Source organism: Watersipora subatra, chromosome 4, assembly GCF_963576615.1.
Source record: "Watersipora subatra chromosome 4, tzWatSuba1.1, whole genome shotgun sequence".
Lineage (NCBI taxonomy): Eukaryota > Metazoa > Bryozoa > Gymnolaemata > Cheilostomatida > Watersiporidae > Watersipora > Watersipora subatra.
The window spans coordinates 17,914,323-18,202,680 of NC_088711.1; the positions used below are offsets into that span (position 1 = coordinate 17,914,323).

Here is a 288,358-nt window from a genome sequence, read left to right on the forward strand (position 1 = left end):
TCACTGCAACGTAGTTAGTCAGTGCCTATAGTTCACGCCTGTTAACAGCAGACTACAAAAGAGCAGTACTTCTATACTTTGAACAGACATGAGATGAATGCTAGAAACGTCTTCAGAGAGTAGAAAAAATCATATGTTACATGGCATCATAGATTTCAAAAAAGCAGCAAATGTATTAAGGATGCTGGCTGATCTGAAAATGCAGGAAATAACATACCGAAGCTGTGGCTGTCACGGTATATGCATGGTTCAATAATAATCCTCTAGTCTCAGCGTAATTCTTCAGGTCCTCCTTATTGAGCTAAAATATTCAGGTGTGTACAGAAGAAAAACTACTTTAAGTAAATAGGCACAACCATTGCAATTTTATGCTTTAAAGTTATTATTCCTTCAAGAGTTGCATTGAGATGTCCACCAACTTTCTTGGCTGAGCTACTAGAGGTCCTTGAAGGCTACTCCGTACCCTTTGCAAAAAATATTCACCTGTAGCCAATTTCTGCACCTACTAAATTTTCAATGTAAGTGACCTATAATATAAGCACTTAATGTGTCTTCTTTTCCTTGATTCTTAGTGGTCAGAAGTACATGGCCTAGAGTGATGTTATTTAATTAATGTATTCCAGAAGTTACACAAATCAGGCACGCAAAAGCTGCTAAATCAATTTTCTGTTAACCATGTTGTGGCAGAAAACCTAAAAACTTACATGTAATACACTAAAATGGATGAGAAGCATATAGCTTGAATTATTGCAAATAAGTTCACACTAAATCGGATTTATAGACCAATTTCAATTGAAATTAAGTAATAAAATTTAGACACCTTGACACGCACATTTAGAAGAAACTAATATGACAAGTTTTTAATTTTCCTTGTTTGAGGCCATTGAGACATTGGTAATAATGTATCTGTAGCTGGATTTAAAATTTTATTCTAGCCAACACGAGCAAAATATAAGATAAAATATATACCAATAGAGCCGCGTAAGACTAGACTTTTATCGCAATAGCCGATGTGAATACGAGAGAGAGACAGGTTGTATCCCGCATTACATCATTTTGGGCAAGTCTGGGCATGTTTTTTTGGCCTGAGTGTTTTTACTGCGACCAATTTTTTCGATTTTAATCTTCAAATATCTTGACAATGAGATCGCCTAACATAACAAACAACATATCAACTGATAGACACAAAGAAAAATACTTTTTTGAAAATCAACTCAAATTTGACGCAACCACATCTTTAATTGTAGCAGTTTGAACTTTCAAAAATAATTGATTCCGTGCCTTCATATGATGTATTCATTAGAGAAAAATGTCACAAAATTATGTCCCTTAAATATCTAGAATCTTCATATTTTTTGGAAGTTAAATTTATCACCGAATTATATGATGTAACATTAATATCAGTTACATCATATAATTCTAGCCCAACTAAATACAACATTGCGTATTGTTTCAGTTGATGTTTGATGTTTTTCTTATCGGAGCATGAAACGAAAATACTATAAAATGCTGAAGAAAGAATTTTCTACTAAAGGTTTAAGTAAACCTGTTACGGTTTTATTAAAATGGTTGACGTTTAAAAATAAAACATAATGTTTACTATAATTCAAATTAGTGATTACCTTAAAATGCCATTTGAGGCTGTAAATAGTTATATGCTGTGTAGAAACCAAAGTATCTTTGCAGCCGCAGTCTTATTATAACACACTCTAACAAAGGTTGAGTTTCAGTAATTTCATGCTCTCAACATACAAGGAGCATGAAAGTACAAAGAGTGTGAAGAGAACATAAAATTGATTCATGTGAGTCGGAGGGAGTGTTAATATCAGCCTACGCTAAACATTTTTCCAAATTCTCAGTCTATGCTATGTCCAAAAACTTTCAATTCAAAAAACTTGTTGTTCTGATTTTGCCCAATATTATCAAACTAATTACAAAAACGTCTTGGGCGTTATGATATGGCTGGCTGAATCACTTACTGTGGTACTGCAGACCACCACTGATCCATGACTCAAGGCATTGGCTAGTCTGCTGTAAACAGCATTGGAGTCAAAATCATAGTAGCTGAGAGCCAACCATTCGGCACACCCACCGGTGAGGGCGAGGTATGCGTCCCTTGGAGTTCCTCCTTCTATATCCGGGTATGAGCACATGAACCTGCAGAGAACAGTTTTACATAAATGTTTCAAAACATTATCAGACTTTAAACATGCATTAGTACTACCAAAATGATAACCAATCCTAATGACTACACAGCAAAATGCTGGATCAGCTAAATTAAGTGACCTAGCTGATTATTCTTGGTTAAGTTTATATTTGAAAAAAAAAACCAAATATGTCAATTTAGTAGTGCAAGAGGCAGGAAGCTACACCTCGCAACCAATATTGAAATATATGTTTATAATTCTTAGATTTCCAAAAATTGGGGCACAAGCACCCTGGCAGTTTGGTAAGAGATGATCAGGTGTAATAAGTAACTGTACAATTATTCCAAAATATAGTAAGGTTGGTGCAGGTGGCAGAGTGTCGGTCTGCCAAGCTGAGAGTCACAATTTCCAAGCATGTTGAAAGCAATCACTGCAGATAGATGAACAGACAGAGCTTTCACTATCCTACATATTACAAGGAATCTTGAAAAGGTTAGCAGACGCGGAAAGTGAGTGATAGTTTTGATATGAAAGTCTTCAAATGGCTTGCAAAACTTCATTCATTTACATGTAAAGTTAAAAAAAGCAAAAGAATTGTTGAATACTCATTTATTCTTAAAATGGTTAAAAGAAATATAGCTGGTCTACATCTCCCTTTCTATATGAATTTATTGCAGTTTATGCTCCCAACAGGGAGGTTTGTTGAACACGCTTGGTCAAAGAGATAGTAATTCGGCTATAATAAGAGCTCATGTCTGTCCGTATGTCCAAAGTCACAGTTGAATGCTGAGAAAAAATATCCTATCATACAGGATTCAAACTCATGACTCTCAGCATGGTAGACCGACGCTCTAACAACTGCTCCAATCAACTACCCACTGGCATCCCATAATAATTTAACATATAGTTAGTTATTACAGCTTACGAGCTCTGAGGGCACATACTAGACTACCAGGATACTAGTGATCAATAAAAGGATGTTTTGGTACTCACTTGGCATATGCTTTTTCAATGAGCGGCACCCACATCTCCCCCAAATAGTCCTTAGACTTGCACCCTACCAGCCCAGTTTCATTACAGGGAAGATAATCATCAGTGTATATGTCCACCCACTTTCCTAGCCGCCAGAATCGGCAGTGAAACACACCCGTTTCAATGTTGTATGCATCAGTTAGTATAATCTACAACATGTAAGGACCAATTTTTACACAATAACAAACCTTGTGAAAGTTAAAGTTGAACAATAGAGTTAAACCATAGAACTAACTAAACCTCTGAGCGTTAAAGGTTGACTTGCAACAAAATTCACATTACCGTTATTTGATATGAAAAGATTCACCATGTCTTACTCTGTTGTGTTGTAGGTGCAAAATATGTGGAAATGTGATTACAAGCTCTTAAAAGCTCAAAAACAAACAGAAAATCGCAGCCATACGAGACCGCCGTAGTTTGGATTCCCTTTCCAAAATGGCTCAAATGTGATGTAGTTGTGGTAAATGGTTTCTGTTTACACTTTCTTGTAACCTTATTCGTCGAAATATTTTCACAAATATACTTCACGCATTCAATAAAGCCATGTCTATTGTTCTTACGCGTCTGTTTTATCGTCATTGTAATGCTGTCACTTTTAGCACTGACATCTTATAACTTAGCGTAAAAAATCGTTAAACTTTAAACCTTAGCTCGAAGGAGCACATATCATTGTCTGATAATCATGACGAGCCTGTTGGTCACCTGTGATAATCGAAAAGTGCTGCAAAAATTATTTGCGAAGTATTGGGTCACATGATCAGATTACGACTTGACGGTTGAATAATGCCGAAACAAAACAGTAAAGTAGCGAGCATCTATATTTGATACAGGGGTCTTCGGTGAAACCCGAAGTGTTTCTCATAAACTAGTACTACGATAAGTTTTATATAGAGCTTTGTATTGGCCTTTCAATTCACGTGAGAACATATGTGACAAGACGATAACCAAATTTCGTGGCTACGTCATCGAAATAAAGATATTCCAATCTAAGGCGGCTTTTTGTTTTTGAGTTTTTAAGAGCTTGTAATCACATTTTCACATATTTGGCACATACAACACCACAAAGTAAGACATGGTGAATCTTTTGATACCAAATAACTGTAATGTGAATTTTGTTGCAAGTCAACCTTTAACAGAGGTATAAAAACAGTAACTGTTTCACATCTGAAAAAACACTCCGAACATACAACCATGTTCAAACTATTTTGTAGTTAATAGGCTTCTGATAACTAGAATATTCTTAGAGCATCAAATCTGCTCAGCCAGTATTCATTTAATAAAGAACAAACACTACTAATATTATTCTGAAATGAATTTAAGACGGCTAATCTAATTGCAGATAAAGCCTTGAGACGTCGTTTCTATAGAGAAAATAACTTCCCACAAATGATCATCTCTTCAGGCAGGAGTTGAGACACAGAGGAGGTACAAGTGTGTCTGGCATATGAGTTGGGCACCCACCTGTTTCATGACAGTCGACTGTGTAGCAAGGCCTGCGAGGGTTGCCAAGAAGTAGCAGGTGCCAAATACACCCTGGTCAATATCATCCAATGATGTTCCGTTATGGAAAAGACAAATTTCTTTATCAGGGTAAATTTCCTAAACAGAACAACGCATCTTAATCAATTATTGGAAGAGAGCGACGTACTTAGAACAATAATGTGCAGAAAAAAAAACAAAAGATTGTAGAAAAATCTTTCACAAAAGAGGAGAATACAAACAATTACCAGGTCGAGCTCAAGATAACTTGTCAGACTTTCAAACATAGAAAATGTTTATTTAGAGGTCTAGGTATAAGATTAGAGATGCCTCCTTGTGCATCGAGCTCTTTCTAACATTAATATAAGTAACATTACCTTGAGCGAAGCAAAACTGTTTTCTCATATTAAAAAATTAGCAAAGTTTAGTGCAAAAGTTTAACAGGCATCAATTAGACTGTGACATTGCTCTGTCGTTGTAACTCTAAAAGACAATACGAGCGTCTAGTAAAAAAACACCAAAGAGTAGACAAATCTCAAAATAAAACAGCAGAGATAAGCAACCCTTTCCATCAGAATGGTTAATGCTTTAATGACAATATTGTAGCGTAGAGCTAACATTGGGCTGATAACTCTCAATATTTGATACAAGCCGAAATGCATTTAACTCAAGTGTTAGCAGGTAGAGAGTTATCATATGAATAGAATTTGTGTTGGTCAGCGTACCATGAGAATCAATGACATCATATAGACTAAGGCCAAACGTAACTGATACTTAGCAGCCCAACCAGAGAGGACTGCTGATCATACCCTACAGGACAATATTATTCACGGAGTTACAATTCACGGAAGTTGTTTTTTCATGCAATTTTTACAGACACAAGTACAAAATCTATATAGCTATATTATTGAATAAAAGCGATCAGTTTTAAACAAGAGACTGAACTAAACACAGGTAATTATGTAAGTGTATCTGCACTACAAATCAAATCATATGCATACCATAATATCTAAATCAGAATCATCATTTTTCGTGTCATCAACTTCAGTATTAAAAGTTGTTGGCGGTGATTTATGAAGGTGAAAACTGAAAAAAGAGACTTTAGAAATAACGGCGCCATGCTGAAATCGGAGGAAATTGTGACAACCTTGAATAATTTTGTAAAGAATGGTGATGCATTGGCAATGGGCGCAACTCCAACCCCCGGCGATGGATACAAAAGAGTTTGGAACTCAGCTATGTTTACTGATTACGCCTAGCCAACTGTTTTCAATTTTGGGTAATTTACATTGCATTTTAAAAAGCCAACAACTTTTATTATTGGCAGATTTTAACAATTCGCGGAATTGTCTGCCCACAAATTTTTACATCCATCGACTAATATCACCCTGTAGGGTATACTGCAGGAGCAATCTCTGACATCTAATGCCTGGAACAAACCTGAGGCCTCTTCCATTGGTATTTGCTTGCATATTCTCCTAAAGCTTGTTCAGGTGGAAACTCGTGATCAACAAAGAGCCCATTCCCTCCTATGTGTGGCCTATCAGTGAGGAACCCAGCACTTGGTCTGCGCAGCGTATCCAAAACCGTTACGTTAAGGCTGTCGGGCTCAAGATTAGGCGCTAAAACAGAAAAAGTAAGGCTCCTTTGTAAGTTGACCAAATGCATTTGTGTTACAGTCCAGGCTATATGACCAGCCTAACAAAAATGACACAATGAAAATATGCAGTAAATATGGAGAACAAATTATTAAACACCAGTAGTCATGTGCCAGACCCGTGCGCTGTGAGAGATCGTCACGCTTAATAACTACCGTATATACATCGTTATTCTTAGCTGTGGAAAGGCGCATATGGTAGCACCATTGACTCAGAATCTAAATATCCACGTTTGATTCTTGTAATATTGTTGCCTATCGCCCGTAGAGTGGCTTCGGATGGCCGGACACGGCGCTTATTATAGTAAGGATTAAAATGACGAAAAAACCTTTTTACTAAATAAACATTTAACTTGAGCAAGATTAAATGCACGAAGTCTTAGAGATACAGATACAATGTCCTCCTTCATCCCTACAGTGGGCTGATTTCATAAGTGCTTTTAGTCTCTAAGTTTGTAATCTGTATATATATAAATTTCAAAGTTTGTCGTCGTCTGTCCGGCTATAGTGATTAAAATCTAACAATAGAAAATCCGTAATTTAGAAGACGTGATCTCAAACCTCCCGTTCACAAGATGATAAGCTAACCCATTAAGCTACACGGCATACAATAGATCCATTGAACTATATGAGTCATTATCTGGGTTAAAATACTCATAGGGACTCTACGTCACACAACATCACTAAAGTTTGCTCTCACGGTTCTTATTAGTAAGTTTAGCAGTACGGATACTCGAATTAGCCAATGGCAACTAAATTTCCTGCCACTGTTTATAAACTGTTTTTATAACCGTGCAATGCGGGGCATTCAGACGGTCTTTTCTATAATAAGAGCTGCGTCTGTTTGTCCCGAGCTACGCTAAAAGCATTAGGAAAAAGATTGCACCAAACTGGAATTGAACCTGGATACTCAGACTTACAGTCAAGCACACTACCATCTGCACTACTTAACCACCATCCCATATCCAAGAATAATTGTGCACACACTTATTACGCCTGATGGTCTCTCACAGCGCATGGGACTGCCAGTTGCTATTAAGAATAATAATAGCCCAGCAGATAGTAAGAATTATTTAATAAGACTGTGTACCAGTGCGGTTAGTCAATGGGGTCTCCATGCATGTGATTCGTCAGAAGCTAAACTGAAACCTGTATGTCCTTAAAGAAAGCTAGTGTGTATAGAACCACACAGACATCTAACTACCAAAATGGCTTTTGCATCATTTTGTAAAATCTACATCAATAAATCTTTCTTAGTCAATGTCTGTCTGTTAGTCTGTGTAAACGCTAGGTGTTTACCTACAAGGTGTTTCCACATTTTAGGTCGATATATAAACTTCACACGCATATGCTCTGTGCCTTTCTCCAGGTCACTACCAATATTTGGTTTCAAACTCCATCAGGTTCCTGAGAACCAGACTCCTAAACACCCACATATGGGCATATGATTAGAAATAAAAGAAATTCCAGGCATGGTCAGTCTTGTAGCTAAAAATACATGTATGTTCATCTTTAGTCAATTCCCTGACCTCATTTAAAAATAAAAAGCGGGGCATTTGCAAACCATCTGCATACAAGATACACTTTTGTCAACACAGCTATTGGTCACAAAAATGTTCTATTTCCATGTTACTGGCAAAGAGTTTCATTACAACTGAACTACTCAGTGTTTACTTGCCCTAGTAGAAAAACTAATAGTTATTATTAACATCTTAACACCCCTCAGTACTCTGACAGTCCTTTGTTGCACAATTGCACTAAGGCTATAATAAGGTCAACCAGCTGTTAGGGTTAGCTTGATCATCATCTACTTGCGCTTACCTGGTTTGTGAGGTATTATGGTTATCCTGAGAGCAGTGGAGACAGTCTTCAGACCCATCCTAAGAGTTGTTGACTCCTTGTCTGCACAATTTGTCTCATCTTCAACTGTACACCAGAATTAGTAAAATAAATTAGAGGTTTTTTTCACTTACATTCCAACATCTTACCACTATCCACCATCTAGCCACAGATGATTTTAAGCAAAAGTTGGTTTAATGTTTTGTATTGGCTCTTACAAATGTATATATACAAATGTTTATATACATTTGTATATATACATTTGTAAGATATTTATATATGTATATATAAGGTATATTTATAAGATATATATATATACATTTGTATATATGCGCAGATGATCCGATGTTGTTTATTATAAACTTGTATATTCAACAAGGCATTTGGTACTCAACGCTTTTAGTACTGAAAACTAAAAGTTTTTTGTCTGCTGGTGACACAGCAGACAAAAAACTATTTCAACTCAAAAAAAGGACATAAAAAGTTGAAATTTGGCACCCAGATTGGAAGATGAGTACCATTAAAAAATCTGCTGCATCTTTTAAAATTTGACAAAAATAAATAAATAACGGTTATTTGGTTCCTTTAGGTCATATTCTTTAGAAGCTTTGTTTATAAATTACCAGCAAGATGGGAGCAACAGTGTGTCGCCAACTAAAATCCACCAGTAATGTAACAGTTAAATATCTATTGATGATAATTGTGCATACTAAGAGTTTTCAAAAATGAAAAAATTGTGATTGCAACAAAAAACAGGTACTAGAAGAATAGAAACAAGAATAAGTGTAAATATCTACCACAATTATCAGTTCAAATGTTATCCCTAGCTGGTTGATTACGGCATAGCAATAAGTTAACTTGCTAGGTTGCTAAGGTAATCATCAAGTTGCTAAGGCATCACACCCAACCAGTTGTCCAAAACTGAATGTAGTATAGTTAGGTTACCCGTAACTTCATACCAATATACTAGAACAAATACGAAAAAATGAACCACAGGCTTAGTATAGGTTCTATTCTGTTAGATGCATACTTTAGTAATTTTGCATATGCCATGTTTATATAAAGTATCGATATCTCTGAACCAATCATTTTATAAGCTCAATTTTTTGACTATAATGATATTTGTACATTTGTGATTTTACTGGTCATTTTACTTTCCCGTTGTTACATCATCACAAGTAGTTGAGTATTTCAGGCAACTGTATGTTGCAGGTGGATATGTTTTACCAATAAGAATAAGAATGTGACACTATTGTAGCGAATCGAGTGATAATAATTTCAAACAATCTTACCGTGTTGTTTAATATCAGTGTTCGAATGCTCGATGACCAAGCGAACAGTATCAGCTGTCTCCTTTACTATCACCTCAGTTTCTTGATTCGGCAGCTCATAACTGAAAGCCTTGGGATGCTTGGAAGGCTGGTTGTCACACCAATGTTTATAGAGGTGTTGGGCATCTTCAGTGGGTGACTTAGGCTCTGTGTGATACTGCGGGGCATTCTTACGATATTCATTCCACGCTTCCTGTTTCGATGGTTCCGTAAAATATGATTCGTAATAGGAATAGTCTACATAGTCTGCACCGTAGCCACTGTACTCTGTGAACTCATCATTCTCTGGGTACACAACTCCGGCATTCGATGAACCGCAGCCCATGCCTCAACCCGCCAGCACCTTCAGAAATTGATAGAAAGCCTCCGTGTTTGAATCTTTTTCCTGTGTAGAAGTTAGAAAAATATGATTGCTCCTTCATAAGCAATACACCACTTTAATACGTTACTTGCTATTTGTGTGCAATGATTGGTCAATTCTAGAAAGTTCAGTCTGAGCAAATAGATAGTTTATAGATAGTTAGATTTTTCATTACTCAATTTGAGCTGATGTTTAACTGCATGCAATGTGCTACATGGACTTACCACCACTTATTACTATGAACAAGCATATATCAAAATTTAGACTATAAAGATATATAATGATGTATATAGACTATAATTCTCATTTATAGTCTATATAAAAGATATATAGACTGAGTATAAACTATAAATGATCATACAATAGCCTGTAGCTCTTTTTTATAAATTCATAAAATTTAAGAAAAATCAAGGGTAGACAAGCCCTTATATCAATGTTGTGAACTATACATTATACAATTGATTTCTCCTTCTACTAACATTTAAAACACATAACAAGCACTTTGCAAATGTATAATAGTATATTTTAATTGAACATCATATTAATTCAAGCCTGTGTTCCTTGCAAAACATCAGAATTGGACTCATAAGTTATCAAACCAATATTTTGGTCTAGGCCAGGCAGGCAGTTGAATACAAAGCTGCAATTATTCTGTGTTACAATATTAAAGTCTTCCATAACTGAACATAAAACACATGACAAATATAATTGACTGATCTAATTAAAAAAAAGGATAGATGGGGATGGCCTTTTTACCCTAATACACGACTACAAGTAGTTTGGGATCAAAAGCAATGTGTGACTAATGGCCACTAATAGAAAGCAATTGAGAGATGAAGTCTGAAATTGAGAGTTGCATGCAGCCACTTGATCATGTCACTTAATGACCAGTATTAATATCAGTCTTGTTGTAAGTACAACACACATTTGTCTGTATAAACAGATTTTTTGATGTCGACTTTTCATTTTTATTACGTTTATGTCAACTTTATAATAATCCAATACCCAGGCATGACATATTCTGCCAAAACAATAAAAGCAAGTCTTTTGAATAGTTTGTGTTTCTCAGTCTGTGTTCAAATTACGTTCCCGATGCAACATAAAGAATCCAAACATAATCTTGATGTGAACAAAAAAATTTAGTAACATGCAACTAGTGAATAGTAGACTTAATCGAGCAACTTACAAGTTTCATCTATAGAGCATAGCAGAAGAATAATTAATGAGTGTGATATCTAAATTTGAATGCTGAGGAATACTGAGCAAAATAATTGCCTCGCCATTTAGCCAATATATTCAAGAAAAATAGAAAACCCAAGCAACAATTTCTTCCCTGGCAGAATCACAAAAACCTAAATGATACCTACATTTTCTTTTTAACCTGAATGAGAACATTTAGTTTTACCTGCTGCACAAGTTATCTTGCTACATGTGAATTAGAATATTTACCATAAGCGTAGTAGGATTAGGTCTGTCATTTATAATAGTCTTAGCACAGACTCCATTTCAATCATCTGTTGAAGTAACCATGATATGTTATCAACATTTGTTAGTCTTGCCTAAGGCATGTTACTATAAAGCAATTATGCTACAGTTTAGGTAGCGCGCTGTTTTGCTCTTAATGTGTTATGATAGTAACCTTGTTTTGTTGTAATCAGTAAGCTACGTGTGGTTGAACAATGAAGAAGAGTAGCGTAACAAAGCTGAAGATGAGAGACATTTAGTGAAATTAGTAAAACAAGATACAAAACTTACACTACACAAGGAATTAATTGGTACAGTATGCACCAAAAATAGCTTTGACCAGCTAAATACAATAACTCGTAGCATAAAACGATTAAAATTACAAAAAGATACATAATTAAAAAGGAAGCATGCAAATTTATATTCTTCCTAACCTAAAGGACATGTGTCAATGATTCAGTGCAATTACAAAATGAAGATGACTTTTGCTTCGACTTTTTATTCGACTGCTTTACTGACAGGTGTACGTTTTACTTGCTTGAAAAACTAAATTCTACAAAAACAGAATTACGCGTGGCTGCATAAGACGCTGGAAATCAAGATAATTAGGATTGTTAGGCATGCAACCAATGATATACAGCCCAAACTGGGCTGTATGCCCAAAATGTACAGCCCAATATGGGGTTGTATATCATTGATGCAACAAACGATCCGATTTGTGCCGATAAGCGTAAAAAGCAAGTAAAAAGAACACTAATAAAAAACTGCAGTTGGCGACAATGCATTGTGTCCACTGCCAAATGATTTTAAAATAATAAACATGAACCTCCAAGATTAGCTACTTGAGAGCCTGTGTCAGCAAAGAAGTATGTTTATACGTACGATCTTTTTGAAATTATGATTGTGACAACTAAAAATACAGAAATACTAATTTTATTGTCACCTACACACACTAGACATTGTGCTTGCTGCGTTGGTCAGCTCAAAGGCTTGCACACTTACATGTACTGTACTAGTTTTGGTTTACTGAAATTCAACCTTTGTTAGCGCGTATTTTAATAAGACCGCTGCTGCAAAGCCACTTCGGTTTCTACGCAGCATATAAATATTTACAGCCTTAAATAACATTTTAAAATTAAATTTTGCTATAGTTTAATACAATTGTTAAATTATTTTATAAAAAAAATTGAATTATTTATAATTTATTTACTTTGTTTAATTTTTAAGACTATTCGTTTTAATAAAACACTAACAAATTTACTAAAGTTTTAGTACCGATTCCTTTTGCGGCATTTTATAGCATTTCCGTTTCATGCTCCGAAAAAAAACATCTCAACTGAAGCAATACGCTATGTTGTATTTAGTTGGGCTAGGATTATATGATATAACTGATATTACTGTTCGTGGACTCAATATTGTTAAAAGTTGTAATAGAGTTTATTTAGAAGCGTATACGTCCATTTTAGGAGTTGAAAAGAATAAGTTGGTATGTTCCCACTAAGATATGTTCCCTCCTATCCTACTCTCATATCCCTCTAACCAATGCCAATTTTATGCTATATAACACTTTGTTAACATAAATTAAATTTTTGTTGACTTGTTTGCTGACATCAAAACAAAATATCTTTTTATGAGCATGTAGTTGAGAATTGAAGCAGGTAGATGAGACAGTTGTGAAGTACCATTTGGTAAATATTTGCGCAGCGTTGTAGGGTATTAACCCTTTCGTGGGCGAATTTTCAAAACTAAATCAGACTCCCATGGGCGAATTAATTTTCCAAAAAATCAATATTTCCAAAAGGTTCATACACTTTTCTGTGTGTTATTATGTGCATATCTCTATGTTTAAAGGTGCATATGTATACATGTATATGTCCATAGGCATATATATATATTATAAACAAATAAAAATGTATAACATAAAATATATGCTTTTCATAATAATTGTCTATTTACGAATGATATTTTCGAAAGCATTCTCTTTTACAAAGGCCCACATCACAGTCTTTGCACCATGTACTTATTCGTGTAACAAAGAGCTACCACAAAAATGTACTTCCTGGATTGACAGGCTCAAAAAACTTTTCAAAATACTCTACTGGTTGAGCATCTACTGGAGTAAATACTGGGCCTGTCACTGCTATAAACTGCTGAATTGTAGGAGATTTATCTCTGTTTATGTTGGTTATATTCTTCCAGGCACTAGCATCACTCCTACTCACATCCTCATCATTACTGCTACCAGCCTTTTCATCACTGTCACTTCCAGATGTAAAGTCATTACAATCACAATTCAAACCTGATTCACTGTCATCTCTTGCTACTAAATCTAAAAAGTCACTGTCATCTCTGAATCTCTTAGTAATTTCGGTACTAGTACTTGCTTTATGAAAATAATCTCGGGAGGTTCTTTTAGAAGTCGCCATGACGGTAAACTAAAGTCAAACTCTCAAAAAATTCGGTAAATAAAAGCTAAAACCGAAGCAAGGAAAATAAAAGTTGATAAATTATTTAGAACAATTTTCTAATTTTTTTCGAAAGTTTATTTATTAATCACTGCTAAAAACGATCGTTTTTTTCAACCTTGAAGTCAATTTTTGAGGCTAACTGAAACTACTATATCGTAGCTTGCTATTGGTAAAAAAAGTAAACAAAAAACGGCATTTAGCTAACCAGAAACGGCAATAATAAAATACGTTACCGAAACGACAAAAACGTCGCACTACCCACGAAAGGGTTAATATTTGTTGCGCATTAGAGCTCAAATGTTTGTTATTCAAGGTTACATCAGTATTCTAATGCACTTTCATCTAATGATATTTTTAGCATTCTTAAAAACTCTAGTGTTTCACCTGTAAGAGCTCGCCTTGGAAAATAACCTTATTCAATGGCACAGGTGTCCTTTAGTGGGATATTGCCGAGGCCGGGCCGTAGTCTACACACACGAAAAAAACAACGAAGGACTACGTAGTTATGAGCAAAAGTATCCACCCAAATATCTCACCAATCCGATGAGCAGCACACACCAAAACTAAACCAATCGACAGCACCACCCATCATGTCAAAATATTCCATGTTTCAAGTCATGTCTTGTACAACTCACCTTATGGTTTCTCAAAGCTTGTCTCCAAGTTCCTATTAATTTGAGACTGTCCGATTGCTGTTTTCTAAATGGTCGCTGCTAGCCTAGCGTCCTGCTTCAACACCTCAGTAACTATCGGGAAACGTTCGAAAGCACTCAGCAATGCCCTGATAATTACTGAGCTGTTGAAGCAGGACGCTAGGCTAAGCTAGCAGCGACCATTTAGAAAACAATAATTGGACAGTCTCAAATTAATAGGGACTTGGAGACAAGTTTAGAAAAACCATAAGGTGAGTTGTACAAGACATGACTTGAAACTTGTAATATTTTGACATGATGGGTGGTGCTGTCGATTGGTTTAGTTTAATTGTGTGCTGCTCATCGGATTGGTGAGACATTTTGATAAATACTTTTGTTTTTGCTCATAACTACGTGGACCTTTGTCGTTTTTTTGTGTGTGTAGAATATGGCCCGGCTTCGGCAACATCCCACTAAAGGACACCTGTGCTCAATGACAACTATCAATTCTAATCAGACTTTTGTTTCATCTGCAATAAAATAGTCTTTATTGGTAGAATTTATTGGCAGCATATCTGGTCCAATTCTTGTGCTTATCCATTTAAAACTTGCAAATAAGCTAAAAGCAAGTCTGTCCCAAAATGTCTCATAGACGAGACAACAGGAACTGCATTTGAAACAAAACTGTTAGTGGTACACATAAACTACAAAACTTTTGTCAAGATAAATGCATCAGTACAATAATTATACATCAGTAACTCGAGCACTCTGCAGACTCAACATGAATTAGTCACAAGTCCTTTAACATTAAAGGTTGACTTGCAACAAAATTCACATTGCAGTTATTTGATATCAAAAGATTTAGCATGTTTTACTCTGTTGTGTAGTAGGTGCAAAATACGTGGGAATGGGATTAAAAGCTCTTAAAAGCTCAAAAACGAACAGTTAATCGCAGCCACACGAGACCGCCGTAGTTTGGATTCTCTTTCCAAAACGGCTCAAATATGACGTAGCTGTGGGAGATGGTTTCTGTTTACACTTTCATGTAACCTTATTCGTCGAAATATTTTCACAAATATACTTCACACATTCAATAAAACCATGTCTATTGTTCTTACGCGTCTGTTTTATCGTCATTGTAATACTGTCACTTTTAGCAGTGATATCTAATAACTTACCCTAAAAATTCATTTAATTTTTTAACCTTACCTCGAAGGAGTACATATCATTGTCTGATAATCATGACGAGCCTGTTGGTCACCTGTGATAATCGAAAAGTGCTGCAAAAATTATTTTCGAAATATTGGGTCACTTGATCAGATTACGACTTGACGATTAGTTCAAGCCAAAACAAAACTGTAAAGTCTTCGGTAAAACCCAAGTGTTTGTCATAAACTAGTGCTACAATAAGTTTTATATTGAGCTTTTTATTGGCCTTTCAATTCACGTGAGAACATCACGTGACAAGACAATAATCAAACTCATGACTATGTCAGAGAAATAAACGGATTCCAATCTACGGCGGCTTTTCGTTTTTGAGCTTTCAAGAGCTTGTAATCACATTTCCACATATTTGGCATCTACAACACAACAGAGTAAGACATGGTGAATCTTTTGATACCAAATAACTGTAATGTGAATTTTGTTGCAAGTCAACCTATAAGTAAAATAAACTACAGTGCACCCTCTGAATACGATGTTGATCCACTCCAGGAATGTCATCGTATGGTGAAAAATTTGTATGTATGGGGTATAAAGACCATTGTATTTATACAATGCAAACATCCCCTGGTAAAATTCATCAAATTTTTATAAAAATGTGTACATATTGAAAATTAGTAACAAAATAGTATGTTAACTTTAGTAATTATAGTTACCTACAGTAACTGTATTGTATTTAGTGTATTTTAATGGTTATGATCTGTAATAAAATGCAACATTATAATGTGTGTACTAAATGCAGTACCTACGTAAGGTAAGGAGTTCTTACTTTCAAGACGTACGTATAACATAAACTTTGAATTCACTTCAACTAAGTTTAGCTTACTAAACTCACACTTAAAACTAAGTTTTAGTATGTATTTTTAACTATTTTGCTGAATTTCAACTTTTTATCACAAAGATTTTATCCTTTATCACCTTCTGTCTTCACTTTCACTGTAACATTTAGCGTGTCTGGTTAAAAGCTTTTTTAACCTAATTCAGCAAGAAAGACTGGGCGATGCAGTTATTGACAGCGGCCTTGAAATTGCTTTTGACTTGCTATTCTAGTAACCTTGTTTTGTTGGAGTCGGTAAGCTACGCGTGGTTGAGCAATAAAAAAGTAGCGTAACAGAGCTGAAGATGTGAGACATTTAGTAAGATTAGTAAACCAAGTTGTTTTAGTCGACTCAAAGTGCAAACTAATGATACAAATAAAAAAGCAACACAGTGAGGAAATGAAGCATATTAACTTTTGAGCTTTATGTGTAATTAATAATTAATAAATCAAAGACACATGCGCGTGAGCACTAGATGATGGTGTTCATTATATGGCAAATCGCAAGAATTGTTAACTTTTAATGCTATAATTATAAAGATGTTCACACTCGCAGGTTTACACAGGACTCATGGTAATACAAAGTATAGTCAAATTCATCTTTTAGTAACGACATGAGCTAGAATCTTAACCCCGAGTTGGTACTCAGGATTAGTCTCATTTAAAAGTCATCTCTCAAATTTACATCAATCAAAATAAATTATTTTATCATAGAGACAATCAAATAAAAGAGACAAAGACATACAGTGTAGCTTACTCTTAATTTGACTGTGTGAACTTTATATAAACATGGTTTCCTTTTTGTGTTTGGAGGTTTTTTTGCAGCTTATAATTTCTCTTTTGTTATTTTTGGCGTATAAAACTGCAATGTTTCGAGAAACTTCAGATATGATATGTTGGAAATTACTTTTGATGTAGAGTTAAATATTTGTTCAATATTTTATTGCATGTTGTAAGATTTCTATGTAAATGCTATGGTAAGTGCAAGTTTTACTGTATAGCCATTCTTGTTGTATTCAACGCGTTCAGTTCTAAGTGACGGGTGCGCTCAACTTTGAAAATGATTAAAAGCTCCTTGAACTAGTTAAGCTTTAAAATATAAAACAACAATCACAAAGGAGCTAGAGATTTATTATTAGTTCTATGAAAGCCATCACCTATAGTCATTGTGTTCATAGTAATGAGGCTAACTTGGCTGCAACTGCATACATTGCTAGTTATTAAAGTCTGGGTACTTTGTTTAGGCCCCAGTATCTATGCTGTCAAGGTACTGTGCTGAAAGTCCCTTTATATGAAAGTCCCTTTATGTGAAAGTCCCTTTATGTGAAAGTCCCTTTATGTGAAAGTCCCTTTATGTGAAAGTCCCTTTATGTGAAACTCCCTTTATGTGAAAGTCCCTTTATGTGAAAGTCCCTTTATGTGAAAGTCCTTTTACTTATTAATCCTTGATTAAACCTTTTATAATTATGAGTCAGAACTTCTGTCAGGGTTAATCCAAGCCAAGGAGCTCTAACAAAACTTGCACAGTAGGAGCTCCTACAACATAAGCAATCCGTTTCAGGAACGTCTACGTTATAGTGGTTTTACGTTATAGGAACAGTAAAATATGTACATGTGAATTGCCTAATCAGTTCTAAGATGTTCCCCAACTCACTCCTTTAGTCCTTCAAAAAGGATAAAGACTAGACTTAACTTTTTAATCTAATGGCTGTACCGTAACTGTATTATTCTTGGTTTGTATCAACAACTTTTCTCCTTTTTCTTTTCACTTTCACTCCGTTCATAGTCCATCATTGGGGTAATTTTACAATGAGTTGAGGAAAACGCATGCCTTCAATGTCAATTTACCTCAAGTTTTACTTTTGCTCTAGTCAGCAAAGTTCATTTTGCAAAACGAAAACAATAAAAAATGTTTTATATTTCTAAAATAAAGTAAAACAAAAATATAATTTTACTGATATATATACAGTGAAACATGGATAACTCGCCCACGGATAGCTCGAACACATGGTTAATTCGAACGGTTTCTTTGGTCCGTTCCCACGTAATGATAAATTGCTATAGATAATTCGAACTCAACAATGTTAATTCGAACTGTTTTTTTTGCCCAACGGCTACCGAAACGGTTGCTATCGCTTTAGAAAATCACTTTATTCCAAGCCATAGAGGTAAACCTTAACTTTTCGTAATTCATAAGCGTCGTTATTACCACCATCAACAAAATATTTTTGTCAACGACTTTTCTAAAGGTTTGGTGAAATTTGATTTATACCAAACATCCGCGTAGCGATCGCCCTTCGGAAGCGAGGTAAAGTGAGGTAATCTTTGCATAAACTTCAAGAAAAATCGGCAAAATTGATCGTGGGTAAAACGCTCAAAAGAAAAAGTTGTCTTTTCTTTTGAGCATTTCAACAATGATCAAGTTTTGCCAATGTCAATCTAAAAAACGTCCTGGCAATAACATCACCTCAAACAACGAACCAATCTCAAGTGATAGAAAAATCTATACTTTTTGATAAAAACGTTTTAAACATTACATTAGAAGCATTTAATTTGAAACAAGCCATTTGTGCTTTTGCTTTATATTATAGTTTGTATATGTACTGATGTCTTTTCTTTTGAGCATTTCAACAACGATCAAGTTTTGCCAATGTCAATCTAAAAAACGTCCTGGCAATAACATCACCTCAAACAACAAACCAATCTCAAGTGATAGAAAAATCTCTATACTTTTTGATAAAAACGTTTCAAGCTTTACATTAGAAGCAGTTAATTTGAAACAAGCCATTTGTGCTTTTGATTTATATTATAGATTGTATATGTACATGTATAGATCTACTAATAAATAAGTAAATACATGGACTTGTGACAGTGCTCTGATAACTTGAACGCTCTGATAATTCGAACACTTTTGCTCGGTCCCTTGAAGTTTGAGTTATCCGAGTTTCACTGTATATATAATTATATCATAAAATCATATCATCTTTTCACTGGTCTATCCGTCCAAAAGGTTCACGGTTATGATAAAAGATAGCTTTCGATGATGCTACAACTCATGACAGCCAGATCGGTAGATCGATGCTTTAACACTTACACCCAATAATTGCGCACCTACATACTTATAATTTGTGCTTTATCGACACACCTGACGATTTCTCACAGTGATTTAGACAACCAGAGTGCTTGTAAATATAGCAATAATCCTCTATGTCACTTTCTCTCTCAGGTGCGACAACAGTGAAAGTGATATTTTAAGGCTAACAACGAGATGCGCATTAAAATTGAATTTGAGAACTTGTGCCGACTTCACACTTTACATTATATGAATTTTTTTACGTTGTGCAAAGCAAAAACTTTACATGAATTCTTTTCGTTTTGTGGAATTTAGGTTATAGGAGGTATACGTTATAGGAGTGTCTACTGTACATATTTGTGTCACTGGTCCATCTGCTCAGATTTTTCTTTGTTTGTTTTCTACCATGCTGATTTAAGCACTTTTAGCCACATTTTCTCCACAAAACTGATCAAATGAGTAGTTTTGATTGGCCGCTACACTGGTAATTATTTTCACTAATACGCTGTTGTAGGAAGAGTACTATGAAAGAGATGTTCTGCTAGCTGATCGTGATTTAGTCGAGCAAGGTGCAGGTACGTCTTCTTAATCTGCTAATCCTCGTTAGCAGCGAATCAGCTGCTTTCACATTGTGTATGTACCATCAACTGTCACTTATGTAATAATGATTAGAGTGTCTATATTACTAGATCATCTGATAGGGAAACACAGTAATAATAACAGAAGTAGTTACATGCCTTGCTATTGAGCTTGAAGGACAATTTTTTGGTTTAGGTAGTAGATATTTTCTCAAACTATCTAGCTCTGTCGCAGAGCAGATCAATTTGTTATGATGTGATGATTAACTGCTAATGATTGATCTTTTCCTGTTTCAGAGGAGATACTTCATAATGCAGAAACGGAAGATGTGGCACTGTTAGTCGTTGGTGACCCTTTCGGGTAGGTGATATTTTTATCATAGGAAGTCAAACAGATATTTTTAAGAAATTTTGTGACACGCAGTAGTCAAGATTCAGTGTAAGTTTCATCACCTTATTATTATCACACCCACGTCACCTTATTATTATCACACCCAAGTCGCTATTCAGATGGAAAATGTTTAACCAAAAACTTTGTCACTTTCAAGGCGCAAGGATTTGCGAAAAAGACCTGTGAAACAGAAATCAGGTTGTTTTCAACAGAACAAAACATTGAACTTATTTTGAAGTAAGCATCTGTTTTTGGATAATTTATTTAATTTAAAATTTATTTATTGAAAAACTGTTAATTTTTAAAAAAGGTATTTTATAGTTCAGTTTGCAATTTGTTTGCAATCAGCTATTCACATTTCTCATTCAGTAGTCATTTTATGCAGTGTTAGAGCAATACCCGTAAGTGCTATAATTTCAGTCATTTTCACTATTTAGTTAAATTTAAATGCTTCCGCAAGCGTTATAGAAACTAAAGAATCACCATATAAAGCATTATTTATTTTAATGTTGCGGCCAACAATATAATATAACTGTCGTAAATCATTAACACGCTATAATATTGTTTAAAAGGGTTTTAGTTGCCATATAACAACCAATTTATATTATGCCTCTGCAATAATATAGACATGCTCTAAAATGCTCTAAACATTTTAGAGCATTTTACTTTTTAGCTTTTGACATGCCTCTTCGTGGTCTGTATTTCTGTTATGTTCATTCTGACTGTCAGTATCCTAATAAATTTTACTGAAGATGTTAGTCGAGTACTGGTTAATATAACTCAACCAGTTAGCACTAATGTCAATGATTTGCCTCTACCTTAATTGTACTTGTTTTGCTCATTTTGGACATTTTGTTTATGCCTTTTTATCACTGAGGTTATGATGATCACTGATAGCGCTTGGAAAGCGGGTGTGATTATATACTGGTGGTTGCACTGTTGTTATCACGTCATTCATCGTGCCTATTTTACTGCCTTGAGCGAGCAAAACGCCTTATCTGACAATTTAGGAAATCAAAATGTCTTAAGTTAAATAACGCCTTTAGTTTTGAATTTTCACAAAAGAAATTTTTCTGGTAAACATTGTTGAATATCTAACCATAATAAATCAGAAAAAATAATTGAAATACTGCCAATACTATGGCCGGGTTTAACTAAAACGCGTTTTTGTTTGTGCCAAATAATTTACAACAATCAAGAGAAGGCGTTTTGCTTGCTCAGGGCAGTATACGCCTCTATATGCCTGACAATAGAGAGTTACGATTTACAGTATATCATTTTTTATTCTCATGTTGACAATGGTATCACCTTGTAGGGCAACTACACACACAGACTTCATTCTCAGAGCTGCTGAGAAAGGAATTCCATACCAAGTAATACACAATGCCTCTATCATGACAGCTATTGGCTGCTGTGGGTTGCAGGTGGGCGGACAACTCTTAAAGTAGTAACTTTTTCTTTTGTGCTCATGTTTCCTTAGCTATATTTTATATTCTGTAACCATTAATAAATTTTGGATTAATGAAATTTAATAAATTTTGAATTAATTAAATTTAATTAATAAATTTTGAATTAAATAAATTTAATTAATAAATTTTGAATTAATTAAATTTACTAAATTCTGTGAAGGTAATTGTAGAGCCTGCAAGTTTGCATCCCTCTGTTTGTCTAACCTTATCAATCATTTATAAATATGATTGTGCTGAGATAAATCCACTAAATCAAAAAGGCGATAACAAAAACAACAATTTATTTACAATATAAAATAGTACTTACCTATTTAGTTTTTTGTATATTGCTGTCTTTGACAGACACAGCAACAATTAGGCATTACTTGATGAGTGGTTCGTGCTTCTGTAATCAGTGAAGAGTCTCTGGTCCTGTGCTATCATTTATACATTGTAGCTATACAACTTTGGTGAGACTGTCTCAATAGTATTCTGGACAGAGACATGGAGACCTGAAAGTTATTATGATAAGATTGCTGCCAACAGAGACCGTGGCATGCACACTCTGTGCTTGCTCGGTAGGTATTCATGATAGTCTCTGCTTTCTATGTGTTGACAGAATGCTCACTATTTGATACATTGTTGAAGTGAAGCCAGAACTTCTGCCTTTTTTCTCATTTTCATTGAACTGTTGCTATGATATGTTTCATATGGCATCTTCTTGGTTTTATCCTTACCCTCAGGATGCCTGACAGTATGTGCGTGTTTATTTGATATACAACTGAAGCCAATTACCGTCATGCTTTTTATTCATAGATTATGGTATTACTGTTTTTAACATTGGAAGAAAACAGTGTTCTGTAGTTGTCCTGAGTGTATATAGAATGACTGACTCGCCAACAACAGCTTTGGGGTTCAATTCCTAAAAAGGGACATTTGTGGTGACAGGAATGTCTCCAATCGTCGAAGTTCCTTTGCTACTGGACTCAGACATGACTAGCCAAGATCATAGAGACATTGTTTGTTATACATTGCTCTTAAAAATGCACAGCCTCTGATTGCAGTGAGCTAAGCAGCCATCAACCTCGATCATATCTCTCTGACTGATATACATGTACTATTATGGAAGACTATAAGCATGTGATGGAATTATATTAAATTTCATGACCTGATATCAAGGCTATGAACATCAATTCCGGATTCAATCTGGCTGTCTTATAGGTAATATATTTCTATAGAGTGTGTATGACTTTCTATCAACGTGGAGACTGTACATTCGCCTTTATTTCAGATATCAAAGTAAAGGAACAATCTATAGAGAATTTAGCCAGGTTGGTATTGAGTCAGCTATGCTCAGTCACATTTCCTCAACTTCATTGCAGCTCATGTTGCTTTTCAGAATTGTAGATATATTTAATCTTTTCACACGTATTACTTTATCAAACGCTATAAGCGTTCTAAATCATATAATAAACTTGTGTGTATTACAATTAATCATAAGTCTAAGTCTGTTAGTAGCAGCCGCTTGTAGAACTATGCTATCAAACCTGAGACTTTATAGGCTTTGGTACGTTGATGCAAACAGATTGAAAAATTTATTAAATTGAAATTTTGAGCAGTTCAGAGCAATGACAAAATAAGCCGCTTACACAGGGCAGGTATATTTTAAAGCTGTCTACCTGTTTGGGTTGATTTACAATATCTTGTAGCAGCACGCATAACCAGTATTTTCATGGCTCTGAAAACCTTAGAATGTGTGCCTTTGTAAGCCCAGGTAGTTATGAAGCCATATCTTTCTACAAGGGACCGGGTTAATCCTGTGGTATAACCATTACACTGTCTCTCAGGTTTTCTTGATGAACAGTTTGTGGCATCGGTATCTCTGAGCCAATTATTTTATTAGCTTAATTTTTTGACCAATGACATTTGTAAATTTGTGGCTTTACTGGTCATTTTACTTGTCACATCATCACAAGTAGTTGAGTATTTCAGGCGATTGCAGGTTGTAGGTGGATGTATTTTACTAGTAATTATATATTCCTGATGATTATATATTGCAAACAAATCTATCTTCCAAACAATTGTATTCCAAAGAGGTTTGTATGTTGTAGATAGTTGTATACTACTGAGGATTGTATACTATGGGGGCTGTATACTATAGAGAGTTGTATACTACTGAGGATTGTATACTATAGAGGGCTGTATACTCCTTATAGTTGTATACTATAGGCAGTTGTATAGTCCAAGTGGTTGTACACTCCTTATAGTTGTATGCTCTAGGCAGTTGTATAATCCAAGCAGATGTACACTCCTGGTAGTTGTATACTCTAGGTAGTTGTATAGTCCAAGCAGTTGTCTACTCCTGATAGTTGTATACTCTAGGCAGTTGTATAATTCAAGCAGTTGTACACTGCTGGTAGTTGTATACTCCAGGCAGCTGTATAATCCAAGCATTTGTACACTCTTGGTAGTTGTATACTCCAGGCAGTTGTATAGTCCAAGCAGATGTACACTCCTGGTAGTTGTATACTCCAGGCAGTTGTATAATCCAAGCAGTTGTACACTTCTGGTAGTTGTGCACTCAGTCTTTTTGCATGTCCATCAATGCCAAAAGCTGTTTTACTTATCAATCAGTTGAATAACGTAGGTAATGATGTGTAAAATTGAACAAATGGCTACATTTTTTTGCAATACATAGAACATGTTCTATTACTTGGTAGTTACTTTCCCTTGCAGAGAACTTAGATCATTTGGACTCAGTAGGTTCACAATGACCTATCAAAATCTTCTGACAGTTATCCCAGTGTTCTGTTATTGAGTATATCATTGTTTTGAAGCTGACCTTTGGTAAAATTATAAAAATGACATCTCACGGCTGACGAATAGTAGCTAAGGTCGTCTGTTTGTGTCAAGAATAAGCCTTCTTACAGTTTATGATATCAAAAGACCCAATTCATTGCGAGCTGCCTGTTGTAGGGGCAGAAAGATTTATGAACCTCCAAGATACATGAGCGTCAATCAGGCTGCTGAGCAGCTCCTAGAGATCGTTTCAAATCGAAGGTCCAGAGGGCAGACTTTAGGTGAGAGCCATTGAAGGTCATGTTAGGGTCAATAATGATGTGTATGTACACTGGTATTGTTAAGATTACAGTGAAAACTCCTCCATATTTGTATTTATACAGCGATGCAGCAGGCAAGCTCAGATTTGAGGATTTCACCTCAAAATGAGAAGCCCCGTACAAATCTTCATACTAAATGCTAGTCCGTATCATCTGTTTTGGTGGTTTGGATTCTTTTAGCTAGTTTTTCACCACTTGCAGCTCAGTCCTTGGTTTTCTCTACACTTACCTTAATTTGTTTGGCTCCGTAACAAAATTTCCCATAATGATTTTTGTAGCATTTACAGAGAATACTCTCTGTGTGGGGCTGGCCAGAGTTGCTGCAAATGATCAAAAGATAATATCCGGTACTCTCTCTGCATTGACTTCTGCAAATTTTGGAGCACCCCTTCATTCGCTCATTGTTGTCGGAAAGGTTCATCCACTGGAAGTAGACATGCTTAAACTGTTTGCTGAGACAAAGGAGGACATTGAAACATATGCCGAGCTCATCGGATGATATCTATATAGATCAAGCTGTTTATTTGCTCAGTGCGAGTCTTTAAAATTCAGGTACTTTTAGAGCATGAAAGGTGCTTAACTAGTCAAATAAAAACCTTTACATCTCTAATTTTTCTAGAGAATTATGGTTTTTACAGTGTACTTTGATATATTATTTTCTAAAAGACAAATAGCATCAATGAATATACACTGATGTCAGGGTTTGTTGTCTTGCTGCTTAGGTTGGTGAAAAGTCCTGATAAACAGGTCTATGGAACCCACTTTCTAGTAAGCAATTACTATCTCTACTAACAGTGATCTGAAGAGTAGAACCACACAAATATTTCATCACTCGAGTGTTGGATAAGCAAGTCCAAGTATTAGCAAGTCCAGACTCTATGTTCATATATTATCTGTGAAATATTTTCAGTGCTGCTCTGGTAAAGCACCATAGAATTGCACGGTTAGTTAAAGCTGTCAGTATTCATCTGCTACCTAATGATTTTAGCCAAATCTCAATATAGACATGAATTTGTGTCTTTGACTTTCTCTATGCTTATCTAGCCATGTCCTATTGGTGTGTACAAGCTAATAGTCTACCGCTTTTCTCTATAAGCCAGTACCTGTAGTCTTCTACAGCATACGTTTTATTGTTTCCTGTGATGGAAATCCAAGCATTTGGAAGCAAAACCATGAAATAAAAATTGTATGTACCTGGTAGCATTTCTGTTGTTTTCAGTCAATGACATTTGCTCCTCAATGAAGTTTATTAAGCAATTTATTGTTTCCTTTATCATAGTTAAAATGGTTTTGATGTCTGTTTAATGCAAACATATTTATAAAGTAGCTCTCCATCTCTTTTATAGTTATATAGCAAGCGGTGCATTATCAAGTAGTTACTCACGTCAAGGCAGTCTTCAATCCCTTTGCCATGCATCCTATATCTGCCAGAACACGAACAACAACTCATAAAAACACGAACAACAACTCAACCATATTTCACTCACTCAAATCTGTTCTTTACGTTGGGCTTTCAGCGGCATGCATTGTGATTGTTGGAACAATGTCAGCCCTAGTCATACCTCATCACGCCTATTATTAGTGATGAGTGAAGATGCATTATATCTTAATTTAGTACTATGTAAAACTATGGGAGTTGGGCTCTTTTATAATGTAGTATATATGAACGTCTGTTACTTGAGTATTGTAAACGTTCAGCAGATAACTTTGTTGTAGTCTCTATGTGTTGTACCATAGTGGCAATTGAATGAACAGTGTATGGCTGTTTGGACAACTGTTTGCTTTTTGGTGACTCTGACAGCCATTTAAGCTTGCTAGGTTCTGATTATGTCTTTAGTATAGCATGCTACTGCTAGTACATTAGGATTAGGGTTGGCCTCTCGATGAGAGCTTGTAATTCATTAGCACAGCGAGTTGTGCTTCTATATTGGTTAGTAAATTTTAGAAAAGTTGTTTTTTTATATATCACCTTACTTTTTTTAAATATAAATATTTACCAAGAAGCTTACTAATTGCAAAATAGCATTCGTGATAGTGTCAGCATGTGAGAGATATGTTTGATTTAATGCATGCCAGTGTATATAACTGGTACTAATTCGGTTAGTTGAGGTGCCGCAAGCATTCGGTGACATTTGCCTACAGATGGCCTTTAATCACATGTAAGTAACACATTTGATTTCTTTTCAGTCATGGATTTGGTAGCCTTGGTTCCCCTGTTCTACATCAACAAACCTTGCTACTCTACCTAGTCTTAGGACCTAACTAAGACCTCTGCTAGACCTGTACTCTACATGCTTAGTTTCTCATCACGTTTTATTGTATAAATTAGCCACCATCGTACACATTCCCAGCTCTGTTTTCATTCAGCAATTGTTTGCTCTCTTTCTGTGTATTAGCATTTGTGAACTATTCTCAGGTTTTTGTTGACGATCGTAAGCACTGTATAGTTATTGTAATGACTAATTCCCCTTTTTCATTGAATTAATGTCTCCATATACAGGAAGTACATGTAGTTCTTTTCTTTGCATTCATCTTATCCTTATGATTTCTATTATTTGTTTCGTTTTATAATTGCCAATGCAAGTGATTTTCCCATTCAGTAGATTTTGTTGCTGACAATAATTAAGCCGACATTTCAAAAATGTGCATGTAAAAGTTGCCAGTTGTAAGATCAAACGGCAACAGACAATGAGTGGCTTTATAGATGTTTTTATCTATATAGAGCTATCCTAACATGGCCTGTATTAGATATATCAGTTCCTATCAGAGATTTGTGATTGTTTGCAAACATTTTAAAGGATTACCTCCCCTTATCATACATTCTTTTAAGTAATGAGCTGAAAAGTTGTCATAAGCAAACCGCCATTGTCTAGAGAGACTCGCACCTACCGGATACCACTTGTGATAGAGACTACAAGTAAGTTGATTATCTGTCAGTGTCATCATTTTATGGTAGCAATAGAGTGACTACTATCATGATCAATGTTTTATGGTAGCAATAGATCGACTACAAGTACTATAAGTGTATTATCTGTCAGTGTTATCATTGTATGGTTGCAATAGATTGACTACTATCATAATCAAGGTTTTTATGGTAGCAATAGAGTGACTACTATCATGATCAATGTTTTCATGGTAGCAATAGAGTGACTACAAGTACTGTAAGTTAATTATCTGTCAGTGTTATCATTGTATGGTAGCAATTGAGTGACTACTATCATGATCAGTGTTTTTATGGTAGCAATAGAGTGATTACTATCATGATCAATGTTTTCATGGTAGCAATAGATCGACTACAAGTACTGAAGTTGATTATCTGTCAGTGTTATCATTTATGGTAGCAATAGAGTGACTACTATCATAATCAAGGTTTTTATGGTAGCAATAGAGTGACTACTATCATAATCAAGGTTTTTATGGTAGCAATAGAGTGACTACTGTCATGATCAATGTTTTATGGTAGCAATAGATCGACTACAAGTACTGAAGTTGATTATCTGTCAGTGTTATCATTTATGGTAGCAATAGAGTGATTACTATCATGATCAATGTTTTCATGGTAGCAATAGATTGACTACAAGTACTGAAAGTTGATTATCTGTCAGTGTTATCATTTTATGGTAGCAATATAGTGACTACTATCATAATTAAGGTTTTTATGGTAGCAATACCGCGACTACTATGATCAAAGTTTTTCTTATAAAGATGCAACAAAATATACATGGCTATAAATGAGCATATCTGGCATGATAACAACTCATAATATATATCTTGACACCTTTTATGTTGTTTTTGTTATACTCCTTATCTTAAGTTTTCTTTTTGATTTCTCCTTAAACTTTAGCATTGCATGCCTGCTGTATTCCAAAAGTCGAATAACCTTAATTCGTAATTATTGTTTCTTTGTTTGATTTTTTACTTTAAAAAGTTTTTTTTATTATAAATACTAACTGTTTTAATTACTGTATTTCTCGAACGACTTCAGCGCGACTTTATGAGTCGCGGATGTCAACGCGCGACCAAGCTGATCTATCATACTATTAGTCTAGAATGTTAGTTGTTCATTATTTGCAGGCGACACCGAATAACCAATAATAACCTGTACATTGAATGATAAGATAAATGCAAAGCAAGATTGAGTAGGGTGTTAAGTAGAGTGAAACGTTGTAATAATCACTACTTAAGGGTTAGAGCTGCTGCTGATACGTAAATTACTTGAGCATACCTCAATCTGCTTATGGAGACATTTCTGTTGTGGCAATTCGTGGCATCAATAAACTAAACCGATGTTATTTTAGTTCATCAAATAAACTAAAATCTATATCTATGTCATGTATTACATAATAATATATAATAATAGAGTATATTACATGATATACATGTCATTCATGTATATTATGACATATATTAGAGTCTTAAAATACAGCGAATGAGCAACGTGATAAATTGTAAACAATGTCAGATTGTGTCTAGACTGACAGTTTGCTAGTTTGAATTTGAATATTAACTAGTCTATGAATGAATCTTGGCTGATAATCTAAGGTTCCTAACAAAACTGTGTCTTTCTGATAACATCTATTATAATAAAAGTCATGTCTGTCCAAAGTCAAGGTTAGAGGTTGGTCAAAGAGTTCCTATAAACCTGATTTCATCTTGCTTAAACCTGGTTTGGCTCTTGCAATTTTCAGCTTGGTGGGCTGACACTCTAACACCCGCACCAATTGGTCACTATTGGTCGGGTGTTAGAGTGTCACCTATACCTACTTTATAGGATGTAAATCTCAGTGTTTGTCCGTTTGTCCGTTCATTAAAGCTTGTTAAATCATCAATTAAAATCTAGCAATGAAAAATCTGCACAGCACTGGATTTGATCTTGGAACCTCCAAATCTAGAGGCAGCGAACTTAACCATTCAACTACACGGAATATATTAAATTCACTAGGGCAAATAGTCATTACAGTAATTAAGATACTCACACTCTATAGTTATTTTCTGTACTTCATCGGCACACCTGATGATCTCTTCTGGCACACCAGACTGCCAGGATACTCGTCGCTATCATAGCTTGAAAGATACTGAAGCCAACAACATCACTTCGTAATAAAGTCTGATTGAGGTAGTCTATCTCAAGACTGAACAATCAACTTTATCCACAAACCTATTTGCTAGAATGCACACTCATTCCTTGCTTTCCCTTTGCATGCATATCACATTGCTCTGTACTCTATACTCTGTACTAGGTTGTAGTAAATCTAAATAAGATCAAAAAGGACGTACAAACTGGCGCATTTTCTTTGCTAAAAACATTAAGTTATTCCAAATATTAAAGCCTTTGTTGAGGGTAATTCATCAAGAAAATTGGCTAGCAGAAATGGTACAAATCATGCTGAAGTATAAAATTCATGGCATGACACAAGCCCCGTTTCAAATAATCATAAGACTAAGTGTTGGCAGTTTACACCACCAGTAGCCACCAAACTTTGGTTACATGCATTTCACTAGCTGCTTCTGCACAGCCAAAAACTTGTATCATGGTCATAGCATCGCTTGTACCATGGCCATAGCATCGTTTGTATCAAGGTCATAGCATCGCTTGTATCATGGCCATAGCATCGCTTGTATCATGGCCATAGCATCGCTTGTACCATGGCCATAGCATCGCTTGTATCATGGCCATAGCATCGCTTGTACCATGGCCATAGCATCGCTTGTATCATGGCCATAGCATAGCTTGTACCATGGCCATAGCATCGCTTGTATCATGGCCATAGCATCACTTGTATCATTGTCATAGCATCGCTTGTATCATGGTCATAGCATCGCTTGTACCACGGCCATAGCATCGCTTGTATCATGGCCATAGCATCGCTTGTATCATGGCCATAGAATCGCTTGTACCATGGCCATAGTATCGCTAATATTTCCTAGTTCAGTTGAACCAGCTATTATAAGAGAGCGCTGTAAATTGTAATTTGTTAAAATGAAAACAACTAGATCTATTATTGCTAATGCTTTATATCTAACGTGCATTGTTTCAATAGCTAGGTCAACTCAATAGCTCAAGCGTGTGTGCAGGACATAACACTTACGCAGGAAATGAGAGTCATCTTCCCTTGCTATTAGCCAAGAGTAGCATTATTTTCTAATTTACTTTCTTTGCTAATAATTGTCTCAACTACATTGCTAAAACCTCAGTTTTTTCCGTGCGTTGAGTCATCTGTCATACATACTGGGTTATTACACGGGGGGGGGGGGAGGGGGCTAGGCTCTGAGCCACTCACATAAAGCTTGAAATCATGTGAGATATTCTGTATGCCAGCAAACTTGAGCTAATTTACAGAATCTTTACAAAATCACTTACAGTCTTTCAGCAATTATTATAGTAGGCTTTCTTGTCAAAGTATTTAAGTTGCAGTAAACTATTTTGGATTCATTAGCAGTTGACTTGGAGAGGGTGTGTTCAGTTGTTCCTTCTATTGCCAGTCATATAAAGTTTACTTTATCAGCATCTTTTGAGATATGGTCAATAGGTCAATAGGTAAAATATTAGGTCAATAGCGCATTCAACCAGCTTTTAGACGAGTTTAGAATGCTTCTAACAGTTTTTTGTGCTACTTCCATAATAAGTGTGTGTGTGTGCGTGCGTGCGTGTGTGTGCGTGGTGTGCGTGGTGTGCGTGGTGTGCGTGGTGTGCGTGCGTGCGTGCGTGTGTGTGTATTCAGGTGCATTTGCAATGAAATTAATGTTGTTTTCTTAGCCATTAGCTTTTGATTTGGCACCGTTTTTAGATGGCCCTTTAAAGGCTTTTAAACACTCTAAGCCTCTAGATGTGCATAATCAACCATTTAACTTAGATTGCTATACAGTATTAACAAACCTATTGGCTGCCGTGTTGTCTGAAAAATGTAAACCACTCATTGTCATGCGTGGGAAAACAACTCCATATCTTTGGAGTTCTGGATTATTTGCCACAACAAATAAATCACATTTAGAGTATTTAAGTAGTAGAGTTGTTTTCTCAGATAGTAGATAGTCAACTTTTCAGCTTAGGAGGAGGTCTACACGTATGACGTCTCAGCGAGTTGAGAAGATGAGTCATCACTATTAATGATCAACTAGCGATAAAAGGAATTCCCAAGTGGATTTTATTCACCGGAATTCTTTTCCCTAGATGGTATCTGTGCTAATGATGTTTGCTAGTTGCCAACTTTGTTATATGTAAATGCTTTGGCAAACTTCTCAGAAGGCATATCTAAAGGTGTCAACCTTTCGCATCTACATGCATATACCCTCATTACACCATCATCACTTTGAAAATCTACCTTTCCTTTTCATGTATTCAATGATTCACTACATTGTATTGAATCATTGAATACCTATCAGCCATACTGCTGATAAGTATTCTAGCTTCTTCTAAAACTTGCATGATATTTGTGTCCAAATTCTTGGCTTTTCTTTTAAAAGTTTTACATCGTTTCAGTTTTTTAAGTTTGATTCTAAAATCTGGTTTTGTTATTTGTGTTCCAAATTGTTTTCACTTGGCTGCTGCAGAAGAAACGCATTACGTTCTGTTGTCAGCTGATAGTGCTAACTGAGAAACAAATGCAAATGCTAAATAACATTCTCCTCATGACAGTTGCTGCAGGACTATCGCTGACTACTTATTCGCTGATGGAAATTTGGATGGGCTTGTGATAATATGCACATTGTTATCACAAATAATCACCAATTTATTGCGACATTAAAGCTGACGCACTGCGATACAGCGTGAACTACTCCTTATAAGCTGTGGGCCGAGCAGGCAACAGAGCTCTAGAAATTATGTTTCGCTGCAATCCCCTTTCAGTGGCAATTTCTGCAGCGACTTAGACTAATTTTGGTATGGAGAATTCAAAACTGAAAAGTTGCCGCAGCTGCCATTCCCACTTCTATGAGAAATTTGATAAAAGTGATATTTTAAGATTTATCTCCCCTGTAAATAAGACTTTCCATAGAAGCGTCAGATTTGCAACTTTTATCATAATTATTTGGCAGTGATTTAGAATGTCAGTGGTAAAGTCAAAATTTATCTTTTATCTATTTTCGAACATTTCATATCCTACTATTGTAACACGCACATGTAAACTGTATACATGTATATACGAATATGTACATGTGTATATAATTGCATGGTTTAATAGCTTTATTTTACAAAAAATATTCAAAACACTATAATTATGTTTTATAACCTGACACTGATGAATCATGAATCAGTGTCAGGTTATAAAACATAATTATAGTATTTTGAAATTTTTTTTGTAAAATAAAGCTATTAAACCATACAATTATATACACATGTACATATTCATATATACATGTATATAGTTTACATGTCGGTGTAAAAATCGTAATATATGGAATGTTCAAAAATAGATAGAAAATGAATTTTGACTTTATCGCTGACATTCTAAATTACTGCCAAATAATTATGATAAAAGTTGCAAATCTGATACTTTGGAAGGAATCCTATTTACACGGAGATAAATCCTAAAATATAATTTTTATCAAATTTCTCATAGAAGTAGGAATGGCAGCTGTGGCAACTTTTCACCTTTGAATTCTCCATACCATAATTAGCCTAAGTCGCTGCAGAAATTGCCACTGAAAGGGGGTGGCAGTGGAAATGCAAGGTAAACTGCCATGGCCCATAGCCTATTAGGTTTACAAACTTTACATGTAGTTCTGATTTTATCATTTGAGCCATTTCTGATAGTACTGCTGCCTGCAACTTGGCGTGCGATATTCTGTTCATACATAACGGGCCGGTCATGATTGACCTTAGTGGAGTAAGCAACTCTAGATTTCCATGAAACAGCGTAATATTCTTTTGGTTTTCCATATTAATCCGTATATTTTGTGAGCATTAGCAATTTCTCAAGGTGTGAAATTACCCACTGTCTTGTAGCCTTATTATGTCAAATTTTATGAATGGTCTGACTAGGTGGTCTCAACCAGCTGATAATATGGTTATAACCTTATAACCACCTCAAACACCAGGTAATTTTGATACAATCTAAAGATCGCAAGCCACTTCTTATTTTTAGCAATTCTGAAGAAGCTTTACGCTGAATGGGTCATTTTAATTTTAGATTTTTTTAAAGATTTTTAGATCGCTTCTTTTTTGAACACTATCATTCGAGACATGAATTTTATGAAACGGAAAACTGGAGTTGCTGTATTTTGCATCTTTGCCTGGTTATTCTTGCCTAGCATTTTTTTCTTCTTGAACGGTCAGTTTCAATGCAGCCGTGCAATTCACTTTCCTAAACTTATTTCAAAATTGGAAATGCGCTTAACACTCAGAACTTTGCCATCTGCTTGTAACTTATTGTAGTTAAGTTCATTATCATTACTTTCTGTCGATTCATAGAGTCATGTTCAGCCACTCATCATTGTTTATCTTCAGGTGACTAAATCTTCAGGTTGTTGTCAACACTGCGTGGGCACTTCGGACAAGTTAAACATCGTTGAATGCCGCAAAGTGCTGCTATTTGCCTTTTCATAACTGGTAAACCACTTCCACTAGTAAGAAGGTGTTTATCGCACAAGCGGCTACATTCTGTTAGTTTAGCCAGCTGTAAGTAACACCCAATTCTACGAATTTCCTATTCATATTAATTTCCTTGCTTCACTATAGGTTGCTATTTGTTGTATTTTGTTGCTCAACAATACACTTAGTTTTGTTAGTTATTCATGGATAAACAATAACGCAACGCTGTTGGCACGTGTTTGTATTTAGCAATGTTTGAAATAGCTGTTTCTATTGTTGCATTTGGTGAAACACTGCAGCAAGTATATGGTTGTCGCTAAATGCAAAAAGACACTATTCCTACAACTTGAACATCTGCGAGGTAAATTTATCGTGAATATGGTGTATACCTTGATATAAGAACAGGCTTTATGTTCTTGATTAATTTTTATTACTGTATTAAAAGCAAGTGTCGATGTTGAAAGTAGTTTTCATCGTTTGAATTGGTGCATATGATATCGTTTAGTTAGTAGTTATTATATTATTTCAATTAAACTGAATATTGTTTTTGCAAACCATCAAACTATTAAAACTATATTTGTTTGTCCTAAATAAATTTTTTGTTTAGTTGGCTTTTTGTGGTTGCTCACATCTATTGATATTTATTTGCGTATGTGTGTGATTCTTGACTCTTATGTTATCTTGTTTCAAGTTAAAAATAGATATTCAAGTAGAAACTTAATTTCATAGCGGAATCACTTAAAAGAAACATGCAGGTCTGAACTCGAGACTGCTAACTAATAGTATAATATAGTGTCTTACCATGTTACCTGTTTAGTATTTTCATAGTTTGCATTGTGCAGTTTAATTTGTAGGCCCTTATCTACCTTTTACAAATCAAAGGCTTGTTTGACTGTTTTGAGATTTCCAATATTGTTTCTTTTTTGTTAATTTTGTTTAATTAGCAGGCTATTATTATTATTATTACTATTATTATTATTATTACTTGATTTTTAAAATATAAGTATTTAGGCTTTGGTATGGTTAATAGCTTTGGTAATGGTTAATCAAGAGATACAGTCTTAAGTTGTAATACCTGTTCGCTTTCCGCTTTGCAAAAAGGTATTTTAAATGCCTGTATTTCCAGCTGTTATACCTGTAGATATTCATGTCAGTCAATCAGTGATCACTTTTCAGGGAGGCGTTAGAGTATTTTAATCTATTGGCTTCATCTAAAGATTATGTTATCTTATAAAAAAACAAGTAGATGAACAGGTTGTATCACGTCATTCAGTAAAAACATATTTTTAGTTAGACAGTTCGCTTTATGTTTATTTATATCTTTTCATTTTACAGATGCGTAGGTACAACTGTTTATTAGCATCAGTAATCATCAGTAAAATGGTGTTTTTCGTTACAAGCCAAAACAAAGTGAAAAACAGAAATCAGAAATTTATGAGCGAGTTGAACAAAAGTTTTTTAAAAGTTAGTAATTCAAAGGTATTGCAGAGGAGTCGGAATAGTGAATTGAAGGTTGTAGTAACAGAAAGTTGATCAACTTAAACATGATAGTGGATGTAGTATGTTAGTATGGAATATAAAAAAATGTGAATGAAGTTAATACATCAAACCCCTTTTTAGGTCTGTAGATCACAGATTGACCGACATGAATATTTATAATAACTAAAAAGGTCTGCATTTCTTTTCAGTGCAATCATTACCATTCACTCTCTTTCATCGACAAATAACAAATCATATTCAAATTTCAATATAGATTTTTTAGATAACCGTCAAAATTCTTTGATGGTAAAAGCGGCAGGACATGTGAGTGCTCTAAGGTTAGCTTATATACTTGTAAAGTGAAATGTGTTGATCATCTCAAGATTATCACAAAGATGTCTCCTCTACTATACCCGCGTATAAAATACTAGATAAATGCCCAGCATCGCACTAGTAATACAATAATTACCTGATGAATTTAAGTAACTTAAGCTAGTAACTTAAGCTAAGTCTAAGTATTTACTATAATAAACGCCATGTTTGAAGCTAGCTTAATAATAGTTACATTACTCATAATGATCTCTAAGGCATCTAGTATCTAATAAGCTAAGCTATTAGTAATCAGTAGTATTTTGTCCAGCGCTTCAATCGCAAGTATTTTAAGTTATTTAATAACTATGTGCACAATTATACCATTGTATCACAAGTAGGCTACGTGGCTTAGTAGGCTAGCTTGCCTGTCTGCAGAAATAATCGTTCCGAGTTCAAATCCACTGTAAAAATAATTTTTTGCTCCTAAATCTTCAACGCTATAACTGGACATTTGGACAACAAACGACAAATGCTCTCCATGACGTTGCGTCGTAACAGAGAGCAGTAGCATATTTGCACCCATATATTGAAATATATCGCCTAATGAATCCTTCAAGCTCGTGTAGCTTAATTGGTAAGGAATTGGACTGACGAATGGGAGAGTCTGAGATCAAATCTTCTGCGATACGGATTTTTCATACTAAGACTATAGTAGCTATAGCCCGACATGCCGAAGGACAGACACACAAACTTTGCAAAAAAGTATACAATATATAGATAAACTGTTTACAAAGAGTTATTAAGCAGCTTTGAAATCAGCCAGAAAACAGAGTAATCTCACGAATGTAATCGCACTAGTATCAATTGTGTGACTCAGAGAAGACATTTCATCTGCTTATTTCTTTACAGTTTCCTAATATGTGGTGTACTTAGGAATCATCAGAAGACCTCAACGATAGTTCTAAAAACTTGCTGTAAAATATGGCGATAGAACAGACAGCTGAACCATCAAAACATATTCACTGTTTTGCATGCATCTACAATATACGTGAAAAGATCAATCTTTGGTTAACACTAACAATGGTTAACGCTAACACGTAATCTTACGTAATAATTCTACGTTAATGGTTAATAGATGGTTAACGCTAACAATGGTTAACGCTAACACGTAATCCTACATAATAATCCTACATTAATCATTAACAGATGGTTATTGCTAACAAAAGGTCATCAAGGTTGAATAATAATCAGCACTTGTAAACCATTAACTGATGTTTGGTGCGATGCTAGTTGTCTAAAACAGCTCAGTTCTTTTCACTGCCACAAAAGGTCATACTTGTGATAAGTGATAAGTTGATCTATTTTTGATCACAATTTTCATTCACTGTCTGATATGTAACACATTTAGCTCAGGTGTAGGACTGTAGGGGTTAATCTCTGAGCACAAAGTATTGTCAAAGTATTTACTGGAACATGTTGTCATCTGGGGAAACAACTCTCAGTTGTAGATAAGGCCAGTGGCTATATTTACCTACTACAACCTGTATTTGGTGGTCACTTTAGAGAATTATTTTAAATCATTAAATCATTTATTTGTCATTGTTGATGGTTTCAAATCCAATTTAGTAAGATGTTGTTCTGTTTTATGACTTGAAATACATTTATCATTAAAGTTTGGGAAGACTGAGAGGAGTTAAGTTAACATGTCTCTAAAGATAAACATAGAAGAGCTGAGAAACATCCGTCATGAAACTGCTGAATCAACTTGGAAAGTTGAAGTTCGACTTAAAGGTATTATGGCTAAGATTCGTAAGAGAAAACATTTCATTAGACAAAAAGCAATTATGGTTTTAACCTTCAGGCGATCAGGTTTGCATAGATATTTGAAATGAAGTTAAAATAAAGCAACGAATGAGTTGAATTTGCTTTCAGAGGTTTTACTTTAGTCATTCTCAGAATTTGCTTTCAGAGGTTTTACTTTAGTCATTCTCAACCATGAGGTGAGCTATCAAAAATGGTAAAAGCTGTAATTTTAGTCATAGAGTTGTTTTCATTTTATACGTTTGCTTTTTGTTGTTATTTTGTTTACTAATTAACAAACTTCTGATGTCAAAACTATATTAGACTGTAGTGGTATGTACCACTGAATACAGTATACCACTGTATATTGTATATACAATATATAGATATATATATATATATATACTGTATGTATATACTATATATATACTGTATATAAACAGTATATATACAGTATATATATAGTGCATATAAATACAGTATATATACATTTATACTGTATATATATACTGCATATAAATACAGTATATATACAGCATATATATACAGTATATATACTGTATATATTTATGCATACATATTTATATTTTATAGTGTATGATCTCATGTAGACATTCAAAGTATATCTGTGAAGGTAAAAGTTATTAAACTGCTTCAAAGCTGAGTGTCTGTGTGTTTCTGTTATTTTCTTGTCTCACATTTATTGCTATGCTATGAGTCAGTATATATGTACTGCATATAAATACAGTATATATATATACTATATATATACTATATATATATTATATATATACTATATATACACTATATATAGGTATTATACTGCATATATATTCTATGAGTCAGGCGATGCCCAGGATTTCTTTCTTTTTTAATCAGATAGTCCGCAGGTGGATGCCATTTTAAGAGGCCATTTTTAGGGACCAGATATAATTTTGAAACCAACTACACGTATCTTACCGACCTGGCGGAAGGCGCACAGAATATGTGTGTGATATTTCAATGAAATTGGCCAAAACAATTAAAAAATGCATAGCTTTTGCGCAGACTAGCAGATAAACAATGAAAAAATGGCATTTATTAATATAGATGTAGACAGTTGCAATAAAATCTGATTGAAGTACTTTAAAGAGATGTAAGTTCATATAAAATAGCTGCAATCTCTTGAGATGTATCAGTAGCAGGGTTAGAGAGATGCTCGGTCAAGAAGGTACAAAAGGTCAAGAGGTCAAGAGACTATAAGTAAATAGCCGCCTAAGTTCCAAGAATAAGTGTTCTGTTTCATCCTGCCAGTTTGTTAATCAACTAATGATTTCAGTCTCTAATCAACTAAAAAGCTAGGATCATTTTTTGGAACTCATTGTGCTCCATACTATATTTCTAATTATAATTAAATTTAATTACAAATAACAATCTTAATATAATGTGTTGATTCATAAAATTGCAGCTCAATTACACAACTGCAAAGCATGGTGTAAACATTTCTACCATATAAATGAGTGTTTCGAAGTCACTGTTAAAAAAAGATAATTTCAGCTACATTTGATCTAGACAGGTAAACTATTTTTTTCTATATATATACTAGCTGAATGCCTGGCGGTGCCCGGGTAATAAAAAAGTCTTTGCACAGAAAATTTATTTTTATTTAACATATACAAATGTAACAATAGTTACCATTCTAACTTTCAAACTTTATATCATGAAAAAAGATTTTGTTGAAATAAAGTAAGAAAAAAAAACAACTTTAAAGGTGTTTAAATGTAAATGTTAAATTATTAGCAAATAATGGCTTAATAAAGTTTGTTGTTGCTATGATTACAATAAAAAATGAATAGAAAAAAGTATATTTATATAAATGAGTGTATAAATATAAATATAAATGTATAAATGTATAAATATATGAAGAAGATTGTGTAGATGCTATTTATCCAGATATCATAATTAGGCGGAGTAAAGTAACTAGACTTCTCTGAGTATATGTGTACTTAGACTTTACCTACCTACCTACCTACCTACTTACCTACCTACCTACCTTTTACTTTACTTGTCATTTAGACTTTACCATTCTTCTATAATGTTTTTCTTGTACTATTTTATATCAGTATTATACTCAAATAAGTATTGACAGTGCTAGAGTATAACAATAAAATACGCGGGTTCATCTGTTTAGTTTTTTTTATTTGGCTCTGCATCTCCGACCAGTAAACCTAGTCTACTCTGAATCGAAGCTATCTCAAAAATCAGTTAAAATACTTTGTTTAGAATTTATACAATGAGAAATTCTACAATATCCGCAACTATTTGACTTAACTAGAGGAAAAGAGCAAAGGTTTGCCAGTAGGTAATGTGCTTTATAAATTGCTCTAGTAATAGCTGGCATGTCTCCACTGTGACTCGCTGAACAAATATAAATCACAAAAATTGAATTATGTGATTTGATACCCTCTGCGCTGCCTGGCAGATGATTGGATACCATATCAATTGTATTTGGTGTTACAGGCTTCAGTCTCTCAACATCAGAGGCCTCCACTAGCTATGGAACTGCTACCTTTAATCAGGTAGGTGGACATCATTTTCCTAATCCTCCAGAAACTGGCTAGAAGCAGGTATTTAACCAATCAGCTTATCAGATTAAATGCATTACATCAGTAGTCTGTGTATAGTTTTAAATGATGTTAGGAACTACAGTAGTACTACAGTAATACTACTATAGTACTACTGTAGTACCATTGAAGTACTACAGTTAGTACTACAGTAGTACTCCAGTAGTTCTAAATGTAGTACTGCAGTGAGTATTACTGTAGTACTAACTTTAGCACTACAGTAATATTACTGCAGTACTACAGTAGTGCTACAGAAATGCTACAATGGTACTACTATAGTACTACAGTTAGTACTAACTGTACTGTTAATTGTAGTGGTATAGTAGTACTACTGTTACAGTAGCAGTAGTACTACTGTAGTACTAATCTACAGTCATACTATAGTACTATAATTAGTACTGCAATTAGTATTACTATAGTCTTTTAATGTTCAAGGCTAGAGCCATGAGTCTCAGTTTTATCAGTTTTTAGCTCCTCATTTAAGTTGCACAAAGCTATTGATTATAGTTTAACCAAGTAAATGGCATATTCTATAATAGAATGAATGTAGTATAATTTGGAATGCTTGCATTTTATGCAACATACTCTATGATAATAAGATATAATCAATAGGTAGTCATTTCCTTTTGTGGTAAATTAGCTCAGCTTTCCAATTGCAAACACTTTCTGAGTCAAGTAGTTTGGCTCTCTCACTAAATGGCATTAATAGTTAATTTTTCTGTTACATCTTTATTGATTCACTTTGTCAAAGTCAACAGAAACAGTATCAAAAGGTTTAAAATTGTATCAAATGAATTTTTAAAATTCCTGAGCGTTTTGCTAAAATGTAACATTATGGAGCTAGAAAGGGTAATGATTATATTGTATATTTTATTAATACTTTCTAAGCATTCTATACAAGGTTTAGTAGAACTCCTATTCACTTTTTTGTTCACAAAGTGTGTGAAATACTTCTAGCTAATGAAAAGCATAGGGAATTTAAGAGCACTGAAGACTATAGTGGCTTCATCAAATATCATTTGATCTTTTCAACTTTTTATATATATATGTCTATATGTATATCTGTATATATATGAAAAGCTTGATGTTGCTATAAAAAGGAGCACTCTTTCATCTAATATATTTCTGTTTATAGTGTTAGGTGTGTACCTATAATTTTTGTATAACTATTATACAGCAGCAGTATTCACAGGCTCAGTGTTGTAGTCGGCCACAAAATCAAGTTGAAGTTGTAAAACCGGCGACTACTAAAACAGATCTATATCTGATTCTAATGCGTTCAGTTAGATTGTCACTTAACAGTTTTGCAGTTGTTGCCATTAATATCTATGTGTCTAGTTTTAGTTGTAACCTTTTTCCATAGTTGTACGGTATGACTGATTTTAGCGCAACTTATTTGGGTGAATTAATTGATATTAATTAGAATGTTTTACTCTTTTCAAATTTGCATTTTTTACCGGATTGTGTGGATTGTGACAAAACGCTTGAAGAAGGCTTACTTCATTAAATTAAGGCTCATTAGAATGGTTCACCCGATTCATGATGTTCAAGTGTAAGTTTTCCAAATATGGGTTAAATATAATTATACTGGATAGTAACTGTTCTTTTTAACCACTTGTGTTTATTCGTAGATCTTTCACACCAAACGCTTGATTAGAGTCCTCAATTGAAATTCAGGATATAAGTTCTGATAGCACTACATTAGATATTGTTCCGGCCTGCTCACCGCAGCTATCAAATACGTACTAATTATTAATGATGCTGGAGTCTGTCTCCGTGATGGGCATCAGCTCTTGCGGTCAGGGATCAAATCAGCTGTTGCACTTTTATTATTGCCATGATAATATAATGTAGCATTTATATACAACACCAAGGTAAAGGTCTGTTCTATTTTCATTATCTTCTCTGTATTGCTAGAAGCCAGTTATTCTGTTTTGAATATTCCCTAATGTTAAAGTTAGCTTTTCAGACATATTCTGCCTGTACATTTACTCTCAGATAATCCGCTTAACTTATTGTGAGAACGGCAAAGATCTAAAACTTGATTTACAAATATAGGTTTAGATGAGGAAATTGTATTTGTATCTGTATCACAACTATTTGTATGATGCTAGTAGTTGTATTCATATCTATATTACGCATATCTGTACTATGCTAACAGTTGTATTCTTATCTATATTACGCATATCTGCACTATGCTAACAGTTGTATTATCTATATTACGCATATCTGTACTATGCTAACAAATGTATTCTTATCTATGTTAAACATATCTGTGGTATGCTAACAGATGTATTATCTATATTACATTTTTCTGCACTATGCTAACAGCTGTATTCGTATCTATATTCTACCTATCTGTACTATGCTAACAGCTGTATTATCTATATTACGCATATCTGTACTATGCTAACAAATGTATTCTTATCTATATTAAACATATCTGTGGTATGCTAACAGATGTATTATCTATATTACATTTTTCTGCACAATGCTAACAGCTGTATTCGTATCTATATTCTACCTATCTGTACTATGCTAACAGCTGTATTATCTATATTACGCATATCTGTACTATGCTAACAAATGTATTCTTATCTATATTAAACATATCTGTGGTATGCTAACAGATGTATTATCTATATTACATTTTTCTGCACAATGCTAACAGCTGTATTCGTATCTATATTCTACCTATCTGTACTATGCTAACAGCTGTATTTGTATCAATATTCCACCTATCTGTACTATGCTAACAGTTGTATTCGTATCTATATTGCATCTATCTGTACGATATTAACAGGTTTGCGTTAATTTACTAAATTTTATTATAACTCACGAGAATAATTTATGAATTAAAAACAATGGTTTCACCTAGTAATGTCAAAGTTTTAAAACTTTTTCAAATCTTGAGGTACAGAGTGACATACAACATCCTGCCTACCCCTACATTTTTCAACAGTTCTACTTGCTTAACGCTTGAAGCATAGTTTTATAAACCTAGTCCTCGACTGTATCAACAACTTTTGATCAACTGTGAAAGCTCACAGAAGGACACAACTCCTTTTTAACTGAATATTATTTTGAAGCTTGTAAAATTCATTGAAAAAAACAGAAATCCAATAGAGTAGATAGTTTGTTGCACTTTTTTAAGGAAGTGATGTTTTAAAGATAACTGAAGAAACACAATTATTTCTATAAACCTCATCTGATAGAGTGTGTATGTTTGTTATGAGTAGTTTGTTATTATCAGTACACTGAGTCTGAAAGAGTGTGTATGTTTGTTATGACTAGTTTGTTATTATCAGTACACTGAGTCTGAAAGAGTGTGTATGTTTGTTATGAGTAGTTTGTTATTATCAGTACACTGAGTCTGATAGAGTGTGTATGTTTGTTATGAGTAGTTTGTTATTATCAGTACACTGAGTCTAATAGAGTGTGTATGTTTGTTATGAGTAGTTTGTTATTATCAGTACACTGAGTCTGAAAGAGTGTGTATGTTTGTTATGACTAGTTTGTTATTATCAGTACACTGAGTCTGAAAGAGTGTGTATGTTTGTTATGAGTAGTTTGTTATTATCAGTACACTGAGTCTGATAGAGTGTGTATGTTTGTTATGAGTAGTTTGTTATTATCAGTACACTGAGTCTGATAGAGTGTGTATGTTTGTTATGAGTAGTTTGTTATTATCAGTACACTGAGTCTGATAGAGTGTGTATGTTTGTTATGAGTAGTTTGTTATTATCAGTACACTGAGTCTGATAGAGTGTGTATGTTTGTTATGAGTAGTTTGTTATTATCAGTACACTGAGTCTGAAAGAGTGTGTATGTTTGTTATGACTAGTTTGTTATTATCAGTACACTGAGTCTGAAAGAGTGTGTATGTTTGTTATGAGTAGTTTGTTATTATCAGTACACTGAGTCTGATAGAGTGTGTATGTTTGTTATGAGTAGTTTGTTATTATCAGTACACTGAGTCTGATAGAGTGTGTATGTTTGTTATGAGTAGTTTGTTATTATCAGTACACTGAGTCTGATAGAGTGTGTATGTTTGTTATGAGTAGTTTGTTATTATCAGTACACTCAGTCTGATAGAGTAAGTTTATTTGTTATGAGTAGAAAAACAAATAGATTTAGTGTAAAACTCTTGTTGCTGAGTAGAAGAAGATTTTTGCTTTGCCGAATTTCGATCCTTCATTTTTAAGAATTTTGACCAGTCTGTCATTATAAAGTAATGTTCAGCCGCAGCCGTTTTTTATTTTTTGGTGCTTAGAAGTGCGTTCAGCGTTTCACTGATATTTCAAGAACTAACAACCCAACTGATTTGAAACTTTGGAATTAGATTGGGCGCATATTCCGAAACAGGGAGAAAATTTTGGAAACCCTACATACACTGAAAGTGCAAAAAAACAAAGCGAAACTACTTAGCCAAATTTACTCCGGGACAGGGTCAGGTAGATAAACAACTCTTTGAATATCTCGGGCTAAGTTTTCAAGATCTCAGGCTTCAAAGTGGTACCTAGCTATTAGCCTTCAAATACTAGTACATCAGTAAATATATTTTGGTGACCGCCTATTCTTGACCAGTAGTGGGTGGACTAACCACAATTTCATCAACTGTTTTTCTCAAAGCAGCTATGAGAAATAGAGCTTCATGCACCTACTCCAATATGCATGCAGCAAAGACGACTTTTTAAATCTAAGATTGCTTTTGCAGATCCTCGAGTTTGTCACGGAAGAAAGTTTAGACACTACAGATGTAATCTATTTTGCGGTGTTTGAATGTAAACATCACCAACGTGGAACGGCTAAAAGGTGAGTAATAGTTTTAGTACTACAGCTTGCTTCTAGGGTGTTGGTCTCAAGATAAGCGGTACCTTTTCGTAATCGGAGTTGTCACCTCCTGAATGTGCATTGCATTACTCTTCGTTGTTGTTCTCATTTAATCAGTTGCTGTTCGGCAACATTAATTACAATGTATGTTAAATTAAAGATGTTGTGTTAATGAAAAAACTTAGAGCAAGTCCAATATACATGATGATAGTTTGAGGTTAGCCTAAGTTCGACAAGCCTCCAATTACGGGACGTCTACTGACAGTTATAAGCCACTAATAGATGTTCAAAGAATCATGTGGATAGCATAAAGCTATCTGACGGTAACTGTAGTTGTTAAACATGTCCGTATGTCCAGTTATGGTAATAAAGTTATAACTGGACATACGGGCTGCGAGTAGTGGTAAAGTTATCGACTTAGCAGGTCAATTGCCTTTTAGCTTGATTTCTTTAATGATAATGTTAATATTTTTGCTTATTTGTGGCTGGTAGGGATTAAAAATTTAGTTTTTGATCTTGATGCCAATTGAATATCACTAAACTGACCAAACTAAAGAGTACAGACTTGCACCACTTTTTATCTCTTACTTAAAGCATGGTCCATCGGTGACTTGCTTTTGGGGTGCTTTTAAAATATTTCTTAAAATATTCTGCTCAACTACCCACACCAAGCCAGCTCGGTTTCAATAACGGTGGCAACAATAATTGCTCCTTGCAGTTTTTAAAGTTCTTGCCTGAAAATATGTTTCAACTGTTTTATGTTTGTTTAATATTGGTAAAGATTTTAATGTAAAAATGTGTTGTATCTGCCAAAGAATAGATTGGTAAAAGAACGTTATCTGTTAGTAGTGTATTTGTCTATGACGTTGGAGTCGTTTACTTGCTAGCGATATTATACCTGTAGGTAGTAATACATTTTCTCAAAAGACTTTCATTTAAGTTTGTCATTTTATACAAAAATAACAATGACCCGCATTACTTATTTAAAGCTTTTAATGATTACTTAACGAGACTTAAATTTGGTAGAAAAGGAAAATATAATATTCGTATTAATATTGATCTCCATTTGTAAACTAGTTTGTTCAACTCCAGCGACAACTGTACATCTATAGTTTATGGTACTCAATTTTGACAGCTACGGCTAGCAGACGGCTACATACGCCATACCTTTATAATTATTCAACAAACTGACCTTCAGTTGTGTGGCAGCGCTCTCTAAAGACCTATAATCAATAATCATGCGTAGAGACTAGTGCCAGAGCACGAGTGGCTGAATGAAAATTCTTTGTGGTCTCACAAACAGCTGATAAATTTTTGATGCCTATAAACAATTTTTGTGCAATGGCTTTCTCTTCGGTGTTATTTGTCATTTATTTTAGATTTCATCAGTACCAGCTAATAAGGTTAAAAGGTCATCAATATTACATCTAGTGTAGCTATTTGCTAAAACAGTGGCTAAAAATGTTGGTTTAAATAAATTTTTAATCTTGCTTGAAGGATGGTGGAAAAGATTAAAAAAATAATAAACATTACAAACTTTGTCGCAATTATTTTAAGAAAATACAGAAAGTTGACTCTACGGAAACCTTTAAAGATCAGCTCAAACTAACCAGAAATATCAGCAATTATGTCACCGATTGACTTTTAGCATAGACTAACCAAATGCCCTGCATTGCTTTGGGTAATAGAATTACTACCCAATGAATTTGAGTGACTTACCTGGAAAGCTAGGTCTTTACTAAAACCTTTATTAAAACATTAGTCGTGTTTTTTGAGCCAGCTTTACGATCGTTACGCATATTGGTCCACTGTGCTAGTTATTGACCCCAAGCGACGACTAATTGCTCAATGAGTCCATAGTATTTCGTGTAGCATAATGGTTAAGTTTGTCGCCTGTAGATCTGGAGGTCTCGGGATCAAACCCAGTCCCATGTAGAGTTTTCTTTGACAGATTTTAAGCGCTCTAGCTGGACACAGCTAAGGTTTAACAAACAGACAATACACCGATATTTGTATAGATTATACAGCATTGAAACAATTTATGGCTATCAAATCTTTGTTCAAAGTAACAATTTAGAACCGTAAACAACAGTATTATTTGATGAGCCTGAAGAAACAAGAAACTGCAAAAAAATCACAGACGTAGTGATGCAATATAGCCCCAGAATGACGTATTTTAGGTATCATTAAATTTTTATCGGAATGATAGATGAACCCAGTGTAGAGGTTGAGCAAGTATGAATTCCTGCTCCAGTTGTTGAGTTTGTGCATCTAATCTCATAGTAAAATGAATTAACCAACCATGAGTTGCTCTGCGTCTACGCGTGATAACTTATTGATATGGGCTGAGAGTAAGAACAACTGGTTTCCTAGAATGAGTTTGTCTCCAAGCCAACCATTGGTCTTTAGGGAATTGTTCAGGCGTAAGCCAACTAGCTGCAACCCCATATCTGTTTAACTGCTGCTAGAGGGTGAGCTTGTGATTTATTCTGTATTGGGTGAGGAACGCTGCTGACTTACAGCAGCTCTTTTCCTCCAGGAAAGTTGGAGAGTTTTCTATGCAACTTCGGGCTACCATCTTGACTGGATTTGTTGATATAGAAAATAGAATCACTGACAGCGTCAAAAACCAGTTGTTAGAGGTGAGCATATAATGTGGTATTATAACATATATCTGTTTGAGCTATAGAAATAAAAAGAGTAGAGTGATGACAGTTGGTTATGAACTTGAGAATACTTTTATTATCCTTCAGTATGTACAGGCTGAGGGTTGCATTTGTTACTTCGCTCTAACAATGCTAACAATCGATTATTAGCTTAGGACTGGCTAGTTTGGTTTCATGTATGATCCCATCAAAAGAGTTAAAATTTTGATTCCATGATTAAATTTTCATATCATGTAAATCAAGTTTTGCCCCAGTTAAGATTAAGTAATCGTACATGTAGCTGGAGAAATTTACAAGACTCACTTACTCTAAAGCGGTGGTTAACCTTGTTTTTTGTACTGAACTCCATCAGTTTTGTATGCACTTTTACCGAACTCTTCCCTATTGAAATATATGTATATAATATGATGTTTTTTCGATTTAAGACAGCGGGATATGTTTTCTTTGGCGCAGAAAATGAACTGTGCATTAACTTTCTTGTATTCAAAGAACAAAATCAATACAATGCATGAATTCACAACAAATTACATATATTTTCATAAAGACATAACCTTGTAAATCAATGTAATTTCTGCTGTTCAGAAATGCGTGAATTCACTTTCATTTCATTTTCTAAGCAAAATTTGTTTCTTTTCTTCGGTTTAATGTCTAGCATCCTCGAAAAAGATTGCTTGCAAAAATTTGTTGTAACAAATGGAATAAAAATGTTCTGGGCTTTTTTAGCAATAGCAGAATATTTTAACATTTGTTGCCCATCGTTTATGTGTCATGACCTCCAATGAACCCCCTGAGACTGACTCACCCAACATCTTGCGTTCGATAAAACCCAGACTAAGAACCACTGCTATAATTTCAACCATCATACTGATTAATGATTATATTACAATTAATTATTAGAATAATATTGCAAATTATTATGATATTAATTAGGAATTCATAACAAAAATAAAAATTATTAAAAATTATTATGATATTAAAATGCTTATAAAAAATTATACAACTCTTTTAGTAAAATGCTCCTAAAGTGTCAAATGTTTTTAAATTTTACCATTTTTTACATTGTTTTCAATTTTATGCTTACACGATCAGATCTCATAATAAACCTGCTGCAATAAATAAATCAAGTTACACTTGAGCAGCTGCTTAAAAACCAACAATGATGTAAAACAGTGTAACGAGGAGTCATAAGTTGTGTTCTCTTGGCTATGAGCATCCAGGAGGAGACAATTGTTGCTCTAAGAGTCATAATGAAGCCTTCACTCACGCATTGAATTTGAAGGTTTCATTATTGCTATTCTTTTTTAAAAATAATTATCAGGGTTATGACTCACACACGATGACCCACTCATGATGGACCACGCACACAAGATCCAAACTTTGGTTTATTTGTTCATAATCAATAGTATATCAATTAAACCATCTCAAGGGGTTATATAACTATTACATAAGAATTAGCTGTCTCTTCCTACATAGCAGTGAACAAAAGGTTAGTTTTAGTTGATTTTGTGATGTTGACTTTTGTGATCACCTGACAAGCCTTTTATCAACTACTAGCGGCAAGCCTCGCAATGCCCAGGATATCTTTTGTTTTTAATCAAATAACCAGCAGGTGGGTGTTCAACAGGCTGGTTGTCAGGAACCAGATGGAGTTTTGAAGCCATATATTTTAGCAACCTGGTGGAAGGCGTTGATTGAACATATGCGTGTTGAGTTTGAATGAAATCAGCCAAAAATTGTGGAAACGCGTGTTCACAAAGACTAACAGACGTACAAACAATAAAAAAGTGGCGTTTATTACTTTATATTGTAAATGTTACTATATATTTAAACTAAAAGCAAATATTAAAAATTAGTCAGTCTATATGAAAATGACCTTGTTGGTATAGCCAAAACCATGGCCCTATCAACATCATCTTTACTTGACAATGTATTTAGCAACCACTCTTCAACAACAAGATCTTGTTTAAACTCTGAACATCTCACCATGACTACACGTGATTACTTCTTGGCTACTGTAAGAACCTCTGAACATCTCACCATGACTACACGTGATTACTTCTTGGCTACTGTAAGAACCTCTGAACATCTCACCATGACTACACGTGATTACTTCTTGGCTACTGTAAGAACTACCAAATCAAGTTTCTTTAGCTGTGAATATGTTGGTGATAGGAACTATGAGGTGGCTTGGCTGTTTATAGATTTAACATCTCATGAAACCACCACATTTTTATTTTAGATACGTTTGAAGTTTTCTGCTTCTTACGAATCAACGATAGTGAAATTAGTGATGTCAGACTCGTCTGACGAAGATACGCCTTGTGGGGAAGGCAGTCCTCTACTCAGCAATGACCCGATCCAACCTCTTGACCTCGGCAATCAATCTGAGAGTGCTACCAGCTCATCTTCTGACTCTTTTAGCACCCGCAGTTTCGAACTAAATAAAACTCAAAAAGCCCTCTCGCTGTCTCCATGGGCACAAAGTTATGGACTTCAGAGTAGGGTAACCGGTAGTTCCCGTTGTACTCTAGCTTCCCCGCAGAACCCACGCAGCATAACCACTATGGTGGTAGTGAATGAGAAGTGCAGGCAAGACCTACCTCAAGACTCTACACAAATAAAGTATGCTGTGCCAAGCAAAGGCAAGAGAGAAAAGTTCTTTCTAAAAAAGCGTGTTCATGTTGACAAATCATCAACTCACAAGCTGTTAAAAGCGCATAAACTATGGTAAGTAAACTATGGTAAGTAAACTATGGTAAGTAAACTATGGTAAGTAAACTATGGTAAGATTGCACACTTGTGTATCACCAGCAAACTTGCGTATCACATATAATTGGTTGGATCCATTTGAACCTTTTATGGGTTTCTGTTCCTTACTAATTGTGGTGTTCACAGAGAAGGCCTTAAAACTTACACCCTTACTGAAGATTAACTTACACAGAATTTTAATAGATCTTAATAAATTTTAATAGATTTTAATAAATTTTAATAGTATTATCTAACTTTTGTCTAAAGGTATTCATATTTTTCTATCATTTGTGGTTTTTTTATGTTTGAGGTGATTTGACTACCGATATGTTTCAAGATTAAAATTGACAATACTTGATCACGATTAAAACGCTCAGAAGAAAAATTGGCAAATGGCGTTCCTATTTGTCCGGCTGCCAACAAAATTGATATCAGCTATTTCATTCAAGTTGCAGCATTACGTGTTTCTATTCTGTCGGTCTCTTTGCCAAAGTGCAGCTATAGGTTGTCATAATCGGACTTTCACTTGAATCTGAACGTTTTAACCACGATCAAGCTTTGTCTATTTTAATCTTGAAACATTCTGGCAGTCAGATCACCTCAAACATCAAAAACAATCACAAATGATAAAAAATACCGATACTTTTTATAATATCTACTAGAGTTTTGTGTAAGTTTATTTTTAATTGGTATTTGTCATATAGTCTACTTTATCTGTTTGCTGGTAGTCTTGCTGCGTTTCGTACTTGTGATGGAAAGTCATACCTCGGCATACGAACTTAATGCGCTCTAGGATAGAGCTCGCGTGTCAATGTTCTCGTATCTCAAATCGATATTTCCTATATAAAATATGTAAGCGCTATGTAATCAGTTCCCATTATCTAGAAATACATAAAAATATGATATTACGATGGGCAAAGTATCGTAATCATTGTAATTAACCACCTAAGCTCACAAAGTCACAAATACCTATTTAGTGCTTATGATCTGCAATAGAATGTAATATTGCTATGTACACTACTGAATAGAGTTCTTATTTTTGAGACAGTTGTAGCTGCTGATCTGAAAGACTTGACGACGACGAGCTCGGTACACTGCATCTTTGTGATGCTTCGTAACAAAACATAAACTTTAAGTTTAACTAAAATGAACTTAACTGACTAAACGCACAGTTTAAAGATAAGTTTCAATCTAACGTCAAAATTAATTCTAATTATTAAGTCTTCATTTTCATGTTTTATTGTCATCTTCCGGCTTGGCACTTTTTGTTTTGCTTTCGTTATAGCTTTTAGCTGGCCTTTTCAAAACTTTTTCAAATGAATGCGCATCGAGAACGGGTTTGTATCTCAAATTAGTATCACACCCCAAGGCAACAACTCACTCAAAATTTTTGCCAGAATCTCGAATCTCAAACTTTTTGTATGTTGGGGCACTCAAAAAGCGAGGTATGACTTTAGTGAGTTACTCACCTACTAGTGGAGATGTTCACTTACTGGAAATGTCCTGTATAACCTAGTTGAAGGCAGTGTAGAACTTTTCTAAATAACAAGAATATTGGACTTGTTTGTTTCTCTGGTAGGTGGGACCAAGGTTCATAAAGATACACTCTTTGCTATAATTGCATTTCTGTGAAATGGCGTGACTATTTTTAGTGCTTAAGTCAGATTCTCCTTCCCTATGGCTAAAGGTAGCACCCGAACTTTGTCTTCGTTAAATGAGTAGGTGTAAAATGGTTTCTTTTAACTTATTGACATCGTTAGCCTTGGGTCAGAGATATTTTAGGGTGCAGACAAGTTATGACTCTTCATTTAAGCTATAGCTCATGATGATTAACTTTGGTTGGCCTTGAACTCTATAGTTTGTCTGCGTTCACTGCTTTCTGAATTTCGCTTGTTGGGCTAGCGGTCAAGGTCATAGTAGCTTAAAATGCAGACTACCTATTTAGTTTGTACTGTTATCATTATTCTTTCATCTTGTTTGAAAATTCAACAGAAATGGGTACTCGAGTTAACACACTTGTTTGAGCAAGCCTTCAGGCTCAACTCCCAAATGGCCCAGTGCCTTGACTAGCAATGCTACTGCGCAGTTTTGGCCTCATCATTATGTCTTTTGTTCTTTTTTTCTGTTTTCATATCTTTTGATGAAATAAAACAAACAAACAAATGAATTGAATTAATTCTCAGGTATCTGTTAATTAACTGTAAAATTGAATTGGTCCATTCTGCCAGTAAAATTGAATTGAATTGGCTTTTCATTGTCTTTATAAACAAATCGACTCGATTCTTTATTTTTATTAAGCAAAATGACTCAAAGCTAAATGCTTCAATGCTTCCTTTTTTAATTGCTATCTTCATGCTTATTACTGTGTTGACAAAAATCCGTCATAGATAGTGCTATCATAAATAAAACAATCTGTTATTTAATACGCGCTGAAGCGAAGATGTCAGTGCAGTCCAATGTTACCAGCCGCACTTGTTTCTACAAGACCTCAATATCACTGCGTATATATTTTATTGATCAATAATAGGTATAACGTACCAAAATGATATAGTTTACGCACTAATGTAGTATAGTTCTATGGTTTGCCTGCTTACGGGCAATAAGCTTAGTCATGCCATTTTTATTGCGGTAAAAATAAGTGTTATTTTGTTAGGCACATACTAGCTAGTCGTTCACAAAGGTATGTTTATTTTTATTCTTATATTGTCACGCTTATACTTATTGTTTTTTATTTTGTGAATATTCATCCATCTTGACTTTTTTGCAACGAGAAGCATTTATAACAGCTAGCCTTAGTACCTATATACAACATTGATCATGGATCACAAAGTTAATAGATCCACAAAATTTTTGTCGCAACAAATTTAGGATATTGGGTTATCATTTTGCAAAAAAGTTAGCTGTTCCTTTACTCAGAAATCACAGCATAAAATTGTGGATTGATAGTTTTTTATTTCTAGTTTAGGATGGACGAAAATAAATACTATAAGCAGCAACCTAAATGTATTTCTGTTTGTGAAACTTTTCAAAACTGGATTTAAAGATTTTTGATGACTATATTTTTTTATTTGAGAATTTGGATCTACATTTTGGGCACATTGTAAAAACTATAGTATTTTCTTTTGCAGGTGGTTTCCCTAAATAACAAAAACTACGTTTTCATATGCCGCATACCCCATGCGCATGCTAAGTATTTTAGCATTGCTCCCAGGCATTACGATGTCATTATTAAGAAATATTTTGAGACCTAAGTTTATGCAACACGATGCTTCTTTATTTTTTTTCGTTAGGCCTAATTTGTTCTGCCCCACAATATTGACAATAATTTATCTCGAACTTAAAATTCGGCAATTTGTGTACAGATTATAATACAGTGGAACCTCGGTTCTCGAACGCTTTGGTTTTCGACCAACTTGATTTTCAACCAAAAATTTTGAGATTTGTCTGCTTCGGGTCTCAAACTTAAATTCGGTTCTTGACCTAACCGGAGCATGCGCATTAGAAATGGAACAGCTTCGGAAACAGCATGGAAACATTTGTTAATAAACAGAGAAACAATTTATGCTTCATAAATTCTTTACAAAAAGAGAGGAGCCATCTGGGACGACGTCTCCTTTATCGAAAAGATTTGCTAGGGAGATGACCCCTCTAGTCGAGTTATACTAAATCGTTTTGGAGGAGGATTTTCCTTCAAAGATGTGAAATAAACGGACCTTCGATGTTTATATTTTTTTTTCTCGGACGGGTTTTGATGTAACTTGCATTTTTTTGCTGTTTCATTATCAATTTCTGCAATTTTTGGTACTGTATCTTAACCTTTAATGTTTTTGATGTTTTAAGAGCAAAACATACAAAATGTTTACTTTTTTTCCATCATCATAGATAGAAAACCTTTTATTAAAATTAAACACGATCTATATCTATCTGTTTTTATTTATGGTATGCATTATACAGTACAGTTTATGGTGTAAAATAATGAAAAAAATTTGCTGAAGTTTTTTCTCGCCTTGGAATGAATTAAAATTGACACATTTATTCTATTTTTGGAAAATTGTTTCGGATCTAGAACAACTCAGTTTTTAAACAACCTTCTGGAATAGATAATGTTTGAAAACCGAGGTTCCGCTGTAGGCTACATTATTAAAATATATACGTCGCTAAAAGTTATGAAATTTTAAACTTACAGTTGTTTGAAAACCTTTACAGTTGTTTTATTTTCTTTCCTAATCTATTTCAACTACACATAACACTTCTCTCCTGTTATGTAATTTGAAAGTTAGAATGACAAATGTTGTTAAATGTTAAATGCAAATCCATTTTCTGTCCAAAGACTTTTTTTATTATTGGTACAACGCCGGGTAGCACAGCTAGTAATATCTAAGCGAGCAAAAAATTCCATAGTAAAATAGTGGATATTTGCTATACAAACAGTCAAGAGCTGAGTTAATAAGTGTAGTCAAGTCAGTGATTGTGGTTTATTGTTATTCCGATAGAGTGCCATAAGTCAATTTTTGGTAAGAATGGATGAAGAATCGATTTTGTCTAAATGGGTGAATTGAATTGAACTGATTAATTGAAATTAAGATAGCTAAAGAACTGTTAACTGAATCGGGGTTTTTGCTTTTAAATACCGAATTGAATCGATTCTTACACGTTCGCTGATACAAAAGTATAAAAAATTGAATTGTTAAGTTCATGAGGAGAATTGAATTGAGTCATCTTTTAAATACTTAAAAACATCTCAAGAAAATTGACAAGCAACTCAGATTTCAGATTTTTACTACTAAACATAAATTAGTTAACGAAGGTTTTTGTCACAGCAAATACGTAACAATCGAATAAGATCTGTTTTTTAAGTTATGACCTTTACATGAACTAACAACTGTTTGATGACATGGTAGACTACCACAATTCTTTTTTGTATAATATTATTAATAAAACTCGACAAGGAAAGACGAGTACAAGTCAGCTGCTGATGTTGCTTCCTAATCCTCATAATTATTGTGTTTGTTGTAAGACTATTGACTGCTTTCAAGTACAACTAGCTCAAATTTCTGATGGTAGTGATGTTGTGCAGAGGCTTAGATATTTGCATATATGTGGTTTGCATGAAAAATAAATTTGTTGTTGAATGGGAGCATGCGATGAATAGCGGAGGCCTAAAAGTATCCATAAACTTGGAGTTGTCCTCTCTAAGCTGCATTCAGTTATATGGATCAACCTGTTAATTTCGGTGTTGATTAAAAGTGACCTGCGGACAAACCCACTAAATACTTTTATCATTTATGGCAATTGGTTGATTATTATAGCCTTCACACATAAACTATCGGTGAAGAGCTCAGTTTTAATGAGGCGTCAAGAAGTATACACTAACTTTTTGCCAACAATACCTCTACGGCTCGGTTATTTTTTTATATCAAAAGCTGTCATAATTCATATACAATTTTGAAGGGTATGTAATACAATATGGGATCTCACGCGCATACCTGTTGTTCTTAGAGAATCTGACAGCATCCTTCCTTAAAAAATTTGATAGATACAGTGATGTGCAAAATAAACAGGAACATTTTGTTGGAAAACCAAAATTTTAATATACAACATTGTTATTCATTGTGAATTTAGTCGATAGGCATAAATTATATGTTAAATTAATACTCATTTTATCTTGAGTTCAAATATGCAAATCAGTCTGCTGTAAAATTATGTTTTCGAATGATTATGTAGGTTAAATTCTGAACATTTCATTTTTAATAGTTGAAGTAAACAATCTGTACAGATATGATAGCACCATATAAATTTCGATTTGCCCACTTCTATTCATATACAGTAAATGTTTGTAGAGAAACTGAAACAATCCTTAAAAACTCGATACATACACGTGTATGTGTAATGTATACAGGTATATCAGTTGGGCAATTCCTAGAAATATAATTTTTTGAAAACCGGATTACAAACTTTGCATTCACGGTGAATCCATCAACCAAATTATCTCTATGTAAATGTAGATGTTGGACAAACTTGCTTCAATTTGGATGCAATAAGATAACAAGCGCAACCTAATGCATGTTCATATACATTTGTCTGACTAACTCTGTTCCTTTCGAAACTCTTGGCCATCAATCATCTATCCGTTGGGTTCAGCTCTCTTACTTGATTTCCTTGTAATTAATTACTAGTGCATGAAGTAATGGGAGTAACATAGGACCTTGCAGATCACGCTTCTCCCTTACCTGGTGCTAATAGAACTATGCATCAATATACTGTCGGATAGCCAGTCGCTTCGCACGCTCAACTACAATAGTGCGGAGGACAGTAAACTTCTGCTTGAAAAGAGCGCTAAGCTTCGTGTATAGTTATCATTTGATATTGAACACTGCTAAGCTTCGTGTATAGTTATCATTTGATATTGAACACTGCATATGCCTAAATATGCCAAACAGAGAAACGATTAACCAAAGTTTGTGAGTTTAAATTAAATGTACTTCGTGATCGTATTTCAAGTTTTGATGTTTTGCTGCTATACAAATATTTTTTCAAAACTAGTTTTTCGCTCTTAGTTGTTGTACTAACATAACTTGAGTCTGCGCACACGTTGACCTTTGTTAGGATGACAGCGAGTTCCAAAGTTACAAGGAAGCTGATCCGGAGACATACGAAGGATAGTGCAACGACATCAACAGACATGGATGCTTTCGATGATCCGGGTAAGCGGAGTTGCAGTTTTACTGAAATGGTTTTCATGTCATGCATATTGCTTCTAGCGTTAATGGCTGGTATTAAAAAGTTGTTTATTTTAACTTTGCTGTTGCCTTAGCCATAAAGATACAATAACCATTCACCTTTTGTGACTTCAAGAGTTCGCATGGAAAAATATGCATTGAACAATTAAAAGCGAACAAAATTAATACTAAAAAAATACATAAATCTCTCTCATACTCAGGCTCAGTGGGATTTCTGTAGGAGCATCATTGTGCCAGCAGCCGTCGCGGTTTGCTGTTTTACTGTTACCCTTTGTGAAGTGTGAAAGTGATAAGTGAAACCTTTCATCATGCCTCTTAACTGCCCTCAACTCTTAAAACTGTCTAATAAACTTAAGAAAAAGAGGACAATGCTTTCAATTAATGAATAGGGACTTTATTAGAAACAAGTTTATAAGTTTCTATTTTCTGGATTTTTACTTCTTGGGAGGTGCCAGTCTCCCCCCAAGAAGTGCCACATGAGGAGTGGAGAGTTTACTCCATCAGTTTTTGAATAAATATTAACACAAAGAATATCCAAAAGTATGATAAGACTCCCAAGGCATAAAGAGGTTTGATATCACTCTGGGAGCTGTTATTGCTTCTGGCAAAGAAGGTATAACTAGCTGCAGCGAATGCCCTTATATTTAGCTAACTTCCTACATGAGTAAAATATTGTTTCTCTTACCAAGTTTTGCCACCTTCACGTGCAATATCTGAAATCCCTTTTGTCTCGGCTAACTGTAAAATCTTTCCTGATCCAGCTGAGACAACAGCGGTTAGATGAGAGAGTCTTCTTTGGTCTAGGTTTATTTCTGTGGGTATCATTTGTACAAATACTTCTGAAGTCTGTGTTTGATACTTCAGGTCTGATGGTGAGTAACAAGTGTTACTCACCAAGACAGTGTTAACAAGACACCTACTGGCATAGTGCAGTTACTTTTAGTTACTTTCCACGTGACCTGACAGCTTCTGTCAGTATCAGCCAGTGAACTAGTTAAGATCAGCTCAATTCAAACTCTTTTATGAGAGCGATTGCTAGGTTAATATTGGAAATCGGCGCACTTACAACATACAAAAAAAATTATGGGCTCATAGGAGGGTCAGTTGAAATAAATTATACTTTCATGTTTCTTACAGCATAGTTTCATAATAATAATAAATTCATAATTTTGTTGTATGATTTTGTAAAAACATCACAATTTTCAATGCTATGTCATTGCTCATACAATATGTATAACTTTTTATTGGCATTTATTGGTAATCACCAACAAGATTTTTTCCACACATGCCAAAAAAGGAAAAAATAAAGACAGAAATCGGGAAATATTAATTGAGTTCAACAAAAGTGCTCTAAAAATTAGTAATCTAATAGTATTGTGGAGGAGCTGGTGGGAGAGCTGCTTGTCAATAGAAAACTGTTCCAATACAACTGGATGGTTGTATTGGAAGTTAAATAAGGTTTGTTCCTGCAGAATCATTTTTAAATTGAAGTACATTTGTGTATTTTTAATATTTTTGCATTCCAATAACGCCTTTCCAATAATAATTTGTGGTTGACATATTTTGTAAACCAACGCCTCTGCAGTAGCTCTACCCAAAGCTATATATTGTGAGATCGTTCAGTAGATGGCTTTAAGCTTATCTCGCACCAGTGTGATGTTTATGAAGTATGTGACTGTTGATTCATATAGTTCATTGGTTTGGCACATCATCTGTGATAAGCGCAGCTCGGTGTCTTCGGGAGCAGACTGGCGTTTAGTTCATCACCCATGATTACCCATAATCCTTGTCAATTCGAGCTTTTAATTTTGCTGTTGTTGAATCTGAGTAGTCTGTAGACTATTTCTATGTATAGAGCCCTGTTCCCAGGGCTATGAAAAGAAATCAGTCAAGGCTAGTTCAGAGCCTTCGCTAGAAACCTGTTTTATGCGGAGGAAGTTTAAATCCGCCTTTGCTTCTTGCTGTGTACCTGTTCTTTTGAGTGACATATCCATGTTGACAATTCCTTAGTGTTTGATAACATAAACATTTTATTTCCATAATTGCCATCTTAGCTTTCATATTTTGCTGTTACGATAATACATGGTTAAAATAAGTGCGAAGAAAGCGTAGTTTCCTTCTGGCAGTATTAGCTGTTGGAGACGAACAGTGCGATGAGTTCATAACACAAGTTATATGAAACACACACATAGTTGTAGATATTAAAACTAAATTGTTTGTGGTTGACATCACCAAAAAATGACACCTGAACAACATACCACTCACTTCATCCTCAATGAATTCAGGAACATATTGTAGCAGGTCTTTTGTATTGCGCTGTACTGTTCTGCGTCAGGTTTAAAAGCCTTGAGAAGCTGCTTAAAAAACAACATACATGAAATTTGGAGAACATTCTGCTCTCTTTCTCTGCTATATCTGGAACCATAATTTCAGTTAAGTTATTTCTATTGCCAGTATTATTTGTTGTCTGCGATCGGATGAAGAAGGCATAAATACAATGTATAGTACTTTATTGGCAATAATTTTATTTCACAAATAGAAATGCCATACAACAATAGTAAAACAAACAAAAAAAAGCAACAGTTAGCCATAAAAATTGAATAAATAGTCTGACAAATAGTGTTTAAAATACAAGTAGCAAATGTCGCTCTAGATCCATAGTTTAACGGTAGATTGGCGTTATCATCTATCGACTAGGGTATATTACAAAACTCTGATTTTGTAATCTTTAAATTGTCACACTGAGGGGCGAATATCAGCTGTAGTTAAAGTGCATTGTGAAAGACTGCTTCATATGAGTCTCGAACTCCAGTTTGACAGACTGACACTCTATAACTTGGCCACTCCACCGCATCGTTATGTTGAACAGTAATCATAATCATCTTCAAGAATAAGTATAGTGAAGAATATCGTATGAGCAGTGCTCTGTGGCGTTCACAAATTCTCATGTGATGGAAGATCAGACTCACTACGGCTAAAGTAGGTCCACTTCACACAATGCCAGGCGCAATCGGCGATTTTGGAATTTTAGTTTTCTATATAAATGTGTCACAATCTGTTTGCTTAGAGACTCGAAATTTTATCTTTGTGTGCATTAAAGACAACTGTACTCAATGAACGCGTTCATGGACTTTGGTTGTGAAACAATTTGCATTGATAATGGAAGAAACCCTTAGAATCGCCGGCGTTAATGCTAGTTTAAAAGGAAAATCTTTTGCTTGTCGTCTCTCTCTATTAAATGTTGAGATATGTTGGTTATAAACATACCGTGCCTAGCGGTCTGCCTATACACATTCTCTAGAGATCTTTAGTTTATCACAAATCCTTCAGAGCTTCTCTCTGCTCTTGATTGTTAATGTTTAGGAAAATAATAGTTCATTGGCATGCTTTTTAATCTATGCATAAATAATTTTAACCTGTCTCGTTTGAGCCAGGTAAGAATTATATATGCATAGATGAAAAAGCACGTACATGTAGGTTGTGCAGAGTCGACTTGCTGGTCATAAGCCACACTGTTAGCTTACAGATTATCTCTTTTCAATGTGAAGTACTAGACTAGACTCAAGAGCATCTGCGATGTTATAAGCTAGTGTTGTGAGTGCTTTTAAGCAACCGTGGCCTAGTGGTCTAAAAGCCTAGTGACCTGCGAACAACAAGTTTGGGTTCTACTTCCCAGAAAAAGGTCCTCACAGGAGTGACACTCAACTGTAAGTTGCTCTCTGCAACTGAGTATGTCTTCTGTCCTTGAAGTTTCCTTGTCTTGAATTTCAGTGACAAGTAAACATCGATGACTGGAGATACCCAGTTGCATTGAACAATGTAATGTTACATGTCGTTCCTGTCACTACCTTGTCGTTCCTGTCACTACCTTGTCGTTCCTGTCACTACCTTGTCGTTCCTGTCACTACCTTGTCAGGAACTAAACCTCAACCTGTTTTTCAGACAGACTGAAATCAGACATGTCCAGCCAAAATCACACAGCCTTTGTTTGTAGAACAATGCTCTCTACAACAGCCTCTGCTTGCAGTATGCTAAGGAGACATCATACTCCACCTTCGAGGGATTGCACACACCTGTCTATGCGTGTCTTAGTGACACCATCAACTGTTTAAATAGGAAATATAAATGGCTTCAGTTTGACTTTTGAAAGTAACTTGTAGGTACAGCTAGTTATTGCTCACAACTGAACATGTGTGTCAGTATTATTCAACATGCAGTGAATCATGCTAACATACGAGACTTACATAAAGTATATTGAAACTACAGTAAATGATCAGGTTGTCCCGAAGGTACATAAACATTCCAGTTGGTCAAATTACTTAGAGGAATAGTCAAATATCGTTTCGTGTAGTAAGTCCGCCTTGTCAGGTGAAAAACTTTTGCATCATGCTCATAAATTTTGTTACCTTTGATGTTGTTACACTAAAAAGGTAATTACTAGCCTGTTGTAATTCCATAGTTCAGATAACTATGAAATTTTCAAGAGTTATACAAGCGTATAAAGCTGCGTTATTTACCATCTACCATAGCTCTACAACATTTGAGGTACAATTGTGGGTCAAATATTGTCTCTTTATTGCTGCTGTTAAATCTTTTCCAAAAAGAGTCAAGGCAAGTAATATAATAAATGCATTTGAAAAACAAATATGGTGAAAATAAAATGAAGAGCAAATAAAATGAATATTTTATGGGAATAATGCGATTTAAAGGAACCTGTTAGTAGAGGTCTTTATTTGCTTAAGTTGTTTTACTTTTATCAGCTTTTAACACACGTCATGGATACCGTCTCTGACTTTCTGGTGCAAGACTTTTGGTGCCAGACTTTCTGGCGCCAGATTTTTTAGCTGTGCTATTTTTACACTGAAAAATTTTTTACGTTCACATCACTAAATTTGATTGAAGGGTCTTGTGAACTACACCTTTCAAATACGTAAATGAAGCCATTATATACAAAAAAAATTTACCACTTTTACTTAAAATATTTTGAGCTGTAAGTCGTAATAAAAAACAGATAAATTCTAGACTTGTAACCTGCATTCAATTGGCAAAACATTCTGCGCCAGAAATCGTCAGGTCAAAAAGTCTGCTCCCACAAGTCCCATTCCTTCATGGATATACTTTTCTACTTACTTTTCTACTTACCTCGTTGCACACGCATTAATATTAGTTTGATTATTAGTTTGACTGTGCAATAGACATAAATATTTTTCACTAAAATTTTAATAAAAAAAATATATACATGTATATAGATATATATGTAATTATATATATTTTTCTTCCACCTAAAATATTTTTTCATTCACACTGGTTCCACATGTGCGCAGTAGTACAATAATTTGCAAGTGAGACGATCTTGACAGGGATTTTTGTGTAAAATTGCATTCAATTATGCAGAAGATGTTTACACAGCTGTCTAATGACTATATTGGTCTACTAACCTCTGTCTGATTAAGTTTAATGTCTGTAGTGTTTGACAGTATATGAGCTCGATGCTGTGACATAGAATATTATAAAATACATCTATTCTTCACCACAGTCATGTCATCACACAAGTATTGATTGCTTTGGTATGCTAATATTACTGTCAATGAACCTCTTGCCTTCATCTCTCTGGGGCTCCTATAGACTTATCAAGCACTGACCCGTTTTAAAAGAACAAGTGACCCATTTAAAAAAAATTCTTTTCATTCACCTTGCGGTCATTTGCATCACTGCAACAACTTTCTGTCAATGTACCTTCTATTGCGTGACTAATAGCACTGCTTTGGATATATCCTATCAATGTGCTCCCATTGCACGGATGATGTGGATTTAGATTTGTGTGCACATGAGTTGCGGTACGATATGTATTTCCACGAACATGCACATGTTGTGGATTAACGCAGTGCTTCATTAAAAAGATAAGGGGCTATACGCTAGAGGTCATAGCGGCGCACGTCTGCTTCGCTTCGCAGCAGGCTTTTGAAATAGGAAGGACTGAAGTGTGGAAAATGTCTAAAATGGATTAGCTTGTGCGGATATTTTCTTGTGCAAGGGCTGTCTCCATCTTTCATCAACACAAAACAATTAATAAAAATTTGAGTGACAAAACTTACTTGAGGGTTATGCTGTTTCCATCTTGCAGATAACACAAAATTGTGGATTAACAACGTGATTGTGGAAACAACGTGACAGTAATACTTTTCATGACTAGACTGTTCTGATTACTCGGTCCATATCTGATAATACTCAATAAATGTTTCGTGACTTAGCAAATGTATAGAGATCAAACCAATAAAAAATGTCGTGTGGTTAACCAGTCTGCATAATTTACACATATATTTGCGTTCTGTCTGATGGAAGTTGACCGGACAAGTCAATGCTACTGCTAAAGATGCTGGAAATGAGATAAAACTCTTTCCTGGTTGCAGTATATCAGAAGTTAACTATATATATCTTATTCTTGGTTGCTAGATGTCCGTCACTGATCAGAAACGGTAGCGATCAGAACATGTTTAAAAACATAAATTGGTTTGTGTTTTTAGGATTGGTGATAGGAAATGTGCAACCATCTTCTGGTTTAACATAAACCAGAGAGTTGATGTTAAAACTAGTGCTTTCTGTATTTATGTTCCAATATTGGACTAAATATAGAAATCCTTGATGAACAGAAATGAGACGCAAACTTTCACAATACAATTATTATGACATGGTCTTTGTATGCACATTAGTTGATAGTTTTGGTTTCTGATGATTTCTTAGTGAGTACAATAAAATATAAATATGAATTTATGCTTCAGAATTAGCAGTGAGCTGGAAAACAGCTAAAATATAGGTTTTTATTCAGCGTTTGCTGTTACAAGAGTCATTTGTTTGGGGCAAGTTTTATTCAAACGTTCTTTAATTTTTCTTATTCTAATATATTAGTATATACGTGTAGATGCCATGCATTGGCTTGCTTGTGCGCGCGTTGGACCAGTAGGCTTGTAGGATCAGTAGAGATTTGTGAATCATAACTTTATAACTGCATAATAATTCAGAACACCTGCAAACATTTTTATCCAACTGTACAGATTGTAGCTTGTTTTTATTACGGATTCATAAATTTTATGGAATGCTTGTTGAGGTCCTGATCTCCATGTATATTCTTATACCCAATAATCGTTTGGTGTTGTACTCGCTACTGTAGCATATTGGTTGGATTTTGCGAATGAATTCTCTATTGTAATCTTCTGTTTTACAGCATATACGTATAAGCATATACGTATAAGCATATACGTATAAGCATATACGTATAAGCATATACGTATATGCTTATACGTATATGCTTATAAGCATATACGTATAATCATATCAGCATATACGTATAAGCATATACGTATAAGCATATAAGCATATACGTATAAGCATATAAGCATATACATATAAGCATATAAGCACATACGCATATAAGCATATACATGTATGTATAAGCATATAAGCATATACATATAAGCATATACGTATAAGCATATAAGCATATACGTATAAGCATATACGTATAAGCATATAAGCATATACGTATAAGCATATACGTATAAGCATATACGTATAAGCATATAAGCATATACATACAAGCATATACGTATAAGCATATAAGCATATACGTATAAGCATATACGTATAAGCATATACGTATAAGCATATAAGCATATACGTATAAGCATATAAGCATATACGTATAAGCATATACGCATATACGTATAAACATATACGCATATACATATAAGCATATACATATAAACATATACATATATATATATTTATATATAAGCATATAAATATGAGCATATATATATATAAGCATATATAAAGCATACATATAACTTAATTAGTTCATCACTTAAGATAGCTGGATTATTGGATTCAGAACATAGCTCTTTAGGAAAGGATGGCTTTGTCATCTCAGTTCGTTAAGGAATTTCTTGCCTTTGCTACTTCCAAGGCAGATGGCATTTACGTATTCCTTACGCTAATCTTAGAAGAGTGCTTATGACAAAGTTTCATCATAAATTATTGTGTAATTTGTTATCCGTTAAGCATTCATTTAGCTTTACACATAGCCATGAACTTAGAGTTATCCTCTCCATGTAATATGCCTGACAGGGTAATTACACTGTCAATGTCTCACAAATTAACCCAAGAAAATATTTTTACATCCGCCAAAAGCACTTGTTTTAAGGCAAGTTTTTGGTTGTTCTAGCCTAAAAAAATGTTCATGAAGTTTTTAGGCTATGGTTTTTATTGATGAAGTGCTATGCATGTGCCCATCCACAGTCAATGAACTCTACTCACTCAGTTGTTGCATAACCTCATATACCGTCGTATATCTCGTCAAAGCAAAACCTGCCAGTTTTTCTAAAATTGTGTAGGTATGCAATTTGAATCACCATATGTATCTCAAGTGTACTTCAATTGCATACACCCTACCTAAAGGAAATCAGAAAATACCTCATGTGTTAGCCATTAAAGGCTGATTCACGCTATATCACAGTACGTTGACGTTGTCCTCTCAGTAAGTATTTATCAATTATGCGCACTATGTCTTCGGTTTACGGTGCAGAAACTGGACGAATAGTGCTGAGAAAACAACTTCGACATTCAACAATGTAGTGTGAACCAGCCTTCAACTACAGAGCTAGCCTGTGGTTTAGATGCGCAACAAGCCCGCAACAAGCTCGTCTTCTCAATAACTGCTTCGAGGTGCTTAGATAATTTCATCTCGAACTAATAATGGCTCGAGAGTAATATGAAATATTGTCTGATACAGGCTGTTGTATGAATGAATACACTTACATGTATTGACGTGAAGATGAAGAAGAACCTCCGTCTTTCATTACACTTCCTTATATCCTCTCCATACTGCTTTACACTAGCTAATCTACTAGCTTTACCCACTAGCTTTACCCACTAGCTTTACCCACTAGCTTTACCCACTAGCTTTACCCACTAGCTTTACCCACTAGCGTTACCCACTAGCTTTACCCACTAGCTTTACCCACTAGCTTTACCCACTAGCTTTACCCACTAGCTTTACCCACTAGCTTTACCCACTAGCTTTACCCACTAGCTTTACCCACTAGCTTTACCCACTAGCTTTACCCACTAGCTTTACCCACTAGCTTTACCCACTAGCTTTATCCTCTCACCGTAATTACCAAGACCACCTGTACTGCTTTGAGCTTAGACACCAATATAGCCTGAGCCCAACAAATCCCAAAATACAGCATAGGCAAAATCAAAGAAATTATGCCTATCATTTGAACAGACGGGTGCTAGATATTTCCTTAAGCTTATTCAGTACTGTTGTATAAAGTTGCCAAATTTTGATTTTAAATCTTTTTGTCAAATGTTCCGTGACTGCCAATTTAGAAATAAAACAAGGTCATCACACTTACCCATCTTTACAGCCACAAAGCTGTTGCAACGAGTACTCTGGTCCTGTATGAATAGTTGCTGAGGTCTTTCCCATGCTTGTTAGAACATCAAACAATATTGACCAAAAATTCAACAATCATACTTTGAGTAATTGGCCAGCGTATGATTGTTTAGACAGTGTTGTCAGTTATTAAATAGAGAGTTTAGCTTCCTAATGGATGTATGTATAACTTTCATCGGTATTAGTAAATCACCAACAAAAATGATGTTTTAACAAAAATGAGAAAACAGAGATCAGGAATTATTGGATTGAACTGAACAAAAGTGTTTTAAAAGTTGTTAGCTTTCCTAGTAGTTTTTTGTTATAAATAGGTTGGTGCTTTTCTTGTCTTCAACTGAAACATTAGTTAAAAATGATTTGCCATGACAAGTGGTTCATCCCCGTATTACTGTGTACCTTTTACATGAAAGGTCATATAACTCTTTCTAGGATGCAGCTTCATGAAAATATTACCTATCTATATCTGGACCTGAAACTGTGACTATGAACATTAGTCTGTTCACAGTACCGCACATAAAGTTACAAGTTTAGTAAACTGTACATAGTTTATGTAAAGTTATATACTTAAAAGTTTGTTGATAGTTTTGTAAGTTACAAGCTATTAGATGTTCAGTTATTTGGTTGAAGAATGTAATTGTGGCAATACAGCTTCCAGCATAACCGTATGAATTCGGAATGTAGAATTGGAGTTACAAGACCATAAACTAGTTGTATTTATTAGTGCTATTTAGCTATCATTAATCATACTCAGCGACAATATCTAGGTTGAGAGGCTAGATTAATGACGGAGCAAAAGAACCTGATACCCTTTGCTTGAATCACTACGCAGTTGAAACGGTTTGATGTTTAGTTATGTTCTGAGTGTCTGCCAACCTTTGTCGTGGCACAAACATGGCTGGTGTTTATCCTGCAAAGCATGGAAGGAGCTATTTTCCAAATTCACAAAAACGTCTGCTAAAATCAAATTATAGGCACTACACCAGCAAAAATAGGTTCACCTAGTGTGAAATATGTAAAACTGACCTACTAAGTACATTTATACTCAAGTGTGTAGGTGTTTAGTTATACTGAATTGAAGACTGTTTCGTAATCACCAGTCAGAAAATTTGTTGGCAATCAGTAGTTTTTTTCATTTCGTAACTATGCTTTGCGCCTACATTTTATTATAAAACCTTAAGCAAAATTTAAAAAATAATTAACACTTCCAAAAATAATTTTGAGCTTAAGAGGTTGGTTTATGATTCTACACGCAGTTAATTTTTGGCTAAGCCGTGGGATGTCTCCTCGCGTATGCCACTTGAGAACTGGTAGGAACATCTTATTGTATAATCACTGAATTATTCAGTTGGCTTCACATTTGTAAGATGGTTGTGACATGACACCAAATTTTATCTCTTCATGACTCCTCTATGTCACATGGCACTTATGTAGTAACATACTATGTGATACAACAGCTGTATGTTCTATATGTGACATGACATCTAGTTATATCTCTATGTGACATGACATCTAGTTATATCTCTATGTGATATGATGTCTAGTTATATCTCTATGTGACATGACATCTAGTTATATCTCTATGTCACATGGCACTTAGGTAGTAACATACTATGTGATACAACAGCTATATGTTCTCTATGTGACATGACATCTAGTTATATCTCTATGTGACATGACATCTAGTAATATCTCTATGTGACATGACATCTAGTAGTATCTCTATGTGACATGACATCTAGTAATATCTCTATGTGATATGACATCTAGTTATATCTCTACGTGATATGACATCTAGTAATATCTCTATGTGATATGACATCTAGTAATATCTCTATGTGACATGATATCTAGTTATATCTCTATGTTACATGACATCTAGTAATATCTCTATGTGACATGACATCTAGTTATATCTCTATGTGATATGACATCTAGTTATATCTCTATGTGACATGACACCTAGTAATATTTCTTTGTGACACAATGCCAAATTTCATTTTCTCGTGATATGACACTTCTATTCGGTATAACGTTTAGCTTGTAGTCCATATGACAAAGTTTTCTCCTCGTGACATGGTATTGGTTAATTCCTGCATGGTTTGTTCAGATGGATTTGGAGAAGAAGAAGATGGTGAGTCAGTGTCATCTACAATGGAAGAGCCGGACCCTTCTTCACTTCATCCATATTCCAGAAAATTCAGGTAGGGCCTACGCAACTATTGAGTACGATAGTAAAGATGCTCCTCGATTATAAAAGCAACGCCTTGATTGGCCGTCAATTCTATGGATGCCTGCTTCACAATGCTTGTATGTTAAATATCTATTTTATTACTTAAGCCAATGCTGGTTTAGTATTGGCCAGCGATATTATCTGTGTGAGGTAATTTTTAGTGAGAACTTTTGTTAAATGCCAGAAGGTATTTATGTGATTTCCCGATTTTAGTTTTTGGTAACTTTCTACACCTCAAAAGGTTTGCATATTTCTAAAAATATTGGCCGGTGAAATCCAATTGGTGCCACAATACTTCAACCAAAGCTGACATGTTGAGCCTAGTGCCAGTGCTATTGATGACATGTTCCAAGCATATATGTCACTTTTATCAGTGCCAAAACTGACCTGTTTAGCAACTCTTCGACTTATGGACCAAGTTTTTTAAGGGCTAAAAAACATGCCTGTCAAACACGAAAAACATGTTTAAATCTGCTCAAAAAGCTTCAATTTTTCTTCGGCGGTTTTATGTTTATGACTGAAATGTTATTGTCTGGGTGTCTATCTTATAATTAAGTAGACCAAGAGAAATGAGAGAGAGTACTTTATATTCTGGTTAAATATGACCTTGCAGGATGATCTGCTTAGACAGAATAATAAAGCCTGGACGTCACAATCTCTCTCAGGATTATCTGGTGAGTGTCTAGTGTCCTTCTCCTGTAGTACGAACAGCTACAGCAGTGCCTGTGTATCAAACACCTGTCTTCTCCTCTAGTGCTGGAAGCTACAATTGTACTTGGGTATCAAACACCTGCCTTCTCCTCTAGTGCTAGAAGCTACAATTGTACATGGGTATCAGACACCTGCCTTCTCCTGTAGCACTAACAGCTACAGCAGTGTCTATGTATCAAACACCTGTCTTCTCCTCTAGTGCTAGAAGCTACAAATGTTCATGGGTATCAGACACCTGCCTTCTCCTCCAGTGCTATGAGCTACAATTGTACATGGGTATCAAACACCTGCCTTCTCCTCCAGTGCTATGAGCTACAATTACATCTGGGTATCAAAAACTCTCAATCTTTATACAATACAATAAAATATGGCCTAAAATTTCCATAATTTTAGTGACGACCTATTGAGGGGCAAGACTAATGTTTGTGTGAGTTTGCAGGTGTAGAGTCAACTTTACTGTTAAATTCACACGTTAAGCTGTTTATCAATAAGAAATTGTGAAAGAAATATTGCTTTTAAATAGCGCTGCAATCATGCTGTCAGGAGTTAGAGTGTTGCCTGAGCAGTGGTCATCTATTTGCAGAATGAATGCTTTTTCAGCAGTAGCTACCTACAGTAACAATGTTATCTCAGCGTAGCTATCTGCAGTAAAGATTTTGGTTCAGTAGAAAATATATATATAAGAAGAGTACTCTCTCATCAAAGAATATCTGCAGAGATAATATTATCAGCTCAGCAGAGGATATCTGCATAGAAACCGATTCACCGTTTAATGTTTATGTTATAACATTACTTGGACCGGCCCCTTGCCCAACCCACGCTTTCTTATGAAGGAGTTGTCTATTCTTTAATATTGTCATACAATGGCCAGTATTTTTGTATCGCTGCTCTGAGGAAACAGGAACTTGAATGAAACTAGCCTGTCTTCATTCTTGCCGAATTAAAGGTAGCTTTGCTATACAAATAGTAGGAATTTTTAAATGCTCTGTTTTAACTTAAATTTGGAAGTTAATTTTTAGTTTCTGTGAAAGCCCGGCCAGTTGTTGCTAAGACTAAGATAGTCTCCCACTCGAACAGTTTTTAAAAACACTTTCTACCAGAGGTACAAAAAGAAACTTATAGCGCTGACTATATGCCGCTGACACCTTCTAGTATTTTTTTAGTCAGTATTTGTTAATAAGGTAGAATGGGTGATTTGAAAAGGTGCTGGTATGTTATTGCGTACGCATGTGGCAAGTTGGATGGTTGCTGCTTGCAGGTGGGAATTACAGTTGTGGAGATTCGAAAGCTACAGGGCCTCAATCTCAATCCAATGGTTGTCGTCCAGATTGGGGACACAAAAAAGAAAACTTCTGAGAAAGAAGGAACAAACTGCCCTTACTTTGACGAGGTTGATTTTATTTATTAAAAAATTTAGTAATTTATTAAATTATTAGTATTAAATTAGGTATTAAATTTATTAAGTATTTATTACAATAAAATACAACGTATGTATGTATTTTACTGCTTTGAAATGCAATTGTCCTAAGTGAGCATAATCTTATATATATATTTAGGATGATTATGTTTGAAAGGGCTGCAAAGAGGGCAGCTGTGGTTCAGTGGTTAGTACGCCGGCATTCGATCAGCAGATCAGTGGTTTGAATCCCAGAAGCACCATTGTTGGTGTTAGGAATGGCATCTCACCACAATCACTCCTGTACCAAATCTCATGAGCAAATGGTCTCAATATTCTCTGCACCAGGACACACCATTTGCAGTGGTGACACCTAAATGGCAAAAACCAGGAGAAGAAGAAGTATTCGAAAAGACTGCCCTGCTGACACAAAGTTGTCTATTAACTATTGTCAACTATTGACAACTAGATCATGTTAAAAGCTGATGCTTTTTGTTAGTTACGAAAGCAACTATATAACTGCTGGCTGTTTTTACAACCTTTTAAAAACAATACTTTTGGCTAGGAGATTTAGTCAATTGGTTGTAAGCGATGCAAAAAAACGGGGTGAACACTGGCATACTGAACTCTCAGACTATGGCATACTGAACTCTCAGACTATGGCATACTGAGCTCTTAGACTATGGCATACTGAACTCTCAGACTATGGCATACTGAACTCTCAGACTATGGCATACTGAGCTCTCAGATGATGGCATACTGAGCTCTCAGACGATGGCATACTGAGCTTTCAGACTATGGCATACTGAGCTCTCAGACTATGGCATACTGAGCTCTCAGACTATGGCATACTGAGCTCTCAGACTATGGCATACTGAGCTCTCAGACTATGGCATACTGAGCTCTCAGACTATGGCATACTGAGCTCTCAGACTATGGCATACTGAGCTCTCAGACTATGGCATACTGAGCTCTCAGACGATGGCATACTGAGCTCTCAGACTATGGCATACTGAGCTCTCAGACTATGGCATACTGAGCTCTCAGACTATGGCATACTGAGCTCTCAGACTATGGCATACTGAGCTGTCAGACTATGGCATACTGAGCTCTCAGACTATGGCATACTGAGCTCTTAGACTATGGCATACTGAGCTTACAGGCGATGGCATGAAAAGCGTTAAGTGTATATCCTCAGCTGTGTAACTGAGCTTGAAACAGCACAGTTTGAATACTCGATTCGAGCTCAAGTTGAATTTGAAACTCAACTGAAACAGTTTGAATACAGACTATGAGCTCCCATTCTAGACTCCTATCAGCCATCTCACAGAATATTTATACTTGCACTCGGCATTTGCTGTCATTTTTATGAATGTTTTGGGATAAATGAGTGCAGAATTGTCGACTGGCTCCCCAAGGAATCCAGCTACTCAATGAATTAACATCAATCTATAAAAGTAGGCTAGAGTACATTGACTCTCACCTATTTTAGTAAACCCAAGACTATTGCCAAGAGATACTCAATATCAATAAGAATGCAGTTTGCGGAATTGCAGTTCCATCTATCTTGTTAGTAAAATGGCAATATAAACCCCATAGTTCACAGACTAAAAATCAACCAAGGATATTCAATGTTTCACCTCAATTCACATCAATTTGCACCTACATGTACATGTATATTTATAACATAAAAACAAAATACCGCTTTTCACCATAACATTATTACACTAATTACGTATTACAATGTTTACAGCTTGATAGTTCTGCTGTGATTAACAAGTTACTTCCAATATGGAGGGAACTAAATAAAGATGGCTGCCATGTCATGTGACTTGCTACAAATCAATTCCGATTTGGTATCATTGTGTAGCTAAAAGATTACTTTTCTGGCTTAAGTAAAACTTGTTTCACTTAAATGCATATTTATGGTAAGACAAAGCTGTTGAAAACTGTCAAGTATTATTGTCATAGACATAGCCTAGGTTCGCCTCATAGACATTGTAGTCATGTATTCATAAACATAGTATTAGCTCATCTTATCATGTTATACATTTAGCCTGAGAACACTGAATCCACTATTTATTTTGCAGTATTTCGTCTTCGACTACAATCTGCCTATTCAAGCTTTGCTGGAAAAGATCATCACATTTACTGTATGTACATGTATTTCATATATTTGTTGACATATACCTATGTGTAGCTCCTTAGACATCAAGGGTAACATAGAATGATACCGCTATGATATGAGTGTAGCTCCTTACACATCAAGGGTACCATAGACGTGATATAGCTACAATGTGAGTGTAGCTTCTTAGACATCAAGGGTGACATGAGCTAGCCTCCCACTTAGTAAGCCATCTCGCTCTTTCTAATTGGGACAGATTGAAATTCCTCTTAAACTAACAAAGCTTCAATAATACAGACTACATGGACTCAGCATCACTTTTATTAGCTTTATTTGTTTATTTGGTGCTTTTTTGTGTGGTTCACACTGGCTGCCCTGTTTGAGCAAGAAAGTATAGCCTGGTACCAAGACATTGAATCCTAGCTCCATAAATTTAAAAGCTTGTAAGAAAATAGAAAAATGCTGTTAAGAATATAAGTATATTCTTGACCTGAAATCAAAACTTGTTAAAAGTATCAGCTAGTAAAGTAATCCTTGGATATGGTTTAATTTTGTTGCTTTAACAAACTTTGACCTTCACTATAATCTGCAGACACTTGCTAGAAGTGCCAAGCAACTTGGTTCTACACTGACACACATTGATCATACTCATGCATCGTTGTAGACATACAAACACCCAACACGTGCATTCCAAGTTTCATAATCAGTGCGCACTCTGCGCTAGTCATGGGAATTTACATAACAAGAACATCTAGAAAAATCTATAGTTCTCTTCAAGTTCCCAAAGTGACTAATCCATGTTCAGTGTATATTTCTATATCTCCACAGCTTTAACGAGATTAACTTGTTTGTCAGGATGTTGAAGTCATGTAGAAATGCAATTAGAGGAGTTGTGTGTGACCAGTTTTAATGATAAACCAGGAAGGTAGTTTTAAACAAGAGAAGAAAACTCCTGTCTGGAAGAATATACATAGCTGCGTTTGATAGGTTATTTTGATTGGATGGGCTTTTTGAACAAATCTAGTTTAACAGCTATCACACAGAAGTTGCACCAAAAGCAATGATTCATGAGACAACGATTCATTTCCAAATTACAAGCATAATTTACCTCTAAAACAAAAATAATTTCGCTGTATCAATACAATAATGTTGAGGGTTGTATTAATATTATAATATTAATATAATTATAATATTATTGAGTATTGTTACTAACAAACAGTAAGATATGTCTGATGTCAGTGATTGTTTCAATATTATAATATACTGTGCTATGAAAGTGTGCTGCATTTTGTGAAGGTAACTGTTGGCTACTTACATGTAGGTCATGTAACAGATGAAAAGAATCATTTTTATAGATAATTTTATTAGCAGTTATATTAAGTGAAGGCCACAAAAACAGAGCTTTTGGCTATCAGAAATCGTATTAACTGGTGGTTGGTTCTGGTGATAAAAAGGAAACTCAGCCTAAAATATTTTATGAACAAGCAGAAGAAGGGGCCAGAGGCATAAAGCTCGCTATGTGATTGAATAGCTAGGCTAGTCTGTGGCACCAAAATTCTTAGCTAACTTTGAAAAACTTTTTTACGAACATCTGCTTTCTTTACTCGCATAAGTGGAGGCATGATTTTGCCTGCATCATTTCTATTGTCAGTATTGCTGGCTATGTGAGGTAAGCTGTAAGAGGTTTAATTAATTACATGCAGCAAATTTCATTCAGGGTTCGTAGTTTACCGTTAGTTTACCTCTCACACACCATACGTATTATAGAAAAAACAAGCCTTTGCCTGTTCTCTTTCTAATAAATGTTGAGGTGTTTTGGTTATAAACAGACATCCGTGTCTAGTGGCCTGTCTATACACATTCAGCTTATGTTGTTACTAGCGATCTTTAGCTTATGGCAGATCCTTCAGAACTTCTCTTTACTAAAATGAATGTTGAACTAGTCATAGTTACTTAGCCTGTTTTTGTGGCATTGGAAATCAGTATATCCTTCTATATCAAATTGCAGGTGTATAACACAACTCGACTGACGAAAGGCAAAATGTTGGGACAGTTCAAGATTGAACTGTCTTCAATCTATGCATCCCCAGGTGAGAGACACATCACATAGTGCACAATCTCCTTTATATTGATTATATGCTATTGACTTTAGTTACAAGCAGTAAAACTAGATGTTTAGGGGAGTAGCCAACTTAACTGCTGAATCTAACAGTTCATCAATAACAAATTTTTTAAGAAATATTGTTGTTAAACAGCACTACAATCATTCTGTCTGGAGTTAGAGTGCTGCTGAACTAATTTGCTGAACTAATGTTTTTCAGCACTAGCTATCTACAGTAAAGATATTGTTTCAGCAGTAGCTATCTACAGTAAAGATATTGTCTCAGCAGAAGCTATCTACAGTAAACATATGGTCTCAGCAGTAACTATCTACAGTAAAGAGATTGTCTCAGCAGTAGCTATCTACAGTAAAGAGATTGTCTCAGCAGTAGCTATCTACAGTAAAGATATTGTCTCAGTAGTAGCTATCTACAGTAAAGATATTGTCTCAGCAGTAGCTATCTACAGTAAAGATATTGTCTCAGCAGTAGCTATCTACAGTAAACATATGGTCTCAGCAGTAGCTATTTACAGCAAATATAATATATTGAATTGTCTCAGCAGTAACTATCTACAGTAAAGATATTGTCTCAGCAGTAGTTATCTACAGCAAATATATTGTCTCAGCAGTAGCTATCTACAGCAAATATATTGTCTCAGCAGTAGCTATCTACAGTAAAGATATTGTCTCAGCAGTAGTTATCTACAGCAAATATATTGTTTCAGCAGTAGCTATCTACAGTAAAGATATTGTCTCAGCAGTGGCTATATGCAGTAAGGATGTTGTTTCAGCAAAGGCTATGCTTGCTGAGAAAGGCTATTTTCTCAGCAGAGGATATCTGCAGAGAGAATGCTATCTGTAGCTTTTTGCAATAATTATCTTTGCAAATGAAGCAAGTAGGAGCTTCCAGATTTTTCAGTGAAATGGACACACCTTTGATTAGACTAAGCTTTCTGCTCAAATTTTGTCATTGATGCTATATAGTACATCTAATCAAATTGTCATTTGCGCTAGAACACAGTCTTTATCCAGTTTAAATAACAAGTATGTATAACCACAAAAACTTGCTCAGTCTCACATTGGTGTCAGGTTTTAAATACGGTCTTTGAAAACACGCATCAACATTTCTTTGCAGTCAAGAATGTTTGTTACCCTGTCTTTGATATCAACGTAGACTGACTAGTCTTGGGATGCTTAAGAACAGTGGATTATTTTTGTTAATGATAATGCTACCTTCTCAGTATTCTTTTAAAGCTGAAAATCATAATAGTCTCGTAGTTATTTTAGAAAGATATAATTGGTAACACAAATTGTTCAGGTCACCAAATTCATCATAAGTGGGCACCATTGGCTGCTGGACCAGAAGAGCAGCAGCTCCCTGATGAGGTCCGAGGATTCCTGCAGTGCAATATCAGCATCACGGGAAAAGATGCTGCCAGACCATCTCCTCCCAAGCCTTCTGGAGGTGATGCTAATTATGAAAAGTAAGTAACTTTTTGTTCGTTGTCGATAAAAGAGGAAAATGAAAACGACTAAAAGTATGCATATTCACTTGTTAAACATTAATGTTTATTTTTTCTTATTATTGTCCAATGTAACGGGTCAGGAAGCAGGCATGTGTTGATATTCTTTGCACGAGCATGTTAATTATGGCTGCCTCTCCAAAGTCACAGTTAGAGGTTGAGATAAGATATATTGGTTGACATTTGACTTGGTTGACCACAACTCTAACATCCGCACCCATCGAACTTCTAACGTTTTTCGATACACCTAACGATCTCTTATGGCACACTAGACTGTAAGGGTATTAGTTTTTATATTCATAGATTTGGACACAATTATAAAAGATTGCAAGTACCTGAATACTTGTCTTTTTTGTATGTAATGCTCATCTACTGTACACGAATCATTCTTTGTATCACTTGCATGCGTTGTCTGATATGATTCATATTGGTAATGCTTCGATTAGAAAACACTTGGGATGTTGTCTGCTTTCTGTCTACAGACTATTAGAGAATATATTTATACTGATATTAATTATGGAACGCTTGAGTATACCATTCAATAATCAACCATTCAAATGTTTCTCAACTTGAGACAATCACTATATAAGTTGTTAATATTTTTTGATTCTGCTACTTTTAGTAAAAACAACCAGTTTAAAAAGTTATTTTTGCTAATTTTTATTATATCAAACTGTGTAATAAGGTAGTCAGTACTGTCTGTCTACTTCAATACTACATATATTATAAGACTGTGTAATAAGGTAGTCAGTACTGTCTGTCTACTTCAATACTACATATATTATAAGACTGTGTAATAAGGTAGTCAGTACTGTCTGTCTACTTCAATACTACATATATTATAAGACTGTGTAATAATGTAGTCAGTACTGTCTGTCTACTTCAATACTACATATATTATAAGACTGTGTAATAAGGGAGTCAGTACTGTCTGTCTACTTCAATACTACATATATTATAAGACTGTGTAATAAGGTAGTCAGTACTGTCTGTCTACTTCAATACTACATATATTATAAGACTGTGTAATAAGGGAGTCAGTACTGTCTGTCTACTTCAATACTACATATATTATAAGCCTGTGTAATAAGGGAGTCAGTACTGTCTGTCTACTTCAATACTACATATATTATAAGCATAAAATAATTAAAAGCTCAAGACATGCTGATATATTTAAAAGCAGTGTATGTTTAATTTATGCTTGTTGCTTATACCATACTTATCTATGCCTGAAGGTCACATAAAAGACGCATGCTGTTTATCTGTTTGCATTTTCTGCTTTTTCACGTATAATTTACCACTCATTCTACCACATTGGCAACTGCGTAAAATTTCACCGAAGTTGTTTTTAATAATCATGTGTAAATGTTGAGTCTTATTTTAACTTTTGGGTTTTCAGGAGTGACATAACACTGCTTAGCTTCTCATGAAATAGACACTTTAGAAGTTGTCCACACAATATTATGAAAACGAAAGCTTTAGATACTGGCGGCTAATTACTTCCTTACTCATTTCTGTACTACTTTTAGAAACCTGTTGTTGCCTCCTGGTTGTGGACAGTTTGAGCAGCAAAGAGCAAAAATACAGGTGAAAATATACAGAGCTGAGGACCTACCTTTTATGAACTTGGGCATACTGGCCAATATGAAGAAGGCTTTCACTGGCGAAACAAAAGACCTCGTAGATCCGTATGTCCAGGTTTCATTTGCAGGTTTCAAGGTAGGTTCAAGTTATGTAATATCTAATGTTCCTTTTATCAAACTTGTGAGCTTTTGGTTGCTTATAGTGTTGTTTTTACAGATTATAACCAGAATAAAAAAACAGATTAAGAACAAATTGATACAAATTTCATATCGTCACGATCTGTAAGTTTAGTGTTTTTTGCATATCTTTGTATCTCCAAGTTTTTTTGCACAATCTTATTGACTATCTTGACTCCCACCGTAATGGGTATAGATAAAGTATGTATATAATATATACTATATTTATAATGTATATATAAATATAATATACATATATTATATATATTAATATATATATTAATATAATATATATTATATGCATATATAATATATATATTATATATATACATATACATACATATACCAGTATATATATATGTATATATAAATCATATGTTGCCTTGCGTTTAGCTTCTTCAAAAGCAATTATTACAAGGGCTTGTGACAGTAATAGTCTTCATACTGTTTTCATTTTATCCACATTTTATTAAAACTAAATAGCGTTTGAACAAAACTATAAAACCAAAATAGTATATAGGTATGTAATTCTGGTTATATCACTTGATAAAGAGTTCAATGAAGTCTGTACTTTCTCTTATAAATGTTTTGTGTATCCAACCTAGTTTATAGGGCTTAATCTATGTACTATGCACAGGGTTCAGTTTATTAATGCTTATAGCACTATCTTTCATTATCATTATTATTATCAACCTGTAATAACCTATCAAAATTTTCAAAAAATATCCGATGTATTGCTACATTCAGTTGAAAAAAGAAAGAAAAACATCAAAAAATTTTGTCATGAACACGCAGTGCAAGACATCGGTGAAGAAAGGACAGTGTACTCCAGTATGGAATGAGGAGCTCACATTTACTGAATCTCTACCAGCTCTCTGTAGCACGGTACAAATACAACTCAGAGACAAAGTCAGCGTAACCGATGATATAATAGGAACTTATTATATCGACCTGATGAATATCTCTAATACTGGCACCATGGGTATGTGTACAGTGTGTTATAATACTAGCACTATGGGTATGTTTACAGTGTGTTCTAATACTGGCACCATGGGTATGTGTACAGTGTGTTCTAATACGGGCACCATGGGTATGTGCACGGTGTGTTATAATACTGGCACCATGGGTATGTGTACAGCGTGTTTTAATACTAGCACCATGGGTATGTGTACCGTGTGTTTTAATACTAGCACCATGGGTATGTGTACCGTGTGTTCTAATACTAGCACCATGGGTATGTGTACGGTGTGTTCTAATACTAGCACCATGAGTATGTGTACAGTGTGTTCTAATACTGGCACCATAGGCATGTGTACAGTGTGTTCTAATACTAGCACCATAAGTATGTGTACGGTGTGTTCTAATACTGGCACCATAGGCATGTGTACAGTATGTTCTAATACTGGCACCATAGGCATGTGTACAGTATGTTCTAATACTGGCACCATGGGTATGTGTTCAGTGTGTTCGTGACTGATTTTTATTTAATAAACTGTCCACAAAGGCCATTGGAGCACATAAACATGGTTTTCTTAAGTAAATTTTTGAAATGTGGTATGGGAATGTTTTTCTTTGCTAAGCTCCTTAGTAAAACCTCATAGATGTAACCTCATAGATGTAACCTCACAGATACAACCTCAATGCTTGCAATTGCAGCCATAGTCCATCTGAAACGTATCATTTGCTAAAAAAACAACTTACTCACGTAGCAATAGTCAAACGTACATATAGGTGTAAGCGAGCTTACTTTAACCATAGGCTATGTTAATGGATGATGTGCTGTTTTTTAGGTTTCTTACCCACGTTTGGTCCTTGCTGGGTGAACCTTTATGGATCAAACAGAGAGGTGAGTGTATTGGACGAGCACAGAGCCCTTAACTCAGGAGAAGGGGAAGGTAAGGCAATCCTCCATCTTTTCCATCAAGCTGTCTACCTTTGAATCTTTGGTTAAAAAAACCAAATTTTAGAAATGTTTAACCATTTTCACAAAAATTAATGGGTTATAAGTAATTAGCTGAATTTTTTTTGACAATTAAGAATAGATAAATGAATGTGATAAACAAAGTGGCATGAAATGATTTTAAGTGTTTATTGTTTATAAAAGTATATACATATATGACCCAACTAATAGTAATAAATATATATATTTATTTATTGCTATTACATATAAATATATTTTTGCTACTAATAGATATAAATGTTTATATATAAATTTGACTTTATTATTGTGGTTTTGCGTCTGTTGATTAGTCTGTGTAAATTCTACCTGTATTAATGTTTTTTGCCCAATTTTATTTAAACTACACACAAATATGCTCTGTGTCTTCCACCAGGTTGCTAAAATATTTTGTTCAAAATGCCATATGATTCCTGATAACCAGCCTTTTAAAACCCCACCTGCTGATTTAAAATGAAAGAACTCTCTAGCATCACCTGGCTTACTCCTAGTATACTACTATTAGTTGTGTCATCCTTGCAGTAAGCCTGTAATAAGGTGCCTATGTATGCATACACATAGGTTCTTGCGGCATGAAATGGGTCAACTAGGTCAAAATAGGTCAATAGGTCAAATATATACACATGCGAGTGAGCATGTGTGCATAAGCTAGCATCAACAAGAATTACCTGTATATATCAGCATATATGTGTGTATAAAGGCCCACAATGAGGTAATGTATTAAATGACTTGTTGGAGTCTTTAGCCACAAGGTCATGGTAAGGTCATGGTAAGGTCATAGTAATTTGTCACTTATGTAGGTATTGCCTACAGAGGTCGACTACTGATCGCGATAACGACGGAGGCTGTTTCTCAAGCTGCAATGCTAGGAGACACATCTGAACCAGCAGAAGGAAACAAGATATCTGCAGTCCCAGAGGTACATTTCTAAAACCCAGACTCTGGGAACGAATAGCTATCAGCCAAACCTTACTTAGGTTTAAGATAATATGTGTACATTTATATAGTAATATTTACTGTATACGTGTAAATAGGAATAGGTATGTACTGTATACATTTATATAAGAATATGTACTGCAAACATGTATACAGGAACATGTACTGCCTGCAAGTGTTTAGGAGTATATAGTACTGCATACAAGTATATAGGAATGTTACTGAATGCCATGAGTTGCATTGGTAGCAAAAATATTTTGTACAAAAGGTTGATTTTTATTTGACATACACATTTAAGACATTTACCTTTTTAACTTTTAAGTTTCATATCATAAGAAAAGTGTTTTGTACAGTTTAAATTAATTTAGAGAAAAAATAAAACAACTGTAAAAGTGTTTAAATGTGAAATAATTAGCAAGTGATGGCTAGATAAAGTCTGTTCAGTGATTCAATGCAACTACAATGAAAAAGTATTTGTTTTTTATACAGTTAATATGATCTGAGAAAACAAAATAAAAATTGTGTATATGTTGAATACAACACTATACTGTACTACAACGATACAATAATTTTCAATACACCGACATTGGTACTTGATACTAGTACAAACGGAAAAATGAGATATTGGTTTTTAGTGTTTGAAGATTTTAGCGATTACCCTTAGCAAGAATTAAAAATTGAAGCATGTAACAGCATATTTAAAATTTAAATGGCCTATTGAAAATTACAAATTAAAAAAGATAGGTAATGGTTATAAGGCTTTTAAAATCTTTAAAAATAAAAACCATAGCAAATGGTAATATTAATTAATAATAATAAAGTTTGTACTTAGCTTGTAACCTGCAATGCGATAAGGATAGATAAGATTATTATGAATGATAAGGAGAGCTTAATGTAGTGGATTAACTCGCCAGCCTGCATACTTGGAGGTTCTGAGTTCAAATCCTACGTGAAGCAGATTTGTCTTTCCTAAAGCTTTATTGCTATAGCTGGATGAACATCATACAAACACTACAATTTATATACTGTATTATTATATATAGATGTACTAGTGGAATGTCCAGCATTGCACGGGTAATGTAATTCTTTTTGTACAGAAAACTTATTTTTAATCAACATATACAACATTTACCATTCTAAATGGTGTTTGTTTTTCTGTGTATTGTGTTTACTTTTGTGTAATTTATACTTTACCTGCTGCAGTGCCTACTACAGCTCTATACCGATTGCAATAGTTTTGTTGGCCACATAGAGTTTAAGCATTTTTCTTCATGTTTGGTCACATAATTTTCTGCTTATTTATCTTCACGCGCAAGGCTGGCTGAAGTTTTAAGTGTGAAGCCATGAAAGATTAGCAGGTGAACTAAGTATGTGTACAATTTATTCCATTGTATAGCTAGTTGGACAGCGTAGTGTATTGAATAAATGCCTGTCTGCAGAACTAGAGGTTGTGCTTTTAAATCTAGTACAAAGTGGGTTTTATTGCTATAACAGGTCACACAAACAAAAAGAATACAGACAAACTCTGATGTACAGTACTGTATATATGTATATGAGAATACGTACTACATACATGTATGTAGGAGCATACGCTGTGTGCATGTATATAGAGATGTGTACTGTATACATGTATATTTGAATATACAGACTGTATACATGTACAGTGTATATAGAAATTTTATCTTCCCAGCATGCTTTATGACCGTTGAATGATCTTTGTAGTCAGCGCTGCCTCCTAAGAAGGACCTGCTACTCATTGGAACTCTGTTTGAAGCCAACATGATTAATCAAAAATATAAAAATCAGCCAATACACTTTGAGCTCAGCATTGGTTAGTATATATGTATATTTCTATGTATATTTATATCTGTGTGTCTTGACTCATAAAACAGCCATAATGGAAATTTTTCCGATAATAAACAAGAACTGCTATGAACACTAAACTGCGGAAGTTTGTCAACACATTGTTATTGAAACACAAGTTTACACTCCAAAATATGTGTTATCCTTTCTAGCAGCAGCCTGCACTACTCACACAACACGGACCCTCAATAAATGTGCTCGGCTGTCGTTGCTGAGTTTTCCATCTGTTGGAAACAGATTATATCAACTTCGACCATTTTCTATGAATCAATAAAACTTATGAAATATTAACAACTTGCCTTTTTAAAATAGCCTAGCTTATGTTCTCTCTTTTTGTCCTGATCATGACATAGAATCATGTTCTAAGCTAAGGTCTTAGAACATTTTTCTTTTGAGCGATTTAACTGCGATCCAGCTCTGTTGATTTTAATCTTGGAACATTCCGGCAGCCAGTTCACCTAAAACAAACCTAGTCTTAAATGGTAGAAAATATCTATACTTTCTGATGAAATCTTTTAAAATTGGAGGTGAGTGACTGTTTTAGTGAATACAATTTCGCTATTATAGGGTAATAATGGGAAATGTTGATAAAGAAAAACAAAGAAGCATGTTCTCTGATGCCAATAGAGGCTTTTGACAGCTCTAGTATGGAAGAGAAATTCTATTAGTAACAACTGCACTGGTTGAGAAATAAAATTATTTTTTTAGGTTATTCATCAGAGTCAGCGAGTCTGCCAGAAGCAGAGTACAGAGAGATTCAGAGATATGACAGCACCTTAAAGATACCGATATTCGACAGCAGTGACAAAACTCCACTGTATACTGGTTCTGCCAATGATGTGCACCCTGAAAATACGTACAGCACTGTACCAACGCTGCCCGCTACTGTTGACAAGTAGGTTATTTATAGCAGGGTCAAAAATTGTACAGTAATGGCACCTGACACAGATGTCATCACTCTACGACAGGTTTTCACGAATTCTGTGTAATAGGGTATTATAGTTTTCATTTTACAGATGCTCCTCGTACATTATTAATTAATGCTATTAAAATTATTAATTAATGCTATTAAAATTATTAATTAATGCTATTAAAATTATTAATTAATGCTATTAAAATTATTAATTAATGCTATTAAATTTTAAGGGATGAGCTCAAGTTTCTCCGGCTATCTTGTAGAGATCTTTTTATTCTTTCTAGAAACACGTACTTTATGGATTTTCCAAAGAAGCCGTGTCTATATGTGCAGCCAAAGCTTGAGGACAACTTTGCTAGGATGCATTCTCAAAACCTCACCGCCTTTCTAGCTCAAAGTCTGGTCAGGATATTATCAATTCAATTAGCAGATATTTATTGTGGCAAAGATTGCATTTTTTGCTCAATATTTTTATATCACAGCCACCCTCATCAATCAGTTTTTATTTAAATCTGTGGTATTCTTTATTGATGGAAAGGTGTCACAACTTATCTGCGACAATATTGACACATGTGTCACTACACCTGTCACAACATTTACACATGTGTCACTACAACTGTCACAACATATACACAGGTGTCACTACATCTGCCACAACATTTACACAGGTATCACTACATCTGTCACAACATTTACACATGTGTCACTACATCTGTCACAACATTTACACAGGTGTCACTACATCTATCGCAACATTTACACATGTGTCACCACATCTATCACAACATTTACACAGGTGTCACTACATCTGTCACAACATTTACACAGGTGTCACTACATCGGTCACAACATCTACACAGGTGTCACTACATCTGTCACAACATCTACACAGGTGTCACGACATCTGTCACAACACATAACAATTTGTGGAAGATCTAATAATGACTAAATCATTCAGCTTATCAGCAAATCTCTGCTCCAGAGAATTTGGTGAAATAGCAAACTTAAAAAGCAAATATTTGATGCTAGTTTTTTAGTGCAACGTCAAATAGTATTTCCTGACTCGATTAAAATGTTTTTGCAATGTTTTGATTGACATTTTAGTCCTTAGTATTTTATTTCAAACTTACTACAAATTTTTTCTCACTTTGTTTACCCATTCAGCCGGGTGTTAGCATATTCAACATGGATTGAAGTGCTTATTAAATGAATTGAGATGAATTTAAATATTGCTCAGAGTCCTCAAGGCAGACTGTCAAAAGTCAAGAAAGATTATATGTTAATTTGTGACATGATAAATGTTTATGACACCCTGCAGACTGAAGGTATTACCGATGTGAAGCACCTGCTTGGCGAGCAGGACATTGAGGCTGCCACGAACAAACTCTCTCACGTTGCCAGTCAGTTTGCTAGTCTATGTGTTCAATGCTCTGATGAGTGGAAACTGTCTAAAGCTTCCTCAACAAGACTTGACAAGGAGCGCAGGTGGGCTAGCTTCACCACTTTTATTATTCGTTTACCAATGTTTAAAACACAATTATTGTTCAATTCACTCAGTAGTTCCGAATTTCGGTCTTTTTTTTTGTTCCTGTTGTTTGGCATGCAGCGGAAAACATCATTTTTGTTTATGTTTACCAATGAAAATAAAAGGTTATACATACATACAAGCTTCCAATTCACCGTTTGCTTTTTTTTATTAGTCCTTGCCTTTTTATCTTTTTTAAAAACTGTCACCTACTGTAATTGTGATGTTGAAAATGTTTTCCCTTATTTTCTGCCAACCTTAGATGTACCACGTTGCATGCGGTGTTTTATAATTTGCCCTATCCATTGAGATGTTCGTGTTCTGTCCAGGAGGGTGTGTAAGCTCAAATTAGACTACATGTCCTCGAGAGCTCGAACTATCAAAAGTACTTTGACTATGACCAACCTCAAGGACAAACTGTACCAGTGTCAAGAGATGCTTCATGAAATACATAAACTTTCATTAGAGGTCAGTGTATATGTCTACTCTATTATACAGCTGAGTTTCTGTTCTATTACACAGCTGCGTGTCTATTATATTATACAGCTGAGTGTCTATTCTATTATACAGCTGAGTGTCTTTTTTATTATACAGCTGTATGTCTACTCTGTTATACAGCTGAGTGCCTATTATATTATACAGCTGAGTGTCTATTCTATCATACAGCTGAGTGTCTATTCTATTATACAGCTGAGTGTCTATTCTATTATACAGCTGAGTGTCTATTATATTATACAGCTGAATGTCTACTCTATTATACAGCTGTATATCTACTTTTTGGCACCTTTATTTATCCATTATATGGTAAAACTGGATATTTTTATTTAATGGCGTATCTGAACATTTATTCTATCGCTCACTTGTTTATATACTTTATGATACAACTATCTGTCTACTCTACTACAAAACAGTTTACGTATCTGCTTTATTGTACGCCTGTATATTTATTTTGTGATATAGCTGTATGTTTACTTTATTTTGTATCTTTGTGTATCTATTCTTTGATTAAGCTGTATATTAGCTGTATTACATTGTATATGTTACTCTAATTGATTATGCACCTGCGCATCCATACTTTGGTGCAATTTTATATTTATTTTGTATGCTAAATGTTCTAAGTGTTGCGCACTTTTATATGCTAATCACCACATTTGGCAAAATAGTTCTGCAGTTTAATTCTTATCTGAGTACCTGATGTATTCGTGTAAATAGTTTTTTAACCATAGTAATACTGAGTAACACTGTTACTGACGGCTACTGACCCTTTGTTCATATCTATGTATCTATCGGTTGAAACTTATTGGAGGTTAAAGTTGATACAATCATTTTATTGCTAACCATGTTGTTCTTGTCATGTAAACATTTTAAACAGATCCTCAAAACAGTGCAACAAGCTTCATCACTTTTGCAAATCATCATTGTTTGCAAACTACCACCTACATTGGTAGAGGGTTGTCCATCCTTTTTTGATTATTATCAATATGAGCAGGTAACTCTGACTCATTTGTGATTTGCTCACTTGTTCAATATCAACCATTGCTAGGAAAATCTTGTTTTTGTAGCCTCAGGACAGCTTACCTGATGTATTTGTGTGGATGTTGGTCGCAGGTAAGCGGATTGCATACTTTCGAATACCTGCAAGAGATATACTGTACTCAGATGCTGACTTGAAGAGAGGCAGACTGTGTGGAAAACTAAAAACACTGACACTAAAGGTGAATTATGGTTTACAACCACCTTTGTCTTCCATATAGTATCGCAACTCACTAAATACAGTGTCTGATGCAACCATTTGACAGCGTGATGGGTGAGATACAACTGAAAAAAATCTTTTTTAGCTGCCAGGCAAGCGGTCTCAAGGTCAAAGCGGCTGGCAGATGCAGGCTAAGCTCACTATGATCCTTTGGCTTGGTTTGAATGAAGAGAGGGACAAGTTCTATGCCTCCCTTCCTCCGGACTGCAACCCTAAGACTAGCAGCATTCCTAGATCACTTTCCTGCGCAAGTAAGATGCCTTGTTGTTAGTTTTAATCTACAAGGATATGCGGGCCACAGGTTTTTTGTTTAAAAGTGTCACACTGATAGTTGCTACCTGCTGAATTTTTAGATTTAAGATGTATAAAAATGCTGGCATGTGCAATAGTGCAGGTTCTAGCAAGTGTCTGTAATGCAAATTCTTGCAAGTTTCTGTAATAAAAGTGCTTGCAAGTGTCTGTAATAAAAGTGTTTGCAAGTGTCTGTAATACAAGTGCTAGCAAGAGTCTGAAATAAATGTGCTAGCAAGTGTCAGTTATACAAGTGCTAACAAGGGTCTGTAATAAATGTGCTAACAAGTTTCAGTTATACAAGTGCTAGCAAGTGTCTGTACTGACAATGTTAGGAATTATATGTGGTGTTGATGAAAACGAAAGGTTTCACTAAAATACAAGCAAGTGCATCTACTGCAGACTAGAACCAGTTATGAAGATTATTTGAATGTTCATAGAAAGTTTGCTTGCTGCAGGTACTAGCCAGTTTCAGCTGAGAGCTCACTTATACCAAGCGAGAGCTCTGATTGGTTCAGATTCTAGTGGTCTGTCAGATCCATACGCAACAGTGACATTTGGAGAGTTTGTCGCTCAAACAAAGGTATGGACATTTGATAATCGTGCTAAATCATCCCTGTGAATTGTTAATGATCAACAGTACATAATCTGTAAGCCGTTGTAATTTGATTATTTACAATTGTAATCTTCTGTTAGTTAATACTAGGGATGATTGTCATTAATGTCTAGTTGACATCCCTATTATGTGTACATTTCAAGCTCAATACAAACATATAAAGCAGTATGTATAATGAAGGCTTTGCAAGTAGATCTAAAATATTCAGTTTTTACACCTCTTTTTTAAAGTGTTAAGTGTTCTTAAAGGTAAACTTTTGCGCTTTCTGCATCCGTATATCATTATACATGCTTATCGTACAAGGTTTTTTTCTATACTGTAAGCCAGTATGTTGCAATTAGTTGCTGTGAAAACTATTTCTTCTCAGTGATAAAACTTTGTAAAGCCTCTAAGCTGCTCTGGTAGTTGGTATTCATTTATCTTTTATATACATATATATATTTCTCAAAGTATGTCTGTCTGCATTCCGGCTACAGCTATTAAAATCTTGACATTCTGTATTCTGATGGATTTGAACTCACGACCAATGCATCAACAAGTTTCTTATCCGGATGCTCTACTACTGAGCTACAATGACATCGTGTAGCTTGGTGGTAAAGTGGTAGCCCAGCATTACCCGGGCAACGCCGGGTAGCATAGCTAGTTGTCTATATAGCGAGCTTGCTTTGTTTATCGTAGCATTAGCTCCATGGTTTATTTTTGTTGCAATAGCTATAGGTTGAACTTACTTGACAGTTAGCTACCTAAATGCTGAGTTTCAGTTGCTTTACTTTTGAACTCTGTTTACTCTAAAGTTATATTCTTTGATCAAATGTCTAACTCGTTCAAGGTAATCTCTGAGACCCTCAGTCCAACATGGAACCAGATGTTAATAATAGATGACATTACGCTGCCGTATCCCGCTGGCGAGTGGCTCAAAACCTGTCCTCCTATGATTACCATTGAGATATATGACCATGACAGTATTGTGAGTCTCTATTTCTTGTTTCATCTTTGCAAGTAGATGAGTAATAGTTTTGCAGAGACATCTTTGAGTTGAATGATACTTAGCAATTATTTTGCAGAAATATTCATGAGTTGAATCATACTTAGCAATCAGTTTTCAAGTAATTTTTGGGTTCATTACAAAACATTTAGGACTCACGGGTTTATGTTAAACAACAACTGTAACTGCAAGACCAACTAGAAAATCTAAAACAGTGCATTCAATCTAGAACAATTGTTTTGAGCTAAAAGTTACAAACTCTATTATTTAATGTTTTCAGCTGTTTTTTTTTGTCACTTATTGCTGATTCAGATTTAGTTCTCTCAGACTCAAACTAGGTGTTTGAGTTAAACCATACATCATACAGCTTGACTCGACATTAAGTAGAAAATGCTTTAGTGAGCTTTTCTTACAGTACTATGCGTAAGCTTGATTGACTTCCACAAACTCTTTTTGGCATGCCTATGCAGGTGCTTCTCATTGTTTTACTTTTCGTTCATTAATAGGCTTCTGCGGCAGGCATCCTGACAAAGGTATACACGATTGGAAATGGTGAAACCTTACAAAAATTATCTTTGAATAATGCTGCTCTAGTTTTTAGAGTCCTCATATGCAGTAAAAGTCTTTACCTCTTTGGTAGTTGCTTGCTCATGCCCGGGGTACTCGCTGTTAATTTCTACAGCTACTAATTTTTGTAGGGTACCACCAGTTGCAATCATTGATGTTGGTGTCTGTTTAAGATATATAAGCAGCAGGTAGCATTCCTTTATTTCAGTGGTACTTGGGCCAGGGTAGTATAGTTTAAATACTCACTAATTTGCACATGCTTTTCCCTTTTTACCTCACTGAATCTTTCCACTGCTGCCTGACTTGGCATGACTCTTCTCTTATCCTTATTACTCTCTCCTTCACCTTCAGACTCTTATTTTTACCCCTTGCATCTATCATGCTCCTTCACCTTCAGACTCTTGTTTTCCTCTCTTGCATCTATCATGTTCCCTCACCTTCAGACTCTTGCTTTCATCTCTTGCATCTATCATGTTCCCTCACCTTCAGACCCTTATTTTCACCTCTTGCATCTATCATGTTCCCTCAATCTCAGAATCTTGTTTTCATCTCTTGCATCTATCATGTTCCTTCACCTTCAGACTCTTGTTTTCATCTCTTGCATCTATCATGTTCCTTCACCTTCAGACTCTTGTTTTCCTCTCTTGCATCTATCATGTTCCTTCACCTTCAGACTCTTGTTTTCCTCTCTTGCATCTATCATGTTCCTTCACCTTCAGACTCTTGTTTTCCTCTCTTGCATCTATCTTATTCCCTCACCTTCAGACTCTTGTTTTCACCTCTTGCATCTATCATGTTCCCTCACCTTCAGACCCTTATTTTCACCTCTTGCATCTATCATGTTCCCTCAATCTCAGAATCTTGTTTTCACCTCTTGCATCTATCATGTTCCTTCACCTTCAGACTCTTGTTTTCCTCTCTTGCATCTATCATGTTCCCTCACCTTCAGACTCTTGCTTTCATCTCTTGCATCTATCATGTTCCCTCACCTTCAGATCCTTATTTTCACCTCTTGCATCTATCATGTTCCCTCAATCTCAGAATCTTGTTTTCACCTCTTGCATCTATCATGTTCCTTCACCTTCAGACTCTTGTTTTCATCTCTTGCATCTATCATGTTCCTTCACCTTCAGACTCTTGTTTTCCTCTCTTGCATCTATCATATTCCCTCACCTTCAGACTCTTGTTTTCACCTCTTGCATCTATCATGTTCTCTCACCTTCAGACTCTTGCTTTCATTTCTTGCATCTATCATGCTCCCTCACCTTCAGACTCTTGTTTTCACCTCTTGCATCTATCATGTTCCTTCACCTTCAGACTCTTGCTTTCATCTCTTGCATCTATCATGTTCCCTCACCTTCAGACTCTTGTTTTCACCTCTTGCACCTATCATGTTCCCTCAATCTCAGACTCTTGTTTTTACCTCTTGCATCTATCATGTTCCTTCACCTTCAGACTCTTGTTTTCACCTCTTGCATCTATCATGTTCCCTCACCTTCAGACTCTTGTTTTCATCTCTTGCATCTATCATGTTCTCTCACCTTCAGACTCTTGTTTTCACCTCTTGCATCTATCATGTTCCTTCACCTTCAGACTCTTGTTTTCACCCCTTGCATCTATCATGTTCTCTCACCTTCAAACTCTTGTTTTCACCTCTTGCATCTATCATGTTCCCTCACCTTCAGACTCTTGTTTTCATCTCTTGCATCTATCATGTTCCTTCACCTTCAGACTCTTGTTTTCACCCCTTGCATCTATCATGTTCTCTCACCTTCAAACTCTTGTTTTCACCTCTTGCATCTATCATGTTCCTTCACCTTCAGACTCTTGTTTTCACCCCTTGCATCTATCATGTTCCCTCACCTTCAGACTCTTGTTTTCACCTCTTGCATCTATCATGTTCCCTCAATCTCAGACTCTTGTTTTTACCTCTTGCATCTATCATGTTCCTTCACCTTCAGACTCTTGTTTTCACCTCTTGCATCTATCATGTTCCCTCACCTTCAGACTCTTGCTTTCATTTCTTGCATCTATCATGCTCCCTCACCTTCAGAATCTTGTTTTCACCTCTTGCATCTATCATGTTCCTTCACCTTCAGACTCTTGTTTTCATCTCTTGCATCTATCATGTTCCTTCACCTTCAGACTCTTGTTTTCCTCTCTTGCATCTATCATGTTCCTTCACCTTCAGACTCTTGTTTTCCTCTCTTGCATCTATCATATTCCCTCACCTTCAGGCTCTTGTTTTCACCTCTTGCATCTATCATGTTCTCTCACCTTCAGACTCTTGCTTTCATTTCTTGCATCTATCATGCTCCCTCACCTTCAGACTCTTGTTTTCACCTCTTGCATCTATCATGTTCCCTCACCTTCAGACTCTTGTTTTCACCTCTTGCATCTATCATGTTCCTTCACCTTCAGACTCTTGTTTTCACCCCTTGCATCTATCATGTTCCCTCACCTTCAGACTCTTGTTTTCACCTCTTGCATCTATCATGTTCCCTCAATCTCAGACTCTTGTTTTTACCTCTTGCATCTATCATGTTCCTTCACCTTCAGACTCTTGTTTTCACCTCTTGCATCTATCATGTTCCCTCACCTTCAGACTCTTGCTTTCATTTCTTGCATCTATCATGCTCCCTCACCTTCAGAATCTTGTTTTCACCTCTTGCATCTATCATGTTCCTTCACCTTCAGACTCTTGTTTTCATCTCTTGCATCTATCATGTTCCTTCACCTTCAGACTCTTGTTTTCCTCTCTTGCATCTATCATGTTCCTTCACCTTCAGACTCTTGTTTTCCTCTCTTGCATCTATCATATTCCCTCACCTTCAGGCTCTTGTTTTCACCTCTTGCATCTATCATGTTCTCTCACCTTCAGACTCTTGCTTTCATTTCTTGCATCTATCATGCTCCCTCACCTTCAGACTCTTGTTTTCACCTCTTGCATCTATCATGTTCCCTCACCTTCAGACTCTTGTTTTCACCTCTTGCATCTATCATGTTCCCTCACCTTCAGACTCTTGTTTTCATCTCTTGCATCTATCATGTTCCCTCACCTTCAGACTCTTGTTTTCACCTCTTGCATCTATTATGTTCCCTCACCTTCAGACGCTTGTTTTCATCTCCTGCATCTATCATGCTCCCTCACTTTCAGACTCTTGTTTTCACCCCTTGCATCTATCATGTTCTCTCACCTTCAAACTCTTGTTTTCACCTCTTGCATCTATCATGTTCCTTCACCTTCAGACTCTTGTTTTCACCTCTTGCATCTATCATGTTCCCTCACCTTCAGACTCTTGCTTTCATTTCTTGCATCTATCATGCTCCCTCACCTTCAGAATCTTGTTTTCACCTCTTGCATCTATCATGTTCCTTCACCTTCAGACTCTTGTTTTCATCTCTTGCATCTATCATGTTCCTTCACCTTCAGACTCTTGTTTTCATCTCTTGCATCTATCATGTTCCTTCACCTTCAGACTCTTGTTTTCATCTCTTGCATCTATCATGTTCCCTCATCTTCAAACTCTTGTTTTCATCTCTTGCATCTTTCATATTCCCTCATCTTCAGACCCTTGTTTTCATCTTTTGCATTTTTCATGTTCCCTCATCTTCTGACTTTTGCTTTCACTTCTTGCATCTATCATGTTCCTTCACCTTCAAACTCTTGTTTTCACCTCTTGCATCTATCATGTTCCTTCACCTTCAGACTCTTGTTTTCACCCCTTGCATCTATCATGTTCTCTCACCTTCAAACTCTTGTTTTCACCTCTTGCATCTATCATGTTCCCTCACCTTCAGACTCTTGTTTTCATCTCTTGCATCTATCATGTTCCCTCACCTTCAGACTCTTGTTTTCACCCCTTGCATCTATCATGTTCCCTCACCTTCAGACGCTTGTTTTCATCTCCTGCATCTATCATGCTCCCTCACTTTCAGACTCTTGTTTTCACCCCTTGCATCTATCATGTTCTCTCACCTTCAAACTCTTGTTTTCACCTCTTGCATCTATCATGTTCCTTCACCTTCAGACTCTTGTTTTCATCTCTTGCATCTATCATGTTCCTTCACCTTCAGACTTTTGTTTTCACCTTTTGAATCTATCATGTCGCCTCACATTCAGACTCTTGCTTTCACCTCTTGCATCTCTCAGGTTCCCTCATCTTCAAACCCTTGTTTTCATCTTTTGCATTTTTCATGTTCCCTCATCTTCTGACTTTTGCTTTCACCTCTTGCATCCTTCATATTCTCTCACTTTTAGACCCTTGTTTTCACCTCTTGCGTATATCATGTTCCTGAACTTCTCTACTTTTTTACACTTTGTCTCGGCCTACTTCACTGTTTTTGTTCCATACTCTGCACTCACTTCTTATATCTGGTTCATCATATCCTTAAAAAAACAAACACATTAAAACCTGGTATATTCAGCCTATATGTTTTTCCAAATAAAGTTCCTTGAGGTCTTCTGCATCCTTATTAAAATATCAAGTTTTATGATAACACAGTATTTGCTAAATTGGGAAAAACCGTTAATTCACATTTGAGGAGAATTTGTTAGAAATTATCAGACCAATGGCTAGTATTATTTATGATATATGATTCCTCTGTGTACTATTATGCAGAGTGTATAGTACGGCTACATGTATCTTGCATAGTGTATCATGTATTATGTATTATAGCCCCTACATACTGCTTTATGTTTGGTGTATTGTACAAAGGATTTGATTTTTATCACTTACTTTGTTTACTAAAAACTGGCAAGCATTCAAAGCTTAAATAAATTTTCAAAATTGAAAAAAGGTTTGCAAATTGTGCCACAAAATATTTAGCAAAGTCTTTCTATTTGGCTCAAGTCTTTTATGAGTTATTTGTCCTTGTCTCATTGTTGTACGTGGTGTCACGTGGTAAAAATGTGGTGATGGCAATTTATTTTGTTTGCTAAATCCATGTGTTGACAATATTACTGACTGTCTTCTCTTGTTTTGAGTTTTTAAATGTTTTGGTTGAGACAAGTGCACAGCTAATCTTAAAATGTAGGTTTAAAACGAATACCTATATAGCAGGAAGTAGTTGAATACAATAAAAATACTTTTTTTACAAAATCAGCTTCTAAGGCTATTAGTGAATTAGATTGTTAATTACATTAAAGCTAGGTAATTACTCTACTACAAAGTAGTTTGTTTTCTTTCTCAGGCTACCATAATATATTTCTATGCTTTAATGAAGACTTGCTCTGTCTCCTGCTATACAGCACTCTCACCAGCATCGCTTTTTTCAGAACTGAGCGCAAAGATAACTATGTGCTTGTACGCTTTACCCGTCTGCTTGCTTGTCTGCTTGCTTAATCCAGGGTTCTATGACTACTGCAATCTGTAAAGAAGTTGCTTTTTCCTTTTTGCACAAGAGAAAAAACAAGTGATCAATAGGATATAGTTATTTGCTTGTTTAAAGGAGTTTAGACTGTTGTCTAGTTTTGAACGAAATACTGTGTATTTTAACCATATCGTTATGAAAATGCTGAGGCTAAAGATAGAGTTGACAGAGTGTATTGAATAGAAATGTGATATTGATTTAATAGTGTTGTTAACTTGGTCTTTTTAATAGAAATATCCCATCCCAATACTTTATCATTAGTTTCTGTCAGCTAGATTTACAAACAGAGCCATATGTTTGCACCTGCGTATAATGAGTTACTATATTACTATATTACCTGCGTATAATGAATCTTGCAATTAACAGATAAATACTAATAATGTTTTGAAACTAAGTTTAAAAACCTTTGTATAATTTTGAAGGTTTACCGAAAAAGTTTTTAATTGTTGCGATCTCTTTTTTATCTTGTCAGGGAAGTCCCGAGTATTTGGGTCGAGCATTTGCCTACCCGCTAGTGAAGTTATGTGATGACCCATACAAACCACCCATGTTTCCAGCTCTACTTCAGTGGTGGCACATCCAAAGAGGTCAGAGCCCTTCTGGTGAACTGCTCGCTTCTTTTGAGCTCTTTCAGGTTGGTCACTTTTCTCATTGTTATATATCCAAATAGCGTGAGTAGTCGTTAAGTGTTCTACGTATTGACGGTAACTAAACTACAATTTGTACAACTGATAAAATATAGCAATGAACAGTTTGAATAGCAAAGCAGTTCTTGTAGTCTGATCACTTTAGCAGTCATGAATCACTGTGTAGCACCGCAAACATCAAATAACGAAAAAAAAACATAAATCTTTACTATAATAAGAGCCTTGTCTGTCCGTCTGTCCATCCGTCTGTTTTCAAGCTAATCAAACCGCGAATCGAACCCAAATATGCAGATTTTCAGCCAAGCATGTTATCAGCTGACCCACTCAACCACATTTCCAAATCTAAGAATACTTGCGCACATACTTATTATGCATGGCAATGTCTCACGGCCCACGAGACTGCCAGTGCACTAGTATAATTATCATAATATATAATATATAACAATACTTATTACAGTCAATTTTTTTCAAATAACATCTAAATGTGTATCTTTCAGTCTCATGCTTTCTGTGCCTTCAATTTACCCTAACAGAATGGAATTATGGGACAAGCATCAAACTGTTTCACATTTGTTGAACTGCCTGAGATATAGGGTTTGGCAGTTCTAATTAAATTGGTTGTCTTCTCTCTGCCATAAATATTTACAGTTATGGCCCTGTAAGAGAGTTTGCAAGGCTATATCCTCTGTTGCTCAATGCTGCAATTAACCAAAAATACAAACTGAAAAATACAAAATGAGTTTTGTAATAATTATGGAGCCTGATAACGCCGAAGTTACCTTAGTTACTCTTGCTCTTTGGTACAAAGTTTTATTCTATACACAGAAACGAGGGAATCTCTCACAAGCATTACTATCCAAGTATTAAGTGAAGGAGTTTCTGAACCAAACTTAATATACAGTATACAATGATAGTTAAACTTTGGCCCAGCGATTCGCTCTGATGTAAAGAACTACTGCTAAAACTAGTAGACCATGGCATTATCCTTGACCTAGTCAGGCTGTCGATGTGACGGTTATCTTATCTTTCATCCTGTAATTTCAATCTCATTTCTGCATTTATGTTACAGGTTTGACAATCCTACATAAACTATACCCAGAATATTTATATTTATTCTTCCACACATATGTGAAACATCATCTTTTATTTCGTGACACCAACATATTACATTCACCATCATGTTTAAGTTTATGAACTTTCTGTTACTACAGCCTTCAGTTCACGATCTCAACTTCTCACGATCTCAACTTAAATATTGCACTCACAACTGACAGCAATGTTTTCTCTCCTAAATGCAATACTATTAAATTACTTACTTTTAAATTTTAAAACATGTCTGCAGATCACTCAATAACTCTTTATTTCTGTCTTCTAATTTTTTTTCTTTCTGGCATGTAACGAAAAACATGATTTTGTTGATGATTGCCAATAACAATGAAAAGTTATCAATACATTCTTTTGATGACCTGCAAGCCTAGAGTAGAGACAGCACAAATCATTACCAGCATTTCTTCTACAAATTTTGGCTTTTCAATAGTATAACGCTGTCTACGGATACTTATTTGCTGCATGACTAGCTGACAATTTGCATTAGTGTTACAGATACGTAAATATTGTTTATTCCTATCATTGTAATCCTTTGTAGAAACCATTTGATGCAGAAGAGGTCTACAAGTTGCTGTTAACGCCTCGGCTAGCTCCTAAACATCGAAGGATTTGTTCTGAAGGAGTGAGAGCAAATAATATACCTTTGAGCCATTTCTTGGAATAAAATTTTGTTCATAAAACTATTACCATTTATGGATTAGATGGTAACATCATTGTACTAGAATGGTGAAGGGGCTAACAGTAATAATGCAGTGTAACTTTGCTGAAAGTACTATGTCATGTTCTAGCAGATGAAACTAATTGCTCAGAGTCAGCCAGTTAACAACGAGAAATATCGCTACTCGATAAGTTTTCAAATTCATCTTGTTTATGACCTTTTGACCTTATCGGCAAACTATTTAGAGTATTTGGAGCAATGCTATAGTCATAACTTTAACGTATGGTTATATGGTGACTTTAAACTTTTTGTACAACGTCAAATCAGGATCATTTAAATTTTCAAGTCCAATGTACTGATGTGTTACAGCTACCACTAACAGTCTCCAAGCATGACGTGGAGACTGCGATGAGGATGGAAAAAAATGCTATCATCCCCATTCCAGGTTCGATCCGGCCTGTCTTCAGCAAGCATCGAATTGAAGTGCTCTTTTGGGGAATGAGAGATCTGAAGAAGCTACAGTTTACAGCAGTAACAAGACCAAAGATAGACGTAGAGTGTGCCGGCAAAGTTATCTCATCCATCCCACTCACTGACGCTAACATAAATCCGAATTTTAGGTGAGAGCCACTTTATGCGCTGCAGGTCATTCTTGGATTTAATTACTATGGCTAATGGTATCAGGAGTGAAAGCTTTAAAGTTATTATGGTTCTTTTTGCTCCTAGGCTCCTATATTGTAGTTGTATTGTTGTTATATTCATCTGTTTTGTGTCTCATAACTTATATATTGCACTCACAACCGACAGCAATGTTTTCTCTCCTAAATGCGGCAAGCGAGAAAGCAATATTTTAAGGCTAACTACGAGATTCTGGTTATTCAAATCAAATTAGAGAACTTGTGCCGATTCAACTCTTTACAATATCTGGAATTTTTTACGTAATGCAAAGCAAATACTTAACATTAACTTATTAAGTTAAGAAAAATTTACGTTATAGGTTTACTTTATGTAAGTGTCTACTGTTTGTTGTACTTGCAAGTGTATCATAACCTTATATATTATACTCACAACTGTACCATAACCTTATATATTATACTCACAACTGTATGATAACCTTATATATTATACTCACAACTGTATGATAACCTTATATATTATACTCACAACTGTATCATAACCTTATATATTATACTCACAACTGTATCATAACCCTATATATTATACTCACAACTGTATCATAACCTTATATATTATACTCACAACTGTATGATAACCTTATATATTATACTCACAACTGTATGATAACCTTATATATTATACTCACAACTGTATCATAACCTTATATATTATACTCACAACTGTATCATAACCCTATATATTATACTCACAACTGCATCATAACCTTATATATTATACTCACAACTGTATCATAACCTTATATATTATACTCACAACTGTATCATAACCTTATATAATATACTCACAAGTGTATGATAACCTTATATATTATACTCACAACTGTATGATAACCTTATATATTATACTCACAACTGTATCATAACCTTATATATTATACTCACAACTGTATCATAACCTTGTATAATATACTCACAACTGTATCATAACCTTATATAATATACTCACAACTGTATCATAACCTTATATAATATACTCACAAGTGTATGATAACCTTATATATTATACTCACAACTGTATGATAACCTTATATATTATACTCACAACTGTATCATAACCTTATATATTATACTCACAACTGTATCATAACCTTATATATTATACTCACAACTGTATCATAACCTTGTATAATATACTCACAACTGTATCATAACCTTATATATTATACTCACAACTGTATCATAACCTTATATAATATACTCACAAGTGTATGATAACCTTATATATTATACTCACAACTGTATGATAACCTTATATATTATACTCACAACTGTATCATAACCTTATATATTATACTCACAACTGTATCATAACCTTATATATTATACTCACAACTGTATGATAACCTTATATATTATACTCACAACTGTATCATAACCTTATATATTATACTCACAACTGTATCATAACCCTATATATTATACTCACAACTGCATCATAACCTTATATATTATACTCACAACTGTATCATAACCTTATATATTATACTCACAACTGTATCATAACCTTATATAATATACTCACAAGTGTATGATAACCTTATATATTATACTCACAACTGTATGATAACCTTATATATTATACTCACAACTGTATCATAACCTTATATATTATACTCACAACTGTATCATAACCTTGTATAATATACTCACAACTGTATCATAACCTTATATATTATACTCACAACTGTATCATAACCTTATATATTATACTCACAACTGTATCATAACCTTATATATTATACTCACAACTGTATCATAACCTTATATAATATACTCGCAACTGTATCATAACCTTATATATTATACTCACAACTGTATTATAACCCTATATATTATACTCACAACTGTATCATAACCTTATATATTATACTCACAACTGTCTTGTAAGCATGTTATTATGCTCACAAATGTTTATAATCTCATAATCCAAATCATCCTTGTTTTTTTAAAGTTAATAACACAAAGGAATTCTCACTAGCCCTTTACATAACCACACGAAAATAACATCAGCGTTTGTCAATGGTAGAAATATTTTCATCCTCCAAATAGCAATCCGGAATTCATAAACAATAGCTTGACTCTGTCTGTCTGTCTGTCTGTCTGTCTGTCTCTATGTATGTCTGTCTCTCTTCAGTCGTCTCTCTCTTTCTATTTGCCTGATGGAGGCACAGCCAGTTTTTATTCACTAACTTGTCCTTATGTCCAAGCCGGATCATCCTTGCCATACTGGATTGGTCAATTTCAAGTTGGAGTGATTTTACACCCGGCTGGTCCTATTGAGGTCCAACCGGTTTAAGCATTGTTGTTTATGATCATTTGATTATTTGCATGCATTGAATGTATGTTTACAATTCTTTAGCCAAGAACTTTCTTTGAGAACGCTGGTAAATATGGTTTATTATTTACACTATCTTTGATACAGTGTAACAGTACAGCACACAGAGGTTGACCTCCCGGAGGATCAGACTTATTGCCCACCCATTACTATCAGATGTGTTGACTGTAGGAACTTTGGTAGATTTGTTTTAGTTGGGACGCATACCATTAGCTCCCTTCAGCGATATCTCTTTAAAACTAAGGCTTCACTCAGCAAGGATAATCTAGGTAAGAAATAAGGAATATAGAGTCTTTGCTAGTGTACTGTGTGCTGTGTGACTCTTTGAGGCAGCCATACCGTCCATGTTACATGTGGAAACCTACATTCAAACAGACAAAAGCTCATTAAATTTACAATTAGTTGCTCTCTTTGTCATGGATTCTAGGCGTGACTTGCTCTGTATTTTAACCAGTCAGCAATCGAGTAATTTAATGAAGGTTTAACAGTAAAACCAATCAGCAAGGGAGTAGATTAATGAATGTTCAATAGTTAGCCAATCAGCAAGAGAGAACTTCATGATGTTTTAGCGTTTAACCCAATCAGCAAGAGGCTAACTTAATAATGGTTCAACAATTGACCAATCACCAAGGGGTCACTTTATGAGGGGTTAATAGTTGACCAATCAGCCAGAAGGTAAAAAGATCAGTGATCATTGCATTTATTCAAATCTTGTAAAATAACTTTTACTCCAGTTGGCTAACACAAGAGTGCCTTGAAGAAGTTTCACTAGTAGGTAGGTCACTTGCACCTACACTCAGGGTAATTGCATGTCATGCATTCTGTTCATTATAGATACTACCTGTCAGGTGTCAGAATAGCACCAGCTCCCTCTTGTCAGCAGCTAAAGCCTGGTTCCCATATACATCGCAAAACACCGGCAGTAATATCGCGCAGCAAAACACTTGCGGTGCTCGGCGCAGTTTAATGTTCACATAATAGCCACATCGTTAATAATATCGTAAACATAATTGCGTAACCAAATAAAATGTTCGCTAGCCATGCCGTTCTTATAATGGTGATCTTTACCCATACAGTGCATTTCGGGAAGGTTTTGCCTGCGGCCGTTTGCGAAATTTGAACAGCGCTGAACTATTGCGATGCCGCCGGCAACTACCGGCGATCCTCGGCGGTTCTCGGCACAAACGTTCCCATTTCATCGCTAATAGCCTGCGGTGTGTCGCCGGTGCTTTGCAACGTATATGGGAACCCGGCTTTAATGTCTTACCTTGAAATCTTCAACTTACACTTCAAGATTATATAACCTTTCATTTTAAAAGTTCCAATTACATCAATGTAGTTGTGGCCTCCTTCTCATTGTCTTAGACTGTGCTCATACAGATTTAGTTTTTATGGAATATTTATAACATCCTTAGTAGACACAATACTTTATAACCTAAACAAAGTTTATCTTGCGCATTCATACACCATTTATCCTTGCATCAGCTAAGACAGTCGTGCATTCCTAGGGTAATCTTCAATCCTATAGGATAGCCTTAGCTTTCTAAATGTAATACAATTTTTTCTAATGGACTAGTTAGGCTTGACAAACTTCTGTGCTTGATTTTTAAAGCATTTATTGTATCTTCTTGTAAATTAATTTAAGCAAAATTGTATATTTTGGAAAAATTTTGGTAACGATGCATCTTAGGTCGGTACAACGTGCATACAACGCATACAAGGCACTAGCAACACACAAACATTGTGGATACAACGCCAACACAAATAATTAACAACGCATGCGCCACAACGTGACACTGTCAACACAAACGCGAGCTGTGTGAGCGAGCTGGTTGGCGCGCATACGCTGTCGGACCGTTGTATGTGCGTTGTGATGATAATGTATGCACGTTGTATCCACAATGTTTGTGCGTTGCAAGTGCCTTGTACATTTGCTACGCATGCATTGTATGCGTGTTGTACCGACCTAAGATGCACTGTTACCAACATTTTTGACAGACGTTTACTTTTTAAAAGGATTCAAATTTTTCATTTAACTGTTCCAACATAACTTCATCCTGCAGCTTTTATAGTCGCAAAACCAGTCTAGCTTGGCAATACTATTTCTACAACCATTCATTTTACAGATGCAATAAAGCCAGCTGGCGAGTCTGATGCCGAGGTTGCATCAGTCTCAGAGCTGTTCAAAGACAAGCCTTCTAACGGTGGCATACCAACTGTGCTACCATCTGGTACGACTCAAGCTAATGCTACAGGAAATGTAGCGGCAGGATTCAAGCTACTCAACAACACAAGTACCGCTGTAGATACTTCTCAGTCTATCAACTCTGGCCTCAAGGTGTCCATGCTCACTCTATCACCCATTTAGTGTTCTTTACTCAGTTTTAAAAAGATGCAGTTTGCAAGTTTATGTCTCCTTGGTTAGCCAGTTCTACAACACTGCTTTTGGTTTAGGAGTTGTTTTCTCATTTATATGTTCGTGCACTTACGTCATCATGATTTGCCCATACACTATTACAAATTGCAAATTTTCAAGATAGCAACAGCAGCTATAGAATATGCTACTTTGATATATTTTACTACTAATTCTTTTAAACATTGTGGTTGGCGGATTGCCTCACCGACTTACTAAAAGGAGCAGTGTACTGTCTCTATTCTAGATCTGCTTGATTGAAAATCAGGGCTAAGTGAAAGTGGTTTGTAGTCGTTGTATGCATCATACAATTACTTGTTCAGTCTCACGATGGTACAAAGTAATGGCTTGTTAATTAGTTATTTGACATTACTCTTAAACAAGTATCTAGTTTTAGTCATATTCCTTTTTATTTAGAAGAATGCAAATATTATCCTTCGACTGAGCTCCAATTGTTCGCTGGCAATGTTTATAACATTTTGTTGTAAGCAATGGTGAAGTGTATACTGGTATAAAAGTTCAAGGGTATTTAGCAAGTGTTTTGTATTATTTTCTACTGTTTGCACAGAACTTTGGTATGGAGCTATCTAGATTTGGTCCAAAGCGATCATCAAGCCGCAAGATGCGTAAGCCAATAAAAGTAAAAGACAAAGAGTTGGATGATATTGATTGGTCAAGCCTGGACTGGTGGAGCAAATACTATGCTAGCGCAGATAAGCAGGAGGTAAGAGAAAGACATTCAGTAGCAGTCTAGTATAATTGTTAGCCTGAGTTCTGTACATACGCTACACAGACAGTGTTATTAACACATGATGTAATTACTTTCACCTAGTATTGGAGCTATCAGATGCATTATATGATGGCTGGTTCTGTTGTGGCAGTTTGCTTATAATTATAATGAAGTGTCTATAATATACAAAACATGCAAGAACAACAGTTTGTGTTTCTCATTCTCTTTGGCTGCTTGCTAACACTCGTTTCAATAACTATATGATCTTGGCATAGTTTTGTACTTTCAGGACATTTGTTTATATGTATCTATGACTAGCCAAATGCCCGACGTTGCATGAGTATTAAAAAGCAGTTTATAAACAGTGCCAGATAATGTAGTTGCCATCTATCGTTTTTTTTTGACGTCATCACCCTGTTTGCACATGCGCTTGTCCACAAAAAAGCCGCCATCTTTGTAGTAAACGATCGTCATTCTCTTGATTAATAGCATTTTTCGGTGTTGTTTTGATACTAAAATAAAAAATTTGCAAACAAAAGCAATGTTTGCAATAATTAATTGCAGAAGTTTCGTGTTTTAACGATAAAAGTTGTCCATAAGGATGGCAGACAATGATAGAATGACGTCACGAAAAAACGAAGGATTAGCTATTTTGAGTAAGCTAGTATTCATATCGCTAAACTTACGAATAAGAACTGTGAGAACAAGCTTTAGTGACAGTGCGAGTACCACAGAGTCGATATGCGTATTTTAACTCGGATTATGACTCCTAATGCCCGATGAATGTTTTGCATCTCGTGTAGCTTGATAGATTAGCTTGTCGACGCTTGAACGGGGGATTCCGAGATCTAATCTTCTGCGATACAATTTTTTCAATGCTAGACTTTAATCACTCAAGCTGGACCAACACTGAACGACAATAGACAATGACAAGCTTTGAGACTTATATATATAGATAGTGTATTTATGCCAGTTCATCTGCGCAGCTACATAATATAATATACATATTGCAGACTACTGATATATAAACTTAACAAAAATTGTAATGAAATTGAAAAATGAATTGAATTTCTGTAGAATAGTGTTCCATTACTGTTGGATAACGTAGTGCTATTGTGAAAACTGTACCACATTCTGTAGAATTGCATTTCTGTAGAACATTATTGCATTACTATTAGGTAGCATATCACTTTTGTAAAAATTGTATAGCATTTTGTAGAATGGTATAGAATTTTTGTAGAACAATATTGTACTGCTTTTTGTACTACACATAATTCAGATAGAAAAGACCTCAGTAAACATTTTTCTAGCAATATTTTAAATTATGATACAGTTTATATCATTCTCATAACCGCCACAATAGCTTACTATGGCAAGTGCTCATGCAAAGATGTCTTTACTGTATTTTTAATTGGCTATTTGTTCCAATTGTCCTGTAGAAGAAGTCAAATCAGACAGGGAATAAGGAGACGACTGTTAGAGTAGATGATGAGGGAGTGTGTAAGTATAACAGGAGGAGGTGACTCTTACACTGCGAGAATAGTCAGTACTACTTTTTAAGCCACAGGCAGTTGAAGTTGGGTTAGACTGCTGTTTTCTTGATTTTATTGAAATATATTAAAAAGAGAGTAACTTTCAGATGATAATTGTTATAAAAACTATACCATTAGCGATTGTCATGTTATAATCACAACTGCCTGATCCTCATGTCACTACTGTAAAGTACTGTTATACAGAATTCTAGCCTCTAGATAAAATAGAGTATACCAACAGTATAGGACTCCCCTGTCATCTGTGGTTAGTATTTCATTAAATAGGTGCATCATTATGATATGAGTGAATGTGCATCTAAGGATATGGCCTTCTACTTTTAGTGTTCACATGAAAATGTAATGTGCGCGCTGTGTCTTTTTGTATATGCTGTCTTTATTAAAATAATATTTACTAATCAGCGTATGCAGATTTTATCGCGGTAAATTAGGTTCATCTAAACTTTAAAATGTCCATTACAGCGGCACTTATCACAACACAAACAGGTGACCAAATAAGTCTCAATTCAAGTGGATCGGATGAATACAGCCATGGACATACCGACACAGACATGACTTCGAGCAGCGCTAATTTCAAATATATACAGACACTGACAGTATGTCTATCATTTTAGTGGTTACTAGAGGCAGCGGCACTTTGCTAACATTTAGGATCTCTCACTCTCTTTCTCTCTCTCATAGACTGCATGCATCTCTCTCTCTCACGCTCTCTCTCCCTCGCTCTCCCTCTTTTTCTCTCTTTCTCTCTCGCTCACTCTTTCTCTCTCTCGCAGCTTGTCATTTCAACAATGAATGTCTTATGGTTAAAGCTTTATCACTGACATCTATGCAGCTCTGTTCTCCACCTTCTCTTGTCACCTGTTTGTATCAAGTTCTCTCAACTTCCCTACCCCGATTCTATACTAAGTTCTCATTCCTTCATAGAGTTGTGAATTCAATAGTTGTTGTTATAATCACTCATGACCCATTTTGTGCACATATTCCAGCCATATTAGGCCTTTTTTCAGTCATGGTGTCTGCTATGGATGAGAAGCCAGTCGGTCTTAGTATTTCAGCATTCTTTACTGCATGTCTATATAGGTATTTATCTGCGTGTGTATAGTAGCTTACATGAGATGACTCGTTCTAAGCAGGTAGAACTAGATTTATACAGTCGTTTTAATTTATACCTACAGATCTATGACAAGGAGCTTGAGTCAGTTAAAGAGTTTGAAGGTTTTGCTGAGTGGCTCCACACATTCAGCCTTCTAAGAGGAAAGAAGACAACTGACGAAGAAGATGATGATTCACGGATTGTTGGAAAGTTTAAGGTAAAGGAAGTGGCAAGGCCAGTGAAAACTTAGTAAATTATGAAAACCAATATAATAAATAATGCTAACAACCAGGCTTGGGGCCACTAGCAGTGCAGTGCGCACTGCACTGCACTAGTGCATTGCACTAGTGCATTTCATAGTGCAGTGCAATTTAAAAATAGAAATGTCTTGTGCAATGCTAGTGCAAATTTGACATGAGTCCCTGGGTGCACTAGTGCAAGTGCAGTGCTTAGTGTGACATGGTATGTACTAGTGCAGTGCCTAGTGCGGATTAGAAAATTCCCATAAACGCACTAGTGCAAGTGCAGTGCACAGTGCAGCATAAAATGCTCTAGTGCAATGCCTAGTGCGGATTGGAAACTTTTTCATAAATGCACTAGTGCAAGTGCAGTGCCTAGTGCGACATAGTATGCACTAGTCTAAACTAGATCTAAACTGACTGACGCCAACTTTGAAAGGCTAATGTTCCTTCGGTCTAATAAACATCTTCTCTGAACAATATTGCTTATCAATTTTGCCATCAATATGACTTACTGTTTACATGATACTGGTTTATCCAAGGGTAGATTTTCTTGTTGTACATAGTACATTTATGTAATAAGAAGTGAATTCTTCCATTCCATGCATGCTTAGTATATTTAGTTATTGTAATTGTAATACATTGCACTATTTGATATCTGTTGTCATCTGCACTATTTAATATTGAGCATTATTGTAGGTTTATGGTTTGTTTGAAATTTTAGGTGAGGCTAGTTTATTTGACAAATACATGGCTGACATCCTTTGCACGGCTATAATTGTACTATTACAGTGGATAGCAGTAGATATCTGTTGATTAGCAAGCAATTCTTGCAGCTGCTATAGCAAAAAAGCTCATCGGTCTAGTGCCTAGTGAAGTTTATTAGTGAAGTGCCTAGTGCATTTATGATTTTACACTGCACTAGTGCTAGTGCAATGTCTAGTGCACAAGAATTTTTGCTATTGCAGTGCCTAGTGCATTTTTGACTTCACTTTTTGGTGCACTAGTGCTAGTGCAGTGCCTAGTGCACAAGAATTTCTGCTAGTGCAGTGCCTAGTGCATTTTATATTATTACTATGCCATGCACTAGTGCTAGTGCAGTGCCTAGTGCACCTTACTGTCGTCTAGCCAGAAAATAGTGCATTGCGCTCAATACTCACTAGTGGCCTCAAGCCTGCTAACAACTAACATTAAAAACTAATGTTAATAATTAATATTAATGAATAGTCAATAATAATTAACTTACAATAAGCAAAATAGAATGGAAATGCTTACAGACCTAATACATTGCAACTATCCCTTCACCAAAAGAAAAGCACAACTTTATATGTATTCCTTTATTGGCATTCATATTATTATCATTTATATAAAACAACTAGCTGTGCTACCCGGCGTTGCCCGAATATTAAAAATTAGCTTATAAACAATGAGAGGAAATGAGGGTTGCCTGCTACTTTTTATTAGCCTAGCACATTGCCAATGGATACTTTGAGTAAGCTTACTAATAAGAGCTACCAACTTCTCGTGACATTAAGCAATTACTCTGCATAGTAACCTAAAGCAGTAGATTATTTGCTCCCATATAGCGACATATATTGCCTATTGAATTTATCAAGCTTGTGTGGCTTACTTGGTAGGGCATCGGACTGGTGACCGGGAGGGTTTGAGATCAAACCTTGTGTGCTGCGGAATCATTATTCCAATATAATATAATAATATATAATATATTATTCCAATATGTATATATAAAAAAGGTGTAAAAATCCTCCGGACCTGATATTCAGTACTGTAGTACAGTAGCATGTTATGTAGTCAGTTGCTGATGAAGAGCTTACATCACCATTTATACTCAGTATTTAATTATTATTTATGACTATAATGGTTATCATATAAAATTTTACTAAAATATATTGCATAATTTAATTACCAATAATGAAATAAATGAATGAATGATTTTAGGGCTGTCTACAGATATATAAGTGTCCTCCTATGCTTGGGCCTAAAGATGTTAACATCGTTGGTGGAGACCCAGCTCAAGGGATGTTTGCAGGTAAAGAAATTTTTTCCTTTGAATCTTGGCTCGTCACCATCCTCTTTTGTTTCAAGAATTTGGATAACTTTTTATTTATTCACCAGGTCAATGAACAGGTTTGACACAATGATAAATTTTGAAAGTTTTTAGTTATAAATTTACCTTTGCCTCCTTATAATTGCGTTTGATTGGTGATCATCAGCATTACATGCCCATGGTTTCAATATTGATGAGAAGTCCTTAATACAATCATTAGTATCAAATAAATAGTGATTTCCAGTTGAGAGTTGACATCTAAAGACAACCTTTGCAGCTGTTTTCTTTAATTGCGCCAAGCAATTTTTGCTGCTTTCTGCAGGTGTGACAAGCAATGTATTGCTGTTTTCTGCAGGTGTACCAAGCAATGACCCAGTCAAGGTTCTCGTTAGGGTTTACGTAGTGCTGGCAAAAGAGCTCCATCCAGCTGACTTGAATGGCAAAGCTGACCCTTACCTAGTTATTAAGCTCGGCAGCAAAACCATCAACGATGTAGAAAACTACATCCCCAAACAACTTAACCCAGTATTTGGAAAGTAAGTCTTACAACCTCCAAATCAAAGACTAGGAGCGTTTTACAGTTTCTGGTATCTTGTGGAAGGACGCTCTGAGCTCGTTAACTGTACTCAATAAGTTATATAACTACTAGTACCCTGGCAGTCTGGTGCTGCATAAGAGATAGTCAGGTGTAATAAATAACTGCACAACTATACCTAAATCTGACAAAGCAATTGATTGGTTCAAGTGGCCGAGAATTGGTCTACTCAGCCAAAAGTTGTGAATTCAAACCCATAGACGGCAATCTTTTTCCTAACCTGTAAGTGTGATTTTAGACGAATGAACAGATAGACGAACATGGCTTTATTATAGTAAAGAAGATCCGCTGTCAAAAAACAGAACAGGCTTTTATATTGTGTAGATTAATTTGAAAATAAAATAGATTTAAAATAAATTTTTTAGAATAAATTACCGTAAAACCTCTAATTGAATGAATGCCATGGCGCTGTATTTTTCAACCCTTCCTCTTTAGTGACAGTCATTCGGAAGTGGCAATACTGTAGAGGTTGGCGTTGTATGTTTCAAATGGCTTGTCAGAATTTTGGGAAAATATATTTAGCTCTTTTACAGGCGAGGCGAGTATTTTGCCTTACATTTCCGCTGGAGCGATATTAAACTTTTTGGATGCTTGCAGTTTGCTTGCAAAAGCTTGCAAAAGCTCTAACAAATTGCAAAGCAATTTGTTAGAGCTTTAAATTTTTTATTGCATTCTAAATTTGAAGGCATATTTTTATTTTATATTTTTATTTAACAATGTTAAATACAAACTCTTTGCACTCATTGAATGATAATATGTTTGCTACAGTCTGCAACCAGAACTAGCTTTTTATGTGCAATAGAAGAGGAGCTATGAGCGCCGATCCATTGTAAGCCGTGTTAAGATAACTGCAAGGATGCTATTAAATAATATGCTATAAATCTGAAAATTTACAAATTATGTATTGATAATTGATCAAATGCTACAAATATATATATTCATGAACAAGTGACATAAACGAACCATATTTAAAATACATGCAGAAACAAAAATTAACGTTTTTAAAACAAAAATATTTGCATCATTTGCTTGGATAGCTGAGTTCTGATTGTTGCTTTCATTGTAATGAACATCTGGTTGCCCAATATCTTCCACAATGTTTTCTGATTTCAAATCGTTTTCTGCACTGCTGAACTAGTCTATATTAACGTCCAAATAATTTTTTGGCAGAGCAATACTTTTACGCATTGCATTTAGCACAAATACAATGTGCAAAATTTTTGCTCGCAAAACGCAACCTTGACCCTAAAACTAGTTGCTCATCTACCATCGTAAACGTGAACCATTTTTTATATACATACATGTACTTTGAAGATTTAAGACCGTGTTAAAAAAGAAACTACTATTAGCCTGAAACAATGATTAATTATTTTTATGGTGTTGCTTTAAAAGTTTTTGCTGAAAAAAACGGAAAAGCTTTGGAATTGGACAACGAGAGAATTAATTGTTATTGATGTAAACGATTCATTATTAATATGAATTGTGGACACGTTTCTACTAATCGATTGATACTATGAGCTCATGAAGATCAAAAAATGTTAAAATGGCAGTCAAATAGAGGTGGCGTTCAATTAGAGGTGGCTTTAGATAACCGGATTTTGATGAAAAATAATTTTCTAAAGACTAATGTCAATAATTGTAAAATACTTTGCTGCTTTTTGCAAAAATATTTTTTATTATAAAATTCACAGAAATTGCAGTTGCTAATAGAGATTAGTTGAGTTATTAATACAAAATATAGTTTGAATATGCGGACAGCACTATCATAGAGAAATATCAATGTTAACAACAACTCAATACTCACTGATATGTGCAAATAAATCATGCCCTACCATACAAACATGCATGCTTGTATGCACACATGTACATACATGTACATATATATGACCACAATCTGAAAACAAAGACTGAGAGAATGTCTGTAAACATCTGATTGCTATATGGTGACAATCTTTTACTTTCACATTATGCACACCTCCCGTTCGTCTTCTCTACAAATCATTATTTTTTATTATTCTAAATAAAGAATAATGTTGGCGAATATTAAATAAATTCCTCACTGAGACACAGCAAAACAAATGTAGAACAATGTAGAAGAGTTGTTTCCTCCTATAGAACAATGTAGAAGAATTGTTCCCTCCTGTAGAACAATGTAGAAGAATTGTTCCCTCCTGTAGAACAACGTAGAAGAATTGCTTCCTCCTGTAAAACAATCTGTGAAAGATATGACATACATCATTATCTAGAGATGTCATAGTTGACTGTAGATGTTTTCATGACCACGATATTGGTAAAAGGTAGCACATGCAGATATGTTGAAAACATTACATTCGTAGGTGCTTTGAGCAGGAAGTGACATTTCCAATGGAGTCAACACTCTCCGTGCAGATCTGGGATTATGACAGACTGTCTAAGAACGACTTGATCGGTGAAACTAAAATAGACCTCGAGAACAGATTCTACAGCCGACATAGAGCGTCGTGTGGGCTCCCCTCAGTCTATCATAGGTAATTCTTTGTGCCATTTATCATCAGTCACATACAAGTGCATGTAATTGGTAGCATAATTTATTGTGGTATTTGCTCAACTACTGCTGAGCCAGAGTGTGCAGCCATTAACTCACGTCTATTCTGCAGCTCTGGCTACAACATTTGGAGAGATCGAGAGAAACCGACAACCATTTTAGCAAAAAGATGTAAAGCGAGCAATATGGGCCCACCACACTACAGACTGCACCAAGCTAAAGTTACAGTGGCTGGCAGGGACTTCTTTCTCAAGGAAGGTGTGTAACACACTTGTTTGTTTAGTTTTTCTCTTAACTACTGACCGTGTTAAATTATCCTGGTTTCACCTTTTTTCTACCGTAAAAGAAAACTTTGATACGCTAAATATAAATAACATGATATAAGTTATCTTCTTGGATTTATTGCATTTGTATTTGATATTTGCATTTATATTCTATTCCACCTTTAAGTATTTTAATAAAGCTGGTTTCCCATTTCCTACAACTAGGAGTAGATGCTTGACTTTTAGATTTTAATTCCACACCTTTCCTAATTGTAAGGGAATTAAAATAATTTATGCCTTGGGCTACACAAGGTTACATGATACCGAGTTGGGCAGAGCCCATTAACTGTAGATGGATCATTAAAAACCATAGCTCGAGGTCTCTATTCATAGTTGATGTTTGTCCATTGCGATAATCCAACAGTTGCCTTGTAACAAATATTTTCGTCATGGGCTAAAAATGTTTCAAGTGGATTCATTCGAAAGTCATCCCTTCAATCCATTTAATCCCTTCACTTCCTTTAATCAATCGAATACATGTAGATTGTAGTAATTATGGTAAATTGAGTTTGGTAGGTATAAGGTAACTTCCAAGTTTATAGATTTGCATAAGCCTAAACAAATGCTTGTCTTGTACACATTCAATAATAGACCTGTTTTTGTTGTACAAGTATAAAACCTGAAAGCGCCTCAACTTACACCTCATACATCAGTACCATTTAATCAGTTCAACAAAAACTAACTGTGAACTTTTCTATTGAAACTATTTTGAGGCTACAACAGATTTTACTTTTCTCCTTATTTTAATTCAGTCACACAAATAAAAATAATCTGATACCGGTGGAGTTATTATACCATGGTGGCTGTCAGCCCTACTAGTTGATACATCTCATAAAACACTACTTTATGAGACATCTGCCAGATATTCATGTAGTTTGTCTGCTCAAAATATTAATGGCAGTATTTTAAACTTGCCAGTTGTGTTGACTGAACAATGGTCCTTATCAAATTTACTGCCATCACTCTGGACTCACCGTACAACTGTGAAAATGTAATGCAATAGCTGATGAGAATGTTTGTTTGCTTATCACCATGACAATACTTCCATATATAGGTATTTTTATTTGCTGTAAGTCATATAATAAAATTAAATGTTTTTGCTGAGATGTGGTTGTTTCGATTGTGCAGTTTATTCCTAACTATTCAGAGTCCCTTTGATTAGATGTTACGGTGTTGCCTTGTCTATTTTTCATTCCGATTATATTATTGTGTTTAGATCTGGCAGCAGATTTGGCTGCATCATGTAAGTATAACAGTAGTAGTCCCACTAGTTGGTAGTCACGCAAAGGATTTGTGCTCTCTTACTACTTGCTCTTCTCCCACCCTCTTTGTCTTTGCTACTTACTTTGGGAGTTGTCAACCCGTACATGCAGACAACTCATAGGAATGCTTGGAGAGCTATTATAGGCCTGGGGTAACTATGGTAATAGCTTAAAGCGCTAGACTATTCTTTTTCTTTCAACTAATTCACTTTTCAAGACTTCTGCTGTGGTTACTAACACTGACTAAGCATGTGGTCACACACCACAGCTTTGTATCTGCCTATGTCTTGGTTTGGGACGCATAAAGCAGACAACTCCCCTGGCACCTGGCATAAGAGAATGCTATTGCGATTTTACTGGTGTCTGTCCATAAAGTTGTACTTGTCTCTTTAGAAGCTAATGTTCTGTCACTAGTCAATCTATTGTTGTCTATAGATCGTTTTAATAAAACAACATACATCAAATGTATCAATATTTTTTTCGCCGATGTCTAAAAGCTTTATTACAGCGGAGATTAATTATGCATTTCCACGTTTCAATTGCACACAATTGCATAAATTTAGTGTAGATTTTTTATCAGATTTACTGGTTATACAAAATGAAACTGAAGTATAACACTCTAAGCCAAGATGTTTGATTGATTCAGGTCTTGAATGAAGGTAAGATTTTGATATCAAATAACTCTTTCGATTTTATTAACAGATGACGCGAGTCACACGGAAGAAAATCTAGCTTTAAATGTGTTGAAACAATGGCACGAGTTACAGCCAGGAGGCTGTGCTCTTGTTCCTGAACACGTAGAAACAAGAAGTTTGTACAATTCAGAGAAACCTGGTATAGAGCAGGTAAGCATTGGTTTTTAATCATATATTTATGACTTACCGTAACTTCATAATAGATGCATGTACACACAGGCCATGTTGTGAGAGATAGGTATCTGATAGCGTGTCTACAGTTATTCTGGCACATATTAAAAATAGTTGTAAAACACCCTGCAATTGTTTTATCAAAATACCTAGATTACCCGCCCTTTGCTGTGGTTAACATTCTCTTTATTTGCAGAAAACTAGTGATATGTTTTAATTCATTTGTATATTTTGGAATGAAATATTACAAATTAGTCAATATAATGTGGAAAAAAAGTTGTTTTAATAACATTCTATACATATTGTAATGCAAAACATATGAAATTGTTTTTGTAATATATATTCCACAATTTCTCTTTCTAGAATTCTGAAATTATAAATGTGCTTATGTTTTAAAATTGTACATGTGTAATTGCTTCAAAATGTTTGGTCAAAATTTTTTCATATTTTTCTTCAAAATACAACACTTCAGTAATTAATCATATAATTTTTAATTTAATAGCTCTTTAGATTTAACAACCTCCTTCGGCAGACGTTAATTTGTGTCGAATTGTTTTTACAAAAGAACCCACTCAGACTTACAAATTTCTAATGGGAACAACAAGTGTTTGACGAGATATTTAACAACATAGCCGGGCGCCCTACATTCTTATTTTGTTTAAGATAAACTTCAGGGTAGAGCTTTTATTTAGGCTGCAAATACTGCTAGAATAAATATTATATAATAGTATAAATGAGAAATAAGAATAATATAATAAGAAATAATATAGGGTACTAAATAATCCTGCTTATCTTTTATACGTATTAAAAATGAATGAGTGCTTTGTCCTTGAATTACATGTACAGGTATGTATTGGTCAAGAAAAGGCCTTAAATATCTCATCTAAAATAAAACGGCCCTGTCTAATGATAGTAGTTCAGTTATTACGGGACTAAGGCTTTACAGAGGTCAACAGCTGTGCGAGAAGTAGTTACATGTTTTGTTATTTTTAAACATGTTGCTTCTAGTCATTCTTTACATGTGCTTTGTGATATAAAAAGAGATAAAGAGATAAAGGAAACAAAGAGCTATTTTTAGACTCCTACCGTGACGTCTTTGCAATAGCTTCTATTTTTGTAAAGAGGAAGTGTTTATGTAGTTTGCTTATACTTTGTGCATGAAATTTTTCTCTTACTTTGAAAGTTGGCACAATTAAAAATGCACAGTTTTTCATTTTATAACCAATGAATAGCATGAAAAGACATATTTTTCACCAATAGATTGCTGGTATGATTGGTTAACACAGGAAACTCAGTGTCCATTTACATGTACCTTTTAATCTTGCCAAGTTTGCGAACACTTTTCTACATTCAATTTATCTTCATGTTAACTATACAGATTTGCTGTTCTTTTAGGGCAAAGTACAGATGTGGGTAGACATTTTCCCTCTAGATGCTCCTGCCCTTCCACCAACTATAGATATTTCTCCTCGAAAGCCAAAGGGGTATAATAAGTTTCTGCTTTGTATCCAATTTTGCTCTAACAGGAGTTGTCTACTCATAGTATCTATTTCATGAGTAAATAACTCATATAGAAGATAACTTAAGATATTGCAGATAACTCATTATCTGCAATAGAAGTTTATTTGTATTAACTGTGAAAATGCTTAAAAATTGTTGGGAACAACTCCAACATCGTAAAGAGTAAAACTATTTTCTAGATCAAACTCGCATCCTTATAGACAGCTTTGTACTAAATATCAAGTTTTTGCTTCACCTTGAAGAATTTGAACTTTGAACCTTAAAAAATTGCTGATAAACTTCTATAGCAGGTTACTTAGGCAATAATTATTTAATTTGTTTCTTTTTTATATTTTTAAGAGACCATTTTGGTGCGAAAGACTAAGTAGTTGTGCTGCAAAAGGTTGAAGCTCAATATCTCTTTCAATTTAATTTTTATGGTGTTCAAGCAACAAACACACTGAAGCTAATAAAAAAGTCTATAGCTGCTCTTGATGTATCCAAAGACTGAGATCTTTGAAAAACTATTCACTAGTCATTGTTTCTGGAGCAAAGAAAAGGCAAGTTTTGTTTTCTTACTCTACAGATATGAGCTCAGGGTAACCATATGGAACACTGATGAAGTAATCCTTGAAGAAGATGATTTCTTTACTGGTGAGAAGTCTAGTGACATCTATGTAAAGGGTTGGCTCACAGGACCAGACAACTCCCAAAGCACAGATGTTCATTACAGGTTAGTGTAGATGTGGTTCCATTGTATATCATGATAAACTACTTTATAATCAACAGCACTATAGGTCAAAGGCCTTTGAAAGTAATTTCCACAACCAGCATTATGTATCGCTTAACTTATCCTAGTTATGGTATAGTGTGAAAATATGATGCATGTGACATAGTATTACCTTTTTTAGTTTATTTGCTTTCTGGTTTCTTTCAGCCATGGTTTCTGCATTCTATATTAGGAATATAATATCTAATTTTGAAGGTTGATCTAGGTTGGGATGTAGTTGCAAACTTGTTCTTTTTTACGCATTAGTTAAAGTGATATAAATAGTAAAAAGTCGCATACTGAAAATGTTAGTTTTATTAACAAATGCTATCTCTTTATTACCAAAAAGCTTTTAGGCCCAATTTTTTTGTTCCTTTTGAACAATATCTGTATAAGTCAAATTGGAATTTTATTTTGGCTGTTGTTCATTGTTGTTTATATTTTAAGTGCAGACATTTGTTGCACTATTGTGTTGCTGTATCCATTCTTAAGAACAGTTTAAAAAAACCATAATCTTTTTATCATAAATTCTATAAATAGATTGATTAAAAACAGTATTGAATGGTTGCTGCCAGTCTGTTTGGATATATTTTTTGATATGTAAATAAACCTAATGGCAAGATTAGAATACAAATTTAGTGGAAAAACACTTACACCATTTTTTTTCTTTTCACTTCTGAGGCACAAGGTCGTACAAGGTCATATCAGAAATTACTAGGCATTGTTAAAAATTTAGTAAAGTAAGAATTACTATATCTTTGCATTTGCAGTATATGAGCTACTTATTCAATGTCAAGGTATCACAATTATAATTGTTCCTTGGTTTAGAAAACTTTCAAGCAACAAATATTGCAATGAATGAATGTCTCAGGTTTTTAACACTGTATTTAATAGAGGTTTAATCATCAATTATTTAGATGTATTGATGTATTGCAGGCATTAGTAATTAGGTAAAACATGTTCTATTTGTAAGGTTTCCCTGCAATTACTATCTTAATGCTGTTTATTATTTATTTTGTTGTTTGTTTTCTATAAAAAATTTTGAAAGGCTTGAGAAGGTGTGTTTAGAATTTAAAAACTTCAAACTTTGTTCAAACACTTTCAACTGGCTTTGCACTTATCTTATTAATTTTTGTAATTTTTTGCATAAGCTTCGCAAAGGTTGGGTGGATCATGAATATCAAATATCTCAGCATCTGATGATATCAGCAAATCCACCCCAACTAAAACAAACCATATAATTAACTGAACCAAAAATAATATGTGCGCTTGTGAAGCACAGTTTTGATCTAGACAGAAATGAACCGGCGAAATGTAATATCTTCAAGCAAAATTAGATTAGATACATTTTTCAGCTTTGTTATCTTAACAGGTTCAGCCAATCAGATAGAATAAACAATGCCTACTTTCACACTCCTCTTGAAAGCATCTTCCCTCGGTAATGTGTGCTGAGTTAGGAATAAAAACATTAATTGAATTTCAAAGATGACGGTTAGCAACAGGTGCTAGCAGGCGCTCCTTAGCTCCTTTGCTGTATAACCATGTAAATAGATAAAGCCAGTCATGGCATACCTCTGCTTGTTATCTCTCCTCAGTCATATAGTCATTCATTACACTCTATCAGTGCTAATGATAGCCAGTATGTTACGGCGCAACATTCGAGCAGCAGCTGTTGCTGCCAGTAATGTGACAGCGTTTAGTCGTTGTGAAACGATAGAGTACATTAGATCAGACATACGCCAACCAAATATATGGTTCATGATCGGTAAAGTATTGTAACAGTGAATAGGTCAATGGTTTCTACTTGTTGGCTGATGTCTTTTCTTTACAAATGTGTCTATTGAGTTCTGATGTACATTCCGTTAATAGATCTAGCTTTCTTACAGACGTATTTCTATTATTTTTATATCTACTACTAGTTCAAAAGACTGTTACCACATAGATGAACTTTTTCGTAATGGCCTTAGTTTTCTTCAAAGCCAAATAATATAATGTTAGTATGTTCATAAAATATAATCTTATCTCACCTGCGAGTTATGTATTGCAAAGGTCTCTTACGGGAGAAGGCAACTTCAACTGGAGGTTTGTTCTTGCTTTCGATTACCTTCTTGCCGAACAGAAGATAGTCGTGACAAAAAAAGATTCTATATTCAGCTGGGATGAGTCTGAAACTAAGATGCCTGCTAAACTCACCCTTCAAGTCTGGGACGCTGACCATATCAGTGCTGATGACTTTTTAGGTAAACTCGATCAAGAGGAGTTATCTCACCTTCTGCAGGGACGATAGTTATAAATATTTCCACTCATGGCTGAATGCTGTGAATGTCACATAATTAATTTTATTAAGAAGCTGCTCAGTTTTGGCTAATGCTTCTTACCAACCCATTTAGATCTGATATTTAGCTAAATCATTTGCCAAGTGCAAGAGTATGGATCATTTCCTTGACGGCTTAGACAGCATACATTATACCTACATTATACACATACATGATACCTACATTATACATACATTATACATACATTATACTGTAGGCTACATACATCATACATACATTATACATACATTATACATACACTATACATACATTGTGCTTACATTATACATACAATGTACATACACTGTACATACACTGTACATACATTATACATACCTTGTACATACATTGTACATAAATTGCACATACATTGTACATACATTATACATACATTCTACATACATTACACATACCTTGTACATACATTATACATACATAATATAAACATTATGAATACATTGTACATACATTGTACTCTTATCAGTTCTTGTTTTTGCCATCTCCACTAGCTAGCAACATTTTAACCGTGGAACCATTGAGGTGAGGTGAGTTGGAGAATCTCAATGTCAACATTAGGTCAACATACAGATTTTTATATTAAGCAGCCATGCACCAGTTTTCTAATCTTTGATAAGAATAAGTGCATATAGTCTTCTATCAAGTATATATATATATATTTTATTACCAGGTTTCAAGTTTTGTCATTACACATACATGTATTATATTACTATGGTATTAAGTATCACAGAGTACAGTTATTATTACAAATCACAAGCTACATAAGGGAAAGCTGATAGAATCTAAAACAAGGACTCTTTACACAAAACATTTAATGTTAACAGCTCTATCACCAGTCATTCTGAAATGACACTCTTCATATCCTTAAAAGATTTAATCTTTTGCTCACTTGAACAGGTGCCTTCACTGGTGATCTGACTCGATTCCCCCGCGGTGCCAAGTCCATGGAGGCGTGCCAGCTTATAGACTCAACCATTCCTACTGTCAACATTTTCAAACAAAAAAGAATAAAGGGATGGTGGCCTTTCGAGCAGGCGGATGGAACTATTGCTGTAGGTTATCTTTGCTACTATTGCCGTATGTACTCTCGCTGCTGGCTAGCCGTCCTTATGAATAATTCTCGCCGGTTCTGATTCTTGACAACTATCAAATTGCCGATTCTTCATAAATCTCCTTAGAGACAACTTGTTTAGTAGCAGCCCCAGAAGATTAATGAACTGAGGTTGTATTTAAAATCCTTTATAAAATTAAAAGCCGCAAGAAACTTTAACCTGCGCATTACTTTAGTTTGTGGAATTTCTATTTACTTGTCTAATGTGACTGCAATCAAGTGACTATACTTGGTGTATTCTCCTATGCATGCTATATCTATAGGCTATGCTTATTGCTTTTGGATAAGTTATACTACAAAACTTTAAGTCAGTGCAACAGAATAGAGATTATCTACAGCTAGGAATGACATTGAATCACTGATGTCTCTTGTGTTGATACGGGCGCCGATATTAGCAAGCCTTACATGCTATTTCAAATTTTAAGTCATATGTATTTACAAGAAGCCATTTGCATTTGGCAGTCTAGTTAGTTTTCTAAAAAAAAATTTCCTTAAGTTCTGTAGAAATGCTGAATTCTAAGCTACATACATGTATGTAGGTTGTCTCTCATACAACACATAGGCCTACATCTAGTGCTTCTTGATCGTTGTGTACCAAAACTAGTCTCTCATGACTGTAGCATACTGAGTGGGCTCTATGCCAACACTAAGTCTTATGCAGTCATTTTTGACTCAGTGTACTACAGGAAGCCATTTTGACTAGAGTATATTGTATAGTCACTCGCGCTCATGGTAGGTTGTAGTTGAGTATCTCTTGCAGTATGCTACAGGTAATTCTTTTACTCTCAGCAAACCACAACATACTGTAACTAGCTGGCTATTCTTAACCATGGCGTACTGCGTTGATATTTTGTAGCTGGTCTTTGCAATTGAGTGTATCTCGCTTAATATGTACCAAAGGCAGCGCGTTTTACCCTCTGCAAATTACAAAATAAATAGCAGGTCTTTCTGGACAAGCATACTGTATATGGTCTCTCTCAACCACAGCATACTGGGGTGGTTTTTCTGGCCCAAAACATACTCAGGTTGTTTTTCTTCATGACAATAAACTACAAGTGGCCTCTTTGCTGCAATATACCAGATGACATCTTTATAATTAAACTGTAGGTGGTCTATCATGGCCACAACACACCCAGGTGGTGTCTCTAAGTTGTGGGTGGTCTCTCGTTCACAACATACACATACCTACGTTCAAGGGCTATTGCGTTTTCTGCAGTTATGAGGAGGTTTCTTCGTCAATCCAGATCAATTCAACCACACTAAAATAATCTAACTTTATTTACTCTTACCAAAGGTTCGTGTAATCATTCCGCTTTAGTATAACTGTTTTGCCTGCATTCAGCAAATCCCTGACAAGTACCCAAAGCACTATTTTGTTGTACAACTGACATGCTATCTGTGTGACAGGGAAAGGTGGAAGCGGAGATTGAACTGGTAACCGCAGAAGACGCCGAGCAAAGACCTGTTGGACTTGGAAGGGAGGCACCTGAACCACTAGAGAAGCCCAAGTAAGCTCCGTAAAATTCTATTCGCTACCCTTGTAACTTTTGTCACCAACTACATGTCCGATATGGTATACAAGTAGCAATAACTCTGTCATATTTAGAATAGTTTGTATCCAACCCGCAGTAGAACTGAGACGGTTTAATACCTGAGAGGTCTAAATTAGTTAGCTGCCAGCTCAAGCCTGTCACAGGATCTGTGAAGGCTGACTTTCATTACCAGGTTGATTGGTGATATTTGAAGTGGTGCAAGTTGAAGTAGAAGTTGTGCAAGTTAATATGCTTTTCTCAGAACACAGCTTTTAGAGACGGAGTTCATTTCTATTAATCTCCATATTTTCCATGTCCGTGACATACTACTTGACTTAGTCCGGCAGTCTGAAATCAATTCTGATTCAACTTCTCATATTTTTGCATACCACCCGTTACCCAGAAAGCCAAACCTTATCTTTTTTAGTCGACCAGACACGGCATTCTTATGGTTTCTCAATCCTCTCAAGTCTGTTCAATACCTTTTCTGCAAGAGATTCAAGGGCATCTGCATAAAACTGTTTATAGCTGTCGCACTTGTCATGCTAATAGTCTTACTTGTTTATAACATTCCTGGCTATGCTGCCAAAAGAATGCTCGGAGCCTAGCGAAAGACTGAGACCTGAACTGTATGTGTTGATTTGAGTATTTTGTTTAGCGACTCAACAGGCACTGAAGAAATGACTATAAAGCGACATACTATGCTTCATATTGTCATATCTAAACTGTTTTAAGTTATGTAACATAATATTTTTATACTTGTTGTTGTTTAAGGGTCTGTACCCTTCATATTTTCATACTCTATGTTTGTGCATGATCAAATGAGATATTGCTCAAAATAATCGAGTCCAAAATTTTTTTCATTTTCAACTGGTGTATTATTTTCTTTGACTATGTACTCAACAAAGTATTGTGTAGACGCTCTGTACATTAATTTTTTATGCATATTTTTTTAAATTTTATTCTTAAAGAATATTAAGTAATTATTTTGCATTTTATTACAAAAAATCATAATCCGTGTTTGATCCTTTTTATACATTCTGCCAGATATCACCACAGATATATATCAATGTACATAATTGTATATTATAATATATAACTATATAGCATAATGCAACAATCAATGTTTGACATACGCACTACACCATCGCTTTTAGAAAAATGTCAACATTGTAAAATTCTTTTAAAATAAATATTCTTAGAGTGACTAACAGCCGGATTAGAGTTGAAGGATATACTGTACACATGCGTAAGAGGGTCGTATATGTCGATATTTACGTATAACAGTGACCTCAGGCTAGAGCTAAGCTGTTGATAGGTGGTATATATTGTGACTTTAGCCTCTGACTAACTGGGGTATCATTGACTCGGGCAACTTACGATCCTTGCAAATACAATGCATTGACATAAACACAAAAAAATAAATAAAAAATGGTTTTGGTTGCCATTGGCAACAGCAGTTGTTAGCCGAGACTGGCAATATTAGACACTTTTTGATTTTGGAATATATATATATGCGAGAATGGTTTGTTATTCAGAGATACACAGCGCCAGTCGAGAGTGCTGCTGTGATTGCTAGTAAGAAAATTAGAGGCAACTAAGTTCAGAGATATTCTAGGTCAAGGGCATGGTGAAGGGCTGCGAGGTCAGAATGTGTCGCCACTCTCCAAAATGGCCAGTTCAACTACAAATAGAAATAATATAGTACAGTTCACATTAATGCTGACAATGTTTAATTTACATACATAAAAGGTTTATTATTGTGCCAGAATTCTATTGGCCAAAAATTACATTTGACACAATCAAAGCATTCCGTCGAAAAGTGTAATTTTGGTCAAGAATTTAGGCTATTAGTCAAAAACCTAAGCCATTTAATTAGAAATAATAGTATTGAAAAAAAATTATTTATTATAATATTAATAGTAAGTTTTCACTTATTAGATAAATTTATATTTACCTTAGTGTTAGTTTAGATTTATAATATTGTAAAGGCTAAACATATATTATGTTATAATTGCTGCACCGTAAAAATACTTCACTTTTTAACTTCATAAAATTATTTGATTTATGGGTATAATAATATGTGTATATGCATGTACAGTGCATTGTGGGTTCTTTTGATTCAAGATCCAAGTTACTATGCAAAATTTGGTTTGTTGAAGCTACCACAACTTTACCGACATGCATGCTCATGTATGGTGAAATATTTTGAGATGGCATAATTCTAATGTTATGGCTAGATGTGTACTTTTTAAGAAATGTAGCAAAATGATTATGTTATAATAAAAGTCTTTTCAATAATCTTCCATTTTGACTAATAGTCTAAGAATTCGACTAAAAGCCTGTCGGCAACAAAAGTTTCGACCATTATCTTTTCGACTAAACCTCCATTTACCTACACAAGAAAATGGAAACATTGGGGCTTAGAGTAAATATTGTTATCTGCAACCTTCTGCTACTCGCTGTAATCCTGCTTAGAGTAACAGCTATTCAGAAAGTGTTTTTGCGCATAAAACCAGATTGTATAGCCGTTTTTATAGTTACTAGCAATATCTTTACTACTATAGCTAATACTGGTAGTAGAAGCGCGCGACCTGTTGTCAACAGGTCAGGGTTCAGAGCCCAGAAAAGGATGCTGGTGCTCTATCTGTCTGTCTGTCTGTCTGTACGCTGATGAACATTCAACCAAATACCGGCAGCGTGATTGAAGATGCTTTCATCAAAAGCAATCAAAATAAAGACTCTTACCTGTTTGGCTGAGACTTCCTCATCTCTTCCATCCCCGATCACCACGTATGTACATTTCCTACCAAACCTTGTTGCTATTCTCTCAAAGCAACTTTCCTTTCCTATAACCAAAATGTTAAAATTATTTTTTAGACTTATTTTAGAGGTAACTTGGGAATCTAAAGGATCTTTTAAATAAAGCTGGTTGCTAGTAACTTAGTTCTTGTTCAAAAAATGTTTGAACAGATATAGCTAAGAGTAAATTGCTTCTAAAGAAGTGGTAAGAATTCGTAACTTAATACTTTCTCTCTACCTCTTTCTCTCTAGAGGTTTTCTAGTGGTCTAGAAAGCTTGACCTGCAAGCAGCATGTTTGGGGTTCCATTCCCAAAAAAGGTCACTGGTTGTTACAGGAATGATATCCAAACTTATATTGCTCTCTGCAACTGAGCATGTCTACAGTCATTGAAGTTTCCTTGCAACTAGACCCAGACATGTCCAGGCAAGATCATAAAGCCTTTTTTGTACAACAATGCTTTTAAAAACATGCACAGTCTCTGGTTGTAGTAAGCTAAGAAGACAGCACACTCGATCTTCGAGTAATTGCTCACGTATGTTCCAAAATGTTTTATTGTGTTTAGTGACTGCAGACAGTTCTTGCCTGTTGAAAGAGCTAAACAAAAGCCAGATAAGCATTTGAATTGTAATTCCTTAAAAAAATCAATTTAAACTCACTGAGCAGTTGCGATACACAAAGCATGCGTTGGCAAGTGTTTGTTTGTGCAGGCCAGTAATTGCAAATATTTGCCATACATCGTGCTGCCTTTTATACAATTGCTATCGTGAAATCAATTTCTCTCGCTACTAAAATAAAATATGAAAGAGCCTTATCAATAGTTATTGCTCGATTCTTTTAACCCTCTTTGTAAGCTGCAGCTGGCAAATCTGTACGAAAACAATATGAATATTTCGTTGTTATTCCATAGTCTTTTACTCAGAAAGATGAGATGATGACTAACATTACGTCTGCTGGCTTGAAGTGAGATTGTAATGTAATTGTTCACTATAAAATTTTGTGAGTGTTTCCTACTTTTAGGGGATGAGACGCAAAAAGCAATAAATTTCACAAGATAATTCTAGAAAAATGATCAATACTGAATATAGATGTTTTGAAATTCTCAGCATGTTAGGCCAAAATCATCAAGGAAATGCCTTGTCTTTAGATAGATGTTACTTTATTTATATTAGTCGAATTAGACTATGAAACAAAGAACCAAAGCAAAAAGTAGTAATGTAAAGTAAATTATGTAAATTGAAAGAAAAAGCTCTTTTTGCTAAACTCTGTTCTAAAATGTGAATTGGTAAGGTGATGGCATCTGGTATAAGGTGTAGTGGTTTTTTGGGAAGTAGAAATGTAACAGATAGTCAGGTACATTGAAGATACAATTTGAATATTTTAAACAGCAAATATCTAAGAACACATTTAGCTTCTCAGCATTAAGGGCATTTAGACGCTGGTCATAACTGTCCGTGTCAGGTAGGATAACCCTAAAGCATAAATTGTGAACTTTTCACTCAACTTCTCTTTAAAAGTAAGCAATGAATTTAGACTGAAATAAGAAGGTTACATAGCGGACCCCACCTATTTTAGCAGCACTATAGATGTTGTCTATCTCGAAGGCTCCGCTGAGGCCATAGAGTAAGGTCTTGGAAATGGTTGGCACGAGTTGAGAGCTTGTCACGAGTATGTTCACACAGTTGTTTCTACAAGGTATCAGCAAACAATAATACATATTTCAGTTATACTTCAGCAAGCTACATAAAAGTGTGACATTAAAATTCTCGATTAAAATATATATAATTCGTTGAGCAGTGGCATCAATATAAAAACACTGAGATGTTATTAGAATCTTTCAGCAGCCTCCACATCATGTTACTAATCAATGTTCCTAACTTTCAGCTTGTATCGCTGCTAAAATAAAGGTTAAAAGGAAGTGCTGCAGTACTGGTTATGTACTAACTACTAACTGTCATGGAGAAGGTTCTTCCAGCATAAAATACTTTCTCAGCTAAATTGCTAATAATCTATTAGTCACACCCGTGTCATTCCATCTAGCTCCATCCATGCATACCGCATTCAACCATTACACTAATTGTGTCACATGGAACTAATTGTGGGTAGCACACAGAATAATTTTGACTGATTTTGATGCAGCTTCATATTGGTTAACGATTTATTGTTGGTCTGTGTTTTAACTGCGCTGTAGCTGACCACAAAAGGCATGTCAAGGTCATAGATATAATATTTCCATACGACTGTTACCAGATATGCAAAAAATGATATTAGTGAGGGTAGGATTTCAAATAGACTCAAAGTCATAGAGAGTTCCCAAACATTCTTTTTGAGGTTTTAGTGTCAGGTGTAAGTTTTCCAAACACTCATACACAGAAGACTTCCGTAAGTAGGATATCTCATACAACATTTTAAAATTTTTGATAGCTTTGATTACGCAAAATTAGCTTTTTGATCTTACATAGCTGATTATAATATCACGACTCTATAGTATATCTAATGTAGTATTTTTATTTGTATTTTACTCTATACGCTATATTTATAATTAACTCCATTTCATATGATAACTTAACCTAATACGTAAATATGAAATGAATTCAACGGAATAGAAAATTTCAACATTTAGGGATGGCATTTTTTAGGGGTGCCAAGTTAGTGGTCAATTTAGACAAATGGTTGCTGCTAGGTTTGTTAATAATAATGGTGAGAATAAATTATAAGGTTCAAATGGTAAGAGAATACAAATAGAGTAAATGATGCTTTGTACACCTAAAACCATCGGCTAAAATGAGGCATTACGAAAAAGTTTTTTCTCTCCGTAAGTAAGATTGGAACAGAGCGGCGAACAAGCCAAGCTCTAAAGCCCACTAAGACTGCGTATGGAAACCTGAACTAGGCACCTTTTGTCTGTATCAATACTACCTCTTTACTCCCACATAATATATGCACATATTATGAATGTACAGTTGCCGTACAAGGAGATTGCTCCGGATAAATCTTAACAGCACAACATAAGCAGATACAGTCAACAGTTAAATCAACAGAACTATAAATTCTTAGCCTATAATCTGGTAACTTTAGACATATCTTGATACTTCTATTAACTTGATACTTCTATTATTAAGAAGGCTCCTGGCTAGCTACCGAGTGCGGTGAACGCCGCTATATTAAAATCCGGCACGTCAGAATTGAACTTTTACTCAACTTTGGTGCGAGTAAACAGAATCGGTACGCGTTTAGGCAATAAAAAGTTTATTGTTTAGAAATCTAAAGCTTCCCTTGAGTGCAAAAGAAAAACAAAATGGCTTCATCATAAAGGTTGAAATTTGGAACAGCCGTGAAATTGTATATGGTATCTCCGCCATAATAACCTTGACATTTTCAGGTTATGAACCTGCTCTACCTACAGTATATAGTTAACGACCACAGAATAATGTTATTAGGTTAACAATGTTATTAAGTAACAAAAACACATACGTTAAATTTTAATAACATTGAAATAGTTCACTTTTCATAAGACCAACTTTCGTGACTGCCTGTGTCTGGCTTGAATGTTTTAGTGAGACAGGCAAAGTTCATTAAAATTATGAAAGCATAAAAAATTAAATATATAGTGTGCCAAAGGTGACAGTATTTTTAGGTGATTTGTCATTATTTAATTGTAGAGCTTCAATGTTTAAGTGAAACTGGCAAAATTCATCAAGTTTATTAAAACATAAAAATAAAATAATTAGTGTGCCAAAGAGGACAGTATTTTGAGCTGATTTGTCATTATGTAATTGTAGAAGGCAGTTTCGTATTTTCATAATCTCTTGCAACAACAACTATTAAATAGTACATTTCAGACGCAACAGCCAACAAAGTGCTACTGTATAGTCGCAATGTTGAGGAATTAATGAGCCTATCGATTAGCTAGTCCGCGACAGCGAAGGGCAGCGAAAGGCAGCAAAGGGCGAGGAGAAGCTGTGAAATGGCATATCAGGTCGCACACTTAAGTATTATTTACTGAGGAATAAGTGGAGCCTAAGCCGAGAGCCTGAGTGTTTGCTGAGAGAACCGGTCGCTTGCATTCAAACTCACAAACTCCTCTCTATTTGCCATGTAATTTTTCTCTGTATGTATAGTTACAATGGCTGTGTTTGTGTTATTTGTCTAAGGAGATGGCAAGCCTTAGTTAAACTTTACCTCCATTGTCCGAGCTTTTAATTTCACAAATAAGTGCTAGCGAAAAACCGTGTATGACATCTTCAGTGATCTAATTCAGTAGCCTTGCCTCAACTTTATTAGGCGCAGAGAAGATGTTGTTAGAGGAGCTTAGACTCGGAAAAGCTTAGCAAATGTTTTTTTGTGTCTTTGTTGAAAGACTGTCTTGAATGGTAATATTAGATTTCAGTCAAGATGTAAAGACACCATATCCATGACGGAATTTTGCAATTATACGTGTTCCAAAATGCTGATATTAAAAAGCCTATTTATTCAATAATAACAAGACATTAGCTCTAAACTGTAACACCTGCTTGACTCCGCTTTTGCACATTGAGCTCTCTTTTTACATTAGATCTATAAAAGTGCGCAGCAACTGCAAAAATGGATTTCAGATTAAACCCACAAGTAGCTTTCTTTGTCTCTCTTGTAAATATGTACCTTTTAAGTTTCATTAGATAATTATAATAATTATAATTATAACAATCTATAACAATTTCTCTAATAAGAAAGAGCAGAGTCAGCTCTATAACACTCACCTGGATGCTATGATATTTAAGGACTTCAGGGCAAGGGTTAGCCAAGAATCTGTGATTGTTTCCATATCTTGTCTTAGCTGCATCCACAAGTCTCTTTTTTGTGTACCCAGTAAGCCTGGATTAATACATGAACGACTGTTAAACACATCTGTTAATAAACCACCCCATATTGCTAACACACCCATTTGTTTCTTTGATTAATTGCGACAAAACACATAATCTGATGATAATGTGAAAGTTATTGACAGGAAACATAACCATCAACAGAAAAAAACCTGAAATTTGCTAGTTGCTTCTTTGGCTCAGTAAAGAGCAAGACGGAGCAATGGGAGTTACACGAACTTGTGTCAGCTATCTTGTCTATGGCCACTACGCTTATAACGTCATGTCTAAGGGTATCATACTGATAGTCAGCACACCGCCCCTCTGGTCATCATTTTTATCTTCAACACTTCCGATGGCCATCGGAGCTATGGTCATCATAGCTATGGCCATGCTGGCTGTGGCCATCTTAGTTATGGCCATTTTGGATGTGGTCATCTTAGCTATAGTCATCTTAGCTATAGTCATCTTAGCTATAGTCATCTTAGCTATAGTCATCATATCTATACTCATCATGCCCTATGGTCATCATGCCCTATGGTCATCATGTCCTATACTCATCATGCCCTATGGTCATCATGCCCTATGGTCATCATGTCCTATAGCCATTTAAAAATTGCAGAAATTTATACAAACATACCTGTGCAATATACTTTTAATTTAATTTGTTTACAAAATGGAGAGTTATTATAGAAAATATTTTTTATAAATATCTATCTCTAACAGTAATTTAGTAAACTCTATAAGATCTATGTTCAGCGTTTAACAAATACATGTATGCAGTAAGGTTTCTAGTTACACTTCAAGGTTTCAGGTGATGCTATGAGGATGTACTGTGTAGAGTAGAAGGTTATTATGCATGATTCTGTTACATTGTAATTATATACATCAGTTGTAGAATGCTATTGAATATGTTTATGGTAGCATGTTTTTGTAAGCGGTGATATAAGGCTGTACAACATATTGTCAAATGCTATTTTATGTCTGTAATAAAAATGTTTTAGATTTGTGTGTGTTTTATAATGCTGCGACACTATGTCTATGAGGAATATCTATTAAAGTTTTTGCAGTAAAATGCTTACATAATCAAGTCTATAATAAAATCTATGAGTACATCTATGAGTATATTCGAGTATATCTATAAACATATTTTTGAGTGTCTATGATTATTTCTATGAATATATCTACGCCTATGTGATGGAACACTGTTACACTGTTACACTTATCTATTTTAGGTTTCTATCATACGCGTCTATTGTGTAATTCTACAATGGGAGAAGGTGGGACAAGGCCATTACGTATGTCTATGAGAAACAAGCTACCAGCATAGAAACATTTGATTGCCTGACAGGAGGTTGCAATAGGTTAATCAGAGTGACATTCATCGTAACTGATAGAAACTCTTATAATACATACAATGGCCGCCTGTGTGGAGCCTCGAGGTATGCCAAGACAATTGAATAGAATTGTGTCATGTTCTATACGGAGCATTGCTCACAGCAATCTATTCGCCTTGTTGACAAATCACTGCCGAAAGTTCAAACATCAGAATTTAACCATCAATGATGATTCAAATTAGCATCATAGGAGTTTTATAGGCAACGGATAGTCTAGTCGAACTGGCAGACAGCTTTAGCGAATCAACCAAAATAATTTTTAAAATGTTCTTATTCTCAAGCTGTATAAAAACTTTACCAAACTTTTTCCTGTGTTAAAGTAGAATGATATGAGCAAAATAACATTTTAGGTGTCATCAAAAGTTGTTTGCTCCTGACAGCTCGTTAGAATTGGTTTGCCAAAATCTTCAGGTTTTTCTGGCTTATGTTCAGAGGATTATTAGACTAGATCCGTTTTCACATAAGTATGCTTTTTATATCCTCATCTTAAAACACATAATGGCAAACTGCCATCATGGATATGGCATCCTCACATCTTCGCTGAAATCTAATATTACCGTCCAAGACAGTCTTTCAACAAAAACAAAACATTTGTTCAGCTTTTCTGAGTCCAAGCATCTCTAACAAGGTCTCTGCCTAAACTATAAGGCTATTATGTTGGTAAATTCAATCCTAAGCAATATCTCTATGTGAAGAATGAAGCTAAACATACACTGACCTCCGACATTAGTTTTGAAGCTATTGTAAAGCTCTTTGATACGACGGTAACGGAAGGCGAGTTTTCTCATCCAATCGACGCCTCCTCTGACACCAGTAGCGACACAAAGTCCTGGCCCCTGCGCTGTTTGGTGGAATCCATCAGCATGGAAGTTATAGCCACTGCAAGGAATGCAAGAACAGCGATTAGAAGAGGTACTGCGGCTAACCTTTGATTGGACGTCTAGTTTTAGTTTCACTTTACGATTTTTTTAACAGCAAATGACGATAGAGTCAGTCAGTTGGAACTGTTTGAAGTTCAGAGCAATTTTAATCAGCTTTACTTGAGAATTTTAGCCTTTAGTATTTTAGTAAGAAATACAACTAGGGGTGCCACAAAGCTCTTCACAAATTTCCAAAAGAAGATATGCGATTTTTATAATAGGTGTTGGTACTAAACAAATTAGCCAATTATATTAAGACAAAAAGATATTAGAATTATCCCAGGCTCCACAAGTATAAATGTAATGAATAAGAAGTTTCAGTCTTGATTCTGTTGAAAGTAGTCAGAAAAGTCACGCTCTGTCTTTTATTTATATTGGTGAAAGATAAGCTAACCTAAGGTCTTGTCCATTGTCATCTGATGAGACGTCGTCTATATGCACCTGATCACACTCCTCTAAGTCGCTGAAGAACAGATGGCTATCAGCTAGGCTGAATATGAGCTCTTCTATCCGTAGTCCCACTGCAGCTGATTGAGCGACATCCTACATAATAATAATAACACTAATGATGATTATAACAATATTAATAACAATAATGATAATAATAATAATACTAATCGTAATTATAATAATATTAATGATAATAACAATATCAATTAGGTCGATGACAGAGAATAATGCCAGCTCATGCTTTAATAAAACCAACAATACTAACAGCAATAACAATAATAATTTTCAATTAGTAGACTTGCTGTCTGCTGGCAAACTGCAAATAATTAGGGTTTAAAGCTAGTTATTTCGTAATTCATCAATAGATAGAACGTGCATAGAACGATCATTCATAGAATGTTCATCAGTAATCCAGTCTCTTAGCATATAGTATATATATTCCTAGATACGCCTAATAATATTATAAAACATGCTGTGCTAAAGTTATCAGTTGTAATAAAAAGTATTTAATAAGCTTTGCAGTCGCTTTCAAAGATTTTGGCAACTCAAAATCTAAAGACAACGACAAAGTTTAAATATTGAGTTAAAAGTTAATAATAGCAGCGGCTACTCTCGCTAGCGACTATTTATACAGTATAAAGTTTCAATGCCACGTTACGCTGCTACAATAGCATTCTTAAAACAACATCATCCCTTTCCCATTCATGCTATTACAACAGCAGCCCTGTACTAGCTAATTAACTGCATCGATTTGCTTTTATGTTCTCAAACATTAAAAATAAAATCAAGAAATGGGTTAAGCAACTCTTTCTTAACAGTTCAATACATTATTTATGACTGTTACGAGCGGAAGTGCTTGTTTAGGTTGGTCAGAAACTCGTTTCATGACAGTTAGCCAATAAGAAACAACGTACTAGTACAATAGATAGAAGACATGACAGTTAACCAATCAGAAACAATGTACCAGTGCAATAGATAGAATAAACTCAGAAACAAAGTGATCTTTCCACAAACAGCCTACAACCAGTGAGACTAAACACCAATTGTGTATGTCTTATTATATTATTATATATTATGATATATTATATAATATATTATTACATATAATGTAATTATGTATATTATAAGTGTACCACATTTGTAGCACATTTATCTTAGCTATGGTAACTTATTTGAACACAATGGAAACAGTTTAACATTGAAAAAACGTGATTTTTAGTAATAAGTTTGTTCTATAATGTAAGAAAATAAAAGTGTCGCGTGGTTTGAGTTATTAAAATGAGCCGAATGCTTATAAAGTTGGCTTCCTGAATTGTGGTTGGTTCAAGGCATGATTTTGCAGTTGGTCACCGAGTTCCCTCTAATAATGATTTGATATGTTAAATAAATCAAGTATAGGGACCCATATTCTAGAACAATCCACTAACCTTGCCAAATCTCTGCGCGTATGAGCCAGTCATGAGAGCATGAAATATCACAATGGTTTCTTCTAGGTCCCAAATAAATACTCTATTTACATCTGCTTCTGGTCCAGGAGAGCTTGTCTGCTTTCTTGTACGTGTACGACCTCGACCTGTAGCCAAACAACAAATATAGCTTAGTTTATAAAGGAGGGGCGTCTCCGATAAAACAGCTTGTTTTGTGGCAAGTTTGACTATTGACAGTTCTGGGGAAGATCAGACACGGAGAAAAGCGTAGTATTTTTGCTATCTAATGTTATATTATGTCTAGTATTATACTTCTGATGCCTATATTCACTCTAGTATTATATATTCATGTGTATATTTATATTAGCATTATTATTATTATGTATTTGTATCGTCATGGTTATAGCCATGCAGCATAATTTTCCTATAAATACACTCATATTTCAGTAGACAGACATGAGTTACATATTATTATTGTAATGTTTTGTAATTATTATTGTAATGCAATTATTCATAATGTTTATTAGATTCCTCAGCATTTCTGTTTGAATACTCCTAAAAATATGCAATTTTCTAGCTCAATGCACTATGAGTTATTTGAAATTGTTCCTGAAATAAGAAAATAGTTTTAAGTTTGCCAAATATATTTGTTTTATTGAACCTAATTTTGTATTTGTTCAAGTTTCGTAGCACCGTAGTCAGAACTCTTTCTTTGGTAAGGGATTCACTAATTTGATTGTTACCCTATAATATTTGTATTATTATTTCAGTAAAAATAATAAAAAATTAGTATATCATTCCTACCTCTTGAACTGTCTTGCTTGCCGAGAGGTGGAGAGGGTGTTGAAGGAATGGTTGGCGAGAATTGACTTTCACCTGAAAAATGGAGGTAAGAAATGAGTGACATATTGATAAGTTGTCTCCTCGGTTGATTACAAGCTGCAGTAACAAGCGCAAGCACGCTAGAATGGTTAGCATGTATGACAGAAGTTAGAGTGAAGAGAAGAGTAAGCCTTCTAAACTAGCACTAAAATGTTACACAGCTAGTAGTAAACAACATGGACGCTTGATAGCAACACAATATATCAAGAATGTCCAGAAGAATAATGTTAATCTCAAGCTGGAGCTTGCGAATGTTGCAGATCAATTTATGAGGCGGATGGAACTGTTTCACCTCAGAAGCTAAAATCTCTGTCAACTGAGGTTTTGTTAGAACAGACCTTCTGACAGATTCTTGCTCGTAGATTCATCGCTCAAAGAAGGGGACAACTGATTGGCTGACAACGATGTCGTCGAAGTAATGGCGGCTGAAGTCTGAAGATCTAACGGCATGGTTCCTAGTAGAGAAATATTTTTATCATGTTATGTTTTTGTTGTTATATTGTAAGAACAGGAGCTATGCAGTTAGCGCTGGTATATTAGATTGTGTTGGTGCAGAGCATAAGTGAGCATCCTATATCTTGCATGCACCAATTGTTCTAACTGAGAGCTTGTTTCCTACTCGGCCGCTAAGATTAGCATAAGCTTATGTTAACAGGACAAGATCGAGCCCCTACGGTGACAGGTAAACGTGACTTCAGAAACTGGAAGAGTCAAACTGAAGATATGTCACTCAGCAAACAGTTGGATTGAGAAGGGAATTGTGAAAACAGAGTACAAGACAAGGCCTCATACGTAATGCCTAGAAGCGTTTCACACTGTTGCATCTTGTACAAAATTGGATATAGAAAATTTAATTTCAATCAATTTGCTGCTAATGAAGTCTGGCACCGTAACCACAAGCTGTCACGTATTATCCAAATAAATGTAGCTAGGATTTAGACCCCATGCACTGACCCTTTGAGTAGAAACCCTTATTTGCTAGTAGTCACTGGTATTACTTAAAATCAGGGTTGAACAATGCAAATGTAGTGTTTGAAAAAAATAGGTTTTATGTTTTAGAAGCCCCACAACAATACTGGAATTATGCGTGTGAAGATTTTGACTGAAGAATAAAAATATTGGTAGTAAACTAAATTAGCTAGCAATTTGCTATTACAAAACAAATTTCTTTTTATTTCCTTTTACTTTTACTAGTTATTTTAACAATGATCTACCTACGATTCATTTTCTTGACTTAGAAAAACTATTTCAAAGGTTTCGTGTCAAATCATTTATTTTATTGACTAACTGTTGCTCTTTTTTATGATTCTTGTTTTGTGTAATTTGGGAAACATTTTTGTTTGAAATGAAATTATTACCAATAAAGTTATACATAAAAAAACACAAAAAGTTTACTAAAATGAATGACTTCATACAACCTGCCTTAGCAAAGCTTTACAGCTATAATTGTAAAAAAGTTTATTAAATGATAGGGTACGACTGACCACTCACCACCCCTTTTTTAAACATGAAATTGTGTATTTCGCCACCCCAGTTATTTTTATTTTTTCCGTTTTTTATTAATTTAATTACCTTTGGGGATTTATTTTGAAAACTAGTCGTAATCGGAGGATGAGCACAACTGAAAACACTAGTTTTATGGAAGCTAAATATTCTATGCATCATAATTCTCCTGAAAAATCTATAGCAAGATGTGCATAAATTATGGCATGCTTTATGGATTGAATGTCTGGTAGCTCATAATGATTGAATTAACAGATTAGAAAAATATGAGAAATTCAAAAGGACTGGCAGTTAAATTAGACCACTGAAAATATTGAAAAAGACAAAATCCTTTTTTAACGTGAATAATGATATATATAAAGACTGAAACTTGTCTGGGAAATTGACTTTTTTTCAATAAAAATCTGTTTCATTGTGTAGCTTGTATAAACAGCTACTTCATTTATTACTATTAGTGTTGAGTTCTTATGTAGCTTTGAATTTTTCCTCATCTTATTTATTTTTTGTGGTAGAATTACTTTTAAACATAACGTAGGATAACCAACCACTTGTATACTTTATATATGCACACTATATACAGTTGTATACATATATAGTGAATATATATACTTTATATATATATACACTATATACAGTTGTATTCATATATAGTGAATATATATACTTTATATATACACTATATACAGTGGAATACATATATAAAGTATATATGTATTCTAGCTTATTCTTATTCCTAGCTTAAATAAATATAGATTTTTTATTTGTAATCTATATATATACAGTTTCTGTTAATATATATATATATATATATATATATATATATATATATATATATATACAGATATCAACAGAAATAAGTTATAGTATAGGGTCTGACCAGAAGAGAGTTAGCACAGAGAGTCTTTATACTCAAAGCCCGCTGTTTGCAAAGCAATCAACATACTGAATGCCGTGGAGCCAGAAGCTAGTTTTATCAGTTAATTACTATCTCATTACACGATTGAGCGTTTTCAACAGAAAATTAAGTGGTTGTCATATGATTCTGATCTGTTGGTGGAAGATCTGTGGCTATTTACTCCAGTGTGTTGATATACCAACCAGAACTCACCAACTTCCTGTTTTGATTATATAAAATACCTTCTCAAGATAGTCTAAAGTTGTAAAAGATTTTCTGGTCCAATCAATAAGGAAACGTTAATAATATAGTTTGAACACTTGGTAGTGTCAGTGGTGACAATGCCTTTTCAATCCTTTCGACGCTCAAACTCTGATAATAAAAATGATGACACTAATATTTATCATTTCACACCCAAGTAAGTTAGGTTTAGGTAGAGCTTTCTAGGTTAGTAGAACTAAATGTTTGTGACATGCAACTGACCTTGACTGTTAGCGGTTGTAGTATTGGCTGGGGGAAGGTCTTGTAGTTGATATGTTTGGGTACTAGGAACAGACGGTGAAGGGGTTGTTGGTCCAGTTGAACCAGCGATATATGGATAGCTTGCAGCATAGCTGTATGGGTTTTGGCTGTGTCCATATATGCCAGTGTAGTCTATGCCCTATAAAGAGAGAGTGGAAATAAGCTTTGGTAAGCAAACTACCTGTTAGCCTTCAGTCTACGGGCCATTCCTATATCTATTCTTACAAAAGTGCAAATTATAGTCAACCATTTTGTTAAAAGGTGAGACCAATCGTGATAAAACGCTTTGATTTCAGAAGAGCACTATTTTAAAATTACTCAAAGGACTCTAAAACGCAACATTTGTTGCCTGAATGCAAAAATTCAAAATGGCGGTTAGCAGAAATGTTTGTATACGATGCATGCGATACATTTTGATTAAATTTTGTTAAGCGAAATGTTACCAGCGATTGTAATTGACCTATCTTAGCAATTGTTTGGCTAAAATTTATTCCAATACAAGAAAGGCTTTGAACATTCAGAACTCGTGCTTAGAGCTTGGTGTTTATCATCATGCAAAAACATTGAAAAGCTCTCAAATGTTCCATGGCTATTTCACATGACAGAATATTATCGATGGAATTTATGAACGTGTAGATAAGTACGAATATAACGTATTTTAGTTATATGTTTTAGGTGTAAATGTAAAAAAAGATGTTTTTGAAAGATAAGCTTGTTATTTTTTATAAGCAGCTGTCAGCAAAAAGTTCAACATCTGCAAGCCTTTTATAGACAGCTATATTCATAGACAGCCATTCTTATAGACAGCCATAATTGTAGCAGAGATGTCCCATAGAGTTGTAACATAGATATTTCATTGAGTTGCAACAGAGCTGTATCATAGAGTTGTTGTAGAGATTGTAGCAGAGATGTCCCATGGAGTTGTAACATAGATATGTCATAGAGTTGTAATAGAGCTGTATCATAGAGTTGTTGTAGAGATTGTAGCAGAGATGTCCCATAGAGTTGTTACATAGATATGTCATAGAGTTGCAACAGAGAGGTACTATAAAGTGATAACCGAGATACTATAGCATCATTTCAAAGGTGTGTTAGAAATGTCTATGACAGAGGTGACTTTTTTGTTATAGCGATGTGAGGCCATCTCCCACATTTGTTCTAGAATAAAATGTTTTACCAACAAAGCGAAGAGGTTCCAAAATGTGTTCAGGAATACCGAACAAATATTAGACAAGTCTTGCAGATGCAATGTAGTTAAAAAAATCAATGATTTTGTGTTAGAGTAAAATCAATTCTATCAGAGATAAAAATTCTATCAAAAGATTAATTTATTTTCATATGAATTACAAATGATACAGCACTGCTTTTGGGCCTATGTACCCTACTACATGCTGCTTGTACATACATGTATGAACATACCCATATGTACTTACATGTATGTTCATACATGTACATACATGTATGTACATACGCGTATTCCTATAATGGTTGACAATGTATGAAAGCAGCAGCTCTTGAGTATTACAATAGATAGAAACCATGCCAGCTACTTGAAACATACTAAGGGTGTTATTTTCATGGAAACAAAGTAGTGGTCCGCTGTAGTAAGGCTATCAGCATATCATTTACAAGTTTCGGTATCACTTGGAAAAGAATTTCTTTTGGCCATTAGCAGACTAGTTTAATGAAAGCATAACAAGCACTTCAACACCGACTTTGAAATGGAGGAAACATACTTATCTGAGATATGCTTTGACCACATTAGTAGCTGTAATTGCTGCGAAAGCATGTGCCACCGAGGCAACCAATTTTTCGAACCACTAATTGAGCTATTGTAGATCATTAGAGCAAATCTGTCATATAATACCAGACAATTCTGTCACTTTATATTGACTTTGTAATGGTAGTCCAAGAGACTCATGTTGCGCGCACCCAGCACAATGACTAAAACAAGGAGGAAACCGGAGGAGGCGAATGCTAACTGTCTTATCTTGAGCGATTGGCATCATACTAGCATACCTTGCTTAATTAGTCACCTTTCTAACGCTGCTTGACAGCAACTCGCATTCACGGCATTTATATTTAGGTCAAGAGTAAAGGTGTAACATATTTGAGGTGAAGAACGCAATTAAGTCTGAGACAATAACAACAATAGACCAGACTGTACTCTTTTAAGATGAGAGCAAACTAGAGCAGCTTTGCACTTTCTTTTACGTTATGCTAATTCATACGGAAAGTTGTTCATTGCACAATAATTTTAGAACTATTAGTTTATTAGACAGATTTTAGATTAAAAGCGTTTTAGATTAAAATATTTAGATTAGAGCATTTTAAATTAGTTTTAGATTAGAGTATTATAAATCAGATTATTTCAAATTACTAAACAGATTTTTAAATTTTTGTAATTGTAGGATGTCTTATTATATTTACTGCTCAGGAAAGAGAGATCACAAATTTACAATCATTCTTATTATAATAAAACTTTTCTATGTAACCTGAGAATTACTGTAAAGTTCATGTATAAATACCAAAAAAGGTTTTAAGTTTATAAAAATTATTGTAAAGGATACAAAAAAATACTATTGGTAACAAAAAGTAAAAACACTAAATGAACAACTGGGTGGCGCTCGTGAGAAGTCCACACAGGTTTAATAGGCTATAGTTCCCCAATTGGCAATGCTGGGTTTAACACACAATGTAACAAGTTTCTGTCCAACCAGTTTAGTGAGACTGAACCAATGGCAAGCAAGGACATTTACTAGGTCATTATAAAACACATAATAATATTTCCAATAATCATAATAGGCCTATTAATAAGGCTATAATAATGATAATTTGAAAAATATTTAGTATAGAATTACGAATGGTTTTAAACAATAAAAGTTAAACTAATAACTATAAAATATACATGTAATATATATAATACTATATGCTATATTCTATAGTCAAATTATTAATTATATATTTAATTATATTATAATATATCACAACATATTATATTATGCTATCTATAAATGAATAAAGGCTTAAGAGGCTCATTGCTGTGAGGTCAGCATAGGTCAGATGTAGCATACAACCAGCTGGTAGCATCTTTAGACATCTTTTAACAACTAACACAAACATTATTTTATTAAACAATTCGTGTAAAGTTGATAAAAAATTTAACAAAACAATATATAATTGAACGTATATATAAATGAGCGTCTAAATATTTTTAAAAGTATTTTAAAATAAGCCTACCTGTTGGGTTGGATTAAAAACATTGTTAGCCGACGCTGCGGCCGCTGGAGGTGTACCTAAAAAGAAATGTGATAATTGAATTGCTACACCATCGAAATTGAAGTAGCGCTCATAGGATTTCAGAGAAATCCCCAAGCGCAAATAGACCCAGTTCCTTCTTATCGGGTGTCGACATTCCTTCAAGTGCGTCTTATTAATGAAAATGCCATGATTATTCGACTGGCATATCAGAACATAAATAAACCATCAGCCATCGGTTAAGGATGACTGGAACAATACAGTCGCAACTGCGCGATTCCTTGAGTAAACATTCAAGTATGGATGATAACAGGTGACATAAGATCAAAACTTAAATAGCTGCCAGGTACATTCTATTTATTTGACGATATGATTTGAGCATTGCTTTGCTGATCGACTCTCTTGCACATTGGTTAGTTTTTGTTAAATGTCTATATATAATAAATAATAAAATTAGTCTTCAGTTTGTAAAATAAAATAAAAACAGCAATATTTCTTGTTAACAAACAGAATTAAATTTAAATCAAACAGAATTTAGTATTCACATTTGTTTACTGGTTGTTTAACAAAACTTTCATTTTTGAAATGAAACGTTAGAGTTCATTCAGCAAGTTGGCACAATGATATAGTTTTAATTCATTTATTTATTCGAAAAGCTAAAACATCTGAATATTATGCTGCACAATTGATCTATTATATAACATAAATAAATTCTTTTTTGTTTAGCCTGAATAAAATATTCAATACCGCAAACATACAACCTTTAACGAAAATGAACAACAAATTTATATTAAACAACAGCGGACACTGTCATAGTTTTATCAAAAAAATCACAATTCATGAAATACAAAAGAATATTTTCAATATAAAAATTCACCTTTGAACAATATGAGAAGAAAATTTAATAGGCACATTGAAATGAAAAAGAGATTGCCGCTATGCCTGCCTCAAATGATAATTACACATCTCACAGCGCATCCGATCAAACAAGAAAGTCTAACAAAAGATTTCAAGAGACAATCCATTTATAATAGAAGTCGGTCGTCTGACAATAGGGAAGGAAAGCGAGCAACTTTGATGTGGATTCTATCCATGCTAGAGTTTTACCACAAAACAATTCAAAGCGATAGAAAAGAACCAAACGTCTCGGAAAGAGTAAAATTTTACGGTAATATAAAGATAGTTGGCCCTATTACAGCCGGGTGCTGTGCAAAACTACTTGTCAACTATAAAAAGCTAGAATTATTTACAATACGGGTAATAGAATTAGGAAATGCTTGGCATTACGCTGCGCTAGGTACTTCTAATTTACTGTTGCTGTTTACTCACCCTTCTCATACCCCACCCAACCTAAAGATGACATTTGATACCTAGGCACACCGCTAGGTGTGTATAATTATTATGTCGCAGTGCTAAGCTCTTCTAAAAAAATTGTATATTTGCCATTCTGTTTTACGCTGCTCCAAGCTAGTATGCTTTTGAACAAATAGCTTTTTGCAAAAACTACAACGCTTTCAAAAATTAAGCTTTAGAGTTATCCTACCAGATACGGACAGTTATGACCAGCGTCTAAATTTCCTTAATGCTAAGGGGCTGAATGTGTTCTTAGATATTCGCTGTCTAAAATACTCAAATCGTATCTCCAGTCTGCTTGACCATCCACAATATTCCTACTTTCCCAAAAATTCCTCTACACCTTATACCTAACATATAATAAGAGCCTGATTATCCACAATATAGAACAGCATTATACAAAAAGAGCTTTTCCCATTACGCATAATTTTACTTTACTATTCTGTATTTTGTTTGTCTCATGGTCTAAATAACTTTGAACAGCATTAACTATTAATAATGAAGTTGATATCTGTCTATCTATATATCTATTAAGTCTTGTGCTTTCACGCCAAGTATAAGAAATATGTATTTTGTCTGATTTTTAACACCAACAAATCTCTCATGCAATATTCTAAATTTATTGAGGTCAGCATTTCTTAATAATATATTCAATGCATCAGGCCATTATCTTATGAATATGCTGGTTTCAGCAATTTTTTAGTTGAATTAATCTTACATATTTTCAGTATTTAAACTCGGTTTTTCCAGACATATCCTCAAGGTAATAAATTCTAACACACTGAATGAACTAGCAACAACGTAATCACAAGCTCAACACTATATTAAATAAAGCAAAATAACTTTGCTAAAAATAATTTCACAATCTATATAAAGTCTTACATAACCAGCCAATCAGAAGTAGCGTTAGAATACTTACTGTAGCTGTAAGGAGAATATCCCAAGTAATTTGTTGGATCTTTGCTGCTTCTGTTTACATAGTTGCACATGGATGATTGCGCCGGGTAAAAACTGGAGGCATAGAAGCCTGGATTCTGAACAAAGGAAGAAGCAGGTTGTCCGCCGAGGGGTGAGGAATACGCCTGCATGTTGGTCCCTAGGTAAGAAGGACATACAGTTTAATCATGCTGATTGCCGCAACTGTTTTCTCACGCAACAGCTTATGACAGCGAGCTAAAACTTTCACAAAAATGCCCTGACGGCACCCTCTATCTTAGCTTCTCAACAAACAAATACAAAAATTATTTATGACTACACTCTTGACTTCAAGTTGACGAAATAGATGCTAGCACAAAGTATCTACTTACCACTGCTGCCTAACATCGCATCTATTGATAGCTGTTTGTAGCCGGTCACCTCTACAACAGAAATAGCTTAGTTTAAGCTGAGGAAAATTTGTAAACACATTTTTGGTTCACACTATATTCGTATGCCAGTGTTAATCCCACAATACTTCGGTGATCGTCTGTAATAACACTGTTCACTCTATCCCAAATCCATCAACTTTTACATCAGGGAATAGTCTGTTGTATAGCATTCACATTGTACAATGAGATCACAGAAGTGATGAGACACTAGTCCTGCAGCAACTGTTATGAAAAAAATAGGTTGAGCAATCAACGACAGTCAATTATAGCTGCCGAAGCACATTGTATAGAGTGCCTTAGAGGCTTAGCGAACTATCGAAAAAGTTTGGCAGCTGCAACACTTCCTGGCGTATTCACGTTGCCTCGATGATGCCATCGGTTACGGTGCACATAGTAGATAAATAATCGCTAAAAGGACAATGCCGACATCTGGCTATATAGTGTGAATGAGCATTAAACGTTAAAATGAATAGAAATCGGAACTAATAATACTTTAGCGCACACTAGCGATTTTTGTCATATTTTCGTGCCGGCAACAGGTTTAGTTCAGTTTAATAGAGCGGTGTCCAAGCTCTCTACCATTCCGGGCAATTCACATAAAATACCTAAAATGGCCGCCCACATCCCAAAATCTCTCACCCACGTCACATACCTTGGCCAGCCGAAACTTTTCGCTTTTTGACCGCTGTCTCCGATTCTAGAACTTTCTCACTGCAATCTACAAGAAAGTAATAAAAATTCCATGTAGCTGGAGGTAATTGCCTGTACATGCGTGAATACAGTAGATAGCATCACTTTATTGTTGGCTCGGAGACAGAATTGATAAACAAAAGGGTGAAGTCAGTAAATGCTGCGTCTCTTGCGAACATAAATAAATATCTCCAATCTAAATCAATGTTATATCATTTAAACAAAAATTCCTACATAAAGGGGAATTGTTTACACTGAGACTAACAGTGTCTGTGCGCAGAGAGATCAGAATGGATAAGAACGAGGTTACATTCTAGCGAGGAGTGACAGGCTCAGCGATGCCTATCAAAAGATGCGACAGGGCCACCGCTATTGTTAGTCACCAGTGAGTGTGTCACACATTGGCAGGGCTGGTGTTTGCTTAGTGAACCAGTCAGCTGCTGCCAGGCTTGTAAACTCGCTAATAGAACCATCTCCAACCACATGTGAAATAGTCTAAGATTGATTTTAGCTGGCGATGGCTAGAAATCGAAATTACGATATGAACAATGAAGCGATATAAACAATTCAATTACGTTTCCGATAGGGAAAATATGGCATTTTTGTGTTAGTCAAGCTACAGATTATCGGTAGCTCCAGTTCACATCTAAAGGAGAATGTTGAAAAACTAGCAAATGTGCTTTCTGAAAGTAAACAAGTTGTCAGAAGAAATAAACAGCTGAGTACGGCTGCTGCCAACATCTGTATTTCGTCCTATAAACATATTTGACAATCTCCTCACAAGTACAAGTGTCAACCTGCAGAAATACTGGACATAATGGGAGCAGGCGTCGACAACGAGGCCCGACTGAAATAAGGGTTTATGGTCGATCTTTCTACCCTCAGTATAATCTCTAATAACGTATATTTTAAAAGATGCTTTCTATAAAACTTAGTAAAATAAATAATTTAGAATATGATTTTAAACAAATATTTTTGTAATAAAATAATTTCTCTGTTACTCAAGTAAGAGATACTGTCATGATCGGGTTATTTGATACACAAGCAGCTCAAGCAGCGTGTGCATTATATAAATAAACACCCATTTTGTTAATGCTGACGAATAACTAACTGATGAGCAACTCTAGGAGTATTGTCTCCTCTCATAAGATAAATCAGCTCCCTGCTGTTGGAGAATGTCAGCATTCGCTGCCACACTGTCATTGATTCATGTAGGCTGGCATGACAGTTCCTTTCCTCTCCTGTCACCACGCAGGCCATAGACAGACTGTCTGCTCTTTAATCAGCTAATGTCACTGCTAGATGCCAGTGCTTGGCTTAAAGTTCAAAATATCTTCGAAAAATTTATCACTTGAGTCTCAAAGCCTAAAGATTGAGTTACTTGTTGTTTTTTCATTTTATCGACACATAGAGATGAATGTTAGAAATTAGTTGAAAGTTTAATTAAATTAAAATTTAAAAAGACATTTCAAACCTTGTTCAGACAGCTCAAACTATAAGCGGCTAATTCGGCCAATTGCGGATCATCAGCGGATAAGAAACCTGTTGACAGTATTTAGGAGGTGGCACGGGTTAATGTTTTTTACCTAAGCATTTGTATCTAATAGAATCCTTTTGAAACACTTTTATCTACTTCTTCTGTAAGTAATGAGAGCTTTTTTTTATTTATAAAAGCTACCGAAGATGATAAGCTCACCAAAGTGATAGCTTCTGCCCTAAGTCATCGACATAAAAAATAATAATTAAGAATAACATTGATTGGCAGCACAAATCTTACTGTACAAGGGTGATTTAACATAAAACGCCAAAAGTTCTAGTCTAGGTACCTGAAGATTCAATATCCCTTGACTCTGTGTTATTCAACCACGCTAGGTCATCAGCATCTTCTTGATATCCTGTGTTGGACCCGTCTGCAGAAGAAAGATAAATACGATATTATACTGAGGTTTTGTAAAATTCCATGTTACAATTCTTTTGTTTTATTATTTTGTCTCACGGTCTGATTTGCTTTGAGCGGCCTTGACTGGTGTTAATAAAGTTAATCTTCTTCTACGGTCAGAGCAAAGTTTTCCACATACGCCGAGTTTGTTGTATCGGAATACTTATTTTGTGAACACTTTTGCAACGGTTTTGCTTTTCAAATAATTACCGATATATATATATATATAAAGATACCAACAGACCAAAGAAGATGCTCCGTAACCGAGCATTTTAAAGAATGATCAAGCACCTTCTCGTATTTCATACTGGAGTTAACTGAGCGCTGGTATGCGTCACGTCACTGTATTTAACAGCCGAGAGAGAGACTTGAAAATAGCTGCGAGCTGCTGAATTGTGTGTCCTCGCATTTAGCATAATGACTCGGGATTTATCTAAAATGTACACAAAAAGCTAGCGGAATACACTCATCCTATATATATTGAAACAACTATGCAAATTTCCAGCAAACCTATGTGCAAACACTTGACTTTAATACCATATTCATGATGAGCAAATATTGGAGAAAATGCCAATATACTCTGATGCAGAGCAAAGAACGAAAGCTTATTAAAGCATTTGGTTCCCATAGACACCAATTCCTTCGATCGGGCGAACAGACCAGCTCATCAAAAATTATATCATATTATACGGAGAGCAGCTCCTGTCACTTCTCACACCCGATGAACCTTATCAACGGCGCATAAATTCTATGAGAATTCATTCGAGTTTTTAAAAAATAGCTCAGTTCATCGGATGAAGTCGATAACTTATTTACCCTGAGACGACTTTGACTAAAACGGAAAACAAACAAACTGGCAGTACTCTAACAATTTGCAAAAGACACGGTAAATATTTGAGACCAGCATTGAGCACACATTCTACTAAGTATTATATACAGTGTCCTGTAGGGCTTCTGTGCCAGAGCTTGGCCGTTAGTTTCCCTAATTGATTGCTTGACATGCCTGTTTATTTTGCAGTTTGTATTAAAGGCATCGAGTGGTGAAGTCGGCGTTACATTTAGCACATGGTTATTACGACTGCCTACTGCAGATGATGTTTGGTATCGACCTGGTGTAACTTGATATCTACAGCCGTGTGGCTATGCCGAGCTCAGCTCAGTAATAAGCTGTTCCTCAGTAGCGCTTCGCACACCTCCGTCAGTTTCTCTTTTCATATCTTTTATTGCGTTTTAAAAAATAGATTTCATGATTTTGTCTGATTGGCAGCGATGCTGCCTGTCTTAGTCACGTCTACTCCCATACATTTGCTTTAGAATGGTAATGCACCAGCCTAAATGATAATAGACATGTAAACTAACACCACACGCGCAGAGCTATAAAGCAGATGATAACACTAGAGGTCAGGCAGAAGCAGTTCAGTATAGACTGCTAACACTGTAATATTTATAGATTCAATTTTCAAATATTCAAGAAAAAAAAGTAATTTCAACGTATCAAGCCAGAATCACCACTCTATTGCTAATAAAATGTTGTTTTAACAAATTGACTAAATTCTTCAAGGAGAATTACGTGACCCAAGCAAATGAACAAAGGTAAAAGCTGGCAGCGTTTTAGTTCAACGCCTGGTCACGATGTCTAAACACGACTATCGAAAAGTCTGAAAAGGCATATGTTTAAGTTAAGGTGGCTGACATACCTCGGTCTCCTTGTTCTGGAATGCTGATCAGTACCTCGCCTGGCTGCCCTTGCTCTTGAAGAACCAACGTCGAGCTGAATTGACTGTCACAAACAGAAAAGTACTCATGAACATCTTCATCTTCTGTTGAAATGCAGTTTAAATAAAGATCTGACAATACATGTACAAGCAAAAGTAGCACATCCGATGTCTGCAATCGATTATTTTATGAGTTTAAACAAAACTCTCAGCAAGTAGCCAAAATGGCAGCGCGCTGTCTCCGTGAACAAGCAAAATAAATAGATTTTTTTTTGTATTACGTAAAGTAAAAGTACGTTTTTTTATTTTTAAATGTTTTTCTCTAACAACCTTAATCCATTCGACTACTATTGAGTGTTATTTCGAATAGCTCACCTAAGATCGAGTGACATAGCTTACATTTATATTATATTTTGACAATTACAAAAGCTGTAGTCATGTAACCAGCACTTGCTTAGGTTGTCAATCACACCAGCAACCAATTTAAGGAAAGTCGATTATTTTAAAACAAATAAAACCACATATAAGACAGCTTGAGAAGACACGAAGACATAATAATAATAATAATAACTGGCAGCTGCACTTCGATGATCTGGAGTTTGGAGAGACTCCTCTATTATAGCCTTTACATACTGATGACAAAATTAGTAACACGGTTGTTTTCCTGTCGTTTATATGAAGATATAAATTCTTATGTAATAATGGTCAGAAGCAGACAGTGACAATCCTTTGAGCAAGAGGCAGTGATGATTAATTGAAGATGTTTGTCCGGTTTCTAGCGCCCACTGAACAGATGCATGTAAACAGCGTGTGCTCAATGACGCGCTATCAGCCTGTATGGCAAATCACTAACTTCTTATTCATCATTGTCAGCGAGCTGGAAAGCTGATCATGGAAACTGGTTTCTTTAAGTATAATTGGAATAATATAATTTACTAAAAACTTTGCAATTTTTATGTACTCGCTTGTATCGTGTAAGGTTGTGACCTTGACACGAATAAAAAGGAGGCATCACATGAGGTACAGAGAAGGAGCAAGAAAGACGAATGAGAACTAAAAGCTAGTGAAGATACAGCGAGACAGAGGGAGGAAAAAACCATATACAATATATGAGAGTTGAACTTTAAATTGATGAATTCATCTATTTGATTACATAAATTATTATTCTTTTTTTACTACCAATACATGAATAAACTAAATCAGTTTTAAAGATAATTTTACTAACTAAAAGCGATACATTTTAATAATCTCTTATTTTCCTCTGGCTGTACACAACGTGTAGAATTGAATATTTTACTGCGTGAGCTATTCTTTCCTGTGACAGAGGTAATGGAATCATCTCATAAATTCTAGAAATTATTCTACAAGTTTCTAGAATAAATTCATAAACTACCTGAGCAATTGCGGGTTTAACTTCACTTGACCGGCAGAGACACCTTTTCTTGTAGATGTCCGTTTCCTCGCTTTGTCTGTTTTGAGCTAAAATGTAAATAAATTTTTACTAAGCAAAAGGGTTATGGATTTTCAAAAGAGTAAAATTTTGGAACAAGAGAGGTCTTAGCCCCATAATAACTTGAATGTAGAATATCCAGTGCAAATATTGCAGTCTGCCCCTTGTTCCAAAATTAACTAAGATGGTTCATATTACATACATAGATACAACAATCTGTGAGCCGTATACAATCCATGCACGCCCCAAATCATATTACACCTATGATATTATGTAAACAAGAGATTGTATAACAAGTAAAAGACACACAGAGTGTTTTACTAGTCTAATTCATTTAATAATGAATGCATCTTTTTCTTTATTATGACTTCCAACTTAGTGTATATCATATTATTCCATATAATATATACTAATGCTGTTGCACATTGTATGCAACAGCAAGAATATAATTTGAATATCAAGTAATTTTTGCTATCAACTATAATATTCCGAAAAATATATACAAACATTTTAAAATGTAAAATCTTTGAATTTCAGTATGCAGCTTGCTGATAGTACAATGTGTTTTATTTTTTCATAATTTAAAAAAAATTACTTATAAACGATATTAACAATTATGTAACAGCGTTATAATCTAAATAGTTATAACATAACATACAAAGTTTAATTATATGCGGATATCCCATATGCATTAACAGCATACCTTCCTGTAACCAATTGGTAGGCTATTTTGATCTGCTGATCATCAAATTATACCAGGTGAGATATAAAACAGTGTCACACACGCTAAATGACCGACGAGAGAGGAAACAGACCAACTCACGGACGTTTCACAGATTTAGGTGGCTCTCATAACCATTTGACAATACAGCAATAAACTCGCGTCAAAAAAATCGGCTGATGAAAGAGATGAAGCAGGGTAAAGACAAAGGAAAGCCTAACTTATCAATGACCACATTGTCTGACGTTATAAGCACTTGGGTTAAAAAACCGCTCACTGATTTTTGAAACAAACAGTAGTTAAACAATAAGTTTCCAAATCAGATTGAGTTAGTGTCTGATTTAATAGGGTGGTATTAGTAATGCTACTAGTTCATCAAAAACTCAGCATCTCCGGTAACTTTATATCAAGTTTATAAGCATTTCCCCGATAAAAATAAACCCTTTTTGAAGGAGTTCATTTTCATTCCAAACGCAAAACTTTTATTTTTACTTTCATTCCAAACTCAAATTTTTATTCGGCTGACTAGAATGACCGATTAACTACAAAACGCTGTCGCTAAACCTGTTGTTTAAACATTGAAAATTGTTTTGTCAGCTTTCAGCTAACTTTAGAGATACACACATTGGTATTGAAGCTGCAATACATATATAGGTAGGAACCCATCTTTGGTTATGGCTGAAACACACCTTAAACCTAATACAAACAGTATAACACAGATATGCAACGGCATTACAGCGTCAAAGTTATAAAAATTTTCTCAACACAACAACCTTCCTTGCTTATTTATTAACTACCCATACATGCCATAAATAGCCAGTTTTTTAGCAAAAACTGTTAAAACTGTTTTATCCAGAAAGTTGGAATCCCTCTAATGATATCATAAAATAAAAGAAACGAGATGACCACTTCTTCTAATTAACTCTTCGCTGTCGTTAGTAACAAAAGTTCAGGCGATATTGACAGCACTTCTGGTAGACCATGACTGGGTAAGTGCAGGATGGGTGACCACCTGAATCAATTGATAATTAGACAGCTAACCGCTAATGAAGATAGAAAGAGAGCCGAAGAAGGGAAAGTGGTTCGGTCGGCAGCACACTCTTCCTATACGGTGGCCAGCCGCAACTTAAATGCTTAATCAATCTTGTCAGAGAATAAATCTAATTTGTGTATTCCCATGTAAAATCTATCTTCTTCACCAAGTCTGACCATATATTCACTAAAGCATCACCTGGCGGCACAGACAAAGGTGCTCATCAAACCCATATTTGCTAACGAAGCTATCAAGACTGTACAGAAGTCAAAAGGTAGCTGTACAATGCCAAAGAGAAATTAAAAATCACTCACCTAACTTTGTGGATGCTTATAAAAAATGTTACAAATTTATTAAAATTAATACAGACACTCATATTTGCCCTTTTAAAAAGTGTTTGCGCTGGTTGACGGAAAAAGTTGCGGCAGTTCGGAAGTCACTAGAACATTGGTAAGTCCGAGGCAGAACAGAAAGCCTCTCACTGAATCAATAGCCGATACCTTGAACGTAACTCGAAGCTAGCATATGAGAACGTACTGTAATAAATATCAACGCTAGTAATATGAAATTAAAGACCAGCTTTGGAGGAGGTATCAATATCAGCTGTAATAAACAGTAGAGTGCAGAATAATCACCTGTCTGAGGTTGGCACTGCGAGCGGCACTATTCCTAAGGAAAGAACGGCTTACTGAAGAGATAGCAAACAACTCGGGTGACTGACTTTTTCCCAATAAGCTTACAAAACTGTTTCAAAGGGCTTTTTGTCAGGCACTCAAGCCACTATGAACACACAGCGACTTAAAATACAAGCTATGCCAATAGAGCCATGAGAAAGGTATAGGTGATGCATTCACGCGTTCTTATTGGTCAACTGCGACCAACACTAGTCAACTATTAATAGACATTGTCATAAAAGTTGCAACTCGGCTGGAGACAATAAAACTGAAATAGGATGAGGCAATTTGAGGAAATTAGGCATACATAACTTGACCCTAGGATAGTGAAATCATAACTGGACAGACCTCACTCTATAAGTTCATCTTATGCAGCCTATTACAATATTCAAGTACCGCAATATCAGTAAACATAGCAATATCAGTAAACATAGCGCTCTATGTTGCTTGATATATTATAATGGTATGATAGTGCTTTTGACAGAAATATTGTTCAGTGTTTCAACCTGCTTAACAAATTAACAACAAAGAATGTTCTTGACAAGACAAAAAAATCACAACCCATATTTTACTTTACGACTCGCTTTTTACAATTTTAATCAGCTTTAGTTAAATTTTTAAACTATTGCAATTTTGGCAAACAATCAATGTTAACCAATTGGAGCCAAATTACAACAAATATAAGATAAAACAATAACATATAATATTTATCATAACAAAACTGAATTATGATATAATTATTATGTTACTTAATGAGTGAATACAAACCAGTAAAATTTGTTCTTGCAAAAACACTTACAACTTTCTAAGTTATTTATTAATCATATATAGACTTTTTCTACAGTAGTTTCTACAGTAGTTTCTACAGTAGTTTCTACAGTAGTTTCTACAGTAGTTTCTACAGTAGTTTCTACAGTAGTTTTGCAGATTTGTTTGGCCACATCTTCAAAATAGCACAAATGATTAACTTATAAGTCAGAGACAAAGATAGTAGATAAAGTTAGTAGCTTTTATCTTTCAGACAAGTTGAACAGCACCAAGAGATCAATGTTGGGCAAAAAACTCAGTGTAGTCACTTATTATTATAATTGTTTTTATTATTTTTATTATCATTATTTCTATTATTATTGCTGAGGTCATTCATTCATTCATTGAAAGTTGACTTCAAAAGCTTTCACTCAAAGAACTATCCATTTTGTATGCGGTGTTCACTTCAAGAAAGATGATCAAGAAATGTTTTACTCGTTGGTAGGTGTGGTCATAACGACGACAGTCCTTTGTCATAAAGTAGCAAGTGTCTAATAAAATAGTGGCAAATGCATTCTTTCTAAAAAACCAAATTTATTATATAAAAATAGTTTCCTCAACCTGGTTAACCTGAGTGGGTGGTCATGCCTACTCAGGCTCAGGTCTGCTATCAAAGACCTGGGAATACTCGCCTCCAGATCTTAGCCTCGGCTAAGATCCCAACAGTGTACTATTCTGCAACTCACACGTGTTGATTGTTGTTGGTACTTGGGCCATATTTGATGTGCAGGTGTTATTGCACTCTAACGACCACTGGAAATAGTTTTTCTTACATGCCAGCACAATTCAATCTCTCCAAGTGAGAGATATTTCTCCACTTTTTCCTTTTCTCCACTGGCTATGTTGTAGTCATTGGTTATGTATACATGTCAGATGGAATAAAATGCACAAGTTTTTGTATGTATATGATAGCTGTTGTACCTGACGGATTGTAACAGTACTAATATACAAACTAGCAAAGCAGCTTATATTGTCAAGGCAGAACCATTCCACTAAAGTATATACAATAATGTGTATATAGGTATATATAAATTTAAACTTTATTGGAAGAAATCTCATTCGATAAGAGTGAGATATGTTTCCAAAAATTAGAAAAGGAAAAAATGATTCCCTGTATTTACTACATTTCATTTTTTGCTTGTAATATTAGTAATAACGTATATTTTGTGAAAAGAAATTTATAAAATCTAATAGTATTACATTTGTGTAGATTTGCTTAGGAACATGAGCTCGCGTACTCTAGACTGATCTTTTGATTAGAGCAGATAGAATTGCAAATGGACGCAAGAGTATGGAGCGAATCTACAGCGAGGTGGTAATTGCACTACACATACAATTAGTCAGCCATTTCCATACAGTATTAATTTATCCCCAATTTAGCTTTGCAAAAATTCTAATGAGAAAATTAACTACATCACGGTAGAGGACTCACAAAAACCACCTTATAAACACATGCTGCTACTTGTCAGCTAACTTATGTTGACAGCTTCCCAACATGCCCTCGAGTGCCAGTTAAATGAATTTAGGCTGCCACCGGCTAATAACATTATCATTATATAAACAGATATGTCAGATGGAATAAAATGCAAAGATTTTTGTAGGTATACGCTAGCTATTGTACCTGACAGATCGTAATAGTATAACTTTACACCCTTATCGTACAGATAGGGGATGACCAATTAAGTCTAACCATTACACAACCAGGTGTTACAGACAATAGCTTATGCATTTGTTATCCTTCACCAAGAGAATAAAGATTCTAGAAAGTTTTCAAATTTATTTAAGCTTCGATGTTGCCAGATATAAATTTTTATTTCAATTTTTTTTTCCAAATTATGCCATATGAAAATCATAAAAAAGAGCAACAGCCAATTGAATAAAATAAATGTTTTGACATATGGCGTTTTGAATAAATACCTTTCTATTTTACGATTGTATATGGAACAAGTTTTGTCCAAATTAATTGAAGCTAAAGATATGTGATCAGCAATGATTGAAAAGTCCACATGAAATATGCCATATTTCATAGCCTACATGACACATCAGATGAGGAGAATATTGCATATTCAAAGAAAAATCTTGCCGATTGAAAATTAGTCACACCATCATTTTGTACCACAGTAGAAAACAAACGATGTAATTTTAATTTTTTTTAATCAAAATTTTGATTTTGATTAAAAAAATTAATTTTCTTCCAAAATGTTGATTCAGGTTTTTTCTCAGCAGACAGTCAGGATTGTGTATAGATATCACAAACCATATACAATACGTGCAGCTGATAATACAACTTAATTCTACCTTCATTCAACAAAACATAGAAACCATGCTCCAACCTAGCTTTTGTTCCTAATTCTATCACCTTTCGTGCAGGTGAATTTTCAACTGCTTACTGATTGCTATGGTGCAGTGTGCATCTGATACTAGCATAGACTCTCTATAGCGGCAGGTAACGGATGAGACAGTGGGTATAAAGAAAAGAGACAAAGCGTTGAACAAGTCATAGACAATATGTCTAAAAACAGACAATAGCGTTTTACCTTAATATGCCTGAGATTTGACTGAGATAATCTAGGTCAATGACAATATATTTTACTTTCACAGACATGTAGACGACTCCGAGCTATGTCACACCATCTTGGATGACACAGATAACACCGAGACGGATATTTTTGTCTCATGCAATAATGATCATGCCATTTCAGATGTTTTGTTTGTTTCATTCCGGAATCTTACTCAATTTTATTATTGCGTTGCGTTTTAGTATTGAGCTAATTGTTCAGTCAAAGTTGAAGGAATGCTGTGACATTTATAAAAATCTGAAACCTGTTCTTACACGGCAATTCGCAAAAACATTCCATTAGTTGCATTTGAAATAGCTGGTGTTCTGACTATAAAAAAAACACAAGAATGACTCAATGGAGTTTTGCCAAGTCTCTGTGTCATAGACCTAAATCTTTATGTTTTCAGGTTAAGCCCAAAACAGTAGAGTTGCCCCGATTTTGGTATCGGAATCGGTATCGGTGCCGATATGGGTGCCAAGTATCTGAATCGGTATCGGCCGATCCTTTCTTAAAAAATCTGAACCTTCCGATACTTTTTACAGATAAACCATTTAGCAGAAAACTGTATTTTAGCCTGCTATACTAATAAAAAATCATCAGCTGTAAGCTTCTTACTTTTACTTAATGAATTTCAGGCCTGCCACACAATTTATTTCATGTCTATAGCCTGATCAACACAGCGAAGGAAACTTTTTAGCCATAACGTAAACAAAAAGTGTGGTATTTCCCAATTACAGCGATAGGATTTATTGCAGGCAATCACGAACAAGATAACAAAAATGGGAGACAAGAACGCAGTGTAATATTTCTATTTACTAGCATTACGAAAGTAATTTAAACAGTCGACGCATAAAGTTATCTATCACTCTCTTGATCCTGACGATACAAAGATCGTTTGTATTAAACAAAAACGGTAACCCCAGTGGCGTATCGGTATGTAGCCTGTCCTCCAACATATGTGGTGAGTGAATCCCCCTTCAGTACGCTTGGCTACATTGATAATGATGGAAGAAAGAGACGTCTTACTGAGATAATTGAATCACTAACGGTAATTAAAAGAAACATTAATTAGCTCTAAACTTGTACAGGCACAGCAGTTCATCCAACGATAGAAGAGGGACTTCGTTATCACAGATAGAACTGTACCACTAACAGTAATTACCTTTATTTACAAATTACAAGAAACATGGACTGTTTTGTCACTACATGCACGGTATGTCAGTATGTGAATATGTATATATATTTTTTCCATAAATGCAAATAAATAAATACAATAATATTCATGTTTTCTTTGCATAATGTTTGTATTTGCATAATAAAATGAACAAAATTATCTATGCAACACAAAAGATCGGAATCGGTATCTGAATCGGATTATTTTTCAATTAGGATCGGTATATCGGATCGGTATCTGAATCGGCTGGTGAATTTAGAATCGGGGCATCTCTACAAAACAGACTCGCAGCAGAGAGCAAACTGTAAACAACCGAAAACCACAAACTTGCAAATCAAAATTAAAGTAATAATTAACAAGAAACAATTTTAGCGTGTATTAAAACTTTGTTTTGAAGAATGTCTTGCTATTTTGCATACGGTATATGCGTGTTACGGTATATGCGTGTTACGGTATATGCGTGTTACGGTATATGCGTGTTACGGTATATGCGTGTTACGGTATATGCGTGTTACGGTATATGCGTGTTACGGTATATGCGTGTTACGGTATATGCGTGTTACGGTATATGCGTGTTACGGTATATGCGTGTTACGGTATATGCGTGTTACGGTATATGCGTGTTACGGTATATGCGTGTTACGGTATATGCGTGTTACGGTATATGCGTGTTACGGAACCTTATACAATCGCTGCATGTAATATATATAATGTTATAACAAATAAATACCTAAAAAAATAGTTAATTAGATAATTCTAGTATAGAGTGCACCACATAAAATATAAAGCTAAATCTATAAATAGCTTAAATAGATTGTATTTAGCTTTCGGCTGCTGTCAGTTTTAAGGATGCCCTTTTTCCTCTTATCAGGCTGTACTTTTAGAGTGAAGACTAACGAAAGAAAAAGCAGCATCAACAGAAGTTAAAAGCTAAGCACCAACTTTTCTTTGAACTATTTAGATTATATTATATACATTTCTTTGGCACCTGAAGAGTATTAGCAAAGTATTTTTTGCCTTACTCATATTATTATGTATTTTACTCCACAGAAGTTTTATTTAGAATAGAGAATTATCTTTAGTTAGCATTTTAGTAATATATATATACATGTATATAACATACTTATTGGGAGTGTGAGTGTGATACTTATTGTACCACATGAGACTATTAGTAATAAAATGTTTAACTTATAGAGTGAAGTTCCACTTTTACATATTTTCTATATAAAATATATATATTTTTTATATATAGGTAAATAAAATATATATATTACTAAAATATGTATATATAAATACATATATATATACAAATATATATTACTAAAATGTATATATATACATTTTAGTAATATATATACATGTATATATACTATACAATGTATATATAGTGGATATAGTGTATATCTATATATACACTATGTAATGTATATATATATATATATATATATATATATATATATATATATATGTGTGTAATATCTTCAACTACTTTGCACAAGCATTTAATATGCCATATGCCCATATGTAACTTACAGCCATGTTTGTGTAGAATATAGCATCTCCATTTTGTCACGATAACGGTTATACAATATTTGAAGAACAAGGTGAATTTAAATTTCCCTTACATACAAACTGTTCATCCGAAATCGAATCCCAATGCATATGCTAGTATTTGCTAAAAGTTGATAAAAATTGGTGTCAACTTACTTTCTCTATAGATCTACAGACACAAAAAGAACACAACGGGCTTCTAGTCAACTATTTGTTCTGGCGAATATTGCGCAAATTTACGCAGTATAAAATGCTCCTGCCTCTGCGCATTAGTAGCTATTCAGCAATTTCATTAAATGTTTACATTCGTTTACCAGTAAACATATCGTAACAATATGCAAGAGTTATCATGGCTAAAATACAACTAGACTGATGGCGATCAAATTACAATGCGTAGCGGTAAGCCTTGCCCTGAATGCTCAAGTTATGCGCTACCTGGTCTGCCACGCTAGACACCAGCAAGTGTTGTCTTAAATAATTTTGATTGTTTTTGTAACTAAGAAGAAATTTAAGCGGCTTCTATGTGGCTTGCATGGAGGCGACTTGTAACTTTGAGTCAATCGCTGTAGAGCAGACAACCTGACTTACTTGTAGATATTTACCTACAGGTAAATTTACCTACCTATTTATTTCATCTGTAAGCTTACCTGTAGTTATTTGAACAAACATAGAAATTGTGCAAACGGGTGGGTGCAATGACTTCGTAATAAATTGTTATAAATAACAAACAGCCTGTTCTTTTAATGCATTGCTCACAACAACTCTTTGTGTCCAGCCATCTTATATTTAAGAGGCAGAAAATTAACTTGTTTAGTTGTTCACAACGTTGTGGAAAAACTTGTTATGAGTTCTTTTATGTCACTCTGACACAAAAAATATTTTGTTCTTTAAAATCTTGACTTTTGTACAGAAATAATAATTTTTTCAAAAAATTGGCCATATATCCACTTGCTGCGCCGAGCTGAAACATTTGGTTGTTTTACATAACGCTCAATCGGCAATTCAGGAAAAGTGAACTGAAGAACTTCAGTTTAAAAGAACATATGGTACATGAGACATGCGTTTATGTTTCAGCTTAACGTTTGAACCAGAAGTTGGCTCAACTTTAAAGCTTAGAGTGCGGCAAGACAGTTTGCTAATTAACATAATTAACATTGTTTATAGTTAAAACTGCGTGCAGTGAGTTTGAGCTGGAAGAGAGTGAGCACACACGGCTTCTTGCTTCCACAGATAGGTCACCTCAGAGTGCCCGTTTATGGCGACCTTGATGCTGCCAAAATCGTGTTGAGCTTAAAAAGCATAGTTATAAACCTTTTCAATGACATTCTAACGAGCCCATTATCAGGGGATGACCAGAATCGAACTTGAATTTGAATTTTTAATTTGAACTTTCATTGGATAGTTATTTGACAAACAGTTTTATAACTAAACCTCACACAGCTTGTTATAACTAAGTAGAGAAGTCTCTAAAATAGGAATGTTGACAGTCAGCTTCAAAAGAATTCCTAATATAATGCTTTGGCTCAACTCATATAATAACTCAAAAACCTGATTGGTCAAAACATCCAGACACAAAAGACTTACCCAAATGCACATTTCGATGATAGGGCAAATATTTCTAATCAGCTAATAAATTTTTAAAATATTTAAAAGCGCTTTTTTCACAAAAGTTACTTTTTAAGATGTACAGTTTTATGTTAACTCTTGCGCGCTAAGTGAGCTACATTGAACAGGATACAATTTAATCACTGTTTCGAATTATTTATTTTGCTTGTTAATAAAATTGTTTTTCACTAAACTTCAGTTCAGCAATTGTCCGTCAGTTGTAGACTAATATGCATTATCTGATTAGACAGAAAGAGCGAGTTAAGTTCAGATGCTCTTCCTCTCACCTTTAGCAGTCTTCTCTGAGAGTTGAACCTCGGCCTGCTTCTCACAGGTCAGCAGCTCTAGACCACTAGATTAAAGCTGCTCTTTTTCTTTTTGATAAAATACAGAGTTTTTTTGCAAATTATATACTGATAAATTGTTTTACGTACTGATTTCAGTTTGAACACTTTTTACATAACTATGGACAGTGTAAGACAAACATGTAATGGAGATTTGAAACAAAGCTCTTGAGGTTATATAGAGAGTTGTCTACTACTAAGCAGAAGGAGACAATTTCAAAATATCTGCTAGCAATAGATGCTACTAATGTTACAATATAACTTAAATTTCAAATTTTTGTTCTTTCATTCCAGTAGTTTTTTAACAAATACTCTAGACAAACAAAACAACAAAGTAACCAGTATGAGTAGAAAGTTTTTATCTCTGATTGGTACAATTATTGTGACAATTTGCAACATTTTAGTCATCTCATTACAAAATCTTAATTTGCGTCATTTTCATTCATAAAATTGTCTTTTCTGACCTAAACGCCTGTTATCGTTAATGACTAAAAAAATTTTTCACCTTCAAACCTGGGAGAATTTCAATGAAAATCAGATGAAAATTTTTTGGCTGATTGTTTAATTAAAATTTAGGTTCTATAGACGGCAAACCCACAGACAAACAAACCCACAGACAAACAAACCCACAGACAAACAAACCCATAGACAAACAAACCCACAGACAAACAAACCCATAGACAAACAAACCCACAGACAAACATACCCACAGACAAACAAACCCATAGACAAACAAAGCCATATATACATCTATATATCTTATATCTATATATATAAATAACAGTATTTGTCTTTTTGTTTAACTCTGTGTCCAGTTATAGCAATTAATACATAGCAATGAACAATCTATGCAGCACTGGATTTGATCTCGGGGCCTCCAGATGTAACGGCGGCTAACTTAATCATTAAGCTACACAGACTACATTCATTAGCGAAATAGTCATTACATTAGTTTCTATTACCTGTGCAACGTCGGGCATTTGCCAGTCTATAAATAAGATGAAATGTTTGTATTTTTGACGCGCGCGTGTGTCCAATGAATAGCGATTAGTTGAAATATTTCAACTGCGAAAAAAACTATTGGTTATTAAATAGGTTTGGTATTGTTTTTGGCATTGCATTAATTTGACATATTGGAGTTTTGTTACCATTTGTTGTGGGGCTAAAAAGGTTTAGATCTAACTGCAGTTTTAAGATACACGTGTGTACTTTTTATTATTAATTAATATTGCCTTTTCGCGATTGTTTCTTTTTTAAAAGTTTTTTAAAAGCCTTGAATTCATTATCAATTTTTTAACTTATCATTTTCAACTTAATTTAATCACCTTCAATTTTATTTTTGGCTTTCAGTTGCATTGACTATTGATATGGATTTCTTATGTAGCAAGTTCATGAGATTCAGTTTTGTAGTTAGCTAGCCTTGAACCCAAGACTACTGGTTGGTTACCCTGTTCCTGCTGTACACTTCTTTTGCACTAACGCTAGTATATATATATATATATATATATATATATATAAAAGTTATATTTATACACATTAGTAAAAAGAGTGCTCAATGTTAAGAGTAAAAACAGAGCTGATATAAAACTATGTGTACTAAAAAACAACAAGTTTAGTTAAAACATTTTATTACTTAAAGTTTCGTGCGGTAGACTTGCACTCTTCAGATAAAATGTTAAAAATAATAAATATTCTACTAGCAGAATATTTATTTATAATCTTAGGCAAGCTGATAAATTTGTCAAAGTAAAACAGTGATTTCCCGAATTTCCTACATTAACATAGCTATAGTTGGCACCTCTTTTCTATGTATAATACTAATTGTGCAGAAAGCAATTCTTTTAGGAATGATTTTAGTGTTACAAAATTAGTTACTAAAATCTACTCGACCTCGATTACAACATGAATTGATAGATGCGCAAATTTTTGCTACAAGAAGTAACGAAATATATGAATAACAATATTGGATGCTATAACATGTTATAGGTTATGTGATATAAATAGCAATTCTGGACATTACATAGCACATTTTACAGAAATTATAAAGCTTAATAAAGCTAAATCTCAGTTTTCTATGGAATTCGAAGTTTTTTAGAGTTATCTTCTCATTAATTGAAGCCACTTAATTAAAGATGTCATTTACTTTAATTTGATTGTTATAGCATCTTATATTAACGCCAAAATAATAATAATATTAGTAATAATAATAACAATAATGATATTTAAAACTTGCTGCAGGACAAATAGAGTCTTATTAATTACTTTGCTTTTTAATTTTATCAATTTTTCAATTTTTAGACCATTAGAAATGTTATGATCTTATTGCATAATCTATAGTTTATAGTCTATGATCTATAATATAGTATTTAAAGCTATATTCTATGTGATCATATTCTATAACACTATGGTCTATTTACCTAGCTTATCCTTAGGCTAGGTAGGTATTTAACGACCTTACCTAGCCTATTTACCTACTTAGTCTAATGTACAGCAAACAGTCTGTTAAATTTAGCAGAAACCAGCCCAAATTGAATCATGTAGTCTGACCTTTTTGCGTGGCTTAGCAATGCCTGTCTTTAACGGTGGGCTGGTTAATTTGGAGTTGTCTGACTCTCTTGTAACCAGTGGCTGCTGAGGCAGCAGCTGTTGAGACAAACGTAGCTGGGTATTGGTGTTCTTGTGCTGCTCAGCCACTACAGCAGCACATTTCTTTAGCATTTCACTCGCTGACCCAGCTAATGGAAATGAACTGCTAGTGTGATCTGGAGTGCCTGTAAACAACATTGTGGGAACCTCAAGGCTAACGTTCTAAATTGTCTTCTCTCACACTAATCACCTAAATATTTGTCTCCATTGCTGAATAGAAAGCCTACACAGCTAGTCAAGGCTGATTTACATGTTTTACAGCCCCTGAGTGATGGAGCCATTTTAAAAGCATTCACAAAGCCTGTCAATGTTTTGACGAAGCATGCAGACGAATCATATTCGGAAAGCGAACAAAATAATCCTACATCATTAGCAGAACGTACAGTCATATTGTTGATATATGTACTGGTTATAATTAGCTGATGTCACATGACCTTGCGACAACTGTCCTACATATTGACACTTGGTTTAACCAAACACGTGTGCTTTTGTGATTTAATTATGTCCTGCTTTCTGTTTTCCTATTCAGTAGTTCAATATACCTGAACATCTTGCTAGACTCACTATAATACTCAAGACTTTTATAGAAATTAAATACTAAAACTCGTCACATATTTGTTGACTGATAATATAAAATGTATGGTAAAATGGTAATGAATATGAAGCAGTAAAATTGGTAACTATCATTTATCAATCGAAGCGACACAGCTAAACGGTCAAAGGTCATTCCTTGGAAAAGTAATTCTTCAGAGGAAAATGTTTTTATTTACTTGTAAAGTTCAGTAGTTCACAGACCAGTAATTTTTAAACTAATCTGCTTCCCAAATTATAACTCATGGTTTTACTGACACGCTCTGTTGTATGTGTAATGTTGAGTAGTCAGTCAAAATGCCTCTATTATAAAATAGCATAGTTCATTAGCTACTTGCCTGTAGCACCTGTTGAAGCTGATACAGGAATCTGAGAGGCAAGCGGCAAAACTTGGTTAGTAGACATACCAATTGGCCGAGAAGACAACTCTACAAAATATATGACTGACTTTTGCAGTCACTTATACAACCCTATAAATAATAATTTTTTAATATACAATGTAAGTGAAAGGTAAAAAACCTTGGGACTGTAAATACAGCGCCAAGAGTTTGATGTTGGGCAACAAACTCTGTGTGTTTGCCTGTTGCTATTATTATTATTATTATTATTATTATAATAATTATTATAATAATAATAATTATTATTATTATTATTGGTGATATCACATTCATTGAAAGTAGATTCTATAAGCTTTAATTCAAAGAACTATCAATTTTGTATGCGTTGTTTACTTCAAAAAAGATGATCAGGAAAGCTTTTACTCGTTGGTAGATGTGCTCATAACGACGACAGTCCTTTGTCGTAAAGTAGCAGGTGTCTAATAAAATAGTGGCAAATGCATTCTTTCTAAAAAACCAAATTTATTACATAAAAATTGTTTCCTCAACCTGGTTAACCTTAGTGGGTGGTCATGTCTACTCAGGCTCAGGCCTGCTAGCAAAGACTCGGGAGTTGCGAGTACTTGCCTCAAGCTCAAGCTGAAGATTAAGGTTGAGCTGATGAGCAATGAGTCAATATATAGCCAAGTTGCTAGTCCAAATTATAGAACAATAATAGCTTTTACGAAAGCTTTCATTATTGTACTCTGACAAGATAAATTTAATGAATAATTGATGATTGACCGCCATTTGAACTGTGCTATCATCGACCTTTATTTTTGCCGCATAAAATAAATAACAAACAAATGATGGTGTAACATATTTTAGGAATTGTGTGGCTGCCTCACTTACCTACTGTATCTTTGGTGTCGGCATCTATTTTTGTTATTTTTTAAAAACAAAATTATATAAAATAGATAGTTTCCAAGCAAGCCTAAAGCTGTCTATTTACAGAGTGTAACAAAATCGTTCATATTAATCGACTGGTTAGATAATAACACATTTACCACCAGAGAGTATGTATAGTCTGATTTCATGATAAATTGCATACACGTGCATTGTTAGACCACTAAAGGGATCAGATATGAATCAATGATTTCATTGCCAAGTTCGTTGTACATAACAAAAGTTGTCTTCCGTTGTACATGTGTAGTGAAAATGAAGCAATATTATTTTTCCAGACAGCTGTCAATATTGCTTCACTGCGATTCCCTATTTAACTCTGACTACTTGTGTAGACACCAACAACAAAGCGCTCTCCTACTTCATTTGCCAGTCTTTACTCGATCAATATAACTAGACAAACACTTGAGAACTTGTGATATTTCATTTGTGAGAAGGATGCAGGGCTTAAATGTCTACAAACGACATTAAGATGTCACTTTTTGAAATCACGGCTCTTTATAAAGATGTCATAGTTTTATTGGCAGTTATCTTCTCTTTGTTACTTAAAACCTCGATTCAATCGACAGATACTCAGTGTTAGCCATTTAGTTAATATTGGTTTTAAGAAGATATTTTCAGTTTGGCATTTTAAAAATATTTAAATGAATTTACCACTAAGTCTTACGAAACCGCAATAAAGTTATATGAACAAAAATAAGAACAATCTTGCTTTTAATCTAAACTTAGAAAAAAAAGGTTTTTGCTAGCAGTAGAAGGATGCCTCAACAACAGAATGAAAGGTTTGCTCCAATTTTCAAGACCAAAATGAAAGCATACAAACATTCAGCAATACTGTTTGTATGCTAGTTGATATTTGTAGCGCTGGCCTCTGATTAGCTTGCTGATTCTTTCTGGTTCGAACAAAAGTGTAGTGAGTTCATTTACTCATTGAACTGCAGTTTACTTACAGGTAAGTACAGTGTTACATAACACGAAGGCAATTAGATGTAACTATTAGATATTCTGGCACATAAGTGTGTAAAGAGTTTGGAATGATTAGAAAAAGTTGAACTTTCTCTTTGCTCTGAATTGCTCTAATTGCTCTGGACCATAAACAACTAGTAATTAATAACAATGAAATTTTTAAACTGATCATTTGGAGATATAAAGCGCTGTTTTGCTAAAAAAGGTTTTTTGTTATAGATTAACCAATTTGAAAAGGTCAAGGTGATATAAACATTAGCATAACTTGGGTATAAGACTCCACTAGACAGAAAAATACCATGTCTTATTTCAAGTATGTGAGCCTATTCTCTTCCAAGATAGGTCAATCTGCATGTAAGATCGGAGCCAATCGTATCTGGCAAAATGTTGGCCTGCTGCCATTTAACACTTTGTGCACAAATTTTGCAGTTTTTTCCTATATGCTCACTATAACCTCCATCGAAACCACAAAAAACTGCTTTCTTGAGTACCTAGTCATATGGCATATCCACGCATGCTCTCATACATAGCTATATTTTAGCAAAGGCAAATACCATGTCACCATTTTTAACTGATCTCCTATCATAAGATCCCCTAATAGTAAAGTGAATGCACACACAGCTGCTAGAGTTGTCTTACCAGATCGTTGCTCCCCATTTGCATAGTTTCTCTCCGTATTTTTCTCTTGAAGACTTGATGAAATACGTGGTAAATGTAGAACGGTAGAAGTGAGCAGCTTGTCACTAACAGCTCTCACTTTTCCACCTCCACTAGCAAAATCATCGGAGGTCGTGTTACACTCATCGGTAAGGGTCTGCGAAGAGTAGAGAGATGGGCTGTTGGAATGGGAAGGTATCGAACTCGTCGATATATTTGCCGCTTGCAGCAATGTCATTGAGCCATCTGGCAAAAATGCAGCGGTTAATTGTCCTTGACCTCTGTTGCTTGGTAACAAGCAACCAAACGTTAGAGGGTTTAAGAGGTAGCTGGTTAGCTGCTGTTCTAATCCGTGAGTGGTAGAGGGGCTGAGTAAGCTTGTGGAACACACCGTCTTGTTCATAGCTGTAGAAGTCGTGGTCGTGTAGGACTCTCGCAATAGTTGGATGGAATCTGATTTTTTAAGATCTATAATACAATCAATGCATTCCAGAACTTAAACACATGAATAACTTTTGCGAATCTTCAGACGGTAGAATTTTAACGTTAAATGATATTGTTGCTATATTTCTATTATTGTAAGAACTTCACTACTGCAGAGGTCTTGTTTTGCACTCACTAACTGAAACCTCCCAACATAGCTTGATGAATTTTGCTACAAAAGCTGTACACATTTTTGACCTTAGTAATTTACTGGCATCTATCTATTCTTAAGACAGCAAGATGTACCTATTGTGAAGCATTTAGCTATTCTTAGACAAGCAACAAATGATAAGTGCTAGAGTCGACTTACGGAAACTATAAAAATAATGATTGTTGTATTTACTAAGTTTCCATCTTAACAGACTGACTCAGAATTCAAAATCTCTGCTTGACTATATATTTAAACATAGTGTGCATATACATATATACGCATATATTTATACATGTGCATGTGCATATAGACACATACTAGATTAATGCCCGGCGTTGCACGAGTAATAACAAAGTTTTTGCTCAGAAAATTTATTTTTACTCAACATATACAAAATTTACGATACTAACTTTTAAAGGAAGATGCTTTGTTTATTTCTGTGTGTGCTATAAGTGTAACTAACTTTATGCTATATATACATAAGTATACTTATAGCATTTTAGGTAAGTCTGGGCACATATTTTGCATCTAGTAATTCAACCATTCTAGCTGAAGTGTGAAGCATGCGTAATGTAACTAATCGCCGTAAAAGTTGGCGGGTGTAAAAAATACATCTATAATTATTCCATAGTATAGTAAGTGGCCGTGTGGTGTAGTGGTTAGTGTGCCTGTCTGCAGAGCCACTGTTTTTGAGTGCGAAGCGGTCTTCCATTCCTATAACTTTATAACTGAACTCACAACAAACACTTAGATATATATATATATATATATATATATATATATATATATATATATACATGCGTAGGCCCTATGTATATACGCATGTATATATATATTCATATAGATACATGTCTATGTATTTATACGCAGATGCATCCTTGGACTGTACCGCTATATAGCATCAGCGTTGGTATTATTTTTTTTATAGTTGAAGATTAGCTGAACGAGAAAGTAAAAACTGTATCATGAAATTATATTAAGGTAACAACCATTTGAATTGGGAAGGTCTGCATCTGTAGCCAAAGAGGTATTTGAAGAGTTGGCTGTAGATTCCTGCGAGCAGGGCAGAAGAAGCAGCATGGACTGGTCCATGGCCTTCCCTTACATCTACAGAGTAAAGAACAGAGCTATGTTTTTATATTCTGAATAAACTTTGTCATTAGTTTCAGATACTGCTTCTGCATTGGGTCTTCGCCTGTCAAATATATGTAAGCAATATTTTTTCTTGCTTTCACAACTTTGCTCATAGCAAAACTGCCAGCACATACTTGAATACTATTCAGAGAACTTCATAGCTGAAAGATTTATTTAACCAAGCTCTAGCCTAAGAGCTAAAGGAAAGATTAAATTATTAGGGGAATCATTAGTCTACTTGGCAGCGGACAGGCTGTACCACTATACACTCCCCTATCACCCACTCGGTCTCTGGCTACTCTCTACTCTCTAGCGTTAAGTTTCCAGGTCACCGCAGTCTCATCTCCTTATCACTCACAGCAACTGACCTGAAACCCAAGTTTTATTGGCAAGACCCAGCACACTGGTGTTAACTTAGTGCTTTTTCCTGTGCTAATAACAAACAACTGTGGACCAGAGGCTACAGATCTTACTACAGCATGCCTTGGCATGACTCATCTGTTTATCCGTTAAACGCATCAATTGCTTGCCAAGAAAAAATATTTTTAGTGTTTGTAACTGCACTACACTTTGTTCTGCCGCCACACAACTTGCTGTCTTGCGTTTGTAGGCAAAGGCTGAGCTCTGCTGCTGTCTGCAGATAGTTATTCTTTGCGCAACAGCGCTCTGTAACGATTAGTACGGTACTAATCCAGCTCTCTGGCTTTTGGGCACTTCTCCTAGCTACTGTCTTTGATGTTATGTAAGGATTAGTACAACTTTATTTAGCCAACAACTACAAAAGATTGTTTTTATTAACGCTAGCAGGATTTTTTCATTTTAAAAATATGGTCAGCCTTATATATGACTAGCTCAGATATGCAGCTGGGTGTTTGGCAGGCTGTTTCTCAGGAACCGGACCGAGTTTTGAAGCCATGTATTTTTAGTGACCTGGCAGAAGGTGGCAGAGCATATGCAAGTTTGGATAAAATCCGGCAAAAAATGGAGAAATACAATGTTTATGCAGACTAACAGACAAACGCAATGACAAAGTGAGCTTTGCTAATATAGATAAGTTTCTTAGTTCAATAGGCTACATTATAATTTAGAAATACATATACATGTAGGTGGCCCATAAAAGACAGTTGCTTTAAATAGTTTGTAATAGTGCTTATTGTCAGTTTGACCAATGATATACAGCCACCAGGGGCTGGTGGGCTATCATTGGTTTGATTTGACTCATAGTTAGATGATTATTCCATTCTGCCTGTTATTTAAAATCTAAGTGATCAATGTGCAGTGCATCAAACTTTTTAATCAGTCTTGGTCTCACATGGTTAGCAGTGTCAACCTGTGAGGGGTTGTCTAGACCTGACAAGAGAGCGACCTTACCCTATCAAGTAGCATGATGTATAAAAACACAGCGGATGGTCCCAAAATTCCAAATTGATAAAATCAACTACTGCATTGAACGCACTTGAAGTGTTTGCCCTAGTAGCGCCCATTGAAGGTTTTAGATATAGAAAATGGCTAGCATGTAGATTGCTGACACTGCTGACGATGATGCTTGCTGTCTCTGTAACCAGACATAGCCCTAGCTCTAGTCTGCTGAGCATCAAACTCATAAAGTTACCGTTAATGTAAAAGTTGTTGGTATTCTATGGAGAAAAAATCCACACTATCATATGCTCAGGTAAAACCATTAGAATGAGAATATTTAAAAATATTCTATTTGTATTTAAACAGTTAGATACAACACTTGCCAGCAGCAAATAACAAGCCTCTACTCGATTGGTGGAAAACAGAGGGTGGGACTCTTAAGTAGGAATAGAATCGTTTAGATAAAAGGTGATTTGCAAATTTCATGCGAAGATCTTGACTGTATCAACAATTCATTGTGATGTAGAGTTCGTGAGTGAAAAACCAAATAAGACGTGAAGAGAGATGAGTGACATTGGCAGGAAGTTCAGCTCAAGAAGATCTGTACACAGAGATAACCCATGAGTACAAATTGCCCATGAACTGCATTCCTTTACATGTGGCACTCTACAACAAATTCCAATGATATCAAGAGGTCAAAGGAAATGGGTGCTGTCGGCGAACCCTTGTTGACCTAGAGTCAGCATTATCGCTCAGATGAGTTCGTGTTAGAGCAGAAGATGATAAGAGAAGTGAAACATAACACCTACCCTCGTATCAGTGAAAGCCTACACCATTGACCTTCGGCAGCAGTCGAGTCAGCGCACGCGGAGCCGCTAGTACACTAATCAAACATACTAGTTAGTTGAGAGAGAGGCTACGCTCACTGCAGACGTTTATTATTAGTACAGGTTCAGACCTCCAGTATGTGGTCAGCTTCTGATTGTAAACAGATGAGCCCTGTGAATGAAGCCTATTGGCTCACCTGTATATAATGATGCGGCAGCAGTAACAGCGGCAATAACGCATCATCGAAGGACCTCCGCTTATACTGTGAGAAATGAATGAAGGCGGCGTAAGCGATGTCAGAATCAGAACACTGACAAATTGGATGAGAGTTAACAGATTTTTTGAGCTAATATATTTGGTTTAGCTCCATAATGGTCGTTTTTTTCATGAAAACAGTTGAGTGTTTCAGAGAGCACAAGTCAGGTCCTCCCACTAACAGAGTGGAAGAAAAAACATTCTTCCTCTACAGATACAATAGCAATTTTTGAATAAATCTTTCATTGGCCAAAATGTTTTGTTCTATGTATTGCATCTAATTTTCATACCTACAGTGTTTATATATATAGATTAGCATATTTTACAGAATTACTTCAACTGGAAACTAGAAGAAATATTTGATTATCAATGGGGACCAGCTTTGTGAAGCTGATTGCCTCTCTGGTGATCAAGAAAAAGCGAACATTCCTCAAAAATTGATTTTTGTGCTGTTGCAATCTAATGCTTTCATCACTACAGTAGCATAAGAAAATATTAAAATAATTAATTGAAAGAATACAACTCAAACCAGATGATGAGAGAATACAACCAAACCATTCTGGCTAGCCTCTGGATGTGCCTCACCAAACACTTCTGAGCGCAGCGGGTGTTTCTTTTTGTCTTAAACTCAAACTTCACAGCTTATACTTCAAAACTACTGCTGACACAGAAAAGCATTTTGTTCAACAAGTAAAACCTAAGAAGAAAATCTAACAATCGCCAAACAGGTGCTAAATTGACCTGTAATGATATAGCTTGGAACTTTACAGATAGATGCCAGAGGTGTGCAGAAAAATTTAGTTATTTGTTTGCACTAACCATGAGATAACTAGTGCCATCTATTCATGCAGAAGGTTTCATATTTCATTGTTATACAAATGAACCAAAGACAAACTAACCGTATTTGTGTCATTAATACTCCCTGATCACAGTTGTTATTGTAATCAATTTGCTACCCATTTTCTAGCATTCCACATAACTTTAGGATAGTAAAATTATGCTTCCTTTGACTATGGTTTTTATCCGTTTCACAGCTCTAATAGCTGCCAGGGGTTATAAGTAGCAATAATGTTAATAGTTTTGATGTGGATCTCTATAATCAACATCTTCAAAGTTGGCGATAGAGAAAATTTTATGATGGATATTTTAGCTGCCTTGCAACTTTCAAGTGCTGAGCCAATCTAAAATACATAATGATAGTGCTAGAGAATAACCTTCATTCCTCGATATTTATAATAGAGTCAGACACAATGCAAGTTCTGTTAGGTGATACGTACTTCAAGTATTTTCTCACAGGCCTTTTAAACATAAAACCAGAATTATTATGTTAAGGTCATATACATGTATACCTTACTTGTCCACGAAGAAAATAAATTACTACCTGCTGCCATTCTGGTGGTCACAAGAGATCTGAGACAATAATTTTGAATAAATTATGTTATTACTCCAATACTATATTATTTAAAGCTTTGCCTACATACCAACAGACTATTATAGCGGTTGGTTTATAATAGTCATATAATATAATAATATAATTATAATATAACAATATATTCGATGAATTGAACCATCCAAATATGGCCTACAAGCTTAATTAAGCTGAGTAAAGCGGTAAGATATATATTCCAGTCCAGTTTTTAATATTATCACCCCAACAGCCTATTGTCAAGCTGCTACTATTAGATAATCAAAATTATATTACAATAATAGTAATGTGAGCCAAGCTGAATTACTGTATCTAACACTCAACTCTTAGCAGGTGACCTGTGACTACAACTGGATGGCTTCTAGTCAGAAGGAAAAGAACTTTTGCTTGCTATCAGAAAATAGGTGAGCGTTTCTCTGGTGATGAAAACTCCTTTGCTATTGAACTTAGAGAGACTAAACCGAGTTTAGTATAATAGTATAACCAAGTTTATAAGACACCACAGAGCAATGGAGACTGTATCATGCACATCTACTGCTTGCAATAAACCAAGTAGAAACCACACTCAAAAAGTTGATAAATAGCAGATGCAGAACTGATGACTTAAAGAAAAGAACCTTCAATTTTAATATATTATTCGCTGCTCGAGTTGAAGATATTTTGAAACATCCTCCAACACCATAAGATTCATGCACAAGAGAAAAGCAGTAAAACAAAAATCATTGTTGTATTAAAAGAAATTATGCACAAATAACATCATGGATTAGGATATTAGGTTGTAGCTGATTGAGCGGGAAAGCAAAGAGACATGATAACAGTACTATAGATAAACAGCTTAGACAAATCATGAACAGCTAATTAATCAGACAGGGTAAAGGTTCTAAGGCTAAGGATAGAAGGCTAAAGGTAGAAGGCTAACCACACTATTGCACAATCCTTCCTCTCAGGTACTCCATGAGAGCATCTGTACCCTTATTCAAAATAGCCGGCCTCGGGTTGCGACAAGGGTTCCCACCGAGCAGGAGAGACCTAACAATGACATATAAAGTCTTACAACTTTGGTTTGGCCTGGGAAAGTATAGCGTCTGATTATAATCAATCAAAAATCTTAGTGTTCTAGTAACCTACAACCATCCATTTTAACTTACATTATAACCATATAGCTTTTGTATAGCTTTCCAAAATTAATTTAATACGTCACACATTAGCAACTTTTAGGAAAGAAAGGTGGCTTGCTATTTTATTGACAAAGTGATGTTCCTTGTTTATTGAATGGAATTCTAATGCAATCTAACCAACTGCAGGAATACAATCCAAAGCAGTACAACTAAATACAAGGTAACTATGGGTCAACCTACACATGAGTAATAAAATACCCACCAATCCTTTTGATAATGCACACAAACTCAACTTCAACCACTTCTGTATACAGCACATTTAATAAGCGACACTTAACTTGAGCATTTAATCAGTCATGGCACAATAAATTTTTAATATATGAGTTTATATATCAAGTTTTCATAATGAAATGAAACAAGAAGATAAAGATTAAAAATCAAACAAAAACTAATAAATAAATTTAAAAAGTTTAAATAAACAAATTAAACTAAAGGAAATTATATTTAGCGTAAGTTACGACATGTATTTCTCCCACTTACTCCATCCCAGAAATTACACACTGAGCAGCTTACATCTCTGGTCACCTGACTGGTCACCTGACTGGTCACCTGACTGGTCACCTGACTGGTCACCTGACTGGTCACCTGACTGGTCACCTGACTGGTCACCTGACTGGTCACCTGACTGGTCACCTGACTGGTCACCTGACTGGTCACCTGACTGGTCACCTGACTGGTCACCTGACTGGTCACCTGACTGGTCACCTGACTGGTCACCTGACTGGTCACCTGACTGGTCACCTGATTGGTCATCTGACTGGTCATCTGACTGGTCACCTGACTGGTCACCTGACTGGTCACCTGACTGGTTACCTGACTGGTTACCTGACTGGTCACCTGACTGGTCACCTGACTGGTCACCTGACTGGTCACCTGACTGGTCACCTGACTGGTCACCTGACTGGTCACCTGACTGGTCACCTGACTGGTGTCCAGTCAGGTGACGCAGGTGAAGCAAAGTAGCAATAAAAACCTATAAGCTGATTAATACTTTATTAATTTAGTTTTTAGATACATTTTAAGCTTTTATATCAAGCTTTATACAGCTTTATATTATACATTAATTTTATTACAATATACGCCTCAAGTATTTATCCTTATTGCTTGGGCTCTGTAATGAATTAGATACTATGTATTGTTGTGAAAATATGCACTTCAACATATGATGGTTTCATAACGCTAAGCAAAGATTGAAACAGATAAACTTCGTATGACGAGGTTTGACTGTTTGTGAATTAGTGTTTTTGTTTCATCGTTATCAACAGCTGGTGATGCTGAAAAGACGAAAAAGTAAGGGAGGACTAGGAAGCTGCTTTTTCAAGACTTTTGACTTTTTGAAGACTTTCTCACTACACAATGAAGTTATAGAAGCTAAATTAAGAAAATGTATAACGGTTTCGTAACTTTTTTAATATGACTGAATCCAAAATAAACTACAGCATGTAATGGTTCCTGATAGTAAATCTCAAATGTTTATGACAGTTTTGTAAGGAAACTTTTAAAACTTCACAAGGAAGCTGATCATCCAACAAACTGTTGCCGTACTACACGTACAATTCCGTTGCCCTCACCTTTCACAGTTGATCCGCAACGGAAACTCATATATAATAAAGTTACTTTTTCATTAATTGTAATTTCCTCCTTTTCTTTCATTCATTAGGCAATTCTGAGAGTCATCGGCATTTAACATGATGTTTAGACATGATAGAGGACGTCACAAGCACATTGCACTTTTATACTTCACAAATAATAACAGGAAAATAATGTACAGCAACGGCTGCCATGACAATGATGCCCAATGAAAAATCTCACAAGACCAGAGTATGAGAGAGATTTTTGTATTCTATGTATTTTATTTTCATTTATTATCTTTAATTTTTAAATAAATATTTTTTGCCCCTCAACGAAGTAAAGCGAGGTGATTTGTGAAGTACTGAGGGATGACTAAGGGATTGCTGCATGACTAAGCTGATTTAGTAAGGTGTTACCTGAGTGAGGTGCAGTTGCCAAGCTCAGGCGGTATAGAGTTTAGGTTATTGTTTTGAAGGTCTAAGGATGATAGCTTTGTGAGTTTAATCAGACGGCTAGGATCAACCTGCGCAACTTGGTTGTCAGATATGAGAAGAGTTTCAAGTGATGACAGCTTGTAGACAACATCAGGAATAGTTTGAAATCTACAGCATATCAGTACATGTAGACAATGTCTGGTATAAACTGAATATATACAGTATATCAGTATATGTAGACAATGTTTGATATAAACTGAATATATGCAGTATATCAGTATATGTAGACAATGTCTGATATAAACTGAATATATACAGTATATCAGTATATGTAGACAATGTCTGATATAAACTGAATATCTACAATATATCAGTATATGTAGACAATGTCTGGTATAAACTGAATATATACAGTATATCAGTATAAGTAGACAATGTCTGATATAAAATGAATATATACAGTATATCAGTATAAGTAGACAATGTCTGGTATAAACTGAATATATACAGTCTATCAGTATATGTAGACAATGTCTGGTATAAACTGAATATATACAGTATATCAGTATATGTAGACAATGTCTGATATAAACTGAATATCTACAATATATCAGTATATGTAGACAATGTCTGGTATAAACTGAATATATACAGTATATCAGTATAAGTAGACAATGTCTGATATAAACTGAATATATACAGTATATCAGTATAAGTAGATAATGTCTAATATAAACTGAATATATACAGTATATCAGTATAAGTAGATAATGTCTGATATAAAAGGAATATATACAGTATATCAGTATATGTAAACAGTATTAGGAAGAACCTACAAGTATATTATGTTGCTAAAGTATAAATCAGGCATGATAAACATAATTCTCATAGTCATAGACACAAAGTAGATCTGTCCTCAAAATGGTTACTTTGATAACATGACATAGTGCTACATCACTAGAGAAAGACTGCATAACATAGAACATATAAAACAAGCAAGGGCTTTGTAAAGAAATATGCACCAATTTGTGCAGCCTTTACCTATATAGTCATACCTCAACACAAATTTGAGATACGAGCGCACGACACAGTACCCAATCCAGCCGCTAGACGCCGATGGGATGCGAGAGGTTGCTTATGAGAACAACAACAATCGATTTTTCTTGTCAAATCAGTTTGAAAATATTTTAAAAGGGACGACTAAAATTGCAGGTAAAAGCGAGGCAAAATAGAGCCTTGCAAGAAAAAGAAAAGTAAAAACCTAAAACAACGTTAAAATTGAGTTTCGTAATATATCGGGTAACGTAAAATTAAAACCTTTCTAAGTTTGTGTATAGTATGCTTAGTTCATTTAAGTTAAATTAAAAGTTTATGTTAAATTATGTCACAATAGTCTAGCGTACTGCAAATGTCGCCATTGTGTCTCGCTTACACAGCCGTTAGTCGCTCCGTCTATCTCAATGGTAAGAGCTCTATACAGTACTGTATATAATAATGTTACATTTTATTGCATATTATAACCAGTAGATAGATATTTATTATTTTGTGAGTGCAGGTGGTGAATTAGAGCAATTAAAAACACATTTTCCTCTTGTAATATCCCGTTTTTACGCAGTTTTTAAAAGGGTGAGAATGGATTAATTTGTATTCAATTATTTTATATATGAAAAATTGATTTGAGATATGACAAAATTGACATACGAGCTTAAATTTATTCAAGTTAAATTCAATGTTTGTGTTATGTTATGGAGAGTCACAAAAGTCTAGCTTACCGTTGCTGTCCAAGTCTTTGTCACACTGCCATTAGCCACTACATGTCTCGAAGATCATAACTCTATACAGTACTTACTGTACATAGTAATGTTACACTTTAGTGCAGATCATAACCGCTAAATAGGAATTTGTTTCACTTTGCGAGCGTAGGTATTGAATTAGAACAATTAAAAACACGTCTTTCCTTTGTAATATTCTGTTTTTAAGTGGTTTTTCATAGCATGGTAACGGATTAATTCGTATTTAGTTATTTTATATAGGATATATTGCTATACGTGTAAATTGACATACGAAATTAGTCCAAGAACGCATTAAGCTTGTATGTCGAGGTATGACTGTAGTTAGAAAAGGATTTTATGACTCAAATAAGAATGACTCAAATATCATGATGAGATATGATTCGCAAGCTGAGTAGGATTAATAATAACATTTCTGTGACAAGTCAATAAACAATAGATCAATATGCGAACAGCCCATGGAAGCTATACTAAGCTAAGATCCCTAACAGAGGATAGCAACGATATCACAGTTGACCCACAGCTAAATAAATTTGCGTAGCTAGCAGAACCACTCAACAGTCCTACCTGTTAACTGAGAGGGTGAGTGTGTGCAAATGTTGAAGAGACTCCATTTCAGCAGGCAGAGTGCTAATGCAGTTGTTCCTAAATACAGAGTTGGAAATCACATGAAACGCTCACACGAACTGTTGATACTGTAAAAACTGTCATCAGTCACTTTTTTATAAATAACAAACCATTTGCAGCAGTATAAATTTTTAATATACAGGATAAGCTCTGACAAGATTGCAATAAGCAGCTAGAAACACCTACCTGAGGTCTAGAACCTTTAGATGAAGAAATAGCCCAAGATCAGTATGAGTCGCAATGAGCTTGTTAAAACCAAGATTAATATCGGTCACCCAATCGACTATACGAACCATGCTAAAATGAAACCATCTCAGAAGTTCACACAAAATACTTGTACATGTATTTCACACTGAGCCTATGCTAATGAATGGCAGAGTCCATAGATAGTTAACAATGGGTAGTTGCAATACTGCGAAAGAACTAAAAGGCTTTTCAAAACAGGCTAAGAACACGGCTAACTACAAACCTGCACCAGACTGGTCCATCCTGTGTATGCACACATGAATGTGGCAAAGCAGAAGTGATTACATGACATGCCGGATGACAGAATCTCAATAGCATATCCTTATAAGTTTAATGACAGTTGAACAATGACAGTTTACAACTATCATTGTGTGCAAACACGCTTCCAGCTTTCATTAATGTTGTTCTACGACTATTATAGCGATTAAACACACTGCGGTATGATAGCATAATCTAAACAGAATGTGTCGTGTGAGTTGTGATAAAAATGTTAGAAAAATCCAGAAAGTAAACTCATGGCCACAATTGCCTGTTTTTTTTTTATTAATAAACGCAATTTTAGTTAACACTAAAAATTTTATACGAAGAAAAAGACTGGATCATTTTAATTTAATCAACGTTAGTTATCATCTGTGTGTGGAAACAAAATAAAATGGGGTGGCTGTGTAAGGGATTGCGCCTATCATAAGTGTCATACAACTTTTGTGTAAGTACAACGCTCTGGCTTCGTGAAAATCAACTTGCGACAATAAAAATGGATAACAGCCATAAACTCAAACTCCTTATTTGCCGATTTCAGTGTTTCAACATGCACTACAGTAAAAGACTGTAAGTTTCAACATGTGCTACAGTAAACGACTGTATGTTTCCACATGCACTACAGTAAAAGCCTGCATGTTTTAACATGCACTACAATAGAAGACTGCATGTTTCAACATGCACTACAAGACTGTGTGTTCCCACATGCACTACAGTAAAAGCCTGCATGTTTCAGCATACACTACAATAGAAGACTGTATGATTCAGTATAAAAATAGGCACGACAAGAGGTGTTTGGAGGAATGAAAGGATTGCACTTTACAAATGACTTACTTGGCTGGCCATTCTTTCAGCTGATTCTTGCTGAAGTTCACATCTGTCACTTGTGAAGAGACTGCCAGCTCCCAGACATCTGCTGGTATGTCGCTCGCTTTCTTTCCACTAAAAATGGACATACCAGTGACAAAGCAAAATACAACATTCAACATTTTTCACAATTTGTTGATAGATATGCATACAGTCAGGTTTTGGGTGCAAGTAACAGCCTTTATTGAATTACGGTCATTAGCCATCACACTTGAGCCCACAAATAATCGTGATCATCTCCTCTTTGGAATAGTTTACTAAATTAAATACAGCTAAATTACATATCGCTGATTAACTTAAATATCACCTCTGTTCAGAGACTCTGAACAGAGGTGATATTTAATCGACCCAATATTTGGTTAATCATGTTAAATATTTGATCATATCAAATTCTAGCAGATTTTATCAGAAAGTATACATATGTTTCTATCATTTGAGAATTTTGTTTGTTGCTTTCGGTGATCGGTTTGCCAAGATGTTTCAAGATTAAAATTGACAAAACTTCATCGTAGTTAAAATTCTCAGGAAAAAACAATAGGTTGATCGATTCAGACCACACTTCACTTGAATACACTTATATAATATACACTGTATATAAGTATATTATATATAATATAGAATAATGTATTATATATAATGTAGTATATATTATATATGATATATACAATACTTGAACATTGTATATATAGTATATATCCAGTATACTATATATAAAATACTTGAATATTATACCTGTAATCTATAGACCGGGATGACTTGACAGAGTGTACATTTATTTGATCTCCATCTCCAAAGAGCCCGCTCTGACCGCCACTGGCTGACTGCACAGCTGCCTGTTTCTTTGGTTCCTCCGCCACCTCTATCCTACTGCGTAGGTACTTCTTTATGCCCTCACTGCCTCTCTACTCTCACAAAAATAACAGCATGCAGAGCAGTCAAGGTTAAAAAGCTAAAACAGTAGGAAGCTGTAGAGGCCATTAGCAAGAACACTAAATGCAGAAAGCAGAATGTTTTAAAAACAACCTTGTTGGAGATCTGTTTGACCTAGTATGTTGCAAACACCAATTAGTAAAACCTTGTAATACCACAACACATTCACAGAGTATCGTGATATGTTATGGTGTTATTGTTAATATGTTATAGTGTTATTGTTAATATGTTATAGTGCTGTTAATTTATATATTGTCAATGTCTCTAACCAGAGCTGTGTGAAACTGTCAAAGCCAAAAAATTCCTATTGGTTAATACTACTTACCGCAATGATATCTCTCCTAATGGACTTCATGGGATTACCATCTATCACTAATGATGTCAAATTAGCCATGTTTCCTAACTCATATGGGAGCCTACAATGACCCAAGCGCAATTTTCCAAAGGCGTGAGTAAAGGTACCACATACTACTGTTTATCTAAAAAAGCAAAATCTGGAGAATTTCTGTAACAAAATGTAAGCTTATTTGATTGAATGACTGATTTAAGGTTGTTGTTGGAACAAAAAACTGCTTTATTTAACGATACAAACCTTGGCAGTTTTCAGCGTCTTTACTCTCAATAATAGCAGCCATAATAATAACAATAATAGTAACAGAAAACAGAAATAATATTGGCAGCTCAGAATGGGTTCAGCTGCAACTCTGTAGAGCTGTATGCATGATCCACAGCACCAGCCTGTGATAATTAACCTTAAAACTAGCTAGCTAAAATAGAAGTAGACATCTACATGTATATACTCACCCTGAGAGGTCGTTGTTGGTTATATCAAGCCTCTGCAGAGAAGAAAGTTCAGTGATGCATTCTGGTATAACACTTATTTTGTTGTCTCTCACATCAAGTACGGCTAGACTCGTCAGACACTTGAGCTGTTCTGCTGCGAAATTCTTGAGTAAATTATTGCCGAGGTGTAGTTCCTGTGCAAAGATCACATGCCTACTAAGCTATTCTAATTATATGATATATTATATTATATAATACACATAATAATATGTATTATAGACTAAAACTTACCCAGAAAGTCAAATTTCTCTTCACTACACATCAATTATTGACTACGAACAAAAGTTTGACTTTCCAAATGAGTTTTAGTCTAAACAATTACTCCACTTATTACTAGTGTAATAATATTACTATCATTCTTTTGCAGCTTAGAATATTACCTTATCTTATTTATGTTTAGCTGTAGAATTACTTCTGAACATAAACTTAGGATAGCGAACTACTTCTATACTCTAGATATATACACTATATGCATATATAGTATATATGTATATACTATATATATACTATATACAGTATATAATGTATTTACACTATATATACTGTATATATACAGTATATTCATGTATATACAGTATATACTGTATATACAGTATACATAGTGTATATAAATGTATATACACATATATATATACAGTATATACGCTGTATATACAGTATATATACGGTATATACATGTATATACAATATTTACTGTATATACTGTATATACATGTATATACAGTATATGTACAGTATATACTGTATATACAGTGTATATACAGTATATACTGTATATACACTGTATAAACAGTATATAATGTATATACCATATATACCATATATACAGTATATACTGTACATATACTGTATATACCGTATATACAGTATATAAATTTATATAAATATATACAGTATATATTTAGTCATGAAATACATCATAAACTTAGCGCTTGCTCATTTCTTTCTGTCCATATTTAGAAAACTGTTTGCAGTATTTTACTGCAAACTTCGCCATCAAAGACTCATAGATGACCTAGATCAGTCATTGGCCAATACTTTAACTACTAAAACCCTAGCAGTCCAGTGTTCTGTGAGAGATTATGAGGTATCTCAGAATAACTATATGCACAATTATTCAATTGGTGCCCATGTTATTGTGTCAGTATACAAAGCCGAATGTCAAGAGTTTGAATCCCGTACCATGCAATTTTTTTCAAACTCCAACTGTGGCTTTGGACAGACGGACGGATACAGTTCTTATTATCTTACTAGCCGAATGTCCGGTGTTGCACGGGTATTAAAAACAGCTTATTTAACAGTGGCGAGTAAAGCGGTTGCCTGCCACTTGCCATTAGCCTGGCACATTGTCAATGGCTAATCTGAGTAAGCTAGTATTGCTAAACTTACTAATAAGAGCTGCGAGAGCAAGCATAAAATGACATTGCATCGTAATGCAGAGCGGTATTCATACTTTCACCCACATAGCGTCATATATCACCCAATAAATCCACCAATCTCACACAGTTCAATGGTTCATATATCATCTAGGTAACAAGAGGGTCCGAGATCAAATCTTCTGCAATACAGATTTTTCATTTCACTATTTTCTTAGCTATAACTGAACAGGCAGACATCGGAAAAGATGACAAACTTATAGATTTATATAGATTAATGTTGTTTTGCAAATAAACAATTATTTTGTTTATTTGCAAAACCATTTGTTTTACAGATTAATTTGTTTTGCGAGTGTTATGAAACTACTGTTTGGACTTGAAACTTTTCAGATTACAAGACAAAGCATTGGGATTTGGAATAAACACAATTGCAATGAGGACAATCGTAATGAGGACAATCGTAATGAGGAGAATCGTGATGAGGACAATCGTAATGAGGACAATCGTAATGAGGACAATCGTAATGAGGACAATCGTAATGAGGAGAATCGTAATGAGGACAATCGTAATGAGGCACATAAGGCAAGGTTGTTTCTACATGTGCTTTAAAATAAGTTTTAGCTAATACAGCTTTGATTGAACTTTTTGTGTCTCTAGTAAGTAAAATAGAATCACTTAAATTTATTGACATGATGATATTGGGCTCAGTCAATACAATTAGTCTGATTGCTTAACTCACATTTGTAACTGATACCAGAGCTCAAGAGCCCCACAGCATGATGCCATCTAGCAGAACAAGCTTTTAGATTGCAGTATTATAGTAGCCATGTATTCCAACATCAGTTTGAAAGCCCATAATTTTATATCACAAAATGTAGCCAATTACGCCAGAGGAAATAATCCAAACATAATCCTCAACTGAATACAAACCGGGTTGTGACCGTTTGACACTACCTTGACAAGACCATGAGAGGTGACCCACCTTCAGTTGGCTGCAGTGCTCAAGGAGAGGCAACTCTGACAGCTTGTTGTCCCTGACATAGAGCTGCTCTAGGCTTCTCATATAGCCCAGCTCAACAGGGAGAACTGATATCTGATTGCGTGTTAGATCCAGTGTCTTTACACCTAATGTAAGTGATAGATATAACGCAAGCCAAACTCTCTGAGAGTCACAAAATTATAGTATACATCTAGTACATTGGTTCTTAGCCTTGTTAGACCCACCAGCCTCAAATATGCTTTCATCGAACTCTTCTTTATTTAAAAATTTAATATGATTTTTTTCGCAAGCGGTATATGCTTTACTGGCGCACAAAATAAACTGGACATTAACATCACAGTGTTTAGCGAACAAAATCAATACAGTGCATGAACTCAAACAAATTATGTATCTTCTAATAAAGACAAGACTGCAAATCAGTGTGACTTCTGCTATTGCCTCTGAGAGACCTCCACCAAACTCCTGAGACCAACTCACCGAACCGCTACGGTTCGATTGAACTGCTACGGTTCGATTGAAGCATTGCCAGCATATTTATTATCTGATATGGATCATGACCACTTTGTGATAGCAACATGTATGCAGCTATTTGCATTGCTATATTTTGTGCTGAAGGAAAAAATTCTACCTACGAACAATGAAAATAACTAAATACAAATGTACCATTTGAGTTCATAAAATGAACCAAACTATAAAAAGGAATGTATTTCAACAGATTTAATTACCTACAGAATTGGAAAATTCTGTCAACAGTTCCAATTTACAAGTTTACATGTACAATTTCGTTTCAAGTGAGAATATCTTTGTTCACATAAAATAGTTGAAACCCCGTTGTCGTTGTTGCTTGAAAGCAAATAGAACCAGCTTGTACTGAAAATGAACAGAATGGAACTGAGATTATGCTCATAGGCGTCAACCAATCAATCACTTGCAAATGCGTCACTGTAATCTCCTAGACAAAAACCGATACCTTTGTTTTGTCTCAACGCATCGACAAACGAAACCTTTGGCAAGCCTGGTTCACGATTCATGAATGTTCAAGACCTCACATAGAGGCAGACAAAGGCATCTTAGTTCATACTGGCAGTAAGCCTGGTGACACCTGGCATTTCTTTCTTTTATCTTTAATCAGATAACCTGCAGGTGGGTGTAAAAGAAGCTGGTTATCAGGAACCAGATAGTTTTGAAGCCGAATACTTTTGACGACCTGACGGAAGGCATGGAGCATACGCACGTGAAGTCTGAATGAAATTGGCTAAAGAATATGAATATGCATAAAGTTTCCGCGAATTAACAAACACACCTAATGAGAAACTGTGATTTATTCATATAGATATATAAAGGATGCAAAGAAGAAGTAATTTCCTTCTAACGGAATTTATAAATGAACTAGTTTTTAATTCATTCAAAAACTAATTTTATTTCGTATATCATTTTATTCGCCAGGTAGCTGGTGGATAAAAGGTATGGGGCATTTGCGGGTGAAGTTTGAATGAGACCGGTCAAACGTATATGCACGTACACATTGACGTTGTGAGGATTTATTAAGATAGATGGGATTGGATAGGACTCCTATCAGGAGCTCATCACCTTTAAGGAACTGGACATCAGCAGGCACAGTCTGGAGAGAGTTGTAGGAAACATCAAGGGCCTTCAGTTTGCTGAGTTGACCAATAGAAAGAGGAAGCTCTGACAGTTTATTGTTGGACACATTCTACAATACATTCCAACAATATAATAGAACTAGCTGAGTACCCAACAATATAATAGAACTAGCTGAATACCCCACAATATGATAGAATAAAAAAACTTTATTGCAGACATCTATACACAAGTGTTAATGTGTAATTAAAGAGTTCTTCAATAAGAGCATACATATCACGATTGGATGGCAATAATTATTTCAAGGTTGCAAATTTCTGCAAAATAAATGTGAATAATATAGAGTATCTATGTATTTCTATGATGCAACTGGCTGCTATGGCTTATAAAAAACTTCTAGAATATCCTTTTACCCTGTCAACTAAATAATTGAAAACCTAGTAATACAAAGAATTGGAGTTGTTTCATCATGTGTGAGCTAATCAATGCATAGTTCAGAGCTTTAACCAATGATATCATTAACAAAGCAGAGTCGTATATCATAACTCTTTTTAGTGTTTTACATTTTGAAACCCTGTACAATATAAGCTTCTCACTAAATCATCAAGTTGAGAAAGCTGTCCTATCTCATCTGGCAGTGCAGATAAGTTGTTGTGCTCTACGTGTAGATATGTCAGCTGGGAGCAAGCAAGGATTGCAACAGGTAATGCTGTCAGCTTGTTGTGACTGTCAAAACATATGAGATTCGTATGAGCAAGCAACTTAAATTAAAACTAACATGATGCACAACTTGAAGTTCGCTACAATTTTAAAAACATCGTGACAGAAATAGTATTAGAGATCTTATGAAAAACTTAGTTGAAATTGAGACAGCTCTACCAACACAATGCTTTAGCACATTATTTTAAGTCTCTTTAAGTACTTTGTGCAAAAACAAAGACTTAAAGAGCACTTTTCCTATATTCCCTATAGAATTATAGGAAAAGTGCACATGGTTTTTATTGCAGAGTGAAATAACGATAATCTTTAATTCTGATAAGCATCATCACGCAATGGTTCAATGAATGACTAAATCATGTAGGACCAAAGACACGTACACGCATTATAAAGGACTGGGTCAGTCAGACTGAAGTTTATTCTCATGTACAAGTTTACAGATTATAATCAAAAAAGGATTTGTTAAAATGTAATTGAATTAAATTAATTTAAGCGTCTTAGGAGATTTAAACCTATTTAATAAATGATAACACAAATAAAACTAACCGCAAAAATTTTGAATTAGAGGCAATTTCGGGTTGCAGAAATGGTGCCAGAATAACAACACGTGCGCAGAAATTACTGTAGAAATAAACTTTCTGACAATAAAAAATTATATCAATATAACAGCAGTATGAAGCACATAAAAACATTGCAGAAGGTAAAACCCGTGGAGCCTTGAAGAGAAGTGATAAACATCAAGAAGGATAAAAGAAGCAGCTGTAAGAACGGTTAAAAACTAAGCTTACCTCAAGTTGGCTTTCTGTAATTGCTCCAACTCTCCAATAGTCTCTGGCAGAGTTGTCAGCTCATTATCATGTATCTACAAATAGAATTGCAAGAAACAAACAACTCCAACTGACAGCTAACTGCTTCGGGTGATGCCCAAATATACCAGTACAATACATAGCATTACTGCTTTAACTGCTTGTGAATTGTAAACCAATAAACTTCTACTTAAACCATGAAATTTCTGATTGCAAATTATAATTGACCAAATATTTGCCTTTCGCGCACTGATTAAGAGCACAGGCTAAGTGTGCTATCTAACTGATAAGTATGTTTTATAATAACGCCTTACACTGTCCGTGATGCACTCTGAGCATGAATGTTGTAACCTCAGTCAGTGCATAATGCCCGCGTAAAGGTTGTCTTATACATTCCAAAGGTAGTATCTACACTTCCTATCAACACTAAACTCCTTCTTCACCTCTTTTCACTTTTCCCCATTCTGTCTCCCCATATCCCCATCTTGCTCACCACATAAATTGTCCAATACTTACATCTAGAGTTTTGAGTGCATTTAAAAGCTTGACATTGTCTGACAGAGTCTTGAGCTTGTTAGATGCTAAGATGAGTTTGGAAAGTGGTTCCTGGTCCCACCAGCGATCTTCCGTTTCAAAGGTAGCTGCCTCTCTGCTTTCAGTAGCGGCATCTAAATTAACTGTCCAAACCTTTTCAGGCACTACAACACACCAAATTGGCCATAATTAGGCAAGAATAGTTCCCAAGAATATTAACAAGTATTAACAAAATTTACAATGAATGTGACAACTAGAGTTGAAACTGTTTCCAGCTCTTATATGATACTCATACATGATGCTTGTATATGATGCTCGTATATGATGCTCGTATATGATGCTCGTATATGATGCTCGTATATGATGCTCGTATATGATGCTCGTACATGATGCTCGTATATGATGCTCGTATATGATACTCGTATATGATACTCGTATGTGATGCTCGTATATGATACTCGTATATGATGCTTGTATATGATGCTCGTATATGATAGCCGTATATGATGTTTCGTATATGATGCTCATATATGTTGCTAGGAGTAAGCCGGCGTTGCTCAGGATTTTTTCCTTTTCAATGCCGATGGTTCCCCAACAAAGTCCACCTAGATGTTTGTCAAGTACAGCTGCCCTTAATGAATGCGAAGATAGATTTTTGAGTTTCTGATCCAATAGATGGTGACACATTTATACGAAAAATGCAAGTTATAAGATTGCCAATTGAGCTTGGCATTGTCTGAAGTCAGTTTGATTTTATTCATTAAATTAGCTGTAGTGAGTCAGCTCTTATAACTCTTCCCTCTCGCAAAAGTTTGTCAACATCACGGAACATCAATCTTATTATTATAAGCATTGTCAACAAATCTGTATGTCACAAGTTCGAGACCCACAGAAAGAAATCTTTTACAAAGAATTTAAATTGCCAACGAATTCATTTGTTTAGTGCAACGGTTTCAAGATTACAATATCAGGATTAAATGACATATTAGATATTTATTAATGGAGACAACAAATCGTAGTAGCTAATGACTGATGAAACAAGTCTCACCTTGGCTCAGCCCTCGACCAGATAAGTTTAACTGTCCACTTTTACGAGCATTTTTGAGTAGCTGATCGCTGACACCGGAACCAGAAGATTCAGCTACTGCTCCGCCAAAAGGCTTTCCTTGAAACCGTCTAGGGCGTGACATGTTTCATCTATGATCAATCTACAAAGTCAGCAGATGTACATTGGTACAAACATTTACGGCTACATTCATACATTACAATCCCTTTCAAACACTGCATTGCATTGTGTGTAAATTAGTTAAAATACTGCAGTTAGTCTTACTGTATTGTGCATGTACGCTAGCATTATTTTAGTTGTTAATACATGTATAAGTAGTTATATCATTAGCTCTTCAAGAGCAAAGCACTTGCGCCACAACCTAATGAAAGTATCAAAGACCGGTGCGCCATTTGCCATTGGAAAAGTTATACTCTTTATTTTTCTTCTCAAGTGCCTATTCATTAATTTCTTTCTAATTCTTTTCTAGACATTTTCATCAATCAATTCAATCAATCTGAATCAACTTAAATTTCTATCATTCTTTTACTCACTATTACTCTGAAATATACTAACATCTGTCCATAAACACCCTCGAATTCATCATCATAATCAACATATTAACTCCTGTGTGCATGTCCTGCGTTTATGGGCAGATGTAAGTATATTTCAGAGTACTAGAGAGTAAGAGAATGATAGAAATTTAAGTTGATTCAGATTGATTGAATTGATGAAAATGTCTAGAAAAGAATTAGAAAGAAATGAATGAATAGGCACTTCAGAAGAAAAATAAAGAGTATAACTTTTCCACTGGCAAATCACAAATGGCGCACCGGTCTTTGATATGAAAGTTCTTAGATGCTATTTCAACCATTATCTTTTGCTACATTAATAAAAGTTAGTTCCTCGTATTTAGTAACTATTACATTTACAAGCTTTTTATAACAACTGTTTCCACCAAAAAGACTATTGAGAAATTGTTAAACCATTTAGGCGCAAAGATGTTAGAGTCATGTTCCATACTCTATCTAATACCTATAAAAGATGACAGCTGCCAGGGTTCCCAAGCAAAAATCTGTCAAGCCTAAAAAGTCAGGATGTGATTCATTTTTAGCCACCCGTAATCATCCATGTTTGACTATAACTGCCTATCACGTTTTTTGGTGACCTGCATTTTATCTACCAGCAGATTAACAAGTACTTTGTGAATTTGTGTTCGCCAGATGTTATGCTGCTGAGTCAGCTTTGCCATAAAAACTCTTTTATTTCAGTTGTGCAAATATGCATGTACTATCACTATCATATAAAGAATATGTCTATACAATATATGTGCCTGTACCCCCTTATATTACCTGAAAAAGGTACTGAAAAATTAAGTATGGTAACCTAAGCCTTCATGGATTTGTCCCATCTGCAAAATATACAAATCTCAGTGTTTGTTTCTTGGCTTTTTGTTGGTCTTTTTCCATCCGTGTCCAATTACAGCATTTAAAATCTAGCAATGAAAAATCCGCATCACAGAGGATTTGATCTCAGAACCTTTTTTTCACCAGGCGACAATCTAACCATTAAGCTACACAGAATACAATGGATTCACTTGGGCAGATAGTCATTATATGGGTCGAAATACGCATAATAAAGATGTATTACACACAACATCACTATAGCTTGCTCTCACGGCTCTTATCACTAAGTTTAGGAATATAATAGCTTACTCAAACTAGCCAATGGCAACTACATTACCACTGGTTATAAGCAGTTTTAATTAATGTGCAACACCGAGAATTCATCTAGTAGGGTAATTAATATGAGTGAACCAAGATAAAAGAGATCTGAGTAATAGGACAAAAGCTAAGCCAATTTCACCTCAAAATGTTCAATTATTTGAGAATGGAATTACAGGCATTCTTGCCAGTTTATCGCAGCTGACCGTGCAACTTGATAACTGCAGCCTTACAAGACAGCAGCTATATATCAATACCATGATTAAAGCTCCCCAGTTTACTATTTTAAAAATATTGTTGAAACCTTAATTAAAAATTAAGTTTTTTTAAATAGCTTGATGAGCAGTAATTGGCATAATTCTTTTGCACCATTTTCAAATATATGTGACTATGATATGTAATTATTCTTAAAGTGCTGTGCTGTTTTAGAGTGTCATAACAGACAACATGTTGATCTCATTGGGGAAACGGTGTATGATCGCAATGTTTCTCACAACTCTAAGTATTCTAGATTTAATCTTCAAGTACTGTATTAGACTGTAAACTGGCACTGTTTAGTGACAGAAACCTGATAATAACATAACAACCACATAACAGTTCATTTTCTAGGCTACTTCGGCATTCTTTGGTTAGACTTTGACTAAGTAAAAGTGATGCAACAGGAAGTCATTAAAGATTGTATGAGAATTTGTAATAGGATTAATATGAAATGTAGTTGGTCATATTATTCTTAATTTGCCTAAAATCTACGATTAAAAAGACTTTCGTCGTTAAGGCAAGTTCAAATCTATATCGAGTGTTGGTGATCCTAACAAGATCTGTGCACCTAAAAGAAAGCTAGCGAATTTTCCAAGCTTAATGTAATTACGACTACGTATAGCGATCCAATGCAGAAATATTCGATAGCTATAAAATGGTGGCTATTCAAGTCTATTTCAAAATTATTTTCTCTTGTTAAAAATGTACTATTTAAATCAAATAGTTTGGGTGGTAATAAAATGTGACAAAATTAATTAACTTTTGCAGCGAAACTGAAACTGCATATGATGAAATCAACAATATAAACAGATAGCTGGCAAAATAGGGAAAATCAGATTACGTTTCAATTTTTTTAAAACTGAAATGCTAACAGCATTTCAGTTTAACAAGTTTTCAGTGGTGGTAATTAATTCTTGCCGATCAGGTATTTGCTGTCAGCTGATATTCTTCAAGCAATGACTTGCCAAAAGGTTTGCTTGTGTACACTTTTGTAGACTAATAAAATATTTGTAAATAAATTACTTTTTTGTTTCTGTAAATGACGCAATGTCCAAATGACGTCATTGACCATTTTTTTAAAGATTATTGTGGAGTACTCAAAAGTAATCCAAACCCACCCTTAAAAGATTACTGTCACAATACAATCAGATGAGATGTATCATAAGGCTACAAACCTAGATGATTAAACTACATACGATGACTTGTAGCAGGCAAGTCAGTCTAACATTGTAATCAAATGTTTAATTATCAACTATGGTATGCAATACCCAACTCAACAACGAACCCACTAGCAGAAATGGCTTACAAAATACAAAAGAAATGTGAAGGACTATTTATTGCCTATAAATATATATATAAATATTATTATATATATAATTATATATTATTATTATTTATATATTATATTATTATAAATATATTGATATTAATAAAATACTGACTCACATGTCTGAGCAGGAACAACTGCTGTAAGATAGTGTAGCAAACATCTTAACTTTTCCATCGATCGCATCGACGTACTACTTGTCTCGAATCAGCTAGTTATGTGTTCAACAGATGGCAAAGATTTACAAACATTAATTAGACAAATGATAGACCGTAGCAATGTATGAGATGGTTGAAATACAATACTATTTGTATCTATTAACAATAGTGATCGATTAGAGTAAAATTTTCAGAATCTCTGTCTATTTTTCGCTGTTCAGACCAGAACATTGAATTTGTTTGCAACACAATCTTGCTGAACATTTTTGTTGGCAACTGGCATTGATAGCAAAGACCTTGAAGCAAAATATCCACAAAACTTGTCTTGAACTGAAATAACTGAGAATACATATTACTAAATTTTTCCACGTAAAATATCAGCTGGAGATTTCCAGTCAGAGTTGGCACATTATTCCTGGTACGGTAAATACCACCGGTATCTATCGCACCAGTAATAATTTACTGTTCTGGGATAAAGTGGGATAAGTGGGATATAATGTTATATGAGCTCAGGAGTAAAGACAATTTCATTATATCTAACGCCTTCTCAGAAATGAAGCTGGCCTATTGTGTAAAACATATCAGCCTTTCTAGCTGACACAAGACAATTATCACAATGTCTTTACAATAGTGGCATGTATTGAGCTGAACTAAACATAGGTATGGCGCTTTACAGTGCCTCGTGTTGCGCGTTCACAACTCGAGTTGCCATGTTGTACAACTTGAGTTGCCGAATTGTACAACTCGGCCTGGGTTTATGATTAACGCGAGTTGTGTTATACGCAAAACTAACACGGGTTTGTAAAAAAAGCAAAGTGAGTAATTGGGGTGTTTCATTTACAGAACATTTACAGAAATTTAACACTAATAATTTAAATATATATACACATTTAAATTATATAATTATATTGGCGATATTTGCGCATATTTATTTCTATAAATATAACGAGACAAAAAACAATTGTAGAATGTAAAAAGCAAACTAAAAAACAATCTATGTGGAAGGTAGGCCACTTCTTTTTCAAATGAAAAAAGAGTTATCTCTCTAGAACCTGACAAGAAACTGAATTAACACTGGAAATGAACATAGAAATTATTTCAACAGCGTTTAATGATGCACCAAAATAAATTCCATATATAGAAATATAGTTAGAGAAAATGAAATGATGAGATGTTCTCAAGCCGAGTTGTTGAACTCGAGTTGCTGTTTAAAGAACTCGGCCTGGATTTTTGATGAACTCGAGTTGTGTAACTCGAGTTGTACAACTCGAGTTATATTTACAAACTCGAGTTGGTAAATATAACTCGAGTTGTACAACTCGAGTTGTGAACACGCAACGCAAGGCACTGTAAGGCACCATAACTTAGGTATGTTCACTCCCTAATAAAGTCTCAGTCCAAGAGGAACTCACAGACTATGATTTAATTTATCGAACTTAATGATCCACTTGGAATATTACTCAAATTTGTGCTCAGGCAAACACTTTCCAATAACAAATTATTCCTGGTAGCAATAAACTGTATGCAGGAACCAAATTGTTGGCGGTCATCAAAAGTAATAAAATAATTGTTAATATAATTCAAATCTTTTACTTTATCACACTCGTTACCTATCTTTTCTGTTTTTTGCCAAATTTCCCCGCTACCCTGAGAAAAAGGGTTTATCCCGTCCTAAATGCCAACCCTGCTTCCAGTTCAACCTCTGGTACTGTAAGTTGAAATATGTAGCAACGAATGACTGTAGCACAGACTTCACAGACTTTTTCTAAGCTTATCTTGAAAAAGCTACATAAATCCTTCTGGTTCACCATTAGATATGATGAATTAAGTGCTGAAGAAATCAAATGCTCAACACTCTGGGCACAGAAGGTCCTTAATTATTGAATAGCGATGTGAGCTCCATTATTATAGTCATGGTTAAGTATCCAGTAGTGAAGATGTGGCATAAGACGACAGTTGTAGCTAAAGATTGTGTTTTGCTGACCACAAACATAGCAACAAAGGGATATTGTGAATTTGAATCGATACATACTAGCCACAGCCACCTATTTGAGCACCTCCTTTAGTAGACAGCATTTTATAAGCATGACTAGCCTTTATATACACTGTTTTTGTTTAATAAGACGTTTCCAGAATTCAGATAAATAATATATGTTTATATGTTATTCATAAACTACTAAACTACCAACAAACAAAAATTAATTTTTTGCTAATGACAACTTGCTTGTCAACAATACGCCTCCTTTTTTCCCTGGCAATACAGAACACATGAATTTCACAACCGCCAACTCTGAGACAGCAAGACAAAGTTGTTAATGTAAAAAACAAAATTCCTTCAACTTAAGTTCTGCTACTTTCAACATTTGTCCTTAGGAATTATCTATGAACATGGCAAACTTGAGCACATTACAACTTGCAATCTTTTGAATTAAAAGCATGTATGTAAGAATTATGGAGATTATTGATATGGAGACATATCCTGTGTCATGCCCAGTAGGTGTAGTTGCTACAAAGACAAGTGTCATAAGCTTCAATGCAATTTTTGAGATATTGCAAAGATTTGGTGCAATCAGTTTTCAAAGCAAAATAATGGGAGCTTTTATTCTTAGTGCCAGAAGGTGAGAAGGAATTAAAACAATCTACATGGTAGTGTAAAATATTATGTTAAACTTGAATTGCATCTACAGATTAGTAAATGGTTGCGGTACCAGGTAATATCAGAAGTAGCTGTGAGTTGATGTTTTAATGACCAAAAATTTAGCTAAACACAAATTTTTTCTCATATCCAGCTTTGGTTGTACAAACTTTGACCAATTTCAAGAATCTGTTACTCATCAAAATTTTAGCTAAGATCATGATTGAAAGTTGCCTAATTTTAATTGAAACATTTTTGCTAAGAACTCTTTCACGAACCAGTTGATCAACAAATATATTGCAACAAAATATGCTTTGCAACAAATATATTAACAGTTTCACTTTCTTTTTTATATTTGGAAAAAGCTTTTTATTACAAATATCGGCAATCTTTTATATTTCATCCATTTTATAAGCACCGCGCATTGACTGAGTGCACCACTAAAAATTTGATCATATAAATTTTGAAATTTTATATTAGAAACATGACAAAAGCCTTTTAACATTACACAACTAAGTTGCTCTAGGTGAGGCTTAGGCTCACAGCCAAAGCTGTGAGCACATAAGCAATGTATGATGTTTTAAAAAAGACTGCCATTAATGAAAAGAACAATGAAACTACTGAGTCTACTCACTTGTATAAACAAAAGATAATTTTTAACATGAATCAATTTGTCCTAGCCGTAAAACAGAAAAATATTTTGTCCTACAACCATAAAGATACATCCACGTTGAATTAGGTATTAACAAAAACGTGCTGATGTATTCAATCTACTTTGGATTGTCGTAACTCAAGTCTGTATTATCAGCTCTAATGCTGATAGCAATAATCTTCATAGTAATGCTGATATACTGATAATATATTGGCAGTTATGACATTGAAAGATTATTTTTGGTCTTTGCACAAACCGACTACCAGTTTGAGTTCTAATTACCAGTTTAGGTTCTGATTACCAGTTTGTGTTCTGATTACCAGTTAAAGTTCACACTAGGCTATCAGAGAATAACGAATTTCTTGGAAAGAGCCTACTCAAAACGACTTTCAAAAGTCAGACAAATGCACTGCGTTCACCTTATCAAAAAATATTTTGAAATGGTATTAAAATATCATATGTCTTGAAAAGCTTTTTCAGCTGCAACCTAAATTAGATATTGTCATTCAAAAACAGTCGCTAGTTTCTTACCTCAGGCCAGAGAACGAACATGAAGCAAATGAAACTATTTTGGAAATAAAAGTAATATATAACAAAAATTAAAATTATGATACAAACAGGCTTACGTTTGTCAAACTGTATGAACATGTAATTGATTCAATTAGCAATAAAATAGAATAACACGATACAGGAATAGCGAGGTGCGACTGAATTAATCTAGTACATAACCAGTACTCCATATATTAAGGATACCGAGTCAATTTGGCCATTTTCTATATAAACACATTGCTTAAGGTTACTGTGATTCCACAAACAGTATTCTGTGAGCCAATCAACATCTATTATGTAACTATTCTAAAAGTTATAAGCGAATAGCTTTGTCTTACCATTTGATTGGCCAATTGATTCTCTAAAAACCGAATCTAACTTGAATGTGTCTCTCTTCGTTAGCTTGCACGCGTAAAGCGGTTCCTGTAAGCTAACTTTGTCACATCGATATAGCTATCATTTAAAGCACTAATATGAACACAATTTTATATGAAGAAGAATGAGGACGATGAAGTAGTTTATAAAATAGAAGACCAATTTATTATATTTCTGTTTTGTCAGCTGTACAATGTGGACTCATCTAAGTTTTTTGTTTAAATTCGATCTGTAAAATCATAAACCTTGCGTGATAACGTAGTAAAAATAACATAATATATGCTTGTTTGAGTTTCCTTTTGATTTGTTGTTTGCTATTTTATTTATCACTAGTGCTTTTACTATTGCTCGCCTTTAATTCTCGTATTTAGTAAAGCTTTGGTTGGTACGAATTTGATGAAATCGATATTGCTTAGATTTTAGCTTTGACATTCGCACATGTAGATTCTAAAAGTAGATTCTTTGTCGTCATACATGCTTTACATTAAATGTACATTGATCATTTTAATTTCATCACAACAGTACATTTCTCCAAATATTGGCGAAGGTCAAAGAAAGCTAAACTGCTCGGAAAAGAGTAGCCTAAAGCGCCTGCATGTCCATATAAACACTGGCACGAAACACATTTTCTATAGAACTGGATTTTGTCTTTTGTTTTAATTGTGTACGGTCAAAAATGAAACTACAAAAAAAATTTCAGCATTTCATGGATATTTTAAATACAGCTTGAAACTTTTGTTTTATAATCCTCTTTACTAAAAATCTACATAACTAAACAATTCTTTAATTATAAAGCTGAGATGTAAAATAGTATACTTGAATTTTTACCTAAAATTCCTTTCAAATAGGGATTTTAGAGTAAACATCTTTGCTAGAATGCAACAAATGTATAGGAGAGAATGCATGTGTTTTGCTAAAATACGCTAGTGAAAATCCAGACAGCTTATGTAGGCCTATGTTGTGAGTGATTCTTGAGTTTTATTTTTATTGTTATGTTGAATTAAAAAAGTAACCTCAATTACAAGATCATTTTGACATTCTATCGATAGGAAAATAATGCAGCATCCAATTGATTTTGACATTCAAAACTGGTCTACATTACACGTGGCAGACATATTTTTCCTTTTGCATCTGTCTTACAAAGGTTTAAGTTACACTCTTGTAATTTGTCTCATCATTTCAAATAAATTGCAAGTCAATTTTGATTTAGGAAGTTTGGTATAACTATAACGATCTTTTTTGGCACAAAGGTACTCGTTTTTACTTTTCAGAGGTCAATATTACTTAGCTAATCAGTCAAATGTTTTGTGAATTATTGTTTAAGGTTTTTAAGTGCCAATTATGAACAAAACCGATTTTTTTTTCTGTCTTCACGTGTTACATATATAATTTTTAAGATTTTTTTGGGATTCAGAAAAAAATGTTTGGACTGGAGAAATCTTACATATAATGTTAAAATGCTAACAAAAGTTACTATTATCAAGGATATGGTTACCTATAAATTTTGATCTATCCACAAGTATGATGAACTTGAATTTAATTCAAGCAAACCTGCTAAAAGTACAACCATTTACTTGTGATATTTGATGTATATTTATGAATACGAAGCACTTAGCTTTTTTGGAATAAGTTTCAAGGTTTAGCAAACTTTTAAAAGGCCGCATATTTCGATAATGAAATTGCCCGTAGCGAGTTAAGATTAGTGGCTAACTGATATACAGTATATCTAACAATATATTTTGTTTGTAAAATTGTTTGATTAGTTCATTTACAAGTTTTATATTTTTGATGGTTTTGTATGCATGAACTGCTTATACATCAGCACCAGATATTAGTCTTTTTGTTCTCAAATAGTAATTTTACCAGTGAATCTTTCATTCTGTTTAATAATATAATTACAGTTCTTGACATACAAAGTTAATCCTTTCTTACATTTTCTTCATATGTTAAAATCAGCCTGTGGACTAAATATTTGATAAGAATACATGTACATGGTACCTCGTTTAATTCTTTTTAGAACTGAAAATCTTAATGAAAAACACTTCAGGTAAATTATATATGTTAATAATATATACCATTAAATCATACTTTATTTGAAATTATGCAGAAACTGAAGCAAAAAATTAAATTATGTTTCGGAAACCAGACTAATACCACAATCATCAACGGAGAAAGGTATTTATAGTCATGGTAAAACTAGTTGAATTGAGGTGTGGCTTTGACATTACAGGAGATGGGTGGTATGTAGGTATAGGAGATATTACAGGAGATGGGTGGTATGTAGGTATAGGTGACAATATAGGAGATGAGTGGTATGTAGGTATAGGAGACATTACAGTAGATGGGTGATATGTAGGTATAGTAGACATTACAGGAGATGGGTGGTATGTAGGTATAAGAGACATTACAGGAGATGGGTGGTATGTAGGTATAGGAGATATTACAGAAGATGGGTGGTATGTAGGTATAGGAGATATTACAGGAGATGGGTGAAATGTAGGTATAGGAGATATTACAGGAGATGGGTGGTATGTAGGTATAGGAGACATTTCGTGAGATGGGTGGTATGTATGTATAGGAGACATTACAGGAGATGGGGGTATGTAGGTATAGGATATATTACAGTAGATGGGTGGTATGTAGGTATAGAAGACATTACAGGAGATGGGTGGTATGTAGGTATAGAAGACATTACAGGAGATGGGTGAAATGTAGGTATAGGAGACATTACAGGAGATGGGTGGTATGTAGGTATAGGAGACATTACAGGAGATGGGTGGTATGTAGGTATAGGAAACATTACAGGAGATGGGTGGTATGTAGGTTTAGGAGACATTACAGGAGATGGGTGGTATGTAGGTATAGGAGATATTACAGGAGATGGGTGATATGTAGGTATAGAAGATATTACATGAGATGGGTGGTATGTAGGTTTAGGGGACATTACAGGAGATGGGGGTATGTAGGTATAGGATATATTACAGTAGATGGGTGGTATGTAGGTATAGGAGACATTACAGGAGATGGGTGGTATGTAGGTATAAGAGACATTACAGGAGATGGGTGGTATGTAGGTATAGGGGACATTACAGGAGATGGGTGGTATGTAGGTATAGGAGACATTACAGGAGATGGGTGGTATGTAGGTATAGAAGACATTACAGGAGATGGGTGGTATGTAGGTATAGGAGACATTACAGGAGATGGGTGGTATGTAGGTATAGGAGACATTACAGGAGATGGGTGGTATGTAGGTATAGGAGATATTACAGGAGATGGGTGGTATGTAGGTATAGGAGACATTACAGGAGATGGGTGGTATGTAGGTATAGGAGACATTACAGGAGATGGGTGGTATGTAGGTATAGGAGACATTACAGGAGATGGGTGGTATGTAGGTATAGGAGACATTACAGGAGATGGGTGGTATGTAGGTATAGGAGACATTACAGGAGATGGGTGGTATGTAGGTATAGGAGATATTACAGGAGATGGGTGATATGTAGGTATAGGAGACATTACAGGAGATGGGTGGTATGTAGGTATAAGAGACATTACAGGAGATGGGTGGTATGTAGGTATAGGGGACATTACAGGAGATGGGTGGTATGTAGGTATAGGAGACATTACAGGAGATGGGTGGTATGTAGGTATAGAAGACATTACAGGAGATGGGTGGTATGTAGGTATAGGAGACATTACAGGAGATGGGTGGTATGTAGGTATAGGAGACATTACAGGAGATGGGTGGTATGTAGGTATAGGAGATATTACAGTAGATGGGTGGTATGTAGGTATAGGAGACATTACAGGAGATGGGTGGTATGTAGGTATAGGAGACATTACAGGAGATGGGTGGTATGTAGGTATAGGAGACATTACAGGAGATGGGTGGTATGTAGGTATAGGAGACATTACAGGAGATGGGTGGTATGTAGGTATAGGAGACATTACAGGAGATGGGTGGTATGTAGTTATAGGAGACATTACAGGAGATGGGTGGTATGTAGGTATAGGAGATATTACAGGAGATGGGTGATATGTAGGTATAGGAGACATTACAGTAGATGGGCGGTATGTAGGTTTAGGAGACTCACTGGCAGCCGCTCCATCATCACTCTTTTCATACTATATTCTTTATTCATGAATCATGTTCTTTTCGATAATCTTTTTTTTTGTAGAAGTTTTGTTCATGTTTCAGGTAACTCTAAACGTAGTGTCTTGAAATTTATTTTCAATGTTGGGTTACATATTTGATCAAATTTTATATTTAAGGTAGATCAAGGTTTGGCCGTAGTTCTGATTGTCCTAGTGAGTTCGAGACTGATAAGCCAAACTTTTCTCCAAGTTTTTGAAGTTGCTGTAGCGAAACATGTATTTGTCATTTTATGACACTGACTTCTATTAATAGATTCATATATGTTTTTGTAAATTTTTTTAGGTCCGAGTTATTTCAATTATTCATAACTTATGCAGGAGTTGTCTTTACTCTCTCTGAAGTTGTTACCTGCGTAGTCAGTAAGTACCAGCTGTTTATATGATTAGGTACCATTTCTAAATCTTTAGTTATGCGCATGGCAAGTTTCCAATGTGTTTTGCGAGCATTATCCCTGATCTTGGTTAACTTGCAAATAATTCACATAAAAACTGAGTGTATGTTCTCCAAGCTTTGGGTGGATGGCGTGGAAGGCAGCGTTAATGTGAACCACTATTTGCAACAGACTGGGTCTATTACATGCATATTCTATAACCTGCTTTATAGTTTTTCTTTTCAAAAATGAACTTGCACAAAATTTGAGTATATTCTATCAAAAATTATTGGTATTTTCCTATCACTGGGGATTGTTTTTTGATGTTTAAAGCACATAAATTACATCATTTTTTTATTGTGTATTTCAATACATCAGAGTCTTGGCTTTCGAATGAGCTATTGTTTGCCATGGTGAGACAGACATTGGTTGGTGTTTATAGGATTTCCCCAGAGCTCTACCGCGAAAGAGTTTACTGGCGTAGTCTCGAAAATTGTGACGTCACTATTCTCATTTTTGTTGTTGTGTGCTCTTACTGCTTATTTATCTACCACGATAATGACGCTAGTGGCAGGCGAAGGTAGGACAACTCAGAGAACGAATGAAGATGACAGGAATCAGAATCATTAGTTATCCATGTACATATTATTTCTATGATAAGTACCTCAGACTCCAAGAACCATGCTATATTTTCCCGATGATATTATGCACTAGCTCTTTATTTTTAATGTGATGTTGCAGGTGACGACTGAGACTAATTAATTTCAAGCATTGCGTGATCTCGCGAAAGTGCGATTGATGTTTAGTCCTAGGGCCACGCAACCGCAGGTCATAATTTAATCGATGTGATTTCATTACCTTTATCAACGACAATACATTTATTGAAGCATAATTAATTAACCCAGAACATGTGTTTGTATCACAGGTGTCCTTTAGCGGGGATATTGCTGAAGCCGAGACCGGGCCGTAGTCTACACACACAAAAAACAACAAAAGTCCACGTAGTTATGAGCAAACACAAAAGTATCCACCCAAATATCTCACCAATCCATTGAGCAGCACACACAAAAACTAAACCAATCGACAGAGCCACCCATCATGTCAAAATATTCCAAGTTTCAAGTCATGTCTTGCACAACTCACCTTATGGTTTATCAAAACTTGTCCCAAAGTCCCAATTAATTTGAGACTGTTCAATATCTGTTTTAGAAATGGTCGCCGCTAGCCTAGCCTAACGTCCTGATTCAACATCTTAGTAACTATCGGGGCATTGCTGAGTGCTCCCGATCCTTTTGAGTCCCTCTTAAATTTTGTTTACAATAGTGTTAACCCGATTTTGATTGGTTCTTGCATGCTTAAGAGAGACTCAAAAAGATCGGAAGCACTCAGCATTGCCCCGATAGTTACTAAGATGTTGAATCAGGAAGTTAGGTTAGGCTAGCGGCGACCATTTCTAAAACAGATGTTGGATGGACAGTCTCAAATTAATAGAGACTTTGGGACAAGTTTTGACAAACCATAAGGTGAGTTGTGCAAGACCTGACATGAAACTTGGAATATTTTGACATGATGGGTGGCTCTGTCGATTGGTTTAGTTTTTGTGTGTGCTGCTCAGCGGATTGGTGAGATATTTGGGTGGATACTTTTGTTTTTGCTCATAACTATGTGGACCTTTGTTGTTTTTTTGTGTGTGTAGACTACGGCCCGGTCTCGGCTTAGGCAATATCCCCGCTAAAGGACACCTGTGGTTTGTATTGGTCGGGCGGGCGTTAGCACGATCGCGGGCATTGTTGATTATCTAGAATCTTAGTTTGTTATTAGCGCTCTTCGGGTTTAACAGCACCGATTTTCGCAGAAAAACGCAGCCTCAATGGCAGCGAAAGAGATCGACGACCTAAGGCTAAATGAGAATTAGGTCGTCACATTTTCAGTACCTAAACCAAGTGTTTTTTTGCAGGACGTACTTTTGACACCCCGTTTTTCATAGTTCTATTATTCTTTGTTTATTGAATATAGCCTCATTCGAAAGCCAAGACTCTGATGTATTGAAATATATAATAAAAAAATTATGTAATTTTATGTGCTTTAAGGTGGTCTGACCACCAGGATGTGTCAGGATTAAAATCGACAAAACTTAATCGCAGTTAAATTGCTCAGATCAAGCGATTATGACATCTATAGTTGCAAAGAGACAGAGAATAGAGACACCTAATGCTGCAACTTGAACACAATAGCTGATATCAACTATAGCAACTAGTGACGTCAGTTTGAACACATTTTTTTCTGAGTATTTTAGCTGCCATCAAGTTTTGTCAATATGAATCTTGAAACATCTTGACAGTCAGATCACCTCAAACATCAAAAATAATCGCAAATGATAAAAAGGTACCGATATCTTCTGATGAAATCTACTAGGGTTTTTGTAATTTCATCTTTAACCGAGTACTGTTACTGTCTCATGCCACCATGTTTGTGTTAGCACTTCTCCAGCAAATAAGTTTTTACCAACTTATTAAATCTCAAACCATAATGTATCTCAAACCATAATGTATCTCAAATCATAATGTATCTCAAATCATAATGTATCTCAAACTATAATGTATCTCAAACCATAATGTATCTCAAACCATAATGTATCTCAAACTATAATGTATCTCAAACCATAATGTATCTCAAACCATAATGTATCGCAAACCATAATGTATCTCAAACCATAATGTATCTCAAACCATAATGTATCTCAAACCATAATGTATCGCAAACCATAATGTATCTCAAACCATAATGTATCTCAAATCATAATGTATCTCAAACCATAATGTATCTCAAACCATAATGTATCTCAAATCATAATGTATCTCAAACTATAATGTATCTCAAACCATAATGTATCGCAAACCATAATGTATCTCAAACCATAATGTATCTCAAACTATAATGTATCTCAAACCATAATGTATCTCAAACCATAATGTATCTCAAACCATAATGTATCTCAAACCATAATGTATCTCAAACCGTAATGTATCAATGCCTCAAACATCAAGAACAATCACAAACGATAAAAAATAACAGCACTTTCTGAAAAAATCTATTAAAATTTTGTGTAAGTTTATCTTTAACCCTTTCAGGACCAATTAAATAATTCTTTTGCGACATCTAGACCTAATTATTCAATTGGCTGCTCACAACTGATAAACTCTGTGTTTCTAAATTGTCTGTATCTCCTTTTCTATTAATTTTATCCTGATTCTGTTTTTATTGAGTCCTCAATATACATTTCTATTGAGGAAGAAGAGATCTCATGCTACATTTCTATACTAAAATAATGTAGCTATGTACAAGTAAGGAAACTTTTTATGGGCAAAATTAAAAAATTTCTTCAAATCACCAAGCAATTTCAAAAAGTATTTGCCTTTAAGCATAAAAAAACAAACTCAACTTAGCAAACTATAAGTTTAAGTTGCAGCCACATTTGTTAGAATGATAAGTAAAAAAATTATAAAAATCCATGCACTACTAGCTGAAATAATTATGGTTATGTAAAACATGGTTGGCCAACTTCTGACTGTATTCAGCTGCAATTGAGTAATTATTATTGTCAATATGCCCAATTTTATCAGCAAGTAGTAAGGCTGCTTGAAAATAAATTCATACTACATCAAAGTTTACTCAACTCGCAAAAAACTACTATAACAGCTGTCAGATGGTAGCAACTATCGTTATTATTTGATACATCTTGCGCAGCCTTTATTCAAAGTCTTTTACTTAAATGTAAGTAAATCTTATAATCACATCCGCTCTAGAGGCTTATTTAAAGGTAGTGGTAAGGTGATAAATTTATAGAGTTGGAATATGATATTAAAATTGCAATTATAACGCTGAAAAAGCGATCCTCAAATTTTGCGTAAAGGTGGATTTTTTTACAATTTAAAAGAAAAAGCTTTATTGGTCTGTTTTGCGAGATCTAACCTATAGCAAACTGGTACTCATTTAAAAGCTTAGAATGTGAACTTGTAGAATATTGCAACAGAATGACGATATAGCAAATGGCTGTTGCACAAATTCTATAAAAGTCGCTTCCCAATAATTCAGGATTCAGTCAAGAAGATAAAAACATTCCCGGATATTCCGGGACAAGGTCTGAAAGAGTTGAGCATTACGTTAGAGAGTTTTCCCGTTAACTATAAAACCTATTAAATGTATTTGTTTCATAGGCCTGTCATCTGATCGCTTATAGCTGCGCTGTTACGATGGCTTATGAGAAGAACCCGGTCAGTGTTTTAATGGAGCATGGACAACGACACTCCAGAGCGGTTGAATTTCAGGTGGTTTGTGCTTTGGGAGAAAGTCATAAACCAAGGTAAACCTAATCGTCTGGGCAGAAAATCTACTTGCTGTCATATCTTGCCATTTGTGTACTGCAGCTGCTTGTAATAGTGCTTCAGAATTTTAGTGGTATGGAATGTCACGTGAAATGGCAACAGATGATAATATCAGTCATTTTTCCTTCTTTTTTGTAGAATTTATTGGAAATTTTACTATGTGCTTTAAAAACAAATCAACAGCTCTGTTTCAGCTGTCTCTATCGTACTTGAAAGTTCAAGTTTCCTTTCAGTTGTATAGTAATTGTGATTTAAGTCCGTTGAAATCGGTGTATGACTATTCTTCTTAACAGGTTTTTGTGCCGGTACAAAGTTGGCTCTCGTGCCTTCCCTGCTGTATTTGGCTCCAAAAAACAGGAGGCGAAAAAAGAGGCTGCAGTATTAGCTTTAGAGGGATTAAAATTGCTTAAGGCTGTCAACAGAACGTTTGTGAAGTACAGTGACAGAAATGTTCCTGAGACCGTGGTGGAAGCGAGCTCTACAGCTGGTATGGATCCATCCCTTTTTACTTCTTGTAAGCCAAATGAGATAAAGCCTATGCAGCCCCGCCTACCTCGAACCAGCATCACAGGATCTAGTCTTGCTAAGGCTGGAATGGACAAACAGAGTATTCCAGCAAGCATGGCTTGGCAAGGCAATGGCTACAGTCCGACCGGGGTGGAACAGCCTGTTTTAAATACAGACCGCAAAACCATGAAAGCGTTTGACCAAAAAACAATTGATGAACTACAAGCACGGCATAAAGCTTATGTTTTAAATGACAATATTAATAAATTGGAAGCATTAGGAAGGGGCCAAAGTAGTGGCTACCGGACGAAAGCATTACCCGCCCAAACCCGGGATAGTTCTAATAAAGAAACTGTTACCTCATCAAGCGCTGCAGTCCAATTACAACCCACTCCCTTTCTAGCATCTTCTAATCAGATAAATCCTTCCTCTCTAGACTTAAATGTTGCATTGGCTTCACTCAAACTTGAAGAATCTCGCAATGATTTAGACGCCAAAGATAGCCGAGCCACTCCATCCCCTTCGTCTTCGTGTGAAGGACAGAATGCTATCAGCATCTTGCATGAGCGAGGTCAGAAGGAAGGCAGGCGACCCATGTTTCAAGTTTTGTCGCAGCGTGGGCCATCACATCAGCCAACGTGAGTGTATTGATGCCCTGATGATCTCACTACACTAATTGTGTAGTGAAGTGCATACTAGTGCTGTGTTAGGTTGCATGTGGTAAAACTTTTACGGTATAACCGATCATATGATATATTTGATATCGATTGTGAATTGTGAATTGTGAGTGAATGTTTGTAATAGTTTTGGCATGTTTTGTGTAGCCACCTTCATGTCTGACTTTATTTGTAGCTCTGATAGACTTCCATAGATAAGTGAAAATAGACAGCACGGGTTTCCATAGACAACTGTGAGCACTTGAAATAATCCCACCACATTTATCGTGCAACATATGCTCTCATTATTCAACTAATTATCATTTATTCTAATCAATTAATTGCAAATTTTTTGACCTTTTCACAATTATTTTTTATCGAAATGCTACATATGTGGATGTACCTCTGTGATTGTAGCAAACACTAATTAGGCCTAATTTTCCATTTGATCTACTACCAAAAATTTTTATACACAAAGTTACAGCAAAACCATTTCTTTATAAATAAACTAAGAGAGTTTCATCCAATAATTGATAAACAGCAGTACCTCTACTTACAAAGGTACCTCTACTTACAGTGGTACCTCTACTTACAGAGGTACTTCTACTTACAGAGGTACATCTACTTACAGAGGTACCTCTACTTAGAGTGGTACCTCTACTTACAGAGGTACCTCTACTTACAGAGGTACCTCTACTTACAGTGGAACCTCTACTTACAGTGGTACCTCTACTTACAGAGGTACCTCTACTTACAGAGGTACCTCTACTTACAGTGGTACCTCTACTTACAGAGGTACCTCTACTTACAGAGGTACCTCTACTTACAGAAGTTCCTCTACTTACAGAGGTACCTCAACTTACAGTGGTACCTTTACTTACAGTGGTACTTCTACTTAGAGTGGTACCTTTACTTACAGAAGTACCTTTACTTGCAGTGATATTTTTTATTTTCAAACGGCTCTTGAAGTTATAAAACATCTCTTTGAAAACAAAACCACCATTTGTTGCGCCAAAAAATCGGAATAGAAAGAGAGCAAAAGTTGTGAAATATATATTCTTTTTATTCACTTTTCATATTTACTCATGTATATTGTATATGCATACTAGGTGAATTCTCGGCGTTGCACGGGTAATAAGATATTGAAAAAAATTTTATTTGTCAAGTTTCTTTACCCAATGAATGTACCTTAAGCTAGAACTATAATGAGACCTGTTATTATAACTTAAGCCAGTGTTAGGAATAAAGATTGGGTCATGATCTTCAAGTGTGCTAGCTGAAGCGTGAGTATTTTAACCACTCGGCATTAAAGATTAGCGGGTGCATAAGTATGTTCACAATTATTCATTGCTACAGCCAGCTGGATACGTAGTCTAGTGATTTAGTATGTTTGTCTGCAGGCCTTGAGGTTCTGCGTTCAAATCCAGTGTGAACTGGAGTTTTTATCTCTATAACTTTATTGCTATAATTGGACACACGAATGACAGACTAATGGACAGATTTATATACAGATTTATTATATTGTAGCCTATGAGTATGTGTGCGAGACAATATAGGTTGTAATGTAGGCTGTACTCTATTTTAATTGTTCGAACATGGCCCAGTCTGTATCATTGGAAGCTAATGAGGATTGCCTATATATACAAATCTGATGGTAGGATGCAAACATGTCAATTTTTATCTTTTGATTTGATTCAGGGTTTATTACAGCTTGCTTTGGTCTTTACTTTTAACCAATATACTATACAGTATCTTGTTCAACCTCCATGCTGGAGCAACGTTATGCTGCAACATGTACAAATAATCCCTCTGGTACGGGTATCAGTATTTCTGTTCAGCTATTCTTTCTAAATGGCAACTTCCTGACATTAGCTATGACTCATGCACGCTGATGCATATCTTGCATATCTGTAACTGAAATGTTCTCGCTGTTAATATATATATATACAATTTGAGTCACTTGGGACTGTTCTAAACCTGTATATTACAGATTAGTTCCTTCTTGTGGTGTGGATAATAAGTTTTCTACTTTTTCTCATTTTGTCAAGTCTTCCTACAATGAGTTTGGTTGCTGCTCCAACGGTTTTTCACAAAGATGAACTTACACAAAATTTGATTATTTTTTATCAGAAAGTATCAGTATTTTTCTATCATTCGCGATTGATTGTTATGTTTGAGGTGATCGGACTGTGACGATGTTTCAAGATTAAAATCAGCAAAACTTGATCGATGTTCAAATGCTCTGATCAAGCTAATGTGTGATTATGATGTCTATAGGTGCAAAGAGACTGACAGAAACAAGATTTGTAATGCTTCCACTTGAACACAATAGACGATATCAACTACCGCAACTAGTGACGTCATTTCGCATATATTTTTGCGAAATTCAATAGCCGATATCCATTATAGCAATGATAGCAACCAGTAATGTCATTATAGCAATGATAGCAACCAGTAATGTCATTTTAGCACACATTTTTCTTCCGAGCATTTTAACTGCTATAAAGTTTTGTCAATTTTAATCTTGAAGAAACATTCTGGCAGTCAGATACCTTCAACATCAGCAACAATCACAAGTAATAGAAAACATAGAAACATTCTGGCAGTCAGATACCTTCAACATCAGCAACAATCACAAGTAATCGAAAAACGCAAGTATTTCCTAATAAAATTGTCTAAATTTTGTTTAGGGTCATCTTTAATTAATATCATTTGATGTGTTTTAATTTTAATGTAAAGCAATAGGTGAAGTTGTCCACTCTTTAACATTGCCTCTGGCTAAATGTTATGAGCATCAGTGATACTAGTAGCTGAGAGGTAGAATGCTTGTTGATATAAAACATAATCTTTCACAGTTAAGAAAAGCTTATCCTACTGGTAATAGTTGTACTAAAATAATGTTATGAGATGTATGTTAGAGACGGCTGATACAAATTATTTTACAACCTGAGATAGTGGAAATCATTATTTCGAGTCTTCAGTTACATGTGTGTTGTAAGGGTTAGTAGCTTCATGATGTGATATTAATAATATAGGTTTTTTGAAATTCTCAATCAGCATACTGACAACTTCTGGAAAATCATAGCAAAAACAGTCGTTAGTGCATCTTTGTTATGCGCTTTATTATAAATGATCATGCAGTTTCTCTTCTGGAGAAACCACATTTGGTACAGCCTAGTATCACATCTCAAACAACAGTATTTCTTGCTATGGAACCTCTGCTTGGGCAAATGGACATTTTAATTATGTCCATATGAAAGTCCCCTATTTTTACACTTTCTGTTATTTTAGTAAATTGAATTAATTACTTTTTATATGTTAAAAGTGTTTCCACAGTTTATAAGGTTTGTACTTTGTTCGAAACAACTTATTATATATAATAATTATATATTATTATATATAATAATGTAATAATAACTATATTGTATACAATATGAGCCACTACAAAAGTTAGTAGCGGCTCATATTGTAAACACTTATAGTATGTGCTGCAGGTTTGAATGCAGATGTCAATATGGTGATGTTGAGGCGACTGTTAGTGCAGCAAGCAAAGAGAAAGGCAAGCGTGAAGCTTTCAGACAAGTGCTTGCACATCTTAACAGAGCTCAACTAGACAGTCCGAAGGCCAATGAATTGTGAGTAGCGCTATGAGCTTTGTCGATTTATATGCCCCAAAGCAGACGTTATATACATTTAGTTAGAATGTGCAATTATTCAATAATGCTTTTGTGGTTCTTTTCACTTTTCATTGTTTTTTTGTTCTTGTGGTACCCTTTAGGAAGATACCTTCAACTTTCCTTGTGGTACTTTTTAAGGAAATAACAGCCACTTACTTTCTGGTACCGTTTAAAGAAATACCATATACTTTCCTTCTGGTATCTGTTAAGGAGATGTCATCCACTTTTTTTGGTACTCTTAAAATTAATTCTATCCATTTTTATGATACAGTTTAAAGAGAAAGTATTCGACATTTCTGCATAATCAATTCTTGGCCTCTATTCTTGGTAGACATTACCGCACTAGACATAGCATTACGCATTAAAGAAGTTTTCATTCCATACAGATGGACCGTCGGGTCATTATATGCAATATTTTGTGGAGCTGCCTTATATATGGTTACTAGATGTTAGTGAGGCAGGACACTTTTTACTACTATAATTGATAGTTAAGGGGCTCTCTCTGACTGCCAAATTTCTATAGAAGAGCCGAAGAGCTTAGACTTACTGCGTCTGCTTATGATCATAACAAACCGTCTTATATAATTATTGCATTACATAAAAAGTGAGAAGGTTTATAGCGGCTCATTTTTTCACTAATTTGTAACATTTTGTGCTAATAAACTTAAAAATTTCTAATTTTAGCTAACCTCAAACTGAAAACAACCACTTTTCACGAGTCCATTCTATAAGTTTGTATCAATATTACCAAGCAACATTCCAATGCAGTTAATATGTCTCTTGAATGTACTCTTAGGTGAATATATGCAAATAAAAAGGCAAAGTGTTATTTTGCAATTTAGAAAATTATATTAAACTGATAACGCCAAGAAATTTAGTAACTATTAAAACAAATGAAGTTAATTTAATTAATATGAGAATTACATGCTTATTTGGATGGCTTTGCTTATTCTCTCTACAAAATAGCTATATAAGTATATATATAAACATGTATATTGACACTGACTTTTGGTGTTATATATCAACTAGTACCCTGGCAGTCTAGTATGCTGTGAGAGATCATCCGGCGTGCCGATAACAGACAGAAAATGCACAATTATTCAAAAATGCCAGAAGGTGCTTGATTGGTGCATTCGTTAGAGTATCAATCTACTAAGCTGATTGTCCAAGTTTGAATCGTGTTTATGGCAACCTTTAACCTCAACCTTTAACCTCAACCTTTAACCTCAACCTTTAACCTCAACCTTTAACCTCAACCTTTAACCTCAACCTTTAACCTCAACCTTTAACCTCAACCTTTAACCTCAACCTTTAACCTCAACCTTTAACCTCAACCTTTAACCTCAACCTTTAACCTCAACCTTTAACCTCAACCTTTAACCTCAACCTTTAACCTCAACCTTTAACCTCAACCTTTAACCACAGCTCGTGTCTGTGGACAGACACGTCTCTCATTATAATAAAGATTACGAGACTTTCAAGTTTTTGCACTGTGGCATGCACTGTGATGATCCCACCTATGTAGCGTTAAAATACATACACTGCCAATGATCCCACCTATGTAGCGTTAAAATACATAGACTGCCAATGATCCCACCTATGTAGCATTAAAATACATACACTGCCGATGATCCCACCTATGTAGCATTAAAATACATACACTGCCGATGATCCCACCTATGTAGCATTAAAATACATACACTGCCGATGATCCCACCTATGTAGCATTAAAATACATACACTGCCGATGATCCCACCTATGTAGCATTAAAATACATACACTGCCAATGATCCCACCTATGTAGCATTAAAATACATACACTGCCGATGATCCCACCTATGTAGCATTAAAATACATACACTGCCGATGATCCCACCTATGTAGCATTAAAATACATACACTGCCGATGATCCCACCTATGTAGCATTAAAATACATACACTGCCAATGATCCCACCTATGTAGCGTTAAAATACATACACTGCCAATGATCCCACCTATGTAGCATTAAAATACATACACTGCCGATGATCCCACCTATGTAGCATTAAAATACATACACTGCCGATGATCCCACCTATGTAGCATTAAAATACATACACTGCCGATGATCCCACCTATGTAGCATTAAAATACATACACTGCCGATGATCCCACCTATGTAGCATTAAAATACATACACTGCCAATGATCCCACCTATGTAGCATTAAAATACATACACTGCCGATGATCCCACCTATGTAGCATTAAAATACATACACTGCCGATGATCCCACCTATGTAGCATTAAAATACATACACTGCCGATGATCCCACCTATGTAGCATTAAAATACATACACTGCCAATGATCCCACCTATGTAGCGTTAAAATACATACACTGCCAATGATCCCACCTATGTAGCATTAAAATACATACACTGCCAATGATCCCACCTATGTAGCGTTAAAATACATACACTGCCAATGATCCCACCTATGTAGCATTAAAATACATACACTGCCAATGATCCCACCTATGTAGCGTTAAAATACATACACTGCCAATGATCCCACCTATGTAGCATTAAAATACATACACTGCCAATGATCCCACCTATGTAGCATTAAAATACATACACTGCCAATGATCCCACCTATGTAGCGTTAAAATACATACACTGCCAATGATCCCACCTATGTAGCATTAAAATACATACACTGCCAATGATCCCACCTATGTAGCGTTAAAATACATACACTGCCAATGATCCCACCTATGTAGCATTAAAATACATACACTGCCAATGATCCCACCTATGTAGCATTAAAATACATACACTGCCAATGATCCCACCTATGTAGCATTAAAATACATACACTGCCAATGATCCCACCTATGTAGCGTTAAAATACATACACTGCCAATGATCCCACCTATGTAGCATTAAAATACTTACACTGCCAATGATCCCACCTATGTAGCATTAAAATACATGCACTGTGATGATCCCACCTATGTAGCGTTAAAATACATACACTGCCAATGATCCCACCTATGTAGCGTTAAAATACATACACTGCCGATGATCCCACCTATGTAGCGTTAAAATACATACACTGCCAATGATCCCACCTATGTAGCGTTAAAATACATACACTGCCGATGATCCCACCTATGTAGCATTAAAATACATACACTGCCAATGATCCCACCTATGTAGCATTAAAATACATACACTGCCAATGATCCCACCTATGTAGCGTTAAAATACATACACTGCCAATGATCCCACCTATGTAGCATTAAAATACATACACTGCCAATGATCCCACCTATGTAGCGTTAAAATACATACACTGCCGATGATCCCACCTATGTACATTAAAATACATACACTGCCGATGATCCCACCTATGTAGCATTAAAATACATACACTGCCAATGATCCCACCTATGTAGCGTTAAAATACATACACTGCCGATGATCCCACCCATGTACATTAAAATACATACACTGCCGATGATCCCGCCTATGTAGCATTAAAATACATACACTGCCGATGATCCCACCTATGTAGCGTTAAAATACATACACTGCCGATGATCCCACCTATGTAGCGTTAAAATACATACACTGCCGATGATCCCACCTATGTAGCATTAAAATACATACACTGCCAATGATCCCACCTATGTAGCGTTAAAATACATACACTGCCGATGATCCCACTTATGTAGCATTAAAATACATACACTGCCAATGATCCCACCTATGTAGCGTTAAAATACATACACTGCCGATGATCCCACCTATGTAGCGTTAAAATACATACACTGCCAATGATTCCACCTATGTAGCGTTAAAATACATAGACTGCCGATGATCCCACCTAAGTAGCGTTAAAATACATACACTGCCAATGATCCCACCTATGTAGCGTTAGAATACATACACTGCCAATGATCCCACTGATGCAGCGTTAAAAATATACACTGCTAATTATCAGGCACAGGGACAAAACCTGTTTGTCACTCTTCTAGATTCCATGGCAAATGAGCTAAAACTGTCTGTGAAACTGGATGATTTTAGCTTCCACAACCCATTTTTGGTCCTTGACAAATAGCAGAGTATTACCGTGACGAAAGTTTAAATGACTTTTGTCTGCTTCAAACCCGACATCAATAATGTTTTAAAGCACTAAAGTTATCATATTTAATCAAATACTGTCTGCAGTTGAGGCCAGCAAGGTTTTGTTTTATCTATGAAAATGGCATTACCATTGTTCTAACCCTTATCTTTTGTTGTACTCGGCGTACATGATAGCAGTGATAATGTCTGATAGTGGTGGCAGAAATGTCCTTGTCATAAAACTTACCCCGCAGGGGATTTACCCTTTTTACACTGGTAAATCTCCTGATACGCATTCCATAGGTTGTTGACTGTAGCTAGTTTCTCAATCTTATTATTTATTCAACCTATAGGGACTGTGTATTGTAAGTCAAACTTTGGGATTTATGTGAAGCTCATGCGTCGGTGTAGCAATGCTTCATGCGCTCACCTGTTGAATAAACTTAATCAAACGGACTCGTTGTTTGTATTTATCGTCAACTGTGTCTCGCAAAAGTTTTCAAGTTCAAAATGTTCCAAAGAAAAAGGCGTATTTCGAAGAACGAAGATGATTCATCCCATTCATCGCCTAAACGCTGTCGCGAGGATGACATTAGTACGTTGCCTACATCGTCAGAATCGGTCGAGCAAAAGCAATTTGGCACGCTTAAACCTTCTAACACTCCCACAGTGTTTAGATTGCGGTAGGTTATATTTCTTCAGTTCATAGAAATAGATAGCAAATTACTGTGTGTGTTGCATCTCTGCGATGCCTTTCCGTTGTAATGTCATAACAAGTCTTTCTGTTGTAGTGTCATAACAAGTAGTCTTCCTGTTGTAGTGTCATAACAAGTCTTGTCAAAGTGTCATAACAAGTCTTCCTGTCAAAGTGTCATAACAAGTCTTCCTGTTACAGTGTCATAACAAGTCTTCCTGTTGTAGTGCCATAACGAGTCTTCCTTTTGCAGTGTTATAACGAGTTTTCCTGTTGCAGTGTCATAACGAGTCTTCTTGTTGCAGTGTCATAACAAGACATCCTGTTGCTGTGTCATAACAAGACATCCTGTTACAGTGTTATAACAAGTCTTCCTGTTGTAGTGTTATAACAAGTATTCCTGTTGCAGTGTTATAACAAGTATTCCTGTTGCAGTGTTATAACAAGTCTTCCTGTTGCAGTGTTATAACAAGTCTTCCTGTTGCAGTGTCATAACGAGTCTTCCTGTTGCAGTGTCATAACAAGTGGACAAAAGGATGGTGATGACAATAAAAACCCGATAAGTTGTGTGATGGAACTCGGCAACAAGCTGGGTATCACACCAGACTTTGAGTGCACACAGCTGTCTATCACACCTGTTAGTAGGTAGGTAAAATACTTCTTTACAGGTACATAAACACACATTCCCTTACTAACTAGCTATTTCACTCGCATGTTTCCTATCAGACGGTAGTTGGGTTAAGGCTGGTTCACACTATATCGCTGTATCTCGGCGTTGATGCCACAATACTTCGGTGATCGTCAATGATAACCATGTTCACACTATCACAATCCGATCCGCGTTTGCATCAGCAAATACTCCGTGACAATTATCTTTTTAGATTTTCTCGAAAAATCTCTTTGTTTTCACATGCGATAATCAAAAACTATTCCCACAGCGACTATTATAAACGGATATAAATAAATCACTCTATCTACGACCGCGAACTACCATCGCCGAAATGGTTCACATTTGAAAGATGATCGTCGATGCTCAGCGAAGCATCGAGAAAGTTTGACAGCTGCGAACTTTCCCGACGTGTCCGAGTTGCTTCGTCGATGCCATCAATTCCACATAATCGATGATGAACGCTGAAAGGAAAACGCTGACAAACGGCAACATAGTGTGAACCGGCCTTTAGTCACAGCTGATCCACGACATATTGTCATATGTCGAAGTTGTCCTCTCAGCGATTATTCATTGACTATGTGCGCCATAAACCGACGGCATCGTCGGTTTATGGCCATATTGTTGGGTCGTCGATATGTTGGGAAATATTGCGGCTGTCAAACTTATTTGAATGTTTGCTATTCTTTTTAAAAGATTTATTCTGGAAAATTATTGTTTTATTCATCGTCAGGTTTGAAGGGTATTGTGTGTTTGGAAAGCAACGGTTTGGTCCAGTGGAAGCGCAGAACAAGAAGCTCACAAAAACTGAAGCGTTCAAGTTGGCGTATCAGCAACTAAAAGATAGCTCAAGGATCCAGGGCGAGCTTGCGAGAGAAACTCACTCTATCAAAATGAGAGATTCTCCCTTACCTTTGTCAGACACGTCACTAGGGCTAACCACTGTCAACACGGAAGGTATGTTAGGCCATAAAGAGGGTTTTCTTTTTTTATTGTGTATTGGTGTGTTGGTATGTATTTCTTAGGCTATATCTAAAGGTTTTGATACATAACAATAATGCAAATAATAATAAACTTTCATCTTCTATAAGTTTCAACAGTTATTATCTGCTTGCTTGTGAACAGCCGCAGTTCATTCATTGACATACACCCATAAACATTGACATACACCTATAAACATTGAAATACACCTATAACCATTGACATACACCTATAAACATTGGCATACACCTATAAACATTGACATACACCTATAGACGTTGACATACACCTATAGACGTTGACATACACCTATAACCATTGACATACACCTATAAACGTTGACATACACCTATAAACGTTGATATACACCTATAGACGTTGACATACACCTATAAACGTTGACATACACCTATGAACGTTGACATACACCTATAGACATTGACATACACCTATAGACATTGACATACACCTATAAACGTTGACATACACCTATAAACATTGATATACACCTATAACCATTGACATACACCTATAAACATTGGCATACACCTATAAACATTGACATACACCTATAGACGTTGACATACACCTATAGACGTTGACATACACCTATAAACGTTGACATACACCTATAAACGTTGATATACACCTATAGACGTTGACATACACCTATAGACGTTGACATACACCTATAGACATTGACATACACCTATAGACGTTGACATACACCTATAAACGTTGACATACACCTATAAACATTGATATACACCTATAGACGTTGACGTACACCTATAAATGTTGACATACACCTATAGACATTGACATACACCTATAGACATTGACATACACCTATAAACGTTGACATACACCTATAAACATTGACATACACCTATAAACGTTGACATACACCTATAGACGGTGACATACACCTATAGATGGTGACATACACCTATAAACATTGACATACACCTATAAACGTTGACATACACCTATAAACGTTGACATACACCTATAAACGTTGACATACACCTATAAACGTTGACATACACCTATAGACGGTGACATACACCTATAGATGGTGACATACACCTATAGACATTGACATACACCTATAGACATTGACATACACCTATAAACGTTGACATACACCTATAAACATTGACATACACCTATAAACGTTGACATACACCTATAGACGGTGACATACACCTATAGATGGTGACATACACCTATAAACATTGACATACACCTATAAACATTGACATACACCTATAAACGTTGACATACACCTATAGACGGTGACATACACCTATAGATGGTGACATACACCTATAAACATTGACATACACCTATAAACATTGACATACACCTATAAACGTTGACATACACCTATAAACGTTGACATACACCTATAGACGGTGACATACACCTATAGATGGTGACATACACCTATAAACATTGACATACACCTATAAACGTTGACATACACCTATAAACGTTGACATACACCTATAAACGTTGACATACACCTATAAACGTTGACATACACCTATAGACGGTGACATACACCTATAGATGGTGACATACACCTATAAACATTGACATACACCTATAGACATTGACATACACCTATAAACACTTTTGTTGCTTGTTGCATCAGCCCATTTAAGTCAAACATCAATCAATCTTGGTTGGTCTGCTCTGTTGGTGCCTTGAAATAATTGTGTACAATGCTACAGTTCCGCACCAGCTGGTTTGACCTCTAGCTAGACTTCCCAGTCAATAACTATTTAGCAGAGGATACATGGAAATTGTGTAGAGTTGTCCCTATAATGACATTGTGATAAAGACACTAGCTAAGTAATAAATTAAATCTTTGATCTCTAGAGACTGTATGCAGTTAATTCACCAAATAAATTCAGGTTTCTAAAGCCACTAGTCAACCTACATTTAGATTACTAATGTTGGCAAAGTCAATTTAGAAAACAATATGAAGTAGAATTGTCTCTTGTCAACATGCGCTTAGGGTTAGTCAAACCTATTTATGATCATCTCAGTATAAGGATTTTGCTACATGCAATGCTCATTTTTGGAAATACTTTACTCTACATTCAAATTAATTCCAGTATGCGGCACTCGAAGTTTCTTGAAGCATTGCCATTTGGTAAGTGGGTGAAAGGCTGAATGTGAAAAGTAAACAAAAAATGTGAAAGGTATAAAAACCAAAAGTACCAGCGAGGGGTATCAGCTAATTAGTTTCAAATTCACTCAGACCAGGTTGAAGTAAGTTGCACCGCATGTGTTTAACGCTACCTCTGCTTGTCTACCTTCTATTTCCAGTTCTACCTCACATTCCATCCAGCATTTTATCCCACGTGCGAATTCCAATTCGACCAAGGATGGAAATTAGAACCGCTCAAATTCCCCGAGCGAAAGTTCAATTTCAGTTCGAAGAAGGTTTTTGTTCCTAGATTTTAATCGCTATAACTGGGCACACAAATGACAGACAGACATTCACATTTATATATATCGAATAAAATTAATAAGAATATAAACTAAGAATATAGAATAAGAATATACAAGTAGAATACTTAACTAGTTTGTTGTTTTTACATATCTCTTTTACATTGCATTTTAACGTTAAGTGTAATTAGCCGTAGGAATTATGGAGGAGTTATAGTAGGCTTTTAGGCTGTATAACCAATTGATTGAACTATAATGCATTTTTATTGAAATGTTTGATCTAGCATACAACAGGTTTCAACATACGAAGCAGTTCCAGGAATGAATTGACTTTGTATTTAAAGGTTTGACTGTACTTGTATTTCTCTCAGCTGACCAATCAGGAGTTTCTGATAGGAAATGTACATATCTATAGATAAGATGACATGCATCCAGTATCTGGAAAGTGACACTTTGCGCTTTGCACAGCACAACAGGAAGCTCGTGGAGTTGTCTGCCTACTATTATAATCATATGCCTGTCCGTAAAACTTTTTACATGTTTTGCTTACCTTGTTCCAAACCAGTTATTGTGTTAGCTTTTTTCTAGAAGCTCCAGCATTAGTTACATTATGCTTGCTGAAGTAGGCTGTACTGTACCTTCTGACATATTATAATTATTTGCATCTTCATGCATGTTGTAAACAAATTTTATAACCTCCATTCTATTTTAGGTGTTCGCAACTTGTTAAGCCAGAAGCATCCAGTAAGTTCCATTCTTGAGTATGCGCAGGCACGACACGTATCTGCATTGTTTGACGAGGTAGATGATAGTGGACCTGCTCATGTTAGAAGGTGAGACTATTGCTGCTTTAGATACTGAATAGCGCCTTCTGCAACATCTTTGCTTCTGCACCTAAGTACCATTTTAATCATTGCATGTTGGCAGCATTTCTGTCTCTCCACTTTGGCAGCATTTCTGCCTCTCTACTTTGGCAGCATTTCTGTCTCTCCACTTTGGCAGCATTTCTGTCTCTCCACTTGGGCAGCATTTCTGCCTTTCTGCTTTGGCAGCATTTCTGCCTCTCCGCTTTGGCAGCATTACTTTCTCTCCACGTTGGCAGCATTTCTGCCTCTCGACTTTGACAGCATTACTTTCTCTCCACTTCGGCAGAACTTCTGCCTTTTTGCTGTGGCAGCATTTCCGTCTCTTTACTTTGACAACATTTCCGTCTCTTTACTCTGACAGCATTTCTGGATTTCTTTATCAGCATACCTGCTGCAGCAGTTAAAATAGCTATTACTCTGTCTCTCTGTAAGTTTAGATCTAGAATCAACTGGATTGGTATGAAACAGAATTGCCTGCACGCTTTCTGAATTATACCCAATCTTTACAGCGCATAGACTGTTAGATCTATTATACCCAATCTTTACAGCGCATAGACTGGTAGATCTATTATACCCAATCTTTACAGCGCATAGACTGTTAGATCTATTATACCCAATCTTTACAGCGCATAGACTGGTAGATCTATTATACCCAATCTTTACAGTGCATAGACTGGTAGATCTATTATACCCAATCTTTACAGCGCATAGACTGTTAGATCTATTTAAATATAAATAAACATAAATATTGAAACGGATGCATTTTTTCTTATATATTTTTCTAACTTTAACGTTTTCTAACGTTTAAGTAACTTTGACATGTGCAGAATGTTGTCTGGAAACGCTAGTATCGTTATATTTTATTTGAAGATGTTACTGGTTTGTCCTTATCTTTGTCAAATTATTCATCTAATGCATAAACAATCAGGTGGAAGGATTCGTAATAATTGACAGCTTTTACTTGCCTTAAGTTTTGCATCACTTCAAAGCAAACCAATGAGAAGAGTCAGATTTTTATAGAGTAGATGGTATCACGCATCACGAGTGGTCTGAAAAAAGTTATAATTTTATTTTAAATTGTGAATAAAAAATGTTTCAAAGTCTATGATTCGCAAATAGCAGTAGCAAAATACTATCTTTTCTATACTGCCCAAAGGGTTCTAGTTTGTCTTGGCATTTGATGACTTTTGTTTAAACATACATGTAGTTGTACTGTTTATTGGCTAAGAGATACTGTTGATTTAGGTATGTGCTATTGGTTTTCCTTATGACCATTACACTGCCTGTATATCTCTCATTAGGTCATTATTATTTTTGTAGTATTCCTCAAATGAACCCTTCATGAAGTTTTCCCCAATCTTGGTTGTAGGAATCATGGTCTTGACCGCACTCTGCTCCTGTTTCTTATTCTGACTCATAACTTTATTCTGTTGTACACTTTGGATTTCACGTTAATAGCTGTCATCTATATAAGTTGTTTCTTTAGTTTTACCTATAGATGTATTGTTGATGGAACACCCTACCCATCAGCCACAGCTCGAACAAAGAAGGATGCAAAGAAGCATGCCGCTGAGTTAGCTCTCCGTGTGATAGCGGGCACCACGACACCAGCCACAGATGCTACAGCACCTGCATCGGGTGCCACAGCAGCAGTCTCTGATGTCATGGGGTCAGCTAGTAGCTATACTACGGTGTGTTACCTATTCGCCTATCCATAGTACTCACTCACTGCTTTGGCTTAGCGAGCTACTCACAGATCATGAGCTAGCATACATGTATGCTGAAGTTTAGCGCTCCCTTGTTACATAAATGCATTGCAGATTTATAAGATATTTATTAGCAATTCGAAATTGAAAGACATGATGCAAATATTACCCATCAGCAATGGGAAGGCAATGAGATTATGCTAGAACAATAGGTACTAATACTACTTGTAGGGAAAACTAAAAATTCACTACTTTCATTCAATGCCAGTAGGTATACATTTGTAGTAATGCAGCACATGCATGCAGCTGCTTAAAATATTTTTAGTCGAGTTTTTGATTGATCTTATTATTATTATTATTATTATTATTATTATTTGATTATATTTTGATTTTGATTTGATCTTTATCAACTCTCTTTTTCATTTGCACCGCTGACAGCTTTGACCTGCCACAAAAGTCTCACAACTGATTAACATTAAGTGTTGCGGTTTGATTGTTTTTTAATGTTCTAATGATAGCATTGCATCTAGAGGATTAATATGCAGTTATTGATATTACACTGTATATAGTCACACAAAATGTATGTAAAATTACACTATTTTGCATTTTTCTTGACCAGATCTAGACCCTGGTACCCTTGACCCTTGACCCTGGTACCCTTGACCCTTGACCCTGGTACCCTTGACCCTTGGTCTTTATCTTTTTTTCTATTTTTCTCTATTCAAGTTTGTTTTCAGTCTGAATAATGCTTTGAAATGCTTGAAGTATCTGTGAAAGTTATAAATACTGTTTGAATGGACCTTCTATAATCATTATCTATGCTGCTTCATTCATATGTAGAGCGCTCTTACTTTTACATTATCAACATCTTAGCCTAGTCTTACTCATAGATGTCTGTAGGAGTAATAGCAGGTAGTAAGTAGCAAGTTTAACCTAGTTCGAGGTCAAGTTTCATGTCTTAAGCATTTTCCTCACAAGCTTTCTGGTTGAATTGATGTATATTTTCACTTATACGTGGCCTAAAAACTGTTATTTTTATATGGTACTGCCTGTTATTGATGCCCCTTGAATGTACTTATTGGGTAATACTGAGGAAAGGGCATGATGTAGCTTTAGAGGTTAGACTGTGATTCACCGGAGCTGTTGGTAGGCTAATGGTATGCTCTTGCTTGACTCGTAGTTTTACAACATGTAGGCTGAGGGAGGAGCAGGCTCACTAAGTTCTGCCAGTGCAATGCCTTCTTTTCCAAGAACAGTTCCTCAAAAGAAAAGTGATCTAATAGCTAATGAAGTGTTTAAGAAGTTTGCTGAGGTGAAGGTTAACTGTCCAGCTGACCTTGGCAAGGTCATCCTTGCTGGCTTTATAATAGAGAATACTACCCAGTCAACATTCATTGTTGTTTCCCTGGGCACAGGTCTGTTTTGTTTTCTTTAATGTGGGTTTTCAGATGTGTTTACTTCTCGGTAATGCATGTTCACCTTGGTATGGATATCTGATTACCATAAAGCCCTTTAATCCAGGGCATGTGTTGCTGAGAATTGTGTAACACATAATTATATGTTTATGTGTGAATGGAAAATGAAGTTTCCATTCAACTATACCATTCAACATTACGGAGAAGTGAACACTACTATATAGTAGTATTCACTTCTCTGTGATATGTGCTTACCTTGGTACAGTAGTGTTTACATTTCTGTAATGTGTGCTTACCTTGGTACAGTAGTGTACTTTTTTAAACCATTTTACTTGCTGTGTGATTTTGCATGTGTATCGTGCTCTCTCTCATTTGGCTGTTTCTATCGACACAGGTGTATAGTTAATACCTAGATTATTTTTACTGCACCATGGTGCTCATGAAGTATAGTTAATAGCTAGATTATTTTTACTGCACCATGGTGCTCATGAAGTATAGTTAATAGCTAGATTACTTTTACTGCACCATGGTGCTCATGAAGTATAGTTAATAGCTAGATTACTTTTACTGCACCATGGTGCTCATGAAGTATAGTTAATAGCTAGATTACTTGTACTGCACCATGGTGCTCATGAAGTATAGTTAATAGCTAGATTACTTTTACTGCACCATGGTGCTCATAAAGCCAGTACTGAACTTTGTAGGTCAGAGAACAAATATAGAAATACATCATTGTAGACTGATATTTGGTTAACCTGTGTTCCCAGAGATTTTAGAACTCAGCCACAAATGTCCATGTTGATAACCATAACAATCTTAGATTTTTCTGTGCATCAAAATGATTAGATTGTTTCATTGTTACTTGATACTCAAATATCTTGCATACTGATTATAATTAATACTGACATAGCTGCATGGCAGAAGATTGTTGAGGACTCTCAGTAATAATTTTGTCATAATTCTGTTTTCACAAATCAAAGGCGAAACCCAAATGGTTGTTACTATCTTGTTACTGCATAATGTAACCTCTAAAATTTTGCTAATTGTTCAGAAATATTTTGAATATCTGGCACAGAGGCCTCGAGTTTCTAGTGATTTTCTGAACATAAGAGATTCTTATGGGGGCACACTTTGGGTACACAGTGAATGCTTCTCCTTTCTGAACCAATCTGTTGCTAATACCTTAGCTATTACCTTAACATAATACTGAGCATACATTTAATCTGAGAAAAGTGCAATGTTATTGATGTAGTATTGACATATTTACACTAGAGTTCTTTGACACACGGTTTTTACTTTTGATTTGAACCAGTATAATATTTGATGGTGTAGTCATTGCTGATAAGAAATTAATCCTTGGCACTTTCATTTCCTGTAAAATTATTAGCGAGCCAAGTTACTTGCAAATAAAATTGTAGCAGCTCTATAACACTAAGAAATAAGAAACGTTGAATTGCTAAAAAAAATTCAGGGGCTGCCCTTAACAATGGATTGTGAAAATCATTTCAACTCAGCATAAAGGCACGTGCACTTAGTGCTATTCAAGTCATGCTATCTCTCATTAATGAATAGATTAATCACTCACAAACCTGTGAACATAACCTTAGTGGGCTTGATGACCGAGTGATGCCACAATTTTTTCAGGGCAAACATTGTTGCTATACAACAAATTGAACACCACAATCTGGTGTAGTTTCTATTGGTGATTGTTTTACATGTAGGCAACAAGTGTTTGTCGGGGAAATACTTGTCCATACAAGGCACTGCTGTCAATGATTGCCATGCTGAAGTGATTGCAAAAAGGGGCTTACACAGGTGAGAAGATATGAATCGCTGTGCACCGTATTTTTATTTCTTTCCAAATTCTTAAAGAAATGACTGGTTGAATATAAAGATATTATTTGACTTTTTTGGCATTTTAGTTTCACAAGGACATGGTTTATATTAGACGATTAACAAATGCTATTTTTGTATTATCTTTTTTTTTGCGAAATTGCCGAACAACGATCGTTGTCAACTATTGGATATTTAATTGCCATAAAGCCCTTTAATCCAGCGCATGTTTTGCTGAGACTTGCTAACAATACCGTTGGTGTAAGTAACACTAATATAAGTAACACTAAGTTGGTGTAACACATAATTATATGTTTATGCGTGAATGGAAAATGAAGTTGCTAAGAATTTCTAGTTTAAATTCTCCCCAAGAGATTGTTGGCTGTAAATTCCTTATTGTTTTTACTGAAAAATATCTTTCTGTTGTTAGGTTTTTATACAAACAGCTACAATTTCACAAAGCAGACAAGGTCTCAATATTTGAAGATAACTCGTTGCAGCGACTAAAGGTCAAATCTAACCTAAAGCTTCATCTTTACATTTCTACAGCTCCTTGCGGAGACGGAGCGCTCTTCACCCACAAGTTAGTATTTTTATCCAGAGACTTGGCTAGAAAGAGAGGTTAGCTCAATCTTTGCAGATCTCTGATTAATGTATCATATTCTTACTAAGCGTGTCACACATGAGATTGTATATCCCATATTCCTACCAAGTATGTCACACATGAGATTGCATATCCCATATCCCTACCAAGTATGTTACACATGAGATTGTGTATCCCATATTCCTACCAAGTTTGTCACACGTGAGGTTGTATATCCCATATTCCTACCAAGTATTTCATACATAAGATTGTATATCCCATATCCCTACCAAGTTTGTCACAAATGAGATTGTATATCCCATATTCCTACCAAGTATTTCATACATGAGATTGTGTATCCCATATTCCTACCAAGTTTGTCACAAATGAGATTGTATATCCCATATTCTTATTAGTGGTATGGTGCAATTTTCAGCATCCCATGTACCAACAGAAATATCCTCTCCATAAATTGCTTCAATACAAAGTAAGGCATGTAATGACATTTTCATCTATGCATGCATTGCACATGTCCTGTTTCAGTGACTCGAATGCAGACTGGAGCCAGTACAGCCCAGATGACCCGCACTCCCCTATCATGGAACAAGCTAACCAAGGACAACTCCGATCAAAGATGGAAGTTGGTAAGTGTTATTTTCTAGTAACTTGGACGTATGAATATTTAAAATAGTCAGGTTTTTTTTTGAGTTGAGGAGCTTGTTATGGACCTGCAGGTTATCACAGAACCATTATTGGAGCGAATTTATATACAAACCTATGGCAGCTAACATGACTATTTTAATGTTTATGTTTTAGGCTAGAGATTTCCATAAATAACAACATTTGCCAAAATTATTAATTTTTAGTTCTTTTTCTTTTCTAAGGTTTTGACAACTCCAATTTTAGTTTCTTTTCACTGTGTTTTTCATCTATTAGTAGTTTTGGACTATTGGTTAATTGTTTTATGTTACTAGCCTTATTTAGGGCTGAAGTGTTATCAAACCTTAGCTTTCACAAACAGTTTTGGAACTTTAAAAATATTTTTAAAAAAAGCATGAATGTTAGAATTCAGAGGTGTTCTTTTGTGGCATCCGCAAGCAGTTACCACACTAATCTGTACAAATCATGAACTTTTTATCTTTCCCACTTTGTCTGTTATAAATATTAATACGCCATGGTCATTTATTCAGATTCTGTTGAAATTGTGCTTTTTAAAACTTGTTTTGCTACAAATATAGCAACCATGTCCAGCTTGTACTTGTTTAATTTTGTTTGATATTATTTAAAAAGTAATTTTTACATATGAAGTACTGGAGCAACAAATAGTCTTTTACAGGCATGCAAAGACATACAATTGCTTAATTTAGCCAAAAAACATTTTGATTACTATAGATATTTCTTCACTATTCTCAAATTGAATTTTTTATGCAATTTAACTCAAGTGAACGAGAATGTTTGTATATTTTACTTGGAGCATTTGTAACAGTAGATACCATACAGTGAGTATAATATATCAACAACTGATGAATCTTTGAATGTCACATCAATAAAGAAGTATGGCATCATCTACACACGGGTGACAATTGGTAGGCTGTTATTTTTATTTTGCTGCCAGAATAAATACTAAAACTAGTAAGAAGGTATTACATCATCAGCCAAATATTCAAGGTTTTCTGTGGTTTATGGCTTTAGTGAATTTTTCTCTTAAAACTAGTTTGCTAAATATGAAAATTGTTTTCCCTGTAATAAAAGGCCATGAAAACCTAACTTCTTTAAGGGGAGAACTGGTGATTATTGGGGCTGTCCTTGGCTGCATGATTGTTGAGTTTGCTGTTATATGTACAGTAGACGCTACTACAATGTAAATACGTAATCTGTTCTCGGAATTTTCACGTTATAGGAATTATAAGTTATACGAACAGTGAAATACATGTAAACTGCCTAATCTGTTCAAGGATCTTTCCAAACTCACCCCTTTGGGAATACAAAAAAAACTATGGTTAACTTTTTAATTTGTTGGCTGTATTGTAACTGTAATATTATTAGTTTACATCGACAACTTGTCTCCTTTTCCTGATCAATTTCACTGGTTTCATAGACAATGATGCAGTTATTTTACAATAAGTTGATGGGCAACGCACATATTCGACGTCCATTTCCTAAACATTTGTTCATTATTTTCTAGACAGGAGTCTATTCTGGATAGTAAAACTAATAGAAAATATTTTATACATTTATATCTATAATAAAGCAAAACAAAATATTTTACTGTAAAAAGAGTGATGTCTACCTGTTCGTTGTCTATCTGTATTTAGGGGTCAAGGTTAGGATAAAAAATAACTTTCGTCGATACTCCCAACTCATGACATTCAGATCGTTAGACCAACACTGCAACACCTGCACCAATTGATCGCCTTTTAGTATTTATTGACAATTGTGCAGCTACCTAATCTCTGTTTTGTCGACACATCTGACGATCTATCACGACGAACTAAAATTTCATGGAAGTTTATATAGTTGTACATACATGTATATATAATAGATATATGTAACGTTATGTGTACGTCGTTTTTTCTCTCACAGGTGTGGTGAGACATGTTACCATTCAAATCGAATTTGAGAAGTTGCCTCTACTTGACACACTACGTTATATGGAATTTTTTACGTAGTGCGAAGCAGACTTGAGATAAATTTTTCACGTGTTCTGCAATTTGCATTATAAAATTATAAAAATGCCGACTGTATTTAGTATGCTCTACAGGTATACAACTGTTTATATTCAATCCAAGCTTTACGCTCACTATTGGGGCATTTGGTTTTAAACAAAACATCCCATAAAACTCTTGCTTATAGGAAACAGTTGCTTTGCCATAATACTGCAAACACAGATATGAAATGGCAGATATTTGTGGACCTGTCATTCATGCGGATAGCTAGTGGTATCCATTTATGCAGGAGAGGGAACGATTCCTACAAGTGATTCTCCGATGCAGACAGCTGATGGAATCAAACAAGGTGACAGACTGAAGACAATGTCTTGTAGTGACAAGATATGCAAGTGGAATGTGTTGGGTGTGCAAGGCACCCTCCTGAGCGATCTTATAGAGCCCATCTACATTACTTCGCTTGTACTTGGTGAGCAGCTGCTTCCTTCATTCAGTGCCTATTTTAGGTTGGGTTATTGATGGCTTTAGTTCAGTCAGGAGTTTGTTGAGAACCACATCGCATGCGATGTCAGGATGCATGGAGTGCCAAAGAGCTGGATGGGGTTAGAAATTGTACAGAACTGAGGATGTTTTTCGATTTCTTAAGATCAAAAAGATGAAAGACAAAGGATCTGAAAAAGGGCTGTAGTGGAATAGAGCACGCGAAAAACATTTGTTTAGACCTATGTATATCTGTAATGATGGATCACCTGTAATGGCTTAGCCACTCTGAGTTTAGACCTATGTATATCTGTAATGATGGATCACCTGTAATGGCTTAGCCACTCTGAGTTTAGACCTATGTATATCTGTAATGATGGACTTGTAATGGCTTAGCCACTCTGAGTTTAGACCTATGTATATCTGTAATGATGGATCACCTGTAATGGCTTAGCCACTCTGAGTTTAGACCTATGTATATCTGTAATGATGGATCACCTGTAATGGCTTAGCCACTCTGAGTTTAGACCTATGTATATCTGTAATGATGGACCTGTAATGGCTTAGCCACTCTGAGTTTAGACCTATGTATATCTGTAATGATGGATCACCTGTAATGGCTTAGCCACTCTGAGTTTAGACCTATGTATATCTGTAATGATGGACCTGTAATGGCTTAGCCACTCTGAGTTTAGACCTATGTATATCTGTAATGATGGATCACCTGTAATGGCTTAGCCACTCTGAGTTTAGACCTATGTATATCTGTAATGATGGATCACCTGTAATGGCTTAGCCACTCTGAGTTTAGACCTATGTATATCTGTAATGATGGATCACCTGTAATGGCTTAGCCACTCTGAGTTTAGACCTATGTATATCTGTAATGATGGACCTGTAATGGCTTATCCACTCTGAGTTTAGACCTATGTATATCTGTAATGATGGATCACCTGTAATGGCTTAGCCACTCTGAGTTTAGACCTATGTATATCTGTAATGATGGATCACCTGTAATGGCTTAGCCACTCTGAGTTTAGACCTATGTATATCTGTAATGATGGATCACCTGTAATGGCTTAGCCACTCTGAGTTTAGACCTATGTATATCTGTAATGATGGATCACCTGTAATGGCTTAGCCACTCTGAGTTTAGACCTATGTATATCTGTAATGATGGATCACCTGTAATGGCTTAGCCACTCTGAGTTTAGACCTATGTATATCTGTAATGATGGACCTGTAATGGCTTAGCCACTCTGATGGGCTCTAACCGATTCGACATTTGCTCACTCTCGTGTACACAATAAATGCAAACATGTCAAAAAATTTTACAATTGTGATGCATATGCCACTAAAATCATAAGGTCTTACGTATGTCCTAAATTTCTTATGCATAGAGAATCCGAAGTTGTAGGATGATGGAGGCTATCTAGCTGGTATCATCACTAGCCTAAAAGGTAGTATATAAGAAGTTAATGGTGGTTTGCAATTGCGTTAATCAAATAAGTTGGAAAATGGTGCTACTTAGATTAAACTTTTAGTTTATAATTTGAAGATGTTATTCTAAATAAATCTGACCCTCTATCATTCTGACTGTTGGGGTAGTCTTTACCCTTCTATCATACTGACCCATACCTGCCAACTCTCACGCATTGGGCGTGAGACTCACGCAATCACCCCAAAGAAAAAATGAAAATGCGCGAGATTTTTTCCCCCATTTCCACAATTTTATATATACTATCATTGATACATCAATTGCCCCAAAACCAAATCTCACGCATTGCCCCACTCTTGGGTAGGCAGGCCTGTACTGACCATTGTAGTGGTCTTTATCTCTCTATCATACTGACCATTGTAGTGGTATCTATCGACTACAATGTCCACTACAATATCTTTCTATCATACTGACCATTGTTACAGTAGTGGTCTCTATACTTTTATCATACTGGTTATTGTAGTGGTATATGCCCTATTATAATGACCATTATAGTGGACTCTATCGTACTCTTTACGTACTGACCATGTTGGTTACAAAATAGCAGTTACTAAGGTAAGTTCAGTTTTTAATTTTAGTCTTTGCTATTTCAACCTGCATTAATTTAAGCATCTTCATTTTTGCATTGTAAGAAATTCATATTAATCTCCATTACTACCTACCGAATTTAGTAATAATAATAATACTAGAGGTAGTCTAAAGGTGTGTAAACTATCTTATAATAGACTCTAGATTATAGTCTATTTATAGATTATGCTAAAAATCATAATGGTTTAGCCTATTTTGTGGAACGTTTTCCTTGCTTCAGGTGTTACTGTATTTCGTGATTTGCCAAATATTTTCAAATCATTAATTTCAACGTTTTGTAATTAAGGATTCGAACTGTGAACATCAAGTAATGATTAGATCTGCTAATATGTATGTACAGCTTGTTTGATTTTCGTAAAATGAGTTTCAACGGGTTTAGTCTCACGGCAATGAAAACGTTAATTTCGTGTTCATTCGTGCTCGGCTACGTATCATGTACAACATCGAGTGCAAATAATTTTTTGTAACACTCGGCGGTCGAGCTACCGATATTCGCCATTTCTGTTGGTTTTGCAGAACATGTCAAACAGTATTGCGTTATCTAAAAGACTCGAACTTGCGGTGGGCAAAACCGTCACTTGTCGAGTTAGATCAAACAACATCGCGACACGTACGAGCAGGGCTGAGCCGTTTTGCACGTCGTTATAATTGACTTTAATTACCAATGTAACCAGTCAGGTCGTATGGTGTAGTGGTTATCACGTCTGCTTAACACGCAGAAGGTCGCGGGTTCGAAACCCGCTATGACCTACGATTTTTTTTTTAAATTTTTTTATTGTCAGCAATCACGAAAAGAACAAATCAATGTCAGCTAAAAACATGCAGTTATTCACTTGAAAACGCAAATGTTCACTTGTGTCACTAGCCAGAACTTCACCTGAAATATAGGAAGTAATTTGACTTACAAGAACTTATCTAAAACAATGTATAGTGTACAATAGCTGATATGTTGGAATGGAAAGATCACTCACGGGCTAACATCTGATCCTTTTTTAGCTGAAGTCCTCACGATTTATGACCAAGTCGTTTTTGGTTACGGATTCATTAAAAATGACGGCCCCGAATAAGTATAATACACTATGCTATCTTATTGAAGGTCAACTCTTCAACCCTGGATACCTGTCAAGAGCTCTTTGCTGCAGGATTGGCGAGAATCCTCTTCCAAAAAGTAGCAGGTTTCATTTGGAACACATCAGAATTGATCGCACTAGTAAGATATCCTGTATTTAATGGCACTGTGTAGTTGGTACAATTTACTACAATGAGCAAAATCAAAAAGAATATAATGTGAATTGAGCAAGTGGAAGCCCTGTTGATTCTCCTGAGTGAACCACCTCCATTTTGTGGTCATTTGAATGTGAATATTTATTCAACAATATTGTGATATGTATTGCAAAAAATTTTAGGGTAGTAGTTTGAAAAAGAGCTTTTCAGTTGATGAAAGAGTTGGTTGCCTGTACCCATGTTGGCAATCATGGTGCTAAACTAGAATCATCTTTCAATGGTAATTTGGAGTCTTGGTATCCAAAAAATACATCGACCTTAACAACGAATGTATAGTTGAAAGAACATCAATGATGACCAGGCTATAGACAACAATAAAACTTGACTAGAATGCATGCTCAGAATGGCACTTGATGTAAGATAATAGAAAACTCCACAAAAGTTCATTTTTGTTGACAACTCTTTAGAGTAAAAGCACACATCAAAATATTATTTTCCTTTGGTGAATAAGTGTGTTAGTATATGAGACTGATTGGGAAAGAGCTATTTGGTTTAAACGTTCATGTTTCTGATTAATATTTTCTTTTATGTCTTTGCTAAACTCAAATATCCATGTTTATAAATGTTTGTAAGCTACTACGTAAAAATGTAATGCAATCTCTTTTAAATCACATCAAGAAAGGGCTTCAGAAAATATTGACTTGCGATTATCTTCTCTTTACTGCATACTAGTTATATATGGAGGTTAGCTAGCAATATCTAGGTGTACAGGTCGACACTAGGTCAATTTTCATAATCAGTGTTTGACCCCCCTGGAGTTATTACTTACTCATCTCCTTTCAATGTTGCAAACTTCAGGCACACTCACTATATTTCGTGATTTGATGTTTGCAGAAGTCAAATTCATTCTTTATTTCATTTTGATGCATTGTAACAGCTGTACTGACATCAAAACTTTATAATTTTGATGTTTTCTCTCAGTGCTGGTAAAATATTGACCTAATGCTGCTTTATAGTTGACGCCAGTCCAAAAAAATGAAAGCATGTCACGGACTCGCATTTGAATTAGGTCAACTTTTGGCAATTGCTCCTTACCCATAATCTTATGTAAGATATTTTCGAAGGACTCCATATGACCACGCTCAGTTTTGGTTGAATTTAAACTTGTTCCCTCGTTCAAAAGGTCATCTTAATTTCAATCCTTGCATTATTTTTCTAAATGAGAGTGTTTATAGAGTATAATTTGGCAAAGAAACAGGCTGAACTGAGATTTTTATTCAGTACACTTATAATTAGAAATCCTATTGTAATATTTTCACAAATTTATAATAATGATTTATGGACTAACAAAAAGTGCTGTGATTCAGGTGAGACGCTACCTCGGTCAACAGCTAAATCTAAACCGGTGAGTCTCAATTGGGCGGGCTATGACAATCACGTAGAACTGTTGACAGCTGAGACAGGTACCATCATTCCTCTGAGCAGGTGGGAATTGTCTTCTCCACAGTATGTTGGTCTATTGTAAATTAGGTGTAGCTCCGTCATTCATCAAACTATTGTATTATTGTGGTATCCAATAGACACGTTATAGGGAATAAAACTCGTGGTATTGAAGTTCATCCATGGCAGACACTTTGATGAACTGGTGATTCATGCTATCTTACTAAAAAAAACTATTATTTGTTGTGTCACCAAGTTCCTTGTGCAGGGGAAATTGGTGTAAACTTTGTAATATGTCATTAATTAAAATGTTTACAGATTTTACCCACATTGATTTGTCACCTTTTCTGGGTATTGTTTTAGATTGTATTTAACGTGATACAAGTACTGAAAGTGGATAGGTATAAAGCCATGCATGTGATACGAACAAATTATGACACACTATTTAGGTTATCAATGAGATAGAGGTAATGAGACAGAAGGTAGCCTTGGGAACCTGGCTGAAAATTACAGTGATACAAGAAATTGACTTGCTAATGCAAAATAGAAATTACATTTTTTATTTTACTTATGTGCTCTTCTTGCTCTGTATTATGCTTCATCTCAGCGTGTAAAGACTATATCATGTAACAGGCGCCCTCTTTCTCTTGTTGAAGTGATGAGTCCGGCAGTTCAGAGTCTCGGTTATGTAAGAAAAGCCTCTTCGCTATGTACAACCAACTGCGGAATCAGGAGCCACTGTACTACCAGGAAGCTAAAGACAAGATTACCGATTATAAAGAAGTTAAAGGAATTTTGTATCAGAGATTCTTTGACAATGGACTGGGTAGATGGCTCCAAAAACCGCTGGAGACCAATATGTTCAAATAGACGCTCAAGCAGTTTTTCCTCCGTTGTTAGTTCGTCCAATGTTTATATTTATGGTCTTTGGCAGCAAACTGAATTATTTTGTCTATTTATATTCATGATCTTCCAAAGATTGTTTGTTATATTTTCTAATTCTTAGTGTCTAAAATTTATTGTACAATGTATTTTTATGACTCCATTGTTTTTGTTACAATTGCGAGAAAATTCGTTGCGTTTTTATGTCACCTCACAATCTCCTGTTCAAATTTTTTTCTTGCTAATTAAAATCTAATTGTAGTTTACGTGTAATTTAGGTTGCTTTATGTTAACACTTGGTTTTTCAACATTTTACTACCGTCTACGACTCTACGATAATATTTATGAGCAGAAAGAAAAGCTGAGATCAGGTAAAAAATAACATTGAAAAAACAGGTAAGTTTATTGTTTTGTCATACTTTGGTTCAGATTGGTATGAATAATTGGTGCTATAGTAATTTACGATGCAATGCACCACATCAACACAAACAGGTTTTTGTGTAAATCTACAGAGCACCATGCGCAAGCTATGTGTATTATACTGTAATCATCTGTACATCAATACTTTTTGAAAAAATAAAAAAGGGAGTTTTGGGAGTGTGTTATACAAAGACTTGTCCATTTCATACAATGTAACTGCATGTAATGAGCGTATTTCATGAGAAGTCGAGACAAGCAGCAGCAACGGCATCTTCATTTGACATGTCTATCTCACTCGTGCCTGCAATTGGATAAAACAGTTTGTTTAGATTGTATAGCTTGGAAAAGCTAGCATAAAACAGAATCAACAGGTGATAACTTGACGTTTAGTTTACAGGTGGGTGTGCAGCAGTTTGAGTTGATAGACCAAACGGTACAGATTGACAGTGACCAAAAATGGATGCTTCATAAAATCAAATTCTTTAAAAGTCTAATTTACGATTTTTACGTAAAAAGTAGACTAATACTTCCGGCTTACGGTATATTCTACTACTAGACTAAATGAGGGAGCAACTCCAAATTGAAATAATTAGGGGTCTGCTATACATACCAACAACTGTCATTGCATAGAATTATGTTTTGCCTTGCATACATCTGTGTTCAATCTATTTTTCATATTGAAGCTAACTAGAAATACAATTATTACATATCAATTGTTTTATCCTAAACCTTTAAAACATTTACTAGTTAAGTTAATTGTGGTGCCCATATAATTTCCACTAGCGTAAAAAGGGTGTAAAAAACTTGAAGTGAAAGTCTGATTAAAAAACTTTTTTTCTCAGCAACTCCCATTTACAGTGTGTGATGATATGAACATCGAATTTTTGAATGCTATGGCTAACCTACCATATGATGGTGTGGTGAAAAGGTCAGCGGAGTCGTGCCCAAGATAATCCTTCTGGTGAGCGTCACGCACAGAATCGTAAGCGGGCTCTTCATGAAAGACAGGTACAGTCGTAGGTACAGTAGATACAGTGAAATCTTCTATTGCTGAGTCTTCCATGCCGACTGCCATGACAGTGTCTGGTATGACATGAGAAGTAGGCGATGGGGCCTGTGATATTATTGGTGATAGCTTTAAAGGATTTGCGATGGCCTCTGAATGACCTTGTTTAAGAGGACTCGATTCTGGTTTTATGGGAGAGTCTGTGTTGGGCTTTTCAGCCTTTGGTGAAGTGGGATCATCGAATCCAAATGGATCAGTTTTCTTACTGAGAGATTTCACGTCTAATGGATTGCTGCTATGGTCTGACTTTACGGAAATCTTTTTTTCAGTATTAAACGTTTGGCCTGCAAATGGGGTGAAAACCTACAAAACACAAATATCATTTTTATCCACTAGCTTTACTAACTTATTATTTGACAGCTTCAAGCCATTTAATTACAATATTTTCCTGTTCCAAAGCTTCCATTTTTACACTTCTTGTTACCAACTACATGTAAATGAATGGTTGTATCTCCTTGGCTATGACGAATTAGAACGAACTAATGTTATATAAGAGTACTTTATCATTCCTATCAGTGAGGGCAAAGCATAGAAAGCATTTGATGGTCGAGCCAGAGACATGCTTAAAATCTGAAATAGTAACACATCGATTAAATTAAAATAAAAAGTCACTTACAAGAATTTTACAATTTCATTAAAACTGCAAATTAAACAGTTTAAGATCATTTTAAACATTTTAAAATTTGTTTAATGGACATTGAATCTTAAATTAGCATTTGATAACCAAACGAATTTCATCAAGTGTGACACTGATACCTTGCACTGCAACATGCAGCATATAAAGCTGTGTTTCGCTGTCAAGAGCTAAACCAATGGGTATATGTATGAACTGCGTATGAGTTTGCTACCATAAACTAATTGATCCTGCATTGACTAAACTGAATTTAGCCTTTGGACAGTAATGAAGCAGTGAGAGAAAAAGATCAAGTGCGTGTACATAACATATGAATGGATCCCAGTCTACACTTACAGGATTTTCTCCCATGAGATTTTTATCCTCCGACTCATCAACTTCTTGGGGGACTTTAGCAGTCTGTCTGGCTACCAGATCATATTTGTCAAGAACTCTTTGATGGTAGGCCTGTCTCTTGGCAAGTAGCACTTGCCTCTCCCTTTCGAGCTAAACAGGTAGTAACACTGGCTAGGTCAATATTATAGCTGCCAACTCACCAGAGAACAAGTTAATAAGTCATTAAATCAATTTTTAATTATAACAGAAAATCAAAAACTAGATTGAGGAGCTCGAGTTCTTTCAATTATTGTACAGGAAGTAAATTGGTCATTTTTAATTTAATTCATAAAAAATTTAGTCGTGGTGTAAAAATGTGCGCTTCGAGTTGAAGGATATGGCTACTTGGAATGCTATGACTCAAAGCAACACATGCAGATTTGTAGTTTTCTAATTTAGACACGTCCCGCCTTTTTTTAATCTTCCTTTATGACTTATCATCTCCATATGCTGGAGTTGTCGGACCACCATGATCTCCGCTCTTTCTGAATAGTGCAACTTGTCAGGAAGCTTTTATGTAAGTGCCAGAATTATGGGCACTAGCATAGAGCACCAAATGCAATGCTTTCACACTAGGTGATTATCATAAGAAAGAATTCTAAAAAGCATCATGAATTAGTTAGTTACCACTGACAGGAGTTATTAGCACTGCACTAAAAAAAGCTTTATTAACTAGTTCCAACATACCCGGCTTGGACATAAACATTGTACTAAGAGAAGTCAAGACAAGCATTGCTGATGAACTCGCCAATAAAAATGCTAGTGATTCAAGAAAATACCATTTACGTTTTCAAGGATAGACAACTCCTTTGAATAACTGATAAATTTATTATTTTGATTACCCAAAGGTAGAATTCGCTAGAAACTTTGAGCTGGCTCATCTTTCTATGAGCCAGTTCAGAGGCTATAGCAGAGTTATGGTGAGCATTAATTTTTATAAATAAAAACTGATATATCGCATTGCATGGGGTTAATCTCTGGCAGTACCAATATATGTGTGGCTGAAATTAGAAGTTGAATACGTGTGATAGTAGTTGAATACATGTGATAGGAGTTGAATACATGTGATAGGAGTTGAATACGTGTGATAGGAGTTGAATACATGTGATAGTAGTTGAATACATGTGATAGTAGTTGAATACGTGTGATAGGAGTTGAATACATGTGATAGGAGTTAAATACATGTGATAGGAGTTGAATACGTGTGATAGGAGTTGAATACATGTGATAGTAGTTGAATACATGTGATATGAGTTGAATACATGTGATAGGAGTTGAATACATGTGATAGGAGTTGAAGACATGTGATAGGAGTTGAATACATGTGATAGGAGTTGAATACTTGTGATAGTAGTTGAATACGTGTGATAGTAGTTGAATACATGTGATAGGAGTTGAATACATGTGATATGAGTTGAATATATGTGATAGGAGTTGAATACTTGTGATAGTAGTTGAATACATGTGATAGGAGTTGAATACATGTGATATGAGTTGAATACATGTGATAGGAGTTGAAGACATGTGATAGTAGTTGAATACATGTGATAGGAGTTAAATACATGTGATATGAGTTGAATACATGTGATAGAAGTTGAATATATGTGATAGGAGTTGAATACATGTGATATGAGTTGAATACGTGTGATAGGAGTTGAATACATGTGATAGTAGTTGAATACGTGTGATAGTAGTTGAATACGTGTGATAGGAGTTGAATACATGTGATAGGAGTTAAATACATGTGATAGGAGTTGAATACGTGTGATAGGAGTTGAATATATGTGATAGGAGTTGAATACATGTGATATGAGTTGAATATATGTGATAGGAGTTGAATACATGTGATAGGAGTTGAATACATGTGATAGGAGTTGAAGACATGTGATAGTAGTTGAATACGTGTGATAGTAGTTGAATACATGTGATAGGAGTTGAATACATGTGATATGAGTTGAATACATGTGATAGGAGTTGAATACATGTTATAGTAGTTGAATATATGTGATAGGAGTTGAATACGTGTGATAGGAGTTGAATACGTGTGATAGTAGTTGAATACGTGTGATAGGAGTTGAATACATGTGATAGGAGTTGAATACATGTGATAGGCGTTGAATACATGTGATAGGAGTTGAATACATGTGATAGGAGTTAAATACATGTGATATGAGTTGAAGACATGTGATAGTAGTTGAATACTTGTGATAGTAGTTGAATACATGTGATAGGAGTTGAATACATGTGATATGAGTTGAATACATGTGATAGGAGTTGAATACGTGTGATAGTAGTTGAATATATGTGATAGGAGTTGAATACGTGTGATAGGAGTTGAATACATGTGATAGTAGTTGAATACGCGTGATAGGAGTTGAATACGTGTGATAGTAGTTGAATACATGTGATATGAGTTGAATACATGTGATATGAGTTGAATACATGTTATAGTAGTTGAATATATGTGATAGGAGTTGAATACGTGTGATAGGAGTTGAATACGTGTGATAGTAGTTGAATACGTGTGATAGTAGTTGAATATATGTGATAGGAGTTGAATACATGTGATATGAGTTGAATACATGTGATATGAGTTGAATACATGTTATAGTAGTTGAATATATGTGATAGGAGTTGAATACATGTGATAGGAGTTGAATACATGTGATAGGAGTTGAAGACATGTGATAGTAGTTGAATACTTGTGATAGTAGTTGAATACATGTGATAGGAGTTGAATACATGTGATATGAGTTGAATACATGTGATAGGAGTTGAATACATGTTATAGTAGTTGAATATATGTGATAGGAGTTGAATACATGTGATAGTAGTTGAATACATGTGATTTGAGTTGAATATATGTGATAGGAGTTGAATACATGTGATAGTAGTTGAATACATGTGATAGGAGTTGAATACATGTGATATGAGTTGAATATATGTGATAGGAGTTGAATACATGTGATAGGAGTTGAATACATGTGATAGGAGTTGAATACATGTGATAGGAGTTGAATACATGTGATAGTAGTTGAATACATGTGATAGGAGTTGAATACATGTTATAGTAGTTAAATACATGTGATATGAGTTGAATACATGTGATAGTAGTTGAATACGTGTGATAGGCGTTGAATACATGAGATTTGAGTTGAATACATGTGATTTGAGTTGAATACATGTGATTTGAGTTGAATACATGTGATAGTAGTTGGATACATGTGATAAGATTTGAATACATGTGATAAGATTTGAATACATGTGATAGGAGTTAAATACATGTGATAGGAGTTGAATACATGTGATAGGGTTGCATTGGTGCGATAGCAATTGAACTGATTTAGACACCACTATCAAGGATCAAGTCACTAATCTAAAACCTCAGCAAACCAAAACACCTCTAAAAGATGAGCAGCTCATAAAGTGATAATCTTTGATGTACAATATAGAACCTGAACACTAGCAAATCCGAAACTTGACCAAGCGAGGAGAATAGTCATTAATCCTACTCGAGCTCTAGAATTACTCGTTACATTAGAGAATGTGTACATAGTCTCAATCTCCAATACCTTTTTCCTATCTTTCTCTAGTTTAGATTTGATACTTTCCAGGTAGTTCAACTTTACTGCCAGTTTCTTAGTCTGTTTGTTGACTAAAAGAGCAATTCCAGCCTTGATCTTCAGTTCATCATGTTGAGCCAATTCCTACAAACAAACCTAACCTCTACAAAACCTTCTTTCGTACAAACTATTAACATTCTGAAACAAATGACACTGACATCACCTGCACACTTTGTCAACTGCAAACTTCAGAGGACAGTATACAGACAGGTTGTTTTACGATTTTCATGCAGATCAAGTGGCTATGATCCAGTTCTTATGCTACTATTAAGGGAAAAGGAGATATATATCTGGAAAGGCTGCATGTTTTAAAAAAGCAGAATCAAGGTGTTGATTTAAAATAGCTACTGAGCTGTTGACTAAATTTGCATCTATGACTTGAAGAAGTTTCCATCTACAATTTAACTTCTATGATTATGTTCGACAGAAGAGAAATCTTTTACAATGAAATTCCCAAAAAAGTTTAAAAACAAATTGTTTAAGATTAATGTTATCAAGCAATCGAAGAGATATCTAGCCTGACATACCAAAGCCTTAGCTGCTGCCACCTCCAATGCTTTATTAAGGGCTCGTTTGATGACCCGTCTATCTGAGTAGGAATAGCTGGTCCAGTCTTCAGAATCCTCAGTCGGCTCTGAGCTTGTAGGTTGGGGTGTTTCAGGTGCTGTCTCCTCCCCCATGGCAGCTTTAATATCTCTTAAATGACGCTCTACTATTTTGTCTGGAGTGCTTTCATTGTAATCCTTGAGATGGGAGAAAACCTCTAGAGAGAAGAAAGTACCTAGTTTGAACCTGAGTTGAGAGTCATATGTAAGAGCTCCTAGAGCCATGCAGAGATCAAAGCCTTTGAGAGACTGTTGCACGCAAATTTTGTCTGTCGATATTTATCCATTTATACACAATTGCCGCTGTATTAGATAGTTTCCTGCATTCTAATAAAACGAGCAGCAATAGCCATACATGAGGTATTACACAAATATCGGTGAAAAATGGGCAGGGTGAGACTTTTTATTAGTGTAACTAGAGGGAAACTTTGATAATGATAAACTGACTATTCCTTGACTTTTGGTGAGTTAACCAATACTGCTAACAGCAGAGCTTGCAACATATATAAATAGGCTACGAAATATAAATATATATAAATATGTGTGAAACATAGCTGTTTGCAAAAAGTACAAATATATAGTTCTAAAAGATAACCAAGCAGCCAGACTGCTCATAAAAATCTTGTAAAAGAGCAGCTTTAGCTGAATGTCCATCGAGTATCAGACTCTATTTCACATCTTAAGCGCACATAGATACGCAGGTCGAAGTGTTTCTACTCTAAGTCATGTTTAAATGTCAGTTTTAGTAAGGAGACAAGACCCCAGCCTAGATAAGTGAAATCAAAGGGCATATCAAATCTCTACTATAATAGGAACTGTGTCCGTCCATTCGTCTGTCTGTACGAAGTCGCGCTTAAAGATCAGGAAAAAAGATTGCTTTAAACGGGATTTGAACTCACGACATTAGGCATGACGCTACCAATGTGCACCAATCAACCACCTAACTGTATTTTCAAATAATCGTGCAGTTAGTTATTATATTTGACAATTTCTCATGGCGCACAAGACTGCCAGGGTGGTAGTAAAAATAAAAACAAGATAGTCAAGCTAGTTGCATCTACTAAAACAGAAGTCTTGGCTTTTCCCAAAAAGTACAGAATATAGAACATGTATGCCAATACATGTCAAAAATAATGAGTTCGCAGTGATAAATGTCCTTACAACTAAACAGTTTATATCTGACAGTTGAATATACGCCTTACCCATAACAGCCTTTGCTGCCGACGCTGCCACCTGTGGACTAACTACACTTGCCAAGAATGTCATCGTATACATGACTGGATTGCAGCTTAGACCAAAAGGGATGACGTTGCCATCATAGGAGAGAGCGGAATCCTGATCACTAAACTTCTCCTCAATAGGCAGCCGGAGAAAATAGAGGAGACACTCATCCTGGTTACGAGAGCCGACGTGCTCACCAATCTGTGACCATAAGAAATCATGTGTAGACAGTCAGACTTTCATGTTAACATAATTGCATCTGTATTGCATGTGGCCAGACAATGCTAGAAGTATAGAGCTGCTAGGTGAATGCCCGGGGTTGCATGGGTAATAAGATAATTACTGGTGAATTTAAGTAACATAAGCTAGTAACTTAAGCTAGTCTAAATATTTACTATAATAAAAGCTGTGTCTAAAGCCAGCATAATAATCGTTACGTGTAGCGATCTCAATGACTTGTAATGATCTTGATTTTCTAGCGTGCTAGTAATAACCAATAGTATTTTCACAAGCGCTTTAGGCGTGCGTATTGTGACTGATGTAAAGACTATGTCCACAATTATTCCAAGATACAGTGGTGAAGTCTCTTGGCCTAGTGGTTAAGCACGCATGTCTGCAGACATGGAGGTTGTGAGTTCAAATCCACTGTGAAGCAGGTTGTTCATTTCTAAAACTTTACAGCTATAATTGGACACACGAATGATAAATTGACATTTATATAGATTGTCAGCTAATGATATGATCAATATGTAGATGTTTCACTCGTATCAGCTATGATGTCTGTTGACTAACTCTGTAGGGTCAGGTAGATCAAAACTACTCCATATAATGTATATTGCAATCCATCCCACTTCCTGGTTTCAACTATAGCTAGTTTTTAGCAATTTTTCTTTGTACATGTATAGGTCTATCAATATGCTGCGAGTCTGCCTCAAGAATGAATAGGGGAAAACAGTCTATTGATCAAGTCTCCGAGCAACAAGCTCGTTGATGTCAATAAAAAATAGAATTTCCATGTACATGTAAAATAGCTCGAGATAGCTTTAGGACTATGAAATGGAATTTGACCATCCCTCATTCATCGACAGAACATCATCAATTCACGCTTTCTATCATATTGCTATCCTGACACACAATGGCACAAGAATATTTAGCATTGACTTTGCCTCTTTGATTCTCGTCCCAATCATGCTTCATCTCACAAATTTCAGTATTGTATCCTCAATTAGGCCGCATGTACAAAGATATGTGCATGTACTTCAATGTTTAGTAATTGGAAAATTTTTGAAAGTAGTGTAAAGGTTAAAATTATAGATCATACTTAAGTTGCTTTCTATAGCTTACATTTAATGATAAGCAAATAGCAAATGAATTGACTTATTTGTGAGCAGAGGCTAAAGAGGATATACTGACATGGTGTGAAATGGACATTGTAATATCTTGAGACACGATCGTAATGCGTTTCGAAACCTAGCTCGTATGTCAACTCACTTGTATATCAAATCAGATTATCTTATATAAAATAACTAAATAAAAATTAATCCATTTCCATCCAGGATATCACAAGGAAAAACTTCTTATTAATTATACTAATTTACTACCTACACTCACAAAGTAATAAATACCTATCTATTAGTCATGATCTGCAATGAACTAACATCATGCATAGTACTGTGTGGAGTTCTTATCTTCAAGACAGGTGGTGGCTAACGGAGGTGTGAGAGAGATTTGACAGCAACACATCTGGTGCACTACACTATTGTGACATTACGTAAGATAATTTTAAAATGAACTAAAGTGAATGTAGCATACCATCCAACACTAAAATAAGTTTCAATTTTACGTTACGCAGAAACTCGATGCTAATTTTGCGTCCATTTATTACTTTTCCTCTTCTGGCTCAGCTCTTTTCGCCACACTTTTATCTTCACTTTCATCGTCACTTTCCGCTGGCCTTTTTACAACTTTCAAACTGATCCGACGAAAAAGACAAAGATACTTTTTCAGATCAATGCTGTTCTCGTGAGCAGCCTTTCACATACTTGGTCAACTAGCGGTTGTATTGAAAACCGTCTCGTATGCTCGTATCTCAAATTTGGTTCGTATCTCAAGACAAAAATTTGCTTGAAATTTCCCCGTATCTCAAATTGCTCACATGTCTCCTATTTCAAAGTATTACTGTATTATGTTCCTCCAATTAGATATAGTTGTACATATGCCATAGCGACAGTCATAGCTGGATAAATTTTAGTCCCATTAGCTAGACCTGTACGTACACAATAGAGAAGGTATATAACCCAAACCTACAAATAATGGAATCAGCTACTATACTAATACCTGTGATACTCAAATCTATTATAAAAAAGACAAGACAACATGTGAACAGCAAGACAGTAGCCTTCAATAAAAGTAGCTCTGTAACTGTCAGACTTCATGTCCTCATAGTCACGATAACTAGGCAGACCTTGTTCCAATCATCTGTGTATTTCTCAACACCCTCGAGGAGTCTTATGACCTCTTGATTGCTCCATTCCCTTGGATCTATCATCACTGACTGACTCTTGTCCATCTCCATGTCTAGTGGCTCAATTCCAACAGTTCCTAGTTCCTCCTCTATTAATTTCTCCTCCACTTCTAAGCGAAATATTACACGATTGTCACATTCCCACCAATTAAAATAGACATCAAAGAGCACGATCAGTAGTGATGTTACCTTATCATAATTCATATCCTGCAATATGCAGTCTATGCATGACTATATTTATGGTACACTTCAAAAACTCATAAAATCCCGAACCTTGAAGTCGATCCTAGACTTGATTATAGATTGGACTTTCATTCTAGATCTACCATGACCTAATTTTTATAGAGAAAATTTTATTCAAACTCCCTTTCTAAAATTTGAAAGGATGAAAACCTGTATTAACTATTTGCCACGGTTCAAAAGTAAATACTAGGACTATGGCATTGCTTTGCTCATTTTATTAGGACTATATGGACCAAGTGGGCGATTCACTTGAGTCCAGATCTTTGACTTAATTGGTCGAGTTATCTCAACTATTGTGAGAAGATTTTTAGCCTGATTATGTAGCCGGTCCTACAAGCATGTGTCTCTCATTTTATATTTAATATTAAGTATATTTATGCTAATAGAATTAACATAAATTGATATTAAATCAAAATTGATAAATTGAATAAATAATCAATTATTAAAATAGTTCCCATAGTCAAAATGGTGGCACCTAAAATCCCTAAGCAAGAACGTGGTAGAAATAAAAGAGTTCTGTAAGTTACTTGCAATAAAATCAAATATAGAATAACATATAATATATAACAACATATCATACTTACATTGTTATATAATATCATATCATATTTACACAGTTATATAATAACATATCATATTTACACAGCTATATAACAACATATCATATTTACACAGTTATATAATAACATATCGTATTTACACAGTTATATAATACCATATCGTATTTACACAGTTATATAATAACATATCATGTTTACACAGTTATATAATAAGATATCATATTTACACCGTTATATAATAACATATCATATTTACAAAGTTATATAACAACATATCATATTTACACAGCTATATAACAACATATCATATTTACACAGTTATATAATAACATATCATATTTACACAGTTATATAATAACATATCATATTTACACAGTTATATAATAACATCTCATATTTACACAGTTATATAATAAAATATCATATTCACACAGTTATATAATAATATCTCATATTTACAGTTATATAATAAAATATCATATTTACACAGCTATATAACAACATATCATATTTACACAGTTATATAATAACATATCATATTCACACAGTTATATAATAACATATCATATTGACACAGTTATATAATAACATATCATATTTACACAGTTATATAATAACATATCATATTCACACAGTTATATAATAACATATCATATTTACACAGTTATATAATAACATATCCTATTTACACAGTTATATAACATCATATCCTATTTACACAGTTATTGCGTTGAATTTAAAGCTAATACAGTAAGTCGTCAACTTACGACCCCATTTGGTTCCGACCGGCCATAAGACGAATTGGACGTAAGTCAATTCTGTATATTCTGTCTATTCTGATCTAAGTTAAATGAATTTAACTTACTAAAAAAATACTTGAAGGAAGTTTTAGTATGTATTTTAATAAACTTCAAACATTTAACTAAAATTTTATCATTTATCTGTTTGCGAATCCGTTTTCACCATAACGGATAACGCTGAATTCGCCATGGCGAGCAACGCATATCTCTTAATAACGTATATAATCAGCACACAAATCGCCAAATTTTAATTTCAAGAAAAGTTATTGTTGATATCATATGGCAGAAAAAATTCGCCCTAATGAAAAAGCTTAACGAAAATAATGAATGGCTTTTGCTACGCCTTGCACTGCCTGACCATTCCATGGACGTGGTCGTAAGGTCGGGTGGACGTATGTCGCATAGGTCATAAGTCGACAACTTACCGTAGTTGAATATGTGAAACCATTTACTGAGTACTGTATGTAATAACCCAATGTTATGAGTCTGGTTTACACTAATCTAGTTGAAATATGAAGCTAGGTAATCAGGAATATCAAGTTTCTCTTCCTAGTTATCTGCTGTCAGGTTACTTAGGTGACAAAATTCAGGAAATGAGATTTTTGTTATATTATGTGACCAGCCAATAAACCACCTAACAACAAACAGACTGATGTACTGCATTTTTAGAAACATCTAAAATCAAAACACAACTGTACTGAAGTTTATCTCATAGCCAACAGACATATTGCTAACCTATGGCAAATACCGTATTTATTTAAGTATAACGTACAAAATTGGCACCCATTTTCATTCAAAAATTAAGGGTGTGCATTATACAAGAGAGAATATGAGTAGTTGCACAGTTGGTGTCATTACCATTATAGTGGCTATAGTGTAATTATAGACACTATAATGGTAATTATAGCCACTATAATTACCATTATAGACACTATAATGGTAATTATAGTGGCTGTAATTATTATCAAAACAAAATACACCTAAAATTTTTTCGTAACAACTCTTCAAACGGTAATACTGCCAGAATTGGAAAAAATCATGATCTTTTTTAAATCAAAAAAATTGGATTTTTTGATTTAAATCAGTTTTTTTTATTTAAATCAGATTTTTTTGATTTAAATTGGATCGTTTTGAAAACATCAATTACCAGCTTTTTTTCATAACCACTAACATAATATTATTTTATTGAAGTGTGCCACATGAAAACATTAGCAACATAACAAAACAACTTTATATCACTTTAATTTATTAAAAATTGTTTTATTTTAATTTTGACCAAGTTGTGCAGTTCATATTCACAGTAGACCCTTTATAAGTACCATTTTTTGACATGGGAAAAAAAATTATCGAACATGATTTTTTAGGATGATTTAAATCATGATTACAATCAACGATTTAAATCATTTGATTTTAACTGAACCACCCTGAATACTACTCCTTACTTTGAATACATACATGTAGTTGAACCACCCTGAATACTACTCCTTACTTTGAATACATACATGCAGTTGAACCACCCTGAATACTACTCCTTACTTTGAATACATACATATAGTTGAACCACCCTGAATACTACTCCTTACTTTGAATACATAGTTGCTCAATAGCTATTCCACGTGGGCTTGTTTGTCCAAGTTTTCCTTGACCATTTTGCCAATAAACAGAAATATCTTTATTCGGCAATTTGCTTTACTAATCTGCCGTGCATCGTCAATAATTTTTTTGCCATAGACGCATGTCTTCATTGGTAGTTATTAGTTTCCATCCTTAATCACAGCCAAGAAATAGTGAAAAAATATTCATACCCACTTGTAGACAAAAATTAACTTTGTTTAGCAAGACTTAGTAAACAGGCGAGAGAGAATACAGTAGTCTAGACACACCTTGGGAATCTTGTGACGAATCTGTTTCCTCCATTCGGAAGCTAACACAATGCTCTCCTGAGCTCCTGTAGTGCATGGGTCGCTGAGGCTCTGCTGGGTGTGTACCGGAATCAGTTTCACTCAGAGTAAAAAAATGAGCATTTGTGTGAGGAAGGAGAAGTCTGGACGGCTTATGAATGTTTGTGATTGTAAGACCATAGTTGATGAGACCCCAATGTTCTAAGAATGCATGGACCCTACAAGAACAAGTGACTTGAATTATTGCCTATTCCTTTTGTATTCCAACTGACTTTTAAGTTGTATCAAACTTATATTTCACAATTTAATTATAAAAGAGGGATGGTTTGAGATTCTACAATTACTTTTTCATAGATAGATAGATAGATAGATAGATAAATAGATAGATAGGTAGATAGATAGGTAGATAGATAGGTAGATAAATAGATAGGTAGATAAATAGATAGTTAGATAAATAGATAGATAGAGAGATAGATAGACAGATAGGTAAATAGATAGATAGGCAGATAGATAGACAGATAGGTAGATAGATAAATAGATAGGTAGATAAATAGATAGAGGGATAGATAGACAGATAGATAGGTAAATAGATGGGTAAATAGATACACAGATAGATTGGTAGTTAGATCTATCTACCAATCTATCTGTCTATCTATTTACCCATCTATTTATCTATCTATTTATCTATCTACCTACCTATCTGTCTATCTATCTATTTATCTACCTATCTATCTATCTGTCTGTCTATCTATATATCTATCTATCTATCTGTCTGTCTATCTACCTATCTGTCTATCTATCTACCTATATATCTGTTTACCCGTCTATCTATTATCTATTATAATGTTAATTATAATTATTATCTATTATAATATTAATGTCCATAGATACATGGGTCGATAGATATTAACTTTATTATTATATTATTAAATATATAGATATTTAACATTATTAACTTTATTTACACCGGTTAATGCTCTTTAAATCAAATTAGAACATGAGACAAAAACAACACATAGTAAAGTAAATTATGTGTATTGAAAGAAAAAGCTTTTTTTGCATAACTCTGTTCTATAATGTGGATTGACAAGGAGTTGGTGTCTGGTATAAGGTGTACTGGTTTGTCTAGGGAAGTAGGAAAGTAATGGATGGTCAGGCAGTTTGGAGACACTATTTGAGTATTTTAGATAGCAAATATGTATCTAAAAGAGATTTAGCTCATCAGCAATAAGGACATTAAGACACTGGTCATAACTGTCCATAGAATCATACATGATTCATGTCAAACGAAAGTATAGATTTGCCTCCTTTAGTCTATCTTTCATGGAATTATGAGTTTAAATGCTGCCAAATGTGTATTTTTACCGCTGCCAACACTTTATACAAGTGTAAATAGAGAAAGTTAAAAAGATAAGGGATGTTTTCATATTTTCTAGAAAAGCTAAGGATAGGAGATTCTGCATATATTATATTTGTAATATTTAAAAAAGTTTAATAAAAACAAAAATTAAAGCAATATTATATTTTGCTAATTTTCATACTATTGTAATACAATATTGATCGTATTGAGGGACAACAGCATGCTATAGACATATAGTCCTTAGAAACATGAACCTAAACCATTGAGTGCTATAACAACACATTCATAGTTTTAGGAGTACCAAGATTTGTTTTTGTGACAAACATCAGGCTATCTTAAAACAAAGCTTTAGCTCTACAACATTGTTGGACCTACAAAATCAATGCAGTTATAATGCATTGTTCATTGCATTAAGTTCTTTTACTTGGTCGAGTAAATAATTAACACCAAAACTATAGTGACAATACTTCACATTTTGTCATCTACCTGCGTTACCACCAGCATAAATTTTTCCACCGAGGAACTCACTACTAATTAACATAAAGCTACCTGTTTACTGATCAATTTCAGAAAACAATTAGACTGACACGTATGACATAATATTATTCTACTACTGAACTAAATGAGGAAACAACTCCGAATTAAAAAGCTGCTATGCACACCAACTTCTGTCATTGCATAAAAGTAAGTTTCAATCCTTGTGTACTACTGTGTTTAACTTATTTGTATATATTATACTATATTATATATATTATAATATATATTATATAATATTTTATATATTATAATATATATATTATATTATACTGTGACCAAATCATCTACATTGACAATAACACCAAAGGCTGACCTGAAAACAGTGCAGAGGTCACCAGGTAGCTTCCTCCTACACTCAACGTTTGTTAGGTATTTTTGTGGGTTGGCCATGTACGTGTCTATGATGTAGTTCCTGTAGGAAACATAGCTGCAACGAGACATGTAAGGTTTTACGATGCACGTGTAAGTATAACTGAAAGATTTAAGCCCCATATGTCGCACATACACCAGGTTTAGGCATTTTAGATTACAGCAGTCAGATGCTGAGAGTGAACGTTATTTCTAAAGCAATTAGAGTGTCTTGACATCTTTAAATTATATAAATGGAAAATCCACCATGAGATATGGAAACCTGCTCATGAAGAAGCTCTCAACTGCGCATGAAGCTAATGTAGTGCTTGAGTTATTGAGCAGACGACTCTTGGGCTAGTATTCTGATTTTTGCTAATTACATGTAATCAAAAGTGCTTCACTCTACATATATGTAACAGCAATGTAGGTGGCGGTTATACTCTATGAGAGGACAACCTTGCACTTGAACTACACACGCCTATCACTTTATACTTAATTATTTTTAATTAATCAAATTGAAACTATACTAGTCCTGGTGGAAGGTTGTACTACGAACCAATTAGAAACTGAGTGCAGTGTGTTTACTGATTCATCATACTGAGAACTTCACCATAGCTACATGGATTTAGGTTATGATCAAAAAGTCATCTTCACTTTCACATTTTCTAAAATAATTTTATTGGAATTCAAAGCTTAAACAAGTTAAGTGATAAAATGCATTAGAGATATTAGACCTACATCTCAGGAGTCTTGGCTTTGTTCAAGTCATTGAAGAACTCTGGGAGAGCCGTCTTTTCAATGGAATGAATTGTAGAGCGACTAAACCAAGAGCACTTAGCTGGAACTATGGTGTGGGATGTGATCTGGTTTGGGTGCTCTGTCAGAGGCTGACAGAATTCTGCCAGCTCCTCTTCCAACTGTGAAAAATACAAGCTACCCGCTTATGGTGAAATGTAACACAGTCCAGCTAATTGAAGAATGCTAACTTAAAGTGGTCACACAGCAGTCAGACAATGTGACCTCTCGGTGTGAGAAGATATAAATGTCATCATCACTAGGTCATTGAATTGACTGAAACCCATCCATCTGCTGTAAACGTAACAACAGGCTCAGCAAGAACTACAAGGGTGATTGGAATATTACTGTATCATGCTATTAACCAATGCCACTAGAAAAGGTTAAAAAGGAAAAAAAACGCAGTTGTAAGCATGTAATACCTCACAAGAAGGCAGTTGTAACTATTTAATACCTCACAAGGCAGTTGTAACTATGTAATACCTCACAAGAGGCAGTTGTAACTATGTAATACTAATACCTAATAATGAGACAGTTTTACCTAGGTAATACCTAACAACAAGGCAGTTGTAGGTGTGTAATACCTCACAAGAAGGCAGTTGTAACTTTGTAATACCTCGCAAGAAGGCAGTTGTAACTATGTAATACCTCACAAGAAGGCAGTTGTAAGTATATGATACTTCACGAAAGGTAAGTGTGTAATAGTAATAATTGTTATAATTATCATGAAAAACTATTTATAATGTTATGTGCATTAAAAATTTAATTAACAAACCCGTTTTCGAGATTCAAGATCCATGCAGCCTGAGAACATAACGGGTCGGTAGTCATGATCCTTCTTGGTACTTGGTGCATTAGCTAAATTAACTTCAGTAATCTTTATGGCTGGTTCAGGTGGAGGCAAGACTGCTGTGATATCCAATTGGTGCTTAGCAGTCGGTGTTATCGTTGGGTCTTTGCTAGAGGTAGACTTGGAGGTTTTATAGGAAGAGCTACACAAATTCACAACACTGAGACTAATATCCTAAGAATGCTAATAGTAGACTTGTCATTCAAACATACATGTCTTGGAGTGAGAAACATGGAATGTGTCTTGTAGTAAGTAAAATGGTGCGACTTGGAGTAAGTAAATTTATGTGTCTTGCAGAAATTGAATGGTGTGAGCCTTGGAGTAAGTACAATGGTGTGTGTGTGTGCGTGCGCGTGTGTGTCTTGGAGTAAACGCTGGTTGCAAGATTACCATATGATCAAATGGCTGGCTAGCATGGCCACATTTACCTATTTAAAAGCAGCATGACAGCCAATAGAAACAGCTGGTAAAACTGTCTTAATGATTTAAAACTTGCCTAATTTATTGGATGTCCATATTATATGACGTTTGTTAGCGCATCACAGATATGAATAAGTAAATTAAAATCTAGTCAATAGGATTAAATCAAAATAACATATAGACCATACCTCTGCTTTAATTTCTTAGAGGGCCTTGAATTAGGATTTGGGCTTACAGATCGTTTTTGTTTTATCTTCACTTTTTTCCTTTCCTTTTTGTTCACAAGAGCAGTGAGTAGATGTTTGTCCATCTTGTAAATGTGTGCTCTTTTTCCTGCACATATATAGATATAAAAATATAACAATTTTAATCTTGATCTCGTGCACTTTATTGCAGAGTATTAAAGAAGTAACTAAAGAGATGCCTAGGGTAGCAGTAGTTCATCTGTCCATAAGACTGACTAACATATTGAATTACGAGCTTATTATTCAGAGCAAGTGTTCTGACTATTATCTAGCAACTTATAAAAATGATCCATAAAAATAGCTAAAAAGCTTTTGCGTAAAACTTTTTGATGAAATCACCAGAAAATGATGAGAAAAAGGTCACACTATCAAAATGACTCTATCACTGCCCTCAAGGTAGAAGGACAATGCTTTGTTGATGTAAATGCTGGTCAAACTCTAAAAACCTTGTGCTTACTTGTCATTGACTTTGATCAACGCACAAACCTTGTTGGACTCGACTGGGGTGATAAGTTTAGGTTATCTCAGCAAGGTTTTTCCTCTGTTGCACATGCTATTTCGAACACTGACACAGACCAAGCTCTCAAATCACACAGAGTCAATCTCAAAATAGTTTCCTGACATTTTAAAATCTGGTATAGGCTGTAGCAAATCACAAAGCTAAGCCTGCCTTTTCTAAACCTCGTGTCATAACTTACTCAAAACAACAAGCGACAAAAAATGAGTTAGACCACCTACTCTCAGAAAGTGTTCTAAAACATGTAGACTTCAGTGACTGGGCTGTACCCATAGTTATTGTATCTAAACCATCTGGTAAAGTAAGACTTTGCGGCATATTCAAACAACTCAATTTAAGCATATCTGTAGATCAGCATCTTTTGACACAGCTCAATGATATAATGAAAAAACTTTGAGGAGGTGTGTATTTTTCAAAGTTAGATCTTTCAGATACATATCTACAACTAAAATTAGATGATGCTTCTAAGAATCTGTGTGTCATCAACACACCATTTGGTCTCTACAGATATGAGACTATGTGCTTTTGAGTTGCCTCAAGTCTAGCACAATTTCAGAGGTATGTGGATGCTTCGACTCAAGAACCTCCTGGTGTGGCTGCTTATCTCGATGATCTTATCATAATGGAAACACAGAGAAAGAACATCGAGATAACTTAAAGTGGGTACTAGCAAAACTGTGGGAACACGGTTTTTGGGTAAGGCTTGACAAATCTCAATTTTTCCAAAACTCTGTGGAGTATTATGGTCATTTTATTGACAAGCAAGTTAAACCCCCTTCCGCTTCATCTATTGCTGCCCTTAAACAGCTACCTGTGCCTCAAGATGTTCAGCAGTTGAAAAATAACCTACTATGGTCGATTTATTCTTAATATGGCAGACAAAGCAGCACCACTGTACTATTTACCCAGAGACAATGTACCATATGTCTGGGTGAGTCATGCCAGCAAGCCTTCATCCAACTTAAGAACGATGTTGTTAGTGCCCCTCACCTATCACATTATGACCATACTAGAACTTTAGTACTTGCAACTGACGCATCTTCTTATGGAGTGGGTGTTGTACTATCATTGCTGGATACCAAAAAGGTGAGGATGAAACACCGACAGCCTATGCCTCCAAGGCTCTCACTGATTTTCAGAAAGGATACTCACAGATAGAGCGAGAAGAGCTCTCCATTATATATGGTATCACAAAGTTCCGTAAATTTTTCTACAGAAGGAAGTTTATTCTGCTAACAGATCATGAGCCTTTAGTAAGCAACTTCTCGCAAGCAAGAACATACCTACCATGACTGCCCAACGTTTTCAAAGATGGGCATTGACTCTTACGGGTTTCCAATATGAGATAAGGTACAAGCAGACATCTAGACATTCTAATGCCGATGCATTGTCTCGGCTACCACTTCGTCCTGACAGCCAGTTTGATTCTGCTGAAGAGTCGGAGAGCCAGGAAGTTTCTTGTGCTGAGAGAAGAAGTAGGAGTCCATCCAATAGACCCTATGTTGGTCCAGCAGTCTACTAAACAGGATCATACATTTGAAACTGTCTCCAAATGGATTTTCGAAGGATGGCCTATAAACTAACTCAAAGGGAAAGTATTCCACCATTTTTGGGAGCACAGAGACTCCATCATATAAGACAACGTGGTGCTTATTCATAGAGATGCCAATTGCAGAGTTGTTGTACCCAAGGCATGGCAATCTGCAACACTAGAGACTCTACACACATCCCACTGGGAGTGATGAAAAGAAAGCAGATGGCTAGACATTACATATATTGGGAGTCAATTAATTCTGACATTGAGGCAATGACAGGCTCTTGTGACATCTGTACACAGCAGGCCCCTGCGCTTCCACAGCACCATATGGAATGGCCTGCATCAGAAGATTCCTGGAGTCGCATTCACTTGGATTTCGCCAGGCCATTTAGAGGCAAAATGAGATTTTTGCGCATGACGCATTCTTGAAGTTTCCTTATGTCGGCATGATGAACATTGGACAGACTACAACTCAGCAAACAATTCATGTTCTCAAAAATATATTAAGCTTGGAGGGCCTACCAAAAACAATTGTTACAGACAACAGGCCACAATTTGCATCTAAAGAGTTTGAGGAGTTCTGTAGCCAACATTTCATTCAACATATTCCCTCCCTGTTTACCACCTAATATCTAATGGTGATGCCGAGCGCTTCGTACAAACATTCAAGAAAGCAGTAGAAAAAAACTGTGTGGGAGGAATTCAGTGTATATCTTGCGCTTGCCACCTACAGAATGCTCCCGCACCAAGCCTTAACTGGAAAACTCCTGAAATGTTGCATGGGCGACAACTAAGATGCCTACTCTTCCTATTAAATTCAAAAAAGAATGCTACTCATGTACTTAAGAACACGGCCACCTCAAACGCATTACAATTTGCAGTAGATTTTTTGGGGTACACTCGAAATTATTCATCTGGCCCTAAATGGATTCCAGGTCAAGTTGTTTATAGAGTGGGCTCTACAATCTATATGATATCTACTGACAAAGGACTTTGTGTACTACATATAGCATATCTAGTGCTACTACTGCACCGGCTGACCTGGATAAAAAGCCTTCTGGTCAGCCTGACAGTAACTTGATACCTGAGAGACAATATTCTATTCGTGTTAGGAAAGCCCCTGAGCGATACCAACCATAAACTCATAACTGTGGGAGAAGTGTCATATGATATTCCTATTTAGTTAATTAGTTCGCAATTAGGTCAATTGTTGTCTTTCTTTTAGTTGTCATTGTGGACTCATCCTTTGTTCTACTTCTAATATCTGTACGACTTGCTGCATATTTTGACTTGAACTTGTATATCTAACATGTCTATGATCACTATACATTTTTAATGCAATTACTAAAGATCGCTTCTCCGCTTGTAAACATAACAGTGTTGAACTCACCTTTTAAAACATAGAATCAAAGCTCAACTTGAAGGCATTATGAGATGCTCATCAATGGCATTTATCTAAATTCTAATGAGCGTGAGATATACACCATATGGGTATAAGTTATTACATGATAACCGACCTTAATGCATGCTGTAAAAAATGCCAAAATAATAGTCGAAAAAAACTATAACTGATAGGGCAACATGTATAACTTGTCATTCGTCACAGCCAATTAATTACTACAGGCTATTCATTCAAAACTGCGTACTACGATGACTAAGAGCTGTGTTACTATTGCTGCAAACAAATATATCATTTGTGACTTTTTTTGGACAGAATCACAGTCCAGGCAGAGTGAACTAGAGCAGGCCTTTTTGATAAAAGCCAAATACTTTAATGACTGTCTAGTTCAAATCACTAAAAGCTGGTACAAGCTGGTATAGCTTGAGGAAATAACCGATATATGTGTCATAACAGCTAAAACTCAGCTAAGGAAAGCTATTCAGTGGCTAAAAAGGAGAGTCTGTAAGATTAAACATAAGCCTATAAACTGGTAACTGTCTATGGAAACTTATTTCAGCTTGATACTTTCAATAATAAAACGCCAGCATTCATTTTACAGCACGGGGCTGCTAATACAATTGTCCATGTATATTCATTGCGAAGTCTGTGCGCCAACTGTCCAACTCAGTATTCTTTCCCAACTCATTTATCGCAATTTTTACGTCAATAATTGATTATTTTATTTCTGCTGTTCAAAAGTATTAAACTTAAAATAGAAGTAATGTAAGAACTCTTCAATCACTATTGCGTGTAAATAGTTTGTACTATAACACAGGTGTCCTTTAGCGGAGATGGTGCCGAAGCCGTGACCGGGCCGTAGTCTACACACACAAATAATGTTGTTATTTTGTGTGTGTAGACTACGGCCCGATCTCGGCTTCGGCAATATCCCCGCTAAAGGACACCTGTGTACTATAACCATAGAGTTATCTCCCCCTAGAGTGATAACTGTGCATTCAACAACACGAGCGTTTCCGGTGCCAACAAGGAGCGTTTAGGCCACGCCCCTTTTTTGTGCTAGTCAATCGTAGTGATCGACAGAACAATAACGTCAGCCATGAGAATGATCATGAATTTCCAGTTAAGAGAGTAATTATTGCTCATATTAAAGAAATGATGATTATAGTTTATTACTCTAATATATGTTTATTATTTAAAGCAATTCAATACCTACATGCATTGAAAAGGCACTGAATAGATGGTGTTAAGTAAGTGAGTTAATGCAATCAGTTACTCCAATGATATACAGCCCCCAAACATGAGGGGCTGTATATCATTGGTTATTCATATATAAGATAGATAGTCATACTGGGGTTGTATTACATTGGTGTGATGGGAAGCTAATCGACTGCCATCAACTGAAAGTATTGACATTGTATGGTGATAGAGTGATTCATTGTCACCTCAGTTCACAAACAGCCCTTGCATGTAATCTTAGATTTCAATACATATCAATCAAATACATAGACTAGCTTGAAGCAAAGATGTCCACTAGTTAGTGGACATCTTTGCTTGATGTAAGCAAGCAAAAAGTTTGAAAGTTAGAGTGGCAAATGTTGTTATATGTTAGATAAAAATAAATTATACTTAATTATACTAAATTATAATTATTTAAAAATAAAATAGACTTTTTATTACTTTATTTATTAAATAAAGTAATAAAAATTAGCTATGATTACAATAATTTTTTATTGTAATCATAGCTAAACAGATTATAATTAGCATTACTTGCTAATTATTTTACATTTAAACACATTTAGTTTTATTTTTTTTCCTAATTTATTTCAACAAAACACTTCTTTCATGATATGAAATTTAAAAGTTGTAGTTGTTTGAAAAAGCTTGCAAACCTTTAGAGTTGTTTTCTTTTTCCTCTTAATTCATTTAAATTGCTTAAAAATATTTTCTTATGATATGAAGTTTAAAAGTTAGAATAGTAAATGTTATATAAAATTAAATTTTCTGTCCAAATACTTTTTTATTACTCGGGCAACACCGGGTAGTACAGCTCATAGTTGATGGCAGTTGATTAGCTTCCCATCACACCAATGTAATACAACCCCAGTATGACTATGTATGTTATCTATGAGTAACTACTTGCATTACCTTCACTTTTACTCACTATCTATTCAGTGCCTTGGCAAGTCATGCAGGTATCAGGGATTACGTGTATGTCACAATTTCCATTTTCATAATTCATTTCCATTTCCATATTATTTCCATTTCCATAATTCATTTCCATATTAATTCCATTTCCATAATTCATTTTCATTTTATTTCCATTTCCATATTATTTCCATTTCCATATTATTTCCATTTCCATAATTCATTTCCATTTCCATATTATTTCCATTTCCATAATTCATTTCCATATTAATTCCATTTCCATAATTCATTTCCATATTATTTCCATATCCATATTATTTCCATTTCCATAATTCATTTCCATATTATTTCCATTTCCATGTTATTTCCATTTCCATAATTCGTTTCCATATTAATTCCATTTCCATAATTCATTTCCATATTATTTCCATTTCCATATTATTTCCATTTCCATATTATTTCCATTTCCATAATTCATTTCCATATTAATTCCATTTCCCTACTTCATTTCCATAGTATTTCCATTTCCATATTATTTCCATTTCCATATTATTTCCATTTCCATAATTCATTTCCATATTAATTCCATTTCCATATTATTTCCATTTCCATAGCATTTCCATAATTCATTTCCATATTATTTCCATTTTCATACCATTTCCATACTTGTAAAATAAAATTTCCATATCCATTTCCCTAAAATTATGGAAATATTTATGTTTATGGAAATGAAAAAGTAAACATTTCCATAATATGTTTAGCGATCCCTGGTAGGTATTGAATTGCTTTAAATAATAAGCATATATTAGAGTAATAAACTATAATCATCATTTCTTTAATATGAGCATTAATTGCTATCTCAACTGGAATTCATGATCCTTGTTTAACCCTTCTCATGGCTGATGTTATTGATCTAGTCAATCACTACGACTGACTAGCACAAAAAAGAGGCGTGGCCTAAACGCTCCTTGTTGGCACCGGAAACGCTCGTGTAGTTATCACTCTAGGGGGAGATAACTCTATGACTATAACGACCAGAAACGTCAAGATTCGCATCGAGGCGAAAGGTTTTCACACTTGGAGAGTATGCAAACCCGTTTCACAGACACCCATGATGCGCTGCTAACACGATTTAGCGAGCAGCTACTATGCTACTTCTATAGTCTGAAATATACGAACGCTTTAGTACATATACATAAAAATTGCAACTACATGACTAAGACCAGCTTTCGTGACGCAAATTTAAAACTGCACATATGACAAACGAAAAAAGTTAGTTTGTGCTATATATATATATTTACACAGCCAGATAATATTTTCAACCCTCGTGTAACCTCTCCTTAGTAAAAGATTGTGGGAGTCAAACGTGACAGATCGTAAGGAACAGGCCTTTCGATTTGTTTGATAGCTTCAATCAAGTGATCTTGTTTATATTTTTGTACGTCAATTGTGTTTGAGTATATTTTGCTCCTGTACATTTTCAGTATTCATTTCTTGCTTATTTTACCTTCTCTCATTCGTTTTTTTCTTCTCATCATGGCTTAATTGGCCTTTTTCTCCAGAAAAATCATGCATGAGAATTACTTACCTCTAATTTATCATTGTTGTAGTATACTTGGTAAACAGGGACTTGTGACAGTTAAATAAGAATGCGATCATGTATTTCTTTTTCACTACTTTCAAACTCCCAGACACACCATTATCACATAACGTCCAGCTATTCAAACGAGCTAACAAAAGCCTACTAGAGGAAAAAATAACACAAGTAACTTAACCATGAAAATAGTAAAAAACCAGTATTTGTAAATAATATATTGATTGTTATATAAACAAGGCATAAACCATAGCCACAGGACTTGCTATATTCTTCTTGTGCATTGGTTGCATGTATTATTATCGCAAGTGACTCTGTCTACTATCAAAGCTTTCATTCAATAACTCTAAGCTTCAAGCATTTTCATTCATGTATAGCTCAGCGGTTAAAAGCGTGGTTTGTAACTTTCGGTTGCAATCTCTGTGAGTTCAAATCTAGCATAAAACAAATATTTCATTCCTTAATTTTAATATCTATAGCTGGACAAACCGAACTAGACACAGACAAACTTAGTTTTATATATAGAGATTTAGCTGATTGCATAAAAACATCACAATTCCAGCAATAAAATGCCAAAAGCTGGTCTTTTAAAGTTACATGCTTGTAACTGCATCAATTACACTTTAGTTGTCAACGGCATCGTAATTGAGTTGGGTTGTAGATATTTCATCCTCGTTTAGTCAAAAGAATTGGCATAAACTTTTGCATTCATTGCAATCTGTCGTATTTCAATAGCCTATTTCTGAGGACCAGCCATGCTTCAGTGGACAGTATGCTGTCTTTTGATCAGTAGGTCAGTGGTACGAATCACAGAAGAACCATTGGTGGTAGTAGGAAGGGCATCCAACCACAATTGCTCCTGTGCTCCAGCTAACTATTATGCCAGGATTAGCATAAGATAGGGCTGAATGCAGTGACCCCACGATATCTTTAAAAAAGCTCGTAGAAGCAAGAAAAAAACTCAAAGATGTAGCATAGTGTACAGAGTATTGTTAGCATGTTCTTTTAAATACAGTATTTATTATTCTAGTAGCATGCGAAGTATGCTCTGCCAGCGCACCACTCACAAGCTGCATAAAGGTGGATGGTTTGTCTTATTGCAGCAAAGATTGTAGTATAAGGAGAGAAGTAAGTGGTTAAATGCTTTTAAATGTTAGTCAATTGTATTCTTCGTTTTAGCGTTTGGTTGTTTCGTTAGAATCTTTTGTTAGATATAAACGCATGTTTTGAACTTTTTTGCACCATTTTTGCAGTTATATTATTGTATAACACTGTGAAATGGTCTGGGAAATAATTACTCATCTCATTGATACGATTTCGTTGCCACTTTCACAACAGTGTACAATAGCTAAATATGGTGCGTTATGAAACCAACTTTCTGAAGAAATTCTTATTTTGCTAGCATGTTTATCATGATTAGAAGATTTGTGATATATCAAGTGAATTCAGGTGAGGTGGAGGCTATTTGGCAGTGATTGCCTTTTACATCAAACTATGACCATCTGCAAATTCGTGGTATTAAAACACAAACTGTTTGTCATTGTTTCTATTTTGATCAGTGTGTCGATTAATGTGTATATACATATTTTAATTTCTGTTTATTGCTTGCTTTTACCATTGGCAGTTATGCTATTATTATTACTGTTAATATTATTATTGCTGTTATTATTGCTGTTATTATTATTAATGCTGTTATTATAATTACCGCTGTTATTATTATTATTGCTGTTATTATTATTGCTTTTATTAGGACCAACAAAGGTTTTTCATTAACATCTATATTAGTAACATCTTGGGGTTTTTCACAAAAAACATGTCTATTTGATTTTTTGTACGCGAGATATACCGCCAACAATTAGTGCTAAGTTTATGGAGATAGCCATGTACATGTATCTTATCTATCACAATACTTGGTAAGTTCATAATGATAAAATCGAATAAGTACATTCTGTGCTGGTATTTATTAGTCAAAATTTTAATAGGCGTATAATGGTTGGCTGAGACCCCTATTGTAAATACTTGTTGTCTGCACAGATTGGCTAATGCAGTCTTCCAAAGTTGCATTAAACATTTGCTTTGCGCGTCTATTTATCAGCTATCATTTACAAAGTTGCTATAGTTGTTGCAAATATTATTTTATTAGATTTTTTGTAATTAATGTACAGATAATTCCTTTGGCTACTTTTGATTTTTTATTTCTTGTTTTGATGATCATGCAGTCTTGATCCAAGTTTCTATCAGACCCTATAGATATTTGGTCCTTCGCTATGCTATTGATTTGCTTTGATTCAGCTCTAATTCTCGGCTTAATTTTAAATATTTTAAATAGCTGGTTAGTCACAGAAATTTTAGTTTCGAGATTTACTTCTGCTGGCACACCATTTTCATAACTCACTTGTGTAACATGTCTGATTGTTTTCAGTAGGGTATAAAGTAATACTAGCATTCTGTTAAAAAAATGTGAAAGCATCGAGTTGTTTTATTATGTCGAGTTGGTTTGTTATTTAAAGGGAAAACATTACATTGCGTGTTCATGACTATATAGAGATGCAGAGTTTGTACAACTGCTGTGTTCCAGGAAATGCCACAAAGGAAGAGGCAAAGGACAGCACTAAAACGACCTCAACCTTTTGACTGGGGCACCTATCTAGACAGTAACAAAGCAGATGCAGCACCTGTTCACAGTTTCAAGCATGTGAGTTTTTCCGAAATGTCTTTAATAAAAGTTTTGCAATTAAATGGACGCTACAAAGATATATACGTGAATAAACTGTAACTACTACCAAAGAGCTGAGATATATAGACAGAAGTTTATCTCCTGCTCCTAATCAATTCTTGCCACACGAAGAGTTTGTATGTTATAGAGAATTGTATGGAAAAGCTCATTTGCTATCTTAAAAAAGTTATATATTTTGAAGAAATTGTGTAGCATTATGTTGTTTGTGTCGTCCAATATACAGTGATTCTGTTTGTACTTTTAATTTGCTAGCTTCTACTCGGTTGCTGGTGTCAGCAGGTGCTACAAAAACATGCTCCTAGTTCCAAGTAACTGATTCAGTCATTTCATTTTGAAGTCTTTTTCAACTTCATAATATGAAGTTGACAAAAATCAAGATATTACCTTGATTTTTGTTCAATATTAAATGTTGTTACGCAGTGTACTTCAGATGAGTGGCTGGAGGTGTTTATTGGCACCAAAGTTGAGGTGGCTCTTCCTAAATTGGAGAAGGACATTGATGAAGATTGCTATTGGATAGCCAGTATAGTGAAAACTGCTGGGTAAGCCAAGGAGACTTAGTGGTAGTTGTCATCTCATGTCAGTTAATAGTGCATACAGTAGTAGTTCCTGTCATTGTTGCTGTTAGTTTTTAGAAGTTGTCTATCATTAACAGTTTTACTTCCGGAAATTATTTAGCTAGTGAAGCTGCTACTGTTAAAATTGTTGGAGTGAAGCTATATACCCGTTGAAGTTGTCATCTCAGTTGAGTTTTTAAATTTTACAGGAGCTCTTGGAAGTTCATAGTTTTTGGCATCACCTGCCCAACAAAGTCATGGTACATATATTGTTACATGTATGCATAACTATTTAGGTGTGTGTGTGAGAATATATAGATATTCCAGTAATCAGGTCTGTTCATGCTGGTATATACATGTAGGTACAAAGCTAAACTAAGATGGGAAGGTTGTGGGTCAGACAGCAGCTTAGATTTCTGGATGAGCATAACCTCTCCAGATATTCATGAAATTTCCTGGGCTGCTGCTCACAGAAAAAAACTAGTGCCTGCACTCAGTAAGTAGCTAGATATCATCATAGTGTAGATGTATTTTATAGATGTGTTTGTTGCTAGGATGTATGGCCTGATTATAATTTGTTGACATTAACTTAAATTTTTCTCATGATTCATTCTGATGAACTTATGCTCTTTTGTAAGTATGTCACATAAATGATTAATGTAAGAATTAATTCCTCATCAATCACTGTCTGCGGTTATTCAATTTCAGACCAATTTTGCTGGCCGTTCAGAGTAACATGCATTTATTTGACTTTGCTAGCTGGCATAGTTACTATCTGTGTAATTATTTCCAGGAGTTCTCATAAATGCTGATGATCACATATGTGGCTCGATTTTTTATCTCATACTGGTACATATTTGTGTCATATCACACCCATACGGGTACATATTTGTGTCATATCACACTCATACGGGTACATATTTGTGTCATATCACACTCATACGGGTACATATTTGTGTCATATCACACTCATACTGGTACATATTTGTGTCATATCACACTCATACTGGTACATATTTGTGTCATATCACACTCATACTGGTACATATTTGTGTCATATCACACTCATACTGGTACATATTTGTGTCATATCACACTCATACTGGTACATATTTGCGTCATATCACACTCATACTGGTACATATTTGTGTCATATCACACTCATACTGGTACATATTTGTCTCATACGCCTCCACAAAAGCATTCACTATTATTTATCTATGCTTTACGCTTGCACTTCTCACTGGTATCAGCAGCTCTGTACCATACCATCATCTCTTTGTCTTTTCTGAGAAGTATTCAGTTATCACTTTCAATGTTTGCACAATCCTTCGTTTTTTTGTGTGACATCATTTTATCATTGTCGGCCATCTTTATAGACAATTTTACCGTTAAAAACACGAAGCTTTTGCAATGAATTTTTGAAAACGATGTTTTTGTTTGCAATTTTTTTATTATAGTATCAAAACAACACCAAAAAGTAATATTAAATAAAAGAAAAACGATCGTTTTCTATAAATAAGGCGGCTTTTTCGTGACCGAGCGCATGTACAAACGGTTTGATGACATCAAAAAAAAAAACGATGGATCAGTATCATTTTGTTAAAGGTTGACTTGCAATAAAATTCGTATTACAGTTATTTGGTATCAAAAGATTCACCATGTCTTACTCTGTTGTGCTGTAGTTGCCAAATATGTGGAAATGTGATAACAAGCTCTTAAAAGCTCAAAAACGAAAAGCCGCCGTAGATTGGAATCTCTTTATTTCGATGACGTAGTCATGAAATTTGGTTATTGTCTTGTCACGTGATGTTCTCACGTGGATTGAAAGGCCAATTAAAAGCTCAATATAAAACCTATCGTAGCACTAGTTTATGACAAACACTTCGGGTTTTACCGAGGACCCCGTATCAAATATAGATGCTCGCTACTTTACAGTTTTGTTTCGGCATTATTCAATCGTCAAGTCGTAATCTGATCATGTGACCCAATACTTCGCAAATAATTTCTGCAGCACTTTTCGATTATCACAAGTGACCAACAGGCTCGTCATGATTATCAGACAATGATATGTACTCCTTCAAACTAAGGCTAAAAAATTAAACAAGTTTTTACGGTAAGTTATAGGATATCACTGCTAAAAGTGACAGCATTACGATGGTGATAAAATAGACGCGTAAGAACAATAGACATGGTTTTATTGAATGTGTGAAGTATATTTGTGAAAATATTTCGACGAATTAGGTTGCATGAAAGTGTAAGCAGAAACCATCTCTCACAACTACGTCACATTTGAGCCGTTTTGGAAAGAGAATCCAAACTACGGCGGTCTCGTGTGACTGCGATTTTCTGTTCGTTTTTGAGTTTTTAAAAGCTTGTAATCACCTTTCCACATATTTTGCACCTACAACACAACAGAGTAAGACATGGTGAATCTTTTCATATCAAATAACTGTAATGTGAATTTTGTTGCAAGTCAACCTTTAATGACTTGGTCAGCTATGCTTAGTTTACCCTGGTTTAAGATTGCTTCAGACTTAATAGTAAAGTGATCCCTGAGAGCATGTATATGTGATGGGCTCTGAGAACATGTATATAGGATGGGCTCTGAGAGCATGTATATGTGAGGGGCTCTGAGAGCATGTATATGTGATGGGCTCTGAGAGCATGTATATGTGATGAGCTCTGAGAGCATGTATATGTAATGGGCTCTGTAAACAGCGAGTAGAGTGGCATCTCCAACTACATAGATCAGTCGGTGGTAGACTCGGTCTGTCACAGACAGCAATTTATATCAAAACCCGTCTAAACCTGATAACAGTGCTATACATGTAAGAGTTATTGGTAGCCAAACCTTACCCACTGGTTTGCTGATGAGTTGGTAATGTCCGCCTCCTAGTTTATGCTCCTAATCTGTCCTACCTCCAAATATCACACCCTTATTGCTGTGGTACGATGGAGATGCCTGAATGTCTAGCTGCAAATACTATTTCTGTTTATAGGTCAATGGGCTAAGAAAACGGACTGGAGAGAATATCTTCTCAGGAAACTTGTTGGCTGTAGAACTCTTCCAGATAACTTTCGTACTCGGGTAGGTTAGGGTTTGCCAACCAATTCTCTCCATTGCTGAGTGGATAGACTACTCTAATTCTTTGTCAAGGCGTAATTCTGGCTGAGTGAGTAGGTGTCTTTATAGTTAACTGATAGACAGCTCTATGAATGGATCGATACCTTTATAAATAGGGTGAATACTTTTCTAAGTTATTGAGTGCATGGATACCTCTTAGTCTGAGTGAACAGGTATATGTAAGGTCATGAATACCTCTATGTCTGAGTGAACAGGTATTTGTAAGGTCATGGATACCTCTATGTCTGAGTGAACAGGTATCTGTAAGGTCATGGATACCTCTAAGTCTGAGTGAACAGGTATCTGTGAGGTCATGGATACCTCTATGTCTGAGTAAACAGGTATCTGTGAGGTCATGGATACCTCTTAGTCTGAGTGAACAGGTATTTGTAAGGCCATGGATACCGTTATGTCTGAGTGAACAGGTATCTGTAAGGTCATGGATACCTCTAAGTCTGAGTGAACAGGTATATGTAAGGTCATGGATACCTCCATGTCAGAGTGAGCGGGTATATGTAAGGTCATGGATATCTCTATGTCTGAGTGAACAGGTATCTGTGAGGTCATGGATACCTCAATGTCTGAGTAAACAGGTATCTGTGAGGTCATGGATACCTCCATGTCTGAGAGAACAGGTATCTGTGAGGTCATGGATACCTCTATGTCAGAGTGAACAGGTATCTGTGAGGTCATGGATACTTCCATGTCTGATAGAACAGGTATCTGTAAGGTCATGGATACCTCTAAGGCTGAGTGAACAGGTATCTGTGAGGTCATGGATACCTCTATGTTTGAGTAAACAGGTATCTGTGAGGTCATGGATACCTCTTAGTCTGAGTGAACAGGTATATGTAAGGTCATGGATACCTCCATGTCAGAGTGAGCGGGTATATGTAAGGTCATGGATGTCTCTATGTCTGAGTGAACAGTTATTTGTAAGGTCATGGATACTTTTATGTTTTAGTGAACAGGTATCTATAAGGATTGGATATTTTTATGTTTCAGTGAACAGGTATATATATGTAAGCTCAAGAAGTGCTTATTATCTTTGTTGTTCAGTAGAGATCATTTTGAATGAATAAGTGAATGAATCAATCTATTAAGTGAATGCGTAGATATCACTAAATATATCAAATACCAACGTTATAAATAAATTACATATAATGTAGATATTATATTATTACTTCTTGGTGGTCTAGTTAATAGTACCCTGGCAGTCTCAAGTGTTGTGAGTGATAGTCAGGTGTGCCGAGAAGTTACAAGCACAATAATCCTAAGTCTCTGGAAGGTGAACGATTGGGGAAAGCGGTAGCTTGCCGGTCGGCGAAGTAGACTGTCATGGGCTCGAATCCTACATGATGTGATTTTTTTCACATCCTCCCTTCGTGGCTTCTGATGGATGAACACATATCTTATGATGGAAAAGATTACAGATATATTATAATATTACCTCCCAGTATTATAGAGAGTAGTACACTGGCCGTCACGTGGGCTGTGAGAGATCATCATGTGTAATAACTATGTGCACATTTATTCTTAGATGTGGAGAAGTGGTTGCGTGGTGCCGATGGTGAGATTCTTGGCTGGGAATCCAAATATTCCTGTGCAGTTTCCATTCAATGTGGTTTTTCTTTTATGATCTTAGCGTGGCTTTGGATGAATGGAAACGACTCTTATTATTGTAACAATTACAGATGTGTGCTATAGTAGCACATTTCAATGTTAGTTTGGTGTTATATACCGATGTTATAAATACTATATATCTGTCCATCACAGTTGTACATAGCACCATTGCATTGTAGTTCTTGGACAAGATTGGCAAGCACAGATTTTGCAAGGGTATGAGGCTGGAGATCATGGATAAGATGTGTGTAGCTGCCATGAAGGTTGCTAAAGTTGTAGAGGTGGTGGACTGCCGGCTGCACTTGCAGTATGAAGGAGGTGCGTTTAGGCTTTGGTTAAGTTCAGTAAATCTTGTCTTCATAAGCAAACTCTTGGAGGTGTCTAGTAGTATTAGTGTTAGTTAGTTGCATCTTCCATATACGGCCACTTTTACAGCATCGCCACATTTCCTACTTTAACAGTGTTTCCACTTTGCTATACAGTCATACCTCAAAATACTAGTGTCCCAACATACAAGAACATCGAAATACGAGCAAAATTCCTTTGGATACGAAAAGCTTTGGAGATATGAGCATAGAAGCGGTTCTCAATGGCCAGTAAATGATCAAGTACGCGAGAGGCTGCTTTCGAGAAAATCATCACTCGGTCTGTCGCGTTAAATATGTTTAAAAAGGTTTTAAAAGGGTTGGTCAAAGGTTATAGTGAAAGGGAGGCAAAAAGCGAAAAATTTGTTGGTGAAAAGTTCTATTTGCTTGAGTACAAGTACCGTAAAACCTCTAAGTGAACGCCATGGCACTCTATTTTTAACCTTTTCTCTATAGTGGCAGTCAATTGGAGGCAGCGTTCAAATATAGATTGGAGGCGGTGTATATTTCAAATTGCCCGTCAGAATTTTGGGAAGACATTAGCTTCACCCTCTTACGGGTGAAGCTAATGTCGCCTATACATATTTTGCTCTCTTTTTCCGGTGGAGCGATATTTAACCTTTTGGATGCAATAAATCTGTTAACTTACCTCCAACTTTTCAAATATCTCTTGATAAATATGCATCGAGAAACCGGGAATATCTCTACCAGCTGATATCTATTGCTTGCAATTGACCTGCATTGATATTATAGCCTGTGTCCTTCTTTGCATATTGTTGGTACTTTCAATTTTTATTTCATTCTAAATTTAAAGACATATTTTATTTTATAGTTATATTTACTAATGCTGCATAAAAATCCATTGCATTCATTGATGTTTGCTACAGTTTGCAGCTAAAACTAGCTTTTTATGTGCAACAGAAAAGGAGCTACAAGCGTCGATCAATTGTATGATCAGATTATCGCAATGGTGCTATCAAATAATATGTTATAAATTTGCAAATTTATAAGTTATATAATGATAATCTACCAAATGCCACAAATATATATTCATGAACAAGTGACATAAACGAGCCACACTTATATTACATGCAGAAACAAAAATTAAAGTTTTTAAAACAAAAATATTTCTATTGTTTGCTGGGATAGCTGCGTTCTGATTGTTGCTTTCGATATATAGAACATCTTCTAGTTGTCCAATACCTTCCACAATGTTTTCTGACCTCAACTCTTCTTCTGCACTGTGCAACTAGTCGATATCAGCGTCCAAACAATTTTCCGGCTGAGCACAACTGTTATGCGCTCCATTCAGCACAAATGCAACACGTAAAGGTTTTACTCACTAAACGTAACCTTTGGTCCAAAGCTTGCTAACCATTCATTATATATGTACATCGGAGTATTAAGACTGCGTTAAACAAATAACTACTATTAGCCTGGGACAGTAATTATTTCTATGGTGTTGCTTTCAAAGTTCATCTACCATCATAAATTTAAACCATTTTTATATATGGTACATACATGGAAGTATCAAGACCGCGTTAATCAAGGAACTACTATTAGCCTGAGACCATTATTGATTATTTCTATGGCTTTCAAAGTTTTAATGAAAAAACCGAAAAGCTTTGGAGTTGGACGACGAGAGAATTGGTTGTTATTAATATAAACGATTCATTATTAATACGATTGTGTACAAACTTTTCTACTGATCCCTTGATAATATGGGTTCATGAAGATCAAAGATAGTCAATGTGGCTTTCAAATAGAGGGCGGCGCTCTATGTTTCAACTCTTCTTTCATATTGGCAGTTGAATAGACGTGGCGTCCAAATAGAGGTGGCGTTCAATTAGAGATTTGCGGTATATTTGGTAATTGTTCACTCTTTCTCTTGCTGTGATGGTTTACTAGACATCTAATGTTAATCAGGCCAATACATTATTGCATATTTTATCACGCTCTGCTTGTCTGCTAAGCAAAGCTATTTTAGTCATCTTGTGCTAGGTACTGTATCTCTTGTAAAAAATGTGCCAATATTTTAGCCGGTGTTGGGAATGACAGCAATGACTTCTGGTGTCATACAAGCTCTAGCCTTATTCACCCTGTTGGATGGGCTGCTCATGTCGGGCATAGACTGCATGCCTCAGCAGAATATATTCAATCCTCACAAGACAAGTTCAGATCTGCAACGCCTCATCCTGATGACACAACTCTCGATATGTTTAATAATGACCCATTGAATGTAAGGATGAAAGAGTGTTTCAGTGGGAAGTTACTTGACAAAGTGAAGGGAATTACCAAAATCCTTCTTTGTCAATTAGATTAAATTAAAAAGCTGTTAGCTGTTATTCATAGTGTCTATTGTTAGTAGTTAGTAAACACTGCTATACTAAGTAGGTAGTTAGTACAGTGCGCCCTCGGGTTATGGGCCTATATAACAGGGGCCCTGCTACACCCTCTCTGCGATGTAGAACTCAGTGATTTTTGGCCCTTTCCATACGGGCTATTTTTCATCATATGATATCAACAAACATTTCTCTCGAAATTCAACTTTGTGCTGAGTATGTCGGAATACCAAATATGCCGATATGACACATTTTCGGAATCTCTCCCACAACGCATATAATACTCAATCTCTCTCAGTTCGGCCTCTTTAAAATTAGTTATTGTGAACATGAAACCGATAAGATAACATGAACAGAAACAGATAGGTTATAAAGTTTTAGCAGATGAAAAGTAGAAGTTCAGTAAAATAGTTAAAGGTTGACTTGCAACAAAATTCACATTACAGTTATTTGGTATCAAAAGATTCACCATGTCTGACTCTGCTGTGTTGTAGGTGCCAAATATGTGGAAATGTGATTACAAGCTCTTAAAAGCTCAAAAACGAACAGTTAACCGCTGCCATCATGAAAGGGCCATAGACTGGAATCCCTTTCCAAAACAGTTCAAATGGGACGTAATTGAACACAATGGCCTCTGTTTACACTTTCATGCAACCTCATTTGTCGAAATATTTTCACAATCGTATCTCACGCATCAATAAAACCATGTTTATTGTCATTACGCGTCTATTTCATCATCATCGTTATGCTGTCACTTTGAGCACTGATATCTCAAAACCTAGCTTAAAAATTAGTTTAATTTTTAACCTTAGCTCGAAGGAGTGCATATCATCGTCTGATAAACATGAGGAGTCTGTTGGTCACCTGTGATAGTCGAAAAATGCCGCTGGAATTGTTTGCACTATTTTGCAGGAAGTATGGGCCACATGATCAGATTACGACTAGATGATTAGACCAAGCCGAAACAAAACTGTAAATTAGCAAGCATCTATATTTGATACGGGCTTTTCGGTGGAACCCAAAGTGTTTGTCATAAACTAGTGCTATGAAAAGTTTTATATGGAGCTTTTTGTTAGCCTTTCATGACACCTGATAACACCATGTGTCAAAACAATAACCACTATGTTTGAGAATGTCATCGAAATAAAGAGATTCCAAACTACGGCGTTTTCGTGATGGCTGCGATTAACTGTTCGTTTTTAGCTTTTACGAGCTCGTTTGTACATATTTTGTACCTACAACACAGCAGAGTGAGGCATGGTAAACCTTTTGATACCAAATAACTGTAATATGAATTTTGTTGCAAGTAAATCTTTAAAAATACATACTAAAACTTAAATTTAAGTGTTTATAAATGTGTTTAAATAATGTGTTTATTAAACTAAATTCATTTAAGTTAAATTCAACATTCATATTATACGTTTGCCTCAAAGATAAGAACTCTCTATGTACGTACTGCACATAGTAGGCTACATTGTAACGTTACATTTTAATGCAAATCATAATGACTAAATACACTAAATACACTAAAGTTGCTGTAGGTAACTATAGTTACTAAGGTTAGCATGTTATTTTGTTATTAATTTTTAGTATATGCAGCACATATATAAAATTCTGATGGTTTTTACCAGGGGGTGTTTGTATTAGATTATTACTATAGGTTTCTATACCACTCTAAACAAAGTTTTCGCCTTACGATGCCAACACTGGAATAAATTGAAATTGTATGACGAGGGTCCATTGCATTAACAATAGCAAGTTAATTTACTAGATTATAAGTTAACTATAGCTAGCTTAAGTTACTAGCTTATGTTACTAGCTTAAGTTATTCAAACTCATTAGATAAAGAAACTTAGCTAATGACAACTACATGTACATTACCTGCCATTGTTTATAAGCAATTTTTTATTACCTGTGCAACAACCTTATAAAAGGTACTACATGAATGCGTATATACCTTTTTTAAGGTACGCATTCATGTAGTACCTTATACGGTATCTTCAAGTATGCTACACATAGAGCCTTGTTTACTTTGTGCACACAATGGAACAATTTGCAGCAAACTAGTAATGTCCACTCTCCTGGTTCAAACGCATCATCATCAGTCCTACTTGTGAGAGGTTTACTAGTGGCCAGGCTAAAAACTCTAACACCGGTGTGTTATTAGTTGAATGGTAATGTGAAATATTAACATCTCCAGCTCTAGTTGTGATCTATTACAGGTTTATCCACCTGGTGCTGGCTCGGGCTTCGCTGTCGGTATGAAGCTAGAAGCAATAGACCCCCTCAACCTCTCAGCTATATGCGTTGCTACAGTTATGAAAGTGCTCAAGGATAACTATCTCATGATTGGTCAGTCTTGTAAACACTTTTATATAATGTATCTTATGATTGGTCAGTCTTATAAACGCCCTTATATAATCTATCTTATGATTGGTCAGTCTTATAAACACTTATACATGCATCTTATGATTATATAAAGTTCTAGAAGCTGTGTTGCACCATGTTAGCTAATCTGTAAGTTAAACAGATATGACTAGTTGTTACTGATATCATGTTGTACCCACTCTATAGTGACAGCATGCAGTCTTTAGCATCTCTTTCGTGTGTAAGATGAATAATAAGCTTGCATTGTTATGGCAGGAATAGATGGATGCATGGACAAGAGAGGTAATGATTGGTTTTGTTATCATGCTACATCTGCCTCTCTTCTTCCTGCCGGCTACTGTGATATCAACAACATACCTTTAACACCACCTAAAGGTCTGTCTTTGATCCAGCTCCTTTTTCACCTTGTGCTATTTCGAGAAAAATAGGTAGTTATGCTATGTTTAGAACCAACAAAATTTTGTGTCAAGAAACAATCATCGTTGACAGAAAAAGGTAACAGGCGGCATACTTTGAGATACGAGCTCAATGGGTTTCGGGACTAAACTTGCATGTCGATTCATTTGTCGGTTCATTCGTATCGCAAATCAATTTTTCTATATCAAATAACGAAGTACAAATTAATCAATTTAACCTCTGCAAAAAAAACACATTAAAAATCAGGATAATACAATGGATAAACATTGCTCTAACTGTTCTAATTCATGACATGCGCTCACAAAGTAACGAATACTTCTCTATTGGTTATGTGACATTATCATGTACCGTACTGTATGGAGTTCCTACCTTTGAAATAGGCAGTTGCGCCTAAAGGCGGTGTGAGAGAGATGTGACAGCAACATGTTCGGTTCGCTACATTTTTGTGACGCTACATATCTAATTACATATTACATATTAAATTGATTAAGTCGACCGACACTCGTGTCTCAAGGTGTGACTGTACTCGTATAGTGTACCATTTCACAATTTTGTAAGCTAATTTGATTGCCTCTTTCTACCCAATTTTTTTCCAAAAAAACTCTCATCAGATTTTGTTCATACATGTACATACATATATGATACATTATGGTTATGGCTCCGGGTTGAGCTGTACATTATGTTTCGGGAGATTATGTATTATATTTAGTAATATAAGCTGTAGAAAAGACTACACTATATCAGCCATCTGGTTTAGATTATCAGATCATCATTAGATAGTTGAAGAATGATAGATGCCCAACTCTACAACGAGTGCAATAAACAATCTACTGGTCTTGTTCGCATGTAAAACTACTTGTGAGTGTGAACCTGGGTTGATGATACTAGTAAGTGAACTTAAGTTGATGTTAATTGGTAAAATAATATTGTATGTATTTATAACTAAAGAAGCTTTGTGATTGTATTATGTTATTATATGGTACAATTTTCTATAGTACAGTTATTCTATAGTACACTTATTCTATAGTACAGTTATTTTATACTACACATATTATATAGTACAGTTATTCTATAGTACAGTTATTCTATAGTACAGTTATTATATAGTACAGTTATTTTATAGTACACGTATTATATAATACAATTATTCTATAGTACAGTTATTCTTTAGTACAGTTATTCTATAGTACAGTTATTTTATGGTACACGTATTATATAGTACAGTTATTCTATAGTACAGTTATTATATAGTACAGTTATTCTATAGTACACTTATTCTATAGTACACTTATTCTATAGTAAAGTTATTATATAGTACATTTATTCTATAGTACACTTATTCTATAGTACAGTTATTCTATAGTACACTTATTCTATAGTAAAGTTATTATATAGTACATTTATTCTATTGTACACTTATTCTATAGTACAGTTATTCTATAGTACACCTATTCTATAGTAAAGTTATTATATAGTACATTTATTCTATAGTACACTTATTCTGTAGTACACTTATTCTATAGTACAGTTATCATATAGTACATTTATTATATAGTACAGTTCTTCTACTTGTGGATGTTAGAATGTTCTGTTGTCCTGTTACTCTGGATAGCAAGGAGTATTGATATGGATAGCTACTCATATTGATAAGTATCGGGTGTGTTGGTAAACAGGTTATGAGGGCAAATTCTCTTGGAGGAAGTATGTAGTGACCACACAGTCTCGGTTAGCACCTGTTACTCTCTTCACAACAAAAGTTCCTCCACATTCATTTCGAAAGGGAATTAAGTTAGAGGCTGTTGATCTAATGGATCCTAAGTAAGTCTCCTATTGCTGTCATATTCGTGACCTACATGTACATATACATGTACATATATATATATATATATATACCTTTATCTGTCTAGCCAGTCTTATTGGTCTCTGAGCAAGAGGTGTGTCAGTTAAGCAAACGGTCATAGCTGATCTTCGTTCCATAAAAGTTAACAAAGATCGTTTAGCAGTTGGAAGTATAATATCAGTTGGAAGTATAGTGATACAATTATATTGGTGGGTGACGAGAATACAGCATTAAATTGTACAAGCATAAAACAGTTAGTCTTTTTAGACAGGTGTCAACAGGTGCCTATCAAGATGCACACATTTCTGTTACATCATGATCAAGTAGCTAAATCTGTTGTTATAATGTTAGCTCTGTAAACTGTGGCATGTTTTCAGACTGTATGTGCAGGTGATTGATTATAAAGGGCACCTTCCCTGTATTTACAGGTACTTGATTATAAAAGTCACCCTTCATACACAATATGTCTAGCTATTTGATGTTCACAGGCTGATATGCGTTGGAACTGTGCAGGATGTTGTGGGTCGTCTGCTCAGGATACGATTTGACGGGTGGGAGGATTCATTTGACCAATGGGTAGATGTTGAATCTCCTGATATATACCCTGTTGGTTGGTGTGAGCTCATCAACTACAGCTTGGAGCGACCTCGGACCGGCGATGTTAAAGGAGCTAAGACTAAATAGATGGCCATTCATATCTCATAGAAACAGTCAACCTGCCAGTTCATACAGTACCAGTACATAAAGTTGTATATTATATATTGTACATATGCATTTGAATAGTAAACTTTATTTTCCCTCCAGGCAAATAGTATTTCTGTACAGAAATCAAGAAAAAGTACACATATTTCTTTTGTTGGTATAATGCAAAAACACACAAATATGGTCCAATAAGCTTTTGATTTTATGTAAATTCTCCATTACACAAGAGCTCCAAACAATATCAAGCGGAAGGACAGCAATGATGCATCCTGGTTTGGATGGAAATGTTCATAATTCGGTTTGAAAAAATAACTTTCTGCATTGTCTTGTCATATGAGCAGAGAAGTTCTTGAATTTTCTCAATTAGCGATAGATATTTTTTATTTGTCTCTCTGCCGGATAGTCTTCCAAAAGGACATAATATGTCTAGTAATTAGGTGAACAGCAGAATGATTGTAAAGAAAGGGAATCCAGCAACCTAAAGACTGCACTTGTGTCAGTAGAAAGAGGTGGCCTGTAGGTTGAGGAAGTAATAGCCTAAAAGGGGATTGTGCTCGAGCAAGCTGAGGTGTACTACAGACTGTCTTTTCAGAGAATAGGGCACCGGTAGTTTCAGGTACACTAAAGTTTCGATGTAAGTTGGTACATTAATAGCCATGTGTGTACTATGCCCTTCAGAATGTGGTCATTGAGTAGCCTGAGCAGCGCTTGAAGCGTTTTACAGAGGGTGGTGCACCAGCAGACGAAGTCTCATTGAGAGGTTTTACGGAGAGTGGTACACCGGTAGACTAAGGTTTATTAAGAGGTTTTATGGAGGGTGGTGCACCAGTAGGCTAAGGTTCATTGAGAGGTTTTATGGAGGGTGGTGCACCATTAGGCTAAGGTTCATTTAAAGGTTTTACGGAGGTTGGTGCACTAGTAGGCTAAGGTTCATTGAGAGATTTTACGGAGGGCGGTACACCAGTAGACTAAGGCTCATTGAGAGGTTTTATGGAGGGTGGTGCACCAGTAGCCCGAAGTATAAAAGCTTTTGATAACTTCAAGATTGCGAGTATCTGAGCCTATGAGCTTTTCCAGCTCTCCTCTTTTGAAGACATGATAGAAGCGATCATGGCGACTATGAATATCATACGGTGCAGAGTGGGCAGCGCAACTCCGTCGATGTGCTCTTATTTGATGCTGCTTAGACGTTGTCGCTGTTGAAAACAAACTGCTTGCAGGGAATTCCCGAACCTTGAATTCTTCAGGTATTTCAATTATTTCATCGGATATATCCTGCTGACTTATATATTCATCATTGTCTGAGGACTGTAAAGAATCAGAGGAGCTACTCCTACAGCTTTCTAGGGAATCATATCGATTATAGAGCCTTTTTACGACAACTTTTTGTAGCAGTTGTCTCCACTTACTTAGTGCTTTACTCTCATTCGTTTTCTCCCCATTGTCCCAACAGCTGCAGCTCCTAATGCTATTAGAAACGTAAACGTTACTTCCTGCTGATACGTGTCGGGGAATCAACAAGTTCTGGCTTTCAAACTACAAGCATGGATGTTTGTTTTATGGTTAACAGGTAGGTTACACTTTTAATGGTAAAAAGGAAGACATTTTTGTAAGATGTGTATAGTTTATGGACACACAAAGTTTGAATAGTAATTAATTCACTAGAGCACGACAGCATGCCTGAATCTTTATTAGACAAGTCCAAACTCTTGATAGCTGAATCAATGTTCTTAGAGTTTTGTGATAATAATTTCATTTGATCATTTTGTAATTTCAAGAATTCTAAAACGGATTGTTCAGTGGTAAAAACATGTGTACCTGCTATGTACACAGGTTAGACCTTGATGCTAAGTTATGATTTTTTTAAAGTATCCAGAATGGCTTAACTTTTTCAATTTTTGTACTTTGCGATAGCATAGCTGTCTTTTCTTCATGAAAGCCATATTTTTAACAAACAAGTTTATCAAATGCTGCTAGGTTCATTTTAAGATATCCAACGTTTGGGTTCAGAAGTGCCTGATTATTAAGGATTTGCATGTGATGCTCTAGCAATAATAACATGTTATATTTTCTGAAAGTTGTTAGGTTTTCTGCTTTAGTTGACCAGCATTAGTTGCAGCGTGTAAGTTTATTTACCTTGCGCTTCTCTTGCTCCCACGCCCAAGCATAGAGAAGAATTTGTCCACCAGGTCGTAATATTCTTGATAGTTCATTGAGAGCCTTCACTTGCCTTTGTCTAGTCACCAAATGGTGTATAACACCAACAAATAGGATGGCATCAAATGCATTCTCTCTGAAAGGGAGGTTTAGACAGTCCGCCCGGCAAGAAACACCTGTATAATATGTGCATATATAATATGAATATATAGTGTACAGACATGTGTGTAGACAGTGTATAGACATACATATATAAATATATGTATATATATATATATATATATACGTCCTAGCATACCAATCAGATGTAGTGGTGGTGGACAAGGAGAACAAGAGGGTTACTGTAATAGATATAGCAGTACCCAATGACTGCAATATATATAGCCAGCAAAGAAAAAGTGGAGAAATATCTCCCTCTTGGAAAAGAGATTGCTGTGATGTAAGAACAACTGTAATTCCAGTAGTCATTAGGGCACTGGGCGCAATAACACCAGTGCATAAAATGTGGCTTGCCCAGATACCGACGGCAATCAACTCAATTGAGTTGCAAAAAAGTGCGCTATTAGGAACAGCTAAGATCTTGAGACGAGTGCTCAAATACCCAGGTCTCTGGTAGGAGACCCGAGTTAGAGCAGAAATTACTACCCATATATGTTAACCAGGGTGAAGAAACAGTTCTTAAATATATGTATAGTCAGACATATATATATATATGATTATAGATATATGATTATATATTTATGATTATATATAATCATGAATATATATAACTAATTATATATATATAAATTAGTAGAGAATTAGATAGTGTACTCATTTTTTGTCAGCTGCTGTCAGTTTCTTGCTTGCACAATCATCAGGTTGATTGTGTAAACAAGAAACTGGTATTAGCTGACAAAAGATAAGTACACTATCTAATCCCCTACTAATTTATACTGCTCCATTCTATGTTGAGCACTGTAGCTTTAGTTCTAGGTATGATAAATTTCAATATATATATACATGTACATATATATATATATATTTCAATATGTATATATATAATGTCTATAGGCAGGATAGACAGACATAAAACAAGCAGACACCTTGAAACACTTGCTAAAATTAACCTGGTAGCCTGAAATCGTCTGCTAATGAATCAACTCAGTGTTGAACAAGGATAATAAATATATGGATTAAATAAAGACTTTACTGCATACGATTTGAAATAATTAAAAAACAAACTTGAGCGTCAAAAATAAAAGCAAGTTAGACTTTTTGGTTGCCCTCCACCAACTCCATGGTCACCCTCGACTTCGTTGCTATGCAGAAAAAATGATGATTTTTTAAGAGCTTCTGGTATCCAAGCAAACCAAATGTTGGTCACATTTATTATCAACACAGGATCTTCTTTTTTATGATGAGTTGTTTTATTCAGCTGCAAATACAATATATCACATCATGTACTTGACTTTGTTACAAACACCCTGAATACTATTGGAATTTTAATGTTGCAGAAAAAATAATAAACTCACGACAAGCCTACATAATTAACAATAACTCTGCGATTTCTTTTTCATCAACATCGCCATCAAAACAAAATGTCGAATGCTTTTTTCGCAAATGTAAGAATCAAAATTGACAATTCTAGAACTCTGGTTAAAGGAGTTTTAGTAACTCATAAAAGCAAGCTTTCATTTTTTGAAATGATAGCGTTTGAAAAGGACAACTTGCGTTTTAGGCAAATCATTTTTCTTTTATACAACTGGCATTGAGCTTTGACCTTACAAATCTTTTAAAAAACAAATAGTGCATGTTTGCTGTCAATTCCTTGAGAAAGTCACTCATCGGCTTAGATATATGCTGTGGGTTGCAATAAGTTTTGAACAATTAGAAGTTAGCTGAGCTTAGCTACCAATGATAAAAGATAGAGATCTGCTTCTGAGCCTCTCATGTCTGGTCAAATCTAACTGATCATGAAAATATTACAAACAAGTTAGTTACCAGAAGCTCTGCTGTTGGCGAAATCAAGCAGGCTTGAGCTCCTATCAATTCCTATAACAGTGATATTTGGGTTAACGTTGAGATAGTGCCCGTTTCCACAGCCTGCAAGAAACATAGTTTCTTATTTGACCATTACTAGTCATTGGTTAACCTGTCAAAATTATGTAAAACGCTTGCGTGTTCAAGTTTTAAGTATGGATAGACGATACAGAAATATTTCGTGTTCAAAAATCTTACCAACATCCGCAACAATGCTGCCTGGTTCAAGATTCATCAAGAACTTCTTTATGTCAGGCCAAGGACGATGTTGGTCTTGTTCAAAATCAGGGGCTATCTGTTCGTATACTCCATGAACATAGAGTTGCTCTAGCAGTTTGCTCTGTGCTTCTACATCACGCTTCCTGTAGGTTAGATTAAGGATGGCACTGCTTGGAAAAATTCATTTAAAGAGCGTCTGTGTGGCTAAGGTAAATATTATTGTGTCAGTAATATGAGTCCTTCTAACAGTCTAACTCAATGTCAGAACTATCTTTGAAAAAGCGACTTCAAAACAGCAAGCGCAAATTTGTTGAAGCAAAAAATTATGAGCAAAGTTTTTTGATATATACACGTACTTCTCATACTAACTCATAATTATTGCTAAACATTGTATTATGATATTATCATGTTAAGAATCTTTTCAGTTTATATTATCTTTGCTTAGTTTTTCACCTGTCCCAAAGAAACGAGAAGTTGTCTCACCGTATACGATATTTAAAACATTGCGTCCTGCGTTTAGATTACTATATTATTTTTAAAGTTGTGCTGTTTTTTAAAAAGTGAATGTTTGGTGAGAGTAAAAATCACATCAAATACAATTATATCTATTAATCGCATTAAAAATTACTTTCTGCAGTTAGAATTATGCATACAAATATCTCACGTTTCAGCTAAGAGCATGCATAGAGTAAATGTTGACTCAAAGTCAATAGCATAGGCATTTCAAGTCAGGTTGGTTGCAACTCTAAGTAAACTTTAAACCAAATATGTAAGACACTTTAGTTTCAGTTGATTTAGCGTAAAGTAGTTGATGCAACTAAGAAATGAATCGGAATCATTAAACAAACATTTTATTAATAACTGAAGTTTTCTAAAATTTGATTTGTTGTCTCATAGTCATAAGACAGAGTATATGGTTAGTCATACATTACTCATTATAACCTCATAGTACTAGACAGAGTATATGGGTAGTCATACATTACTCATTATATCCTGATAGTATTAGACAGAGTATATGGTTAGTTATGCATTACTCATTATATCCTGATAGTATTAGACAGAGTATATGGTTAGTTATGCATTACTCATTATATCCTGATAGTATTAGACAGAGTATATGGTTAGTTATGCATTACTCATTATATCCTGATAGTATTAGACAGAGTATATGGTAAGTCATACATTACTCATTATAACCTGATAGTATTAGACAGAGTATATGGTTAGTCATACATCACTCGCTGGTAGGTTCTGGCAGTCCAATGTGCAGTAAGAGATTGTTAGATGTATGAACTGTTCAAACAATTAATCTGTAATGCTAATGGGTCATCAACATTCACAAATGGCATGCTGAAAGTCGCGAGTCTGAATCCTGTATGATGCAATCTTTTTCCTGACCGCCATCCGTGGTTTCGGACAGACATGGACGAATAGAAGAAGAATAGAATAGGAAGAACAGGTGGATGCGGCTCTCATCTTACTAGCCAAATGCTCGGCGTTGCGCGGGTATTAATAAACAGCTTATAAACAGTGGCAGGTAATGTAGTTGTCATTGGTTAATTTGAGTAAGCTAGTATCCGTATTGCTAAATATTGCTACTAATACGAACCATAAGAGCAAGCTTTAGTGATGTTGCGTGTAACACAGCCTCGCAGTATGTATTTTAACCCAAATAATGACTAGCTACCCAATGAATCCATTGCATCCCGTGTAGCTGAATGGGTAGCTCGTCGCCTTGTAAACGGAAAGTTTTGAGATCAAACTTTCTGCGATACAGATTTTTCATTGCCAGATTTTGGTCGCTATAGCCGGACAAATACTGAACGATAACAGACGACGACAAATGGCAACAAACTATGAGATTTATATATATGGATTATTATAACCGTATTATAATATGAATATAGAAAACTGTGATCAATCTTTTCCTTAAGCACATGTACATGTATGTCTTACATCTAACATTTATTGCAGATTAACAAATGATCACCTGGGTGTAACCACTTTTCAAACCAAGTACTCACACATTCTAGCTTCAGTTGACTTGGATTTGCACGTACCTATTTCTGGTCAGACTTGTCTTTTCCATGAGTGTAGTGGAAGTTATGAGTCTCACACACTCCTTACATGGACAGCATCACTGTTAGCTAGTGCGGATATGCCTCCTTCTATCCTTGTTAGTGATCCCGTTCAAGGTTCAACAGCTTGGATGAGTATCTAATTATACTTTGAATTTAGTTGTTTAAATGCTTCTACCTACAACAATATCCACGACCCTGATGATTGATTGTGAATGGTTATGGGAGGCCCTTAATTGAGCAAGCAAACAGTTGCCAAGTATAATGACACAACTTTCAAACACCAGTTGAGTTGCAAGGTGGAGATCGACCTTTCAACTTTATATAACAATAAGGTATCATGCAGTGCATGGGAATTGATTTGTGACACTGGATTATAAATATCTCCTTATAATGGAGGTGGTAGACCATAGTCCAAGCACTGCAAGGATAACTTTGGTAAGCATTGCGTGTTCACCAATGCCATTTAGGTCTAAAAAGGTATCAAAAAACTAAACATAGACAAGCTTATAATAACTACTTATTCTGTCAGAGACAGTTTATAAAGCATTCTGTTTATCACAATGGAGTTACAATATGTAGCTACTGTTCAAGAGAAAATTGAGGCACTTTTTATCCCAAGAAGCGCTTTCAAGTCATACTAACTCTATGAACAGAAGTTTACACGGAGCATCTCATAGTATGATACACCTAGTACAGCAGCGAAAACCTACATATTGTTGGGACATATTTTACAACATATGATTGGATGACACACATTTCATGTTTTACTCAACTTTATCAATTGGGTTAAATGACATAAAGATATTCTAACATGCTCATCAATATGTATGACAGTAGCAATATGGTATGTGACACTAGTAGGTTTGTGAATAACATAAATAGTATAGTATCTGGCACGAGTGGCAGGTGTCTGAGAAGAGTGTCATGTATGACATCAGTGTTTTGTGCGGTCTGTTCCTCGAGTGTAGGACAACGGTTGCTCCATGTGTAACGCCACTGGAAAGTGACAATACACGCTTGGTATATAACACTTGTGGAGTGACCATAGTTAATTGGTGGATAACACTAGCACCGTTACGTGATCTACGTTACGTTAACGTATCTGATCGTTCTGTGACTAGCATCGTCATGCGTCACATGAATAGCATAACCTAAGGCACCAGTTATTTGGCATGGATACTAGATTACAAGGTCTCTGTGTTCTTAAACGAGAGCCAAGAGAAAAATAAGTTGATAATGATTTGATGATGTCATATTGGCTGTTTTTAAGGCAGCCTGTTTTCTACATATACACGGAAGGTTGTTTTGAGTTTAGCATGTTTGCACAGGTGCGACCATAAGCACTAAATAACATTTTAAATGTTCTCTAGAGACTGCTCATCTAGGATTATTTTGAAACTTATGGACAGACGTCGCCTCCGACAATTCTGGAATGACTAAAATAGACTTGCTTCCCTAGTGTTACTCAGTTGTAAATGTTTTTATGAGCCTGGAGTATCCCTTATGGGTCAGTTAGCAATATTTAATCAAGGTGTTGTTACCTCGTGTAAAATGCACATAATATCGAAAGGGTAATGGCGCTGTTTTATAACTATATTGAATATGGAACTGCTTGTCTTCTTCTATTGAGCTGTGCACTTCTGTACACTTCTCCTATTCAGCTGTACACTTCTGTACACTTCTTCTATTCAGCTGTACACTTCTGTACACTTCTTCTATTCAGCTGTACACTTCTGTACACTTCTTCTATTCAGCTGTACACTTATGTAAACTTCTTCTATTCAGCTGTACACTTATGTACACTTCTTCTATTCAGCTGTACACTTCTGTACACTTCTTCTATTCAGCTGTACACTTCTGTACACTTCTTCTATTCAGCTGTGCACTTCTGTACACTTCTCCTATTCAGCTGTACACTTCTGTACACTTCTTCTATTCAGCTGTACACTTTTGTACACTTCTTCTATTCAGCTGTACACTTCTGTACACTTCTTCTATTCAGCTGTACACTTCTGTAAACTTCTTCTATTCAGCTGTACACTTATGTACACTTCTTCTATTCAGCTGTACACTTCTGTACACTTCTTCTATTCAGCTGTACACTTCTGTACACTTCTTCTATTCAGCTGTGCACTTTTGTACACTTCTTCTATTCAGCTATACACTTTTGTACACTTCTTCTATTCAGCTGTACACTTCTGTACACTTCTTCTATTCAGCTGTGCACTTCTGTACACTTCTATTCAGCTGTGCACTTCTGTACACTTCTTCTATTCAGCTGTGCACTTTTGTACACTTCTTCTATTCAGCTGTACAAGTTCCTTTATTGATGATATAAAATAAATAGTCTCCAAACCCTTGAGTATAATTGAATGTGTATCAGATATTAATCGCTGGTTGACTCTATTACCTATTCTGTCCTTCTCTAAAATTGGGGCTTCCTTAGATCATAAAAACAGCAATTGCCAATCAATACGGCGGATACTGCTGACTCAGGTGACCCGGCTGATTCAGCAGATATTAGGAAGTCCAAAATATGAGTCATATCATTTACTAAACATTAATTAACAAATAAGAAGCCCAATTAAAACCCAAAAGATATGACTAACTAAACTTTAGACTGTAGTTATAAAGACCTAAGCAAACCAAAGAGACTGTTAGATATATAAATATATAAAAAGTAATTGATACTATTGTACTGTAATAAAGGCACCAATGGGTGTGTTAGTACTGATGGTGTTCCTATTACTAGAGTCTTTCATAGTGTGAGTTGTCTTTTTTGTTCAGATGCAGAATTTCAGGTTCAGGTAATTCCGGCCTCCAAAAATTGCTCACCAGTAAACAGGTTTTGGAGCACACTGCAGCACATGCCAAATTGCTAATATGCTAATCATTCGCTATACCATTAATATCACACACCTAGTTATTACTGTCAAACACAATGTTAGTAGTGCTACACCATTCTACCAATGCCGTGCTACGAGTGTCACATGCCATGTCATTAGTGTCACATATCATTTCACTACTGTCATGGACTATACCGCTACTGTCACACATTATGTCACAACTGTCATAGAATATGTCACTGGTATCACATACCTTGTTCCTAGTGTCAGACACCCAGCCACTTAATTTATTTACTATGGTGTCAGCTCTGCAAATTACTCTCCTAGTATTACATACCATGCTTCTACAGGTACCATAAACACTTCGTATTTCACGTGTCACATATTATTGAAATGACATCACATATTATGCCCTTAATTTCAAGCATGTTATTCTATAATACATTGCTAATGCTGTGGTTGGCCACAAACACAAAACTCAAAAACAAATGCTAAAAATGTCACAAACTCTATCTCAGCTAAATGTTTAAGAAACTGTGAAACAATTATTTAGAACAAACACCTTCAGCATTCACCTATAATGAAAACTGCACTTGAAAATTCAAATACCATTTATTATACAAGGTATATATATTACCAAGATATATATACAAGGTATATATATATTATACAATTACAATATTATACATATTATACCTAATTGCCTATTTAGATTTGGTAACCAATTCAAATATTCAAGTACCTATTTGATAGGGCTCCTTGTACATCTCCAAATTGGCTTGATGATAGTCATTAATTTAAAACTGGAAGGCAGGAAAGATTGACATGCTTAGTCGCTTACACAGATGGGAGTATCAGCAATCTTGTTTAATTTTTTTGTTTTAGGATCTTAAGACATAAAACTAAATGGTTAGATTTGACGATGAGATCATGAACACATATTCAAAGCAACCAGAAATAAAGACTTTAAGATGCTTTTTAAAATTATAATGATTTGGCTAAGAGTGTTTATCACAAATTTTATTTTGAAATTTTTTTTAAAACTCACGCTATTTATGAGGTTTATCAATTATGATGATTTTTATTGGCCGCACAAACACATGTAGGGCACTGATTTTCATCTGTTTAGTCTCAACACTACATATAGTTGTCCCATACAGACTAGTAAACCTGTTCAGCACAAATGTAATTGCATTTCAAATTCTAATATTCATTGAGTATGGCATGTCAATATTACTAAGGATAGTGAATTTTACATTTGCTAGAAAGTTTCTTCCTGTTGTTTAGGTACAGCATGTGCCGTCATGTTCTACATATTCCCTCTTTAGCAATTTATGCATATGAAACTGTAGCGACTTTCCATTCTCTGTGTCTCATACCTCTCTCTGTTATTGACCTTTCTCTTCCTGTCTCCCACTGTCCTCTCCATAAGCGCTCCCCCTTCTCTCTATGTCCTCTTCTCTCTACGCCCTCTTCTCTCTACGTCCTCTTCTCTCTACGTTCTCTCTCATCCTAATTTCACTGCCCCTCTTTCTTATTCTCTCTTGCTCTCCTGGTTTTTATTTATTTGAATAGCTGATCATATTGCATGTTATCTTGCCGTGCCCAACTTGGTGAGTATTTCTATTTTTAGTACAAGCATTACCTCACAGACTAGCAACCAGCATATCATCCATATTTTCCAAAAAACACTGATATGAAAAAGGTCTTTTTGCAGCTACAAGATATGCGCAGACAGTACCAAAAAAGATGATTAAATTAGAGATGGTTATTAGTGTTTGTCTAGCAGCGCTGAAATCTAATATATGCAACATTTTCAATCGTGATAACCACCTTAAATCTCATAGCTTTGTGGGATTATGGGGTCTATCTATAGACAGCAACTTTATTCAGTGGTAGAGCATGCAGATAGCCTGAGTTCCGCATCGCCATTTTAATAGAGCCAACTATTTTAGCTTTAAAACTTGTCTTTTAGGAATAACAGATAGCTCTTCTATAATCTACTAGAAAAAATAACTTAAATTGAAGTCTAGTATCTGGTGTAGCAAAGGTAAAAAAGAAAAATAAGGGAACATGTGAACAGAAAAGTAGGAGATATAATTAGGAGTAAGAATGTGAGTCATAAAACAGAAATACTTATGTAATTAGAGCCATGGCCAACTTAATATTCTGATAGATAACGAACATACACCTACCGCTATCAAAAGTATTCACCGAATAGAAGTAAGTTTTACTTCACAAATATGAAAACTTACTCACGATCTAGAAGAAATGTGTACGATTACTCGAACGCAGCCGAGCGCTTCAACGATGCAGCGCATAGTCATTAAAAACCTTTCTTCTGACAGTCTTTGGCGTTTCAGGGGCTTATTAACTTACTAGCTCTGCGAATCAATAATTGTGCAAAGCAGTAGGGAAGTGCAGCTGGGACTGTATGAAAGGCACTTATCATGTTCCATTATCTCTTAGCATAATGGCACGTCGGATGAACTAAAAATATGTCTTTGTTACATTTGATCATTTAATACACGTGAGTATAGACAGAGCAAATACAGAAATAAGTAAATAATTTTCTGGGTTACATTTAAATTATATGCGAACTAGCTGACAGAATTAAAACCTTTTTGTTGATGTGCAGATTATCATATCTGCTTTCACTAAGCATGTCATAATAACATAAAAATATCCAATAACTTTATATAGCTTAGCAGTGGCTTTACTATAAAAATGAAATATCCTGTATCGCGCGAGCTGTTTCTGGATTAAGCGTACATTTTGTGTTTGGTGGTATTTTATATCTTTCAGTAGCTGCCATAACTTATCCTAGTTGGTTCACCCACATGATACAAAACAATAACTATTGCATCTTAAATAATTACCACATAAATTTTTTTGGTTTGCCAGTATCAACTTTTCACTTATTAAAAAAGCTTAAACTGTATTGGCGTTTCCATGAATGAAAAGTTGATAATTGGCGTGTTCAGTGTTTTACGGCTTTCAGCATGAAAAAAGGAAGGCGCTCTCTATAATAAACATGTCATTTAACATTCACAATGCAAGCATATAGCCAACAAACTTTTTTATCATACATTTTAGTGCAAACTGGTGATTCCTTGCCCTACTTCCCAATGCACGCATAATTATAGCCAACAATGTTTTTTATCATACATTTATGCATTTTTGGTGCAGAGTGATGACTCACTGTCCTACAACTTCATCGTTTTTTTCTGTGATATTCATAAGTCTAAGGCTTATTGTTATAAAAGGAATCGATGTGATGTATTTTTAGAATACGGTCAGCCTATTTTTTAAAAGGCGTACATTACATAAGAGTATATATTTGTATGCTGACCAATCTTTGGCTGACATTAAAATGAAACTGTGAGTGTCAAGGACTGTGACAGCTTTTTTAAGGTACTTTCTTTGTGCTGTTCCCCTGTTTGTTTTTATTACAACTAATTATAAATAATGTCTGACATTTGAAAAAATTATAATTTCTCATGCATGATTGTCTGCTTTATCATAGCAGTGATAATTTTTTAATAATAGATGTTTGTAGAATTTTTGCTAGTACATTTAATCAATCAAAACAGTGTGACACCTTTTAATATTCATATTTGCAGTAGATTCTAACATAGCAACCTCTATGGCATGTAGAGTTAACTCAAGCAAAATATTACCGTCAGAAAGTGCTTTTCAATGCACAAATTTTAGAAAGAAACAACACAATGAGGCTAGATAAAAATCTAAATTTACCCGTCTACGTTGCGTATATTCACAGGACGTCATCATATAAAAGTACATTTAATGCATAGATGATTACTTTAATGCAACCAAAGTAGTCAAACGACAATCTGATCCAAGTACACTGTACAGTACAGTACATCAATGAGTAGGCCTACACTCAAAATGCTAACATGTAATTATAATAGACAACTATGATATTCTACGAAGAGTTGTCTCCTGACGTTGTCAATAAACAAAATGAGCAGC

The 288,358-nt window shown here is 35.1% G+C and overlaps 10 protein-coding genes and 1 non-coding gene across 14 annotated transcripts; 6 read left to right on the top strand and 5 right to left on the bottom strand.

Annotated features, from left to right (window-relative positions):
• The first annotated feature begins 12,629 nt into the window (after positions 1-12,629).
• On the top strand, positions 12,630-26,248 carry LOC137393193 (diphthine methyl ester synthase-like). The gene is made up of 8 exons (XM_068079639.1): positions 12,630-12,796; positions 20,036-20,096; positions 20,397-20,460; positions 21,806-21,914; positions 22,396-22,516; positions 23,230-23,269; positions 24,915-25,018; positions 25,336-26,248. The coding sequence occupies exons 1-8, from the start codon at positions 12,662-12,664 to the stop codon at positions 25,554-25,556; spliced, it is 855 nt and encodes a 284-aa protein (XP_067935740.1). The 5' UTR covers positions 12,630-12,661; the 3' UTR covers positions 25,557-26,248.
• An 11,832-nt stretch (positions 26,249-38,080) lies between these two features.
• Positions 38,081-86,608, top strand: LOC137393995 (otoferlin-like). The gene is made up of 21 exons (XM_068080711.1): positions 38,081-38,186; positions 40,677-40,735; positions 45,498-45,595; positions 48,153-48,255; positions 50,519-51,006; positions 57,634-57,731; positions 69,332-69,425; positions 70,068-70,128; positions 71,424-71,555; positions 73,652-73,714; positions 75,695-75,776; positions 77,106-77,271; positions 78,840-79,029; positions 79,866-80,052; positions 80,861-80,965; positions 81,828-81,946; positions 83,686-83,794; positions 84,535-84,721; positions 85,027-85,144; positions 86,061-86,227; positions 86,578-86,608. The coding sequence occupies exons 1-21, from the start codon at positions 38,081-38,083 to the stop codon at positions 86,606-86,608; spliced, it is 2,763 nt and encodes a 920-aa protein (XP_067936812.1).
• On the top strand, positions 86,097-122,827 carry LOC137394604 (otoferlin-like). Its single transcript, XM_068081338.1, has 28 exons — positions 86,097-86,227; positions 86,597-86,735; positions 87,830-87,982; positions 88,106-88,271; positions 88,770-88,894; positions 89,757-89,894; positions 90,419-90,445; positions 96,325-96,486; positions 98,145-98,228; positions 98,634-98,884; positions 101,385-101,566; positions 103,424-103,635; positions 104,279-104,434; positions 105,880-105,940; positions 106,453-106,586; positions 107,166-107,300; positions 109,282-109,372; positions 109,746-109,926; positions 112,322-112,492; positions 112,622-112,767; positions 114,049-114,075; positions 114,797-114,939; positions 116,356-116,444; positions 117,047-117,193; positions 119,279-119,469; positions 120,460-120,614; positions 122,081-122,181; positions 122,633-122,827. Exons 2-28 carry the CDS (start codon positions 86,625-86,627, stop codon positions 122,811-122,813), a joined length of 3,720 nt encoding a protein of 1,239 aa, XP_067937439.1. The 5' UTR covers positions 86,097-86,227; positions 86,597-86,624; the 3' UTR covers positions 122,814-122,827.
• A 3-nt stretch (positions 122,828-122,830) lies between these two features.
• Positions 122,831-168,296, bottom strand: LOC137394605 (eyes absent homolog 2-like). 2 transcript variants are annotated; one of them, XM_068081339.1, is made up of 22 exons: positions 168,278-168,296; positions 167,849-167,966; positions 166,208-166,693; positions 163,661-163,750; positions 162,633-162,856; positions 149,559-149,644; positions 148,148-148,230; positions 146,338-146,421; positions 144,474-144,539; positions 143,762-143,812; positions 143,374-143,550; positions 141,084-141,139; positions 137,805-137,982; positions 135,262-135,378; positions 134,846-134,917; positions 134,042-134,187; positions 132,559-132,707; positions 131,963-132,123; positions 129,746-129,860; positions 126,573-126,694; positions 124,954-125,054; positions 122,833-123,889 (listed from the first exon to the last, which is right to left on the bottom strand). In XM_068081339.1, exons 2-22 carry the CDS (start codon positions 167,949-167,951, stop codon positions 123,809-123,811), a joined length of 2,748 nt encoding a protein of 915 aa, XP_067937440.1. In that variant the 5' UTR covers positions 167,952-167,966; positions 168,278-168,296; the 3' UTR covers positions 122,833-123,808. The 2 variants fall into 2 exon arrangements, with proteins under 2 accessions (XP_067937441.1, XP_067937440.1); XM_068081340.1 differs by lacking the exons at positions 135,262-135,378; positions 168,278-168,296 and having other exon boundaries at positions 122,831-123,889.
• Positions 168,297-172,343: 4,047 nt separating this feature from the next.
• Positions 172,344-195,154, bottom strand: LOC137393503 (leucine-rich repeat-containing protein 40-like). The gene is made up of 15 exons (XM_068080079.1): positions 195,067-195,154; positions 187,690-187,849; positions 186,624-186,805; positions 186,090-186,163; positions 185,181-185,310; positions 184,573-184,696; positions 182,965-183,107; positions 180,568-180,740; positions 180,089-180,179; positions 179,566-179,735; positions 178,801-178,908; positions 177,649-177,759; positions 177,403-177,480; positions 175,028-175,213; positions 172,344-172,890 (listed from the first exon to the last, which is right to left on the bottom strand). Exons 2-15 carry the CDS (start codon positions 187,829-187,831, stop codon positions 172,785-172,787), a joined length of 1,818 nt encoding a protein of 605 aa, XP_067936180.1. The 5' UTR covers positions 187,832-187,849; positions 195,067-195,154; the 3' UTR covers positions 172,344-172,784.
• A 3,153-nt stretch (positions 195,155-198,307) lies between these two features.
• LOC137393996 (uncharacterized) lies at positions 198,308-199,423 on the bottom strand. The gene has a single exon (XM_068080712.1). The coding sequence runs from the start codon at positions 199,421-199,423 to the stop codon at positions 198,308-198,310; it is 1,116 nt and encodes a 371-aa protein (XP_067936813.1).
• Positions 199,424-204,767: 5,344 nt separating this feature from the next.
• LOC137393998 (double-stranded RNA-specific adenosine deaminase-like) lies at positions 204,768-233,224 on the top strand. The gene is made up of 14 exons (XM_068080713.1): positions 204,768-205,423; positions 208,936-209,076; positions 214,439-214,570; positions 215,326-215,549; positions 218,749-218,869; positions 220,389-220,593; positions 221,804-222,023; positions 223,745-223,838; positions 224,287-224,439; positions 224,983-225,083; positions 227,395-227,574; positions 230,768-230,881; positions 232,263-232,380; positions 232,992-233,224. The coding sequence occupies exons 1-14, from the start codon at positions 204,768-204,770 to the stop codon at positions 233,203-233,205; spliced, it is 2,673 nt and encodes an 890-aa protein (XP_067936814.1). The 3' UTR covers positions 233,206-233,224.
• Positions 230,349-230,421, top strand: Trnav-aac (transfer RNA valine (anticodon AAC)). Its single transcript has one exon. It is a non-coding gene; the product is annotated as a tRNA-Val (tRNA).
• Positions 233,225-233,801: 577 nt separating the features above from the next.
• Positions 233,802-251,830, bottom strand: LOC137393424 (SWI/SNF complex subunit SMARCC2-like). Its single transcript, XM_068079972.1, has 12 exons — positions 251,691-251,830; positions 251,008-251,224; positions 250,176-250,354; positions 249,400-249,513; positions 247,172-247,407; positions 243,626-243,795; positions 241,143-241,362; positions 239,863-240,098; positions 239,285-239,419; positions 235,674-235,823; positions 234,544-235,006; positions 233,802-233,938 (listed from the first exon to the last, which is right to left on the bottom strand). The coding sequence occupies exons 1-12, from the start codon at positions 251,810-251,812 to the stop codon at positions 233,874-233,876; spliced, it is 2,307 nt and encodes a 768-aa protein (XP_067936073.1). The 5' UTR covers positions 251,813-251,830; the 3' UTR covers positions 233,802-233,873.
• Positions 251,831-258,456: 6,626 nt separating this feature from the next.
• LOC137393406 (MBT domain-containing protein 1-like) lies at positions 258,457-276,019 on the top strand. 3 transcript variants are annotated; one of them, XM_068079950.1, is made up of 12 exons: positions 258,457-258,620; positions 259,973-260,070; positions 261,521-261,637; positions 262,100-262,221; positions 262,599-262,732; positions 265,239-265,327; positions 267,166-267,304; positions 269,391-269,590; positions 271,916-272,045; positions 272,337-272,456; positions 274,172-274,316; positions 274,827-276,019. In XM_068079950.1, the coding sequence occupies exons 1-12, from the start codon at positions 258,605-258,607 to the stop codon at positions 275,020-275,022; spliced, it is 1,506 nt and encodes a 501-aa protein (XP_067936051.1). In that variant the 5' UTR covers positions 258,457-258,604; the 3' UTR covers positions 275,023-276,019. The 3 variants fall into 3 exon arrangements, with proteins under 3 accessions (XP_067936051.1, XP_067936053.1, XP_067936054.1); XM_068079952.1 differs by having other exon boundaries at positions 259,976-260,070; XM_068079953.1 differs by lacking the exon at positions 259,973-260,070.
• On the bottom strand, positions 276,016-281,619 carry LOC137393999 (uncharacterized). Its single transcript, XM_068080714.1, has 5 exons — positions 281,499-281,619; positions 279,418-279,581; positions 279,181-279,282; positions 277,177-277,373; positions 276,016-276,576 (listed from the first exon to the last, which is right to left on the bottom strand). Exons 1-5 carry the CDS (start codon positions 281,525-281,527, stop codon positions 276,016-276,018), a joined length of 1,053 nt encoding a protein of 350 aa, XP_067936815.1. The 5' UTR covers positions 281,528-281,619.
• Positions 281,620-288,358: the final 6,739 nt, after the last annotated feature.

What these genes read in the sequence shown, in the direction of transcription:
- LOC137393995 (XM_068080711.1), top strand. Translation starts at nt 38,081, where the DNA reads ATGTCTCTAAAGATAAACATAGAAGAGCTGAGAAACATCCGTCATGAA. An exon ending in GAACTGCTACCTTTAATCAG is followed by an intron (nt 40,736 to 45,497) that starts GTAGGTGGACAT and finishes TTGCTTTTGCAG; the next exon opens with ATCCTCGAGTTTGTCACGGA. An exon ending in CCTTTCTAGCTCAAAGTCTG is followed by an intron (nt 85,145 to 86,060) that starts GTCAGGATATTA and finishes GACACCCTGCAG; the next exon opens with ACTGAAGGTATTACCGATGT.
- LOC137393503 (XM_068080079.1), bottom strand. Translation starts at nt 187,831, where the DNA reads ATGTCACGCCCTAGACGGTTTCAAGGAAAGCCTTTTGGCGGAGCAGTA. An exon ending in TTTCTCAACTTGATGATTTA is followed by an intron (nt 184,697 to 185,180) that starts GTGAGAAGCTTA and finishes AATGTATTGTAG; the next exon opens with AATGTGTCCAACAATAAACT. An exon ending in CTAAAGGTTCTAGACCTCAG is followed by an intron (nt 177,481 to 177,648) that starts GTAGGTGTTTCT and finishes CTCTGTATTTAG; the next exon opens with GAACAACTGCATTAGCACTC.
- LOC137394604 (XM_068081338.1), top strand. Translation starts at nt 86,625, where the DNA reads ATGTCCTCGAGAGCTCGAACTATCAAAAGTACTTTGACTATGACCAAC. An exon ending in AGCAGATTTGGCTGCATCAT is followed by an intron (nt 114,076 to 114,796) that starts GTAAGTATAACA and finishes TTTTATTAACAG; the next exon opens with ATGACGCGAGTCACACGGAA. An exon ending in AGAAACCTGGTATAGAGCAG is followed by an intron (nt 114,940 to 116,355) that starts GTAAGCATTGGT and finishes CTGTTCTTTTAG; the next exon opens with GGCAAAGTACAGATGTGGGT.
- LOC137393424 (XM_068079972.1), bottom strand. Translation starts at nt 251,812, where the DNA reads ATGGACAAACATCTACTCACTGCTCTTGTGAACAAAAAGGAAAGGAAA. An exon ending in GACCTCTGCACTGTTTTCAG is followed by an intron (nt 247,408 to 249,399) that starts GTCAGCCTTTGG and finishes TTGTTCTTGTAG; the next exon opens with GGTCCATGCATTCTTAGAAC. An exon ending in GGCAGCAAAGGCTGTTATGG is followed by an intron (nt 240,099 to 241,142) that starts GTAAGGCGTATA and finishes TCTTCTCTCTAG; the next exon opens with AGGTTTTCTCCCATCTCAAG.
- LOC137393406 (XM_068079950.1), top strand. An exon ending in GCACTTGCAGTATGAAGGAG is followed by an intron (nt 267,305 to 269,390) that starts GTGCGTTTAGGC and finishes CCAATATTTTAG; the next exon opens with CCGGTGTTGGGAATGACAGC. An exon ending in TTAATAATGACCCATTGAAT is followed by an intron (nt 269,591 to 271,915) that starts GTAAGGATGAAA and finishes GATCTATTACAG; the next exon opens with GTTTATCCACCTGGTGCTGG.
- LOC137393999 (XM_068080714.1), bottom strand. Translation starts at nt 281,527, where the DNA reads ATGGAAAAGACAAGTCTGACCAGAAATAG. An exon ending in CAGCATTGTTGCGGATGTTG is followed by an intron (nt 279,283 to 279,417) that starts GTAAGATTTTTG and finishes TGTTTCTTGCAG; the next exon opens with GCTGTGGAAACGGGCACTAT. An exon ending in GGGAGCAAGAGAAGCGCAAG is followed by an intron (nt 276,577 to 277,176) that starts GTAAATAAACTT and finishes CCATGCTTGTAG; the next exon opens with TTTGAAAGCCAGAACTTGTT.
- LOC137393193 (XM_068079639.1), top strand. Translation starts at nt 12,662, where the DNA reads ATGTTGTATTTAGTTGGGCTAGGATTATATGATATAACTGATATTACT. An exon ending in GAGTTGAAAAGAATAAGTTG is followed by an intron (nt 12,797 to 20,035) that starts GTATGTTCCCAC and finishes ACGCTGTTGTAG; the next exon opens with GAAGAGTACTATGAAAGAGA. An exon ending in TCTATAGAGAATTTAGCCAG is followed by an intron (nt 23,270 to 24,914) that starts GTTGGTATTGAG and finishes TGCCTGTTGTAG; the next exon opens with GGGCAGAAAGATTTATGAAC.
- LOC137394605 (XM_068081339.1), bottom strand. Translation starts at nt 167,951, where the DNA reads ATGGACCAGTCCATGCTGCTTCTTCTGCCCTGCTCGCAGGAATCTACA. An exon ending in TTAAACCCGCAATTGCTCAG is followed by an intron (nt 148,231 to 149,558) that starts GTAGTTTATGAA and finishes TGTTTGTGACAG; the next exon opens with TCAATTCAGCTCGACGTTGG. An exon ending in TACAACCGCTAACAGTCAAG is followed by an intron (nt 135,379 to 137,804) that starts GTCAGTTGCATG and finishes TTTCTCTACTAG; the next exon opens with GAACCATGCCGTTAGATCTT.
- LOC137393996 (XM_068080712.1), bottom strand. Translation starts at nt 199,423, where the DNA reads ATGTCTCCTATACCTACATATCACCCATCTCCTGTAATATCTCCTATA.
- LOC137393998 (XM_068080713.1), top strand. Translation starts at nt 204,768, where the DNA reads ATGGATCCATCCCTTTTTACTTCTTGTAAGCCAAATGAGATAAAGCCT. An exon ending in CCGATCAAAGATGGAAGTTG is followed by an intron (nt 225,084 to 227,394) that starts GTAAGTGTTATT and finishes CCATTTATGCAG; the next exon opens with GAGAGGGAACGATTCCTACA. An exon ending in ACCATCATTCCTCTGAGCAG is followed by an intron (nt 232,381 to 232,991) that starts GTGGGAATTGTC and finishes CTCTTGTTGAAG; the next exon opens with TGATGAGTCCGGCAGTTCAG.